General features: G+C 42.7%; 5 protein-coding genes across 15 annotated transcripts; 3 read left to right on the forward strand and 2 right to left on the reverse strand.

Moving 5' to 3' along the window:
* Window positions 1–4,293: 4,293 nt before the first annotated feature.
* On the reverse strand, window positions 4,294–9,675 carry LOC114870002 (uncharacterized). Its single transcript, XM_055514370.1, has 3 exons — window positions 9,192–9,675; window positions 8,983–9,092; window positions 4,294–8,907 (listed from the first exon to the last, which is right to left on the reverse strand). Exons 1-3 carry the CDS (start codon window positions 9,601–9,603, stop codon window positions 8,554–8,556), a joined length of 876 nt encoding a protein of 291 aa, XP_055370345.1. The 5' UTR covers window positions 9,604–9,675; the 3' UTR covers window positions 4,294–8,553.
* Window positions 9,676–31,885: 22,210 nt separating this feature from the next.
* On the reverse strand, window positions 31,886–116,518 carry cblb (Cbl proto-oncogene B, E3 ubiquitin protein ligase). Of its 6 annotated transcripts, XM_055514363.1 has the most exons (20): window positions 116,143–116,516; window positions 115,751–116,000; window positions 114,940–115,110; window positions 114,259–114,509; window positions 98,798–98,944; window positions 77,288–77,444; window positions 76,528–76,649; window positions 38,875–39,012; window positions 38,147–38,234; window positions 37,833–37,964; window positions 36,124–36,324; window positions 35,697–35,891; window positions 35,216–35,578; window positions 34,833–34,894; window positions 34,311–34,424; window positions 34,172–34,236; window positions 34,006–34,098; window positions 33,629–33,808; window positions 33,391–33,504; window positions 31,886–33,035 (listed from the first exon to the last, which is right to left on the reverse strand). In XM_055514363.1, the coding sequence occupies exons 3-20, from the start codon at window positions 115,105–115,107 to the stop codon at window positions 32,782–32,784; spliced, it is 2,844 nt and encodes a 947-aa protein (XP_055370338.1). In that variant the 5' UTR covers window positions 115,108–115,110; window positions 115,751–116,000; window positions 116,143–116,516; the 3' UTR covers window positions 31,886–32,781. The 6 variants fall into 6 exon arrangements, with proteins under 6 accessions (XP_055370338.1, XP_029029058.1, XP_029029055.1 ...); XM_029173225.3 differs by having other exon boundaries at window positions 34,202–34,236; window positions 115,751–116,517; XM_029173222.3 differs by having other exon boundaries at window positions 115,751–116,516.
* A 7,169-nt stretch (window positions 116,519–123,687) lies between these two features.
* LOC114868966 (uncharacterized) lies at window positions 123,688–154,760 on the forward strand. Its single transcript, XM_029172684.3, has 3 exons — window positions 123,688–123,840; window positions 130,141–131,093; window positions 135,657–154,760. The coding sequence occupies exons 2-3, from the start codon at window positions 130,386–130,388 to the stop codon at window positions 154,758–154,760; spliced, it is 19,812 nt and encodes a 6,603-aa protein (XP_029028517.1). The 5' UTR covers window positions 123,688–123,840; window positions 130,141–130,385.
* Window positions 154,761–169,918: 15,158 nt separating this feature from the next.
* LOC114869280 (vasodilator-stimulated phosphoprotein-like) lies at window positions 169,919–216,753 on the forward strand. Of its 5 annotated transcripts, XM_029173365.3 has the most exons (16): window positions 169,919–174,453; window positions 178,278–178,393; window positions 185,167–185,283; window positions 185,585–185,657; window positions 211,652–211,823; window positions 211,998–212,178; window positions 212,464–212,512; window positions 212,597–212,864; window positions 212,988–213,097; window positions 213,198–213,246; window positions 213,405–213,447; window positions 214,455–214,497; window positions 214,573–214,650; window positions 215,560–215,620; window positions 215,726–215,783; window positions 215,876–216,753. In XM_029173365.3, the coding sequence occupies exons 5-16, from the start codon at window positions 211,686–211,688 to the stop codon at window positions 215,920–215,922; spliced, it is 1,125 nt and encodes a 374-aa protein (XP_029029198.1). In that variant the 5' UTR covers window positions 169,919–174,453; window positions 178,278–178,393; window positions 185,167–185,283; window positions 185,585–185,657; window positions 211,652–211,685; the 3' UTR covers window positions 215,923–216,753. The 5 variants fall into 5 exon arrangements, with proteins under 5 accessions (XP_029029198.1, XP_055370343.1, XP_055370344.1 ...); XM_055514368.1 differs by lacking the exon at window positions 185,585–185,657; XM_055514369.1 differs by lacking the exons at window positions 185,167–185,283; window positions 185,585–185,657.
* Window positions 216,754–217,016: 263 nt separating this feature from the next.
* LOC114869279 (RAC-beta serine/threonine-protein kinase-like) lies at window positions 217,017–226,650 on the forward strand. Of its 2 annotated transcripts, none has more exons than XM_029173359.3 (14): window positions 217,017–217,169; window positions 218,133–218,248; window positions 218,349–218,477; window positions 219,176–219,287; window positions 219,408–219,558; window positions 219,880–220,011; window positions 222,502–222,567; window positions 222,675–222,743; window positions 222,829–222,951; window positions 223,642–223,770; window positions 224,370–224,584; window positions 224,673–224,760; window positions 225,122–225,224; window positions 225,315–226,650. In XM_029173359.3, exons 2-14 carry the CDS (start codon window positions 218,203–218,205, stop codon window positions 225,392–225,394), a joined length of 1,443 nt encoding a protein of 480 aa, XP_029029192.1. In that variant the 5' UTR covers window positions 217,017–217,169; window positions 218,133–218,202; the 3' UTR covers window positions 225,395–226,650. The 2 variants fall into 2 exon arrangements, with proteins under 2 accessions (XP_029029192.1, XP_029029193.1); XM_029173360.3 differs by having other exon boundaries at window positions 217,027–217,169; window positions 218,161–218,248.
* The last annotated feature ends 61,708 nt before the right edge of the window (window positions 226,651–288,358 follow it).

Below are 288,358 nucleotides of genomic sequence, written 5' to 3' on the forward strand. Positions count from 1 at the left end.
AGAGCAGACTTTCACCTAATTAAGAACATGTATTATTGGGATTTTTTTTTCTTTTTTTCCCCGATCTAATTAATTTTCCTTTTTCAAATTTTGTGTTTCAACCAAATAGAATATTTCTTTTTTTTTTCAACCAATTGAAATGTTTCAGCTAAATTTAAAAAAAAGTTCCAATCTCTTTTTTTTCCCAAATCAAAGGAATCTCTCTCACCGGGCCGAGCCAAGTTAAGATTTGAGTTTGAATCTGAGTTCGTGGATCTCGTCAGAGGCGATCCAGATGGGTGAGCAGTCCTCCCAGCTCTAAATGTCTGTAGAGGTTTGGAGGCTGAGCGACCCTAGTCCTCAGGACTATCGTCCGTGGTCACACTGTACAGACGACCTGCCGCGGGATCCTGCCGACAACGCAAATTTCTGTGGTGGAAATTTTCCATAAAGAAGCAGATGAGAGAGTTGTCCTTTTGTGTGATTTATTGAAATAATAAAGAAAATAAAAATGCACACGCACCATCTCCTCCCTGTCGCAGTGTGTGTGAAGATATTTACATTCTCACACCTGCATTGCTGATGTCCTACTATCTGTGACAAAGGAGCACCAAGTTTCAACAGACAGAGACACAACTCCCCGACCTTGGGTTTGGGAGCTAGAGTTGAGAGTCTATCAGGCAGAGACAACCATTGAACAATGTAGGTGAAATGTCAAATGCATACAGTAAGACAAAACATAAGATATTAATTGCAGAACATAAGTCATAAATCATATAATAACTGCATAGAAGTAAGGAAGAGACATAGAAATAAGGAAGAGACAATTTTTGCCATAACACCTGTCTGCTGCATCACTGATGTCAGTTTGTTGAGCAGTGCAGTAAATATTAAAGTGATGTCGGAAGCTGTGTCAAGAAGAGCCTCCTGTTTGAAGGTGTTTTCCAGAGTGACTGCTAAGTGAGGTTTTTGTGCAAGTGAGGTTCCCAAGAAATTGTAAGGAGGGCGGGTCACCTAGAAATGAGCGGATCATCATCCTTGGGTGACTTATGTGAGTCCAGCTGAACTACCAAGACTGCACTGGAAGACTCTGGTGTCTCAGCCACACATGTGGGGTTTGGGCTGGGCTTGGGCAAAACATCGGCTGTTCTATTCTTTTTCTCTCTGAGGTCTTGGGCAACTTGTTCAAGTGTCTCCAAGTCGTTTTCGTTGAGGCCTGAGGCATCAAAGTGGGGCTCATGTGGGGTATTTCTGTTCTCCACATAACCATTTCTATTCTCCTTCTTAAAGGATTTGCGCCAAGAAGGACCATGAGATGTGTAATCTCGACGGTAACCGTTCTGTGCGTGTGGTCGTTCACCTATGTCCCCCCTTTGCACTCGGAAGTCACTTCTGTGCTGAGGGTTAGGTTGATCTTTAAAGGCAGCAGAGGAAGGATGTTCCCTTTCATACCTCATAGAATTTGGCCTTTTGTCAGACCAAGATGACTTGGAATGGCTACGCCATGGGTTGGTTTTCTGAAAGCTGTATGGTTCATGACTATCTTGAGGTCTCCAGGGAGTTCTTTCGGTGTCCTTTGAGCCACCATCATAGGCTCCTTCTAATCTCAGAGGCAAATGTTTGGTGTCAATGTTGAACACAGTCCTCGGCTCAGGATTCTTTGGATGAATCTCTTTGTGTTTTGCAAACCCCAACGATGCCAGTTCCTGTAGGTGTTGGCTGGTGGAGTTGCATGGATTTGCTGAAATGCCAAGATGACTGCTAGTAGCAGGATGGAGGTTTTTGATAAAAAGCGTTTTGAAGTTTAAGTCTTCCTCCATTCCTGGTTCATTTCTAGAGCCGAAGTAGGCTTGAAGCAGGCGTCGGTAGTACGCCTGAGGATCTTCACGTCGGGCTTGCTTAATAGCAATAGCTGCATTAAGTCCAGTTTGGGGGACAGCATCACTGTATTCCCGCTCTAGAGCATCACATAGCAGGTCATAATCGTCTCTATTATGCGGGGTTGTCGTTCAATAAAATTGCTAACATCACGACTCGAGGTTAATTTGATAAGATATAACTTATCATGGTTTGTAGACTGTGGATACCTTTGCAGGTAAAAGCTGATGTCCTTTAAGTAGCCAGTGGTATCATGAGAACCACCAGCGTGATGTTGCGTGCTATTTTATCCGAATCTCTCATAGAAGGTCTTTGTGATGCGTTTTGACCTAGAGGGGAAGAAGGAAATGCATTTGCAACCACTGGTGAGGAGCTTCTGTGCGAATAATGTGCACTCAGTGGTTCAGGTGGGAGGTAGGAATGGAGCACGGCAGGTGGCGGCTCCTCCTCTTTGGGAGGGATTGATTCCCTTTTTGTTTGCTGGAAAAAGGCATCATGGGAAGTGTGTGTCTTCCCTATTTCAAAAGAATAATCAAGATCTCTTTTAACCTTGGCTAATTCTTTCTCATGTTTTTCTTGGAGGCGTTTAATTTCGCATGTTCGCAGCAACAACCAATTGACGGTGTAAGTGTTGGTTCACTTGTTGTTCCTTCTCTAGATGACTCTCAAGAATTTTGTTTTTGGATTTTAGCTCATCATTCTCATCCGTAGTTTGGGAGAGCAAAGTTTGTGTCTCGTGCTTCTTCAAGCTGTTGTTGAGAAGTAGTGAGCTCTGTATCTTTATACAGGCGAGGAGGCACCTAATAAAATTTTTAAATTCAAGCGCTTCTTTAACCAAAGTAGATCAAAATAATAGATTTTTATGAAAGTTATTTCCAAAAAAAATTCTATACACAATCAAAGATAACATGTAAAAATCAATCAAATAGAATGTTATAGTAATAACAAAAGAGTAAAAGTCAAAAATTACGAAGGTAATTAAAAGAAAAATCAAAAATTCTACAATGTATGATTCAATCCAAAGTGAGTAAATAGGATTAATTGTTACTAATCATAAGCAAAACAACGTTTATTAACAATTGAGGCTATTTAAATCCAACTATGAGATGCACTGGGGCCTACTCTGCTGGAATGCCTGCTTTCTGACTCAGTTGACCAAATCGGCCACTGGGTGGAGGCAGAGAGTATCACTAGGATTTTAATTCCGTTTAAGGACGACAGGGCGCTCTCGACTGGGAGGCGCTGTAGGGCGGTGACGTCAGCACCGACAACTTTTGGGCACGCCCCTTGAAAGGCGCTCGCTGCAGGTAAAGTTTTAGGTTAGTTGTGCTCTGGCTGCGGGTCAGAGCACTTAGTTCATACACTTAAGTTTAGCACGGTGGCTACACGCTTTGGGCTTCAAGGCCTAGCAACAGTTCAACGTTTGAACTCAATAGTATCGAGTCTTAACAACTTCGGATCATTTATTTCCCACTTGGCATTGCACAGTGGGCAACTTCAACGTTTTCACTATTTAACCGGTTTTCTTCAGTAACAACAAGGAGTCCGTGTGACTCACCAAGATAATCCCCTGTCAAACAGTTTGTTTTAACAGTTTATAGGGAGCTGGGTAGCTAATCCAGCTGCTCTAAAGGGAAGGTCTGGATCAGAGGTGAATTAACTGGAACACGCAGAGAATCGACTTAATCCAGGGCGCAGCCCTTAGTTCTGGAACACGCAGCAACCAAGGAACTCGCCAACAAGGCCTTTAATTTCACACAAGCGTACGGCGACGCTCAGTTATAACAATGTTTGCAAACACACTTCAATCAAAACAATATTCTTCTTCTACGTATTTCTGACTTCGTCAGCAACGCTTTACTATCTGCACGCCCCTTCGGCTGGAGGACTTGCGTGGCGCGGACTTAAACAACAACACTCCACAGCGCACGGCCGGGTACACTCGTTTAATTGTAAACCACCTAAGCTTCAGATCAATTTTTTCTCCAAAGTCAAACAGGAAATGCACCAACAACTGATTCTATTCAACCGAACTATGGTTCGCAACGTTCTCAGATAAGCAAAGGTATGAAAAAGCGCCTCACACGAGGCACCAATAATATGTAGCGGATTCAAATTATTAAGAGTTTGATATTAACGCAGAAATATTAATATACCTCGAAGTTGGGGCACCAGGTTTGTTTTAAAGCTGAAACCATTTTTGTATTAATCTAGTCAACGCCAGATATCAACTCAATGAGTTACCAGTCATGAACAACAATAACCTTGTGATAAAACCAAATCAGTCTCTTATGCCGTGAATTCTTGTCGCGGTTCAGTGACCTCTGCCTAAGTCTGAAGAGCAATGCACACAAAACCAGATTCCTTTTAACGTTTTATTAATCTAACACTACTGGATATATGAATAACATAATATGGAAATACTCAAATGAACAGAATAGAAAATGAGAGAACGATCAGAATGAAATGATGAACAGTGAATGAATCAATGAGTGAAAACACAAAGAATGGTCAAGTGTGTGATGGCTTTGATCAAGCGAAAAGAGTATTTGTCTCTAACTAATTCGAATCTAAGGATAACTAATCAATTTGAAATGTTCAATTTTAGAAGTTTGAGAAACACCAGAATTCTCAGAGGATTAGAGATGTTCGTCTTGCCTTAGTTTGGAGCTGTAGCCGCTGTGCAGCGTCTCCCGCTACTGGTTGGTTGAGCAGACGTGCCCTCTCTGGTCCAGGTGCCACGGCCTCTGGGCCAGGAATCGTCACCCGCGGTGATGATGACGGCTCGGGGTCAGCAAAGTAACAGTCAGCCAGGCTGGACTTTGAAGGTATTCCACAATTCCTCAATTAAGGACTGGTTGTGAGTTTCAGTTTCGCTGAGTTTCTTGATGACTTTCTAACGTAATAAAAATCGTTGTTTATTCGTGTTTCTAAGTTTAACTTAGGTTTACAAAATTTAAGAACAAAGGAAAATTAAAGAAAAGTAATGCGACGCAAAAAGAAAAGGTCAAAGAAGTTTGAAGATAGAGGGAAATTCGATTCGCCTAGGGTGTCACTGGTTTAAATACCCCTGGGGCAGTGGTCACTGCAGGGCGGAGAATTTAGTTCAACCAGTGGTGAAGAGTTCCACCTCTTCAGACCAGGAATCAAACTATTTGATTTGGATCGCTCCCAAATCTGGGATAGCTAAGCTTTCCTCTTTTCATCACGCTCAAAGTTCCATCACACCATAACACAATAAACATGTAATGATCACTTTGACACTCAAATAAGCAGAGAAGTCAGAATGGTTAAACAGCAATATTAAATGCATAGAATATTAAGGTCTTATACGTGGTCCCTTACAACGCTGTAACAAATGTAATGTTATTTATCATGACTGGTCTTGTCTAATGCAACACCCAGTAAACACTAAAACATACACGAATAATAAATGCAAGTAAAATCAAATTATAAATGACCTAATCTGGATATTACTAATTAAACAATTGTAACACTTAAAAATGTTATACAATAATGAGGATACATAATTGTAGCTGGTGGACATAGTCTATGTGTATGAGGCACAGATTAAAATAAGTAAAGAAGGTGAGTATCTGTATTTCAACTTTGTGCCTTCACACAAAGGAAAGCGTGGTGATAAGTTGGAGTCCCTTTGTGACTTTAGGAATTTCCTGGCAAATCTGTAGATCAGGCATTAAACATCACACAGAAACCAATCTAATACCAAATGAAAACATTTTGTCCACAAAATACAATGGTTTCAGTTTAATGGAAGTTGAAAGTTCTGGTGCATCTGAACCAGAACCTGTGTCCAAATGAAGTCTCTCGTTGTCTTGATGAGCACATTCCACATTTTATGGCTGGTGGTCCCAGTTCTAGGAGAGGCAGCTTCTCAGTGATAAATGTGACAGCCTGTCCTTTTGGCATGATAAGCAGAGGTGGAATCCTGTGAGATTTACAGGTAGATCAACAAAGTGGACTCGTGGTTCTTTGATGTGGACATTTGAGATGTTGGCGCTAATTGGTGCCTGTTATGATAGAAACCAGCCTCCTGTGGTGGAGAAAGGTTCAGGGTCCCTTATCTCTGGGGACTGGAGAGGACGTAGAGGCTCTTCAAAGGAGGGAGTTACTGTAAGTTCACATGTAGGTCAGGTTACCTCAGTCCAGACGTGGATTGCTACAACCCGTTCCTCCCGAGTCACATAAAAGATTAGTTCATATTGAACGAATCGTTCACGAACGACACATCACTAATGTCTGCTGTTGATTGGCAGGTCAGCTGTGGTCGGTGTGGTTTATCGTTTGTCCCAGAGGAAAAAGGAAGGTGAGGCTAAGTTTGGTAGGAATCATACTGTCTTTTGAAGAACTAAAAGGATCAGCAGGTGGTACAGCATTCATCTGTGTGGTCCAGCAGAGTCACTTCTTTGGTGCTGCAATGTGGTCTGCTGCAACATGATGTCTTAGTTATTGTAACGTGATTGTCACAGTCCTGGAGCAGTTGAGGCAAAGGATGCAATGTTGTGAGTCTCCTCCCAACCTCAGAGGGCGGCATTGAGCAGCTGTTTCCTTCCGGGAACATCATTAACTGGGGGACTATTTAAGTGGAGGATGAAGACTCCTCCAGTTGTCAGTGTGTCATGGTGGACTCTCTGTTTGCATCTGGCTTCATGTATGACAGTTGTTTTTTTTGTTTAGTTTGGATTGTGAACAGCCCTGTTACTCCTAAATTTGGCTACGTTTGTAGAGCGATGTAGAGCCTGACTCTGTAGTGTGTGAAAGCCTTGTTACTCTTTGTTATATTTTGCCTACTCAGTGCAACAACCTATTGTGTCCTGATTTTGTTTGGAAGTTACTTCTGTTTGGTATCATTCCTCTGTCTAGTTTGTTTGGTCCTGCTTCGCAGTGCTCCTCAGTTTAGTTGATGAACCTTTTTCCTACTCTGTAGTGATCCTTTGTTTTGTGTAGTAATATTAAAAATCGTTTGGTATTCTGCCATCCTCACCTGTTACTGCTTGTGGGTTCCGTTTTTTCTGGTCTTGGGTGTTTGTAACATGCAAATGTCATCACAGAAAACATACGAGAATCATCATCAAATCTTCTCTCCAAGGAAACAGATCTAATATTACAGCATGTCCACGTACAGCCTTGGAGGTGGGATAGACATTCATGTGTCAGCTGATAGGTATCTGAAATAAAGTTACATGATAACTTGTGTTTTTGTCATGAGTTAATTGTCTGCACACCCAGTACACACCAAGACATATTTTAATAAGAAATCAAACTAACTAACTAACTAATAAATAAATAAATAATTAAGAGATCTTTATGTTCTTCTTTCTTTGATGGTTTTGATAAAACACAGTGCACAACGGAGACTGAGCCGATGAACAATCAACATGTATCAAAAATTACATGTTAAGAAGATGAGAGTAAAATTTAGATTTCACTGATCACAAAGTTGTAGACTGTTCTCGTACAGTATTGTTCCAATGTGGGGCCATAAACTTACCATTAAAATTTTAAAACATATATGTATTCATAACATTGTTTGAAAAAAGAAAGAAGAAACATTTAAAAAATAATGTCTAATAAATCTAAAACAAAACAGGAACCATAAATATACCCAAAATACTTTGCATTGGAAAACATAAACATCAAATATTAAAAAGGAAACCATTCAGATACTGTTCTGAGTTCTATTGTGTTATACAGGAGTGGCAAAAAAAGGCCTCTTCCATTGCTCTAGAAGAACATCCATGAGGTCAGGTTATAATTTTGGAGAAAACCTGGCTCACAGTCTCCACTCTAACCATCCTAAAAATGTTATATCAGGTGGAAGTCAGGACTAATGTCAGTCAAGCTCCTCCACATCAAAGTATGGGAATTCATGCCTGATCAAGGGTTTCAAGGGTTCTAAAAGTTTTGACAATATAGTGTAATAACAATTATTTAGAAGACAAATAATGAAAACTGGATTTGCCAAAGGAAAACAATATAAAACAAACAAAGTGGGGTTTTAGCTGGGGGGGACTATGTGTTACACTAACACATAGTCAATGTAAACGTGTGTTGGCAGCTATGTACAACAGCTGCTAACACACTATTGGCCTGTGCATTTACCATCCCAGAAAGAGAAAATATCAACAATATAAACCTAATGAAAAAGAACCAAACCAAATATGTTACTAAATACGTTGTAAACCTCCATTATTAGACTAACACATATGTTTAGTTTTAAAATATTATGGGAACCTTAATAGACAACATTAGATCAGTGAATTTTATTTACCTTCAGGAACTTAAATATAAAGACATTAACACTAAGTAACAGTTAATCAGTTACGCGTCGTTGTAACAACGAGAACAAAGAACATTCATATTCTGTTAGAACCAAACAAGTGTAACTGGTCACTTGAATAAAGCAGTGATTTCAAGTTTCCAGAGCCTGGTTGTGGAGCCAGGATCCACAGAGGATCCACTAGTTAGTGTTTGATGCAATTACCTTGCTTTATTTGTATGTTTTAACTATATAATTGAATATTTTTACATACATTTTTGTAAACAACGACATGATTTATTCTACTTAATCATTTTATGTTAGTCACTCTTATGTTTGTATTAACACTCTGTGTTATGCAGTTATTTTTTCCATGTTAAGCAGATAGATGTTACTGTGCAACTCACCTGACCTTATCATGAGGACAGCACACAGAACACAGGGTCATGGTAGCTGTAGTACGTTCTCATCACACCACTGTGAAGACACTGGTTTGGTCGTAAGATGAAGATGTGGTCCAGCAGTGTGTTCTTTTCTGTGGTAGCATCAGTGACCACTTTGTCATATCCTCTAGACCTGAACAGCTCCAGTATTGGCTTGTTGTCAGAAGACATAAGATTCTCATTAAAATCACCACAGACAATGATGGGATGACAGTCAATGATCTCAAGTGCATCCAGAAGACTCCTTAGGTTGGATAAGAAGGATGTTAGGCTGTAGTCAGGAGGTCTGTAGACAGCTGCAATCAGTGCAGGCAGTGGAGCTTCAACCTTCAAAGCCACAAACTCAAGGTCAGTCACATTATGTAAGTATATTTTCTCATGAACTTGAATGTGGTCTCTTACATAAACAGCCACTCCACCCCCACCTCTGCTTGCCATGTGTGGAAACTGTGTGTATGACAGGTGCCTGTTCCTCTTGAACATTTTGTAGCCATCTAGATGGAGACTCTCTGCTACAAAGGAACCATGTAGATGAGTTTCCGTTAGACACAAAACATCTGCCAGACACAGCTCATGGTGGGCTTTAATGTCAGTGACATGAGATGCTAGACCTTCTGTGTTATGGTGGACAATGGTCAGAGTGTCATGTCTGCTCAGTAAAGGGCTTATTTTAAGAAGAGGCATCATGTCCTTCAAGCTGACTTGTCTCATGGTTTCCAGAGCAGCAGTGATTTCTGGGTTGGCGTAGATTTTCCTCTCATCCATGTCTAGAAGATGTAGTCCACTGAGAGAGGTCAACCTGCTGAGAGCAACATAAGCCATGCCAGCTTCAAACACATGCTTCAGTGACACCACAGCTGAGTTAGTGGTCATACCCTGAACCTTGTGAATGGTACATGCAAACGCCAGCTTGATGGGGAACTCTCTGCGAAAAACTCCTTTCTGCTTCAGGTTCTCCTCAGCTCTGTCTATGTACACAAGGTTGTCTGATGATGAATTCCTTACAGCTGATTGTTCATTCATCTTCAGTACAAGCTTAGAGACATGTGTGTTTGGTCCAGAGGTCACAACTCTGACCAGAGTAGCAAATGCACCATTTACTAACCCCTGAGACACAACCAGGTTCCTGGTGAGCATAACTCGAGCTCCCTCAGCCACTAGCAGTGTGTCTGGTAACTCACTCTTACCTCCTTTTAGTGGTGTGGACTGTAGAGTCATTCTACCTGTCTGAGGCTCTTTCTTGTAGTCCTCTGCATCAATGCTGATAGTGTTGCTGTGGAGCAGAGACAGTGTTTCTGTAACTGCTTTTGATCTGCTTTAGTCTGGCATCTACGTAGGCAAACAGAGGTTTAGACACCATGGACACTTCATCAATAACGAGGATTTAAGCATTTAACAGGTCAGCTCTAACTTCATCCAGTTGGTTACCAAGTCCCTGAAATGGAGGCTTAAGGCTTCTGGGCAATTTGAGCAACGAGTGCAGTGTTGAGCCTGATATGTTGAAGGCTGCAGTTCCAGTAAAGGACGTCAAGAGCACAGTGGGACTTGACATGTCAGTCTCATCACAGTGTCTGGGCAGTCTACTCAGTATCTTAGAGGCCTCTGAGTGGATGCATTTAATGAGATGAGACTTTCCTGTTCCAGCTCCACCATTGATGTAGTAGAACTGCTCAGGAATCAGACCACACACACGTTTGATGCACCAGTCTCTGACTTTATAGAACACACAGGCCTGCTTCTGGTTCAGGTTCTGATACATGTGTCGTAGCACAGTGGGGTCAATAGCAGGAGGTTCTCTCATGGCTCTGATTTCTGTGGCAGCATTAGCCTGACGACTGTAATCTGAAATGTTCTCCTGTTCCCGTTCATCTTGTGGTTCCCTGGATTCCAGTTCATCGTTACATTCCAGTCTTACAAGTTCAGACTCAGGTGCCAGATTACTCCATTCATCAATCACACCTCTGTTCTCCTCATACTCTTCAATGGCTTCCTCAATCTCTTTACTGTGCTTCTCATATTTGTCCTTGTTTCGTTTGACAATAGCTTTGACTGTCTCAGGATGTTCGCAATACAGCAGCCTTACACAGCCACTGTTGTGGAAGGACTCATATGTGCGAAAATGAGGACTTTTCAGCTGCAGGTCAGATCGAAATGGAAGGTACAGCTTTAGTAAAGCTCCATAGTATTTCTCAGGATACTTTTTCTCTGATGGACGGTAAAATCTGATGACAGCAGGCTTATCATTCTTTCTCATCTGAACAAAGCCCATGTCATTCAGCAGAGGTAATACGTCTTTGCTTTTACTCTGTTGACCATATACAATTCTGCATGTAGCTGCAAAGTCAGCCAAGCACATCACCTCATACTGTGGTGTTTCTGGTCTGCACTTGTACATGTGAGTCAGAGACGTCATCCACACATTTTCACTTTCTGGGGTGGTTTCATCAAGCTGTGACATCGGTATGATGACGAAACCACGTGAACACTTTTTCATGTGAATCCCACAAGCTCGAGCCACACATTCCTGAGAACTGATCTCTCTCTTCTTTGAGTAGGCCTGCATGACTGCCCTCATCTCATCACATTCATTAACACCGTCTGTGTTGCAGTTCTGGATGACTGTTTTCAGGTACTCAGACAGTCCACTCTCATTCTTACACATGTATGAACATAGGTAAACTACAACACTGGCAGGGTTTAAGATGTACGACAGGTCTAGGTTTCCATCCCAGGCTTCCAGCAGATGTGGGTTATATGCGTTTACCCAGCAGTCCTTTGGATCACGCTTCAGTACCACTGAACTGGACTTCATCACCAAACGGAGGCATTGATTATATTCTGTGAGTGTTAATTCACTTTGTGTCAGGAGCTGTTGTAAACCCAGGGACGCTGACCTCAGGTTCATTCAGGTCTGTTTAATGGCCTGAGTTTGTTCTTTGCTTCCTCCAGTGAAAGGGAGTCGTCTGTGCTTTCTTTGGGTCTGACTATCATTGTCCTGCTGGCTGGTGGTTTGGGAAATCCAAATCAACAATCTTCTCCAAAGTACTTGAAACACGACCTTGAGTGTTTTTTGCTGTGTACTTGTACTTCTGTGACTTTCTTGTACAAGTCAGGTTGTGTGTGTTGGTCAGGAAGCTGAGCTGTCATGTACGTCTATTTCAAACTCAGGTGCACCTTCTACCCACAAAAGACAGTGTATGTGAGGGGAACCCCGATTCTCGAACTCCAGTCTGATAAAATGATCCACAACCTTACCAAGGACAGCATTGGACAAGATCAAGTCTCTAAACAGTGCTTCGACACGTTTATCAAACATGCGCATTGCTGTCACAGGATTGCTTCTCAGAATGTCAGTTTTTTCTGTCCAGCTCAGTTCATCAAAGTTGACTTCCTCACCCTGCTGACGTTTTATTGCCTCAATCACTTCAGGCCAACGCATTTCTGCTGCTGAGAATGTGCAGAAAAGTGTAGGAGTTCCCAACTGTCTGATGATGGCAAACAGATCCTTAGTGGTTTTCTCCCAGTATGCTGGTGTTCCTCTGAGTGGCTGCATGAACCTGATGGCATCTTTGTTCCTCACCAGCTTCTCAACCTCTCGTTTGTCTTGTAACATTCTAGATGTTATTCTGCGTCCATCTCGAGTCACAGGTTTTCCTTTGCGTAATTGGATCATCATGCTTGAAGTAGCCAAATGTATTTCAGTGACAAACTGTGCAAAGAACAGATAGTTTGTGTCTCTGGCAAAGCGTTCATCAATACAGAAAAGCCTGGATTTAAAGTATTTGCTTGTGGCTTTCCCTGCCATGGCTTTCCCTGTTCAGTAACTGAACAGGGAAAGCCATGGCCTCCAGGTTGGGTGTTTTAAAGAAGCTCACTGGATTGTTTTTTTCTGCTGGAGCAACAGAGTAGATGCCTTCACTGAAACATAAAATCTCCTCAGCAACATCAGGTGGCTGCAGACATGATTCTAAAACCAGACCCCCGTTAGGCATGTCTCCTTCCTGTTCAGTGTCTTCTCTCATCTCCTCAGGTTGATCATCATTATGTGGCAGTAGGTCGATGTGTTGTTGCTCATTTTCATGAAATGCATTAATTTCACACCTGTCTATTTGCATGAGTTCATCTTCCCCATATTCATCATCAGCCATTGTTTCACTCTCATCATCATCCTCCTCATCTGTAAGTGTTGGGTCACATAACTCAGGTTCATCTCTAATAGTTATGTCTTCATACTCAGGATGGATGTGCTTTAGTTTATGCAGAGCCTGCACTAGTTTAGACCAGGTTACAGTCTGGAACATCTGATGACCTCTGTAACACAAGCGTCTCTTCAGTTTCACTCTCAGGACCTGAGACTCACTTCTCACTCTGGGTAAAGCATCCACTGTCTCCTGTAGCTCAGATGGAACACACACCACATTACCATGTATTGCTCTCTGTTTGCCTTTGGGAAGTGGAACAATCTTAGCAAATGGGATGCACTTTGCTATCAGATGTCTCTCCAGTATGTTCAGGTCACACAGTTCAGCAGGAATGTCAGCGAGTTCCAGGTTGTTGGCTACAGCAAGGTGAGGCATGGTCCCCTTTTTGGTGATTATGACACGTGTGACAGATCCACTCTTTCTTTCTCTCGTCTGGCACCTTGCACTGTTGTTCATTAGTGCAGACATTGTCACAGACATGAACATACTTTGCAGTGAAACATGTGGACACTACATCTTCATGTTTAGTGTGAGATGACCTTTTACAGACTTGTACTTGGTTTGGGAATGATGCCTTATGACAGACAGTGCAGACATAAGTAGGACCAGCCTTTATTTGGGATCTGAAAACAGCTGTAGCCTCTTGGATTAAACTGTTGTCAAATTGCCATGTATGATTATTATACCGTCTGTATTTCCTCTTTATTTTCATTGCACATCTCATATTGTGCATTATCCTAAATGCAAGATTGTTTCTATACCTGTTCCTCATCAGCTGTTATGAGTGAGTTCTTTGTGTCGAATCCTGAATGCAACATTATGTGCATAACGCTGAGTCATGTATGATCGCTGCCTTTGTCTAAATTCAGCATTGAGTTCATAACGGTTGGTTAGATAGTGCTTTTGTTTCTCCCTGAAACCAGCATCACATCTGTAACGCCCAGTTATATAACGCTTCTGTTTTTCCACAAAAGCAGCATCATGTCTGTAACGCCCAGTTATATAACGCTTCTGTTTTTCCACGAAAGCAGCATCATGTCTGTAACACTCAGTTATATAATTCTTCTGTTTATCCCTGAAACCAGCGTCACATCTGTAACGTTTAGTTACATTTCTGTTTCTCCCTGAAACCAGCATCATGTCTGTAGTGTTCAGTCATGTATTGTTGTTGTTTCTTTCTGAAATCAACATTGTCTCTGTACTGGAAATTTTTATTAATTATTTTATTTTGTCAAAATTCAGGATTGCTTTGATATTTCCTGCTGATATAGAAAATTTTATTTGCCCTGTAAGTTTTATCTGAAGCATACTTTTCACTCTACTTTCTTTTTTGATTTTCTTTTCTTTGTAGACCTTTTTCTTTCAGTATCTGTCTCATCTTAAACTTTCTCCTTCTGTTTTTATTAAGTTTTGACAGTTTACAAGAAGATTGACAGAGATCAACAGTTGTTGTCTTTGCAGTAGACAAGCTTGATTCAATCTCATGTCGGATTTGTGTATCAGCTAGAACGAGATGAACTTTTTCTAATTCCACTGCAGTTAGGTTAGTTGACAAACCTTGTAAAATGTTATCAGACATACTTATGACAGGGTTCAGTAGTGGAGCAGACAATGTAGTGTCATGGTTGTCACAAAGACCAGTGATTGCAGAGCTTGATTCGGGCTTAGCATTATGCAACAGAGCATGTGCCACAGTTATGTGAGGTGTACATCTGCTTTCTATAGGCTGGACAGCATCATTCAGGTTGTAGAATTCCACAGGCTTCATTTCCTATGTACAGGAGGATTGTGTCCCCAAAATCTGGTGACTTCTGGTGAGTCTGTCAATCATGTCACTGAGATGTGTAAATGTGAGCATCACAGCAGTACCAAGACTATTTGATCCCATGGGTAAAGGCAAACCTTTAGCTGTTCTTGAGTGAGGTTCAAAAAAACCCATACCTGTTTGATCTGGTTCTGAACACTGCAATACATAATCCTGTCATCATCAACAATGCGCAGTGCACTCCAGATAACAAACAGCTCAAACTTGCTTTTAGGTCAAGGAAACTGTCCACAGCTCCAGGTAAAGGATCTCCCAATGTGCCGTAGCGGGAAGGTTGTGTCATGTCAACTTGATATACATGTCTGCGTGCTGCTGCTTTATCAGGGAGCTCATCAGTAGCCAGATGTACACTAGCAGGAAACCTTCTTTGGGCCTCTTTATACATCACATCACCTTTATCCAAAACAAGATTATCATCTGCTCTAGTGAAGTTTTTGTTCTCATAAAAGAACGCAAGAAAGGTCAGTGAGTTACAGGTGCATTGGCTGTTCCTGGATCTACCATACCTCATAGAAGCCTGGCTGCGGGATGCACGTACACAGGTTTCATTAGGCTGAACTCCCAGGTCTACAGTGTGTGCACAAGACGGTCCAGCTACACAAGCAGCACCAGTCTGAAGTCCTGCCTTCAACACATCAGCATATGACGTTTTGGGTAGAAGTGGAACACACTTTGACCTGTGTTGTTTACCTGGTCAGCATTAGAAGGTCCAGCTATACATGCAGCATCACTTTCATGTCCTCTGTTCAACACATCAGCATGAGGAACTCTTGGGACAGATGGTTCAGGACGTAGACCCACCTGCTGTACACTTTTACCTGAACAATTTTCAGTTACCTTGGTGGTTGTCTGAGGACCAGGACATTCTACTTGTTCACCAGTTGCTGCACAGTCAGACTCCTTCAGCTTCTGCCACCGCTGATTTGCGCCTTGGGACCTCTTATTCTTCCTTGGCATTGTGTTCCAAGTTCACAAATGTCAAACCAAATAAGTGACTGTGTTGACGTCAGTAGAGCCGAGATTTCTGGAGATTTCTAATCACAGGCAAAAAACTGCCTGGTGTCACTCAGAAAAGCTTCTAGGCCTGTAATAATACAACTAAAATATTTCTTAAATATGAAACAAACAAGTTGATGAATAAAGTCAAACTGTGTTTATAGTAATTGCTAATAATATATTAATAGTCTATTATCCTCTAATATGCCTTTAATTGCTGTCCTGTGCTCAACTCTTAGCACCTACCAGCATAATAACCTTTATATTAGTATAGTTTTGTTATTGATTACGTTACAGATTTCTGAGCCTTTCAGTAATACCTAATGTAAAACTATAAAGGAGGTCTGGTATGCTAGATTATATACTACTGCTTAGATAGAGTGGATACAGTAGAGAGATACAACAGATAGAATTTCCAAATATTAGATAGAGGTGGTAGGTGGGACAGGATAGACAGAATAAGCCAAATTATAGGGACAAGAGAGGTGATGATCACAGACAGCACCTGCAAGGCACAAAAAACATAATTAAAAATGAATAGAAAAAATCATGTACAATATCAAGTTTTTATCAAAGTTTAGTAGTTGAACAATAAGGTTTAGTGATAATACTAAAGAAAACCATCACTATTCTGCTTTGATCAATAGAAAACGATTGGTTTCATAATCACCCAGTCAGTGGATGTGAATCAGTGTAGGAATATAAACACTGCAGTGACAGTCGAGCTACTTTATTCATCCTTATGAGGTAACTGTTTTTGACAACTGCACTGATGAGGCACTACTCTACCAAGTGAGCCACATCTGTTCCTTGATGCACCTTTATATCCATTAGCTTTCTATGTGTTTGAACTTATCGTCAGGTCAGGCAGCAACACTAACACTGGCAGACTATTAGAGACAAGAGCAAAACGTTAGTTTTTCATAAATTAAACATTTGGCAGAACTAACATTTTTCACAACACAGAGTTTGTATTAAGAGTCTATAAAAATCTAAATATTCTGGAATATATAGTGCATAGTCAACATAAGAATTAAGTAACCATTCCCTTTAATTTAAGACAAACAAGCTCTTGCAGTCCAAATAGTGGATGTTTAATAAATGTTTATATTTATCCCTGAAGAGCTTAATGAAGTTAAAATAATTTCAATAGAATGTCTTAATCATGTTTAGGCAACAGCAGCTTAGTGGTTTAAACTTGTGTTGGGTAGTATAGTCTTTCTTAGTTTCATACAGCAAATACTGTTCATTGTTCCTGTGCAGTCTCAAGCTGACAAAACACATGGCATAAACATACGTAGGAACAAACATTAAGCTGCATTAATGAGTCATTGTAGATCTGCTTAGTCCTGCAGTCATGACATGGAGTTCAACATTTACAATCTGTTGTCTGCTGTAAAGGGATTTACATGATTATTACAGTTGTCTATTAAATATTTAAAAGATGTAGCATCACTAAACTAAAATAAGTAGCGGTAGTCTGAGATACAGTAGACTGAGATACAAACCATAAAGAGCCGCTGCGTGCTCCCGCATCACGCCAAGCTACTACTGCTAATGTGTATTTTTCCTATAGTTAGCATAATTGTCAACTGTTCACCACGGTGAAGTTAGTTTGACGTTGGACATTCAACAGACATTTGACCGAAAGTACCTCCAGATAAGCAGTCCGTGTTTGAACAAGTGATCCGCGTTTCGTGTTCGCTACGCAGACACAGAACAAGACCACTTATATGAGGAAATAGCCATATTGCATATTTTTCTATAATATTTTACTATAAATATTAATGTAATTTTTCAATACTATCCACACCATATGACCTACTGGTTTAAAAACTGCTCCAAACTGTGTATCTACATCTCCTTCACAGGGCACAACCATTTCTATGAGGAAATAGTCATGTTGCATATTTTTCTATAATATTTTTGTGTTAATATTACTGTAATTTTTCAATACCATCCACACCATATGATCTACTGGTTCAAACCCTTCTCTAAAATGTTCATCTACATCTCCTTCATAGGGCACAATTATTTTTATGAGGATCAAATCATCTTGCATATTTGTCTATAATATTTTAGTATAAATATTACTGTAATATTTCAATACCATCAACACCATATGACCTACTGGTTCAAAATCTTCTCTTAAATGTTCATCTACATCACTTCCACAGGGCACAACCATTTTTAAGAGGAAATAGTCATGTTGCATATTTGTCTATAATATTTTTGTGTAAATATTACAGTGATATTTCAATACCATCAACACCATACGACCTACAGGTTCAAAACCTGCTCCAAACTGTGTGTCTACATCTCCTTTACAGGGCCCAACCATTTTTATGAGGAAATAGTCATGTTGCATATTTTTCTATAATATTCTTCTGTAAATATTACTGTAATATTTCAATACCATCCACACCATATGACCTACTGGTTCAAAACCTTCTCTAAAATGTTCATCTACATCTCCTTCATAGGGCACAATTATTTTTATGAGGATCAAATCATCTGGCATATTTGTCTATAATATTTTAGTATAAATATTACTGTAATATTTCAATACCGTCCACACCATATGACCTACTAGTTCAAAACCTGCTCCAAAATGTGTGTCTTTATCTCCTTGTTGGAGCACATCCATATTTGTTGTTTCATTAACACAAAAATATTATTCATATCTCTATTGATCCAATCCTAAGCCTGGATCAATAGAGAGTGTTGCATTAAGAAGGGCATCCGGCGTAAAACTTGCCAATAACAACTACGTAAATCGTCCATAAGAATTTCATACTGGATAAGTTCAGGTCTGGGTTAACAACGACAACCGATGCTGTTAACCTACAGGGTGCTGGTGCATTGACTGGAAAACTACAGCAGAGGTTATCAGGGAAACAGGTAGGAAAGTGCTTGGTATGTCATCTGGATGAAAGAAAGAAGACTTGGCGGTGGAATGAGGAAGTACAGGAATGCATCCATAGGAAGAGGTTGGATAAAAGGAAGTGGGATGTAGAAAGAACTGGAGAAAGTAGACAGGACTACAAATGAAGCTCAGAGCAGAGTTAAGAGGTGGAAAGGCCAAACAGAAAGCTTACTATGAGCTGTATGACAGATTAGACACGAAGGAAGAAGAGAAGGACTTGTACAGGCTAGCCAGACAGAGAGATAGAGTTGGGAAGGACGTGCAACAGATAAGGGTAATTAAAGACAGTGATAGAAAGGTGCTAACAACCCAGGAGAGTGTACAGAGAAGATAAAAGGAGGATTCTGGGGAGCTGATAAATGAGGAGAATGACAGGGAAAGAAGGGAGGAAGATGTGGATGTTGTGGAGCAGAAAAAAACAGAAACAGATAAGGTGAGGAAAGCTCTGAGAAGGAAGAGTGAAAAGGATGTTGGTCCTGACGACGTACCTGTAGAGGTGTGAAAGTGTCCAGAAGAGACAGCGGTGGAGTTTCCAACCAGTTTGTTTGAGAGTGAGATAATGCCTAAAGAATGGAGGAGAAGCATTCTGGTGTCGAGTATGGTTTCATGCCCCGTAAGAGCACCACTGATGCCATGAGGTAAGGAAGGTGCTGGGGTTCACGTACTCGGGGTCAACAGTTCAGTGTGATGGCGAGTGTTGAAAAGAGGTTTGAGCAAGACTCAAAAGAAAGGTTTTCAAGACAGTGGTGAGACCAGCTCTGCTCTGCAGTTGGAAAATGATAGCAGTGAGAAAGAGACAAGAGGCAGAGATAAAGGTAGCGGACATGAAAATGCTGAGCTTAGAAGTGACAAGATTGGACAGAATCAGGAACAAGCTCATCAGAGGGACAGCTCACGTTGCATGTATAAGCAACAGAGTCAGAGAATCCAGACTGAGATGGTGAGACGTAGACACACATTTTGGAGCAGGTCTTGGACCATTAGGTGACATGGTTTGGGTGGTATTGCAATATTACAGTATTACTTATACAAATATATTATAGAGAAATATGCAACATGACTAGTTCCTCATGTAAATGGTTGTGCACATAATTTATCCACGGTCCCTTAGTCAACGTCTTCATGTGGCGAGCGGTCTCCTTCCGTGTCCGCGTGGCGAACATGAAACGCGTATCGCTTGTTCAAACACGGACCGCTTGTCTGGAGGTACTTTCGGTCGAATGTCTGTTGAACGTCCAACGTCAAACTAACTTCACCGCGGTCAACTACCGCTAATTACTTTAGCTTTTAGACCAGTGTTTAAGATAACACAAGTTAAATTTTTCATATTTTTCACTTCTTGGGTTTCAAATTGTCATTTCCTGTCATTTTAGCTCTGAAATGTACGCTCTGTACCACATAAAAACAATAACATCTTCATGAACAAATCCACACCACATACTTACCAGCAGCAGGGACAACGCGATATGAACTGCAGGTTACACGGACCCTGAGGGAAGCTCTGTGACCTTCAGGGACACTTGGAAATCCCCAACATAGATACGAAGTGTAGATCTTCTCTTTTTTGCGGCAGTTTGCAAAGGTTCCCTGTGCATGTAGCGGATTCAAATTATTAAAAGTTTGATATTAATGCAGAAACATTAATATACCTCGAAGTTGGGGCACCAGGTTTGTTTTAAATCTGAAACCACGCTTGTATCAATCTAGTCAACGCCAGATATCAATTCAATGAGTTACCACTCATGAACAACAATAACCACTTTCTTGTGATAAAACTAAATCAGTCTCTTATGCCGTGAATTCTTGTCGCGGTTCAGTGACCTCTGCTTAAATCTGAAGAGCAATGCACACAAAACCAGGTTCCTTTTAACGTTTTATTAATCTAACACTACTGGATATATGAATAACATAATATGGAAATACTCAAAAAAACAGAACAGAAAATGAGAGAACGATCAGAATGAGATGATGAACAGTGAATGAATCAATGAGTGAAAAACCAAAGAGTGGTCAAGACCTGAGTGTGTGATGGCTTTGATCAAGCGAAAAGAGTATTTGTCTCTAACTAGTTCGAATCTAAGGATAACTAATGAATTTGGGATGTTCAATTTAAGCGCTTTGAGAAACACCAGAATTCTCAGAGGATCAGAGATGTTCGTTTTGCCTTAGTTTGGAGCTGTAGCCGCTGTGCAGCGTCTCCCGTTACCGGTGGGTTGAGCAGGCGTGCCCTCTCTGGTCCAGGTGCCACGGCCTCTGGGCCAGGAATCGTCACCCGCGGTGATGATGACGGCTCGGGTTCAGCGAAGTAACAGTCAGCCAGGCTGGACTTCCAAGGTGTTTCCAAGCGTCAGCGCTACTTAAACTAGCCCAAAAAAAGGAAACGGCTGGAATCTAATTTAATTAGTTCGATCAAAAATAGCGAGTCAATTAAGGACTGGTTGTAATAGTTTCAGTTTCGCGGAGTTTCTTGATGACTTTCTAACGTAACAAAAATCGTTGTTCGTTCGTGTTTCGTGTTTAGGTTTACAAAATTTAAGAACAAAGGAAAATTAAAGAAAAGTTATGCGACGCAAAAAGAGAAGGTGAAAGAAGTTTGAAGATAGAGGGAAATCCGATTCCTCTAGGGTGTCACTGGTTTAAATACCCCTGGGGCAGTGGTCACTGCAGGGCGGAGAATTTAGTTCAACCAGTGGTGAAGAGTTCCACCTCTTTTAGATCAGGAATCAAACTATTTTGTTTGGATCGCTCCTAAATCTGGGATAACTAAGCTTTCCTCTTTTCATCACGCTCAAAGTTCCATCACACCATAACACAATAAACATGTAATGATCACTTTGACACTCAAATAAGCAGAGAAGTCGGAATGGTTAAACAGCAACATTAACTGCATAGAATCTTAAGGTCTTATATGTGGTCCCTTACAATGCTGTAACAAATTAAATGTTATTCATGATGCCTGGTCTTGTCTTATGCAACACCCAGTAAACACTAAAACATACATGAATAATAAATGCAAGCAAAATCAAATTATAAATGACCTAATCTGGACATTACTAATTAAACAATTGTAACACTTAAAAATGTGATACAATAATAAAATAATTGTAGCTGGTGGAAATAGTCCATGTGTATGTTGCACAGATTAAAAGAAGTAAAAAAGGTGAGTCTCTCTATTTCAACTTTGTGTCTACACACAAAGGAAAGCATGGTGATGAGTTGAAGTCCCTTTGTAACTTTAGGAATTTCCTGGCAAATCTGTAGATCAGGCATTGAACATCACACAGAAACCAATCTAATATCAAATGAAAACATTTTGTCCACAGAATACAATGACATCAGTTTCATGGAAGTTGAAAGCTCTGGTGCGTCTGAACCAGAACTTGTGTCCAAATGAAGTCTCTTGTTCTCTTTAATGAGCACATTCCACATTTTATGGCTGGTGGTCCCAGTTCTGTGAGAGACAGCTTCTTGGTGATAAATGTGACAGCCTCTCCTCTTGGCATGATAAGCAGAGGTGGAATCCTGAGGGATTTACAGGTAGATCAACAAAGTGGACTCATGGTTCTTTGATATGGACCTTTGGGATGTTGGCGTCAATTGGTGCCTGTGGTGATAGAAGCCAGTCTCCTGTTGTGGAAAAAGATTCTGGGGACTGAAAGGGACTTAGGGGCTCTTCAAAGGAGGGAGTTAAGTTCACATGTAGTTCAGGTTACCTCAGTCCAGACGTGGATTGCTACAGCATTACCACCACACAACATATAGATTTTAGGGAACGTAACATTAATTTATGCATGAATATAACCTAAACATTTATTTGTCTTTATGACAAACACAATATACTTATTTGTGTGTCTCTTGTGGACAATGATCCAATTGTAAATTATTAAATTATAATAAGAATAAGAAGAATAAGAATAAAAAAAACCTTTAATAGTCCCGCAGTGGGGAAATTACGTCTCACAACAGCAGTACAGATGAGCGAGAATACAGGTACAGAACAGTTTGTGTTGGCACAGTACAAAGCAGTACAGTACAGTTAGAGTGAGTATGAGGTCATTGCAGGGTTATTGCACAGTAATGGGTATAAGATTTTTACCGGTAACAATATACATGATTGTTCACAGATTTACACAAATATTGTGCAGAGCAGGTTGCTATATAAACCACTGATGCAGTGGGTGAGTGACTGTAGTGGGACATGGTCAACAGTTCTGATTTATACAGTCTGACAGCAGCAGGTAGGAAGGATCTACGATATCTCCCCTTCACACAGCGAGGGTGGATCAGTCTGCTACTGAAGCTGCTCTCCAGAGCAGACAGTGAGTCCTCCAGTGGGTGAGAGTCCTGGTCCATGATGGATGTCAGTTCAGCCAGGACCCTTCTCTCACCACCTCCTGCACCGTGTCCAGAGTGCAGCCCAGGACAGAGCTGGACTTCTTGATGATCCTGTCCAGTCTTTTCCTGTCCCTCACTGTGATGCTGCTGCCCCAGCAGACCACACCGTACAGGATGGCTGATGCCACCACAGAGTCATAGAAGGTCTTTAGGAGTGGCCCTCTCACTCCAAAAGACCGCAGTCTCCTCAGCAGGTAGAGTCTGCTCTGACCCTTCCTGTACAGTGCATCCGTGTTATGACAAACTGAGGCCTGTTTGTGAGATAGTCCATAATCCACTCCGTCAGATGAAGGTCCACACCAGCCTCCTCCAGTTTGTGTTTCAGAAGCACCGGCTGGATGGTGTTGAAGGCACTGGAGAAGTCAAAGAACATGATCCTCACAGTGCTGCCGGGCTTCTGTAGGTGAGAAAGAGTTTGACGTAGGAGGAAGATGACGGCGTCGTCTACTCCTATGCCGTGTCGGTAGGCGAACTGCAGCGGGTCCAGGTAGGTTCCCACCGCAGAGCGGAGGTGACCCAGGACCAGTCTCTCCAGTGTCTTCATCAGGTGTGATGTCAGGGCCACTGGTCTGAAGCTGCTGGGGTCTTTGGCGTGCAGTGTCTTGGGCACTGGTACCACGCAGGAGGTCTTCCAGAGCTGTGGTACCACCCTCAGCTTGAGGCTCAGGTTGAAGACATGCTCCATAACTCCACACAGTTCGCCTGCACAGGACTTAAGGAGTCTGGAGCTGATGCCGTCTGGTCCAGCTGCTTTCCTGGCCTTGATCTTTCTGAGCTCACTTCTCACCTGGGTGCTGGAGAAGGATAGGGGTTGAGGGAGTGTCTCAGTGTGGTGTGAAGTGAGGGGGTGTTGTTGGGATGAGTCACCAGTCTGCCGGGTTTAAGGTAAAGGGCTTTGTGTAAAGGTGTGAAGGACTGTCGGGGCTGGTAATCCAGTGGTATGAGGTTTAGAGGCAGCTGCTGGGAGGTGTGAGTGGGTGCTTGGTCAAACCTATTAAAGTATGAGTTCAGCTCGTTGACCCAGCTCAGGTCCCCCTCAGCCTGTGGGTGTGGAGCTTTGAAGCCTGAGATGGTTTTCAGGCTCCTCCACACCTCACTGACACTGTTCTGCTGCAGCTGCTCCTCCATCTTCCTCCTGTAGCTGGACTTCCCCTCACAGATTTTCCTCCTCAGCTCCTCCCTGTCCCCTGATTTAAATGCTCTCTTCTTCTCCTTTTAGCAGAGCTTTAATATCAGGGGTGACCCACGGCTTGTTATTGGTGAAACACCGAACCCGCCTGGTGGGAACAGTGTTTTCACAGCAGAAGTTGATGTAGTCCGTTACACAGTCTGTTATTGCGTTAATGTCCTCCCCATGTGGGTTGCAGAGCTCCGTCCACACAGTGGTGTTAAAACAGTCCCTGAGAGCCTCCTCGCTCTCAGCTTCCACCTCTTCACTGTGCGGGGCACCACCGGCTGCCTGTGTACAACAGGTTTATACACAGGCAGGAGATGCAGGATGTTGTGGTCAGCTCTGCCCAGCGGTGGGAGGGAGGATGCAGTGTAGGCCTCTTTGGTGTTGGCGTAGAATAAGTCCAGTGTTTTATTGTCTCTGGTGGGGCAGGTCACATACTGGGTGTATGTAGACAGAGCAGCTGAAGGAGGTGCATGGTTAAAGTCCCCAGAGATCAGGAAGAGGGCCTGTGGGTGCTGTGTTTGCAGCCTGCTGGTGACTGAGAGCAGGGTCTCAGAAGCTGTGTCAGCGTTAGCGGAGGGTGGGACGTACACAGCAATTATTATAACGTGTGTGAACTCCCGTGGCAGGTAGAATGGCCTCATGCCCACCGCCAACAGCTCAATGTCTCTGTTACACAGCTTCATTTTGACAGTGCAATGTCCTGGCATACACCACCTGATGTTCACAAACACAGCCAGACCGCCTCCCTTCCTCTTACCGCTGTTCTCCATTCTGTCCGCACGTAGCAGATGAAAATTGTCCAGTGCGACAGTCGAGTCCGGGATGAGTGACGTCAGCCAGGTCTCCGTGAACAGCAGAACGCTGCTGGTTCTGTACTCCGGCTGGTACCGTGTGAGCGCCGGGAGCTCGTCGATCTTGTTGGCGAGAGATCTCACGTTCCCCATGATGACGGAGGGGACAGAGGACCTGAAGCGTCTCGTTTTCTCCCGTCGTAGTTTTCCGGCGCGGCGCCCACGTCGGGACTTCACCAGCACCTCAGCGGTGATCTCGTGTCTGTCTCTGGGCAGAACTACGGCGCTGCGCAGCGCGATCAGCTGCTCCGCGGTGTAAACAATGCGCGCTCTGACCCCGACGCACATCGTAGCTTTAAAAACAGCGTTTGTACTGCGCCAAACTTAGAAAAACTATATAAAAGCTGTGTACAGGTTGTGTACAATAATGCTACTAACAAAACACTAGACAGGTAAACTTAAATAAGTGAACAAAGTAATAAATAGAAGTAAGAGGACAGGAGCTGTTGTAACCAACAGCCAGCTCGACCGGCGCCGGAGAAAAAAAAATTATAAAAAAAAAATAATAATAAAAATATAATATAATAATTATAATTATTATCGATAATATTAAATTATATTAAATTTTGAAACACCAAATTACTGTTTTAATATTATATAGGGAAGCGAGGGCTTTGGAGCGTTTTACTGCTTGTTTGTGTCAGGGATTGCGAGTCCTGGTCCTCGAGAGCTACTGTCCTGCTGGTTTTCCAACTCTCTCTACTAATTACCTTGATCAGGTGTGTCGGTCAATCAGCAGCTAACTGATCAAGGTATTTAGCAGAGAGAGTTGGAAAGTAGCTACTAGTAGGAGTAGTAGCAGCAGCACTCAGACCAGCATTGGACATCCATCATCTAGGCAATATCAACATCTTCTACCTTGCAGAGCTTAAGGTAAGTAAAACTTTTAAAGCAGTGTATCAAACATTCTTTGATATATAGTTAAATTTATTTAAGTCACTCTTGTGAATAGTTTATGCTCATATTGGTCAAGAATTGTTTGTTTGTGCTAAATTTATAGTTTAAATAGTTTAATGGAAAACATCTATATTTAAGATTGAGGAAAAAAAGAAGCTTATAAATGATGAAATGATAAAAAATGTTTTCAGTTTAAAGCAGGGGTATTCAATTTAAAGACCACTGTGCTGCAGGTTTTGCAACTCTGCCTACCCTAGCCAATACTGATTATATAATTCAGGCGTGTCAGTTGGCTGCTGATTAACACGCCTTATGAAGGTAATCAGCACTGAGAATTGGAAAACCAACAGGACAGTGGTCCTCAGTGCCTGCCCCTGGTTTAAAGCCTAAATGGCTCTCCAAATGAGATTTTAGCTTCATTCTGAGTTCAGTGTAATACATACCTCATAAAAACATTGTAAAAGAAAACTAATGTATACTAATGTACTGCCATGTCCCCCAGTGCTACAATTAAAAAAAATAATTTCAGCCCTACGGTATATGTACTATAACTCATGTAAGCTCATGAATATTTCATCTGTGTCTTGCTATTACCCTATTTTTAACACTGTTTATTTTGTCATTTCAGAATGGACTTGCACAGTCTTATATGGACTAAGCCTAACTTGCCATATTTCAGGCCACCGCCATTAAAAATATGTGGTAGCTGTACTGGACCAACCAAAAGTTGTGTCCTGGGTGTTCAATGAAAATATGGCCAAACCCAGCACAACTAAAAATAACAGAATTGTTGCCATATCAGATGGCAAATCTATACAAAAGATTACTCTTTATGAAGAGTTTGTAAACAAAATGGCCCCAGAGACCAGTTATATCCTCAGGGGGTAGGCCCTGCGGGGGCAGGCACCCCCATTCATCCTACACATTACCAGGGAGACACAGTTCTTCAGGAGTGCTCCAGTCAGCATGACTGACACTCTGATAGAGGAGGGAAAAAGCCTCCTTCACCCCTCGTCACCACTCACCCCCCTATGCCAGTGTGCTACAACTCCAGGACTCATGACAGTGGAAGGGGAGGTCATTGAGGTAAGTCAATTCATAATATCAGTCAATCAACTTCATAATACCAATAAAGACAGTGGATTAATACTGATGTTGTCTAATCTTCAAATTGTGGATAACTACATTCTCTTAATATTATGAATAAATTGTTGCCTAACTCATCAGTCATCCTTTCTTCCTTCTTCTCAGGTGTCAGCTGTGAAGAAAGTGGAGTCGGGGAAGGAGGCTGTTCCCCTTAAAAACATAACATTGCAGAAGGTACAGTACACTGTCCACATCAAATCATTACATTTGTTGTTTAGTTTGTTTATGCCATTTTGAGCAACAGTTACTTTCTATTGATGACAAAGTTAAAAAGCTTAATTCTATTCCCATTGCTTAATAAAACAAAATGTACACACACACACACTACTGGACAAATGCTAGGGCTCACAGTTATGAAATGATTGAAAGTAATCTGTGCTTGCTCAAGTCTCTGCATCAAATAATATATTGTCTTTGACAGGACACCACACAAGTGGCATTGACTCTGTGGAGGGAGGCGGCCGTGGAAAACGTGCAGCTGGGGTCCCATATTAGGGTGTCCCACCTTAAAGGTAGACACAGCTCATATGGACTTCAGCTGCAGTCTACAACCTACACAAAATTTGCGATAAGCCTGTTTAAAGCAAAGAACACACTACTAAGATGTACAAATATTAGCCCATAAATACATAGCTATGTCTTTTTAACAATATGGCTAAAAAAGCATCCTAATACAATAATAATGGGGTTTACAGGATAGTACGGAGCAGCTGGAGTCAGTAAACCCCTAGGTTTTCCCACCATCACTGTTCTAATATGAGCACATGAAACCTACCACCATTTATTCTCAACAGGCGATGACAACAGAGACAGATGCAACTGGAGAAATTGTTGGGGTCATGGAGTCCACCTCTGAAGGGATGGTGGAGCTGCTGTTGGCCAGCAACGAAATATTTAAAATTGAAAAGGCCAAGTGGGAGCCTTTGGATCCTGAGCTCAACAAAGGACCTGTTACAGTTGAGTTTAAGGCCTGTGGAAATTGCATCACTTATACTCGAGAAGTAAACCTATGCCCATTTGAAATATTTGATGATTAATTTAGTATTTATCTGTGCTCTTTTGTTCATTGTTAAATAATTTTTGGCAAACTTTATTTTGTGAATAAATATATCGGATAACCACATTGTTTTCTCCAGTGTTTAATGTCTCACATAGTAACTCACATATTTTCTCCATATACTCACAGCCCCCTCATGAATACAACCCTATCTAGTATTGAAATAACACTACAAGAAGTCATTCTTGTTCACTTGTGTAGAGTCTTTCATAACCTGGTTGGCTCTTGAAGGCCTAATGAAGTGATCAGTAAAATATGATTAGAAATATTTCACGAATTGTGGGTGAAAATGGTCATATCCTATAACACAAGGAAGGCATTACCCTGATGAACATAACAAACTGCGGTAATTGTACGCACCTGGTTCTGTGGGGCATGTTACTCATTCGGTTTACAGACAAACATTCGGACATTGCCTTAAGTTCTTAAACGTTACATTTCAAGTGTTTTTGAATAACGACATCGTTTCTACCCCGTTTAGCAGACTTTATATTTTGGATCAAAGCAGACAGATGTTAAAAAAATCCCATTCTTCATTAAACCAAAACTCTTCTTTTCGTCATCTGCTAGTAGTGGCTGGCAAAACAAGACGATTGTCCTTTAAAAGAGTCTCTGTGGTGATATGCAGCCGGCTGATATTACCTACCAAAGGATGAAATTAATTACTGAATTAGTGTTCGAGTTGATACCAGCCAAGCTAATGCACAGGCTAACGTTAGCACAATAAGCTAGCGCTACTCCTGACAAGCCAAAGCACACAGTCATTAGGTCGTAACTTTATACAAATTTGACTTTACAAGCTCAAACAAAAAAGGTTTTACTTACTCGGTGCTAATTTGACCATTCTGTTCTTGCTGTGTTGTTACGTTTCTTCTTGGTATCCTGAAGCTAGTTTCCAGTTGTCCTAGTTTCCACACTGCGTAGCACAAATTTGATGATGCGTCAACAGCAGTACAATCCAGAACTTGATCCAACAGAAACCGATAGCGGTGGAATTCAGCACAGGGATATTCAGTTGTTTCCATTAGCAAGCAGTTCTTCTACTCTGCGCAGCTGTCAGGTTTCCCAGCTGTCAGATCTTCCTGCTGCTGGCTGCCTCGCTGTGTCAGTGTTCCCAGTAGAGATGTCCAACTCGAGACCTCCCACTCGACTCAGCGTCGATCTCTTGAAGCGGAAGTGTCGTCAAGCAGAATCTTGAGCACGTTCCGAATCACTACCAATGAGAGCGAGAGGCGTTGATACGTCACGTGACTGCCGAGCGCATTATCTGCAGTTTGAACGGACTGGTGGTTTCAATATGTCAAAACTTTATAAACAGGGCAAGCGGACCGGATCTAACTACTCCCACATCCTTTGAGCTACAGAAACCATTCCAATATCAAAATGTTCAGGTTTTTAAGGAGAAGTGTGCTATTATTTTTCACATTTGTATATTTTATATTTTTCAAGTTATTAAGCTTTTTTCAACTTTTTTTCCCCATTGAAATGAATGGAAGAAGGATTTCAAATCCTCTTCAGCTTTGTCTGCTTTCAGCTTTAACCACTTCAACACACATTAAGCTACAGACACCATTTGAACTACAAAACAATCTTCAACTATTCAACTATTAAAGTCTTGTTTAGCTTTTTGATTTCTTTAACAGATTCTGAGTTATAGCAGTTTAAGCATAGGGTGTTTTTTTTAGGAATTCTCAGCTTTTCCATTAGTGTGTGTTGCGTCTAATTGAGTGGGGAATGCCACAGCTAGAGTGTGAAGAGGCGCTTTCTTACACCAGAACTTCTCTTTAACTCGTCACTACAGCCACAGTTTTCACTCTATCAACGTATTTTCTTCACACGTTTGTAGTCATACTTGTCTTCTTACCAATGATGTGCCTGGCTAAGCTATCAAAACTACACTTTAGTCTGTATCTGCCTCAAAGCACAGAGATTTTTTTGAATCCTAACTTTAACTATAAGACTACAAACACAACAACGGTGGTTTTACCCATAAGCCTTAGCGGCTCAGGGCGGGACTTACTGCTGTGAGCCAGTACAATATGTTAAAATTGAAATTGCAATGAGTGATGATGATTTTGTATTAAAATATTCTCATTTGCTTTAGGTTTAGCGTTTTGGCACTGTTGCAAATTTCAAGTGTTTGTTTAATAAAATAAACATGATAAAATGACTAAGGATTTGTTTTCATTTGAGGAAACTTTTCAGCCAAGTCATCCTGAAGCCACTGTGTTAGGTAGCAAAGTGGTTTAATTTCTTGATTCTGGAGTGGGACATTTGGGTTTGATTCCTGTCTGAGGCATGTATATGCAATCATATTATTGTATAAATATTTCTATTTCCCAGATAAAGTGAGTCATATCCTTAATGTATCACTACCTTGGTAATCGATATCATATATGAAGAAGTTTTAGAAAGTTTAATTTTTAGAGTAGGAGCTATACAGCCACTCTAAGCAGTGATAAGAGCAGCTAGTTTGGCCCAGTGGCAAGACAGCAAGACCCTAATGCAGGAATTCCAGGTTCAAAACCCCGCTGCAGCAAGTCTTTAAGCTTTCTTCAGAAAAAAGATTTACAGCACTGTTGTCGCGTGTAAAACACTTCTAAGTGAAATCAAACTGCTTTTGTTTTATTTGTGCACATTCAGCTCTGCAACTTCTTCTGTGCAGATCTGATCAGCTATACATTCAAATCATCGACTAGTTTCAGTAATGTAATGTAATTCCTTCATTTTAGCATATCTTGAATTTCAACAGATCTCTTTGAACTATCCTTAATTTGAAATTCAACTGCGCTAGCTTCTTCTGAAAATATTCAGCTCTGTTTAAACAACACCCAGTTCTGTTCAGACGCAATCATCTGTTTTTTATGTGTTTAAGCTACTTTCAGATATGCTTTAAAATTTTCAACTATTTCCAGCAATTCTTCAGCAATACATTCAGCATGGAGGCATTCACTGTACGTTTTCCTATGGAAATGCTTTATCTAGTTGTTTAAGTGTTTGTGGTGGAGAACCAGTGCAGCACACACACAAACAAAGCAAATAAAACTAAAAACTTTTTATTTACCTATTTGTGTAAATAACATATCAAAGTTATATTAAACTATGAATTAATTGCACATTACGTACACATTGTCAACATATGAAATATTGATCAAAGACAACTGCCTGTTGCAACTAAGGCCACCTTCTACTGGACAAAATCTAAATAAATTAACAAAAACAGTGCAATAGAGGGTTAAAGGTGACATTAACCAGATGAGTGAATAACCAATATTTCACATTCACTAAGAACTGCTGGATTGTTCCATATGAAGGTCACCCTAAAGTTATCAGCACACATCCCAAATTCTAGTCCTCCAGCAATAATAGTTTGGAAGATCCATCCAGAGAAATTTTCAACCATCATTCCATCACAAAAACAACTTTCAACATATATAAATAAAAAGTTGATATTTGGCAGATGTGGCAACTTTCATGTTTTATGTTTCAGCATATTTTTGAAACAATAATAAACAATATTTCACTGAAGATGTTGATCTGCACGGAAGGTAGCACATCTGCCAAATAACAGCTTTGTACCATTTATGACAACGTAATTATACTGTGAAAGCTTGATTATAATAAATGTGCTAAAACAGGTAATGTCTTTATCTTCAATACTTCTAAGGGTAGAGGTTGGGATCTGTTGATAACTATCCCATATATTACAACATGTTTGATTTCAGTTTTATCTAAGTGAGTCACCTGGGAAGTTTTGGAACATTTGGCTTCATGTTTTGTGTCTGCATGTTATCAGAGTGTTGGCTCACACAAAGCAAAAAAATGGACAAAGGTCAGTTGACTTAAAATGTGCTTTAATACTCATAAGAGGTTATTTGAGGTAATGCCATAATTTTCTTTGTTCTCAAAGATGATCAACTTTTGTTTTTGAAGGAAGATGAATCAAACACTGTTCAGTTCTAAGAAGCCTTGATTATGTGAAACCCAGTTGAACAAGTAAAAGCAGCCACAGGATCAGAAGCTCTAAAACAGTCAGATTATACATGGCAGTCTATAAGCTGGAGCATGGAGTTGAAAATGAGGCCTGTCCATGAGTCGGTGGTCAGTAAGTCAGTCAGTCAGTCAGTCAGTCAGTCAGTACTCAAGAAGCCTTGTGGATGAAGGAGGAACACCTTCAAAAACAAATAAAGCTTGTTGAGTTACCACTGAACTAAATCTTTGGTCAAGTAACACAAGACCTCAGATGATGAGACATAAATCAATAAAGCTTCCTCTGGATCCATCAAACCACTCACTCACCAGAGCTTGTTGTTGAGTTACTCAGACTCAGCAAACAGTAAGGTACATACTCTGTAAAAGGCAACAACAAAGGGAAGAGAAGCACAGCAGTCAAGCACAGACCCTGAAGGGAGTCAGAAGTGTGGGGTTTGGCTCCCCCCACTGGGTGTAAGTGCCAATGACAATACCAGGTAGCTGAAACCACCTGGTTCTCTGGAGCAGAGAACCTACCAGTCTGGAGGGTTGCAGTATGTAGAAGCAGCATGTCACAATAATTTAAAGCCCATTGTAAACAACAAGCTACTGCTTCCTGTCACCACATATTACCATATTATTTTCCCTTGGTCTTGCTTCGTACATCTTTTCGTTTTAGACACTGTTGGGAAAAGCCAGGCAGAATGAGGAAGCCCTTTTATTATACCCATTCCAGCACAGCTTTATGGCTTGGGAATTACAGGTTCAGTCTTGGAGCCACTAAAGCAAATTCTCTGAGAATATTTCGAGCCACATCCACTTTGTACTGGGCAATCATCATTGCTCGCTTCACTTCTTCGAAGGAGTATCCCTCACCCATCAGCTGGGCAATCTTTGCATCTGTGCTCTCTGACTCCAGGTTCTGCGGTCTCCCTGCATGAACGTCTGGAGTAATCCTCCTTGGGAGAGGCTTAGGGGGCCTGGAAGGGGCCTGCAAACACTCTAAGGAAACTGTTGATAACAAATAACATCAGTAGAAAAATCAGCCAGTTACACAGAAAGAACACAGAGAAGATGAATTGTTTTAGCAGGTGACAGCAGTTCAAAGCCACTGAAACCACTGAAACAGTTATGCAGTTAGTGTCTGATGTGGGAAGTCAGGTGTGGAGATGCAGTTTATGTTGTTTATGTGTGTTAACTCTGGTCAGAAACCAGCATATATGAAATTAACCAGTAACCACACTTCTGGTTTTTATTCTACAGTTGGTTTTAAAAACTAGATAATCTGACAGAGCCACATATATAGGCCTTTATATGTCCTGGTAAAGCAACTGGATGCTTTAACTGGAGAGCAATGCAGCAATACCTTGAGATGATAGACGATCATGCTTGGATCCACCTCTGGATCCTTTAACATTTTCTGTTTGCCATCTGGTTGGAGGTGGAGGAGCAGCACTGTTCAGAATGTCCAGCGCTTTGTCTGCACCACACATGACACACAGAGTCAGGTAAACAAGCCTGTTGCTATCTAATACTCAGCACTTGAGTAAGTAATGCTGTGAATGATATATTACTGTGTCATTGTATCTGAATGACAAGCTCACCAGAAGTTAATAGCAAATGGTTATGCCCAGATGAGGGCCGGTGTGAAGATATGGAGAAGGTGCAGGATGAAGCGGATAACGAGCAGGGAAGATCAATGAAGCTGTGTCGCTCTGGTGGAGGAGGGGGAGGCAGAGGAGGGGGCTGGGAAGGAGGAAGGCTGTTGAAGGGGTCTTCTAATGCTGAAACACAACACAAACCACAGACAAGCACAAAATGTGATTATGCTGTGTAACTGGTGAATGTGCATCCATGTACAGCAGCAAAACATGTGATATGGCAGGATGCTGTAGTACAGCAAGTACAGTAGGCAACCCTGAAGGGGCAGAGCAAGTGATCACAGACTTGGCAAGTTGGTACCGTGGCTCTGACAGGTTACCTTGTGGGGGCAACAAAATATCATAGTCAGAGGGTGTTGTGATGGTGCTGGAGGGGAATGATGCTAATGCTTCGGCCACCTCTGTGTTTCCACCTGAAAAAGATCAGCAAATGTGAAATGAGCTGCTGCCGTGTTCTTATGCTGTAACACTAAAGTGAGGTCTCACTAGGCTCAGGGGCGTGCAGCTTCTTCTCACCAGTGCTGGACTCAGAAGATTCATCACCCAAGTGCCTACATGACAGAGCACATTGTTTGGTTGACAGCTGTCATCAGTACACTAGGCTCAATACAGAGAGGGTCAGTACCTGCTGGGTGAAAATATGCAGACAGGAGTCTGGCTCAGCGACAGATGCGAAGAAGGGATCTGATAGTCATCATTCATCATCTTCATGGCCCTGTGCTGTCGTTCTGCAGCAAGACTGTTGAAAGGGTCGAAGGGTGTGTGGACATGACAGTGATCTGTTATTAATGATGAGAACTGAGACAAACATGTTAGAGATGCACTCAGCTCTACACAACATACCCACAGCATAATATAATAATGTAAAAATGAATACAATGCAATTTTGCATGTAACATTTTAAAGGCTGACAGCAGACATAACTACTCTGATCTAGGTAACAACAGAAACAGACTTAAATACTCTCCACAATACTGAGTGTCTTCAAGGCAAAGACACACATGATGCCTGTTTAAGTTAATGGTTCCAGATTCCAGAACACACCCAGTGTTCTATCTCCAACCAAATTACCTTCGTAAGGGAAGAACGTTTGTTCAGTAGTAAATACGAGAAAGCTTCTAAAAAAGACTAAGTGAGGTCAACCCACTGGATGATGCTGCTGCTGGTAGGGGTGTTACTGTTAGGCTCCTCGAAGTTCTTGACACAGGGCTACAGAGACACAAAAGATGCATTAAAGCACATACATCAGTTATGTGTTATGACTACTGGTCATGAGACACTGGACAGCGTGAATATCCATATAGGACAAAAGACGAGCAGAAACAAAACCCAGGTCATACTAACAGTCTGTCTGTTGAGTGTCCTCACCTGATGTCACTGTTACACTTCCCAGGGGAGGGTTTTATCATTTCTATTGCATTTTACAGTTCAAATAAAGATGTAACTCATTAGCATTTTGGGTCACCCTATTAACCTGTAACAAACCACACACCCACACAAACACCTACACACATACATTAAAATCTCTACCTTGCAGTTCTCAGAATGTCTTGGCCCCTCCATTTGGTGATATGTCTTCCCAGATCCAGCAGATGGACAACTGAGTCGTCTTCCGTGTGAAGGGCCATTGGGCCCAAACTGGGCCTGCTTTTCAGCTTCTGTCACATTGCTGTCTTTGTGGCAGCGTGTCTCAGGGGGGATCTGTGGGTCAGACATTCCACTGCTGGAAGACGACATTGAGGAAGAAGTGGAAGATGAAGTGGGGAGCCAAAATTGGCGTGACTCTGATGGTATGGGAGGGGGGCGCTCAGGTGGAGGTAGTGGAGGTTCCCTCTGGGGTGGAGGTGGAGCCGGTAGAGGCTTGTCTTTTCTCCTGGACATGCCTGGTGAAGACTAGAATAACAAAGAGACACTTTAAAGCTGTGACAGGCCACTGACACTTGACTTTAGTGATTACATGTCCTAAAACAAAGGTTAACCACTTTTTATTTGGAGAAAGATTGTCACTAACCTTCGGAGAGCTAGTGGGACTAGCAGACGGGGAGCAGATGGCACCCTTCTGAATAAGGTCGAGTCTGGGAGGGACAGGAGGGAGGCTGAGGTGCTGGACGCAGTGTCCCAGATCTCCTCCGTGGCCCTTTCTGTGTTGGCTGACAGGTGAAGAGGTGGGAGACATCATGGGCGAATTCTGGCGCTCGACACAGTGCTGAAGAAAACATCATCTCTTCAGTCAGAATGTGGGTTCTTATTTATCAAGTTATAGTATATACACCTATATATACAGTAGTATAAACAGAGACACAATGCCCCTAATTTACACGGGTCCATACTGAATCAGTATTGGTACAGTGTCTGATGGATCATTTCAATAACTACTAGCATTTCAGTTTGCTAAATGTCACATTGGAAAATCGTATTTCAATAACTTTATTTCTTACCTTTCTGATATTAGCCAGTCCATTCATGACCAGACAGTCCTCTCTGTCTTCTTCATCATCCAGTTCGAGCATTTGGCAGATTTGCTGGTCCAAGAAGAAACATTTGGTGCCCTCATGTCTTGGATCAAAGGGATCAACAATGATGGGTTCTGTACCTTTTATCTCACAACGGCAGAACGGACAGCCCTGACCATCGGATTCCTTAAACAGGGAGGAAAATCATTTAACAGTAACTTCATTTTTCATCTGATAAACAAAAATGTAGATTACTTGGGAATACTTATTTGCTCAACTATTGCTGTATTTGTCCCTTTTTCCTCCCTTAATTCATGTTTGATCATCAGATCATTGATCATGTAGATCATTTGCAGGCCACATGCCAGCCACTCTCAAACAGACTCCACTACGTCAGTTGCTATAATAAAAAGCACACGATGTTTACACAGAACAAAACTGTGTTTGTTACAGCCTTATGGTACTGTATACGGAGATGCACCAAAGACACACTGTCATCAGTAAGATATTAAAAATGTACATAATGTGATTCACAATCTGGTCAAACTATGGCACACAAGTCCCTGTGAGTAATTTCTATGCACTGATTTCCTGTAAGAGGACACTAATAGCTACAGTAGAACTAGGGAATCCTCATGTGCCCCCACATGCTCAAGATCAAAGCCATCAGGTAATTGAATTACACAGATCATCAGCCAGCTGTGTGTGACTGTCTGTTCCACTTGGATAAGCAGGGAACCATTACAGAGTCATGGCGTGATTAAACTGCTGCTGTTACTCACGGGGTCGAAGTAGGAGATTTTCCTCTGTGTGACTCAGGTTTACTAATGTGGAGACAAGACTTCAACACTCACCCGAGTTTGTGGGTGAGAAAGCACTGGTCAAACTAAGCTCTGGGAGTGCTGTGCTCATAGTTGCGTTCAGAGTAAGTATTCTAAATGATACAAGTCGAGACCTGGGCCATGTTCAGGACAGTGCTGACATGGACAGGTCAGACCTATATTTTATGTACCAAAAATCCCCATTTGATATATCTGTAATATAATATAATATAATATAATATAATATAATATAATATAATATAATATAATATAATATAATATAATATAATATAATATAATATAATATAATATAATATAATATAATATAATATAATATAATCCTACAACATCTAGGTAGTGAATAATAATGTAGGCCTAATTGCTCTGATACTAAACATTGCTGTCTTCAGTAATTTCTAATTAATAATGTCAGTAAGTGAGTCAGTGAGACAATTAGCAGGTGAGTCAGTTACCTCAAGGCACAGTTCAGAGTCATTTATGACACTGCTTTCCCTAATTCACAGGTGGGTGAAGCTTCTCTGTGTTTTTGCTTGTTTTTTTTCCTATACATTGTTCACTGCATTGACCTACACCCTTTGTTTGCCTCTGGATGTTTTGTCTTTGGGCTGAATCAAATTAAGCCAGAGTGTGCTGCTAGGGTTGACATATACAATACAGCATTACAAGATTCTAGGACTGACTGTACTCTGTTCTTTTGTGCACTTCCCTCTCAGTTGAAAAGATGCTACTTTTCCACCTTTCTCTGGATTTGATTATGATTTACATACAAATTGTACAAAGAAACGACAGACTCATATTTAAACTCAGATTCAAAGACATGATATGAAAATGTATTTGAGCTCATTAAAATACCTGCCAGGCTGTGAGACAGGAAGTACACATAAGGTGACCGCAAGGTTCAATCTTGACATCTTTGTCGTTCTCAGCACAAATTTTACAAAGCTGGAAGGTGGAGCCCATCTCACAGTACAGGTCATACTGCTCCTGTTTGAAGCAGAGAATCATATTTACAGTTCATTAAGTCTGAGACAACAACTCCTTTATTTATGATGATGACTTTATAAATGATTGTTGTTCTAAAGGTTTAGAAGGATGTGAATCATGTCACACGATAAACATGCATTTTAAAATAGGAGTGACAGAAACGTGTTAATTTTCAGACTCACTTGTGTCACTTTGATGTGATCATGAGGCATTGGCTCACATAAACCAGTGAGGTCAGGATTGTAACTGCGACCATCAGGGAACAAGTAGCTACAACAGAAAAGCAGCAAGAAAGGTTTTTCTTGTAATAGTACTTTTAATCTATTTCGACTCATGGTTGACACATGTGATATGTGTGCATGTGTGGTCCTGTACTTGTACAGCGCTTTTCTACCTGGTTTTACTCAAAGTGCTTTAAACACTGCATTCAATTCACTCATTCACGCACACAAACACATTCACACACACAAACACCGGTGGCAGCTTGGGGTTCAGTGTCTTGCCCAATCACATTTTGGTCCAAGCAAGGTATCGAACCTATCCTATGGTTGGTGGACGACAGCCCAAAATCCTTTTTTTTCTACCTAAGTGAGGCCCTATGGTCAATTATGGGGCCGTTTGGGTGGGCCCCACAACTTTAAAGGCCTTTATGAGGGTCAAGATGTGATTTTAGGGCTGAGGTTAGAATTGAGGTTTGGTTTAGATTAGAGCAAAGATTAGACGTCTGCCTTTAGCTGTGATGGTTAGGGTTAGGGTAAGGGGCTACAATGGTGGGGCCCCACGTTGATGACAAACACGACTGTGTGTGTGTGTGTGTATGAGTGAGTGTGTGTGTGTGTGTGTGTGCGTGCGTGCGTGCGTGCGTGCGTGCGTGCATGCGTGCATGCATGTCGCGCTACATGGTACATACAAACCCTCCCTGTAGCCATCGATGAGGGCCTGAAACAGAGGTTTGTTGTGGGGGATGGTTTGCAGTATGTTGCTGTCACCAGTCACGTAGCCAATAGCCCACTGGCCCAGTCGTGTACAGCTCAGTCTAAAGATGTAACTGTCAGTCACAAAGAGAAAAACAAACACTGTTTAAAGCTGTTCCCAATGGCAGGTTTCATACAAATACAGCAGCACTGATTGGCATAATTCAAGTACATGTTACATAGGTACAGGTGTTTTAATCTGACTATGTAATTCCATTATAGTTGGGGAACACAGTTTAGAGTGCAGTTTACTGCACTGCTACAGGAGACAACAGTTGTATTGGTATTTTAAAGGTTTAAAATGTTTCTGTAAATTTCTCTATTTCTGTCTACCCCCGAATAGTCTAATTATAATAATAGTCTCATTAGAACCACATTGTACTGTAGAACAAGACCTTAAGTAAACATCACAGCCGAAAGTGTGTATTAGTCTGAGTAGAGCCAGGCATCTACGGCACATGCCAGGGCATCTACGGCACATGTTACTGTTCCTACGGCACATGCCAGGCATCTACAACACATGTTACTGTTCCAATGGCACATGCCATAGCATCTACGGCACATGCCAGGCATCTACGGCACATGCCGCTGTTCCTACGGCACATGCCATGGTATCTACGGCACATGTTACTGTTCCAATGGCACATGCCGTGGTGTCTACGGGAAATCTTGCGGCATCTAAAGGAAATAACTTATTTACTGGTGTATTAAACCTGCGTTTTTACAGTTTTACACTGGGTCCAAGCCGTAAACCTTTTGAGGTGATGTCATTGCTTTAACATATGTTTTCATCTTAGTTATCACAATTACATAGTGTAACTGTAAGATACCATAACGCTATTAAGTAGTTACAGTAAGTTCCATTTGTGTTTTTGTACTTGTGTGTGGTCAAAACGAAACTTAAGGAATCATTTTGTGGCGTAGGCGTAAGGTTTATGCTTATACTTATATAAGTATATTATATAAGTGTAAAAGATGTGTGGAGATGGTTGGTTAAGGTGTTTTGGTTCAGGTTTTTCACACTAAAAGTGTTACTTTTCCACACTAAAAATTGTTACTTTTTTATTTAACACATTATGTGTTTCCAGAGACTGGAGACATTATAAACTGTCTCCAAAAAATCATGTCTCAAGCGCAAGCAATTGGCACTGAACTGGAATATTAAACCATTAAATGATGATATATAGGTGGCATTGGTGATATACAGTCATATTTCTATACGGCCTATAACAATACCCTGTACTGTATGTCATATTCCATGTTCCATTAGAGGAAAAATACAAAACAATGTAAATACAAAGCAGTATTTCAATATGTAGTTATGTGTCAAGGTCAATGAAAGTAGTTATAGGGTGAATAGTTGTTAGAAAATAAAATTCTACATTAAATTACTAATCCTTTTAATAAGTGTTGTTTCAAGTCAGTGGTTACAGATGCCTTCATGGATGTGCCAATATGAAGTAGAGTCAGTGATTCTGAACGGGCCTGCTTACATGCACAAGGACAGGTAAATGTTTTTTATGAAAAATTATTAATTCTATTTTAGTTCATTTACACTATCCTCTTCCAGCTTTGTCTTCAGAGCTACAGGCCACAATGTAAGCAGTACTGTAAGCAAGCATCTTTGTCATCAGTCATCATTTTTTTTGTACATTAAGGTAGTCTATACATAAACAATATAATTATCCATAATAATAGCTAAAGTAATAAGTCCAACAAATTATTATTTACAGGTGGAGAACATATTCCTATCTTGATCTTGACGAAAGGTGCTGTTATCCTACTCATCACCTAATCACATTTTAAAGGGGCACCATAGAAAGCATCCTAACACACAGCTTCACATCCTGGTTTGGCAGCTGCAGAGCCCAGCACCATCAACGGGTCTACAGCATTGTCAGTACTGCCAGCAAGATTGTTGGTGCCCCTCTCCCGTTCCTGGAAGAGATTTATCAGCAATGCTGCACACACAGAGCAGCTTCCAACATGGGGGATCCTCAGCACCCCTCTCATGGACTGTTCTCTCTCCTGCCATCAGGAAAGAGGTACAGGAGCATACTGTAGGCTGCAGATCAAGCAGGTATCTACCAACCTGCTGTGACTCACAACTAAAGCAAAACTTCTGTCCAAAAGTGAACGGCTGCTAATGACTGTAGGTTCACAACTCTTTTCATTACTCTTGCGTTTATACATATATGTCATATATAATATTATATATAATATATAATAATGTATGAAAAGAGCACATATTTCAAATTGGCTGAATATACAGTGATATAATTCAAAACAGCACGATAACATTAAAAAGGTTTTATTTTAAAACAGTTTGAAGTGAAACAGAGGTTTTGAATAGATACAATACTCCTGTTAGCTCAGTCGATTGCAACACTGCAACACTTTCCCACAGGACTCAGCATGTGTCATGTACAGATGCTGGTCATACAATTAGAATATCATCAAAAAGTTGATTTATTTTTTAATCCTATTCAAAAAGAGAAACTTGTATATTATGCCCAGATGACAATGTGTTTTCCAAGGTCAAAGGTCAACACAGCCGTACACCATGCTTCCTGCTGCTGCCCAAGTTTATGCAGATGCAGCTTTCATTCGGCAACAGGACTTGGCACCTACACACAGTCAACTCAAAGCTGCCAGTGCCTGGTTTAAGGGCCATGGGATCCCTGTTCTTAATTGGCCAACAAACTCAGCTGACCATAACCCCATAGAAAATCTATGTGGTATTGTGAAGAGGAACATGACATATGCCAGAGCTAACAATGCAGAAGAGCTGAATTCCACTATCAGAGCAGCCTGGGCTCATAACACCTGAGCAGTGCCACAGACTGATTCAACCTATGCCATGCCGCATTACTATGTCAGGGACTCGGGCAGGCGGCGGACCCACATGCACAGCACGGAGACGATATTATAATCAACAAAAGGTTTATTCCTCAAGGCACGGTCAGACGGTCCAGGTCAACACAAAAGGCTCGGCAAAAGTACTGGCAGGGAACAGGCAAAAACTCACGGTAAGTAGATAATCCAGGGTCGGACAGGATACACGATGCGAACAGGAACAAAACACGAACACTCAGGGAACACAGGAAACTAGGGACGCTCAACTCATTCTCAACTCAACAATCTGGCAAGTGACTACGGGAACAGGAGGTGACTAAATACACAGATGAGTAATTAACTGATACAGTGCAGGTGAGGATAACGATCAGGTGGAGCAGGGACAGCTGTGACAAGACAAAAACCGGAAGTAAAGCTAAAGCAGGAACAGAAACCAGGAGACTACCAAAATAAAACAGGAAGTAGTGTTACACAGGACATGGCGTGAAACATGATAAGCAGGACATGGCGTGAAACAGGAAACAACTAGAAACAAAAACACAGATCATGACAGTACCCCCCCCCCTATGGCGCCTTCCACGGCGCCCACGGAAGCCCCCCCCCCCAAACCAGGGCGGGCGGAGGGTGGTCCCAGGCGGAGGGACCGAATCCCTCCCCTTCCAGGCAGACAAGCAGGGTGGGTGGAGGGAGGACCGGAGGAGGGTCAAAACAAGAGTCCACAGAACCAAAACCGAAAGTCCATGACAGGGAGAACAGAGTCCAGGAGTTCCTCACGAGGGTGGTGGCAGGAGAGTCCACATACACTACAAAGGTCCATGACCAGGAAAAACATGAAGTTCAGGGATTCCCTCACGGAGGGTGATGGCGTGGCGAGACCCTGCCCAGCAGCCGCTGAGCCAGGGTGGCACTCTTAGTGCCCTTGGGCTGGACCGATGTCCCCGGGGGCCACCCCGAATGGCAACGTCCTCCAGGCGGACGCTGATCCGATGGGCTGAGGAGTCGAGGCGGACGTCGCCGCAGGAGGCAGCGCCATCCGGGCAGCAGAAGGCGCCGAGGGCGAGGCCACCAGTCCGGCGGCCGAGACAAGGACGAGGCAGGAACCAGCGGCGTCCTCCTTGGACCACCGCGACGAGAGCCAGGAACCAGCGGCGTCCTCCTTGGACCACCGCGACGAGAGACAGGAACCGAAGCAGATGCGGTCAGCGCCGGACCGCCAGGAACCGATGCAGATGCGGCGGGAGCTGCGACGGGAACGACCCCCTCCTGGGGGTCGACAGGAACTACGACGGGAACGACCCCCTCCTGGGGGTCGACAGGAACTACGACGGGAACGACCCCCTCCTGGGGGTCGACAGGAACTACGACGGGAACGACCCCCTCCTGGGGGTCGACAGGAACTACGACGGGCGCGACCCCCTCCTGGAGGTCCGCCGGGACTGCGGCGGGCGCGACCCCCTCCTGGAGGTCCGCCGGGACTGCGGCGGGCGCGACCCCCTCCTGGAGGTCCGCCGGGACTGCGGCGGGCGCGACCCCCTCCTGGAGGTCCGCCGGGACTGCGGCGGGCGCGACCCCCTCCTGGAGGTCCGCCGGGACTGCGGCGGGCGCGACCCCCTCCTGGAGGTCCGCCGGGACTGCGGCGGGCGCGACCCCCTCCTGGAGGTCCGCCGGGACTGCGACGGGCGCGACCCCCTCCTGGAGGTCCGCCGGGACTGCGACGGGCGCGACCCCCTCCTGGAGGTCCGCCGGGACTGCGACGGGCGCGACCCCCTCCTGGAGGTCCGCCGGAACTGCGGCTGGCGCGACCTCCTCCTGGAGGTGCGCAGGAACTGCGGCTGGCGCGACCTCCTCCTGGAGGTGCGCAGGAACTGCAACTGGCGCGACCTCCTCCTGGAGGTGCGCAGGAAACGCAACTGGCGCGACCTCCTCCTGGAGGTGCGCAGGAACTGCGGCTAGCGCGACCTCCTCCTGGAGGTGCGCAGGAACTGCGACTGGCGCGACCTCCTCCTGGAGGTGCGCAGGAACTGCGGCTAGCGCGACCTCCTCCTGGAGGTGCGCAGGAACTGCGGCTCCAAGGGTGACGGGGACTGGAACGACCGCTACAGGGCCGACAGGAACGGGGACTGGAACGACCGCTACAGGGCCGACGGGAACGGGATCAGAGACAGGGGTGACCTCTACTTGGCCTACGGGAACGCCCTCAACCTGGCCTACGGGAACGCCCTCAACCTGGCCTACGGGAACGCCCTCAACCTGGCCTACGGGAACGCCCTCAACTTGGCCTACGGGAACGCCCTCAACTTGGCCTACGGGAACGCCCTCAACTTGGCCTACGGGAACGCCCTCAACTTGGCCGACAGGGACAGGAACTGGAACGACCTCAACTGGGCCGACAGGGACAGGAACGGGAACGACCTCAACTGGGTCGACAGAGACAGGAACTGGAACGACCTCAACTGGGCCGACAGGGACAGGAACTGGAACGACCTCAACTTGGTCGACAGGGACAGGAACTGGAACGACCTCAACATGGCCGACAGGGACTGGAACGACCTCAACATGGCCGACAGGGACTGGAACGACCTCAACATGGCCGACAGGGACTGGAACGACCTCAACATGGCCGACAGGGACTGGAACGGCCGCAACATGGCCGACAGGGACTGGAACAGCCTCAACATGGCCGACAGGGACTGGAACGGCCGCAACATGGCCGACAAGGACTGGAACAGGGACTGGAACGGCGTCAACTCCGGAGCTGGCATGACAGCTTACAGCTGCCGAGCTCGACGGGGAAGACGTCGGGCCTGACTGGGTTGGACTAACAGTCGTCAGACGGACGGTGCCCTCTGACTGGGACAAGGACTGAGCGTGACTGGGCTGAACTGGGATCTGGACTGGGCTCGACTGGACTGGGGCCTGGAGACGACAGGACTGCACCGGGGCATGAGCATGGCGAGGTTGAACTGACTGAGAGGTGGGGCATGAAGCGGCCGCTGGCTGCAGGCCCGGGAGTTGCAGGGCCTCACGCAGGACAGGCTCCCTCAGGACGAGCGCGGCTGCTTCCTTGAACAGTTGTTCTCTCGCACCCTGGTCTGCTGCCGAATCGGCGGTGTTCATGAGGTGGGCGAAGAGAAACGCAACTGGAGGAGAGCAGAGGAGGTGGACCCGTCGGGCGACGCTGTCTGGGATGCCTGATATCTGAGGGACACAGTCAGTCAGAGAATCAAGGGGCTCCTCTGTCGGAGAAGGAGACGGCTCGGTCCCCATGACCGAGACCGCGGGACCCGGAATCCTGGAACCGCGCCGCCGCCGCCGCCGTCCGGAGCAGCTGCGACTGTCCGTCGTTTGAGGCGCTGGGAGCGGTGTGGACCGGACCTCTGTACCGGGACCCGAATGGTGAAACGGGACCGCGGCGTCTGGAGCTTGGGCTGGAGACTGGGGAAAACACGACTGAACTGGGGTCTGGGCAACACACGGCTGAACTGGGGTCTGGGTAACACGCGGCTGAACTGGGGTCTGGGTAACACGCGGCTGAACTGGGGTCTGGGTAACACGCGGCTGAACTGGGGTCTGGGTAACGCGCGGCTGAACTGGGGTCTGGGCAGCGCGCGGCTGAACTGGAGACTGAGCAGCGCGCGGCTGAACTGGAGACTGAGCAGCGCGCGGCTGAACTGGAGGCTGAGCAGCGCGCGGCTGAACTGGAGGCTGAGCAGCGCGCGGCTGAACTGGAGGCTGAGCAGCGCGCGGCTGAACTGGAGGCTGAGCAGCGCGCGGCTGAACTGGAGGCTGAGCAGCGCGCGGCTGAACTGGAGGCTGAGCAGCGCGCGGCTGAACTGGAGGCTGAGCAGCGCGCGGCTGAACTGGAGGCTGAGCAGCGCGCGGCTGAACTGGAGGCTGAGCAGCGCGCGGCTGAACTGGAGGCTGAGCAGCGCGCGGCTGAACTGGAGGCTGAGCAGCGCGCGGCTGAACTGGAGGCTGAGCAGCGCGCGGCTGAACTGGAGGCTGAGCAGCGCGCGGCTGAACTGGAGGCTGAGCAGCGCGCGGCTGAACTGGAGACTGAGCAGCGCGCGGCTGAACTGGAGACTGGGGGCCGCGTGAGAGCAGGAAATCCTCCCAGGGAAACAACCAGGGAGCTGGGCAGGTTGGTGCAGGCACGACGATCCGACGGGGCGGAGAGGAGGAAACCGAAACCATCGGCGGTGCGACCGGCGCCGGCGTGGTGCAGCGCGCGTCGCTTAATTCGTCAAACTTCATACTTCCGCGGGAGAGTATATTCGCCGTAAAAACAAGGAAAAAAAAACAGTCACTGACCTGACCGGAGGCTAAGTGCTGGCTGGGTCCAAGTTTGGCCAGATTGTTCTGTCAGGGACTCGGGCAGGCGGCGGACCCACATGCACAGCACGGAGACGATATTATAATCAACAAAAGGTTTATTCCTCAAGGCACGGTCAGACGGTCCAGGTCAACACAAAAGGCTCGGCAAAAGTACAGGCAGGGAACAGGCAAAAACTCACGGTAAGTAGATAATCCAGGGTCGGACAGGATACACGATGCGAACAGGAACAAAACACGAACACTCAGGGAACACAGGAAACTAGGGACGCTCAACTCATTCTCAACTCAACAATCTGGCAAGTGACTACGGGAACAGGAGGTGACTAAATACACAGATGAGTAATTAACTGATACAGTGCAGGTGAGGATAACGATCAGGTGGAGCAGGGACAGCTGTGACAAGACAAAAACCGGAAGTAAAGCTAAAGCAGGAACAGAAACCAGGAGACTACCAAAATAAAACAGGAAGTAGTGTTACACAGGACATGGCGTGAAACATGATAAGCAGGACATGGCGTGAAACAGGAAACAACTAGAAACAAAAACACAGATCATGACATACTACAATAATGCAGGAAGAAGGAGCCCCAACTAAGTACTGAGTGCTGTACATGCTCATACTTTTCACGTTCATACATTTCTAAAAATTCTTTCTTTTTTTTTCATTGTCAGTTATCATCACAATTAAAAATGAAATAAACCTTGATAAACTGAATGAATATAATATAAAACCTTTACTTTTTAAATGGAATTAGTGAATCATATTTTGATGCAGCATATTGTTGCAGCATATTGTTTATAATGTGACAACCTGGGGGCCCACACCTGCCACAGACAGTCGCGCTACATTAACTAGCTTTGCAGCTAACCGCCATAGATCTGAGCCCTATTGGTGAGAGTACCGGTGTCCCATACATCAAACGACCCCAGGTACTTCGTCACAGTAAAGAGAGAGAAACAGAAAACAAATTGTCTAGTTTCCGCTCAGATGGGCAGTTTTAATTTGGAACCCCTAAAATATCACAGCACTGTGAGGATCACCTAAACTAACAATATTTCCCCTTACATGCTGCAAAACCATATCCCCCACAATGCTCAGCAACCCGGAAGTTCGGGCCGCTGCAATATCGTTATATGCCATATTTCCGGAGATGCTGTGGACATGTGCCTTTTAAACAGCGGCATGCGCCGTAGGAACAGCGGCATGTGCCGTAGACGCCTGGCATGTGCCGTAGGAACTGCGGCATGTTCCGGAGATGCCATGGTATGTGCCGGTGAAGTCGTAGATTCGGTGGCATGTGCCACGGCACAAACATGGAGCTAGAGTGCGCGTTAAAGTGTGAAGGAACGTTTTTTTAAGACAGAACTTTTATCTTTAACTCGTCACTACAGCCACCATTTTTAAGCTATATATTTAGTTTTTTCAGTCATTCAAAGTCATACTTATCTTCTTTCTCGCGATGTGTCTGGTTAAACCCTCAGACCTATACTTTAGTCTGTATATGCCTCAAAGTGCAGGCAGTTCTTAATTTCTCCCATAGACTCAATGCATTTGTCTGTAAGACTTTTTTGGTGAAACACTCTAGAGTAGCATTTTGAAATCGCGCCTGTGGCCGCAATTTTTAGTCTTAACATAAGACATAAAACTTACACCAGTTGTGTAATTAAAGCCTTGTCATTCAAAAAGTTGAGTTATTTTTGTGATAGGTATTATGGTTTTACTGTGAGAAGCCTGTTTAACAGCGGTGCAACTCTGCTTTCACAGAGCAGAATTTACCTGATTTTCCCGCCTTTTGCCTCTATGACAACAGTGCAGCTTCACCTTTGACTGACAGGTCCATCTCCTGATGCTCGGTGTAGCCACTCTTTGAATACTACTGATTAGTTCATTACACTGTATGATTGTTTAGTAATTAATCACACTCTTCCTCTGAATCCTTTCAAAATAAAAGCACCAATCCAAATGTTTATCTTTTATAGTACTATTTTTGCTTTTGAATGGTTAATCATGACTAGATAGTGTGACTGTTTTACAGTTTAGCTATAAAGCACACATCTGCAAATCCTTTTAAAATAAAAGCATCAAACCAAATCTTTAGGTTTAATAGAATAAATTCTGCTTTTGAATGGTTAATTGTGAATCGGTAATGAGTCTATTTTACAATAAAGTAGTTACAAGTTTATTATGACTAGAAAGACTATTTTACAATTTAACAATTACCTACACACTGCCTGTAAGAGCAATAAACTTTTAGTGCTATTAACTAAGCTCTAAACTTTTTTATTTCTGCTTTTGACTGCTTTTTTGTTATTTAGGACTACTTAATGAGTGCTTTTTCCAATTTAGGACACACACTTCCTCAAATTCCTTTCAAAATAAAAGCACCAATCTAACTCTTTAGCCTAAATATTACTATTCTGCATTTGAGTAGGTAATTATGACTAGTTAAAGACACTATTTTACTGTTCAGCAATTACCTGCACACACTTCCTTCAAAGCTTCAACTTATCTTAAGTTCAACTACTTGTTCTGCAGCAAATTTTGAGCTGTATTAATCATTTACACAACGTTGAGCTACTCTTTCATCTCTTAAAATCAAAACTATTTAATTTCTATATTTAACCATTTTGATACATTTGGTTATATTTTAACAAATAAGCAAACTTTACAAACTTCCTTGATTTTCAGCAGTTCTTTAATTTCAGCAAATCTTTTTCAAGTTTCCTTCATTTGAAATCCAAATACTTCAGCTTCTTATACAAATATTCAGCACTATTTAAAGTAAAGTACTGTAAGTAAAAGGCAGAAACGCTAGCGTAAACCTTATGTATGAGCATGCTAAAGTATATCCACCACAGCAAGTTCTGCTGTAACCGGTGGCACCACTGATTTAAACTGCCTCCTCACTCCTGCAGTTTTGAGCCGACCCAGAGTAAACATATGAATAAACGTGTTGCAGCAAAAATGAGTGGATCTGCTGAGTTCTGTTGTCATGTCATAGAGATCTATGGCTGCTGTAAACAAATTGCATGACCCATGATTATTACGGTTATATACGTAAAATCTACGACCACTTTATTAACAAATTAACAAAACAAAACGGTTGGACTGCACTCTATGTCGGTTATTTCTGGAAAAGGAGGATCTACTAAATATTGAGTTCATGTCTTTTTTGTGGTGCCCAAATTTATGCACCTGCCTAATTTTATTTAAACAATTATTGCACACTTTCTGTAACTCCTATAAACTTTCTTTCACTTCTCAAATATCACTGTGTGTGTCTCCTATATGACATGTTTACTCGAAATTTTTTATTGAAACAACTAACGATTTATACAGGAAAATCATGAAAATTAACAAGGTTGCCCAAACTTACGCACCCCACTGTATCTTTGAAAGGGTTCATACTAGTGTTGGATGGTAGGGCTATATAGAAACCTGCGTTCTCCATAATCCAGTGCGGGCTTGTCTGTTCATAGGTCTATACCTTTGATGCTCTGACATAACTGTTAAACTTCTCTGGCCAGTTTCGCCACTTAACTAAAACATGAGGCACTCCTCCTGTATCTTGTATCCGCTTTCACGCACCGTCGCGTTAATTTAGTCGCGTTTTCTGAGTACTTTACCCAAATATGTGGTTTTAGGGCTGGTAAATCCAGAAGCCATTACAGCGAGGAGTAATCTAAACCTGTTTAATTTTACCCACTCCAACATGGAGTTTCTGGCACTTTGTCAGGACCGGCGACAGATTCCCTCTAAGCCGTTTTAGCCACGTTTTGAAAATAATTTATTGTTTATTGGGCACGCTGGAAAGCGAGATGTTTAAACCAAACAAAGTCTGTATGAAAACGTCCCACAGAGCTGTGACTTTTCTTGTCTGTAACGCCCAGGAGTTTAATTACATCCATCATGTGTGATCCATGTATGGTGTGGCCGTTGAAAATAAATTCTCCTCTGACGCTCCATCTGCCTGACCCCCCAGATTTAGACATTTTCTGTAAAATATAACTCATTCTTCATTCATTTGAAAACAAGGGTTCACATTTGTTACAATACCCTGAATTATTTGATCAGAGGGTTTCTCCAAAGCCGGGGTCGTTGCGACTGTTTTATGGTCTTTGGGTAAAGTCAGGGTGATTTCACAGGTTTTTCCACGTCTCTGTTTTTGCAGGTTAAGATAAAAGAAGCATGTATCTTTTAATTTTTCCATCTGGTGAAAGATACTTTGTATTTAGAAGCTCGCTCAGCTTTTCATCTAAATCATTCTTGACTCTATCTCTAATGTTGCTTGTATTGTCATGCAGGCGGTTCATCTGGTCTTGGGACACTAGAAACATTTTCCCAATAGCCAAGTCACTCATTATTTCTTACTAATCAAACCGGGCACAACTTGTCCTAATAGAAGGAGAGCTATTCTTTTTTGGTTTAAAGTCCGTCAGGGTCCTCAGACTTGTTGTACTGATCCGCTGAACGACAATATTCCCCTTCCCCTGGTCTTTACAAGATCCATTAAGCACAGAGAGAGAATAGCATTTCGCTGGCTTAGCCCACTGGACACTAACACTTTTAAAAGAGGCAGATTTCTCTTTAAACGGTCTGACATTGTTAGTATTCTATTTTCTCCCTGATAAATACAAGCAGGTTTGGTAGTGGGGCCACAGTACTGTTCTCAATCTGAGATGCTCTGGGCAGTGTGGCGTCAAATTCAACAATAGGTAGCTGTGAGGCATCTTTGTTGCATTATCATAACCCTCCATAAAATAAGCTCTGTGTCTGGGAATCAGACGTTTTAAACTTATCTCAAGAGTTTTTAAAGAGAACAAGGTGCGTTGAATTCAGGTTCAGAGTTTGACTGTATTTGCCTTTATGAAAAATATTCTGGGTCAGAAACATGACAGAAAAATTGCAATGGTGACAATATTGGGTAAATATTTTAACATTTTAACCTCTGGATTTTCCAGCGTGTCAAACATTACAGTACATCATCCAAAATTATTAGCTGATCATTTAAATCTCTAGGAAACATCTCTTCATTCTCAAACGAACTGGGTAGACCTTCTACAAACTTGACGTTTTTATTCATCTTCTACAAGTTGTCATACATGGGTTGATATGAATTGTAAATCCAGTCAGTAACATATTTACAATTTTCCCAAAAACATTTCACAAAATAGGTTTAACCAGACCTGCTTGGGCCGACCACCAGGAAAAAGGAGCCTTGAGTCCAGCATAAGAATCAATAAGCTCCATTTTTGTCAGATTTCTATAAAGCGGCCAGGTAGCTCAGTTGGGTTTGATCCCCCGCCTCGGCATCAGGTGTGTCCTTGGACAAAACACTTCGTGCTAGCTCCTCGAGTGCCACTCATGGCAGCTCACTGCTCTCCAAAGCGGGATGGGTCAAAATGCAGAGAACAAATTTCCCCACTGTGGGACTAATAAGAGACTTTACTAAAGAAACAGCAAACTTTTACTGAAACTCGCGGAATCAAAGTTGATTTCCTTGCATGCCTCTTAACTCGAGATGATACCTTTCACTTTCAAAGGCTGCCAATACAGCACACGATTCCGCGACCCGCTGGTCTTGTCCTTTTCAAAAACATTTAAATCTCTAACACAAAAGGCTGCGTTTGGGTTGGGCTGCAACCTAGACATCACGGCTCTATCAATGGGTTATGTCTTTACTAAACAGCAAAACATATTTACATCTTAACAACATATGCGTTTGTGGGGGGTATCGATGTCTCGGACCACGGATGAACTCCCAGGCACCTTTAAGACTCACACAGAAACCATCAGCTCGACACATAATAATCATCACACTTTCATCAGAACACAGCTTGCATTTAACACATCAGGTGAGGGTCATAGCCTGCGGGGGGTCAAAAATCTAATTTTGTATAGTCTGATCGGAGCAGGTAAGAAGGATCTGCGATATTTCTCTTTCACACAGCGAGGGTGGATTAGTCTGCTACTGCAGCCTAGCCAGGACCCATCTCTCACCCACCTCCTGCACCGTGTCCAGAGTGCAGCCCAGGAAAGACCTGGACTTTTTGATGACCCTGTCCAATCTCTTCCTGTCCCTCACCGTGATCCAGCTGCTCCAGCAGCATCACAGTATAGTATAGTATATTAAAATATTAATATATATACAAACAACTTCCTTCTTAGCCTACGCGGGTGGTCTAATTCGCTTTCCAAGCTCGGGTCCTCTACCAGAGGCCAGGGAGCTTGAGGGTTCTTCGCAGTATCCCTGCTGTTCATAGGACTGCACTTTTCTGGACTGAGATGTCGGATGTTTTTCCAGGGATCTGTTGTAGCCACTCCTCCAGTTTGGGGGTCACTGCCCCCAGTGCTCCGATCACCACAGGCACCACTGTAGCCTTCACCTTCCAAGCCTTCTCCAGTTCTTTTCTGAGCCCTTGGTATTTCTCTAGTTTCTCATGCTTGTTTCTCTGATGTTGCCATCGCTTGGTATTGCCACATTCACTACTACGGCTTTCCTCTGCTCTTTGTCCACCACCACAATGTCTGGTTGGTTTGCCATTACCATTATGTCTGTCTGTATCTGGAAGTCCCACAGGATCTTGGCTCGCTCGTTTCCAGTCCATACTCCGCGCAGATGTTCCTGTATACTATGCCTGCCACTTGGTTATGGAGTTCCATGTATGCTTTCCCTGCCAGCATCTTACACCCTGCAGTTATGTGCTGGATCGTCTCAGGGGCCTCTTTGCACAGTCTACACCTTGGGTCTTGTCTGGTGTGGTACATCTGGGCCTCTATGGCTCTGGTGCTCAGGGCCTGCTCCTGTGCTGCCCGGATAAGTGCCTCTGGACTGTCCGTCAGCCCAGCCATTTCAAGCCATTGGTAGGATTTGTTGAGATCAGCCACCTTAGTTATGTTCCGGTGGTAAAGCCCGTGTAAGGGCTTGTCCTCCAATAATGGTCCCTCTCCAGCACTCCAGCATCTCATTCTCGTTCTCTACTGCCTGAGACATTTACTCAGCACATCATCTATCGGGGCCTTATCCTTGATGTACTTATGGATCTTGGATGTTTCATCCTGAATAGTGGCTCTTACGCTCACTAGTCCTCGGCCTCCTTCCTTGTGGCTAGCGTACAGTCTCAGGGTGCTGGATTTGGGGTGGAACCCTCCATGCATGGTGAGGAGCTTTCGTGTCTTAACATCTGTGGTCTGTATCTCTTTCTTTGGCCACCTTATTATTCCCGCAGGGTATCTGATCACTTGCAGGGCGTAGCTGTTTATTGCTCAGGATTTGTTCTTGCCATTGAGCTGGCTTCTTAGGACTTGCCTTACTCGTTGGAGGTATTTGGCTGTTGCCACTTTCCTTGTTGCCTGTTCAAGGTTGCCATTCGCCTGTGGTATTCCAAGGTACTTGTAATTGTCCTCAATGTCTGCTATTGTTCCTTCTGGGAGTGAGACCCCTTCTGTGTGGATTACCTTGCCTCTCTTTGTCACCATCCTCCCACAATTCTCGAGCCTGAATGACATCCCAATGTGGGAGCTATAGATTCTGGTGGTGTGGATCAGCGAGTCGATGTTTCGCTCACTCTTGGTGTACAGCTTGATGTCATTCATGTAGAGGAGGTGACTTATGGTTGCCCTGTTCCAGAGTCTGTATCCATAGCCAGTCTTGTTTATTATTTGGCTGAGGGGGTTCAGACCTATGCAGAACAGCAGTAGGGACAGCGCATCTCCTTGGTATACGCCACATTTGATGGATACTTGGGCAAGTGGCTTCCCATTGGCTTCAAGGGTGGTTCTCCACAACCTCATCGAATTTGCAATGAACGCCCTTAGAGTCCTATTGATGTTGTACAGCTCCAAGCATTCAGTAATAATGTGTGTGGCATTGAGTCATAGGCTTTCTTGTAGTCGATCGAGGCTGTCCCACTCAGTCTTGGGCAACTGTTCTGTCAACCAGGAGTTGCCATTCAGGGTGAGTCCCATCCCTTAGCAGCTGGTTCATTTGTGCTGCCAGGCACTCATGGATTGCAGTGAGCTTCCTTAGCTAGTAGGCATGGATCATGTCAGGGCCGAGTGCTGTCAAGTTTTTCATACCTGAGACTCTTTGTTGGATGTCTGCCACTGTGATAGTCACAGTGGCAGACAACAGTGATTCTGTTTCACCAGCCACTGTGCATCACTGTTGTGTGACGCCTCCCTGTCCCATATACCTTTCCAGTACTGTCCCGTTTCCAGCATTGGTGGGTCTGCTCTGCTGTTATTACCCTGCCATTGAGAGTACACTTTTGCAGGTTGTGTTGCGAACAGCCGGTTTATTTATCTGGCTTCGTTATCTCTGGTGTATCTCTTTAGGCGGCTGGCTAAGGCTTGTAGCCTTTGCTTGGCAGTTTCGAGTGCTTCAGGTATGGTCATCTGGCTGTACCTCTCTGGGCCTCTGTCATTTGGCTCACTTCCCTCCGAGCTGCCTTGATTTTTGCCTCCAACCTTCGTTTCCATGGTGGGTATTGTTTCTCATGGTGTCTCTTATGGCCAAGCACCTCCAGGATCACTGATGCTGAAGCGTATATCAGCTCATTGGTTTCAGTGATTGTTGTGGTAGGGATCGCTCTCAATGCTGCATTGATGATGAAATCCCCCCTCTGACCTGCAGTCATGGCTCCCTCTTGCCGTAGCATTTGTGTTGTACCTCGTCATCTCAAGTTGTGATAGCAGTTGCCGTCTGTGAATGTTGGAACACTGAGCTACTAGTTGCTTCGCCGTCAGCCTTGAATTCTCCGTTCCCATTTACCAAAGCCATTCTTTGCATGTAACCCCTCTGACTAGGGTTACTTGAGTAGTAGCAAAAAAATATCAAATAAATCTAACAGATTTATAAAAAATAGGCCCCATATATTGTTTTTAATCCAATTTTATTTATTTCCTATATATAAATACATAAGGCTTCATTCTTTAGATCCGTTTTGTCATTTAGAATAAGAATGCCTTTATTAGTCCCACAGCGGGGAAATTCCCATCAGCAGCCAGGTTACCCGGCGCTAGTCCGACAGTGGAAGCAATTGCAGTACAAACAATAAAAAACACACACACATACAGTGTCACACAGTACAAGTGGAAACCTTGCTGGAATTTTTCCTTGGGTTCATCAGGACAGATAGATAAGGTCGGAGAGCAGACAGTAAGACTGTGGGGTGGGAGGGGATGTATCTGCATCAGTGTAGTGAAGTGTTGTTTACAGAAGTATGACCGAGGCCGACCAAGATGTTTACAGGTCAGTCCAAGAGTTGTCCTTGAAGGGAGTCACAACAGGGGAAGAGGATAGATAGAGGCACAGCTGGTCAGCTAGATTGGACCCGGGAAGGGAGGGGTGAGAGAGGAGGGACAGAGTAATACACAGCCAATTCTAATACACTTAGTATTAGAATTGGCTGTTTATTTTTTTTTTCACAATCCATGACTAATTTGTCTAGATCAATACTCCAATCGGTCAGAACTCAGGGCTTCTTCGTCTCTTGTGGGACCATGGGTGACCCGTGACATCTCCTCAAGCCTGTCAGACAAGGCTGTCACCATATTCACCAAGTGTTCAGTCTGTCTGCAGATGTTATCCCTCAGTCTCTTGTCTTCCTCCGTACAGGCTGAGATCTTATTAGTCAGTCCTGTAATCCAGGCATCCGAACGGGCTGAGATCTTACAGATCAGTCCTTCAATCCGGGCAATCCTCTGGTGTAATTCCGTCAGCCGAGTAACCATGGCCCCCGTCGGCGTTTGTAGCTCCATGGCCGGTGGACACGTCAATGAGCCGGCCGCAGATTTTCCAATCTTTCCAATCTTCCGATATAGCAGGGCACCACCAAAGCCAATTATGAGTAGCCCTGTTATCAAAAATATCCAAATCCAAAATATGATTAGATCCTCTGCATCCTCGATGGACAGAGGCTCCAGACACACGGGGCACCAGGAATCCCACGCGTCCCGCACGTAGCCGGAGGCAAAAGTCCCCAAGGGGCAGAGGGGTTCTCCCGGAGATTCTTTCCTTTGTGAAAAATTTTTGTCCAATGCGCTGAGTGACCAGTTGATTAGCTCCATGTTCAAAAATGTTATTCCAGAATAGCAGATCAGGGTGCTCAGAAAAAGACAAGACAAGGACACTGCAAGCAAAAGCAGAGTGGGAGCAGAGAGAAAACACGTCTGCACTCCTCAAGAGGCGGAAGTAGTAGCCCATTCCACCAAACACCTGGGAGATATTTGCATGTATTTATATGGGATAAATTTCCACGAGGTGGAAAATTATTTCTTTCTCTGTCATAATTTTTTGTCTTTGCAGTGTATAACTATTTACCATTTACATCTACAGTGAATCTGACAGCTTTTATTTGACTCTCAGTTTGTTCAAGCGCAAATGCCCCTTAGTTTAATAATAATTATAACATTGAACTTTAGGAGTTAGTGAACCTGAACCTGGGATCTTTCGCTCCCCATGCCAACACTCTACCAATTGAGCTACTAAGCTACCTACAGGGAAGGAGATGTGGTTGACCCACCTCTCAAATAAAAGTCCCGATTTATATACTACATATCAAACATACAGTGGTAGCAGCTCAAAGTAACTAGCGTTTTCACTGCAGTATCGTTGCGTCGCCACGGTGCAGCGGGTGTGTCGCTGACTAAAAATTTTTAATCCTGCGGCGGGCTGAAAAAAATCAGGACGCTAGTCTCGTTTTAACCACCAGGTGGCACTGCGTTGATTAGAAGCCTCCAATGCACTACAGCGTAACTGACGTCCGACTGTTCATTTCTACCTGTAACACATATATATTACACCAAACCTATTTTACTACTATGTTTTTACTATTAAGTATCTGTTGTGTGCTTAAATGTGGGGAGTATGAAGGGCAACAATTTGCTATCAAATAAATATCATCACATTCAGACAGTATCCATGACCATCCTTCTACAGGGTAAATTCCCAGGTCCTCCAGTAGTCCAGTGGTTAAGCTGAGTGGCTATAGTTTTGGTTTAGTTGGCGTGAGTTTGATTCCTTGTTATTGCTCTAACTACAGTGGCAGCCGTTAAAAGTGTCTATCCCCACCATGCTTTGCTTTCGAATGTGCCGCGTCAGCTCCTTGTATGCACTGCTTGAAAGAGTGTGTTTCGTCCTTTTGGCCTGTAGGTGGCGATTGACTCCCACTTCTGGTCCTAAAACATCGTAGTTGACTATGTCATATAGCCTCTTTTAGAACAGCCACTTTTCAAGTCTCAGCTGGCCTAATGGTTAAGTGTGGCTGTAAAGTTTTTCGTCCCGGGTTCGAGTCTCAGTGGGAGCACTCTTTCAATTTTAATTATTGGAAAAACAGCGTCTCATCATTATCATTTGACCCATGAGATAACACCTTTGTAATATTTACTGCATGGATCCTCAAGACTACAAACCGCTGGTCGCCTGTGGCGGACAATTATAGTATTTAGTATATTTATGTCCGTAAGTAAGTTATGGCAAATTATGGCAGTTTAAAATCCAAAAATAAGAAGCTAAACTGTGCACCCTCCAGCGTGCAGCATTCGATTTGTGGCAGACAAGCTACTGTAACCCTGATTTCTCGCTGTTGGTACGGGCTACAATTTTCTTTACGTGGTATTCTTCCTTAATTCACCACACGGCAAGACAGTACAGCACATGTACACTTTTTTCTTTACACCGCTCTTACCCAAGTCGCGTCACCTTTTTCCTGTCCTCCTTTAACAAGGGCAGGTAGGAACTAATGTAAATTACAAATAAAATCACAGTAGCTGAAATGCCACGTTTCCCAAACATAAAATAAAAAAATAAAAGGAATACTAACTAAGGTTACACTACTACAATTTAAAAAAAGTGAATAAGGATGATCTAGACAAGGGGTCAGTCACCGGTAACACCCACGTTTTCAATGAAAAAAACAATCACTGGGAGCCGCGGAGGGTGGCAATATTACATTATTTGAGAACATTCAACATTTGTTTTTTAATCCAAAGAAGACATAAAAGTCAGGGCTCAGAGGTTTAACATTTTATATTTTATTGACAAAAGATCGTAGCAATTAACAGCATACCTATTCAGTCCTCGTTTTCTTTTATATGGAATACGAGCAATGATCAAACGTAAGCGTCATATTAATTTGCAAGCAAATCTGTTAAGTAAACAATCGGTGCAAAATAAATAAGCAGGGATGTACCTTAGGCTAACACATTCATAACTAAACAACTGTTGTACTGTGCTTTACCTTATGGATTGATACTAATACCAATAAAAGTGTTAAGGTATGTGCACATACACATACAAGCATATACATATCATATACATACACATATGCATTGTTTTACATATCCCATACTACTTAATAATAGTCATGACATACAACACCAAAATTTCCAAATTTACACATTATTGATATTGGTAGTGATAAGTAGCCGTAACACTTACAGTTGGTTTTTTAAAGCCTGTTCATCAGCTCAACCATAAACTCTCTCACAACAAACTAGTCAATCATACGTGAACCCATGCACTCTCGCACCCACACCATTCGCTTGATCTCATTCGTAGGGAGTGTAGGTCTCCGGCCTGCTGTCCATGTGGCCCCAGGCAAGGACCACAGCTCCTCCCAAGCCCCGCCCAACCCCCCCAACCCGGGAGAAGCAGAAGGTAGCGGAAAAGCCACCCCAGAACCCTGCAAACCAGCTAGGACGTGAGTGTGTGGGACTACAGTGCACTGAAAGTGGGGGACACTTCCAAGAGCACGACCGCTGGCTGACGGTGTGACCTCCGGACAGTGCCCCCCCCCCACCCTAAATATCTTTTTTGCAGTTAAAACTGTGTGGTGATCTCTCCACCAGAATATATGTGTATGTGGCTAAGTATGAGGAACTTTGGGAGATCGCCAATTCTCCGAGGGGTCCAGTAGACAGAGCCATAAATGTAAAGGCTCCGTCCACTGGCGCCGCCGGAGGGAGCCCCCAGATTCCTGGACGAGTGTGTATGACTAGTGCAATAATTACTGCAGAGCATCCCACTTGGGAGGGACGGAACCACTTTCGAGTAGCCCCGGTCCCTCCATCAGCAGGACGCCCCTCACAGACCTAAGTGGATGAATGTGGAGAAATGTAGTTGGGAAGCAAAGCACCAGGGTCCGCAGAGCCAGGTTCCTGACTAGCTCTGCTACCCATCCCACCGCCCCCCAAAACCCCCAGGCAGGAAGAGATAGCCAAGACCCGGGGACCTCAGTACTACTGCCCAGGCAGCACACGCAGCGCAGCCAGAGCCACCCTCACCCTTCTTTCACACTTACCCATTCTCTCGCTCAAGTATGCCCATGCTCGCCCCGTGTAGTGCTACACTCAATTCTACACAAATACTCTGCGGTTGTGCATTAAGGGGCAAACTGCGCCCATAGCCCAATGAAGGTCGCAGCTCGAGTAGTCCGCTAACCCCCCCGACAGGCCGGGCAGTTACCAGAGGGAGTCGGACCGCTAGGGCAGGCAGCGCCCCAGGGGGGAGACACCCCTCCAGGCACAGGCAAGCACCCCCGGAGGGACTCCCCCGGACACAGGTCACCTAGGTCTCCACCCCCAGGTCCGCTCCCCAGAGACAGGCACACGCCAACCCTCAAAATGGCTCTAATCTGGCACAGGACTGCCGGTCTCAGCAGCCACCACACCCCCACCGCAGGGGACCCATGCAGCCAGCCCAGAATCCACCAGCCCCGTTGTCCCGGTTCCTTAGGTAGGCAGGCACCCCCAACCACCAGTCACCCCCCCACCACTGTGCCAGACATGACGCAGGACCCGAGCTCCATGCATCCCTGTCTGGAAATGGAATCAATCAGAGTATAGTTTTGGTTATTGATTTGACGAAGCAGACAATGTGTCTAAGGTGGTGTAATCTGTTAAGCTATTCAGGTACTGAATAACATGGTACATCCTTTGCCCTGTATAATGTGTTCTATGAAGAATTTTATATTGTATTAGTTGTTGTATTTTTTGTCATTCTGAATAAATTAGAACATATATTATTCCAGAACGTGTAATTAGTGGTGATGTTGAGATCAGCTTCCCATTTAGAGATCGGAAGGCTCACTGTCTGATCTACATTGGAAATTAAGATATAGATTTTGGATACGGTCCTTTTCCCTGATATATCAATAAATCGCTCTATTACTAGTGGTGGTTGCATGTGGATGGGAGTATCCTTACTTTTTGCAGTATTGACGTATTGAAGTATTGACTTTTTGAAGTATTGACTTTAGTTGTTGGTATTCAAGAAGAAATTGACACTAGTAATTTCATAGTGGGACACGAATTCTTCGAAAGAGGTAAACTTGTCTCTTGTGAAAACATGTTTCAGATGTGTTATCCCTTTGGTATGCCAAGTTGGAAAGTGTATTGCCTTGTTTTGTATGATGTCTGGATTGTTCCAGAGAGGTGTGTTTTGGCCAAGAGTAAGCGAAGACCCATTAATTTTAAGAAAATCCCATCAGGCTGTCAGAGATGCTTTTATGCTAATACACTGGTAACAACTATGATGTTTAATTTTGGTGCTGATAAAGGGCAGATCTGCGACCTTAATATTTCCACAAAATGTTTTTTCCATGTCTATCCAGGAGATGTCTGCTGGAATAGGTTTTATCCATTTGTGGACATCAGTCAGTCTGTTCAGTCTATTGGCAAGAAAATAGTGGTGGAAGTTAGGTAGTTCTAGGCCGCCGGAGCATTTGGATTTTTGAAGAGTTTTTAAACTAATTCGTGGTGGCTTGATTTTCCACAAAAACTGTGAGATGTAGAAGTCTAATGTCTTAAACCACGCCTGGGCTGGCTGAGTTGGAATCATTGAGGATATGTAATTAATTTTTGGCAGGATCATCATTTTTATGGTGGCAATTCTTCCCATAAGTGAAATATGTAAGGACTGCCATCTTTTGAGATTGGCTTCTATTTGTTTTAATAATCGATTATAGTTTAGATTAATAAGGTCTGATAGCCTAGACGACAATTCAATGCCCAAGTATTTAATGTTCCCTGAATGGAGTGTGGTAGAAGAGATGTTAGTCACCTTAAGGTTAAGTGGTAGCACTATAGATTTTGTCCAGTTAATAGAGTACTCTGAAAGTCCTGAGAATTCATCTATGAGGCTGATAGTTGTAGGAAGAGACGTCTGTGGCTCCAGGAGACACAGTAACACATCGTCAGCATATAAACTTATTTTATGATTTACTGATTTGGTCGATATTCCAGTAATTCCTTCATGCTGTCTTATAGCTGCGGCTAGAGGTTCAATAAATATTGCAAATAGTGATGGAAAAAGTGGGCAGCCCTGTCTTGTCCCTCTATGCAGATTAAACCTTAGTGAGATCTGGTTGTTTGTTCTGACTGCGGCGTTTGCTGAGCTGTATAATATTTGGATCCAGTCTATAAATGATTTCCCAATGTCGAATTTGTGCAGAGTGGCTAAAAGAAACTTCCAGTTTACTCTATCGAAAGCTTTTTCTGCATCTAAGGAGACGATGGCTGACTCTAGTTTATGGGTGGTGACATAATCAATTAAGTTGATTAATCTGTTCATATTGTTTGTTGACTGTCTACCTTTAATGAAGCCTGTTTGATCAGAGTGAATTGTATATGGAGTGATTTTTTCTAATCTGTGTGTGTTCTAGTGTGTTCTACACACTATTTTTAGATCTACATTTATTACTGAAATCGGTCTATAACTTGATGGGAGTGTAGGGTATTTTCCTGGTTTTTGGAGCAGGCTCATGAAGGCAGAATTCATATTTGTGGGTGCCAGCATGGACTCCATAAGATTCAGTTGGGAATCCATCTGGTCCTGGAGCTTTTTTATTGGGCATCTCCTGCAGAGCTTCATGTAGTTCTGCCAAAGATAACAATGGGTCTAGAGTTGTAGTTTGTTCTTCCTCCTTCCTTTAGCTTTGGCTGTTCTAGTTTATTCAGAAACTCCTCTATGGCTGAGGTGGATGGATCTATTTGGGACGTATATAACTCATTTATTTCATGGTGATCATGAGTAATATTACCTTTCTGTTCAATTCAATTAGTTATTGAATGGATGATTTGTTTCTCTTTATTATTTCTTAATTGGTTAGCTAAAAATTTACCACATTTGTTAGCATGGTCAAAGTTCTTCCAGCGTAACTGATCTATCTGAAACTGAATTTTGCAATAAATTATATTATTTAATTTCAGCTTTAGATTCCTTAGGTCTTCTAGGACATCATTGGTTGTAAAGGCAACATACAGTCGTAGCACTTCAAAGCGACCACCTTTTTTACCGCCGTGCATGCGCGTCGCATTTCTATCTGTGTCTGCACATTAAGCACAAAAAACGATGTCATGGTATTGTATCATTACAGGTAGAGTAGTTCATTTTTAAATATTTTAGATTTGGTTGGCTGATTATTATGCGTCTTTGCTCGCTAGTGTGGGCTAGTGTTTGTTGCCAATTGCCGAAGCTGCTGATGTTTTTTCACAGTTTCCAGGCCAGCCGAGAGACACAGTCCCTCCTCCAGCCAATCCAATAGAATAGTATAAGTATAATACCATAAAATAGGAATCTATATTTATTCATCAATCTGTGTTATAAATGTATTTTATATGTATATCTGTACTCGTCTTTTGGTTTTGTTGAGGAAAAAATACAAAACAAACTTGGTTTTCGTTTCAACTCGTAGATTTTAATTAACGGAATTCAAGTGTTGTTGTTTTTCCGACAACGCACGGAGTTGGATTTAAAGCTGATTTTTCGTTTTAAGTCTGAATGAAACGTAAGAGCCGGAATGACAGATGATGTGTCCAGATAGAGCTTAACCGGAAATGTATGCTTGTCAAATGCAGGCAACAAGAGAATCGGGGAAGTGGCGTCACCGTCTGAAGCAGACAGTGATGTGACGTCCCAACGATGGTGCTGAGGAGCCACTTATTTATAGGCAGATGACTTGGATCAAGTTATCAATATGCGCTAGTATTTGTTGTCAGTTGCTGATGTCCCTGCTGTCTTTATACAGTATGTCCTCGTGTTTAAGTGTCGGGTCCGTGTACGTTTTAACGGTTTAATTTTCTCCTCCAGAATAAAAGCTGGGAAGACGAGAAAACACGTCGTTTTAGAACGTTTTAAACTCGGAGGACCTGTTAATGTGTCTGGATATGCTCCCAGTAACTTTGTATTGTAACGAGAAACACCCAGCATCTCGTTTAAAAAGGACAATGGCATTTATTCAAAGCAGCGTGTTAAAAACAAGCTGAAAACAGTGTTTTCAAAACCAGACACATTAATGGATTTAAAGCTGTTTGCCGTTTTCTCGTTTCGGGGAAAAACAAATCGACTGTGGCATTGGAGCATTTTGCCAGAATGAGCTTTGCAAAGAAAGGACACTTGGTTTCCAAACCGCGACCTAAACATCCCCCCAAACTCTACGTTTGGGGAATGATTTCTAGGTGGGGACCAGGACCGATGATTATTTTCGAGGGGATTAAGGATAGAGAGTTTTTCGAGGAGTCCATAATCAAACACACAGTGGGGCCATATATTAGAAAGAATATTGAAACACGGCATCGGTTTTTCCAGGACAATGACCCCAAACATGTCGCTGCAAGAGCCTGTCTGGAGGCGGAAAGAATCAGCTGGGTGCGCACACCGGCACAGTCCCCTGATCTGATCCCCTACTAATTAAACAACATCTTGCTTCTAAAACCAATGGTCTTTTTCTTATACTCCTGACATTAAAAACCTTTCACTTCACTGCTTTTAAAACGCAGTTCTTATGGACGTTCACATAAAATCTGTAAGAAGATTTTATTTAATATAAATAAATAAATTGTATTAAATCTTCCTCTATGGTGCGTCAGAACGTCAGGACTCAGCAGATCAACAACACATTAATGCAGCAGCTTGTTTGTTTTACATGTGCTGATTATGCACCATAAATTTTAACGTTTTTCACTGAATGAAAACGAAAATAACTCCTGCTCTGCAGCACAAACCACTTTGACCACTTTTAAGGTGGTCAAGTTAAACAGTTAAAACAGTAAGACATAGTCAATGTGTCCTTTAAACGGAAGCTGCATTATTATCCTTTACCGTAATGACATTTACCACAGTATCTGCAGAAAAACAATGTTTTATTACACAGGCAACACAGTGGATTTGGAACTCGCTCCGCGCGAGTTACGGCGTCTGATGTTGATTCAGTCGCAAAAGCAAACTTCAAACCCCATCCCCTACTACGTATTGGCACAGAGACATTAAAATATTGTCTCCACTCGGTCAATAGGTGTAAAATACTTTAGCTCCAAAACAAAGAAAAAGCTCCATGGGAGATCGGGCGTGTGATCAGCTGCAGCTACGTAGCTGTGGGACGCCAAAACCTTTCACTTGACTTTTTTTAAACGCTCTTCTGATGGTATTTCACACAAGTCTGGCAGACTACCACTGCTAACTTTTGGAGAATATCATATAATAAAAATAAATAAATTGTAATAAACTCTCTCTGTGGTATGCCAGAACGCCAGGACTCAGTAGCTCTCCGACTCATTAATGCAGCAAGTTGTTTGTTCTGCATATATTGATTCTGCATGAGTAATAAGGACTGTTTTACACCTATTTAGCCTAAGACAAAACTCAAAAGATCAAGTTTTAACAAATGTGCAATAAATAATATAAACAGAAGGGGGATTTTTTTTTTTTTGTAAATAAAAATAATGTTTGCCCTGTTCAAACCTGGGGAATAAAAACAATTCTGATTCTGAAAGCGGCTGATCAACTTTGTAGAAACACATTTTATATGGTACAGGTGAAAGGGAGACTAACAACCCAACGCAGCCGAGAAACGCAGATCTTTGTCCTGCGTGTTGATGCGCGTTTCCCCTTCCCCCAGTGTCCCTGCTCTGGGACGTGGATGGCCCCGCCCACTTTCATTCACCAGACGGACATGAAAGAGGGAATACGAAATAAACAGCTGGTTAACTTCATAGGAACACGGCTGTGTCTCTGCAATGACTTTGTGTGGTACAGGTGAAAGGAGTAATAACAAAATAAACGGAATATAAAACAGAAACGCTTTCAAGCGTTTTCTGTTCACCCAAACTAGATGGGTGAAGATCTTCTTTTCTGTAATTTTTAGCATTTGCATGTTGTTGTATATGAATAACGAAATTACCAAAATCTACGTTTGAAAAAACTGTAAAGAGTTCCGTGTTTACATGAAAGCGGGCAGAACAACGTCCGTCTATGACTCACTGCTGAAAGCGGCTGGTGAACCTCTTGGGAACATGGCTGTAGCTCTGCTAATTAATACAAGCAGCCAGCCCTATTAATCGTTTGTTATTTTCTTGTATGCCAAGATATAAAAATGTTCAGTAATTACAACTTCTGCTTCCACCGGGATTCGAACCCGGGGTAAAAAATTGACACATCAAGGCTGTTAAACAATATGCAGACCATTACTTCACGGAGGTATTGATGCGTGTCTCTACATGGGCCTATATAACAAGGGTATAGGTGGGCGTCATAAAGGCCAGTGTGGGGGCTGATCGCCACCTATAGGCCAAATAGACGTAACACAGCTCCAACACGCTAAAAACCCGGTGATACCGCGCTGAAAATGCAAACAGATTGCCGTAAAGGCTGACACCTTTAAGTGCTACGACTGTATTTAATCTGTAGAGATTTAATTTTTTGCTCTAATTGTAATTCAAGTAGCATATTCTTTTTTTCTTGTGCGATGAATATGAAATTATTCTACCACGCATAACTGCATTTCCAGTCTCCCAAAGAACACAGGGTGAGGTTCCTGGTGTATGGTTGATTTCTATAAAGGTTGCCCATTCTCTCCTGACATAACAAATGAAGTCTTGATCATTGAGTAATGATGTATTAAACCTCCAATTCCTGGTTTATGGTGTGACTGCCTTAATCAAAGAAATGGACATTGGTGCAAGATCACTGATTGTGATAGAGTGAATATTGGTGTTAGAGACATGTTGTAAGACTGAGTTATTATATATAAATATAATCTATACGGGAGTGAGAGTGGTGAACTGGCGAGAAGAAGATATATTCCCTGAATGTAGGATGAAGAGAACGCCATGTGTCACAGAGACCGAAATCATCCATGTATTGTTTTAAGGTCTGTACTGATTGCCAGTTCCTGTTGCTCACAGCTTTGCTTAGCCTGTCCAACTCTGGGTTGAATACTAAATTAAAGTCCCCTCCTACTATAAGTTTGAAACAAGAGTGAGCAGACAAAGATGTGCATGTTGTGCCTGTGCAGTAGATGTTTGTGTGTGGCTGCTGGAGGGCTACATAGCTGGCTGACTACGTGGGAGAAAAATAGGAAAGAGAAGGATGTACACAGTGTGGAGTGTAAGTAGGTGATGCAAAAAGAGTTAAGGTTAGGAAAATTAAAGTGGAAGGAAAGTGAGTGATTAAGCATGATGGGCGCTTTGCAAAGTGAATGGATGAGTGACATTAGAATGACAATAAAACATTTACATGAAACATCTGCGAGAGAACGAGTTTGAATATTGAATGTAAAGTTATAACACTGAGTTGCATTGCATCTATTATTTTCTTAAAATCTTTTATATTAAACTATTTTTGTTACATACCACCTGCTAGTACAGCCACAGAGTTACTTCCAGGTTCCGGTAGAGCTCTCCATTAATGTACAGTTTGTCGACTCTGATGACAGCCCTGCAGCCTTCTGCCATGAACTTTTTATGGATGGGGAACAGTCGGCGGCGGTGGTCGAGGATCTCTTTGGGGAACTGATCGTTGACGCTGTAGTCGGTTCCCTTCAGCTGTCTGCCCCGGGTCTTAACCAGTTCCTTTTGTTTAAAGTCAAGAAACGTGGCAACAATGGGTCGAGGGCGTTGGCCATCCGGTCGTCTTACTCCGAGTTAGTGGGAACTTCATCTGTTGTTTAAGAAAGTTTTTAACGGTGGTTTCCGCGTTTTCCTCCGCCTGCTCTGGAATCCCAGAGAAGACCAGGTTGTCCCTCAGGCCTGCAGATCATGATGCCTTCTTTTATTTTTGGCCGCTAGATGAGCCACATCCTCCTTAAGGGACTGCACCGTTCCCTTCAGGATCTCGTTCTCGGTGGCGAGAGAAACCACCTGCTGCTGGCTGAATTCCAGGGATTCGCGGAGGGCCATAAACTCTTTGTGGAGGAGTTCCACTTGCGCCAGAAGCTTCTTATTTTCGGTTTTAAACTGCCATAATTTGCCATAACTTACTTACATACATACTAAATACTAAATAAAATAATAATAAATAATAAATAAACTATACTAAATAATATAATTGTCCACCACAGGCGACCAGCGGTTCATAGTCTTGGCGATCCATGCACTAAATATTATGACGATGTTATCTCGTGGGTCAAATGATAATGATAACTGTTTTCCAAATATTAAAATTGAAACAGTGCCTACACTGAGACTCAAACCCGGGACGAAAAGCTTTGCAGCCACACTTCCTAACCACTAGGCCACCAAAGACTTGAAAAGCAACTGTTCTACAAGAGGCTATATGACACATTCAACTACGATGTTGTAGGACCAAGTGGCAGTCAATCACCATCTTCAGGCCAAAAGGACGTTACACTCTCTCACACAGTTCTGATAAGGTGCTGACGCGTCAGAAACGAAAGCAAACCACGGTGGGGGCTGACACTTTTAACTGCTACCACTGTACTGTATACTGCATAAAATAAAACAAAAATTCTATAAAATGCAAGTAAACAAACAGAGGGCAATTACTATTGCATCATCATCATTAGTAGGGTAAAACTACCCGTCTCACAACGGTCTAATCCCAGTTCACGTTCCCTCACAAAACACCCTCTGTTCATTTAAACATGTACATTGGGAGAAGAGAAAGAAGAAGAAGGAGACGAGGAACACCCTCACACACACATAGGCTAAGTGCAACTAACACATCACAAAATATTTCAATTGGCCAGGGGGCTGACAATCTCTCCCAGTCCCACTAACACTCTGCTTAAATATCTCATTAGAACACTGAGAACCAGGCAATCCACACAAACCGGCCTAAGCAGAATCAAGTTCTGCCCCTCCCCCAAAAAACCTCGGATTCCATTGATGCAGACAATTGATTTTGGACATCAGACGAGTAACAGGCAATGAATAAGGTCTCATCCTACTGTAATGCACCACCTGAGCCCTCTCATCAGCATCAAAAGGATTTTGATGCACATGAATCCATGACCTGTACAATCTTGTACAGGCCCTTCCAATGAGATGCCAGCTTCATGTGGCTCTCAAATGGGTTGCTCAGCCACACCATAGCATCCAGTTCATAAGGATGGTGAGGCAAAGCATCGTCGTGATACAGTTTTGGATGATAATGAGCCACCTCACTGCGCTTCCGTGCACTACTGAGGGCAGTACTGAGGCTTTCCAGCAAAGAAGAAACAAACTCAACATGTAAACGCAAAACCTGAGTATCTAGCGCATAAGGTAACAGTACATTAGAGGGAACCCAAGCTTCCTGGAATGAGTAGTAGTTTTGTATGCAAAAACTGCATGCTTCACATAGTCCCCCCATCAATAAGTAAACAGAATTCAACAGAGTCTTAGCCATTTGATGCCATCTGACTGGGGATGGTGTGCTGTGGTTTTTCTTTTTGTTGTTCAAAAGGCAACGGAGAGCCTGCACCCTCTGTGACTGACCCTGGCAGACCCTGGTCAAAATATAAAGTTACAGGAACTCCAAGCATCAGAACAAAGTCTTCAAACGGACAGCATGCAACTGTCTGTGCTGACTGGTCGTGCAATGGATACAAGTTGACAAATTTTGTAGTAGTCCTGAACTACAAACAGAGACCCACCCATCGGCGCACATTGAGCAGTAACAGGGTTCCGGCGTGTCCACACAGTGCTTACACAACTCTTTGATGTCCCTGAACATAGCAGGACAATAACAAAACTATAAAGCCCGCACCCACACACGCTCTGATTAGAAACATGTTGCAGCTGGTGCACCATATAGCTGCAGGAGAACATCAGGGGCAAGTGTAGCAGGAACAACAACCTGGACCAAAGGTTCACCTGTATGGGAGCTGCTCACTAAGTGGCATAGCCATTCATCAATAATAGAAAGAGTGTTGAATTCAGTTCAAAGTCTACGCAACCATAGAGAAACCCCTTCAACTTCCAACTTGGAGGTCTGTGGGATTGTGACACCCAGTCCACAACAGTCTCAATGTCACGATCTGTATCCTGCATGGCTCTGAGGTCAGCTGGGTGAGGCAGAGTGGCGAAGGGAGACATGCCAACACAAATGTTCTGTGAGTTTCCAAGCATTGCAGCATCAGAAGCATTAGTGGCAACAGCAGAATATGGAGTCTCAATAGCTGCATGGTCCAAAGTCACCACGTTCATGGAGCTGTCTCAGCTGTCTGAGCAGCAATGTTTGTCGTTACCAAACCGCATGTAGTGAGAACACAGTCCTAAAAAGCCCTCAGATGGAGAACTAGGAACAGGCCAGTTGAAAACTTTAACAGTATTTCTGGGGTCAGGTTAAAGACCCTGTCAAAAGAACACGTAATTGTTTTATGACTGTCACAACTAACCACACATGAGGCTTCTAATATGTTGTTAGCTCCTGTTGGTAGCCATCTTGTTCTTTTTCATTCTTTCCTTCTCTTCATACACCTGATCATTTCCTGTTACCCTATGACGTACACTCTTTAGGTTGCTTCGTTTGCCTCTCTCTTTCTCTCTCTCTCTCTTGGAGTGAGGCGGTGTGGAAGTGGGAGCTGGGCGGTTGTCAAACTGACTGAGGTCTTTACAAACTTTTGCTTTGTACTTTGTTAATATTTTTTCACGGTGGTGTTTTCTGTTGTTTTGTTAATCAGTGGGGTGTGCAAATAGATCGAATAGGGGTTTTGTTTGTTGTCTTTTCTTTTACAGACCGGCGTTTTTCGCTGGTCAGGTTTTTCCCAGCGTAGGTATGCTGTTTACCAATTTAACGCGGAAACACAGCCTGAAGATTGCCCCTGCTTCTTGCTTTTCTGTTAATGAATATGCGGTTGCTCTGGCCGCTGTAGTTGGTGCACAAAGTATCAAGTCTGACGTCAGGATGAGCGGCTCGGTGGTGATCTTCGTTGATTGCCGTAAAGGCTGACACCAATTTTTTGCTCTAATTCTAATTCAAGTAGCATATTCTTTTTTTCTTGTGCGATGAATATGAAATTATTCTACCACACATAACTGCATTTTCAGTCTCCCAAAGAACACAGGGTGAGGTTCCTGGTGTATGGTTGATTTCTATAAAGGTGGCCCATTCTCTCCTGACATAACAAATGAAGTCTTGATCATTGAGTAATGATGTATTAAACTTCCAATTCCTGGTTGATGGTGTGACTGCCTTAATCAAAGAAATGGACATTGGTGCAAGATCACAAATTGTGATATAGTGGATATTGGTGTTAGAGACATGTTGTAAGACTGAGTTATTATATATAAATATAATCTATACGGGAGTGAGAGTGGTGAACTGGCGAGAAGAAGGTATATTCCCTGAATGTAGGATGAAGAGAACGCCATGTGTCACAGAGACCGAAATCATCCATGTACTGTTTTAAGGTCTGTACTGATTGCCAGTTCCTGTTGCTCACAGCTTTGCTTAGCCTGTCCAATTCTGGGTTGGACAGGCTTCGTTGACGGCGCTGAAAAAGTTAATTCCGTGATGAAAGTGGTGTCATCATTAGCGACTCATTTGGTGCCGAGAAGCAAGCGTAGGGTGGAGCAGAACCACAGCAAGATGATGGACAAGGTGCAGGGCTGGGTGAACAGGCACAGGGGGCTGATCAAGCAGGCGTCTCAACAGCCCCTGAACAACAAGTTGTGGTAATGGAGGACGTGACTGTTGAGCAGACAACAAGCTGTGCTGCCACTGAGACGCTTGTTGACACTGAGTCAGGGATTAGTGAAATTGAAATCTGTAAAAAGGCACCTACTAGAAAAAGTAAGTGAAAATCGACTATGAGCGGCTCCCAAGAAGTCTGTGAAGAAAGTCAGAGGGAGACTGATGAGAGCAAATATGGCTGAGTCAGACGAGGGCTCTACTCCTGGTAGGGGCATTGACATATCAGACTGCAACTCCTCACATATCAAAAGAGTACAGTGTGTCCCACAAAAAAATGAAAATGATAATCTGGATAGAAACAATGGAGCCACATTGTCCATCGAAGCAGAGTTTAAAATCCACCAGCTCGTGAGTCCTAAAGACTCACGAGCTGGTGGATCTATGAAGGAGTCTTCATGGGCAGGACAGACAGTACACATGGTCTCACGTTAGAGACAACATGAGGTCTTTATGAGACTTGACCGTTTTTATGCTTTTAAGCATCATCTGAACGTTTGTAGGTCCTGCTTCATCAAACCGGTTGGTTTTAGAGATCATGCCATGGTTTTAATTCATGTTTTTATTATCAACATAAAGCACAGAAGTGCATACTGGCATTTTAACAACTCACTGCTGCTGGATCAGTGTTTTAAGGATGGGTTTAAGTTCTTTTGGGAAAATTTTAGAACCAGACAATCGGATTTTGAAAACCTGAGACAGTGGTGGGATTGTGGAAAAGTTGAGATAAAACAGTTTTGTTTACAGTACACTCTCAATGTCACAACCAGGTCAATAAAGGATCTAAAGATTGATATTGTGGAATTACAGAACTTGTAGGAGTCCACAGGAAACACATTGAAGTCCTCAAACCCAAAAATGCAACTCTTGACAACCTATTGGGCACCAGAACACAGGGGGCGCTAGTCCGATCTAGGTTCCAGAGCGTAACTGATATGGATTTTTCAGCCTGGAAAAACGTAATGGTCAAAATAGGTCAATCCACAGCAGGGGTCATTCTGGAGGAGCCTGGTGATATCAGGAGGAGGGTGGTGGAGGTCTATAGGGACCTTTTTCAGAGCGAGTACACTGAGGAAGAGGAGGACATAGGCTTCTTCTGTGGGGATGTTCTTCAGGTGTCTGGGAAGACCAACAATGCCCTGGACGTGGACATTTCTCTGCAGGAGCTGTCTACAGCCTTGCAGGGCATTAAGGGAGAGAGAGCTCCAGGGCTGGATGGCCTCACTGTGGAATTTTAAAAGACATTCTGGTGTGACCCTTTCTTTTTCGACTCATCTGCCAGTTACAGCAATTTGTTTTGAATTGTGTCATTTCTTTCATTTTCTTTTTTGAAGATTGTCTGCCGTTGTGTGTTTTCTTTCTCTTATTTGTTTGTTTTGTGTTTAAGTAACCCGCCTATTGCGGCCTGGGAGTGTACTCTGTTTTCTGTTTTGGTCCTACCAATGGTAACCTGAGTGTTTGAGTTTGTTTTTGGACAACTTGTGTCGTTTTATCTGGAAATTAAACCTTGTTTTGGTAAACAGTAACTTATGTTATTTCCTGTGACCCTAGACCTTAGGAAAAGTAACATACCCTGAACTGCCACCTACTGGTACTATATACGTATAAAACCCACTATATATACACACATACACACATGACCCAGGAAGACAACATGATCCTGGACAAGATGGAACTGGCGAGGATGTAGTTTCAACCCCGCTGCCGGATCCTTGAGAAAGACCCGACAGGTGTTCCTCAAAGGTCTGTGTAGAACAAAATGTCATCAAGGTACACCATGCAGACGTGCCACGGGAGCCCCCTGAGGACCAGCTCCATTAGCTGTTGAAACGTGGCTGGGGCATTGGAAAGGCCAACTGGCATAGATCGTCACTGATAAAGTCCCTGTCCAGTTGTAAAAGCTGTCCTTTCATGGTCCTCCTCAGTAAATTCCACCTGCCAATAGCTGCTAGAAAACTCCAAACAAAGCGCTGCACCAGGCAGCGCCAGACAATGCATCCAAAATGTCATCCACACGGGTCAGGAGGAATCTTTAATAGTCACACTGTTTAAATGCCTGTAATCTACACAGAAATGCCAGGTGCCACACTTCCTTCTCACCAACACCACCAGTGAGGCCCAGGGACTGCAGCTCTCCTCCACCACCCCATCAGCTAGGAACTCAGCGACTTGTCTCTCAATCGCTGCACGTTTTTTTAGGGGAGGCATGGTGTGCATGCAGTTTAATGGGAACCATCTGTTCTCACAAGTCTGACAGAAAGGCTAACAGATCAGCTTTCTCCAACTAATAAATAGGTGATGCGTCCAGTAAAATGTGAGGCGCCACTCTGGAAGAAGACACTAAAGCCACATCATCCGATGTTGACATGAATAAACAAAAAAACAAAAGCTGCCACCAATGTAGCCAAGTATCTTTCGTAGGCTATACACTTATAACTGAACTATACATTTATAAAATAATAAAATGACACAATCGCAATTCCGAACCTCTCCGCTTTGTTCTAGAGCAGACTGAATCTAGAGAGAGCGGGAGCCCGCACTAACTTGTGCGAGGGTTGCATGTCGCAAGACAAAAAGAACAGCATGCCACACACACAAACAGAACACAAGCACATTTACACATGGAAGCACAAACATTAAACAGTCTGCTACTATAATAACAGCTAATAACAGGTTTAATTGTTAATGAAACACAAAATATACAATGTCCTTTAGTGAAACATTCAGTCAACATCCACATGGATATTTTATTTGTTTTAATTATACTTTATTGTATGTATTACTATATTGTAATGTTCAGCTCTAAATTTACTGGCATTTTTTGACAACTGACAAAGACCAAAAGCTTCCTTAGTTTAGGGAAGTTCCATATCATCCTCCAGTTTGGCTTTACTTCACACTTGCAAGGCTCGTTACGTGAACAAAAAACACAAAAGTGAGTAGGTGTGATGAACCCTCCCCCAAGAAGGACACCAGACTGAAAGCGTTGACTCAACTTCCACACAACTTCACCTGAGCCATGAAAATCAGATATATTTGTAAACTGCTTAAAAAGAAAATTCTTCATGGATCCATAACTTTAAAGGTTCCACTCAAATCAAGGCCCTGTTAACATAATGCTGTATGGAGGAATTTAGTTACTGTCCATACAGTAGGTCTCCCTCAGAGGACCAACAGCCTAGTGGTTAATGCACAGAAGCTCCCAGCTAGAGACTCCTGGTGTAAACTTGCCTCTGGTGTCTTTTGTTTACTACACAAATTCAAGTGACACAAAATACAGAGATCTGCATACATATGTGTTATGAGTTATGCCAGCTGATATTCTTTTAGTTCTGTGTCATTTCAGTCACCTTTTACTGCCAAATGTCACTGCAATCGGCTGATTGTGACTGCTCAATAATTTTCAAGTTAACTTTCAGACTTTTCTTAAAGCAGAAACATTACCAAAAGTGCAGGAACCTTCAGTCTGAGTAAAGTTAGGCACTATCCTCTATTTACAATAGGCTTCACTTCACACCTGTAAAGAACTGGCTCATCAGTTGAACAAAGGACTGGAAGATGAAGAAGATGGAAGACCATGTCCCCCATGAATGACATATAATGTAGAAGCTCCTTGAGAAACATTTCTGCTCTAAAAGAATGTAGTGACCCAACTTTCAGACAACTTGGTTTAGAAAATGGTCAAATGAACTGAACGTTTATAAAATCTGTAAATAAAACTTAAAAAGAAAGTGTTAAGTCTATGGCTTTAGAATATAAAAGTTTCTTATTTTAAACCACCAACTAACAAAAACAGTTTATTTAAAAACTGTGGGTGTGCTTTAACCACTAGGCTCTTATAAGTGATGGATGGATGAAATAGTTCACAAATGTATCTGGTTACATCACATCAGGTAACAGCACTGCAGGACTCTGGTGCTTTGGGGAGAAGGGGGTGGTGTGAAACCAGTCTAACTAGTGCTGTGGATTGGTCGTTCTGTCTGAAAAGAGGCTCTCTATTGTTATGTTCATCTAAGCTTGATTAGAACATTGAAATGTTCTTTTTTTTAATTTAAAACAGCTCCTGAAGCAGGAAGACTGACACACACTACATTCAAGTGAATATGAATAATTAATAGAATGAGAATTTAATAATTTTATTAGGTACTTTTGTGAAGTCCAACTCAACCTAATACAGCCAGTAACTGATAAACCTCCAGAAGGTAGTTTGGCAGCTGTGGCAGCGTGAGCTGCCGATGCTTATCTATGATTAAAAAAAAGTTAGTACAACATTCAATTCTGAAATGAAGTCAACTTTTCGGGTTTTCTCAACTTTTTACTTGACAGTTTAGACAAACTATTGTCTGTCTGTCTGTTTGACTGTTTGCCCTAGCAAACAGTGTAGAACTGACATTATCAGATCTATGTCCTGTTCTCAGAACTGTGCCTATACTTGCTGTTTGACCCTAACTCTACAGGTCAGATACTAAAGCTTCACCTTTTGGTTTTACCCTGGAATTGCATCTTTGGTGCTAAAATGGGGGTGGCCTCATTAACATTTTTAACACCTTCCCCAGACAGACCAAGGAGGGGGGCTGCTGACAGTTAGCTGATGAGGGTGTGATAAGTGTGTAATCAGCGTCAGAAAGGTGACTGACAGTCGACTGAAATCAGCGAAAATGAACCGCTCCATCTGTACCTACATGATAACCACGTGATGCTGGATTAATTACGCATTTTACTCAATTTTTAAGAGTATTGTGGATTTTATCATGTTGCTTTTATATCCATTTTTTGCTCACCAAACTTAAACTGCATTTGTCTACAGAGAGTTCTCATAACTCAGTATCGTTCTCAGTATCCAAGCTACAGCCCTCAGACCCCCCTTCAGACTGTTCAACACTAATCAACACTAAAACTACTGTAACTGTGGAATACTCCAAGGTACAGTACCACACCTTGCCATTGTCTTGATGCAAGTCCACCTGTTTGTCATTGCATATTTGTCCACCACACCTGTGGCTTATCAAGAACATGTACAAGCTGAAAACACTGGAGTGTTGACGTGTCACTTTTCTGTAATTTCCACATGGATACTGTCAATTCCACATCAAATTGTCATTCGGCACTGCAGGAGTTGTACAAACGGCAATATTGTAATTATTTTAGAGATTTGTAAAGAAGACTGAGACAATATTATAATTATTTTGTTATTATCAAAATTATATACCTCCAACACCTGATTCTTACCAGGGCGGTTCCCTATTTATTGCTTTGCTATTACGTTATTTCCATATTAGCCTATTATCACAAAAGGTAATATTACAGCGAGGTAATATTAATAAATTATTTTATTTTATTTTACTTTTGGTAAAAAAAGTTTGCCCTTCAGTCATTTTATGAGCCTTTTTGGGTCCTTAAAACATTTTAAGACTGTCTGCCATTTTGGTAGATCATAACATTTAACAAGATACCAAAGTACATGTACCCAGGTTGTTGTCATACCTGCCAGGCTTGTTGATGTACTTCTGTAGTCGGGCTTTGACTTCATCATAGGTAAGGAAGGCCATGTAGCCAGGGTGAGTCACTGCCAGGAAATTCCAGTTTCTTAAGATTGAGCCCCATGGCTGAAAAGGCGATAAAAATCAACATATTGTTATACTTAACGTAACATTTTTATACTGTCTTACTGCTTATGCTAAAATGTAATACTGAGAATCTTAATTCAAAATCCAAATAAGCAAAAGGCAACTTTTACTATAGTAGCTCAACAGGTACTGAGGGAGCCAGTCCGGAAAGCAGGCTCTGTTGACCTCAGAATTTAGTTTTTACCTTGTACCGTCTACAGCTTTGTAATGATGAGCTTTATGCATTGCAAGGAATACTGTAAGGTTGGAGACGTATACTACCAAAATAAGGCTTTGACACACCTTCTCTTTCTTTATTTTCATGACTATCTACATGGCTTCCAATTCACCTTGTAAGGTTAAAATGAGAAGGCGGGTCAAGACTTCTGACTGTTGGTGTGTAATATATATTTATATAACAATAAATCCAGAACTATCCCAAAATGAAATAGTAAAAACAAAACATTTGCCTCAAAACAGTGAGACGTATTTGCAACATTATCAACTGTTTTGGAAAAAAAGCAGCAGACGTTCAAACAATGGTTATACATGGACATGGCAAACCATGAGCCTGAAGCGAAGGCTTGTGTTGGAAGTCATTTGATTCACAGCTCTGAAAATGTTTATTTTTGACCAACCTGGAAGAGGCGTGTGAAGATGTCAAACTCAAACACAGAGATGTAATCATTGCAGGTGAGGTCAATGGTAGATTTAAGGGCCATGGCTTCAAGGCCCGAACTAATTGGATGGAGTTCATGTAGACATTGTCGAAAGATTTTCCATGGTACTATTGTCCTGAAAGAGAATCAGAAAATTGACCAACGTGCAAGTCAATGTGGCTTTAAACCTTTGGTGCATATCAACTGGTTTTAAAGCCCGTTATATTCAATACAAAAATCTGGGTAGCAAAAATGCTTTTATAAACATTATAAGCATTAGGATTCATTCATAAAGTGAACTTTCCTTTCACCTTTTACATCGATTATGCTTTATATCAGACAAATCAATAAAATTGTAGCAATCCACGACTGGACCTAGGTAACTTAACACAATGTGTAAGCTTCACTCCCTGCCACAGAGACAAAGCTGCGATTTACCAGAAGATAAGAATACACAGAATTCTTGTCTATTCCACAGGAGACTGTTTCCTCTTACAACAGAACTGTGAGTTTAACATAAACAACACACATATGGCTAAGTGCACATAAAAAGACCATGGATACTTTTAGGTGACACAACCTAAATCTCACCAGGGTTCTCCTCCTCTGCCTTATCACTAACCAGACCAAGACTAAATAAATAGTTTTGAGTTCAAGAGCTAAAAGAATAGCTCGAAGTTGTGGAAATATCAATACAGCTGAAAGTAGATGCAGAGGAAGTAGGTAAATAAATACATTGAGAAAAGTAGGAGCTTTGAAGGAATAATCTAGCCACAGGGGTTGCAAGCCAGTAACATCTGTGCCAGTCTCAAGCCGTATAAATAAAGAGGGTCGGGTCGGGAACGGCATTCATTGTAAAAATGCCAAACAAACAACCATGCTCATCATCCTTAGGAATTTCATACCGGATCGGTCGAGGCCCAGGTTATGAACAATCGCCACCGATGCTGTTAACCTACAGTACAGGGTGCTGGTGGAAATTGGACTACTGACGGTCAAAGAAGGTTTTAGAGGTGTAAAGAGTCTCGGACAGGGTGATGAGCATAAAACTGGAAATCGAAGGGGTTGGCTTCCAGAGGAAGAGGTTGGCTAAAAGGAAGTGGGATGTGGAAAAGAATGAGTGAGGAAAGTAGACGGGAGTACAAGGAAGCGTGAGGGAGGTAGCAAAGGCCAAAGAAAAAAGCTTATGATGAGCTGTATGACAGGTTAGATACAAAGGAAGGAGAGAAGCACTTGTACAGGCTAGCCAGACTGAGAGATAAAGATGGGAAGGATTTGCAACAGGTAAAGGTCGTTAAAGACAGAAATGGAAAAGTGCTAACAACCCAGGAGAGTGTGCAGAAAAGATAGAAGTAGGATTTTTAGGAGCTGATGAATGAGGAAAATGACAGCAAAAATGAAAGCAGGGACGAAGATGTGGATATTGTGGAGCAGGAAATAGCAGAGATTATAAAGGATGAGGTAAGGAAGGCTCTGAAAAGGATAAAGAATGGAACGGCTGTTGGTCCTAATGATGTACCTGTGGAGGTAAAGAAGTGTCTAGGAGAGACAGCAGTGGAGTTTCCAGCAGTTTGTACAACAGGATTCAAGAGAGTGAGAAGATGGCTGAGGAATTAAGTAGTAGTGTTCTGGTGCTGATCTTTAAGACCAAAGGTGACATGCAAAACTGCGGCAACTACAGAGGAATAAAGTTGATGAGCCACACAATGAAGCTGTGGGAAAAAATAGTCGAAGCCAGGCTTACGAAGAAGGTGGAGATTTGTGAGCTGCAGTATGGCTTCATGTCCTGTAAGAGCACCACTGATGCCATTTTTGCTGCGAGAATGTTAATGGAAAAGTATAGATATAGATAGATATATAACTCAGACAGAGGAGTTCAAGGTGGAGGTGGGACCATACCAAGGATCAGCTTTGAGTCCCTTCTTGTTTGCTATGTTGATGGACAGGCTGACAGATGAGGTCAGACAGGAATCTTTCTAAGTCAAGGTACAGTAGTAGAGTGAGGTTAAAGAGGGTTGAGGTGAAGAAGGTGCAGTACTTGGGGTCAACAGTTCTGTGTGATGAAGAGTGTAGAAAGGAGGTGAAGAGGCAAGTGCAGGCAGTTTGGAGCCAGTGAAGGAAAGTGTCAGCCAGAGGGTCAGCCAGACAAGACACCAAGAAAAGGTGTTTAAGACAGTGGTGAGAGCAGCTCTGCTCTATGGGTTAGAGACGGTAGTAAGAGACAAGAGGCAGAGATGAAGATGTTGAGGTTCCCCTTAGTAAAGTTGAAAAAGAAGTAGTAGTAGTAGGAGCAAGGAGGAGGAATAAGCTGCAGATAATTGCTAAATAGACAAATTGTCTCATTATTTAATTATAATGACCAGTCAAAAGCAGAAATAGTGCTATCGAAGCTAAATCTTTGGATTGGTGCTTTTATTTTGAAAGCATTTTGAGGAAACGTGTAAAAAAAGCTCAGTAAGTAATTAACCAGTCAAAAGCAGAAAATGGACTATTTAAGCTCAAGTTTGGATTGGTGCTTTTCTTTTGAAAGGATTTGGAGGAAGTGTGTGTGGGTAATTACTAAACTATAAATTAGTCTCATTAAGTAGTCATGTTTAACTAGTCAAAACCAGTAATCTTGTTTTACATTGGTGCTTTTATTTAGTACTGTAAAATACTATTATTCAGCAGTCATCAACCAGTATGAAAATGATATAAAAATGATTAATAAAGCTAATAAATGTCAGAACTTCTGCGTTTCTTCCCAAAGTCAAGGAGAAATTTGCATTAGAATCTGTGGGTGAAATTCTGGAACTCCCTGTGCTTTGGGGCAAATACAAACTGAAGTACAGACCTGCTGGGTTAACCAGGCACATCAATAAAAAGAAGACAAGCACAACTACAACTGTCAGCGTCGCGGAGATGATGGACCCACATGCACAGCTCCAGACAGATGTAGGATTGAGTAGAACAGTCTTTATTCTGTTACAGGCAGGGTCAGTTCAGGCAGGGTCATACACGACAAGGCTCGGCGACAGTACAGACTGGGTGCAGGCAGGCTCAGGTCAGAAAACAAGCGGGGTCTTTACCAGGCAAACACGGCGACAGTACAGACGAGGATCAGACAGAGTTCAGGAAACAGTGGTCAGGAAACGGTATCAATGTCGGATACAAGCAAGGTAAGGAAAGGCTAGGTAGTGGTGAGTACACGCAACAATCTGGCAACTGGTTCAGGTGACTATGGGTGCTTAAATGCAGGTGAGTGATTACTGATAGCAAACAGGTGTGTGTAGCGTGGACCGGGAGTGAAGCGGAAATTAACATGATATGACCAGAAACTGAAGTACTTTTACATAAAACTGGAGAACTGGACAACTAAGTGAAAAAAAAAATTATAGAGGGAAAATTGTGGCTGTAGTGACAAGTTAAAGAGAGAATTTCTGTCTTAAAAGACTCAAACTCTAGCTGTGTGCACTCTAGCTTACGCAATACACACTGATCGAAAAGCTGAGACTTTACTAAAAAACACCCAATATTTAAACTGCTATAATTTAAAGACTATCAAAGGTATTAAAAAGCTGAATAAGAGATCAATTTGTAGTTTAAACCATTTCTTAGTAAGTTTGTGTGTAATTGCTAAACTGTAAAATAGTTAGTTATAAATACCCACTCAAAAACAGAATTAGTGCTACTTGAGCTAATGATCATATTTTGGACTTTGATAACAGGGCTAATCATGATTGGCTTCGGTGGTGCCCTGCTTTTTCGGAAGATTGGAAAGATTGGAAAATCTGTGGCCGGCTCATTGGCGTGTCCTCCGGCTGTGGAGCTGCAAACGCCGACGGGGGCCATGGTTACTCGACTGACGGAATTACACCAGAGGATGGCCCGGATTGAAGGACTGATCTGTAACATCTCAGCCCGTTTGGATGCCCGGATTACAGGACTGACTAATAAGATCTCAGCCCGTACGGAGGAAGACAAGAGACTGAGGGATAACATCTGCAGACAGACTGAACACTTGGTGAATGTGGTGACAGCCTTGTCTGATAGGCTTGAGGAGATGTCACGGGTGACCCATGGTCCCACAAGAGGCGAAGAAGCCCTGAGTTTTGACCGATTGGAGTATTGCTCTAGACAAATTAGTCATGGATTGTTAAAATGTATTAATTTTGGCTGTGTATTACTCTGTCCCTTCTCCCTCACCCCTCCCTTCCCGGGTCCAATCTAGCTCACCAGCTGTGCCTCTATCTATCCTCTTCCCCTTATTGTGACTCCCTTCAAGGACAACTGTTGGACTGACCTGTAAACATCTTGGTCGGCCTCGGTCATACTTCTATAAACAACACTTCACTACACTGATTCAGATACACCCCCCCCCCCTTACAGTCTCACTGTCTGCTCTCTGACCTTATCTATCTGTCCTGATGAACCGTAGAAAAAATTCCAGCAAGGTTTCCACTTGTACTGTGTGACACTGTATGTGTGTGCGTTTTTATTTTTACTGTTTGTACTGCAGTTTGCTTCCACTGTCGGACTAGCGCCAGGTAACCTGGCTGTTGATGGGAATTTCCCCGCTGTGGGACTAATAAAGGTATTCTTAATGATCTGTAATATGTATTAATATGTAGTAATATACATAAAGCTTCTTTATCCTGGCTGAGTTTAATGCTGTGTAATGCTATAATGCAGAACAGAACTGAAGAATTCTGAAAGTAGCTGAAACGATGAAAACACAGCTCAAAGTAACTGACTGAAGAATTGAATGCATATGTGAATGTATCTAAAGATCTAGGGCCTCATGTACTGCGACTGCAGTACTTGCGTAGATTTCCTACTAAAGTTTGTGTAAGTTGTGTAAGTTCAAATCCCGACAACTGCATAAGTAGGAAGAATCTGGATGTATCCACCTCTACTAAGTACAAATCTACACATGTTTCCTCCATACATTCTAATCAACGTAGAATTGAGTGCAAGTGATTGATTAGCAGACTCCTCCCATGATATGCTCTACATGAATATGTTAATTCATTTGAATACGGTTTGCATCTGCGCAGTAAACTGAGTCAGACCGTGTGTGCAGGTGTCAATGCTGTAGGTTCTGCACAGTAGCAGACATAAACAATAAAAGGGGTCTGACATGAAGGTGCATGTGAAAAGAAGAGTGGCCGTTTACCACCAAAGTGTTAACAAAACAGGCGCAGGTGAAAAAGAAGCAACCCCCCTGACACTGTGTTCAGCTACTAATAGGAGGTTTTCACGTCAAACTATCGACTAGTGTTACGGGGGAGACAGGATGTACTTTGGGGGTACATAGGTTCTATGCGCAACAGGAATTAATATTAAAGCAGTTAAAATATTTACTGACCAAGAAGCCACCAATCGGGTTCCAGCTTTAAATCTGACCCCAATCATGCTGTTTATTAAAATGACTGGATTATGCGTTGAACCAGGCACCTCGAGACAATGTTGCTGACTGTAGCTACATTTGAGCGTCACAGATTATTCGTAAATTGATGTGTCTTTTAGAGTGAGTTTAGAGTCCAGTCGATGGATCCAGTTACATTAGGTAAACCAGCTCTCGAGGCAAATTGCACTTTAATGTTGCCCTTATCAACCGTATTATATGGAAACTTGATGCCCTGTTGACATACGGATGATTGCGTCCCACAGAGCTGGCATGGCTCGGCTTGGCTCAGCTTAGCGTGCACCGGTATGCCGCTCTTTCTGGATGCCCCCGGTGGCTGGAACCCTATGGTCAGTAGCTGAATGTATTTGGCTGCATGATTCTTGCTGGGTTTAATCCGGCCCGTGAGATGATTTTGTATACAAGTAAAAAGTCTAAAAATGAGCTGAATTTTTTTTTAATATAAGAAACTGTGGTTCCAATTGCATCCACTGGGTGGCGCATTAACAACTGTGTTAAGCAAGCAAACGGTTTATACCAGAACAGAGCAAGTAAGTCAAGCAAGTCTGGCCAATCTGGATTATAACGGCTTCTACTTTTAATGTTATGTGCTTTGCCTCCCTCTTTTCCCCAATATGTCTCAAAGAAAAGTGGACGCAGGGTGTTCCAAGAAAAATGGTCATGGTCCATGATTTATTCACGGAAGTGAATGGGAAAGTTCACAGCATGTTGCAGTGCTGAAAGAATATAACTGTGCCACTGTGAGTATTCATGCCGATAAATACTGTATGACAACTTTCAAGGACAGTGGAGAAGACAGAAGGTGAATTAATTGTTGCCGGGTCTGTGTTTAGTCTCAGCCAAGACATCAGTGACGAAGTAAGGTTTAGCTACCTCATTGCTAATGAAATTGCAGTGCCTTCAAAACCATTTATTGAGGGTGAATTTGTAAAAACATGCATGATGAAGGCAGGAGATTGTGTGTCCTGAAAAGCACCAGGGTTTTGCAAATATAAGCCTGTCAAGAAATACAGTTGCAGACAGGGCTCCGGTGATAGATACGACAGCAGGTGATATTTTCACCATACAGCTCGTGGACAGGGTCGGAGTGGACTGGTCCCAATCTGTTAGCCTGGCTATAGATGGTGTGCCCTCAATGATCGGGCAAAAAACAGGCGTAAAAAAGTTGTCATGCTATATCATGACAGCATACAGATGGAGCGGCAAATTTTCTTTGCCTCGTTTTCTGCCGGATTTTACACTGATCTTGTCATGGCATTAGCATGACTAAGGCACTATTCCACCTAGCCCCCCTACACTATTCATGACCCCCCACTGTGATGTACTTAATGTGTAGCTGCCTTGCCCCCTAAATCTTTCCTAGGAACCTGCAATTGCACATTGATGTACCAGCTGGAGCAGTGATGTGTAATCCAGGCCCACAGGTAGACTGGAAGTGCATGAGGTTTGTGTATATATATATATATACACTCCGACCCTGTCCATAACTTGACTAAAACTTTCCTTTCTCGTCGTCTGCTCCCGATTCATTTCTTGTTCTTTTTTAACCTGTGAACATCGTTCAGGCAGAGGATCAGATATATAATATAATATATACATATATATATATACAGGACTTGCATGCGGGGGGTTCCCGGTTCGAATCCCCGTTAGGGCGAATAGGCATCCAGTGTGGGTCCTTGGGCAAGACCCTTCAAGCTACCGCCTACCTCATATCATGAGAGACAATGAACCACATGAGATACCGGCTCAGAAGTCGCCCGGTCTAACAAGGTCTGCGTCAGGTGTTGGGGAACCAGAGCACCTTGGCGAGAAGTGGGCTACTGGAACAAGAAAGAAATGGCTGAGATGCGAGAACAAGGCTCTGTTGGAATGCTACTACTCAAGTAACCCTAGTCAGAGGGGTTACATGCAAAAAATGTGCGGTGAATGGGAACGGAGAAACCCACATTCAAGGCTGACGGCGAAACAACTAGTAGCTCAGTGTTCCAACATCCACAAACGGCAACTGCTATCACGACTTGAGATTGACGAGATACAACACAAATGCTACGGCAAGGGGGAGCCAGGACGCCAGGTCAGAGGAGAGGTTTCACCATCTCCCCAACCGGAAATTGGGTACGAAGCCCCAATAAGCACAGATACGCTGAGCGAGGCAGCGACTGACATGAAAGATAAGATCATGGCCAGATTGAACAGGCAACACCGAACCCCACTACAACGACTAAGTGAAGTACCATCAGAAAGTCTCATGGAAGATGTGAATGCAGCATTGAGAGCGATCCCTACCACAACAATCACAGAAACCAATGAGCTGATATACGCTTCAGCATCAGTGATCCTAGAGGTGCTTGGCTATAAGAGCAACCATGGGAGCCATGAGAAAAAATACCCACCATGGAAACGAAGGTTGGAGGCAAAAATCAAGGCAGCTCGGAGGGAAGTGAGCCAAATGACAGAGGCCCAGAGAGGTGCAATGAAAAGACCAATGCCCAAGAGGTACAGCCAGATGACCATACCTGAAGCACTCGAAACTGCCAAGCAAAGGCTACAAGCCTTGGCCAGCCGCCTAAAGAGATACACCAGAGATAACGAAGCCAGACGAATAAACCGGCTGTTCGCAACACAACCTGCGAAAGTGTACTCTCAATGGCAGGGTAATAACAGCAGAGCAGACCCACCAAGGCTGGAAACTGAACAGTACTGGAAGGGTATATGGGAAAGGGAGGCATCACACAACAGTGATGCACAGTGGCTGGTGGATCTGAGGGAAGACTACAGCAACCTCCCTGAACAGAATCCAGTGACTATCACAGTGGCAGACATCCAACAAAGAGTCTCAGGTATGAAAAACTGGACAGCACCTGGCCCTGACATGATCCACACCTACTGGCTAAAGAAGCTCACTGCAATCCATGAGCGCCTGGCAGCACAAATGAACCAGCTGCTAAGGGATGGGACTCACCCTGAATGGCTAACCGAAGGGCGAACGATCCTGATAATGAAGGATCCCTCAAAGGGCACAGTCCCATCCAACTACCGGCCAATAACCTGTCTCTCCACAACATGGAAGCTCATGTCGGGCATCATCGCAGCTAAGATAAGTGGGCACATGAGTCAATACATGAGCGAAGCACAGAAGGGCATTGGTAAGGATACCAGAGGAGCCAAACACCAACTCCTGGTAGACAGAACAGTCGCCCAAGACTGCAGAATGCGACACACCAACCTGTGCACAGCCTGGATCGACTACAAGAAAGCTTATGACTCAATGCCAAACACATGGATCACTGAATGCTTGGAGCTGTACAACATCAACAGAACTCTAAGGGCCTTCATTGCAAACTCGATGAGATTGTGGAGAACCACCCTTGAAGCCAATGGGAAGCCACTTGCCCAAGTATCCATCAAATGTGGCATATACCAAGGAGATGCACTGTCCCCACTGCTGTTCTGCATAGGTCTGAACCCCCTCAGCCAAATAATAAACAAGACTGGCTATGGATACCGACTCCGGAACGGGGCCACCTTAAGTCACCTCCTCTACATGGATGACATCAAGCTGTACGCCAAGAGTGAGCGAGACATCGACTCGCTGATCCATACCACCAGGATCTACAGCTCGGACATCGGGATGTCATTCGGGCTCGAGAAATGTGGGAGGATGGTGACAAAGAGAGGCAAGGTAATCCACACAGAAGGGGTCTCACTCCCAGAAGGAACAATAGCAGACATTGAGGACAATTACAAGTACCTTGGAATACCACAAGCGAACGGCAACCTTGAACAGGCAACAAGGAATGTGGCAGCAACCAAATACCTCCAACGAGTAAGGCAAGTCCTAAGAAGCCAGCTCAATGGCAAGAACAAATCCCGGGCAATAAACAGCTACGCCCTGCCAGTGATCAGATACCCTGCAGGAATAATAAGGTGGCCAAAGGAAGAGATACAGACCACAGATGTTAAGACACGAAAGCTCCTCACCATGCATGGAGGGTTCCACCCCAAATCCAGCACCCTGAGACTGTACGCTAGCCGCAAGGAAGGAGGCAGAGGACTAGTGAGCGTGAGAGCCACTATCCAGGATGAAACATCCAAGATCCATAAGTACATCAAGGATAAGGCCCCGACAGATGACGTGCTGAGTGAATGTCTCAGGCAGTGGAGAACAGAGGATGAGATGCTGGAAGAGGGACCATCATGGGAGGACAAGCCCTTACACGGGATGTACCACCGGAACATAACTGAAGTGGCTGATCTCAACAAATCCTACCAATGGCTTGAAAGGGCTGGGCTGAAAGACAGCACAGAGGCCCTCATCCTGGCTGCACAGGAGCAGGCCCTGAGCACCAGAGCCATAGAGGCCCAGATCTACCACACCAGACAAGACCCAAGGTGTAGACTGTGCAAAGAGGCCCCTGAGACGGTCCAGCACATAACTGCAGGGTGTAAGATGCTGGCAGGGAAAGCATACATGGAACGCCATAACCAAGTGGCTGGCATAGTATACAGGAACATCTGCGCTGAGTATGGACTGGAAACCCTAAGGTCAAAGTGGGAAACACCTCCCAAGGTGGTAGAGAACGAGCGAGCCAAGATCCTGTGGGACTTCCAGATCCAGACTGACAGAATGGTAATGGCGAACCAACCAGACATTGTGGTGGTGGATAAAGAGCAAAGGGAAAGCCGTAGTGGTGGATGTGGCAATACCAAGCGATGGCAACATCAGGAAAAAGGAACATGAGAAACTAGAGAAATACCAAGGGCTCAGAGAAAAACTGGAGAAGGCTTGGAAGGTGAAGGCCACAGTGGTGCCTGTTGTGATCGGAGCACTTGGGGCTGTGACCCCCAAACTGGAGGAGTGGCTACAACAGATCCCTGGAAAAACATCCGAAATCTCAGTCCAGAAAAGCGCAGTCCTAGGAACAGCAAGGACACTGCGCAGAACCCTCAAGCTCCCTGGCCTCTGGTAGAGGACCCGAGCTTGGAAAGTGGATGAGACCACCCGCGGAGAGTGAGAATAGAGTGGTATGTGTATATATATATATATATATATATATATATACACATACACGTCCCCCATGAAGGACGTTTTATGTAGAAGCTCTTTGAGAAACATTTTTGCTCTAAAAGAATGTAGTGACCCAACTTTTAGAAAACCCGGTTTAGAAAATTGTCAAATGAACTGGATGTTTATAAAATCTGTAAATAAAAATAAAACTTGTTGAAAAGAAAGCTATAGGTTTATGGCTTCAGGATATAAAGGTTTCTTATAATAAACCACCAACTAACAAAAATGGTTAAAAAAAACTGTGGGTGGGAGGTTGTGTGCATTAACCACTAGGATCTCTAAAGAATCTTCTGTTTAAGTAGTTCACAAACATATCTGGTTACATCACATCAGGTAACAGCACTGCAGGACTCTGATGCTTTGGGGAGAAGGGGATGTTGTAAAACCAATCTAACTAGTGCTGTGGATTGGTCATTCTGTCTGAAAAGAGGCTCTCTATTGTTATGTTCATCTAAACTTAATTAGAAGATTCAAATGCTCTTTTTTTTTTTAAAACAGCTCCTGAAGCGGGCAGACTGACACACACGGCATCCAAGTAAATATGGCCGAATACATATAGAATGAGAATTTAAGAATTTCATTACAAATGTACCTAAAGTCCAATATAACCTAATACACCCAGTGTATTGGCAGCATGAAATGCTTATGCTTATCTATGATTAAAAAAGTAAATACAACATTCAACTTTTCAAGTTTTCTCAACTTTTTAGTTGACTGTTTAGACAGACTATTGTCAGATACTAAAGCTCCACCTTTTGGTTTTACCCTGGAATTGCATCTTTAGTGCTAAAAATGGAGTGCCCTCATTAACATTTTTAACAACTTCCCCAGACAGACCAAGAAGGGGGGCTGCTGACAATTGGCTCATGAGTGTGTAATGAGCTTGTGATCAGCGCCGGAAAAGGCACTGACAGTCGAGTGAAATCAGCGAAAACGAACCGCTTCATCTGTACATTCTTTCACATTGAAGCTGTCATTGTGGCAACTTGCCAGTGGTGATGCAACACATTTCCCCTGTGTGCGCGACCAACATGTGGCAGTTCAAAGACAAAATACTGTGGGACTGTTACAGGAGTTTGAGCAATGATTCCAGGTTTTTGGTGAACTGGAGAAAGACTTTGAAGTTTTTTGATCGCCATTCACAGCAAAACCATCTGATGTACCAGTCAGCATCAAACTTGAAATAATAGACCCAGACAGTGTGTGTGGGTGAGGTAGCTTGGCTGTAAGGCTGTAACGTGCAGGCCTGCAATTCTCACTGTCACTATCCTGGTTGTCGGGCAGAACACCACTTCAAGGCCAGGAAGATATTGGTCATAGTTGCAGCGGTGAGGCAAGGAGATGTACTGTAGATGGGTTTTGGTCTCTCTGTATTTATTCAACACACACAATACAGGAGATGGGCTAGGTGGGGTGTGCTCAGTTTCCCTGTTTCAGCCCTTAGTGTCACCAGCGGACCAATAGCTGTAGAAAAGTACTTACGCAAACCAGGAAGCTACCATAGACTTACACAAATTTCTACTTTACGTAGGTATTGATACATCTGAACGTTGGCGTATATTCGTACATATGTTCGTACTTCTACTAGGTTTTTGTGTGTAAGTCCGCCCTGTACATGAGGCTCCTGGTTTCTAAACAGAGATGAATGTGCACACAGAAAGCAGAAACAATTGATTTTTAAGATAACAAACTAAATTTGCATATATTCTTAGCTGAAAATTTCTTAAAGGAATACTTGACCAATTTTCAATGAGGGTTTACCAAAAACATGCTGAGTAGTATTTCAGAATGAAGGGACACACAGATTCCTCTATAATATCTATGCAGTTAAATTATCATTTATTCCTCTGCATAAAGCTTCCAGGGGAGTTGCAGATGACAGAAAACACGTCATTTAAAACTTTCACTCACTTTCTGTGGATTAACAGACTTCAAGTAGTGCTTCCTGGTTTTCTCTATATCTGCCCCAGCAACAGTCTAGCTGAGAGGGGGCGGAGCCAGCCTGCTGGAGTGTAACTGCTTTGTCTGCCATTGTGTTTCCTTGCATACAGTACAGCACCAATATTTAATGGCCGAATGTCCTGCTGTAGATTATTTAAAAGACAGCAAGTTCTTCAGCACAGTCCAATACTCGTAGTTAGTTGTATGAGCAAGAGTATAGCGTGGACGAATTACGCCGTACCATATGTTCTATTCAGTCTAACCCTAACCCTAGTTCTGTAGGATGGTTTATGCTGCACTATGGTGCAGATCATTCTGCCTCTCAGCCATCAGCTCTCAGGTTACAGCTGGAGCACCAGTCCGAGGGGGACAGAGGATGACGCATCAGAGGAGTGCTGGAGCCCTGGACGGTCTGGAAGCGAGGGACTCTGTGTTCGGTGTGAGGGCCACAAGCAAGCTGGGCCAACTGGGTTGCTAGCAGAGAGACTAGGCATCAGATGAGGTTCCAAGGACAACGCAGAGGGTGCAGGGCCACAGCTTCCGGTACAACCGTGACAGACGAAGGAGGAGCCGATGGAGTCGATGGAGAGACCCATTATTTCAATTGCAGCTACATCAAGAATTCTCACCCACCTAAATTGTGGGGCTGCGCTGTCCAACATGGCTATAGGGTGTGGGGGCGGAGTGCATTGTTGATATACACTGATGTTTGAATTTGCAAGTGCCTGAACTGAATTTCAGATGCTGGACGACGTGGGAGCACAGACCTTCGGGGATTGACTGTGCTCGGTGTGGAGACTGTGAAAAATCTGTTGTGATAAAGTGGACACTTATGTGGAATGAAAACTGTGAGGTTTGTTACTGAATGTACTTGTTTACAGGCAGCATGTGAGGATCACCTGTTGGAGCTGAAAGAAGAGCCTAGGTGTTTTATTTCTTAGAATCTTTAACTTTGCTTCATCACAATAATGATGAAGTTAAGTTCATGTCTATTTAATGTAATGCAGGATGATCAGTTAAGAGTTGCTTCTTTGGCCTCTCGCTTTCAAGGTTAATGGGCATTAAAATGCCCATGAGGAGAAGATTTGTAGTGCAGGAGGTGGGTGAGATAAGGGTCCTGGCCAAACTCACATCTATCCTGAATCAGGACTCTCAACCACTAGAGGACTCTGGAGAGCAGCTTCAAAAGCAGACTTCTCTATCCTCGCTGTGTGACAGAGAGATATCGCAGATCTTTTCTACCTGCTGCGATCGACTATACTGTACATTTAACAATGCTGACTATCTCCCACACCCCAACTGATAACTCACCCACTGCATCAGTGGTTATGCAGACATTCGCTCTGTGCAATATTTGTGCAAAACTGTGCAATATGTAGATTATATTTATGACTGCATACCCACTCTGACATGGAGCTCTGACTTAACCCAATCTGATTGATTTGTTACTGTATTTTTCACTTGCTGCTGTATTTTATTTCTTCTATGTATAATACTTGTGCTGTTGCGAGATGAACTTTTCCCATTGTGGGACTATTAAAGGCTTTCCTATTCTTATAAGTGTGGGCCAGCTCTATCGGTCGTGTGATATTGTCCATTGGAGATGGGCAGAATAATTATTATGCTGCTTTTCAGAAATTAAATTCAAAGACAACACCCACTGAGACTTGAACCGGAGTCAAAAACTTTGACGACACGCATGTTACCCCCACTACACTTCCCAAGACTTGACCAGTAGGGGTCCTATATAAACCTATAAAGATTTTCGGGAGTAGGAGACTGACACTTTAGACTGGTACAACTGTACTTTTTAAATTGTTCTTCAGTGTTTAGCTCTTTCTTCCCCTTCTTGACACATCCTCCTTTCTTAGACCAGTGACAAACTTCCTCGGCCTAAATCATTTTCTCCCATTCACCAAATCAATACCAAACAGCTTTTGTAATATTTTGTAATAATTAGCATACACCATATTATAGAAGTCATCTGTTTAGGAGAACTCAGGTACACAAAAACCTGCATCCTCAAGGACTGCACATGATATGGAGTTTCTCATTTTTGCAACAGTTTTCAAAGCACTGGCAATCTTTTCAAATCTACTGCCTTCTTTAGACTCATTTGGAATGAAAGTCACAGTAAAGGAAATAATTATTTTAGTCGAAGGAGCAACAAGTGGAGACCCTGAAACATCATTTGTATTCTCAATGTAATGATACATTGAGACAAACATATGTAGTTAGAGTTTGGAACTATTACATCTTATTAATTGATTCACAAAACAAAGACTTCTTTGGCAAAGCAAACAAACTCTGTAAATGACTGTAAATGAGTGTCAGTGAGGCACTGTAAAATAAGATAGAAATAAGAAAGATTTATATTAGTTTGAGTTCTCTGACTTTATTAACCCTTAATCTAGGCCTGTATGTATCATAAAGATACAGTGTACAGTACACGTTCTGTTGGTTGTGTTTCACATCCCCTATAAGTATAAGTTTGAGATCTGAGAATGAAAGAAAAGTCAGAATTCAGAAAAAAATATCCTCTTACATCTTCCATGCTTGTTTGTGTTTTTACTCTTTAAAATACCTTTTACTTAGATTTTATTGGAGAACTGAAACTAGAATGGTGCTCTTACAACAGTAAACGCAAAAAAGAAAAAGATAAAAATTCTAAATGGTTCTAAATGTTTCACATCATGGGCAGTTTAGTGCTATAAAAAAGCACTTTGTACTGCTAGAACCACATTATTCATCATTCATTAAGAAAAATATAACCAAGCCCAGGTTTGTTTCCAGCTTTGTAGTCACTGATTAAGAGGTATGACTGTGTGGAGACAAGTCTCTCTTAATTTTAGCAGCAGTGACTTTGTGAACTACTTTACTTGAAAAAATTAGAGAAAAGATTCATCAGAATTTTCCAAACAACAACAGAAACCAGTGATAAGATCAAACAGCTTTAGATTTGCTGGTAACCTCTGTCTTACTTAGACAAGTCAAAGACTTAAATGTGTTAATTATTGAAGCTACCTCCATATGATCTGTGTGGGAGAAATTTGTCTCTTACACCTAATCCCTACTAGATTACTCAAAGAAGTTCAACCTTTAATATATTAAAGGTGCCTGCACATGCAAAATTCACTTTTTGGGTATTCTGGTACGTTTATTTGACTCCCTGGGTCACGTTAAGACACTCCTGGTGTGTTAGAAGTACTTCCCCTACTTATTTCACATTTTTGAGAATTTATCCAATGGTTTCAAATTTGGCGGACTGTATACGTCTGCATACGCTTGACCAATCACAGAACCAGCTTCGCCCCCCCCCCCAGACAAACCTGGACCCCTAAATGTACCTGAAAATTTTCGTTTCGTTTCGTTTCATGGCGGGGCCATCCACGTCCCAGAGCAGGGACACACACAAGGGGAAACACACATCAACACGCAGGACAAAGATCTGCATTTCTCTGCCTGCTACAGCCTCACTGCGTTGTTGTTAGTGTCCCTTTCACCTCTACCATATGAAATGTGTTCCTACGAAGTTGATCGGCTGCTTTCAGAATCAGAATCGTTTTTATTCCCCAGGTTTATTTTTATTTACAAAAGAAATCCCATACGGTTTGCACTGTAACGTCACCAAAAATTACGAAAAACGACAGTACAGTTTTAATAAATGTGCAATAAAAATATAAACAGAAAACGCTTGAAAGTGTTTCCGTTTTATAGTCCGTTTCTTTCGTTATTTTCCCTTTCACCTGTACCACATAAAGTCATTGCAGAGCTACAGCCATGTTCCAAAGAGATTCACCAGCCGCTTTCAGCGTGACACACGCATGGACGTTGTTCTGCCCGCTTTCATGTAGACACAAAACTCATCAAAGTAAAAGAGACCTCTGTGCAGCGTTTGCAATTACAACAGGCTGAAGCGGGAGGCTGTAGCAGAGGAACACAGGTCTTTGTCCTGTATGTTGATGCGCCCAGCCCCCACAGTCAGCGCTTACCTTTGCTACGGGACTGATAGCCCCGCCCACTTTTATTTATCAGACAGATATGAAAGTGGGAATAACGAAATAAACGGGATGTAATGTAAAATGCTTTGAAGAGTTTTGTCTACATCAAAGCGGGCAAATCACATGTGAACGTTTTAATTTTTTTTGTAAATAAAAATAATGTTTGCCCTGTTCAAACCTGGGGAATAAAAACGATTCTGATTGTGAAAGCGGCTGATCAAAGGAACACATTTCATATGGTAGAGGTGAAAGGGAGACTAACAACCCAACACAGCCAAGGCTGTAGCAGCAGAGAAACGCAGATCTTTGTCCTGCGTGTTGATGCGCGTTTCCCCTTCCCACGCCCACTTTCATTCAACAGACGGACATGAAAGAGGGAATAACTAAATAAACAGCTGGTTAACTTTGTAGGAACATGGCTGTAGCTCTGCAATGACTTTATGTGGTGCAGGTGAAAGGAGTAATAACGAAATAAACGGAATATAAAACGGAAACGCTTTCAAGCGTTTTCTGTTTATATTTTTTATTGCACATTTGTTAAAACGTGATGGGTGTCTCTCTTTTGAGTTTTGTCTTCGGCTAAATAAGTGTAAAACAGTCTTATTACTAATGCAGAATCAGTATATGCAGAACAAACAACTTGCTGCATTAATGAGTCAGAGATCTACTGAGTCCTGGCGTTCTGGCATACCACAGAGAGAGTTTATTACAATTTATTTATTTTTATTATATGATATTCGTTAGCAGTGGTAGTCTGCCAGACCTGTGTGAAATACCATAAGAAGAGCGTTTTAAAAAAATCAAGTGAAAGATTTTGGCGTCTCACAGCTACGTAGGTGCAGCTGATCACGCGCCCGATCTCCCATGGAGCTTTTCTTTGTCTCGGAGCTAAAGTATTTTACACCTATTGACCGAGTGGAGACAATATGTTAACGTCTCTGTGCCAATACGTAGTAGGGGATGGGGTTTGAAGTTTGCTTTTGGAACTGAATCAACATCAGACGCTGTAACTCGCGCGGAGCGAGTTCCAAATCCACTGTGTTGCCTGCTAAAACATTGTTTTTCTGCAGATATTGTGGTAAATGTCATTACGGTAAAGTATAATAATGCAGCTTCCAACTGTTTAACTTGACCACCTTAAAAGTGGTCAAAGTGGTTTATGCTGCAGAGCAGGAGTTATTTTCGTTTTCATTCAGTGAAAAACGTTAACATTTATCGTGCATAATAAGCACATGTAAAACAAACAAGCTGCTGCATTAATGCGTTGTTGATCTGCTGAGTCCTGACGTTCTGTCGCGCCATAGAGAAAGATTCAATACAATGTATTTATTTATATTAAATAAAATCCTCTTACAGATTTTATGTGAACGTCCATAGGAACTGCGTTTAAAGCAGTGAAGTGAAAGGTTTTTAATGTCAGGAGTATAAGAAAAAGACCATTGGTTTTGGAAGCCAGATGTTGTTTAATTAGTAGGGGATCAGATCAGGGGACTGTGCCGGTGTGTGCACCCAGCTGATTCCTTCAGCCTCCAGACAGGCTCTTACAGCGACATGTTTGGGGTCATTGTCCTGGAAAAACCGATGCCGTGTTTCAAAATACTTTCTAATATATGGCCCCACTGTGCGTTTGATTATGGACTCCTCGAAAAACTGTCTATCCATAATCCCCTCGAAAATAATCATCGGTTCTGGTCCCCACCTAGAAATCATTCCCCAAACGTGGAGTTTGAGGGGACGCTTAGGTCGCGGTTTGGAAACCAAGTGTCCTTTCTTTGCAAAGCTCATTCTGACAAAATGCTCCAATGCCACAGTCGATTCGTTTTTCCTCGAAACGAGAAAACAGGAAACGACTTTAAATCCATTAATGTGTCTGGTTTTGAAAACACCGTTTTCAGCTCGTTTATTCGTTTTTAACACGCTGCTTTGAATAAATTCCGTTTGTCCTTTTTAAACAAGATGCTGGGGGTTTCTCGTTACAATACAAAGTTACTGGACTTACTTGGAGCGTGTTCAGACACATTAACAGGTCCTCCGGGTTTAAAACGTTCTAAAACGACTTGTTTTCTCGTCTTCCCAGCTTTTATTCTGGAGGAGAAAATTAAACCGTTAAAACGTACACGGACCCGACACTTAAACACGAGGACATACTGTATAAAGACAGCAGCGACATCAGCAACTGACATCAAACACTGCAATGCAGGTGTGAGAATGTAAATATCTTCCCACACACTGCGTCAGGGAGGAGATGGTGCGTGAAATTTGATTGAGCTAGACAGACATTCCAACCTAGTCGGACAGAGAAGCTAAAAGGCAAAAACAACTTGAGGATCGTGGGCTCTTTGCATCACACCTTCGTGGTGTGTGCACTGATCTCCCCAGCTGGTTTTTGCTTTGTTGATGTGCACGATCAACATCCATGCTTTTTATTTGCTTTCCCCATTATTTTTATTTTCTTTATTATTTCAATAAATCGCACAAAAGGACAACTCTCTCTCATCTACTTCTTTATGGAAAATTTCCACCACAGTATATATTTAGAAACAAAACTATGTTTGTAAACCAGAGTTCCCAGGTACATTATGATTAATCTGTAAATAGTAAAATGTTTTTCTGTAAATAGTAAAATGTTTTTTATGAATTTCTGAGATACTGATTTATTCCATGCATGTGTAATTGTCTGATATACTGTATATTAAATGTGTTCTGTAATGAATACACATTCAATCATACTGGCTCCAGTCCTGGATCATCAACCATACATGACAGTAGGTTTGGCAACTGGTTCAGGCGTCTTGAGGTAAGATTTATCGAAATTTATTAATAAAAGTAATAAACACATGCAATATCTTGAAAGCAATAGTTGCTGTCACACCATGCCTCTGTAGGCATTCACTGTTCCTACATTGGCACTTGATTACAGACAAATATGGCAAAATATTAGCTGCAGCTGAAGATCCCTTTATAGAAAAATTATTTTCACACAGCAGCAGAACGAAAAAGAAGAAAACATGTAAAAAATGAGTTTATATTAGTTTATCAAGCTATCCTCCCAAACAAGCTGTAGTAGTGTTATGAATATTCTGTTGTATTAATTCAGGCTGCTAATTTGCAACCATTAGTATTAGCGTTAGCAGCTAATCAAGTTGCGTATTATATAAATCAAATTAAATTAAACGTGAATCTGCCAGTTAGACGTACCTTGCTCCAGTCGAAGTGTAACCACTTCAACAGCCTCCCATTCGACTTCAGAGTCAGATTTTGGATCAAACATATGGTTGAACTCCACTACAAGGACGAAGTAGCCAGTGTCACTGTTGGATTCAGTAACCGTGATATTTGATTCCGGCGGCGGATCACGGCTATGCGCTTCCTCAAAGGGGTGTGGCGATCAATTTAGCTTCTGACATACTCCGAAAATAGAGCGTTGTGGACGAGAGCTTAAAACACACATTTTCAGACGGGCCGTGTGGGCAATCTACAGCGCTTTTTGGCATGAAAAGTTACAGACACCTTACTGAGACATCAAGGTCCAATTCTTTAGCAATGTGGAGCATGAAAAAAGCGTGTGCATGGACCTTTAAATCAAACCAAATTAATAATTTGCCAACAGGCCACGTACCACAGGCTTTAAGGTGGCTGTGGTCAAAGCTTTATTAAAAATTGCCTGGATCCAGGAGAACTTGCAACTATAGGCCAATATCTCTACAATTAGCCAGACAACAAAAAACCAGCCAGACAACTATGAGACCACCTGAGTAGAAGGAACCTGTATGAAGGTTTAGATCTATCATAGCACAGAAACAGCTTCGGTAAGAGTCACTAATGAGCTTCTCTTAGCTCCAGACAATGTCCTCTTAGAGCTTAGTGCTGAATTCGATACAACAAATTGAAACATTCTATTACAGAAACTAGAGCACTGAATGGTTTAAATCCTATTTGCTGAACGATTCCAAGTTTGTTTATGTTTATCAAGGTACTATTATTAGGAAACCCTTTATAAATGTCCGTTTCAACATTCGGGTCTGGGAGATGGCGCCAGTATACACAGCTTGTCGTCTGTCACCGGTATGTCTGTGTATTCTTGTATTACTTTTACCTTTGACGGCTGTCATCACAGACATCAACTCTTTACTGGTGCAAAAGTTGTTGGTTTTATTGATTTCAGCTTTCATTGATTTTTAACTCATTATTTTTACTCTAGTATGTTATTATGTTTTGTTTTTATTTGTTTTGTTTTATTGTTAAGCACTTCGGTCAGTCTCTGCTGTTTTAAAAGTGCTTTATAAATAAAGTTGATGATGATGATGATGATGATAAAATGTTCCTTGCTATGCAGATAACACTCAATTATATCTGTTTTTGGAACAATATGAAACAGATCAACTAAAGGTAAACCTTAAATGTTATACACATTATTGGATTAGATGGTTCCTTTGGATGACATAATGCAGCTTCAGGTTCTACTATAGGTACATCTTGGGGACATCTGTGACCAATCACTAAAACCATTAGCCTATGTTGTTAAAGTGATGCTGTGACATAACTCCACCATGAGGTGGGTTTCCACCAGGTTGAAGGACTGTAACAACCTACTCACAGTTTGTACAATGCCTCTTTACCAATTTAATTTTTATTTTATCTATTTGGCTGAATATCATATCATATATATTGATCAATGAGGAAAAAGAAACAAAATATAAATAAGCACATTAACGAATAATAACGATACTGCAGAAATGTTCTTCACTGTTAAATTAATGTTAATTCTAATAATAATGTTAAAGTTGATATGACTTAAATGGTTGACAGTCCAGTGAGTCTTTAAAATGCTGCAGCTGGAGTCTTGCTGGAACCAGGAAGAGAGATCACATTTCTGTATCATGCCTCTTTTGCGCACCCTCTAAACATTGTACATTATCATGTGTTCAAATCATGGACAAATGCATATACTTAACCGTTGCACCCTCACTTCCTACTATTTCTATTCACGGATTAAAACAGGATGGTTTGAAAAAAAAGGGGGGACTAAATCAGAGCTGCACAAAAAAATTGAACAAGATGAAGCTTACTTGTCCTCGAAAGATTTTCTCCAGAAGTCAGCAGCATCAGCTTTGGTAATCCTAAAGGTATCCCCTTGGAATCGTCCCCCTGGAAAGATGGCTTTGATTTCAGCCAACATGTGGCTGAAGATCAGAGACAGTTTGGTCAGGTTTCTCCTGCACAGAAGGAGCCACAAAGTAGGGACAAAGCATTAGTTTTAGTAGCTTAGGTATATGGAAATATTGAGCTTTATCCTCATTGGTATTGTTAAACTGTAACTTGTCCTTCAGACTGCTAAAAAAGGTTTTTAACGCACAAAGATTTTTAAACTTATTCTGATACTTAAAAAGAAAAGCAATGTAATTGTTGAAATTCTGCACTAAAAAAGAAAAAGTAAAAGAATCAGTCAGTCATCATAATGTGGAACTCCCGTTTAAGAACATAATATAAATGTAAATGTCTGACATTTTGCTCTCTTCTGGAAGCCATTATCAAACGTACTAGAACTAAATACTTACTTTTGGTGTAAAAATCATACACAATGCATTGGACACAGGGACGTGCACGGGGGGGGCGAGGAACTAGAGCCACTGCCCATTTGCCCTAACAGTCTGAAGTGCCCTTAGAGAAGGCGAATGACTTATTTTCGTACTCCACTCCGGGTTTTACTTTTCTTGTTCAAACTCGAACAGCCGCTGCCTCTGTCAGTCACTCCACGTACTCTGCTCCGGTATTTCCCGCTCACTCCCAAATATGAGCAAAACTGTCTGCATGCAGACCTCCTGTCTGCATACACACAGGTGCAGCTGGTCCAGTGGTGCAGTCTGAAACAGCTGGAGCTGGTGAAGATGACAGTGGACTTTAGAAATAACTGCCTTCTACACGGCCATCATCCAGTCTGTCCTCTGCACCTCCATCACTGTATGGTTTGGTTCACCCACCAAGCAGGACAGATACAGACTGCAGCGAGTGGTCCGGTCAGCAGAAAAGATCATCGGGACTGAGCTTCTTTGTATTTATCATCTGTACCAGGCCAGACTCAAATAACAGGCAGCAAGCATCACTGCTGACCCCACACACCCTGCACACAAACTAACCACCATACGCAGAGTCACCTTCTTCCCCCAGGCTGTGTCTGAGCTGAATTCTACAAGTCACACAATACAGTGACTTAATGACTCTAACAGACATAAACATAAATGTGCAATAACCACTGTTGATTGTTACATACCACAGTTTATTTATTTAAAATGTGTAAACACAGTTTAAACTATTATTGTGTAAATAACTATAATGAAAATTGTAAGTAATTTGAAAAAGGAAAGGAAAACCAGCAAGGACTGAGACGTCGCTCGGTATGGCACAGCCCAAAGGAGCGACGTGGGACCGTCCTCAGGTGGACCCACCATCTGCAGGAGGACTCTAGGGGGCCGGTGCATAGTGGATTGGGCAGCAGTCGAAGGCAGGAGTCTACGACGACCCAATTCCTGGACAACCAATCTGGCTATTGGGACATGGAACGTTACGTCAATGTTACCCTGAGCTTGTGCAGGAGGTCGAGCGGTACCGGCTAGAAATAGTCGGGGTCATCGCCACACACAGCCTGGGCTCTGGAACCCAACTTCTTGCAAGGGGCTGGACCCTCTTCTACTATGGAGTTGCCTGGGGCGAGAGGCGGCGGGCTGGTGTGGGATTGCTCATAGCTCCACCAGCTTGTCTGCCATGTGTTGGAGTTTTCCCCGGTGGACAAGAGAGTCGCTTCCCTGCGCCTTCGGGTGGGGGATAGGTAACTCTCTGTCGTTTGTGTTTACGAACGTCCTAGGCCGAAAGTCAATGATAGACTTGCTGTGGACGCGGGGTCTCCTCCCTCAAAATCTGGTCGACTCTCTCCCAGATGTGTGCCTGTCGTGGTGGTAATCCCCGAACCAAGTGGTGGACGCCAGAGGTAAGAGTTAGGGTTAGGGTTAGGGTTGACACCATTTTAGCAATCCGCGTCTGGACTGAGGTAACCTAACCCACATGTGAACTTAACTCCCTCATTGAAGAGCCTCTACGTCATTTCCAGTCCCAAGAGATAAGGAACCCAGAATGTTTCTCCACCACAGGAAACTGGCCTCTATCACAACAGGCACCAATACCTCACATGTCCATATCAAAGAACCATGAGCCCACTTTGTTGATCTACCTGTAAATCTCACAGGATTCCACCTCTGCTTACAGTGGTAGCAGTTCAAAGTGACTAGCGTTTTTACTGCAGTACTGTTGCGTCGCCACGGTGCAGCGGGTGTGTTTAATCCTGCAGTCGGCTGAAAAAGAACAGGTCGCTAGTCGCGTTTTAACCACCAGGTGGCGCAGCATTGATCAGAAGCCTCAAATGCACTATAGTGTAACTGAGGTCCGACTGTTCATTTCTACCTGCAACACCGCCTGTCAGCTGGGAAGACATCAACTCTATTCAGTCGCTCTTCAGTCACTGCTGCCGTCTCCTCCCCAGTTCACACACCTTAAAGCGTCCGAACCAATGAATGCGTTTCCAGATTGACTGGTGATGCTGCACGGGTTGCTCTCAGTTACAGCAGCTGTTTGAAGCAGGGAAAAGCGAGAGTTAGCTGTCCTTGTCGATGCCTTGACAATGTTTTATCGTCTGCAAACGATCTGAACAGTTTTTTTATAGTTTTACAAGACGTAATATGACGCCTACGTTTGATCGTTGCTCGTATTCCATATAAAAGAGAACGAGGACTGAATAGGTATGCGGTTAATTGCTACGATCTTCTGTCAATAAAATATAAAATGTTAAACCTTTGAGCCCTGACTTTTATGTCTTCTTTGGATTAAAAAACAAATGTTGAATGTTCTCAAATAATATAATATTGCCGCCCTCCGCGGCTCCCAGTGTTTGTTTTTTTCATTGAAAACCTGGGTGTTACCGGTGACCGACCCCTTGTCTAGATCATCCTTATTCACTTTTTTAAATTGTAGTAGTGTAACCTTAGTTAGTATTCATTTTATTTTTTTTTTATTTTATATTTGGGAAACGTGGCATTTCAGCTACTGTGATTTTATTTGTAATTAACATTAGTTCCTACCTGCCCTTGTTGACGGGGAGAGGAAATGGGTAACGCATGTTGGGTAAGAGCGGTGTAAAGAAAAAAGTGTACATGTGCCGTACTGTCTTGGTATGTGGTGCATTAAAGAAGAATACCACGTAAAGAAAATTGTAGCCCGTACCAACAGCGAGAAATCAGGGTTACGCTGCACGCGGGGGGGCGCACCGTTGAGCTTCTTATTTTCGGTTTTAAACTGCCATAATTTGCCATAACTTACTTACGTAAATAACTATACTAAATACTATAATTGTCCGCCACAGGCGACCAGCGGTTCATAGTCTTGGGGATCCATGCACTAAATATTACAACGATGTTATCTTGTGGGTCAAATGATAATGAAGAGACTCTGTTTTTTCAATAATTAAAACTGAAAGAGTGCTCTCATTGAGACTTGACCTGGGACGAAGAACTTTACAGACACCCTTCTTGACCACTAGGCCAGCTAAGACTTGAAAAGTGGCTGTTCTACAAGAGCCTATATTACATAGTCAATTTGGATGTTTTAGCACCAAAAGTGGGAGTCAATCGCCACCTACAGGCCAAAAGGACTTAACACACTCTTTCACGCAGTGCAAACAAGGCGCTGACGCGGTAGATTTGGATCAAACCACGGTGGGGGTAGACACTTAACTGCTGCCACTGTATCATGCCAAAAGGACAGCCTGTCATAAAATGTGGAATGTGCTTATTAAGAGAACAAGAGACTTCATTTGGACACAAGTTCTGGTTCAGATGCACCAGAACTTTCAACTGCCATGAAGCTGATGCCATTGTAATCTATGAACAAAATGCTATTATTTAATATTAAATTGGTTTCTGTGTGATGATCAATGCCTAATCTACAGATTTGCCAGGAAATCCCTCAAGAACAACAAAGGGACTTCAACTTATCCCCATGCTCTTCTTTGTGTGAATGTATAAAGTTGAAATAAACATACTCACATGCCAAGCCTGTAACGAGAGACACTATACAGTGGCCTACAGCTCCAAACTAAAGCAAAAAAACATCTCTAATATCTAGTACTTTGAGGATCTCCTCAACCCCTTCGACACGCCTTCTGCTGAGGAAGCAGAGGCCGGTGACTCAGGAGGGGACTTGCCCATCACCCACGCTGAGGTCTCCAAGGTAGTTTATAAGCTCCTCGGTGGCAGGGCAGCAGGGGTGAATGAGATCTGTTCTGAGGACCTCAGGTCTCTGTTGGCTTCATCAGGCCAGGACCTCCAGCATGTGCTGGTGCGGTTTGCAGCTGAGTGTGAAGCGGCCGGGATGAGAATCAGTTCCTTCAAATCTGAGGCCATGGTTCTCGACCCGAAAAAGGTGGCTTGCTCACTTCAGGTTGGAGGAGAGTTCTTGCCCCAAGTGGAAAAATTCAAATATCTTGGGGTATTGTTCACGAGTGAGTGAAGGAAGGAGCGTAAGATTGACAGACAGACGTGCGGCGGCTGCAGTAATGCGGTCGGTGTATCGGTCTATCGTGTTGAAGAGGGAGCTGAGCCAAAAGGCAAAGCTCTCAATTTACCGGTCAATCTACATTCCTACCCTCACCTATGGTCATGAGCTTTGGGTCATGACCGAAAGGGCAAGGTCACGGATACAAGCGGCTGAAATGAGCTTCCTCCGCAGGGTGGCTGGGCGCTCCCTTAGACATAAGGTGAGGAACTCTGTCACCCGGGAGGAGCTCGTAGTAGAGTCGCTGCTCCTCCATACGAGAGAAGCCAGTTGAGGTGGCTCGAGCATCTGGTTCGGATGCCTCCCTGGGGAGGTGTTCCGGGCATGTTCCAGTAGGAGGCCCCGAGTAAGACCCAGGAGACACTGGAGAGACTACTGTATGTCTCTCAGCTGGTCTGGGAATGCCTTGGGGTCCCACCGGAAGAGCTGGAGAAAGTGTTGGGGGAGGAAAGTCTGGAACTCTCTGCTTAGACTGATGCTCCCGCGACCCAGCCATATACCCAGCGCCACATCCGTCCGCAACACGAGTCTGGCAGTGACGTCAGCAGAAAAAAAGACCACCCAGGCAGTGGATCTACGCGCGCGCGCGCGCACACACACACACACACACACACACACACACACACACACACACACACACACACACACACACACACACACACACACACACACACACACACACACACACACACACACACACACACACACACACACACACACACACACACACACACACACACACACACACACACACACACACACAACTTTCTAATTCATGGGAAGGGTGAGTATCTATGTCTGTGCGGTTCCTTGCCTCTTGAACCATGGCCCTTCCTCCTCAACCAAGGAGAAGCATGGAACAGCAGCAAAGGAACCTCAGGGCCACGCAGCCCTGCTTGAACTGGAGTGCATTAACAAGGGGGGGGGGGGTTCTTTTTTTTTTTTTGTTCTGTCCAGCAGTTTAACAAGCAGCATATCTTACGCTGAGTGCCATATTGTGATGGACAACTTTGCTTTAACAAGAAGAGTATATATAAAATATATATACTCTTCATGAGGGGAGATTTCTAGGAGCATGACCGCTGGCTGACAATGTGTCTCCTGGACAGTGTCCCCTGACCCTAGATTAATTAAATAATTTCCAATACATTCTAGGTGCTAAATGGCTAAAAATTAAAAACATCATGTAAGCAACATTGTGGCTCAAATAATGGGGGATGAAGATGTTAGAGTTGCCAAATACTGCACCCCCTCTTTGATTAGCGTGAGGAATGTAGGTCTTGGCACCTCAGAGTTGCCAAATAATGAACCCCCCTCTCTGATTAGAGCGGGGGAAGTACGACACATTCATAACATTCATGCAACCAACAACAACACTACTAATCTGCTATACCCCTTTCAATAGGGCAAAGATTTTAACTACACAAACAAGTGTGTAGGTAAATAGTGAAAGTTTTAAAGCAAAGCCGACTATGTTACTTGAACATTACATTTAGCCTAATAAAGCTGCCACAGGAGTAAGACATAAACTAGCATGGATTTAAAATCAGGTAACATCTCCAACATAGGTCATATTAATTTTACACCACTGTTTGCCCTAACAAATAATTTGTTCTGGGTTTACGTTTAACATGTGCACGCTCCCGCTTGGTGAACGTACCTTCTTCCTTACTGGTGCCTTCAGAGTCCCTGTTGTGAGGCCATAATAAGACTATTTAACACTACACACAGGCACGAATACATTATGTATGGAAATTCACAACATTCTCAGACGTTACAGTCAGTATTTGCAACCTAGTGTTTTTCAAATCTGCAAAACATAAAACTGTATTCAAATGCGTCAGTTTGACAGACACTAAGAGCAACCACTGCAGCATTAGGTAGTCGTTCACTAGCTAACATGGTCATGGTTAATACTGAACACTCCATTCTCCTCCAAACCATACTGGGTGACACAGCAAACATGCTAGCAATGTTTCTGACAGATATGCTAGACAGCACAAAAGTCCTTAGTGCTGCATTTGGATGTGGACAGCCAACAAAACAGTTCCACTTGTGCATAGTCCACATGGAAACTCAATTTATTTCAAAAATGGCATTCATTATCAATGTGAACATTGAAGAGCAAATCACATCCCAAACATTTCAAACATATCACCCAAACGACTCAAAAAGAATCTGCTGGCAAATTATCTCTCTCTGGTTGTTCTACTAAAGTAAGGAGGACTTCACATATTCCGCCATCTCACAACTTCCAACACACTTGCATCTAACTACACACCCCCGCACAGGTGTCCACGAAAACAAATCCATGTAAAAAGGTTAGCCAATGGGCGTGCAGGTCCCATCCACCAGCACGGATTGACAAACAAAGTAATTCTGTTGAAAAGTGGCGTCATGAAATAAATACGACACTGGGGAAAAGGGCATTATGCAATAGAAAACGACTTTGGAAAAATTCTAGATTTAAATAAAAAGGGAGATGTAATAATCTGTATTATGATGAATTTAAATATTATAAAATAGAATTACATAATAATGAGCGGGTTTTACAGTATAATGAAATATAAGTTCACTTTATATTACTGTCTCTCATATATTTGTATATGTATTTATTTCATAATGTATTGACTAATTATGAACACTGTGGAGTTCAATACAGATATGGTTCTGAGTGTTCTAGTGTGGATTTCTAATGTTTTCCCACTACTAAAGCACATGTATAGCACTAATTTAAACATTTATGAAAGTGTTCATTAATGTGTACATTGTACTGGAACTGTGGGTTCTAAAAGGATTTATGAAATCCCTATGCCAAATTTATGCAGATTGGCTAAAAGAAACTTCCAGTTCACTCTGTCAAAAGCTTTTTCTGCATCTGAAGAGATGGTGGGCTGACCCTAATTTATAGGTGGTGACATTATCAATTAAGTTGATTAGTCTGTTCATATTGTTTGTTCACACTCTGCTTTTAATTATGGTCAGAGTAAATTATATATGGAGTATTTTTTTTCTAATCTTATGGCAAGTGCTTTATAGATTATTTTTAGATCTACATTTATTAATGAAATTGGTCTGTAACATGATGGAAGAATATGTAATTTTCCTAGTTTTTGGAGAAGGCTTATAAGAGCTGAATTCATATTTGTAGGCAATGAACCCTGTTGTTTAAATTTAATCATTTTGTCAAAGCTGGGTTCCAGGATTTTCCAGAATTCCTTGTAGAATTCAGCTGGGAATCCATCTGGCCCTGGAGCTTTCTTATTTGGCATTGTGTAGTTCAGCCAAAGATAGCAACAAGTCTAGACTTGTGGTTTGTTCTTCCTTTAACTTTGGGGATTCTAGTTTATTCAGAAACACTTCTATGGCTGAGGTTGATAGATCTACTCTTGGTCTTTAAAGGGGTCATATCATGCAAAATCCACTTTTTAGACATTTTGGAGCGTTCCTATGGGTCACATTTACACACACTGAGCTCAGTAGAAGTCCATATCATGGACCATCACATTTTGAGACTTTATCCAATGGACACAGACCTCGTCCTACTCTGAAACCGCCCCCTGTCGTCACAGAAGCAGGAGGTCCTCCTTTCAAATCCTGAACCACCACCCCCACAATGATACTGAACCAAAACTGGACTTCCGCCATTTTCCCCCCTCTCACTTACCGTGAACAGACGAGCATGGCAGTGCCCAAGTCCTCCCATAGAAATAGTTTGGTTCTTGGGTCTTTTAACCAATACCAAAGTCTATTCACTTTACCTAGGAATCAACAAGTGAGGACTTTGTGGGTCCCTTTTATTTTAAAGTGCCAGAAACATTGCCTTAGCATTTATACGTATGTGCATTTCAAACAAGGGTGCATACAATGCTGGATTTGTTTCACGGCTCCTGTTGAAAAAAAAAAAAAAAAGGATCTATTCATACAGTTCGTCGTCCATTCACTGAAGTAAGTATATGCTTGATACTTAAAATGTTTTAAAATGTTAGTTTGTCTGTTTAAAATGTAGCAACCCATGTGTGAGGCAAGCTAATAGCTAGCTATGCTAACGGCTGTAGCCAGTCGACTGAGCCTTTGTCCCCTTCAAATGTGCTCATATGGGCTCCTGCAGCCACACACCTGTGGAGAAAAGCTAATGGCTATTAGCTACAAGCAGGGAATGGTGGGTCTAGCTTTTAGCCTTTTTCTGCAATCACCTACAGCAGGGGAGAACAGCTGATAAGTTTCGACCTTCGAGCGGTTACAGGCAGGGAACGGTGGGTCTAGCTGATCGCTATCGGCCTTTAAATGGCTACAGGCAGGGAGCAGTGGATCTAGCACGCTGTAGTAATTTTGTGCTTGATACTTGTGATGTCTAAATAGATTAGTTGGGTCTGTTTAGAGTGTAGTAACCCACATGTGAGACAAGCTAATAGCTAGCATTGCTGTGGGTTACAGCTCGGTTACAGCGAGTCAACCGAGCCTTTGTCCCTTTTTAAATGTGCTACTCTGGTCCAGGGTGTACCCTGCCTCTCGCCCATAGCCAGCTGGGTTAGGCTCCAGCACCCCCATGACCCCGCATTAGGGAATAAGCGGCTTGGAAAATGGATGGATGGATATAACATGTAACATCTCCTTTTTTCTTGTGTAATGAATATAAAATAATTCTACCATGTAAACAGTAACTGCCTTCCCAGTCTCCTAGAGAATACAAGGTGAGGTTCCTGGTGTATTGTTTATTTTCATAAAGATTGGTTTGTGAAGAGTGGGCAATGAAGTCTTGATCATTGAGTATTGATGTATTAAATAGCCAATTCCTGCTAGGTAATGTAACTGTCTTTGTCAAGGAAACAGAAACTGGTACGTGATCACTGATTGTGATAGAGTGAATAATGGTGTCAGAGACATCTGGTAGGGCTGAGTTATTTACTAAAATGTAATCAATACGAGAGTGATGAAGTGGAGAGAAGAAGGTGTATTCCCTGGAGGTGGGGTGAATGCCAGGTGTCAGAGACCAAATCATTAATGTACTGTTTTAAGGTGTCTACTGATTGCCAGTTCCTGTTCTGACCATACACGTTTGCTATACAATATTCTATATCTTGTATCAAAAGGTTATTGATTATATATCTTCCTTCTGGATCCACAATGGTATGAATGAATAAAGCTAATCTTTTTATTTATCAGAATGGTGATCCGTTTATGTTTAGCATTGTAACCAGCTATGTAAGCATGTGGGAACTCTGGTGGTGCCAGAGTGTAATCTATAATTTGGGGAATGTAAGTTTCTTGTAGTAAAGCAATGTCTGCTTTACGGTTTTTAAATGGGTAATTACTTTGAAACGTCTCCATCTTATTGATTCCACGTACATTGCAAGTTTTTTTCTACTTTGTCTATTTATTTTTCTAAAGAGAGATAGCTAGGAAAGGCTGCTGCTTGTTTTATTCACCAAGTCAAGTCAGACCTTCAGCCATTCACTATGTGTCTATGACACACAAAGAGGTGATCTGGGTTGTACAAGGTATGAAATCCCTCATTTGGCACAATTAAGTATTAAGTAGAATACCATGACAGACTGAAGATAATCAAAGCAGATAAAAGGACAATCCTTGTCAGAACACATTTCACATTACTTCTATCTTTGTAGGGACACTCATGGACATCATGCCCTTCATATCAACTAGAACCACCACACTAAATGCATCAACCTCATCCTAACCACCACTCACCTTAGCCTTAACCACCTTAGAAGTCTGGACTGGCCAAAACATCCTCAGCTTCTGAAGATATTATCACTTACATGCCTACACTCACAAAATTATTGTTGTTGTTTCACTGTGTAACCTAAAAAAAAAATGTTTCAGGCTCTTCCTTTTCTGGGGCAAACCGCTCACTGGATAGCTCAATCGGTAAAGTCACACGGCTTGCATACGGGGCTCCCAGGTACGAATTCTCCGTTAGGGCGAATAAGCATCCAGTGTGGTTCTTTGGGCAAGACCCTTCAAGCTACTGCCTACCTCACATGATGAGAGACAATGAACCACATGAGATACCGGCTTAGACGTCACCCGGTCTAACAAGGTCTTCTTCAGGTGTTGGGGAACCAGAGCACCTTGACGAGAAGTGGGCTACTGGAACAAGAAAGAAATGGCTGAGATGCGAGAACAAGGCTCTGTTGGAATGCTACTACTCAAGTAACCCTAGTCAGACGGGTTACATGCAAAGGGAACGGAATGGGAACGGAGAAACCCACATTCAAGACTGACGGCGAAGCAACTAGTAGCTCAGTGTTCCAACATCCACAAACGGCAACTGCTATCACAACTTGAGATTGGCGAGGTACAACACAAATGCTACGGCAAGGGGGAGCCAGCACGCCAGGTCAGAGGGGAGGTTTCACCATCTCCCCAACCGGAAATTGGGTACGAAGCCCCAATGAGCACAGATACGCTAAGCGAGGCAGCGACTGACCTGAAAGATAAGATCATGGTGAAGTACCATCAGAAAGTCTCATGGAAGATGTGAATGCAGCATTGAGAGCAATCCCTACCACAACAATCACAGAAACCAATGAGCTGATATACGCTTCAGCATCAGTGATCCTAGAAGTGCTTGGCTATAGGAGCAACTATGGGAGCCATGAGAAACAATACCCACCATGGAAACGAAGGTTGGAGGCAAAAATTAAGGCACCTCGGAGGGAAGTCAGGCAAATGACAGAGGCCAAGAGGCCCAGAGAGGTGCAATGAAAAGACCGATTCCCAAGAGCGCTCGAAACTGCCAAGCAAACACCAAACACCTTGGCCAGCCGCCTAAAGAGATACACCAGAGACAATGAAGCCAGAGGAATAAACCGGCTGTTCGCAACACAACCTGCGAAAGTGTACTCTCAATGGCAGGGTAATAACAGCAGAGCAGACCCACCAAGGCCGGAAACTGAACAGTACTGGAAAGGGATATGGGAGAGGGCGGCATCACACAACAGCGATGCACAGTGGCTGGTATATCTGAGGGAAGATCACAGCAACCTCCCTGAACAGAATCCAGTGACTATCACAGTGGCAGACATCCAACATAGAGTCTCAGGTATGAAAAACTGGACAGCACCTGGCACTGACATGATCCACGCCTACTGGCTAAAGAAACTCACTGCAATCCATGAGCGCCTGGCAGCACAAATGAACCAGCTGCTAAGGGATGGGACTCACCCTGAATGGCTAACCGAAGGGCGAACGATCCTGATAATGAAGGATCCCTCAAAGGGTGCAGTCCCATCCATCTACCGGCCACAACATGGAAGCTCATGTCATGTATCATCACAGCTAAGAGAAGTGGGCACATGGGTCAATACATGAGCAAAGCACAGAAGGGCATTAGTAAGGATACCAGAGGAGCCAAACAGCAACTTCTGGTTGACAGAACAGTTGCCCAAGACTGCAGAGTGCGACACACCAACCTGTGCACAGCCTGGATCGACTACAAGAAAGCCTATGACTCAATGCCACACACATGGATCACTGAATGCTTGGAGCTGTACAACATCAACAGAACTCTAAGGGCCTTTATTGCAAACTCGATGAGGTTGTGGAGAACCACCCTTGAAGCCAATGGGAAGCCACTTGCCCAAGTATCCTTCAAATGTGGCATATACCAAGGAGATGCACTGTCCCCACTGCTGTTCTGCATAAGTCTGAACCCCCTCAGCCAAATAATAAACAAGACTGGCTATAGATACGAACTCCGGAACGGGGCCACCATAAGTCACCTCCTCTACATGGATGACATCAAGCTGTACGCTAAGAATGAGCGAGACATCGACTCGCTGATCCACACCACCAGGATCTACAGCTCGGACATTGGGATGTCATTCGGGCTCGAGAAATGTGGGAGGATGGTGACAAAGAGAGGCAAGGTTATCCACACAGAAGGGGTCTCACTCCCAGAAGAAACAATAGCAGACATTGAGGACAGTTACAAGTACCTTGGAGTACCACAGGCAAACGGCAACCTTGAACAGGCAACAAGGAATGCGGCAACAGCCAAATACCTCCAACGAGTAAGGCAATCCTAAGAAGCCAGCTCAATGGCAAGAACAAATCCCGCTACGCCCTGCCAGTGATCACATACCCTGCGGGAATAATAAGGTGGCCAAAGGATGAGATACAGACCACAGATATTAAGACACGAAAGCTCCTCACCATGCATGGAGGGTTCCACCCCAAATCAAGCACCCTGAGACTGTACACTAGCCGCAAAGAAGGAGGCCGAGGACTAGTGAGCGTGAAAACCACTTTCCAGGATGAAACATCCAAGATCCATAAGTACATCAAGGATAAGGCCCCGGCAGATGATGCTGAGTGAATGTCTCAGGCAGTGGAGAACAGAGGATGAGATGCTGGAAGAGGGACCATCATGGGAGGACAAGCCCTACACACACACACACACACACACACACACACACACACACACACACACACACACACACACACACACACACACACACACACACACACACACACACACACACACACACACACACACACACACACACACACACACACACACACACACACACACACACACACACACACACACACACACACACACACACACACACACACACACACACACACACACACACACACACACACACACACACACACACACACACACAACATATGTTATCTTGATTATGATGGCCGGTTTGGGGAGAGGAAAGTAACTTTGCACTAGCTTCAGCGTGTGGTTTGTAAATACTACAGTGACACAAGAGAATGCAAGAATGAAATAGTGGCGTCCTGGATGTAGCAGCGGTGACAAACGCTGTTTATCATCACGTGAAGCCTCTTCATTCTAAGTGCCGCCGTGTTAAAAGTTACTTTGTTACCTAATCTGTGCTGAGGCGAGCATCAGCTGGCTGCACAGTTATCACGTTCGGTACATAGTGATAAACGACGCCACCACAAAACAGCGCAAGTACAGACACCGAATGTAACATCAGCATTAAAATATGACAACATGCTTATTAGTGGTTGTCACATGTTGCCTCAAGGCCAGAAAGAGCCCAGAAGTCTCTGTGGACTGTTCCACATGTTCTCCCGTGTCTTCCTGGGTTTTCTCCAATAGTCAGGTTGACTGGACCTGCTGCAGATCTTCACATTGGAACAAAACTCTCTGCTTGCTTTGTTTATTCATTTGCATTTTGAAGTTTTTTTATTATTCAAATGCTGGATTTTGTATTTTGCTTTTTAAGATTTAAAGAGTCAAAATCAAAACTTAGTTTAAAAAAAACAACTGATATGGGATTTGTAATTAGCAAAACATCAAATAAAAATATATATTTTTTGATCCTGTTAATCCCATTATTTGAAAAAATTATCAGCAGATTAATCGATTATCAAAATAATCTTTAATTGCAACCCTAACTGTAACACATTCTATTTTCTTCTTTGAAAACTTTCCTAGAAGTTTCCTTCCACACTTTTCATGTTGATTTGTTCCGCTCTTTACATTCTGTACATTGGAATATGAGCTGTGATATGTGGCCTATCTACAGTATCATGTTGGATAAAATAGTGCGAGAGTAACTATAACAGAAATAGAAATGTGTAACAACATTAGACTTCAGTACATGCTCTAACAGTTACAGTACAAAAAATAAATGTAAAATAACAATAAGACCAAAGGCAGAACCTTCTGAAGAACCTAACTGAAGATAAAATGAAGCTCTAATGCAAAAGCAAACAATACACTGCAGCAGAACATGTGATAGTAAACATACAGAGTGATGTGCATCACTTGCAGACTGTGCAGCGCTTCCTACGTGTCACTGTGTGAGGCAACTGGGGAAACAAGCAGACTTAGGCACACAGATCAGAGGAAACATATGACAGGATGTAAAGTGATGGGGGATTTTCCCTCTGCACTGCATATGGCAGCCAGAGAGCGCATTCCACCGACAGAGCCTTCACAATAACCATCTTGTTTAATGCTTTTAAAAACTCTCAATCGCTAAATAAAAAGACGCTCTCAAAGCAGACATTGATTCATAACATGGCACTGATGGAACTAGTGTCTAATACATGTGCTGCTAATTTAGGCCACTGTTAAAAGAATATGCTGACCATAATTTGATAGTAGCAGATTCACTGTTGTTATCCTTTTGACTGTCAGTTGTGTCAGCTTCACTTTTACAGCAGTGCAGTTATGTGACCAAGCTACGTGGATGTCCACACGGAACCAAACCAAATGCTAAACTGTGCTTTATGTGGAACACTTGGCCCTATGTTCTCCATCACCACGTCCCACTCTCTCTACACTGAATCAGTCCATCACTCATGCATGGCAGCCTGCACGTTGAACTGTGTAGAGACAGTTACTCCTGTGATGCTCACATATGGACCAACTTCCTTCTTATGATTGCTGTCAGTATCACCACCGGCTTTTTTTTTTAGTACATAAATAACAACAGGCCCGACACGCTGTACAAAATACTTTTTTGAATTTAATGGTTTTCTGCATTGTCATGTGATACTATTACTACCTATATAAGGTGTCTAAAGTTATAACCTTTATTACATTTAATTACATTTATTAATCATTATCGAACACACTCATTCCATATTTTGAATGCCTGTAAATTGATTGGCAATAAATGGCTGACCCCAGTATGCCAGTATCCTTACTCGGCATTTGCTTTAACTCATAACGGATATTGATTCCAATAACACCTACAGGTTTCTTTTTCGTTTTTAAGGGTTGGCATGTTACACTTGCCTTTAATGTAGATCAGATCACATTTTATGTCAAATAAATGCAGAAAACCGTAAGATTTCTAAGGTTTTATACTTTTGCCTGGTCGTTCCACTGTATATAATAATACCAAATGTTAAAATACATTTTAAATAATCAATTTAAAAGGAAATAAGGGAAATAGTTGTCTTTGGTTACCTGTCCTGTGACTGCTCCTCGTACATCCTCTCTTTCCCCTCCTTGAAGAGCCGGATGGCCCGTTTGGATTTCTTCATGAGGCTGTCAATGTAGATTTTAAAATACTCGTTCTCACTGAGCTGTGCCAGTTTCTGGATCTCTTCATATTTGCCGAGTATAAGTCGCAGGTGCTGGTAGGCATCAGGCAAGACGTCCAAAATGTATGGCGGACTGTTTTTCAGCTGGAGTCTGGGATTTTGGCAAAGTCGGACCTATGGAAACAAATCCACCAGTGACCACACAGCAACAAGCAAGCTAAACAGGAAGATGGTAAAGTGTAATCCAGGCCTGTATCTTTACTAGTTCTAACTGAGAAAATACTGGGTGTACTGCAAATGTCCCAGCTCTCCATTTTAAACACTTTTGAACACATCAGTTTGCACCTATACAACAACATGGTGTAGGCGCTGTGGTGACATTGCCTGTTTCTACTCTGCTTTGTCCGTACATGTCAAACTTCAGCAATTGGCAATTCAGACAAATATTACGACTGTGTCTGATTACTGTTCATTGTTCTCATGTGAGCAAATTAACGTGAGCCACAAGTGCACCCTGTTATGTTAGCACCAGCACCTTAAGTCCATGCAGATAAGCAGATGCTGTGCCCACTACCTTCTAACAGGGTAACTGCTCCACACTCACAACTTTATCCATGAGTTTCCAGGTTTTCTCCACAGTCCGTCGATCAGCAACTGCCTGTTTGGGTTGCCCCACAGCATCCTGGATGGCATCAATGATGCCTAAAATCCTTCCTTTGCTTTGGTTTGGTGCGCGGCCACCAGCATTTCGGCCATTAAGAGCAGTTGCCATTTCCTGTACAGCAAGGGAAAAAACCAGACATTTCAGACTTCAGAACTCTTGAATGTTGAAGAATTATTTGTAACTAGTTGTTCTATGTAAAATGCTGTGTGTGTTGTTGGAGCCTCTTGGCCAGGACTCCCTTGAAAAAGAGGTCTTTGAATCTCAATGGGACTTTCCTGGTTAAATAAAGGTTAAATAAAATAAAAAAAATTGCTTTATCCACACTTGTTAAAATGACTGACAAGCTGAGTGGGTGCTAGTGACTGCTCACAGCCGGGACACTGCAACTACCAAACCCTGTCTTTACATGTGTGAAATGAGAAGCCTGAAGCCCTGCTTTAAAGCAGCCTACTCCCTCCACTTATGATGATGTATTTTTCACAGTAAATATTTGTGAAAGTGTAACATATTGTCATAAATCGAACTGGTTTCTTTAGCATTAATGTTGTGGTTTATTGCTAAGCGTCTCTGAGCTACTTGTACTGTGTTCCCAGGGTTACTTCTTATTACTTGAATACTATTATTAAAGTGCCATAAAACCGACCTTTAACGTATCCCGTTGACAACACGTGCGACTGGCAGCCCGTGGAACTGCACATATGTCTTCATTTTAAGACCATCATGAGTGGAGGAAATGTAAGTCACAACTTACCAAGCCACCGGAGATTGTTTGGAGGGATCCCGGCTGAAATCATTCGACATCAAGCACACAAACAAGAAGGACTCCGGAAGGAGGTGAAGAGGATGTAGGCTCTAAGGCGCGTTCGGCCCTGTTACTTGGCCATAAATATTGTGTTATAAATTCGTCTTGGACAGGGTGTTTCCGCGAAGCCGTCGAGGAGTTCGATCAACGCGAGCCGGCAGCTCTGTACTTTGTTTTCAACAGCTACATCGGCGTAAAGCTAAAAAATAGTACAAAATACACATCCGTTTTCACATTTCAAAATAAATCCTCAACGAGGAACAAAGACGGCCTGATCACTATTTTACTTTACAGTAAAGTAAGGTAAAGTAGGAGTTGTATTAAAACACTTTCATGCATACCATATTAATATTTCCCGTGCAACAACTGTAGTCTCTTTTTACAATTTGAAATTGTTGTTATACTTCCTGTACGATCTGTGCATCCCCTAGCTGACTTGACGCAGCTGTCCCTGCGTAAGGAGGGTAAACTGGCCTGTGAAGCAATGATCTCCAGGAACCGACCGAGGCATCGGCGAAAGCGACCTGGTCCATTCGTTCAGTTTAAGTATTTCACTTACAGCAAGCATGTAAAACTCTGGAAAAACCTGCGACCTCCGTAGGTCGCAGGTGACTGAATATTTATTTAAAGGTAAATAGCAACGGTGGAGAGAAAACGCTTTATAAAGGAAGAAACCTCCAGCAGTACCAGGCTCCAAGGGGAAAAGGGAACAAATCCACGAGACAAACTAAATCACACACACACACACAGTACAAAACACATGATGTAAGAAGAACCAAAAATTCATGGGCAATCATCATTCTCACAAATCTAACTTTATTTATTTAACACCTTAGAGTTTCATAAACTAGTGATTTGACCAGGGTTTCACCTGTGGGTTCGAATTTAGACTTGTAGGTTGGTCTAGTAGTGAGAGAAGCAGTAGGTCAACATGACTGTATTAATAAAAAACAATGTCTAACTAGAAAAAGTAATTTCTCGAGAAATTACGTGGGAGAGCTGATCTGCTGCCGCAACGATGACAAACGCTGATTAAGCTGCTGACGTCAAAAAGTTGACTACGTCCAAAAGTTGACTACGGCAAAACGATGAAAACGAGAAAACGAGAAAACGTTGACAAAGATTAAAACGATGACAAAAGATGGAGATCAAAAAGATGATGATTAAAAAGATGACCATGGTCACACTAAGACAAGATTAAAAATATGACAATGATTCAAAAGTTGACCAAGGTAAAAAGATGTCAAATATTAAAAAGTTGACAATCATGAATTAGCTAACTAGCTTTTTGATTTGAAGAAAGTATTTGTAAATAATTAAATAATAAATAAAAATAAAATAAAAGTAAATAAAAAATAATAGTTTAATAACTATTAAAAATTTACCAGTCAGAAACAAAAATCTTGCCATTTAGGGTAATAAATTACATTGTTGCTTTTATTTTGAAAGGATTTAGAGGTTGTGTGTGAGTGATTACTAAACTATAAAATAGTCATTAGATAGTCATAATTTATCATTCACTAGCAAGAATAGCCCTATTAAAGCAAAAAAAAAAATTTAGATTAAGCCCTTTCAGAATAAAAGCACCCTAATAAGTGTGAGTGGTTATTTGCTGAACTCTAAAATAGTCTCATTAAAAATTGGTAAGTATTCAGAACCAGAAATGTTCTAATCAATCTTGCCATTAAAAGGTAATAAATTGTAATTGGTGCTTTTATTTTGAAAGGATTTAGAGGAAATGTGTGGGGGTAATAGCGTAACTGTCAATTAGTCTTTAAATAATCATAATTACCCATTCAAAGGCAAAAACAGTGCAGTTAAAGCTAATAATTGGCATTGGTGCTTTTATTTTGAAAGGATTTAGAGGAAGCATGTGTGGGTAATTACTAAACTGTTAATCTATCTTTAAAAAGTCATAATTACCCATCTAAAAGCAGAAATACTGCTATTAAAGCTAATTATTTGGCTTGGTGCTTTTATTTTGAAAGGATTTAGAGGAAGTGCGTGCTTAATCACTACACAATCCAATAATGTTTTGCATTAATATCAAACTATTAATAATTTGAATCCGCTACAGCAGCCAACAGTACCATCATGAAATAAAAACCTGCGACGGGTTCCCTGCAGACACTCATAACATTACACTGAAGCTGTGATATTTATTCAATGATACTGAGTGAAATGGTCAGATACTGGAAAGGAAACAAAAGTTGCCACCATTGACCACTGTTTTTGCTTTTTTGAATAATTATCAACAAGGTCAAAACCAGAAACAAGCCCTTGAAGTACAAATATTACAGACATTAATGGCAAATAGCCCTTCACACCACTAGGGGCGGATTTGTTAATCTTCTGTACTTACCTGTTTTGTTTGCCAGATTGTTCACACACCTTGTTGTCGACCTTCCAGCGGCTAGTTAGTCCATGGTTTCTGTTTTGTGCCTGTTGCCTTGACCTTGCCTCTGTCTTGTCCCTGCCTGTACCTTTCGCTGGAGTTTTTGACCAATGCCTGTTTGACCATCCTATTGCCTGCTGTTTTGGTCTCGCCACTGTTAAAGGAACATGGTCTTCACATACTGTCTCAGCACTGTGCATTTCGGTCCTTCATCTCTCTGTTCCTGCTCAGTTCATGACAACTGCTTGTTGCTTAAATCCCAGAGTGGATTACATTAGTAGGCTCCCTGATGCTGACTGATACAGAATAGAGATGGGAAGTTCGATTATTTAACTGACTTGGATCTTTAAGTCTCGATCAGTAAAGTGAACGAATCATTGAGTCATTGGTTCATTTACAGAAGCGCTGTGGGCGTTGTAATAATGGTCGCGGTTCCCAAACACTATATACTGAAGACTACACGGTGTCAGAACGTCAAGGCGGCGGACCCACATGCACGGCACGGACAGGCTGGGGTATGAGTAGCAATAGGAATTTATTCCAACTCAGTGTCGATATCAGGCTGGGTCATACACGGACAGTTCATACAGCGTATAAAGGAGCAGGCAGAATCGGTGTCGGGGACAGGCAAGGTTCGTACACGAGAGACTGTTTTACAATACCAGATTGTCAGGCGTAGAATCGTGGTCAGGCAGGCAGATAAGGTCGGTAACATGCAAGAGCAGAAGACCAGGGCAGACAAGGCAGGAAGGGACTAGGCAGGCTCGGAATCAGAGGTCAAAAACAAGATACACGGTGCACGACGGGTCTAGGTCAAAGAACACTGAAAGTGGGGATAACACGCAACACGAGCAAACAATCTGGCGATTTTCTAGAGTGAGAGGTGGTGCTTAAATATACTGAACTGATTACTGATGATGTGCAGGTGTGGATAATGACCGGTAATGGCAGGGGACAGCTGTGGAGTGATTATGGCAGGAAGTCCTTCAAAATAAAACCAGAGATCAGAACCAATGCACGACAGACAGGAAAGACTTCAAAATAAAACCAGGGAACCAGACACTACCGAATGTAAGGAACTTAAAATAAAACAAGGAACAGGACCAGAGACTGTGACACACGGTTTGCCTTAGCGGACAAATTATAATCACAGAATGCCACAAGCAATTCAAACCATGTGAAAGCCTAGCAAATACAAACCACATTAACTGACTTATGTCCTGCATCTTCCCTGCCATTGTTGTTTAACGGCGCTACACTCGCTTGGTGGCGAACATGATAAAAGAACAAACGAACGAACGAATGATCCATTAAGATCAATATGAACGAATCAGGAACGAACTGGGACGCTTGCTGCTCGCTACAGAGCCTGCGCGGCTCGGCTGTCACGTGACAAGAGAACGAATGAACGATCCATATAAACGAATCCCAAAAGAACTGCAGTACCTGGTGCAGCCCAAGCTGCCTTTTACGTAATGGCTGGTAGTGAACAAGTAAAAGTAAAACTTATTTTGACAATTAGTGAGACATTTAAAGCAAAAAGTAACATTATATTAAAATACTAAAATAAAGAAATATATATTCAAATATTTATCTGGTGCATTGGTATATTTATCTTGTCCAAAATGTGACATTATTATTATTAATTATTATTATTATTATTATTATTATTATTATTATTATTATACATTTATTTATATGATTGTGACAGAGTATACATGACCACAAAATCAAGTTGATATAATGCTTGAAATTATTGATTTACTGTACAAACCCACTTTACATTACTGTATATACACAATGACACACATCTACAAGAATCGAAGACCACTAAAATTATGATTTTATTAATAAATATTGTATGTTGGCTGTCAGTTGACAAAAAAATAAACAGCAGAAATCTACATCGTTCATTTTGAATTGATAAACATTGTTCTGTTTATCAGTCCACACAGACCGCAGCTGAGCCACAGCTGTCAAAAACGAGCGACCCATAAGAATCCGTAGGAATGAATCAGGAACGAACTGAAACGCTTGCTGCTCTACAGAGCCTGCGCAGCCTGACTGTAGAATACTTAAAGAATACTAATTGAAGGTCGCTCAGTTGAGTTAGTCCTGAACAAATTATTTCTGTTTCCTGTCCTGCTGACTGAGCTTAAACAGCTGCTGCCATGTGTCGAAAGAAGGTAGTGCATGGAACTGAACAAGTCGTTCCCTCAGAGGACTCGAGTCATATAAAAGATTAGTTTATATTCACACACATCACTAATACAGAATAGTTTTTAGTTTTTTAAAGTTTTTAGTTTTTTTTAAGTTCCGGCGTGCTCCTTGCCCTCTCAGCTGTAGTTACAATGCAGTGATGTCACGTGGCAAATTCACTGCACTATTGCGGATGCTGCTGGCTGCTCGTACCCACCCCTTCCAAATGCAGTATAGTACCGATTTAAATTTCTCAGTACCAAATTAGTACAGGTATACCATGCAGCCCTATTCTATACTAAGTTTTCTCATTTAGGATGTAACTGACAAAGGGGAATCCAGAAAATCCTCAGCTCAACCCATCCAGACTGGGACTCATCTTGGAGGGGATAGACGAACTAGCCAACCTGCCTCAGACCTTCTATCTTTGGACTGGTCAATGCGCTCCACCTGAACTAAATACTGTAGATGAAAAACACTTTTACCTTTGTTAAACAGCTGCTGTAATGCTCAAGCTGGTTAGAAGTGAGCTTACTCCTAAAATTCAAAGACTGAAAAATCATGTGATGTTACATTGTTTGGTACTATGTACATAGTGTATTGTAGGGTACAGTTACAGTATTTCAGGTTGAAAGTTGTATAACAATGGGGGCTTCTCTTATTATTATTGGACTGCTTCTTGAAAAAACACATGTTACTGTCTTTTATAACATTTTTAGTTTTGGATACAAAACTCTTTTGTTTAAATCAATTGACTAAATATTGCACTTAATGTAAAGATTTAAATTAAGTAGTCTAGCAGATAAATTGATGCTAATAAAGATTTTAAGTTGAATGAACATTGCATGTAGTGCACCCAATATAAAATAAACATTTTGGCATTTATTTGGGGTGCATGGCATGTCACCTTTATTGAAAACACTTTATCAATCTACACTTAAATTTTAGTGATATCTGATTTGATCAAATGCGCTCGGCCAGTGTTTGTACTAACGGGTGGGTAAAAATAAATAAGTAAAACAAACTAAAACAAGTAAAATGTCAGACTTGGGCAGGTGGCGGACCCACATGCACAGCACAGAGGCAAGGTGAGGATTAAACACGGGTTTATTTTGAGATGCAGGGTCAGACGGTCCAGGTCAAACACAAGGCGCGGTAATGAAGTACAAAAGGGAGCAGGCAAGGTTCGGTACACATGAGGTCTCGGTAAAGGTACAGGCAAGGGCTAAGCAAACTCACGGTCAGTTGTTCAGTCAAGGTTCAGGCAGGAAACGACGGTCAAGGTAATCAGGAACAAATACACGAGGGAACTAGACACGAAACACTGGACCGAGGTATGGAACTAACAATCTGGCAAGGGACTATGGGAACAGGTGGTGGCTAAATACGCAGGTGAGTGATTAACTGATTACAGACAGGTGAGCTGAATGAACTAGGGAACAGACTGAGGAACAGGAAGTACTACAAAATAAGACAGGACATGACGTGAAACATGACATAAAACACACTGACAACAGACAATTCATGCTTATTTCAATAATAATCACAAGTAATCAATGAAGTATCTACTGCAGTTCATAGATGTTATTCAAGGGGGGGTTGGTAAAGGTTTGATGTGTTTTTCAACTGAACTTTCACCAAGGTGAGAATACAGTGTCATATGAATGCGCAAGTCAGTGGGAGTGTCATGGATCCAGGTTCAGGGGTAATATTTTTCCAGCACTCAAACCCAGTAAGTCTAACATGTGTACTGAACTGTGTTCTTGCTTCGGCCCTGCCTTGCTTGCGCCCTGACTGTTATACTCTGCCTTGCTGGATTTTTGACCATTGCCTGGAACTATCTGCTGATTGTCTGATCCCTGCCTGTACTGTTGCTCTCCCAACCTGTGTACCGAGCTCTGCCTGTCTGACTACCTTTGTGAGCATTAAAGACTGCTGAACTGAACCTTGTCTTTGAAAGTATGCTTTTGGGTCCTACACACCTCGTTTGTGATAGGGGTAAGGGACATGATGAACTCGCAGAAACATTTCACCACATGCAGCGGGGTAACAAACCACATCAAAGCACACATCAAAGTAGGCAAATTGTTGGGCTGAACTCCGCACAAAATAAATAAAAGTAAGACCGTGCACATGGGAACACAGCGATACAAATCTGCGAGTTCAGTTTGGTAGCAGGGAAAACGGCTCAGATTTATTTGCAACATCTGATTATCCCACAGGAATAATTTAGTTTTAAGTGTACTTTTACGTAATGACGCGCCCCTGTCCCTGAAACTGCAGCTTCAGAGTTGTCTCAAACAAGCCCGCTCACACAGAAGCTCTGCTGTGCCTTTCCCTTTACTTTACAGAAACTTATTTACCTACGCAGCTTGAAAAATCTGTTTAGTACTTTTCCTTAAAACTAAATGTATGAAAAATAAACTTATATTAAATGTGTGCTTTTCTTTTAATTTTTATAATTTAAAATACAAAACAACAAATTAATCGTACGTAATCTTATAAATAAATGAAAACCTTGCTGCATTCATTATGTGGCCGCAGCTGTGGCCATCACAGGCCATTTGAAATATTGTTATTCAAATGTATAAATTTAAATCAAATGTACTAAAGCAAACTTTGCACAACATGTTAGGTTAGTGCTATGGAAATGGGAGTTTAACCTAGGATTTTCTTTAATACATTTATATAAAAAATATATATATATTTAAATTAAGCTAAAACAGATTTGTTAGCTTAGAGTGTTCAGCTCAGTTACTTGCAAATGTCAGCTGAATAAACAAAATGAAAAAAAATAACACAACAGGTCACATGCGTAAGCTGAAATAGAATTTTGAATTTTAAAATACAATCCAGATTAGTTCAGTAAACATGCTGATCTATATCAGTTCGACAAGAAAACAGTGGATTAACATATGTTTTTTGGCTGTTTTGAGATGATATATAATGTTTTGTGTGCAATCACACTGTCACTCGCGGTATTACATTAAATTAAACTACATGTAAATTATTAACAATCTTCAAAATAATAAAAGAAATACCTTATGACTATAAACCACACTACAAAAGTAATATTAATCAATTAACATGAATAAATGTACATGGCAAACATAAGACTGTCATTTTGTACCATTTTTGTGCATGTTTACAAGTACCCCAAGCCAAACATGGACCCCACCCTTATCAGCATTTAGCAGATGTAAAAAGCAAGACATTTCACCACCCAAACATTGGCCACTATCCAATCAGGGAGAACTTGATGAGTAACAAGGTGTGGTCTGTGGAGATATGACATTTTCTGAGGGTATTACCGTCCTGAGCAGATCTCAAGACTGTCTACATAACTAAATAACTAACTAACTATATGTGCTTTGTCTTCTAGGACTTTGGCCTTCCATGGTGTAATTTAGGTTTTTGTACACAACTGAAGATAAAATAAACTGAGGTAAGAAAAGTAGGATAGCATGTAGTTTTAATCTATAGTTGTTTCATACATTCATTTATTTATACATGTGGCTAAGCATTGTTTGTGTATTTCATATCAATCCCATTTAGTTCTGTAGGTATACCAGGTTTAAATTCGTTGTAAGGACACATGGCGGAGTCAAGAAACAAAGGTAAGAATATTTTTTAATTAGGTTTGAAAACAAAATATTTGATACAAAAGACTGTGCATTTAGAAATTAAAACTAGATAAAGCGAAAACAATGTACAGCGAATGCTGCCATGCTGCAGGTATTGCTGAAAAATTGCTGAAAGATTTAAAATATAGCTGAAAGTAGCTGAAGCATTATAACATAGATTAATGTATTTAAAGAGAATGAGAAAATTATTATTATTATTATTATTGTTTAAAATTTAATATTTGCAGAAGAAGCTGAAGCAATTGAATTTCATATTGAGAAAAGTTGAAAATCAGCTGAAATTGAAGAAATGTGTAAAGGTTGGCTTAATATGATGAAATTTAGCTAAATGTATTAAAATGAATATTTTGATATTTAAATGGTCTCTGTAGCTGAAAGTATGCAGGACTAGTTAAGTGCAGAAAGAACAGAAGAACTATAATATACTATAACTATATACGAGTAGACGTAGATGAAGCATTTCCATAAGAAAATGCACAGTGAATGCTTCCATGCTGAATGTATTCCTGAAGAAATGCTGAAAGTAGCTGAAACATTTAAAACAGCTGAAAATAGCTGAAGCATGTAACGCATAGATGAATGTATCTGTGTCAGACTAGGGCAGGCGTCGGACCCACATGCACAGCACAGAGGCAGGTTGAGGGAAAAATAACGGCTTTATTGCTATAAGCAGAGTCAGACGGTCCAGGTCATACACGGAGAGCTCGGTAGTGATGCACAGAAGGGAGCAGGCAATCTCAGGTCCAGTATACAGGCAGGGTTCGATACACAAGAGATCGCGGCGACGGTACAAACAAGGGCTAGGCAAAACTCACGGTCAAGCAGGGTTCAGTCAGGATCAACACACGGGAGGTCACACAGGAAATGCTGGATAGGAGTGCAATGGCAAAGAAACTCGACAATCTGGCAAGGGACTATGGGAACAGGTGGTGGCTAAATACACAGGTGAGTGATTAACTGATTACAGACAGGTGAGCTGAATGAACTGGGGAGTGAACAACTGAACTGATAACAGGAAGTCTACAGAATAAAACAGGAAGTACAGGGAAACGTGACAATCTGAATATAATTAGGAGTTGTTTAAACAGAGTTAAATATTTGCAGAAGAAGCTAAGGTAGTTCCTCAAATTGAGGAAAGTTTAAAAATATTTGCTGAAATTGAAGTAAGTTAAGAAGTTGCTTAGTTTGATGGTATATAGCTTAATGTATCAAAACAGCTAAATATTATAATTACAGTGTTTGCGTAAGAGCAAAGCACTTTACAAAGTAAGGTTTGAGACTTTACACAACTAAACCCAACAAATCCCATATATAGCAAGCCTTTAATTACAATTTGACAGCAACAGTGGAGAGGAAAAACTTCCAGTCTAATGAGAAAGAAACCTCCAGCAGAGCCAGGCTGGATGTGGGCGGCCATCTGCCTCGACTGGTTGGGGTGAGGGGATAGAGAGAAAGAAAAGCACAGCAACAACATCAAGCAACAACAGAGCACAGGCAGGATGGTTGGACCAGGGACTGGACACAAGCAGAATGGTTGGACTAGGATGTACAGTAGGTGAGGATAGAGTAGGGGAGAGAGAGAGAGAGCGGGGGAGAAGAACAACTACTGGAGAAAAATAGACAAGGTTTATTAAACATTGAACAATGATGGGAGGTATTGGATAGAAGAGATAGAAGGAAACACAGGAGCTCAATGTATAAATTAAGTCCCCCAGCAGTCTATGTCTATTGCAGCTTAACTGTACAGCTGTAAATAACAATTATGGCCAGTGACCTGAACCATCTCTAACTATAAGATTTATCAAAAAAGGACGCATTTGGAAATGCTTTGTAGGTGAGTAGGAGAATTTTAAATCCTATCCTTAATTTTACAGGCAGCCAGTGCAGAGAAGCTAAAAGCTAAAGAAATGTGATTTTCATTTTGAAGTGCCGTCAGAACTCATTTTATGCTGCAGCATTTTGAATTAGCTGTAGGCTTTTTAGCTGTAGGCTTTTTAAGGAGCTGTGCAGTAACACATGCATGAATCAGTTTCTCTGCATTGCTCTGAGAGAGGAGGCTTCTGATTTTAGCTATATTTCTAAGGTGAAGGTAGGCGGTTCTGCAGATTTGTTTAATGTATGATGCTCTTTTACATCATACATTAAACATACAGATCCAGACTTTTTTTTAGGCCCAACAATAAGAATTTCGTTTTTATCAGAATTTAGTTGAACAACTTTGAATTTTGATCTGTTTCATTTGGCTCAAAAGACATATATACTGTAGCAGAGTATCACCTGCATAACATTTTATAATATAAAAAAAAAAACCTATAAAATGCTCCCTAATAATCTCACCTAGAGGAGACATGTATTGACTGAACATTATTGGACCAAGCACAGAACCGTATGGTACTTCAAAGCTAATCCTTGTACATATGGAGGATTTGTTGTTAACATTAACAAACTGGAATCTGTTCAACAAATAAGACCTAAACCATTCCAGTGCTGTTCCTTTAATTCCAATGCTATTTTCAATGTATGTAATCTCAGCAGCCTAGCAAGAGATTTTGATAAAATGTGTTCAAGCCAGCTGCGGCAAATGTGTGAGCTGCATCACCACTGGCGAGTTGCCACATTGACAGCTTCAACGTAAAAGAACGTATGCTTTCATAATACTAGATGTCCACATCCACTGGAAGAGTAGGAATCCTGTCTGCAACTCTGTTTCTTGATAGGCTTATATTTGCAAAAGCCTGGCGCTGAGAGTAAACACAGACCCGCCAACAGTTCATTCACCTTCTGTCTTCTCCACTGTCCTTGAAAGGCATGAAGACTCATAGTGGCAATGAAGGTTATATTCTTTCAGCACTCCAACATGCTGTAAACTTTCCCATTCACTTCTGTGAATAAGTAGGATGATGACCATTTTTGTTGGAACACTCTGCATTCACTTTGAGACATACTGGGGCAAAGAGGGTGCCAAGTAGTGATGTGTCATGAGCAAAAGAATTGGTGCTGAGAGCTGATGCTTTGTAGTGAATCAGAATAGAGTGAGAGCCAGCTCCCAGTTTTCCCCTTTCGCTGCTTACCTCAGTGCTCAGCCTGAGCTCTGCTCAAGTCAGAACTTTGTTTTGATTGATCAGCAGCGGCATAAACAGGGCAGATACTCACCGAGAGAAGAAATTGGATCAGTTTATTTAAGCTGAGGCATCTGACCTTTTTGAATTCCAGCCTTTACTGGGGACCTTAATACTGTTTGCTTGAGATTGTTTCTGTTCTGTGGCGTTGTTTGCAGATTTTTTGTTAATTTGTGCAATAAAATGTTTTAATTTTAAAAAGGAAGAACTTTTCTGTAATAATTAATACAAAAAATTAGGCAATTATAAGGTTGTTATAAAACTGTTTGCTTGAGTTTGGTTTTAGTTCTAGTCTGTGAATCTACTTGCAGTAAAATGTTTCATATAATAATATTAAACAAAAGAATGGTTTTGTAACAGAGTAAGTGTACAAAATTAATAATTAACAATTTTAAGGCTTATAACACTGCACACAACACACAAACCATAGGTTTTGCAAAGTTATGGTAAAGGCCTAAAAAAATCCTAAATCCGTTCAGGACTTGAAAGAGTCTTCTTTGGGAGTTGAGCCAAAAGAGGTATTTGAAACAAGCTGAACTTTCTATCACTAGTGTCAAGGCACACAAGAATAAAAGAAATAAGAATGCTTTTATTAGTCCCACTGCAGGGAAATTGCACCTCACAACAGCAACAGGACAGAAAACGAAGAGAAAACATACAAACACACACCCATAAACAGAGCACACATCCATAAACAGCAAATGTAGTTAACAGTTCTGATTGTAGAGTGTGACTGCAGCAGGGAGGAGAGATCTGAGATATCTCTCCTTCACACAGCAAGGGTGGATTAGTCTGTTACTCAAGCTGCTCTGAAGCTGCTCTCCAGAGCAAACAGTGAGTCCTCCTGTGGGTGAGAGTCCTGGTCCAGAATAGATGTGAGTTTGTATAGGAGTGCACAATAGGTCACAGTAGGTCCTGTGCACTCTGCATTGTCGTCATCAGTGATCAGTTATCAGAGAACTCCTGCAGCTATCCGTGTTGTGTCTGAAGTATAGAGGGTGAAGAGGAAAGGGGCCAGTACAGTCCCCTTGGGGGCCCCCACATTGCTGGTCAGAGTGTCAGACACACTCTCTTGACTCTCACAAACTGTGGCCTGTCTGTGAGGTAGTCCATAATCCACTTTGTCAGATGAAGGTCCGCACCAGCCTCCTCCAGTTTGTGTTTCAGAAGCACCAGCTGGATGGTGTTAAAGGCACTGGATAAGTCAAAGAACATGATCTTCACAGAACTGCAGAGCTTCTCCATTTGAGAAAGAGCTCAATGTAGGAGGAAGATGATGGCGTCCTCAACTCCTAGAGTCTGCTTGGTCGAACCAATTGAACTAGCTTCAGGTCATTAACCCATCTCAGGTCCCCCTCAGCTTTGTAGCCAGAGATGGTTTTCAGGCTTCTCCACACCTCACTAATGTTATCCTGCTGTATATGCTTCTCCATCTTTCTGTAGCTGGCCTTCCCCCCATGGACTTTCCTCCTCAGCTCCTTCTGCACCCTCCTCAGCTCCTCCCTGTTCCCTGATCTAAACGCTCACTTCTTCTCCTTTAGCAGAGCTTTAATATCAGGGGTGATCCACGGCTTGTTGTTGGCAAAACACCGTACAGCCTGGAGGGTACGGTGTTTTCACAGCAGAAGTTGATATAGTTTGTTACACAGTCTGTGATGGTATTAATGTCCCTCCCACGTGGTTCGCAGAGCTCCATCCACACGGTGGTGTTAAAACAGTCTCTGAGAGCCTCCTCACTCTCAGCTGTCCACCCCCTCACTGTGCGAGGCACCACCGGTTGGCTGTGTACAACAGGTTTATACACAGGCAGGAGATGCTGGATGTTATGGTCAGCTCACCTGGGCAATCAGCTTGAAGTTTGCCTCTAGGGCTGTTTTCTCTCTCTTCTTGATCAATGGTTTATTTTTGGTTTTATTTAGTCCGTCCTAAATATGTGTGATGTCGCTGTGTGGGTGGACAGGTTGAGTTCGTGCCGGAGGGGGGGTTTGCAACCAGCTGCTGAAACCAAATCAATTAAGCAATAGGCACAAAATAAATAAGTAGGGATGTACCTTAGGCTGACGCATTCATAACTAAACAACTGCTGTGGTTTACCTGTGAAATTTATAATAATACTAATAATAGTGTTAAAGTTTGTGCACACACTCATACAAACATACATATACATATATCATATACATATGAATTATTATACATAATCTCATAATACTTAATATTAGCCGTGTCATACAACATCACAACTACCATAATCACACCTTGTTGATAGTGATAAGTACCAGTAGCTACAGGTAGCTTGCCGCTACACCCAGCCAAATGAGGGGAGGGTTATCATCATACCTGAGACTTTCTCGTGAATGTCTACCATTGTGATGGTTACTGGATGTTGTTCAGGAAGGTTGCTGTTCTCTTAAAACACTCGAGTGATAGTTGCTGAAAATGAGCCTCTATATGCCTATGTAGATATTGCACCAAAAAACAGGCATTTGCAGCTAGAATAGTAAAAAATAAGAACATTTTTACGTGACCTCATGGTTTTTAACTTCTGTGTAGTGTATGTTATATATATGTTGAATGTATTTGTCCAGAACTGTTATAACATTTAAAAAGGGAAAACTAGAGGCAAGGAAAAAAACAAGAAAAGTATCAAAACACAAACTTAGTAGTAGAAAATAAGAAAACATATGACAATCTTACTAGAAGTAATAATGCAAACACAGCAGAAATAGGAAGGACAGGAACTGTAACAGCCTGAACAGATAACATGATAAAATAATAGTGGAACAGAGGTCTTTAAATACAAAGTGAGGTAAAATTAATGATGCTACAAGGACAACTGACAAGAATTTTCCTAATTTTCCTTTATGATAGACACAAGCAGGGATCACTTTAATCAGTTAATATACAAAGTATATTCTTTATTATTATTAAATAATGAATAATTATTATTTGTTAAAATGGTCCATTGTTCCTTTCAATGAACAGAAAGAAGACAACTTCACAGCACGACGACCCAAACTGAACCCAACTTGGCAGAAGAAAACGTCAAGCAACAATATCGTGAGGTGACACTAAGCAAAAAAATGAAACTCTATACCTTAGGATAAGACAGAACATCAAAAAGAGGACATCAACAGGCCGACAGCTGAAAAAACATGAGCAGGATTTATTGATAAAAAACTGACAAATAGAGTATATTACTGACAAACATCAGGAAACAGACGGCTGACATGCAGAGTCAGAAGACGGCTATTGAAAAGCAAAGAGAAGAGTTGGACAACCTGCTCAACATGATCAAGAAAGAAGTGAGAGAGTTGGAAGTAATAAATACTGAGACTGAGATAAAGAAAAAACACCTGGTGAAAATAATAAGAATGAGCAGAAGAAAAGAGATGAAGACAAATACTAAGGCTGCTAAGCAAAGTATGGAAGAGGGAACAGAGCAGAAACCAGAGGTGGAAATACAGGGCAGGATTAATAGGCAAAGGCCAAGTCATGGGGAGTTTCACGGAACCAAAGAAATAACTCAACCTATCTCAGCAGAAGACAATATAGAGATGCAGAGAATGATTTTGGAAATAGAAGAGATCAGAAGGATGCTGCACAAGTTTAAAGAAGATACAACTCTAAGCACTAGAAAGGAGACAACACAAATGAAATGGCTGAATTTTCATTTTAAAAAAGGGAAACAGAAGTTGGAGCAGTTCATGGAGAAGACTACAAAAGAGAGAGATGAGCTAGAAATCATAAAGAAAAGAACACAACAACAAAGGAAGGAGCTTGAACAGAAATTGGAAGATACTTTTAAAAGAATTCTGACTATAAGTGAGTTAACACAAATGAGAAAGTTTGCTACAGAGATAAACAACACCCGAGAAGAACTCCTAAAAACAAAAAATGAAACACAAAACTACAAGGAAGAAGTCAAAAAATACACAGTAAGTGATTCCTTCACTTTGATTTGTCTTTGTTCAGTTATGGACTTACAAGTAAAAACTGTAAGGAAAGTGCTATCTGTGTTTTCTGTCTGTAATCTTTCCCCAAGACACTGAAAAATATGAAAAATAACTAATACATTTCACAGCACATAGAGCAAATACATCAAAACGTCCCAGCACATAAATAATATGCAGGATAATGTGAAAAGTACCTTGTGCATTAATAACCATAATTAACATGTTAGTAAGTAATGCTGCATGTTGTCAGACATGGCATTTGATTATATTATATATATACCACTATTCTCACCCTCCGCGGGTGGTCTCATCTACTTTCCAAGCTCGGGTCCTCTACCAGAGGCCAGGGAGCTTGAGGGTTCTGTGCAGTATCCTTGCTGTTCCTAGGAATCCAGGGATCTGTTGTAGCCACTCCTCCAGTTTGGGGGTCACTGCCTACAGTGCTCCGATCACCACAGTCACCCCTGTGGCCTTCACTTTCCAAGCCTTCTCCAATTCTTCCCTGAGCCCTTGGTATTTCTCTAGTTTCTCATGTTTCCTTCTCCTGATGTTGCCATCGCTTGGTATTGCCACATCCACCACTACGGCTTTCATCTGCTCTTTGTCCACCACCACAATCTCTGGTTGGTTCGCCATTACTATTCTGTCTGTCTGTATCTGGAAGTCCCACAGGATCTTGGCTCGCTCGTTCTCTACCACCTTGGGAGGTGTTTCCCACTTTGACCTTGGGGTTTCCAGTCCATACTCTGCGCAGATGTTCCTGTATACTATGCCAGTCACTTGGTTATGGCGTTCCATGTATGCTTTCCCTGCCAGCATCTTACACCCTGCAGTTATGTGCTGGACCGTCTCAGGGGCCTCTTTGCCCAGTCTACACCTTGGGTCTTGTCTGGTGTGGTAGATCTGGGCCTCTATGGCTCTGGTGCTCAGGGCCAGAGCAACAAGGAATGCAGCAAAATTCTGCCTCTGTGCTGTCCTTCAGCCCGGCCCTTTCAAGCCATTGGTAGGATTTGTTGAGATCAGCCACTTCAGTTATGTTCCGGTGGTACATCCCGTGCAAGGGCTTGTCCTCCCATGATGGTCCCTCATCCAGCATCTCATCCTCTGTTCTCCACTGCCTGAGACATTCACTCATCACGTCATCTGTCGGGGCCTTATCCTTGATGTACTTATGGATCTTGGATGTTTCATCCCGGATAGTGGTTTTCACACTCACTATTTCTCGGCCTCCTTCTTTGCCGCTAGCGTATAGTCTCAGGGTGCTGGATTTGGGGCGGAACCCTCCATGCACGGTGAGGAGTCTTAACATCTGTGGTCTGTATCTCTTCCTTTCCCGCAGGGTATCTGATCACTGGCAGGGCGTAGCTGTTTATTGCCCGGGATTTGTTCTTGCCATTGAGCTGGTTTCTTAGGACTTGCCTTACTCGTTGGAGGTATTTGGCTGTTGCCGCATTCCTTGTTGCCTGTTCAAGGTTGCCGTTCGCCTGTGGTATTCCAAGGTACTTGTAATTGTCCTCAATGTCTGCTATTGTTCCTTCTTGGAGTGAGACCCCTTCTGTGTGGATTACCTTGCCTCTCTTTATCACCATCCTCCCACATTTCTTGAGTCCGAATGACATACCAATGTCCGAGCTGTAGATCCTGGTGGTGTGGATCAGTGAGTCGATGTCTCGCTCACTCTTGGCGTACAGCTTGATGTCATCCATGTAGAGGAGGTGACTTATGGTGGCCCCGTTCCGGAGTCGGTATCCATAGCCAGTCTTGTTTGTTTTTTGGCTGAGAGGGTTCAGACCTATGCAGAACAGCAGTGGGACAGTGCATCTCCTTGGTATATGCCACATTTGATGGATACTTGGGCAAGTGGCTTCCCATTGACTTCAAGGGTGGTTCTTCACAACCTCATCGAGTTTGCAATGAAGGCCCTTAGAGTTCTGTTGATGTTGTACAGTCATAGGCTTTCTTGTAGTCGATCCAGGCTGTGCACAGGTTGGTGTGTCGCACTCTGCAGTCTTGGGCAACTGTTCTGTCTACCAGGAGTTGGTGTTTGGCTCCTCTGGTATCCTTACCAATGCCCTTCTGTGCTTCGCTCATGTATTGACCCATGTGCCCACTTATCTTAGCTGCGATGATGCCTGACATGAGCTTCCATGTTGTGGAGAGGCAGGTTATTGGCCGGTAGTTGGATGGGACTGTACCCTTTGAGGGATCCTTCATTATCAGGATTGTTCGCCCTTTAGTTAGCCATTCAGGGTGGGTCCCATCCCTTAGCAGCTGGTTCATTTGTGCTGCCAGGCGCTCATGGATTGCAGTGAGCTTTCTTAGCCAGTAGGCATGGATCATGTCAGGGCTGTTCAGTTTTTTATTCCTGAGACTCTCTGTTGGATGTCTGCCACTGTGATAGTCACTGGATTCTGTTCAGGGAGGTTGCTGTGGTTTTCCCTCAGATCCACCAGCCACTGTGCATCACTGTTGTGTGACCCCTCCCTTTCCCATATACCTTTTCAGTACTGTTCAGTTTCCAGCCTTGGTGGGAACTGAACTGCTGTTGTTACCCTGCGATTGAGAGTACACTTTCCCAGGTTGTGTTGCGAACAGCCAGTTTATTCGTCTGGCTTTGTTATCTCTGGTGTATATTTAGGCGGCTGGCCAAGGCTTGTAGCCTTTGCTTGGCAGTTTTGAGTGCTTCAGGTATGGTCATCTGGCTGTACCTCTTGGGCATGGGTCTTTTCATTGCACCTCTCTGGGCCTCTGTCATTTGGCTCACTTCCCTCCGAGCTGCCTTGATTTTTGCCTCCAACCTTTGTTTCCATGGTGGGTATTGTTTCTCATGGCTCCCATGATTGCTCTCAATGCTGCATTCACATCTTCCATGAGACTTTCTGATGGTACTTCACTTAGCCATTGTAGTTGGCTTTGGGGGTTGCCTGTTCAATCTCGCCATGATTTTATCTTTCAGGTCAGTCGCTGCCTCGCTCAGCGTATCTGTGCTCATTGGGGCTTCGTACCCAATTTCCGGTTGGGGAGATGGTGAAACCTCCCCTCTGACCTGGCATGCTGGCTCCCCCTTGCCGTAGCATTTGTGTTGTACCTCGTCAATCTCAAGTTGTAATAGCAGTTGCCATTTGTGGATGTTGGAACGCTGAGCTACTAGTTGCTTCGCCATAAGTCTTGAATGTGGGTTTCTCCGTTCCCATTTGCCACACATTCTTTGCATGTAACCCCTCTGACTAGGGTTACTTGAGTAGTAGCATTCCAACAGCATTCCATCCTAGCTATTTCTTTCTTGTTCCAGTAGCCCACTTTTCGCCAAGGTGCTCTGGTTCCCCAGCACCTGACGCAGACCTTGTTAGACCGGGCGACATCTGAGCCGGTATCTCATGTGGTTCATTGTCTCTCATCATTTTGAGGTAGGCGGTAGCTTGAAGGGTCTTGCCCAAGGACCCACACTGGATGCTTATTTGCCCTAACAGGCATTCGAACCGGGGACCCCCTGTATGCAAGTCCTGCGACTTTTACCGATTGAGCTATCCAGTGAGCTATATATATCTATATGTCTGCTTTTGTCTGAAGCTAAGCAAGGATCAGTATTGACTCTTACCAGAGCTGTTTGTGTGTTGTGATATTCTCAAAATCCTGACTGAAAATCTTCGTACTATTATTAGTATTCATACTCAGGTGGTCAGATAATTGCCTAGCTACAATTTTGTCAAGAATCTTGGAAAGAAAGGATAAATTGAAATTGGTCTATAGTTAGCTAGTTCTCCAGGGTCCAGAGTAGGTTTTTTCAATAAAGGTTTGACCACAGCCACCTTAAATGCCTGTGGTATGTAGCCTTTTAATAATGATTGGTGAATATGAATTAATATAAACAAGCCGATTAAAGGTAGACCTTTGTCTGAGTAATCTGGCTGGGATTGGGTCTAAAATGACTTGGAAGAGTTAATTATTGAAGTTATACAGTATTATTAGGCTGTCCTTCTATGCTATACAGTTTACATAATTAGTTGAAATGCCACTGCCTTTCTAGTTGTCCGGTCCTGTGCTTTAGACTGCATATTTCTTAATTATACCATTGAACTAACCTACTCTGAATCAGTGACTTCTTAATCAGAAGAACCACTGTGTCTAAAATTGTACACAGAGAAGCTGCAGCATCATCTACAAGACAGTCCACCTGTTCATAAGGATTAAGGTGACTGTTCTCCTCTGTGTAGCTACAAAGCGATGAGGCAAAAGATGATGGAATCATCTGCTTGAATATGGTAACAGCATCGTCAAAAAACATCTGCTATAGTAAGAATTCTTTCCAGCTGCTGCAAGATCTATTATGGTAAATTCAAAAGTTATTCACAAGAAATTGCTACATAACAGAGGGTTTTGGGGATTAAATTCTCATATTTCCCATATGTCAGGACAAGATTAAGGGTACAAATAAAACAATCAATGGGTTCATTAACAGTAAAGTAGTGTTAATGAACAAAACCAAGGATAATACTGTATGAAAATAATGTAAATTAATAACAGACATGTTTCTTTTCTGTAAAGGACAAGCTGACATCCATGAAAACGCAGGTCAGCAGATGGATATTGACAGAATCTGCAAACAAGCCACTCTGTTTTTACCTGCAGAAACCATCAAAAGAGAAAGACATAAACTCTCTCATAGGTCAAACAGCACCAAATGCAACAAACAAAGATGGAGCAGTACCTCAAATAAAAGAAGGAGATGAAGCAATGGCTTTACAACAATCTTTTACAGTGGAAGACCAATATCAAAGTGAAGAAACAATAGAAGAATGGAACACGCAATCAAACTACAAGCAAGATTTTGGAGTGGACTTTAAGGAAGAGCAGAATTTGTTTTTACAAATGCACAAAGACATTCACGAAGAATCACTGATAGATGATAAAGTAATAATGCATAAAACAGAAAAGGAACAAGTTAAAAATCAACTCCTAAAATTCAAGAACCAAAAGGAGGAAATCAAAAAGGAAATTAAGAACAGTATGAAAAGCATGAAGGGGAAACATCAAGAAATTGATCAGCTCATTAAAGAAATAAAAGACTTTCAGAGACCAGAGATAGAAACTGGGTTACAAACTGCAGGTAGGGAAATAAATAATATCGGCATAGGGAAAGCTAGACTAAGAGGAAAAATAGACAGTGACATTTGGAGAGTAAAAAACAATATTTATAAAGAACAAATTAAATATGAACTCCAAATGCAAGAAAGGGATAATGACAGTAAGGTGAAACAAGAAAAGAAACATGATTCTGAATTGATGACAGTGGATGATTATAAAAAAATAATTCTTGAATCAAAGGAGTTCCATCCTGAGGTGACAGATGGTTATTCCAACAAAAAAGACACAGGAATGGACACAGCTAGTCTACAAACACTCAGGACAGAAGTTTATAAAACACAAAAAATCATGAGATCTGTAATTCTAAAACTTGACACCCAAAAAAGTGAAAATGTTGGAAAAGATTATAATCAACCTCAAGATGGTGAAATTGAGGGATTGTTAGAGGATGTTAAAAAGTTCCAAGATATTTTAAAAATGGTGACAACTGAAGTGGTAAAAAATGAGATCTCTTTGAGAAACGAAAGGAGCAACATAAAATTTGAAGCAAAAAGACTCAAAAGAGACCTGGCTCAGAAGTTGGAGAAAATTCTGTGTGAAAAAGATGAATTAGATATTTTTAAAATGCAAATAAAGAAACGAGCAGAAGCAATTCAACAGAAGATGGAGAAAATGAACAAGGTTAAGAGTGCTGTGGAGGAAATGGCTGTTAAGTCTAAAATTAAGCAGGAAGACATGAAGATTATTTTTAGGAATACCCAAGAAAAGCTGAGACACTTAGAGGGGTGTAATGAAAAGACTGATGATGCAATACAACACCTACAAAACAGTTTTATTTTAATAACTAAAAGAAAAGTTCAATTAGAAGAAACCTTAAGACTCAAAAAACAACAGGTCCAGGTGGAGGTATACAAAGTAAAAAGTTTGAGGAACAATATCAAAAGTGAGACTAAGAAGCCTGGTGACAGAGTACAACCAATAAAAAGAAAAATAGGTCCAGAAATAGACCTGTTGAAATCAGAGTTTGGAATAAAGAGACAAAAATGCGGAAAGACAAAAGAAAAGAAATTACTCAGGAAAGTGACCAGAAGGAAAAGAGGATTAGATTCAACCTTGAGACAACCAGGTAAATTAGAACAACTAAAACCTGAGGATCAGTGTATTAAACATCAAATGAGTGATATCCAATTATTCAAACAGCATACATGGCTGGAAAAGCGTCAGATAATAAAGATGAATACAACTCCTGATGATTCAAAAGTTATATCTTCTGTTTTTGACCTTGAAATCATTAGACAAAAAATTCATTCAAATTTGGAGGTAATAAAAAAGAACACTGGACTACTAGCTGATGTAAATATCCATTTAGAAAAACAAAGAGAATGTCTCCAAAACTTAAAAGATCACAGTAAGGCCATAATAAAATGCATGATAAGGAACAAAGAAACTGTTAGGGTCAAAGCAGAAAAGAATGAGGAAGACAACCGCCAAAAAGAAAAACAAAAACTTGAAAACACACTTGAGGCAATACGAAGAGAAAAAAAAGAGATGGAAGTGCTGAAGGCTGAGCTGGACTTCACAAAAAAAGAAAATCAACAAATGATGAGACGAGGTATTCGAAAAGACCATGAGGTGAAAATGATGTGGGCTGAGATTAAAGAAGAAAAAGATGCTCGCAAGAGAAAACAAAGAAGAAACAAAGAGCTTGATGAAAAGCTAGAGAGGATGACCAAAAAAAAAGAAGAACTGAAAATCATGAAGCTTAAAATGGAAAGAGGAAAAGATGACACAACAGGTGGAACAAGACTGTCAAGGATATCAATCACTGCAAATGTTCCAATGCAACTTTCATGTACGTGGGTACTTTTTTCTAAATGGACAGAAAAGTGTAACCAAATGAAAAGACAGATTTCTGATTTCTACAAGACCAAAAATAATGAAAATGCTTGCATTAAACATGAAACAAAAATAACATTGCAGGCAAAAGAAGACATTAAAAACATCAAGGAACAAATTACCAAACAAAAAGAATGTATTCAAGGTGCTTTAAAAAGTGTGAAAAAAAGGGAACAATGTTTGATACATTCAGAAACAGAAAAACTGCTAAGAAACAAAAACCTTCTAGAGGTTCTAAAAGAAAAACTTCAGCATTTGAGTGAAAGGATGACTGGTGCCATTGCAGACAAACTTAGGAGGCTACAAAAGGACAATGGAAATGTAGTGAAGCTGGTCAGTCATTTAGAACAAGAGCATATCTCTCTAGATTCCCTGAAAACACATATGCTTTTCTACTCTGAAATACTGCAGAAGGCAAAAGAAGGATACATATGCCTGATAACAGACTTTGCCAGGCAACAAGAAGAAACAAGAGATCAACTGATGCACCAGCTTGTATTGGAAAAGCAAGAAAGGGAAACTCTGAAAAACTGGCTGAAGAAAGACAGAGACAATCTGGAAAGAGAGAAAAATGGCATGAATCAAGAAAAAGAAAACTTGTTGCAGAAACAACAAGAGTGTGAAACCCTAAAAGACGAGCTGAAGAAAGACAGAGACAATCTGGAAAGGGAAAAAAATAGCATCCATCTAGAAAAAAGGAACTTGATGCAGAAACAACAAGTGTATAAAACCCTGAAAGATGAGCTGAAAAAAGACAGAGACAGTCTGGAAAGAGAGAAAAATAGCATACATCAAGAAAAAGAGAACTTGTTGCAGAAACAACAAGAGTATGAAACCCTAAAAGACGAGCTGAAGAAAGACAAAGGGAATGTGGAAAGAGATAAAAATGGCATGAATCAGGTAAAAGATTACTTGACGCAGACAATGTTTGACATCCAGCAGCAAATGCAAGTTTTGGAGCAAAAGTTAAGACATAAAAAGGACAGTCTGCAAATCACAGCAAGTCGACTAGAAAAGACAAGAACACATGCTGACATCCTGTGTGTTGAGGTTAACAAAGACAAAGCAAAAAATCTGTCCCTTCAGCTTCACAAAAACAGAGACCTACTTGAGAGAGCAAAGAACACAATTGTCATAAAGCAAAAAGAACAACAACTGATGGAAGAGGACATCAAGAGACAAATCAAAGAACTACAGTCAAGCCGGTATGACTTGCAGAGCCAAAGACAAGAACTGGGACTTTTAAGGCAAGATCTCAACAATGAGATAGAAGAGGTCCGGGCTGCAAAGGAGACCATGAAGGTGAAAAGTGATCAAATAAGTCACATGCAGACTGTCCTTGACACAGAGAGAGAAATGCTTTGGAACCAGAAAGATACAATGGAAGAACAAATATTGAATCTACATAGGAGAGCTGATCAAATTATGGAATGTGAAAAGCATCTACGGGTTCTGAGTAAAAAAATTAAACATGTGAGTGAGAGGATGACTGGTGCCATTGCAGATAAACTTAGCAGGCTCCAAAGCGACAATGGAAATGTAGTGAAGATGGTCAGTCATTTGGAACAAGAGCATATCTCTCTAGATTTCCTGAAAACACATATGCTTTTCTACTCTGAAATACTGCAGAAGGCAAAGGAAGGATACATATGCCTGATAACAGACTTTGCCAGGCAACAAGAAGAAATAAGAGATCAACTGATGCACCAGCTTGTATTTGAAAAGCAAGAAAGGGAAACTCTGAAAAACTGGCTAAAGAAAGACAGAGACAATCTGGAAAGAGAGAAAAATGGCATAAATCAAGAAAAAGAAAAGTTGTTGCAGAAACAACAAGAGTATGAAACCCTAAAAGATGAGCTGAAGAAAGACAGAGACAATCTGGAAAGGGAGAAAAGTAGCATCCATCTAGGAAAAAGGAACTTGATGCAGAAACAACAAGTGTATGAAACCCTGAAAGACGAGCTGAAAAAAGACAGAGACAGTCTGGAAAGAGAGAAAAATGGCATGAATCAAATGAAAGAGGACTTGATGCAGAAACAACAAGAATATGAAATACTGAAAGACGAGCTGAAGAAAGACATAGACAATCTGGAAAGAGATAAAAATAGCATACATCGAGAAAAAGAGAACTTGTTGCAGAAACAACAAGTGTATGAAACCCTGAAAGACGAGCTGAAGAAAGACAAAGGGAATGTGGAAAGAGATAAAAATGGCATGAATCGAGTAAAAGATTACTTGACGCAGAAAATGTCCGACATCCAGCAGCAAATGCAAGTGTTGAAGCAAAGGTTAAGAGATGAAAAGGACAGTCTGCAAATCACAGCAAGTCGACTAGAAAAGACAAGAACACATGCTGACATCCTGTGTGTTGAGGTTAACAAAGACAAAGCAAAAAATCTGTCCCTTCAGCTTCACAAAACCAGAGAGCTACTTGAGAAAGCTAAGAACACAATTGTCATAAAGCAAAAAGAACAACAACTGATGGAAGAGGACATCAAGAGACAAATCAAAGAACTACAGTCAAGCCGGTATGACTTGCAGAGCCAAAGACAAGAACTGGGACTTTTAAGGCAAGATCTCAACACTGAGATAGAAGAGGTCTGGGCTGCAAAGGAGACCATGAAGGTGAAAAGTGATCAAATAAGTCACATGCAGACTGTCCTTGACACAGAGAGAGAAATGCTTTGGAACCAGAAAGATACAATGGAAGAACAAACATTGAATCTACATAGGAGAGCTGATCAAATTATGGAATGTGAAAAGCATCTACGGGTTCTGAGTGAAAAAATTAAGCATTTGAGTGAGAGGATGACTGGTGCCATTGCAGATAAACTTAGCAGGCTCCAAAACGACAATGGAAATGTAGTGAAGATGGTCAGTCGTTTGGAACAAGAGCATATCTCTCTAGATTCCCTGAAAACACATATGCTTTTCTACTCTGAAATACTGCAGAAGGCAAAGGAAGGATACATATGCCTGATAACAGACTTTGCCAGGCAACAAGAAGAAATAAGAGATCAACTGATGCACCAGCTTGTATTGGAAAAGCAAGAAAGGGAAACTCTGAAAAACTGGCTGAAGAAAGACAGAGACAATCTGGAAAGAGAGAAAAATGGCATGAATCAAGAAAAAGAAAACTTGTTGCAGAAACAACAAGAGTGTGAAACCCTAAAAGACGAGTTGAAGAAAGACAGAGACAATCTGGAAAGGGAGAAAAATAGCATCCATCTAGAAACAAGGAACTTGATGCAGAAACAACAAGTGTATGAAACCCTAAAAGACGAGCTGAAAAAAGACAGAGACAGTCTGGAAAGAGAGAAAAATGGCATGAATCAAACGAAAGAGGACTTGATGCAGAAACAACAAGAATATGAAATCCTGAAAGACGAGCTGAAGAAAGACAAAGGGAATGTGGAAAGAGATAAAAATGGCATGAATCAAGTAAAAGATTACTTGAAGCAGAAAATGTCCGACATCCAGCAGCAAATGCAAGTGTTGGAGCAAAAGTTAAGAGATGAAAAGGATAGTCTGCGAATCACAGCAAGTCGACTAGAAAAGACAAGAACACATGCTGACATCCTGTTTGTTGAGGTTAACAAAGATAAAGCAAAACATCTGTCCCTTCAGCGTCACACAACCAGAGACCTACTTGAGAGAGCAAAGAACACAATTGTCATAAAGCAAAAAGAACAACAACTGATTGAAGAGGACATCAAGAGACAAATCAAAGAACTACAGTCAAGCCGGTATGACTTGCAGAGCCAAAGACAAGAACTGGGACTTTTAAGGCAAGATCTCAACAATGAGATAGAAGAGGTCCGGGTCGCAAAGGAGACCATGAAGGTAAAAAGAGACCAAATAGGTCATATGCAGACTGTTCCTGACACAGAGAGAGAAATACTTTGGAACCAGAAAGATACAATGGAAAAACAAAGATTGACTCTACATAGAAAAGCTGATCAAATGACAGAATCTGAAAAGCATCTAGGGGATCTAAGAGAAAAAATTAAGCATGTGAGTGAGAGAATGACTGGTGATATTGCAGATAAACTTAGCAGGCTCCAACAGGACAATGGAAAAGTAGTGAAGCTGGTCAGTCGTTTGGAACAAGAGCATATCTCTCTAGATTCCCTGAAAACACATATGCTTTTCTACTCTGAAATACTGCAGAAGGCAAAGGAAGGATACATATGCCTGATAACAGACTTTGCCAGGCAACAAGAAGAAATAAGAGATCAACTGATGCACCAGCTTGTATTGGAAAAGCAAGAAAGGGAAACTCTGAAAAACTGGCTGAAGAAAGACAGAGACAATCTGGAAAGAGAGAAAAATGGCATGAATCAAGTAAAAGAAAACTTGTTGCAGAAACAACAAGAGTGTGAAACCCTAAAAGACGAGCTGAAGAAAGACAGAGACAATCTGGAAAGGGAGAAAAATAGCATTCATCTAGAAACAAGGAACTTGATGCAGAAACAACAAGAGTATGAAACCCTAAAAGACGAGCTGAAAAAAGACAGAGACAGTCTGGAAAGAGAGAAAAATGGCATGAATCAAACGAAAGAGGACTTGATGCAGAAACAACAAGAATATGAAATCCTGAAAGACGAGCTGAAGAAAGACAAAGGGAATGTGGAAAGAGATAAAAATGGCATGAATCAAGTAAAAGATTACTTGAAGCAGAAAATGTCCGACATCCAGCAGCAAATGCAAGTGTTGGAGCAAAAGTTAAGAGATGAAAAGGATAGTCTGCGAATCACAGCAAGTCGACTAGAAAAGACAAGAACACATGCTGACATCCTGTTTGTTGAGGTTAACAAAGATAAAGCAAAACATCTGTCCCTTCAGCGTCACACAACCAGAGACCTACTTGAGAGAGCAAAGAACACAATTGTCATAAAGCAAAAAGAACAACAACTGATGGAAGAGGACATCAAGAGACAAATCAAAGAACTACAGTCAAGCCGGTATGACTTGCAGAGCCAAAGACAAGAACTGGGACTTTTAAGGCAAGATCTCAACAATGAGATAGAAGAGGTCCGGGTCGCAAAGGAGACCATGAAGGTAAAAAGAGACCAAATAGGTCATATGCAGACTGTTCCTGACACAGAGAGAGAAATACTTTGGAACCAGAAAGATACAATGGAAAAACAAAGATTGACTCTACATAGAAAAGCTGATCAAATGACAGAATCTGAAAAGCATCTAGGGGATCTAAGAGAAAAAATTAAGCATGTGAGTGAGAGAATGACTGGTGATATTGCAGATAAACTTAGCAGGCTCCAACAGGACAATGGAAAAGTAGTGAAGCTGGTCAGTCGTTTGGAACAAGAGCATATCTCTCTAGATTCCCTGAAAACACATATGCTTTTCTACTCTGAAATACTGCAGAAGGCAAAGGAAGGATACATATGCCTGATAACAGACTTTGCCAGGCAACAAGAAGAAATAAGAGATCAACTGATGCACCAGCTTGTATTGGAAAAGCAAGAAAGGGAAACTCTGAAAAACTGGCTGAAGAAAGACAGAGACAATCTGGAAAGAGAGAAAAATGGCATGAATCAAGTAAAAGAAAACTTGTTGCAGAAACAACAAGAGTGTGAAACCCTAAAAGACGAGCTGAAGAAAGACAGAGACAATCTGGAAAGGGAGAAAAATAGCATCCATCTAGAAAAAAGGAACTTGATGCAGAAACAACAAGAGTATGAAACCCTAAAAGACGAGCTGAAAAAAGACAGAGACAGTCTGGAAAGAGAGAAAAATGGCATGAATCAAACGAAAGAGGACTTGATGCAGAAACAACAAGAATATGAAATCCTGAAAGACGAGCTGAAGAAAGACAAAGGGAATGTGGAAAGAGATAAAAATGGCATGAATCAAGTAAAAGATTACTTGAAGCAGAAAATGTCCGACATCCAGCAGCAAATGCAAGTGTTGGAGCAAAAGTTAAGAGATGAAAAGGATAGTCTGCGAATCACAGCAAGTCGACTAGAAAAGACAAGAACACATGCTGACATCCTGTCTGTTGAGGTTAACAAAGATAAAGCAAAACATCTGTCCCTTCAGCGTCACACAACCAGAGACCTACTTGAGAGAGCAAAGAACACAATTGTCATAAAGCAAAAAGAACAACAACTGATGGAAGAGGACATCAAGAGACAAATCAAAGAACTACAGTCAAGCCGGTATGACTTGCAGAGCCAAAGACAAGAACTGGGACTTTTAATGCAAGATCTCAACACTGAGATAGAAGAGGTCCGGGTCGCAAAGGAGACCATGAAGGTAAAAAGAGACCAAATAGGTCATATGCAGACTGTTCCTGACACAGAGAGAGAAATACTTTGGAACCAGAAAGATACAATGGAAAAACAAAGATTGACTCTACATAGAAAAGCTGATCAAATGACAGAATCTGAAAAGCATCTAGGGGATCTGAGAGAAAAAATTAAGCATGTGAGTGAGAGAATGACTGGTGATATTGCAGATAAACTTAGCAGGCTCCAACAGGACAATGGAAAAGTAGTGAAGCTGGTCAGTCGTTTGGAACAAGAGCATATCTCTCTAGATTCCCTGAAAACACATATGCTTTTCTACTCTGAAATACTGCAGAAGGCAAAGGAAGGATACATATGCCTGATAACAGACTTTGCCAGGCAACAAGAAGAAATAAGAGATCAACTGATGCACCAGCTTGTATTGGAAAAGCAAGAAAGGGAAACTCTGAAAAACTGGCTGAAGAAAGACAGAGACAATCTGGAAAGAGAGAAAAATGGCATGAATCAAGAAAAAGAAAACTTGTTGCAGAAACAACAAGAGTGTGAAACCCTAAAAGACGAGCTGAAGAAAGACAGAGACAATCTGGAAAGGGAGAAAAATAGCATCCATCTAGAAAAAAGGAACTTGATGCAGAAACAACAAGAGTATGAAACCCTAAAAGACGAGCTGAAAAAAGACAGAGACAGTCTGGAAAGAGAGAAAAATGGCATGAATCAAACGAAAGAGGACTTGATGCAGAAACAACAAGAATATGAAATCCTGAAAGACGAGCTGAAGAAAGACAAAGGGAATGTGGAAAGAGATAAAAATGGCATGAATCAAGTAAAAGATTACTTGAAGCAGAAAATGTCCGACATCCAGCAGCAAATGCAAGTGTTGGAGCAAAAGTTAAGAGATGAAAAGGATAGTCTGCGAATCACAGCAAGTCGACTAGAAAAGACAAGAACACATGCTGACATCCTGTCTGTTGAGGTTAACAAAGATAAAGCAAAACATCTGTCCCTTCAGCGTCACACAACCAGAGACCTACTTGAGAGAGCAAAGAACACAATTGTCATAAAGCAAAAAGAACAACAACTGATGGAAGAGGACATCAAGAGACAAATCAAAGAACTACAGTCAAGCCGGTATGACTTGCAGAGCCAAAGACAAGAACTGGGACTTTTAATGCAAGATCTCAACACTGAGATAGAAGAGGTCCGGGTCGCAAAGGAGACCATGAAGGTAAAAAGAGACCAAATAGGTCATATGCAGACTGTTCCTGACACAGAGAGAGAAATACTTTGGAACCAGAAAGATACAATGGAAAAACAAAGATTGACTCTACATAGAAAAGCTGATCAAATGACAGAATCTGAAAAGCATCTAGGGGATCTGAGAGAAAAAATTAAGCATGTGAGTGAGAGAATGACTGGTGATATTGCAGATAAACTTAGCAGGCTCCAACAGGACAATGGAAAAGTAGTGAAGCTGGTCAGTCGTTTGGAACAAGAGCATATCTCTCTAGATTCCCTGAAAACACATATGCTTTTCTACTCTGAAATACTGCAGAAGGCAAAGGAAGGATACATATGCCTGATAACAGACTTTGCCAGGCAACAAGAAGAAATAAGAGATCAACTGATGCACCAGCTTGTATTGGAAAAGCAAGAAAGGGAAACTCTGAAAAACTGGCTGAAGAAAGACAGAGACAATCTGGAAAGAGAGAAAAATGGCATGAATCAAGAAAAAGAAAACTTGTTGCAGAAACAACAAGAGTGTGAAACCCTAAAAGACGAGCTGAAGAAAGACAGAGACAATCTGGAAAGGGAGAAAAATAGCATCCATCTAGAAAAAAGGAACTTGATGCAGAAACAACAAGAGTATGAAACCCTAAAAGACGAGCTGAAGAAAGACAAAGGGAATGTGGAAAGAGATAAAAATGGCATGAATCAAGTAAAAGATTACTTGACGCAGAAAATGTCCGACATCCAGCAGCAAATGCAAGTGTTGAAGCAAAGGTTAAGAGATGAAAAGGACAGTCTGCAAATCACAGCAAGTCGACTAGAAAAGACAAGAACACATGCTGACATCCTGTGTGTTGAGGTTAACAAAGACAAAGCAAAAAATCTGTCCCTTCAGCTTCACAAAACCAGAGACCTACTTGAGAAAGCTAAGAACACAATTGTCATAAAGCAAAAAGAACAACAACTGATGGAAGAGGACATCAAGAGACAAATCAAAGAACTACAGTCAAGCCGGTATGACTTGCAGAGACAAAGACAAGAACTGGGACTTTTAAGGCAAGATCTCAACAATGAGATAGAAGAGGTCCGGGCTGCAAAGGAGACCATGAAGGTGAAAAGTGATCAAATAAGTCACATGCAGACTGTCCTTGACACAGAGAGAGAAATGCTTTGGAACCAGAAAGATACAATGGAAGAACAAATATTGAATCTACATAGGAGAGCTGATCAAATTATGGAATGTGAAAAGCATCTACGGGTTCTGAATGAAAAAATTAAGCATTTGAGTGAGAGGATGACTGGTGCCATTGCAGATAAACTTAGCAGGCTCCAAAACGACAATGGAAATGTAGTGAAGATGGTCAGTCATTTGCAACAAGAGCATATCTCTCTAGATTCCCTGAAAACACATATGCTTTTCTACTCTGAAATACTGCAGAAGGCAAAGGAAGGATACATATGCCTGATAACAGACTTTGCCAGGCAACAAGAAGAAATAAGAGATCAACTGATGCACCAGCTTGTATTGGAAAAGCAAGAAAGGGAAACTCTGAAAAACTGGCTGAAGAAAGACAGAGACAATCTGGAAAGAGAGAAAAATGGCATGAATCAAGAAAAAGAAAACTTGTTGCAGAAACAACAAGAGTGTGAAACCCTAAAAGACGAGCTGAAGAAAGACAGAGACAATCTGGAAAGGGAGAAAAATAGCATCCATCTAGAAAGAAGGAACTTGATGCAGAAACAACAAGAGTATGAAACCCTAAAAGACGAGCTGAAAAAAGACAGAGACAGTCTGGAAAGAGAGAGAAATGGCATGAATCAAATGAAAGAGGGCTTGATGCAGAAACAACAAGAATATGAAATCCTGAAAGACGAGCTGAAGAAAGACAAAGGGAATGTGGAAAGAGATAAAAATGGCATGAATCAAGTAAAAGATTACTTGAAGCAGAAAATGTCCGACATCCAGCAGCAAATGCAAGTGTTGGAGCAAAAGTTAAGAGATGAAAAGGATAGTCTGCGAATCACAGCAAGTCGACTAGAAAAGACAAGAACACATGCTGACATCCTGTTTGTTGAGGTTAACAAAGATAAAGCAAAACATCTGTCCCTTCAGCTTCACACAACCAGAGACCTACTTGAGAGAGCAAAGAACACAATTGTCATAAAGCAAAAAGAACAACAACTGATGGAAGAGGACATCAAGAGACAAATCAAAGAACTGCAGTCAAGCCGGTATGACTTGCAGAGCCAAAGACAAGAACTGGGACTTTTAAGGCAAGATCTCAACAATGAGATAGAAGAGGTCCGGGCTGCAAAGGAGACCATGAAGGTGAAAAGTGATCAAATAAGTCACATGCAGACTGTCCTTGACACAGAGAGAGAAATGCTTTGGAACCAGAAAGATACAATGGAAGAACAAATATTGAATCTACATAGGAGAGCTGATCAAATTATGGAATGCGAAAAGCATCTACGGGTTCTGAGTGAAAAAATTAAGCATGTGAGTGAGAGGATGACTGGTGCCATTGCAGATAAACTTAGCAGGCTCCAAAGCGACAATGGAAATGTAGTGAAGATGGTCAGTCATTTGGAACAAGAGCATATCTCTCTAGATTCCCTGAAAACACATATGCTTTTCTACTCTGAAATACTGCAGAAGGCAAAGGAAGGATACATATGCCTGATAACAGACTTTGCCAGGCAACAAGAAGAAATAAGAGATCAACTGATGCACCAGCTTGTATTGGAAAAGCAAGAAAGGGAAACTCTGAAAAACTGGCTGAAGAAAGACAGAGACAATCTGGAAAGAGAGAAAAATGGCATGAATCAAGAAAAAGAAAACCTGTTGCAGAAACGACAAGAGTGTGAAACCCTAAAAGACGAGCTGAAGAAAGACAGAGACAATCTGGAAAGGGAGAAAAATAGCATCCATCTAGAAAAAAGGAACTTGATGCAGAAACAACAAGAGTATGAAACCCTAAAAGACGAGCTGAAAAAAGACAGAGACAGTCTGGAAAGAGAGAGAAATGGCATGAATCAAATGAAAGAGGGCTTGATGCAGAAACAACAAGAATATGAAATCCTGAAAGACGAGCTGAAGAAAGACAAAGGGAATGTGGAAAGAGATAAAAATGGCATGAATCAAGTAAAAGATTACTTGAAGCAGAAAATGTCCGACATCCAGCAGCAAATGCAAGTGTTGGAGCAAAAGTTAAGAGATGAAAAGGATAGTCTGCGAATCACAGCAAGTCGACTAGAAAAGACAAGAACACATGCTGACATCCTGTTTGTTGAGGTTAACAAAGATAAAGCAAAACATCTGTCCCTTCAGCTTCACACAACCAGAGACCTACTTGAGAGAGCAAAGAACACAATTGTCATAAAGCAAAAAGAACAACAACTGATGGAAGAGGACATCAAGAGACAAATCAAAGAACTGCAGTCAAGCCGGTATGACTTGCAGAGCCAAAGACAAGAACTGGGACTTTTAAGGCAAGATCTCAACAATGAGATAGAAGAGGTCCGGGCTGCAAAGGAGACCATGAAGGTGAAAAGTGATCAAATAAGTCACATGCAGACTGTCCTTGACACAGAGAGAGAAATGCTTTGGAACCAGAAAGATACAATGGAAGAACAAATATTGAATCTACATAGGAGAGCTGATCAAATTATGGAATGCGAAAAGCATCTACGGGTTCTGAGTGAAAAAATTAAGCATGTGAGTGAGAGGATGACTGGTGCCATTGCAGATAAACTTAGCAGGCTCCAAAGCGACAATGGAAATGTAGTGAAGATGGTCAGTCATTTGGAACAAGAGCATATCTCTCTAGATTCCCTGAAAACACATATGCTTTTCTACTCTGAAATACTGCAGAAGGCAAAGGAAGGATACATATGCCTGATAACAGACTTTGCCAGGCAACAAGAAGAAATAAGAGATCAACTGATGCACCAGCTTGTATTGGAAAAGCAAGAAAGGGAAACTCTGAAAAACTGGCTGAAGAAAGACAGAGACAATCTGGAAAGAGAGAAAAATGGCATGAATCAAGAAAAAGAAAACTTGTTGCAGAAACAACAAGAGTGTGAAACCCTAAAAGACGAGCTGAAGAAAGACAGAGACAATCTGGAAAGGGAGAAAAATAGCATCCATCTAGAAAAAAGGAACTTGATGCAGAAACAACAAGAGTATGAAACCCTAAAAGACGAGCTGAAAAAAGACAGAGACAGTCTGGAAAGAGAGAGAAATGGCATGAATCAAATGAAAGAGGGCTTGATGCAGAAACAACAAGAATATGAAATCCTGAAAGACGAGCTGAAGAAAGACAAAGGGAATGTGGAAAGAGATAAAAATGGCATGAATCAAGTAAAAGATTACTTGAAGCAGAAAATGTCCGACATCCAGCAGCAAATGCAAGTGTTGGAGCAAAAGTTAAGAGATGAAAAGGATAGTCTGCGAATCACAGCAAGTCGACTAGAAAAGACAAGAACACATGCTGACATCCTGTTTGTTGAGGTTAACAAAGATAAAGCAAAACATCTGTCCCTTCAGCTTCACACAACCAGAGACCTACTTGAGAGAGCAAAGAACACAATTGTCATAAAGCAAAAAGAACAACAACTGATGGAAGAGGACATCAAGAGACAAATCAAAGAACTGCAGTCAAGCCGGTATGACTTGCAGAGCCAAAGACAAGAACTGGGACTTTTAAGGCAAGATCTCAACAATGAGATAGAAGAGGTCCGGGCTGCAAAGGAGACCATGAAGGTGAAAAGTGATCAAATAAGTCACATGCAGACTGTCCTTGACACAGAGAGAGAAATGCTTTGGAACCAGAAAGATACAATGGAAGAACAAATATTAAATCTACATAGGAGAGCTGATCAAATTATGGAATGCGAAAAGCATCTACGGGTTCTGAGTGAAAAAATTAAGCATGTGAGTGAGAGGATGACTGGTGCCATTGCAGATAAACTTAGCAGGCTCCAAAGCGACAATGGAAATGTAGTGAAGATGGTCAGTCATTTGGAACAAGAGCATATCTCTCTAGATTCCCTGAAAACACATATGCTTTTCTACTCTGAAATACTGCAGAAGGCAAAGGAAGGATACATATGCCTGATAACAGACTTTGCCAGGCAACAAGAAGAAATAAGAGATCAACTGATGCACCAGCTTGTATTGGAAAAGCAAGAAAGGGAAACTCTGAAAAACTGGCTGAAGAAAGACAGAGACAATCTGGAAAGAGAGAAAAATGGCATGAATCAAGAAAAAGAAAACTTGTTGCAGAAACAACAAAAGTGTGAAACCCTAAAAGACGAGCTGAAGAAAGACAGAGACAATCTGGAAAGGGAGAAAAATAGCATCCATCTAGAAAAAAGGAACTTGATGCAGAAACAACAAGAGTATGAAACCCTAAAAGACGAGCTGAAGAAAGACAGAGACAATCTGGAAAGGGAGAAAAATAGCATCCATCTAGAAAAAAGGAACTTGATGCAGAAACAACAAGAGTATGAAACCCTAAAAGACGAGCTGAAAAAAGACAGAGACAGTCTGGAAAGACAGAAAAATGGCATGAATCAAATGAAAGAGGACTTGATGCAGAAACAACAAGAATATGAAATCCTGAAAGACGAGCTGAAGAAAGACAAAGGGAATGTGGAAAGAGATAAAAATGGCATGAATCAAGTAAAAGATTACTTGACGCAGAAAATGTCCGACATCCAGCAGCAAATGCAAGTGTTGAAGCAAAGGTTAAAATATGAAAAGGACAGTCTGCAAATCACAGCAAGTCGACTAGAAAAGACAAGAACACATGCTGACATCCTGTGTGTTGAGGTAAACAAACACAAAGCAAAAAATCTGTCCCTTCAGCTTCACAAAACCAGAGACCTACTTGAGAAAGCTAAGAACACAATTGTCATAAAGCAAAAAGAACAACAACTGATGGAAGAGGACATCAAGAGACAAATCAAAGAACTACAGTCAAGCCGGTATGACTTGCAGAGCCAAAGACAAGAACTGGGACTTTTAAGGCAAGATCTCAACAATGAGATAGAAGAGGTCCGGGCTGCAAAGGAGACCATGAAGGTGAAAAGTGATCAAATAAGTCACATGCAGACTGTCCTTGACACAGAGAGAGAAATGCTTTGGAACCAGAAAGATACAATGGAAGAACAAATATTAAATCTACATAGGAGAGCTGATCAAATTATGGAATGCGAAAAGCATCTACGGGTTCTGAGTGAAAAAATTAAGCATGTGAGTGAGAGGATGACTGGTGCCATTGCAGATAAACTTAGCAGGCTCCAAAGCGACAATGGAAATGTAGTGAAGATGGTCAGTCATTTGGAACAAGAGCATATCTCTCTAGATTCCCTGAAAACACATATGCTTTTCTACTCTGAAATACTGCAGAAGGCAAAGGAAGGATACATATGCCTGATAACAGACTTTGCCAGGCAACAAGAAGAAATAAGAGATCAACTGATGCACCAGCTTGTATTGGAAAAGCAAGAAAGGGAAACTCTGAAAAACTGGCTGAAGAAAGACAGAGACAATCTGGAAAGAGAGAAAAATGGCATGAATCAAGAAAAAGAAAACTTGTTGCAGAAACAACAAGAGTGTGAAACCCTAAAAGACGAGCTGAAGAAAGACAGAGACAATCTGGAAAGGGAGAAAAATAGCATCCATCTAGAAAAAAGGAACTTGATGCAGAAACAACAAGAGTATGAAACCCTAAAAGACGAGCTGAAGAAAGACAGAGACAATCTGGAAAGGGAGAAAAATAGCATCCATCTAGAAAAAAGGAACTTGATGCAGAAACAACAAGAGTATGAAACCCTAAAAGACGAGCTGAAAAAAGACAGAGACAGTCTGGAAAGACAGAAAAATGGCATGAATCAAATGAAAGAGGACTTGATGCAGAAACAACAAGAATATGAAATCCTGAAAGACGAGCTGAAGAAAGACAAAGGGAATGTGGAAAGAGATAAAAATGGCATGAATCAAGTAAAAGATTACTTGACGCAGAAAATGTCCGACATCCAGCAGCAAATGCAAGTGTTGAAGCAAAGGTTAAGATATGAAAAGGACAGTCTGCAAATCACAGCAAGTCGACTAGAAAAGACAAGAACACATGCTGACATCCTGTGTGTTGAGGTAAACAAACACAAAGCAAAAAATCTGTCCCTTCAGCTTCACAAAACCAGAGACCTACTTGAGAAAGCTAAGAACACAATTGTCATAAAGCAAAAAGAACAACAACTGATGGAAGAGGACATCAAGAGACAAATCAAAGAACTACAGTCAAGCCGGTATGACTGGCAGAGCCAAAGACAAGAACTGGGACTTTTAAGGCAAGATCTCAACAATGAGATAGAAGAGGTCCGGGCTGCAAAGGAGACCATGAAGGTGAAAAGTGATCAAATAAGTCACATGCAGACTGTCCTTGACACAGAGAGAGAAATGCTTTGGAACCAGAAAGATACAATGGAAGAACAAATATTGAATCTACATAGGAGAGCTGATCAAATTATGGAATGCGAAAAGCATCTACGGGTTCTGAGTGAAAAAATTAAGCATGTGAGTGAGAGGATGACTGGTGCAATTGCAGATGACCTTAGCAGGCTCCAAAACGACAATGGAAATGTAGTGAAGATGGTCAGTCATTTGCAACAAGAGCACATCTCTCTAGATTCCCTGAAAACACATATGCTTTTCTACTCTGAAATACTGCAGAAGGCAAAGGAAGGATACAAATGCCTGATAACAGACTTTGCCAGGCAACAAGAAGAAATAAGAGATCAACTGGTGCACCAGCTTGTATTGAAAAAGCAAGAAAGGGAAACTCTGAAAAACTGGCTGAAGAAAGACAGAGACAATCTGGAAAGAGAGAAAAATGGCATGAATCAAGAAAAAGAAAACTTGTTGCAGAAACAACAAGAGTATGAAACCCTAAAAGACAAGCTGAAGAAAGACAGAGACAATCTGGAAAGGGAGAAAAATAGCATCCATCTAGAAAAAAGGAACTTGATGCAGAAACAACAAGAGTATGAAATCCTGAAAGACGAGCTGAAGAAAGACAAAGGGAATGTGGAAAGAGATAAAAATGGCATGAATCAAGTAAAAGATTACTTGAAGCAGAAAATGTCCGACATCCAGCAGCAAATGCAAGTGTTGGAGCAAAAGTTAAGAGATGAAAAGGATAGTCTGCGAATCACAGCAAGTCGACTAGAAAAGACAAGAACACATGCTGACATCCTGTGTGTTGAGGTTAACAAAGACAAAGCAAAAAATCTGTCCCTTCAGCTTCACAAAACCAGAGACCTACTTGAGAAAGCTAAGAACACAATTGTCATAAAGCAAAAAGAACAACAACTGATGGAAGAGGACATCAAGAGACAAATCAAAGAACTACAGTCAAGCCGGTATGACTTGCAGAGCCAAAGACAAGAACTGGGACTTTTAAGGCAAGATCTCAACAATGAGATAGAAGAGGTCCGGGCTGCAAAGGAGACCATGAAGGTGAAAAGTGATCAAATAAGTCACATGCAGACTGTCCTTGACACAGAGAGAGAAATGCTTTGGAACCAGAAAGATACAATGGAAGAACAAATATTGAATCTACATAGGAGAGCTGATCAAATTATGGAATGCGAAAAGCATCTACAGGTTCTGAGTGAAAAAATTAAGCATGTGAGTGAGAGGATGACTGGTGCCATTGCAGATAAACTTAGCAGGCTCCAAAGCGACAATGGAAATGTAGTGAAGATGGTCAGTCATTTGGAACAAGAGCATATCTCTCTAGATTCCCTGAAAACACATATGCTTTTCTACTCTGAAATACTGCAGAAGGCAAAGGAAGGATACATATGCCTGATAACAGACTTTGCCAGGCAACAAGAAGAAATAAGAGATCAACTGATGCACCAGCTTGTATTGGAAAAGCAAGAAAGGGAAACTCTGAAAAACTGGCTGAAGAAAGACAGAGACAATCTGGAAAGAGAGAAAAATGGCATGAATCAAGAAAAAGAAAACTTGTTGCAGAAACAACAAGAGTGTGAAACCCTAAAAGACGAGCTGAAGAAAGACAGAGACAATCTGGAAAGGGAAAAAAATAGCATCCATCTAGAAAAAAGGAACTTGATGCAGAAAACAACAAGAGTATGAAACCCTAAAAGACGAGCTGAAAAAAGACAGAGAAAGTCTGGAAAGAGAGAGAAATGGCATGAATCAAATGAAAGAGGGCTTGATGCAGAAACAACAAGAATATGAAATCCTGAAAGACGAGCTGAAGAAAGACAAAGGGAATGTGGAAAGAGATAAAAATGGCATGAATCAAGTAAAAGATTACTTGAAGCAGAAAATGTCCGACATCCAGCAGCAAATGCAAGTGTTGGAGCAAAAGTTAAGAGATGAAAAGGATAGTCTGCGAATCACAGCAAGTCGACTAGAAAAGACAAGAACACATGCTGACATCCTGTTTGTTGAGGTTAACAAAGATAAAGCAAAACATCTGTCCCTTCAGCTTCACACAACCAGAGACCTACTTGAGAGAGCAAAGAACACAATTGTCATAAAGCAAAAAGAACAACAACTGATGGAAGAGGACATCAAGAGACAAATCAAAGAACTGCAGTCAAGCCGGTATGACTTGCAGAGCCAAAGGCAAGAACTGGGACTTTTAAGGCAAGATCTCAACAATGAGATAGAAGAGGTCCGGGCTGCAAAGGAGACCATGAAGGTGAAAAGTGATCAAATAAGTCACATGCAGACTGTCCTTGACACAAGAGAGAAATACTTTGGAACCAGAAAGATACAATAGAAGAACAAATATTGAATCTACATAGGAGAGCTGATCAAATTATGGAATGCGAAAAGCATCTACGTGTTCTGAGTGAAAAAATTAAGCATGTGAGTGAGAGGATGACTGGTGCCATTGCAGATAAACTTAGCAGGCTCCAAAACGACAATGGAAATGTAGTGAAGATGGTCAGTCATTTGGAAAAAGAGCATATCTCTCTAGATTCCCTGAAAACACATATGCTTTTCTACTCTGAAATACTGCAGAAGGCAAAGGAAGGATACATATGCCTGATAACAGACTTTGCCAGGCAACAAGAAGAAATAAGAGATCAACTGATGCACCAGCTTGTATTGGAAAAGCAAGAAAGGGAAACTCTGAAAAACTGGCTGAAGAAAGACAGAGACAATCTGGAAAGAGAGAAAAATGGCATGAATCAAGAAAAAGAAAACTTGTTGCAGAAACAACAAGAGTGTGAAACCCTAAAAGACGAGCTGAAGAAAGACAAAGACAATCTGGAAAGGGAGAAAAATAGCATCCATCTAGAAAGAAGGAACTTGATGCAGAAACAACAAGAGTATGAAACCCTAAAAGACGAGCTGAAAAAAGACAGAGACAGTCTGGAAAGAGAGAGAAATGGCATGAATCAAATGAAAGAGGGCTTGATGCAGAAACAACAAGAATATGAAATCCTGAAAGACGAGCTGAAGAAAGACAAAGGGAATGTGGAAAGAGATAAAAATGGCATGAATCAAGTAAAAGATTACTTGAAGCAGAAAATGTCCGACATCCAGCAGCAAATGCAAGTGTTGGAGCAAAAGTTAAGAGATGAAAAGGATAGTCTGCGAATCACAGCAAGTCGACTAGAAAAGACAAGAACACATGCTGACATCCTGTTTGTTGAAGTTAACAAAGATAAAGCAAAACATCTGTCCCTTCAGCTTCACACAACCAGAGACCTACTTGAGAGAGCAAATAACACAATTGTCATAAAGCAAAAAGAACAACAACTGATGGAAGAGGACATCAAGAGACAAATCAAAGAACTACAGTCAAGCCGGTATGACTTGCAGAGCCAAAGACAAGAACTGGGACTTTTAAGGCAAGATCTCAACAATGAGATAGAAGAGGTCCGGGCTGCAAAGGAGACCATGAAGGTGAAAAGTGATCAAATAAGTCACATGCAGACTGTCCTTGACACAGAGAGAGAAATGCTTTGGAACCAGAAAGATACAATGGAAGAACAAATATTGAATCTACATAGGAGAGCTGATCAAATTATGGAATGCGAAAAGCATCTACGGGTTCTGAGTGAAAAAATTAAGTATGTGAGTGAGAGGATGACTGGTGCCATTGCAGATAAACTTAGCAGGCTCCAAAGCGACAATGGAAATGTAGTGAAGATGGTCAGTCATTTGGAACAAGAGCATATCTCTCTAGATTCCCTGAAAACACATATGCTTTTCTACTCTGAAATACTGCAAAAGGCAAAGGAAGGATACATATGCCTGATAACAGACTTTGCCAGGCAACAAGAAGAAATAAGAGATCAACTGATGCACCAGCTTGTATTGGAAAAGCAAGAAAGGGAAACTCTGAAAAACTGGCTGAAGAAAGACAGAGACAATCTGGAAAGAGAGAAAAATGGCATGAATCAAGAAAAAGAAAACTTGTTGCAGAAACAACAAGAGTGTGAAACCCTAAAAGACGAGCTGAAGAAAGACAGAGACAATCTGGAAAGGGAGAAAAATAGCATCCATCTAGAAAAAAGGAACTTGATGCAGAAACAACAAGAGTATGAAACCCTAAAAGACGAGCTGAAGAAAGACAAAGGGAATGTGGAAAGAGATAAAAATGGCATGAATCAAGTAAAAGATTACTTGAAGCAGAAAATGTCCGACATCCAGCAGCAAATGCAAGTGTTGGAGCAAAAGTTAAGAGATGAAAAGGATAGTCTGCGAATCACAGCAAGTCGACTAGAAAAGACAAGAACACATGCTGACATCCTGTTTGTTGAGGTTAACAAAGATAAAGCAAAACATCTGTCCCTTCAGCTTCACACAACCAGAGACCTACTTGAGAGAGCAAAGAACACAATTGTCATAAAGCAAAAAGAACAACAACTGATGGAAGAGGACATCAAGAGACAAATCAAAGAACTGCAGTCAAGCCGGTATGACTTGCAGAGCCAAAGACAAGAACTGGGACTTTTAAGGCAAGATCTCAACAATGAGATAGAAGAGGTCCGGGCTGCAAAGGAGACCATGAAGGTGAAAAGTGATCAAATAAGTCACATGCAGACTGTCCTTGACACAGAGAGAGAAATGCTTTGGAACCAGAAAGATACAATGGAAGAACAAATATTGAATCTACATAGGAGAGCTGATCAAATTATGGAATGCGAAAAGCATCTACAGGTTCTGAGTGAAAAAATTAAGCATGTGAGTGAGAGGATGACTGGTGCCATTGCAGATAAACTTAGCAGGCTCCAAAGCGACAATGGAAATGTAGTGAAGATGGTCAGTCATTTGGAACAAGAGCATATCTCTCTAGATTCCCTGAAAACACATATGCTTTTCTACTCTGAAATACTGCAGAAGGCAAAGGAAGGATACATATGCCTGATAACAGACTTTGCCAGGCAACAAGAAGAAATAAGAGATCAACTGATGCACCAGCTTGTATTGGAAAAGCAAGAAAGGGAAACTCTGAAAAACTGGCTGAAGAAAGACAGAGACAATCTGGAAAGAGAGAAAAATGGCATGAATCAAGAAAAAGAAAACTTGTTGCAGAAACAACAAGAGTGTGAAACCCTAAAAGACGAGCTGAAGAAAGACAAAGACAATCTGGAAAGGGAGAAAAATAGCATCCATCTAGAAAGAAGGAACTTGATGCAGAAACAACAAGAGTATGAAACCCTAAAAGACGAGCTGAAAAAAGACAGAGACAGTCTGGAAAGAGAGAGAAATGGCATGAATCAAATGAAAGAGGGCTTGATGCAGAAACAACAAGAATATGAAATCCTGAAAGACGAGCTGAAGAAAGACAAAGGGAATGTGGAAAGAGATAAAAATGGCATGAATCAAGTAAAAGATTACTTGAAGCAGAAAATGTCCGACATCCAGCAGCAAATGCAAGTGTTGGAGCAAAAGTTAAGAGATGAAAAGGATAGTCTGCGAATCACAGCAAGTCGACTAGAAAAGACAAGAACACATGCTGACATCCTGTTTGTTGAAGGTTAACAAAGATAAAGCAAAACATCTGTCCCTTCAGCTTCACACAACCAGAGACCTACTTGAGAGAGCAAATAACACAATTGTCATAAAGCAAAAAGAACAACAACTGATGGAAGAGGACATCAAGAGACAAATCAAAGAACTACAGTCAAGCCGGTATGACTTGCAGAGCCAAAGACAAGAACTGGGACTTTTAAGGCAAGATCTCAACAATGAGATAGAAGAGGTCCGGGCTGCAAAGGAGACCATGAAGGTGAAAAGTGATCAAATAAGTCACATGCAGACTGTCCTTGACACAGAGAGAGAAATGCTTTGGAACCAGAAAGATACAATGGAAGAACAAATATTGAATCTACATAGGAGAGCTGATCAAATTATGGAATGCGAAAAGCATCTACGGGTTCTGAGTGAAAAAATTAAGTATGTGAGTGAGAGGATGACTGGTGCCATTGCAGATAAACTTAGCAGGCTCCAAAGCGACAATGGAAATGTAGTGAAGATGGTCAGTCATTTGGAACAAGAGCATATCTCTCTAGATTCCCTGAAAACACATATGCTTTTCTACTCTGAAATACTGCAAAAGGCAAAGGAAGGATACATATGCCTGATAACAGACTTTGCCAGGCAACAAGAAGAAATAAGAGATCAACTGATGCACCAGCTTGTATTGGAAAAGCAAGAAAGGGAAACTCTGAAAAACTGGCTGAAGAAAGACAGAGACAATCTGGAAAGAGAGAAAAATGGCATGAATCAAGAAAAAGAAAACTTGTTGCAGAAACAACAAGAGTGTGAAACCCTAAAAGACGAGCTGAAGAAAGACAGAGACAATCTGGAAAGGGAGAAAAATAGCATCCATCTAGAAAAAGGAACTTGATGCAGAAACAACAAGAGTATGAAACCCTAAAAGACGAGCTGAAGAAAGACAAAGGGAATGTGGAAAGAGATAAAAATGGCATGAATCAAGTAAAAGATTACTTGAAGCAGAAAATGTCCGACATCCAGCAGCAAATGCAAGTGTTGGAGCAAAAGTTAAGAGATGAAAAGGATAGTCTGCGAATCACAGCAAGTCGACTAGAAAAGACAAGAACACATGCTGACATCCTGTTTGTTGAGGTTAACAAAGATAAAGCAAAACATCTGTCCCTTCAGCTTCACACAACCAGAGACCTACTTGAGAGAGCAAAGAACACAATTGTCATAAAGCAAAAAGAACAACAACTGATGGAAGAGGACATCAAGAGACAAATCAAAGAACTGCAGTCAAGCCGGTATGACTTGCAGAGCCAAAGACAAGAACTGGGACTTTTAAGGCAAGATCTCAACAATGAGATAGAAGAGGTCCGGGCTGCAAAGGAGACCATGAAGGTGAAAAGTGATCAAATAAGTCACATGCAGACTGTCCTTGACACAGAGAGAGAAATGCTTTGGAACCAGAAAGATACAATGGAAGAACAAATATTGAATCTACATAGGAGAGCTGATCAAATTATGGAATGCGAAAAGCATCTACAGGTTCTGAGTGAAAAAATTAAGCATGTGAGTGAGAGGATGACTGGTGCCATTGCAGATAAACTTAGCAGGCTCCAAAGCGACAATGGAAATGTAGTGAAGATGGTCAGTCATTTGGAACAAGAGCATATCTCTCTAGATTCCCTGAAAACACATATGCTTTTCTACTCTGAAATACTGCAGAAGGCAAAGGAAGGATACATATGCCTGATAACAGACTTTGCCAGGCAACAAGAAGAAATAAGAGATCAACTGATGCACCAGCTTGTATTGGAAAAGCAAGAAAGGGAAACTCTGAAAAACTGGCTGAAGAAAGACAGAGACAATCTGGAAAGAGAGAAAAATGGCATGAATCAAGAAAAAGAAAACTTGTTGCAGAAACAACAAGAGTGTGAAACCCTAAAAGACGAGCTGAAGAAAGACAGAGACAATCTGGAAAGGGAAAAAAATAGCATCCATCTAGAAAAAAGGAACTTGATGCAGAAACAACAAGAGTATGAAACCCTAAAAGACGAGCTGAAAAAAGACAGAGAAAGTCTGGAAAGAGAGAGAAATGGCATGAATCAAATGAAAGAGGGCTTGATGCAGAAACAACAAGAATATGAAATCCTGAAAGACGAGCTGAAGAAAGACAAAGGGAATGTGGAAAGAGATAAAAATGGCATGAATCAAGTAAAAGATTACTTGAAGCAGAAAATGTCCGACATCCAGCAGCAAATGCAAGTGTTGGAGCAAAAGTTAAGAGATGAAAAGGATAGTCTGCGAATCACAGCAAGTCGACTAGAAAAGACAAGAACACATGCTGACATCCTGTTTGTTGAGGTTAACAAAGATAAAGCAAAACATCTGTCCCTTCAGCTTCACACAACCAGAGACCTACTTGAGAGAGCAAAGAACACAATTGTCATAAAGCAAAAAGAACAACAACTGATGGAAGAGGACATCAAGAGACAAATCAAAGAACTGCAGTCAAGCCGGTATGACTTGCAGAGCCAAAGGCAAGAACTGGGACTTTTAAGGCAAGATCTCAACAATGAGATAGAAGAGGTCCGGGCTGCAAAGGAGACCATGAAGGTGAAAAGTGATCAAATAAGTCACATGCAGACTGTCCTTGACACAAAGAGAGAAATACTTTGGAACCAGAAAGATACAATAGAAGAACAAATATTGAATCTACATAGGAGAGCTGATCAAATTATGGAATGCAAAAAGCATCTACGTGTTCTGAGTGAAAAAATTAAGCATGTGAGTGAGAGGATGACTGGTGCCATTGCAGATAAACTTAGCAGGCTCCAAAACGACAATGGAAATGTAGTGAAGATGGTCAGTCATTTGGAAAAAGAGCATATCTCTCTAGATTCCCTGAAAACACATATGCTTTTCTACTCTGAAATACTGCAGAAGGCAAAGGAAGGATACATATGCCTGATAACAGACTTTGCCAGGCAACAAGAAGAAATAAGAGATCAACTGATGCACCAGCTTGTATTGGAAAAGCAAGAAAGGGAAACTCTGAAAAACTGGCTGAAGAAAGACAGAGACAATCTGGAAAGAGAGAAAAATGGCATGAATCAAGAAAAAGAAAACTTGTTGCAGAAACAACAAGAGTGTGAAACCCTAAAAGACGAGCTGAAGAAAGACAAAGACAATCTGGAAAGGGAGAAAAATAGCATCCATCTAGAAAGAAGGAACTTGATGCAGAAACAACAAGAGTATGAAACCCTAAAAGACGAGCTGAAAAAAGACAGAGACAGTCTGGAAAGAGAGAGAAATGGCATGAATCAAATGAAAGAGGGCTTGATGCAGAAACAACAAGAATATGAAATCCTGAAAGACGAGCTGAAGAAAGACAAAGGGAATGTGGAAAGAGATAAAAATGGCATGAATCAAGTAAAAGATTACTTGAAGCAGAAAATGTCCGACATCCAGCAGCAAATGCAAGTGTTGGAGCAAAAGTTAAGAGATGAAAAGGATAGTCTGCGAATCACAGCAAGTCGACTAGAAAAGACAAGAACACATGCTGACATCCTGTTTGTTGAAGTTAACAAAGATAAAGCAAAACATCTGTCCCTTCAGCTTCACACAACCAGAGACCTACTTGAGAGAGCAAATAACACAATTGTCATAAAGCAAAAAGAACAACAACTGATGGAAGAGGACATCAAGAGACAAATCAAAGAACTACAGTCAAGCCGGTATGACTTGCAGAGCCAAAGACAAGAACTGGGACTTTTAAGGCAAGATCTCAACAATGAGATAGAAGAGGTCCGGGCTGCAAAGGAGACCATGAAGGTGAAAAGTGATCAAATAAGTCACATGCAGACTGTCCTTGACACAGAGAGAGAAATGCTTTGGAACCAGAAAGATACAATGGAAGAACAAATATTGAATCTACATAGGAGAGCTGATCAAATTATGGAATGCGAAAAGCATCTACGGGTTCTGAGTGAAAAAATTAAGTATGTGAGTGAGAGGATGACTGGTGCCATTGCAGATAAACTTAGCAGGCTCCAAAGCGACAATGGAAATGTAGTGAAGATGGTCAGTCATTTGGAACAAGAGCATATCTCTCTAGATTCCCTGAAAACACATATGCTTTTCTACTCTGAAATACTGCAAAAGGCAAAGGAAGGATACATATGCCTGATAACAGACTTTGCCAGGCAACAAGAAGAAATAAGAGATCAACTGATGCACCAGCTTGTATTGGAAAAGCAAGAAAGGGAAACTCTGAAAAACTGGCTGAAGAAAGACAGAGACAATCTGGAAAGAGAGAAAAATGGCATGAATCAAGAAAAAGAAAACTTGTTGCAGAAACAACAAGAGTGTGAAACCCTAAAAGACGAGCTGAAGAAAGACAGAGACAATCTGGAAAGGGAGAAAAATAGCATCCATCTAGAAAAAAGGAACTTGATGCAGAAACAACAAGAGTATGAAACCCTAAAAGACGAGCTGAAAAAAGACAGAGACAGTCTGGAAAGAGAGAAAAATGGCATGAATCAAATGAAAGAGGACTTGATGCAGAAACAACAAGAGTATGAAACCCTAAAAGACGAGCTGAAGAAAGACAAAGGGAATGTGGAAAGAGATAAAAATGGCATGAATCAAGTAAAAGATTACTTGACGCAGAAAATGTCCGACATCCAGCAGCAAATGCAAGTGTTGAAGCAAAGGTTAAGAGATGAAAAGGACAGTCTGCAAATCACAGCAAGTCGACTAGAAAAGACAAGAACACATGCTGACATCCTGTGTGTTGAGGTTAACAAAGACAAAGCAAAAAATCTGTCCCTTCAGCTTCACAAAACCAGAGACCTACTTGAGAAAGCTAAGAACACAATTGTCATAAAGCAAAAAGAACAACAACTGATGGAAGAGGACATCAAGAGACAAATCAAAGAACTACAGTCAAGCCGGTATGACTTGCAGAGCCAAAGACAAGAACTGGGACTTTTAAGGCAAGATCTCAACAATGAGATAGAAGAGGTCCGGGCCGCAAAGGAGACCATGAAGGTAAAAAGTCACCAAATAAGTCATATGCAGACTGTCCCTGACACAGAGAGAGAAATGCTTTGGAACCAGAAAGACACAATGGAAGGACAAAAATTAGATCCCAACAAGAGTGAAATTACCAATACACAAAATTCTGTAGAGTTATTTCAGACACAATTTCAAAACCTTAATGGTAGATTTTGTGATGACATGCAACATAAAATGCATAGTTTACAACTAACCAGTAGTAAAGTTTTATCAAATATGCACCATGAAGAAAAACAACTCAATGATATTAAATCTGCTGTTGAAGGATGGGGGGAAAAACTTAAGAAGGAAAACAGGAGGGTGGAGTCTGAACTAATAAAGCTCAAAATCAGAGAGAATTGCATTATCAGTGCTGTGAACACTATGGTTACTCTGAGAGCAAAAGTCAAAGATCTGAATCTAAGTACACATAAAAATGTTTTTAAAATTATAAACACAGTAAATCATAACGTTGGAGACATACTGGATTTAAATACGGTTTTGGAACTGAAGTGTGTTGAATTTGATAAACACAAAAATAAAATTTTGGATCATAATGAGCTGCTCAAAAAAGAGAAGAAACCTGCATTTGACAAAACTGATATGACTGCAACCAAATCACTGCAAGTGCATGAGAAGTCAGATGTCATGATCCAGACTAACATGTTTGAAGCTCAGTGTAGATTTGACCAAGTTGATCATGACAGGGAATTTAAATACCCTAAAACAATTGTAGCCAAAGATCAGTGGACAGAGCAACCTACTGCTATTTCTAAAACAGTAATAGAGCAAAACAACTTTAGTGGTGAAAACATGTCAAAAACAGAGTTCCTGCGAAAGATGTGGAAGGCCACTAATATGGAACAAAAAGACATTAATCTGATGAAACACATAGGTCATAAAATGAAAATTAATCTGGGGAAAAGACTGGAGGTTAGCAGCCAGATTGTTCAGAGAACACAGTTAAAGAAAGAAAATGTAAAGAAGAAAGAAGGACTACATGGAACACCCAAAGGTGACTGGGACAGAGAGCACAAATCAATTCCGGAGACATTCACACAGCTTTGGCAATTTAAAGTTCACATGCTCCACCAGCTTGCGAAACTCCACCTCAAAGAAGAAATGTGGCAACTGACCACAAGCAACAAAGCTCATCCAACAATCCAGGTTAATGCAACGACAAATCAAGACAATACTGTGATAACACAACAGGCTTCTAATCAAAGTGATGAAGTGCAGATGACTACGAAGACGATCACTGGACTTCTCCATCAGCTCCAGCATTACTGCAGTGAATGTTGCTGTGCTTGCTGTAGTGAGCCCAGAGGAGCTATTAGCAGGACTACAGTGTAAAATGTTTTACCATCACATTTGCCTGCATGTATGAAAACCTCCTATTTTGGCCAGTAAGATTTTTTAAATGTGTAAATAGTGAGTGCTTCTTTATCACTTCCAGCTTCCATTTCAGACACTAAATTTGAAGTTCTAGATGGATCAGCTGCGCTGCCACCAATAAGTATTGTGCTTAGACTCATAATTACAGTTTGCTGTGTAAAAAGTTAAGTCATTAATGTTTTTGGGTTTACTGTAACAATAAAAAAGATCTACAATGTTACATATTTGTCTCTCTTTAATGTCTAAATATCCTTATTTAATTGTAATAAATTGCCCTACGATGGACTGGTGACCCGTCCAGGGTGGACAGAATCGGCTGACTGACGGTAAGCGTATCGCGTCACTTCCGGTTACTGAGGTTTGCTGCCGCTGTGTGTGTACAGCGTTACTCTCCGCTCTTTTCTAAATATTATCGTTTTATATCCGATAGCGACTGCTAAAAGTTGCAAAACAAGCTTGTAACACTCAAGCATATTTTCCTTTCATTAAACGTCCTGCTAATTTACACTGTTATCTAAGTGTTTTCTCCGCTAGCGTAGCTCCTAGCTTACTTTCCTGCTATGGCTTCCCCCTTTTCCTCTCCCTCTCGCTCTGTTCGGTGCTCGGTGTGTCTTATGTTTAGCTTATCCTCCGCCTCCTTTAGTGATGGTAATGGTATCTGTAATAGGTGTACGCTAGTTGCAGGGTTGGAGGCGAGGTTGTTAGACTTAGAGTCTCGGCTTCGCACTTTAGAAAACAGGCCAGCTAGCCAGGTCCCTTTAGCCGGTGCGGAGCCTCCTAGCTTAGCTGCTACCAGTCCCCCGGCAGGTCCCAGGCAGCTGGGCAACGACTGGGTCACGGCTCGTAAGAAACGTAGCTTTAGGCAGGCGCCCACGGTGCACCACCAACCGCTTCACGTTTCAAACAGATTTTCCCCACTCAGCGACACACCCGCTGAGAAACCCACTCTGATCATTGGTGACTCCATAGTCCGAAACGTGAAGTTAGAGAATCCAGCGGTCATAGTTAGGTGTTTGCCTGGGGCCAGAGCGGGCGACATTGAGTCTTATCTTAAGCTCCTGTCTAAGGATAAACGTAAGTACGCTAAGATCGTAATACACGCAGGAGCTAATGACGCCCGGTTACGCCAATCGGAAGTCACTAAAACTAACATCGGTGTGTTCGTTCGCCAAAACAATGTCGGACTCCGTAGTTTTCTCTGGACCCCTCCCCAATGTGACCAGCGATGACATGTATAGCCGGCTGTCATCGCTCCACCGCTGGTTGTCTAGGTGGTGTCCTGCAAACGATGTGGGCTTTGTGGCTAATTGGAGCACTTTTTGGGGAAAACCTGGGCTGATTAGAAGAGACGGCGTCCATCCCACGTTGAACGGAGCCTCTCTGCTCTCTAGTAACATGGCCATGTTGCTTAGTCCCCCCACTCCGTGACAACTCAGAGTGGAGCCCAGGACGCAGAGTCGCAGTCTTACACGCCTCTCTGCATGTTCTCTACAGCCGCGACCCACTCTTAGTCTTAGTTATCGCATAGAGACTGTGTCTGCTTCTCGACCACCTAAACTATACAAGTCACAAACAAATCAAAGAGGAGTGACTTACCAGAATTTAATAAACATCAAAACAGTTCCTCTTACGGAACAAAGTAATAGTAAGCTAATAAAGTGTGGTTTATTAAATATCAGATCTCTCTCATCTAAATCCTTTTTAATAAATGACTTGATAAGTGACCATCACATAGATCTGTTCTGTCTCACTGAAACCTGGCTGCAGCAGGATGAATATGTTACTTTAAATGATTCGACTCCAATGAGTCACATCAACTATCATGTTCCAAGAAGTACAGGTAGAGGTGGAGGAGTAGCAGCAGTTTATAAATCAGATTCATTAATTACTCCTAAACCTAAACATAGTTATAACTCATTTGAGAGCCTCACTCTGAGCCTTTCTCACCCAGACTCTAAAACTCAGAAACCAGTTGTGTTTTGTATTGTTTACCGTCCTCCTGCTCCATATTCAGAGTTCTTAACTGAATTCTCTGAATTCTTATCTGACTTAGTTCTTAGCACAGATAAAGTCATTGTAGTGGGAGACTTTAACATTCATGTAGATGTTGACAGCAACTGTCTCAGCACTGCTTTTAACTCCTTAATAGACACTATTGGTTTTACACAGCAGGTAAATGAACCCACTCATCGTTTTAACCACACCCTAGATCTTGTCCTGACATATGGAGTTGAAATTGATAATTTAATAGTTCTTCCCCAAAACCCTCTGTTATCTGACCATTTCTTATTAACTTTTGAATTTAGCACAACTGACCCTATAACAGCTAGAAAGAAATGTTACTATAGCAGATGTTTATCTGACAAATCTGTTGCCAGATTCAAGCAGATGATTTCATCATCTTTTGCCTCAATGTCTTGCAGATACACAGAGAACAGTCACCTTAATCCTTATGAACAGGTTGACTGTCTTGTAGATGATGCTGCAGCTTCTCTACGTACAATGTTAGACACAGTGGCTCCTCTGAAGAAGAAGACAGTGAATCAGAGGAGGTTAGCTCCGTGGTATAACTCAGACATCCACAGTCTAAAGCAAAGGACTAGACAACTAGAAAGACAGTGGCGTTCCAACAAAATAAATGTAAACTGCATTGCATGGAAGGACAGTCTAATGAAATATAAAAAAGCACTTTGTGCTGCTAGAAAAACATATTATTCCTCCCTAATTGAGGAAAACAAAAACAACCCCAGGTTTCTTTTCAGCACTGTAGCCAGGCTGACTAAGAGTCATAGCTGTATTGAGTCTACTATCCCCTTAAATCTCAGCAGCAATGACTTTATGAACTACTTTACTAATAAAATTATCATCATTAGAAAAAACATTCAGCAGCGACTTCTTCCAAATGACAGAAAGCACTGTCTAGATCCATCAACTTTAAATTTATTAAATCCTCTGTCTTACCTAGACAGCTTCTCCCCCATAACTCATATGGAGTTAACCTCAATAATTAACTCTTACAATTCGTCCACTTGTCTTTTAGATCCAATCCCAACCAGATTACTCAAAGAAGTTCTACCTTTAATCAGCTCATCCATATTAAATCAAATCAACCAATCTTTACAACTAGGCTATGTACCACAGGCTTTTAAGGTGGCTGTGGTCAAACCTCTATTGAAAAAACCAACCCTTGACCCTGGACAACTAGCCAACTATAGGCCCATTTCAAATTTACCCTTTATTTCCAAGATTCTGGAAAAAATCGTGGCTAAACAATTATCTGACCACCTTAGTGGGAATAACCTGTATGAAGATTTTCAGTCAGGATTTAGAAAACATCATAGCACAGAAACAGCTCTGGTTAGAGTCACTAATGATCTTCTATTAGCTTCGGACAATGGTCTAGTTTCTGTCCTTGTCCTGTTAGATCTTAGTGCTGCATTTGATACAATTGATCATCACATTCTATTACAGACACTAGAACATAGAATCGGGATTAATGGAACAGCACTGGGATGGTTTAAATCCTATTTGTTGAACAGATTCCAGTTTGTTCATGTTAATGATAAATTCTCCACACGCACAAGGATTAGCTATGGAGTTCCACAGGGTTCTGTGCTGGGTCCAATTCTGTTTAGCTTATACATGTCTCCTCTAGGTGAGATTATTAGAAAGCATTCTATTAATTTTCATTTTTACGCAGATGATACTCAGCTATACATGTCCTTGGAACCAAATGAAACAGATTAACTAGTCAAAATTCAGGGTTGTTTAAAAGACATCAAATCCTGGATGTCCCAAAACTTCCTTCAACTAAACTCAGATAAAACCGAGATTCTTATTGTTGGGCCTAAAAATCTGAGAGAGACACTATTGAGTCAGATAGCCACCCTGGATGGCATAACATTAGCTTCAGATTCTACTGTGAGGAACCTTGGTGTCATGTTTGACCAGGATCTCTCTTTTACATCATACATTAAACAAATCTCCAGAACCGCCTACTTCCACCTTAGAAATATAGTTAAAATCAGAAGCATCCTCTCTCAGAGCGATGCAGAGAAACTGATCCATGCATTTGTTACCTCTAGGCTGGACTACTGTAACTCCTTACTCATAGGATGTCCTAACAGCTCCTTAAAAAGCCTACAGCTCATTCAAAATGCTGCAGCCAGAGTTCTGACAGGACTTAGAAAGAGAGATCACATTTCTCCTACATTAGCTTCTCTGCACTGGCTGCCTGTAAAATGTAGGATAGAATTTAAAATTCTCCTACTCACATACAAAGTACTCAATGATAAAGCTCCTTCTTATCTTAAAGACCTTATAGTTCCTTATGCTCCCAGCAGAACACTTCGTTCTCAGAGCGCTGGGCTACTTGCGGTTCCTAGAGTGTTTAAATGTAGAACAGGGGGCAGAGCTTTTAGCTACCAAGCTCCTCTCCTCTGGAACCAGCTCCCTCTTCAGGTTCGAGAAGCTGACACACTCTCCACCTTTAAGATTAGGCTTAAAACCTTCCTTTTTGATAAAGCTTATAGTTAGAGATGGTTCAGGTCACTGGCAATTATTGTTAGTCACAGGAACCATCTCTTAGTTAAGCTGCAATAGACATAGACTGCTGGGGGACTTAATTTATACACTGAGCTCCTCTGTTTCCTTCTACCTCCTCTGTCCCATAACCTCCCATCATTGTCCCATGTTTAACTAACCTTGTCTCTTTCTCTCCAGTAGTTGTGCCCCTCTTTCTCTCTCTCTCTGTCTCTCTCTCCCCCACTCTCTCTCTCCCTCTCTGTCTTTACCTACAGGTATCATTGGACTCAAAGTTTGGTGTCTGTGATGGGCAGCTGCGGATCCAACCATCCTGCCTGCATCCAGTCCCTGGTCCTACCATCCTGCCTGTGCTCTGTTGTTGCTTGTTGTTGCTTGTTGCTGTTGCTGTGCTTTTCTATCTCTCTATCCTCTCACCCCAACCGGTCGAGGCAGATGGCCGCCCACATCCAGTCTGGTTCTGCTGGAGGTTTCTTCCTCGTTAGAGAGGGAGTTTTTCCTCTCCACTGTTGCTGTCAAATTAAATGCTTGCTGTATGTGGGATTTGTTGGGTTTAGTTGTGTGAGGTTTTAAACCTTACTTTGTAAAGTGCCTTGAAATAACTTTGTTGTGATTTGGCGCTATATAAATAAAATTAAATTGAAAATTGAATTGAATACCCTGCCTCTCGCCCATAGCCAGCTGGGTTAGGCTGCACCCCCGTGACCCCGCATTAGGGAATAAGCGGCTTGGAAAATGGATGGATGGATGGAATTGTATTAAATTGCAGTCTATTTGACTGCAAATGTCATAATGTAGGGGACACTTGTGTGCTAGGATATGAGGTGCAAAAATATGTGTATGTGAAGTTTTCGAATAATAAAGAAGTAAAATCTTCAGTTCTGTCTGAAGAAAATTTTACTAATTTAATTTATTATTTACTAATTTTAATTTATTTTAATATACCTATAGGAAGAGGTCTCGGCAACTTTTAATCTCCAAATAATGCTACTGTAGCACAATTAGTGTACATTACCTCAGCAAAAAGATGGTTTAGATGTAGTGAAGCAGGACAAAGTTATAACAATTTTAATGCAAACAGTCAGATCAGGTTATGAGTTGACTACTGTGAATTAGTGATGTGTCATGAGCAGAAGAATCGGCTCTGAGAGCCGATGCTTTGTAGTGAATCAGTAGAACCAGCTGAAAATACCAACCCGAGATTGACAGGCCTGTCTGCCAGTGAGAATCGCCTGATGTATTTTATGGCCTCTGTGCAATAAAAAGGGTTAGCGAGCTATTAGCTTAGCAGTTGTCATTTTTAGCTCATAACTCACTTAAATGCGATACCTAGCATGGTTTTGCATGAGATTAGATTTACATTTATATTCTTTAGATCTTTACCTTTCATTTGATTTAAGTGTCAGCGATAAAGCCATAAATGTGTTGCATGCTAAAGTTAGCAGCTAACACAGGTATCTTACATACTACCTAAGGTCGTTTTTGTAATACTACTGAGGGTGTATACAGTTAAACTATTATATATGCATGGACCAGTATAAGGGACTAGGTACGACTACTGGAGCAGTTAGGGCTTCTGAATAAGAAATTAGTTAAAAAATAATAACCACAGACCCAGGGATATGATAAAATAGCCAGCTTATTGTTTATAAAGAAGAAAGCACATTTCACATACAATAAAATAAACAGACATTGTTCATACCAACTTACACAACCAAAAAAACAATAATCCTTCCCAGATTTGGTAAAGATAAGGTTTCCTCTAGCTTTCTTTTGTATCCTTAGAGTCTGTCTTTTCCACTGGTTTTTCTAGTTAGGTTTTTCCTAATTAGGTTTTTTCTAGTTACTGTAGTTTCCTTTTAGTTAGGTTGCAACTGTAGTATATTTATTTGTGTATCATATCATATATTATTTGTAGTATATTTATGTATCATATCATATATTATTATATAGGTAGTGAACAATCTGTTCCGGTCAGGTTAAGATGCAGTGACTGTTCCGCAACCCTTGTAGTTTGGCAGGGTCGTTGTCTGGGGAGCATCTGGGATAGACTCCAGGAAACAGACATTTACATTTACTTTTAGCAGTAAAGTTGATCATTGCTTATGGGAGAAATACAACGGCTAGATGGGTTCATGTGTGTCCTCAGTGACTGGGGTTAAAGAGTTTGCTTAAACTGGGTTCACAGAATCTGTTGCCTAACAATGTTTATCCGAGCTGTTCCTATAATAATATAGGAACAGGAAATATATAGGAAATATTCAAAATGTCACGCCGACCTGGGAAAGGAACTAGGAGGTTGATGGTGGGCCAGATGGATCCGGGAGCTGGACAGATAACACGGCCCAGCGCCAGGACTTTCCAAGTAGCCGAGAAAAACATCTACACGTCCTTATTTGGACATGTGGAAAGATTTTAGGTGGTGGTTAAAGCAGGCCTTCACAGGCTGGGGTTTTCAGAGCGCTTCGCAGAGGGTCCGCTGGTAGCACACAGCTGACTTTTTCCGACCTCTCAGTTCTCTCTGCAGAGGAACAAGCAGGTGAATTCGGTCTCTGCCTCTCTTGCTATTACTCTTTTGTAATCATTATCTGATTGTTTTGATTTGTCATGTATAATAAATTTGTATGCTATTGATTTAAAATTCAAAGTTGAGTTCTTGTGAAATCTCTGTCGAAAATCTCTGGTTGAAGAAAAGAAAATACACGACACAACCTAGTATTTCAGTTTATGTTGTTCTACGTTTTGATTGAGTTGACTTAGGGCCTAGTTTAGTTTCAGGGCTACAGTAATGTCAAGGGGTTTGACAAAATGTAAACTATTGGTTGTTCATAACCAAACCATCTGTAAATAATACAATCAACAAAATCAATTATTGTCTGGCAAACCAAAATTATATAAACTGTATCAATCAAAACGGCAAAAGGCTAAACATATGTATATCCCAGTAAATTGTCCGTTGGCTCTTTTAAAGGTCCATGCACATGCAAAATTCACTTTTTGGACATTCTAGTATGTTTATTTGACTCCCTGGATCACGTTAAAACACTCCTGGTGTGTTAGAAGTACACCCCCTACCTTTTTCACATTTTTGAGAGTTTATCCAATTCAACTCTCAAAAATGTGAAAAAGATGGTTCAAGAACCATTGTTTTTTTTGTTTTTTGTTCTGTCCAGCAGTTTAACAAGCAGCATATATTACGCTGAATGCCATATTGTGATGGACAGCTTTGCTTTACCAAGAGGGGTATATATAAAATACATATACTCTTCTTGATTAATGCTTTATTTAATGTTATATTTAGCTAATCCCAAATATGTGATGTTGCTGTGTTGGTGGACAGGTTGAGTTTCTGCTTTAAGGTGTGTGTGCGGGGGGTGCAACCAGCTGCTGAAACCAAGCAAATCTGTTAAGTAAACAATCGGTGCAAAATAAATAAGCAGGGCTGTACCTTAGGCTAACACATTCATAACTAAACAGGAGGGCAGGTGTTGCGACCCAAGCCGCCCACACAGAACCCCCCAGGCAGAGCTGCAGCAGCCACAGAGACAGCACTCGAGGTCAGAGTGGGCCACCGTGGGTAAACGCTGTCCGCCCCATGAGAACCAGGGGCAAACACTCCCCCCGATGGGAGGGTTGGCCTAAAAGAGTAGAGCCCGAGGACCGAGTAAGAGTATAGGAGATGCCCCCGCGCCCAGAGTGGGGCCCACCCCCGGTCCACCACCCCTACACGAGCGGAGCGGGGCCTACCCCATCGGCCCAACCACATCCCCTGGCACCACACCGGGCCCTAAATCTAAACTCTCTCACAACAAACTAGTCAATCATACGTGAACCCATGCACTCGCAGATACATTCTCGCACCCACACCATTCGCTTGATCTCAATCGTGGGGAGGGTAGGTCTCCGGGCTGCCGCTCATGTGGCCCCAGGCAGGGAACGCCGCTCCTCCCGAGCTCCGCCCAACTCCCCCAACCCGGAAGAAGCAGAGGGCAGCGGAAAAGGCACCCCAGAACCCTGCAAAAGAACCATTGTTTCAAATTTGGCGGAATGGGTACGTCGTGTGTGTGGACACCATTTCACCTCCGTTGGCTTTGAAAACGAGAGTATATTTATTACTGGGCTTGAGGTTGAAGAAGCGCTCCTTTTGTACAAGACGTGATCCACTTGCTGCTTCCCCAAACGTAAGTACATGCTTGATACTTATTTGATGTATGTACTTCAGAAGTTTCATTGGCTATTTTCTAGCTTCCCTCCTGTGAAAGGAATGCTGATTGCTAGAAGAGTTGAACAGTGTAGAGACAGAGACTGTCATGATCTGGGTTTTTGTTCTAGTTGTTTCCTGTTGTCACGCCATGTCCTGTTTTATTTTGTTAAACTTCCTGTTCTCTGTCAGCTGTCACTTACCTGTTCCCAGTATCCACACCTGTCAGTAATTACGTAATCACTCTGTGTATTTAGCCACCACCTGTTCCCATAGTCCTTTGCCAGATCGTTGTTTGTGTGTACCCGTCATAGCTCCCAGTTTCCTTGATCCTGTCCGGCCGTGTTTTACGTACCTTGTTTCTGGACTGTTGACTCTGAGCCTGCCTTATCCCTGTCTGTTCTGTCTGCCCTGGTGTTGTACCCGCCTGTTACCGACCTTGCCTGCCTGACCACGATCTGACGCTCGATGATTCTGGTATTGTATCTCTCTTGTGTATGAATCTTGCCTGTCCCTGATGTCGTCTCTGCCTAACCGGAATAAACCACCTTTTAATCACCGTCAACCTGTGTACGCTGTGCATTTGGGTCCTCATCCGAGCGTTCCTGACAGAACGATCTGGCCACACTTGGACCCAGCCAGCACTCAGCCTCCGGTCAGGTCAGTGACTGTTTTTTCCCGCTTCTTTTTAAACGGCGAGTATTATTCGCCCGAGGGAGCATGGAGTTTACCTGCGCCGAGCTACCTAGCGAACTACAAGTTTATTTTAAGATCCTCGCGGAGGATTACCGACGGGCGATTAACCCGGGAAACTAGCGGAGCGCCGTGGAGGTGGCGATATTGACTCTGGAGGACGAGGACAGCGTGTTGTAGCGCCCCAGTGTTCGTCGCCTCTATGAGCGGTTGTGCGCAAGGTTCGATGAGCTAAGCGACGCGCTCCGCACCACACCAGCGCCGGTTGCACCGCCAATGGTTTCGGTTTCATCCTCCCAGCCCCGTCGGACCGTCATGATTGCACCAGCCTGCCCAGCTCCACGTTTACTCCGCTGGGAGGACTTCCTGCACTCGTGTGATCCCCTGTCTCCGCAGTCTCCAGTCCAGCCGCGCGCTGTTCAGTCTCCAGTCCAGCCGCGCGCTGTTCAGTCTCCAGTCCAGCCGCGCTCTGTTCAGTCTCCAGTCCAGCCGCGCTCTGTTCAGTCTCCAGTCCAGCCGCGCTCTGTTCAGTCTCCAGTCCAGCCGCGCTCTGTTCAGTCTCCAGTCCAGCCGCGCTCTGTTCAGTCTCCAGTCCAGCCGCGCTCTGTTCAGCCTTCAGTCCAGCCGCGCTCTGTTCAGCCTTCAGTCCAGCCGCGCCCTGTTCAGCCTTCAGTCCAGCCGAGCCCAGCTCAGGTCCCGTTCCAGTCGAGCCCAGCTCAGGTCCCGTTCCAGTCGAGCCCAGCTCAGGTCCCGTTCCAGTCGAGCCCAGCTCAGGTCCGGTTCCAGTCGAGCCCAGCTCAGGTCCCGTTCCAGTCGAGCCCACCCGAGTCCCGTCCACGTTCCAGCCCAGTCGAGCCCAGTCCAGGTTCCCGTCCAGTCGAGCCCAGTCCAGGTTCCCGTCCAGTCGAGTCGAGTCCAGGTTCCCGTCCAGTCGAGTCGAGTCCCGTCCCAGTCCAGTCGAGTCCCGTTCCCGTCCAGTCGAGCCTAGTCCAGGTTCCCGTCCAGCCGAGTCTAGTCCAGGCCCCCGTCCAGTCGAGTCACGTCCAGACCCCAGTTCAGTCGAGTCCTGTCTCAGTACAGTCGGGTCCTGTCCCGGTCCAGCCCACTCCCGCGCAGGTCTTGTCCCAGCCAGAGGTCATCACCTGTAGAACAAGTGCTATGCACACCCGATCAGGCCCGACGTCTGCTCCGTCTAGCTCGGCAGCGGCAATTAGCCATGCCAGCTCCAGAGGAGACGCCGTTTCAGTCCCCGCCGGCTCCGGTGAGGAGCCTGAGAGCAGCGCCGCCGGCTCCGGTGAGGAGCCTGAGAGCAGCGCCGCCGGCTCCTGTGAGGAGCCTGAGAGCAGCGCCGCCGGCTCCTGTGAGGAGCCTGAGAGCAGCGCCGCCGGCTCTAGTAAGGACGCCGCTCCTGTCCTTGTCGGCCAAGTAGTGGTCGTTCCTGTTCCTGTCGGCCAAGTAGAGGTCGTTCCTGTTCCTGTCGGCCATGTTGAAGCCGTTCCTGTTCCTGTCGGCCATGTAGAGGTCGTTCCAGTCCCTGTCGGCCATGTAGAGGTTGTTCCAGTCCCTGTTGGCCATGTAGAGGTTGTTCCAGTCCCTGTCGGCCATGTAGAGGTCGTTCCAGTCCCTGTCGGCCATGTAGAGGTCGTTCCAGTCCCTGTCCCAGTCCCTGTCGGCCATGTAGAGGTCGTCCCTGTCCCAGTCCCTGTCGGCCATGTTGCGGCCGTTCCAGTCCCTGTTCCTGTCGGCCATGTTGCGGCCGTTCCAGTCCCTGTTCCTGTCGGCCATGTTGCGGCCGTTCCAGTCCCTGTTCCTGTCGGCCATGTTGCGGCCGTTCCAGTCCCTGTTTCTGTCGGCCATGTTGCGGCCGTTCCAGTCCCTGTTCCTGTCGGCCATGTTGCGGCCGTTCCAGTCCCTGTTCCTGTTCCTGTTCCTGTCGGCCATGTTGCGGCCGTTCCTGTCGGCCATGTTGCGGCCGTTCCTGTCAATCTCGGAGTGGCAGTCCCTGCGCACCTCCAGGAGGGGGTCGCGCCAGCTGCAGTCCCTGCGCACCTCCAGGAGGGGGTCGCGCCAGCTGCAGTCCCTGCGCACCTCCAGGAGGGGGTCGCGCCAGCTGCAGTCCCTGCGCACCTCCAGGAGGGGGTCGCCCCAGCTGCAGTCCCTGCGCACCTCCAGGAGGAGGTCGCGCCAGCCGGAGCTGCCGCCGCGGTTCCCGCCGACCTCCAGGAGGAGGCCGCACCTGCATCGGTTCCTGGCGGCCCGGCTCCGGCCGCATCTGCATCGGTTCCTGGCGGCCCGGCTCCGGCCGCATCTGCATCGGTTCCTGGCGGCCCGGCTCCGGCCGCATTTGCACCTGTTTCTCGTCGCGGTGGTCCAAGGAGGACGCCGCTGGTTCCTGTTTCTCGTCGCGGTGGTCCAAGGAGGACGCCGCTGGTTCCTGTTTCTCATCGCGGTGGTCCAAGGAGGACGCCGCTGGTTCCTGTGTCTCGTCGCGGAGGTCCAAGGAGGACGCCGCTGGTTCCTGTGTCTCGTCGCGGAGGTCCAAGGAGGACGTCTCTGGTTCCTGCCTCGTCCTTGTCTCGGCTGCCGGACTGGTGGCCTCGCCCTCGGCGCCTCCTGCTGCCTGGATGGCGCTGCCTCCTGCGGCGCCGTCTGCCTCGACCCCTCAGTCCTCAGGATCGGCGTCCGCCTGGAGGACATCGCCGTTCGGGGTGGTCCTCGGGGATGTCGGCCCAGCCCAAGGGCACTAAGAGTGCCACCCTGGCTCAGCGGCGGCTGAGCAGGATCTCGCCACGCCTTCACCCCCCGTGAGGGAATCCCTGGACTTCGTGTCTTCCCCGTTCGTGGACTTTGGTTTTGTTATGTGGACTCTTGTTTTGGCCCTCCTCCGGTCCTCCCTCCACCCACCCTGCTCGTTTCCCGTAAGGGGTAGGGATTCGGTCCCTCCTCCTGGGACCACCCTCCGCCCGCCCTGGTTTGGGGGGGGGGGGGGGCTTCCGTGGGCACCGTGGAAGGCGCCATGGGGGGGGGGGGGGGGGGGGGGGGGTACTGTCATGATCTGGGTTTTTGTTCTAGTTGTTTCCTGTTGTCACGCCATGTCCTGTTTTATTTTGTTAAACTTCCTGTTCTCTGTCAGCTGTCACTTACCTGTTCCCAGTATCCACACCTGTCAGTAATTACGTAATCACTCTGTGTATTTAGCCACCACCTGTTCCCATAGTCCTTTGCCAGATCGTTGTTTGTGTGTACCCGTCATAGCTCCCAGTTTCCTTGATCCTGTCCGGCCGTGTTTTACGTACCTTGATTCTGGACTGTTGACTCTGAGCCTGCCTTATCCCTGTCTGTTCTGTCTGCCCTGGTGTTGTACCCGCCTGTTACCGACCTTGCCTGCCTGACCACGATCTGACGCTCGATGATTCTGGTATTGTATCTCTCTTGTGTATGAATCTTGCCTGTCCCTGACGTCGTCTCTGCCTAACTGGAATAAACCACCTTTTAATCACCGTCAACCTGTGTACGCTGTGCATTTGGGTCCTCATCCGAGCGTTCCTGACAGAGACAGAGAGACAGTGTAGCAAGGTGCTGCCATGCAATTTGGATGACTCCAACCCTCTCCAGCATTTGTTCGGTTCGAATTGTGTGATATATGGTAATGAGGTCATTCACTCAGCTCACATTTTAGCTGCTAGCGTCATGTTAGCAGCTAACATGTATGTTGTTGCTGTCTTCTCATATGTGTTGCTTATCTTGTCAGCTACTGTAGCTGTAAACGTGACTGTTGTTTTTTTATACAGGCTGATGCATTCTAGCTACCGAAAGGCAAGGAGGTTGTTTCTCAAACTGACGCCACTGCAGGCTGTGGACACACGGCTACCTTGTAGAAGAGTTGTTACCCACCTCAGGCGCAAAGGTATGTACATTTAACAGCAGTATGATAATTTGTTGGCCAATAGGCAGTTTTATTTGACAGAGATATAGCATTTTACAATTCAGTAGTTTTAGTATTCATAATCTGATCTGTATTATTGTCTATATATTTCCTCTGTATGCAGTTGGTCAATTTATTTTGACATTTTAGTCTGTTGACGGGTAATTTGTAGCTCTCGTGTTATGGTGCAGATTATGTGGAAAATGTGATGGAGACCATCTTCAATAAAGTCCTGCTGGACCTAGGTCGTTATATGGAGGACCTTGTGAACCAGCCCTCTGAGCAGAATTTGAGCAGCCTGACAGAAAGGAGGTCATTTATGTCATGCCACGATTTTACAAACCAGTACTATACCAGCACAAAAACCCCCTATGAAAGGCAGACGACCAAAGCCAGAGACGTTGCCCGGTATGGCACAGCCGGGCCCCCACCCTGGAGCCAGGCCTAGGGTTGAGGCTCGTTTGCGAGCGCCTGGGGGCCGGGCCAATTCCCACGGGGCACAGCCCGAAAGAGCGACGTGGGACCGTCCTCAAGTGGACCCACCATCCGCAGGAGGAACCATAGGGGACCGGTGCAAAGTGGATTGGGCAGCAGTCGAAGGCAGGAGCCTAGGCGACCCAATCCCTGGATAACCAATCTGGCTATTGGGAGTAGTATAATACTAGAGTAGTATTCTTCTACTCTGGAGTTGCCTGCGGTGAGAGGCGGCGGGCTGGTGTGGGCTTGCTCATAGCTCCCCAGCTTAGTCGCCATGTGTTGGAGTTTTCCCCAGTGGACGAGAGGGTCGTTTCCCTGCGCCTTCAGGTGGGGAATAGGTCACTCACTGTCATTTGTGCTTACAGGCCAAATTGTAGTGTGGAGTACCCGGCCTTCTTGGGATCTCTGGAGGGAGTGTTGGAAAGCGCTGATGGGTAGATTCTGGCAAACTGTTCGGCGCCTCAGGAGGGGGCAGCAGTTCTTTACCAACCCTGTTTTCAGTGGAAGTGGGGAGCTGTTGACCTCAACTGGGGATGTTATTGGACGGTGGAAGGAGTACTTTAAGGATCTCCTCAACCCCTTCGCCATGCCTTCTGCTGAGGAAGCAGAGGCAGGGGACTCAGAGGCGGACTCGCCCATCACCCAGGCTGAGGTCACCGAGGTAGTTTGTAAGCTCCTCTGTGGCAGAGCAGCAGGGGTGGATGAGATCCGTCCTGAGTACCTCAAGTCTCTGGATGTTGTGGGGCTGTCTTGGGTGACACGCCTCTGCAACATCGCGTGGACGAGGGGGAGAGTTCCTCTGGACTGGACAACCGGGGTGGTTGTCCCTTTTCACAATAAGCATCCAGTGTGGGCAAGACCCTTCAAGCTACCGCCTACCTCATGATGATGAGAGACAAAGAACCACATGAGATACCGGCTCAGATGTCGCCCGGTCTAACAAGGTCTGCGTCAGGTGTTGGGGAACCAGAGCACCTTGGCGAGAAGTGGGCTACTGGAACAAGAAAGAAATAGCTAAGGTGCGAGAACAGAGAACTGTTGGAATGCTACTACTCAAGTTACATGAAAAGAATGTGCGGCCACATTCAAGACTGACGGCGAAGCAACTAGTAGCTCAGTGTTCCAACATCCACAAACGGCAACAGCTATCACAACTTGAGATTGACGAGGTACAACACAAATGCTACGGCAAGGGGGAGCCAGGGGACCAGGTCAGAGGGGAGGTTTCACCATGGAAGCTCATGTCAGGCATCATCGCAGCTAAGATAAGTGGGCACATGGCTCAATACATGAGCGAAGCACAGAAGGGCATTGGTAAGGATACCAGAGGAGCCAAACACCAACTCCCGGTAGACAGAACAGTCTCCCAAGACTGCAGAGTGCGACACACCAACCTGTGCACAGCCTGGATCGACTACAAGAAAGCCTATGACTCAATGCCACACACATGGATCACCGAATGCTTGGAGCTGTACAACATCAATAGAACTCTAAGGGCCTTCATTGCAAACTCGATGAGGTTGTGGAGAACCACCCTTGAAGCCAATGGGAAGCCACTTGCCCAAGTATCCATCAAATGTGGCATATACCAAGGAGATGCACTGTCCCCACTGCTGTTCTGCATAGGTCTGAACCCCCTCAGCCAAATAATAAACAAGACTGGCTATGGATACCGACTCCGGAACGGGGCCACCATAAGTCACCTCCTCTACATGGATGACATCAAGCTGTACGCCAAGAATGAGTGAGACATCGACTCACTGATCCACACCACCAGGATTTACAGCTCGGACATTGGGATGTCATTCGGAATCCACACAGAAGGTTATCCACACAGAAGGGGTCTCATTCCCAGAAGGAACAATAGCAGACATTGAGGACAGTTACAAGTACCTTGGAATACCACAGGCGAATGGTAACCGTGAACAGGCAACAAGGAATGCGGCAACAGCCAAATACCTCCAACGAGTAAGGCAAGTCCTAAGAAGCCAGCTCAATGGCAAGAACAAATCCCAGGCAATAAACAGCTACGCCCTGCCAGTGATCAGATACCCTGCGGGAATAATAAGGTGGCCAAAGGAAGAGATACAGACCACAGATGTTAAGACTCCTCACCGTGCATTGAGGGTTTCACCCCAAATCCAGCACCCTGAGACTATACGCTAGCGGCAAAGAAGGAGGCCGAGAAATAGTGAGTGTGAAAACCACTATCCGGGATGAAACATCCAAGATCCATAAGTACATCAAGGATAAGGCCCCGACAGATGACGTGCTGAGTGAATGTCTCAGGCAGTGGAGAACAGAGGATGAGATGCTGGAAGAGGGACCATCATGGGAGGACAAGCCCTTGCACGGGATGTACCACCGGAACATAACTGAAGTGGCTGATCTCAACAAATCCTACCAATGGCTTGAAAGGGCTGGGCTGAAGGACAGCACAGAGGCACTCATCCTGGCTGCGCAGGAGCAGGCCCTGAGCACCAGAGCCATAGAAGCCCAGATCTACCACACCAGACAAGACCCAAGGTGTAGACTGTGCAAAGAGGCCACTAAGACAATCCAGCACAGGGATCTAGATCAGTGGCAAACAGGTAGGTAGAAAAGGGTTTAATTCAATCTTGTCGTCGTTGTACAGGCAGAGCTCAAAACCAGAGAGGCAGAATGGCAAGGGTACAGGAGGTCAGGCAAAAGGATAAGCAGGCAAAGCTATGGTACACACAAGGAAAATCCAAACTGCGATTTCAGTAATAGGTAAGCAAGACAAGGTAATGCTCAAACGGGTATGAGAACTCACAATCTGGCAAAGGACTAGTTTGAATACTGGTGGTTAAATACAGAGAGACTTGATTACTAATGAACAGCAGCTGGAACTAATGAGCTGAAGTAAAGTGCAGGAACCTCCGGCACCTCCCGGAACGGCTCCTGTGTGAAAAGAAACAAGGAAGGTGGTCTCTGCAGGACCACCAGGAGCTGAAGCTGGTACGACCACCTCCTGGAGGCCGACAGAAACTGAAGCTGGAACGACCTCCGCCTGGAGGCCGACAGGAACTGAAGCTGGAACGACCTCCGCCTGGAGGCCGACAGGGACTAAAGCTGGAACGACCTCCACCTGGAGGCCGAGAGGGACTGAAGCAGGAGTGACCTCTTCCTGGAGGCCGACAGGAGCTGCAGCTGGGACGACCTCCGCCTGAAGGCCGACAGGAGCTGGAACGACCTCTCCGCGACCGACAGGAACTGCGAGTGGGAGGACCTCCTCCTGGAGGCCGACAGGAACCGAAGCTGGGATGACCTCCACCTGAAGGTCGACTGGAACTGAAGCTGGGACGACCTCCTCCTGGAGGCCGACAATAACTGGAGCTGGAACAACCTCTCCAAGGCCGACAGGAACTGGGGCTGGGATGACCTCCTCCTGGAGGCCGACAGGGGAGCGGCTGGGACGACCTCCTCCTGGAGACCGGCAGGAGCTGCGGCTGGAAGGACCTCCTCCTGGAGGCCGTCAGGAACTAGAATGGCGTCCTCTCTGGAGCCAACGGGAACGGGAATGGTGTCCTCACTGGAGCCAACCGGAACTGGGGTGGCGTCCTCACTGGAGCCAACAGGAACTGGGGTGGCCTCCTCTCTGGAGCTGGCAGTGCTGCTTGCGGCCTCCTCTCTGGAGCCGGCAGTGCTGCATGCGGGCTCCTCTCTGGAGCCGGCAGTGCTGCGTGCGGCTGCCGAGTAGGCGGAGTAGAAGATGTTTTTCTTGAGCTTGACCAAAGTTTTGTGCCACCTGGCTGGGGCAAGGCCGGAGCCTGGGCATGACCTGACTGGACTGGAGCCTGGGCGTGACCTGACTGGACTGGAGTTTCACTAGGCGGAGACGGGCATCAAGACTGGGCGCTTCCGCATATTTTTTGGCCAGCCTTTCGAGGTCCCCGCGAATGTCCTCCGGTAGACTCAGGCAGCACAGCTCCATTACTCCGGCAAGTGATTAGGACATGCAGCCGAGCAGACAGGAAAAAGGAAAAAAAACAAAAACAGTCACTGACCTGGACGAAGTCTGGGCACTGGCTGGTCCAAGTCGGGCCAGATCGTTCCTTCAGGCTAAGGCAGGGATCGGACCCACATGCATAGTGGAAAGACACAAGATAGGCAGTAGAAATCAAGGCTTAATTCAACAATCGGTATCACAGACGGTCCAGGTCATACACAATAAGGCTCAGGTTTCAGTACTAGTGATGGGTCGTTCATGAACGATTCGTTCAATATGAACTAGTGTTTTAATTGACTCGGGAGGAACGAGTCCTCTCAGTAAACAACTCGTTCATTACGTGCAGTACCTTCTCTCGCCACATGGCAGCAGCTGCTTAAACTCAGTCAGCAGGACCGGAAACAGAAATGATTCGTTCAGGACTCACTCAACTGAGCGTCCTTCCTCAAGGATTAGTTCTTTTGTCACGTGACAGCCGAACTGCGCAGGCTCTGTAGAGCAGCAAGCGCTCTAGTTCGTTCCTGATTTGTTCCTACGGATTCTTATGGATCGTTTGTTCGTTCTTTTGTCACGTCACAGCTGTGGCTCAGCTACGGTGCTGTGTGGGCTGATAAAAAAGGAAATGAGCGATGTCTGATTTCTGTTGTTTATTTATTTGTCACCTGACAGCCGACATACAATATTTATTCATGGAATCATAATTATATGGTGGTCTTTGATTCTTGGAGAAATGTGTAGTTTAATTGTGCATATAATGTAAAGAGTGATAAGTGTGTTCATAAATATTTTTGAAAATTCTATTAACATGTTAATTGTGTTATACGTCGTCCTAAAATAATAATAATAATAATAATAATAATAATAATAATAATAATAATAATAATAATAATAATAATAATAATAATAATAATAATAATAATAATAATAATAAATAATAATAATAATGTCACATTTGGGATCAAATAAATGCACCAGGTAAATATTTTAGTGAACTTATTGTTACTTTTTGCTTTAAAAGTCTCACTAATTGTCAAAATAAGTTTTACTTAACTTTTTACTTTACGTTTAGTTCATCGTTCTCATTCATAGTTCATCGTTCACATCTCAGGCTCTGTGGCGAGCACCAAGTACTACAGTTCTTTAAGGGACTCGTTCTTATGGGTTGTTCGTTCGTTCACTTGTCACGTGACCACCGAGCTGCGCAGGCTCTGTAGCGCGCAGCAAGTGCTCCAGTTCGTTCCTACAGCTACCAAGCGACTGTCGCGCTGTTAAACAACAATGGCAGGGGAGATGCAGGACATAAGTCACGTCTATGTGGTGCGTATTTGCTAGGTTTTCATATGGTTTGAATTGCTAGTGGTCAGTATATAGTGTTTGAGAATCGCGGCCATTATTACAACGCCCACAGCGCCACCTGCTGTAAATGAATGACTGACTCGAAATTATTCATTCACTTTACTGAACGAGACTTAAAGGTCTGAGTCAGTTGAAAGAACGGAACTTCCCATCACTATTCAGTACACAAGGAGCAGGCGTAATCAGGTCCAGAGGCAGGCAAGGTTCAGCAACAGAGTAAACACGGCAACGGTACATACAGGATTAAGCAGGAGTCGGTGGTCAGAAGCACGGAACAGGATCAAGACAAGGTAAGATAAACTGAGAGTATTGCTGGAAGGTGATGACTGGCATTCAATGATCTGGCAACTGGCTGTGGTGACTAGTTGTGGTTAAATACCTGTGGGGTGATGACTAATCTGAGACAGGTGTGTGTAATGAGACCGAGACGTGAAGCGGGAACTATCAAGATGAAAACAGAAACCGGAAGTACTACAAAATATACCAGGAAACTGGAACCAAAACATGACAACTAAGTGAAAACAGAGAGTCCTTCAGAATAAAACAAGAAACCAAAACCAAAGATCTTGACAGTAGCAAATAACTTAACAGAAAACACGTGGCCTCTTAATTGTTGCTCATTAAGAGGACATGACACGATTACGGTGGCAAACGGAACACACATAAAGATATTACAAAGTGCAAGTACCGTATTTAAGCACAAAATGTACGGTAATATTCATCAATGGTAATATAAGACAATATAATTTCTTCCCCATTTCCATCCACAATAACATCTCTTACAATATAAATAATAAAATATGTTTCCATGACTTACCAAGTCCTTTTCAAAGACGTACAAAATAAAGTTCCCTTATTAAAGCAGGGTTAATACAAAAATACTCTTTCAAAGATGAGAAAAATATATCAATTAACAATTTTCAAACTTGCTTATCTTATCGTGGCTCTTCAGCTCTACACATGCCGTCGGAAAGTACCACACCAGAAAAGAAGGAAGTACAAGAATGATGTGATTGGCTGTTACTAGCCACCTGGCTCACGCAGCAGCGGGCCTTTCCAGAATAAAAAGGTGAGATTACAGATCATATACAGTAGTAGTTAAAAACATAAATCAACATAAACAATATAATTGCATACTTCTAACATGTTTTTCAACCCAAATAAAATACAGTATCATGAAGTAACATTATAGTTTAAAATAAAGTGCATATTTATCCATTTATTTATGTATTTATTGACTTTTAATTTGTCATGATAAAAGCCTACTTTAACCTCTATTTTAGCCTCGGTTACACCCTCCCTGTTTTAATCTATGCAAGTCCCTTTGCATAGTACACAATTAAACTACTTTGAGTTTGTGTATTGAATAGAACCAGTGACTGCTTCACTTAAGCTCTGGAATAAGGACTGAAATATGCTTACCAGAGGATTACCAAGCTGAGGGTAGGTTAACTGTTTGGGCACCTTCCTTGCTAGGGTAGATCATCTGACAGTCGGCTCTATGTCAGGATAATTTCTCCCATTATCATTATCAACAGTATCATCTCTGAGTATTTCAGTGTCATCTAGGTTTTCTGCAATGGTTTCAGTTGAACCAGCAATAATTTCCTCATTTGTCATCACTTCATGTTCTCCTTCCTTTGCAGGTAAGTTTCCCATTTCAGGTTCTTTGTCAACTCAAGTTAAATCTGGATGGAAAGACTACTCTGTTTTCCTCAATAGACCTTGAGATCTTCCTAGGAGGATCTGGGGGATAATAGAACTGGTAGCTTTCATCTTCCTCAAAACTGCATTCAAAATCTGGTTCACTTGTTGGGTGTTGGCGTGTACTTGGCCTATGAGGCCTGGTTTGTATAGTGGGAGGAAAATACACAGATAGCTTGTCTCTCTGACTTAACACCACATATACAGTGGACTCCCATTTATTGGTCAAATTGTTTTTTGCCTCTGAGCTCGACATTCCTTAACAGCACACGGTCACCAACTTCAAGGACAGATTCAATGACATGCTTGACATAGCGAACTTTATTACGTTCAGCAACTTTGGCAGCACTCTTGGTAGCCCATTGATAACTCTCTTGGACATGAGATTTTAGCGTTTTGACATACTGAATGTTATTTTTGCTGACATTGGTTCAAAGGGACACTGAAGGCAAGCTAGACTGGGTTACCTACAGAACATTAGCTCCTATGGCGTGAACCCGGTGCTTTCATGTTTAGTGCAATTATATGCGTGCACAAGTGGCTAGACAAAATCACACCAGTGTCTCTTATCTTCTTAAGTGCACCAAGCATGTTAAACAAGGTTCGATTAAATCTCTCCACAGGGTTTCCCCGGGGGTGATATGGAGATGTTCTGACTTTTTGTATGCCAGCAACTCACAAAGCTGTTTGACTCTTTTCGATTTAAAATGAGCACCTTGATCACTATGAATCTTTCCCGGTAATCCATAATGGACAATGAAATTCTCCCACAGGGCTTTGGCTACAGTGATAGCTTGTTGGTTTGGCGTGGGTATTGCCACTGCATATTTTGTGAAAAAGTCTGTCATGACAAGGACATACTGTGTTGCTACAGTCTAGTTTAATTGTCAGAAAATCAATGCAAAGCAACTCAAGTGGTCTGGTGACTTGGATATATGCAGGAGGTGCTGATGTTTTTCTGCAGATACATCGGTGACAACTTTTGATTTTTCTTTTAACATCTGAGGCCATTTTTGGCCAGAAGAATCTGGCTCGTATGAGGTTGAGAGTTCAGTCCATCCCCAGATGACCCGTGTCATCGTGAAGGTATTTTAAAACCATTTGTCTTAGGCTTTCAGGAAGAACAAGTTGATACAGAGTTTCTTTACCTGCTTGTTTTTTCCTATACAGGATCACATTCTGTAACTCAAGCTTGCCTATTTCACGCTGAAAAATGGGGAGTTCTGCAATTCCTTTACATACTGTAGGGGGAGGTGTTTCCCCTGATTCAAGTTGATGGATCACTTCATTGACTGCAGGGTCATTGTCACCATTCAGTATTTTAGAGAAATCTTTAATAAACCGCCTATAATACCCAGTGAACCCTAGGAAGGAACGCAGCACTTTAGGGTTTCTGGGACTTAGCCATGTTTTAAGTGCTGTAACACTTTCGAGATCTGTTTCCATGCCGTGTTGGGAGACTATGTGTCTCAAGTACCTTACAGATGAATAAAGAAACAACTTTTTTTTTCTTTTTTTTTTTTTTTGTTCTGTCCAGCAGTTTAGCAAGCAGCATATATTACGCTGAATGCCATATTGTGATGGACAGCTTTGCTTTAACAAGAAGAGTATATATAGAATATATATACTCTTCCTGATTTATGGTTTATTTAATGGTTTATTTAGCTAATCCAAAATGTGTGTGATGTTGCTGTGTTGGTGGACAGGTTAGGTTTCTGCTTTAGGGTGTGTATGCGGGAGGATGGGGGGGTGGGGGGGGGGGGGGGGGGGGGGGGGGGCAAGGGGTGCAACCAGCTGCTGAAACCAAGCAAATCTGTTAAGTAAACAATCGGAGCAAAAAAAAAAAAAAAGAAGCAGGGATGTACCTTAGGCTAACACATTCATATCTAAACAATTTTTGTACTGTGGTTTACCTTGGAGATTAATACTAATACCAATAATAGTGCTAAGGTATGTGCACATACTAATACAAACATATACATACAATATACCTATATATGTGCATTATTATACATATCCCATACTACTTAATAAAAGTCATGACATACAACACCACAAATTCCATATTCACACATTATTCATATTGGTAGTGATAAGTGTCAATAATACTTACAGTTGGATTTGGAAAGTGTCCCACTACAAGGTTAGTAAGGCTGTAGCTTAACATTATTCACCCAAAGGGTGAGGCAGACGTTGGTGCATGAACAATGCCACTTGTGGAAGCCAGGGTGATGTGAGGGGCTCGGCCACTACGCCCATCCAGCAGACAGAGGAAGGAATCCCAGCAGCCAGGGAGCCTACACACCTTCAGTTCCAGGAGGGCAGGTGTTGCGACCCAAGCCGCCCACACAGAGCCCCCCAGGCAGAGCTGCAGCAGCCACAGAGACAGCACCCGAGGCCAGAGCGGGCCACTGGAGGTCAACGCTGTCCGCCCCATGAGAACCAGGGGCAAACACTCCCCCCGGCGGGAGGGTTGGCCTGAAAGAGTAGAGCCCGAGGACCCACGGTCCGTAGGGAGCCCGCCAAAAGATGCCCCCGTGCGCAGAGTGGGGCCCGCCCCCAGTCCACCACCCCCACACGAGCGGAGCGGGGCCAACCCCATCGGCCCAACCTCATCCCCTGGTGCCACCGCGGCCTGCAGCACAAGGCCAGCAATTGGTGGGGTCAGCAGAAAAGAGACCACCCAGGCAGACGATCATCGTACCCCGGGCGAAAAACCGGACCCCCCACACTTCAACCGCACCACACGCATACCAACTCACACAAACACAGACGCATACACCCACCACATGTGCAACACACATCTTCACATCAACACATACAAACACCATAGACTCTCTCACAACAAACTAGTCAATCATACGTGAACCAATGCACTCTCAGATACATTCTCGCACCCACACCATTCGCTTGGTCACATACGTGGGGAGGGTAGGTCTCCGGTCTGCCGTCCATGTGGCCCCAGGCAGGGACCGCAGCTCCTCCCGAGCCCCGACCAACCCCCCCAACCCGGGGGAGGCAGAGGGCAGCAGAAAAAGGTACCCCAGAACCCTGCAACTCAGCTTGGACATGAGTGTGTGGAACTAAAGTGCACTGAAGGTGGGTGACACCTCCAGGAGCACAACCGCTGGCTGACGGTGTGTCCCCCGGACAGTGCCCGCCCTCGCCCTAAATGTCTTTTTGCAGTTAAAACAGGGTGGTGATCTCTCCACCAGGGCCAGTGGGCGAGGCCACAACTGGCCTCAGCCCCAGGCCCCAGTGAAGGAGCCCACCCCCGGCCTTAAATGTATGTGTATGTGACTAAGTATGAGGAACTTTGGGAGATACCCAATTCTCCGAGGGGTCCAGCAGACAGAGCCATCAATGGGAAGGCTCCGTCTACTGGCCCCCCCGGAAGGAGCCCCCAGATTCCTGGACAAGTGTGTATGACTAATGCAATTAAAACTGCAGAACATCCCACTTGGAAGGGACGGAACCAATTCCCAGTAGCCCCGGTCCCTCCATCAGCAGGACGCCCCTTGCAGACCTAAGTGAATGAATGCGGAAAATTGTAGTTGGGAAGCAGAGCACCAGGGTCCGCAGAGCCAGGTTCCCGACTGGCTCTGCTACCTATCCCACTACCCCCCACAACCCCCAGCCAGGAAGGGACAGCCGAGACCCAGGGACCGCAGTACTACTGCCCAGGCGCCACACGCAGCACAGCCAGAGCCATCCTCACCCTTCTTTCACACTTACCCATTCTCTCGCTCAAGTATGCCCATGCTCGCCCCGTGTAGTGTGACACTCAAACCCACACACATACTCTGCGGTTGTGCATTGAGGGCCAGCCTCCGCCCAGGGCCCAATGAAGGTTCTAGCCTGAGTAGTCCGCCAACCCCCCCTGCGACAGGCCCAAGCAGTTACCAGAGGGCGTCGGACCGCTAGGGCAGGCAGCGCCCCACCCGAGCAGGGTCAGCGCCCCAGGGAAAAGACACCCCTCTGAGCACAGGCAGGCACCCCCAGAGGGAGTCCCCCGGACACAGGTCACCCAGGTCTCCACCCCCAGATCCGCCCCCGCACACCGGCAGGGAGGCCCGCCTCCGGCTCCCCGGAGACAGGCACACGCCAACCCTCAAAACGGTCCCACTCCGGCACAGGGCCGCCGGTCTCAGCAGCCACCACACCCCCACCGCAGGGGACCTATGCGGCCAGCCCAGAGTCCACCAACCCGTTGTCCTGGTTCCTTAGGCAGGCAGGCACCCCCAACCACTAGTCACCCCACCACCACTGTGCCAGACATGACACAGTACGCGAGCCCCACGCATCCTTACCTGGAAATGGAATCAATCAGAGTATAGTTTTGGTCATTGATTTGATGAAGCAGACAATGTGTCTAAGGTGGTATAATCTAACAAGCTGTTCAGGTATTGAGTAATGCTTAATTTCTTTTTAGTTTTCCAGTTCATGAGGATCATTTTCTTTGCGACACAGAGGGCAGAAAGAAGTGTGTGTGATGAGTTTGTCTCTAGATCAAGCCCACTTAGATCTCCTAGAAGTCAAAGTGCAGGGGCTGCTGGGATTGGACAGCTTAACTGGGTTGACAGGTGTTCACATACTCTTTGCCAAAATTGCTGCACAGGTGAGCATGACCAGAATGCATGTAGGAATCTATCTGCTGTGTTATCTGTACAGTGAGGGCAAATATTTGAGTTTGGAACCCATTTGGACCCATTTGGAACATCCTTTGTCCTGTATAGTGAGTTCTATGAAGAATTTTGTATTGTATTAGTTGTAAATTTGTATTTTTGTCATTCTGAATAAATTAGAACATATGTTATTCCAGAACGTGTAATTAGTGGTGATATTGAGATCAGCTTCCCATTTACAGATCGGAAGGCTCACTGTCTGGTCTACATTGGAAATTAAAATATAGATTTTGGACACTGTCCTTTTCCCTGATATATCAATAAATCGCTCTATTACTGGTGGTGCTTGCATGTGGATGGCAGTATTCTTACTTTTTGCATTAAGTATTGACTTTAGTTTTTGGTATTCTAGGAAATTGGCACTAGTGATTTCATAGTGAGACACTAGTTCTTCAAAAGAGGTAAACTTGTCTCTTGTGAAAACATGTTTTAGATGTGTTATCCCTTTGATATGCCAAGTTGGAAAGTGTGTTGCCTTTTTGTTTTGTACGATGTCTGGATTGTTCCACAGAGGTGTGTTTTGGCAAAGAGTAGGCGAAGACCCATTAATTTTAAGAAACTCCCACCAGGCTTGCAGAGATGCTTTTATGCTAATGCTCTGGTAACAACTACGATGTTTGATTTTGGTGCTGATAAAGGGCAGATCTGCAACTTTAATATTTCCACAAAATGTTTGTTCAATGTCTATCCAGGAGGACTCTGCTGGCATGGGTTTTATCCATTTGTGGACATGGTTCAGTCTATTGGCAAGAAAATAGTGGTGGAAGTTAGGTAGTTCTAGGCCGCCGCAGCGTCTGGATTTTTGAAGAGTTTTTAAACTAATTCGTGGTGGCTTGGTTTTCCACAAAAACTGTGAGATGTAGGAGTCTAATGTCTTAAACCACGCCTGGGCTGGCTGAGTTGGAATCATTGAGAATATGTAATTAATTTTTGGCAGGATCATCATTTTTATGGTGGCAATTCTTCCCATAAGTGAAATGGGTAGGGACTGCCATCTTTTGAGGTTGGCTTCTATTTGTTTTAATAATGGATTGTAGTTTAGATCAATAAGCTCTGATAGCCTAGACGACAATTCAATGCCCAAGTATTTAATGTTCCCTAAATGGAGTGTGGTAGAGGAGATGTTAGTCACCTTAAGGTTAAGTGGTAGCACTATAGATTTGGTCCAGTTAATAGAGTACTCTGAAAGTCCTGAGAATTCATCTATGAGGCTGATAGTTGTAGGAAGAGACGTCTGTGGCTCCAGGAGACACAGTAACACATCGTCAGCATATAAACTTATTTTATGATTTACTGATTTGTTCGATATTCCAGTAATTCCTTCATGCTGTCTTATTGCTGCGGCTAGAGGTTCAATAAATATTGCAAATAGTGATGGGGAAAGTGGGCAGCCCTGTCTTGTCCCTCTATGCAGATTAAACCTTGGTGAGATCTGGTTGTTTGTTCTGACTGCAGCGTTTGCTGAGTTGTATAATATTTGGATCCAGTCTATGAATGTTTCCCCAACGCCGAATTTGTGCAGAGTGGCTAAAAGAAACTTCCAGTTTACTCTATCGAAAGCTTTTTCTGCATCTAAGGAGACGATGGCTGACTCTAGTTTATGGATGGTGACATAATCAATTAAATTAATTAGTCTGTTCATATTGTTTGTTGACTGTCTACCTTTAATGAAGCCTGTTTGATCAGAGTGAATTATATATGGAGTGATTTTTTCTAATCTTCTAGCAAGTGCTTTACACACTATTTTTAGATCTACATTTATTAGTGAAATTGGTCTATAACTCGATGGGAGTGTAGGGTCTTTCCCTGGTTTTTGGAGCAGGCTTATGAAGGCAGAATTCATATTTGTGGGTAATGAATGTTTTTGTTTAATTTCCATTTTGTAAAAGCTGGGTGCCAGCATGGACCAGAACTCTTTATAAAATTCAGTTGGGAATCCATCTGGTCCTGGAGCTTTTTTATTGGGCATCTCCTGCAGAGCTTCATGTAGTTCTGCCAAAGATAACAATGAGTCTAGAGTTGTAGATTGTTCTTCATTTAGCTTTGGCAGTTCTAGTTTATTCAGAAACGCCTCTATGGCTGAGGTGGGTGGATCTATTTGGGACGTATATAACTCTTGGTAAAAGTTTTTAAAGGTATCATTTATTTCATGGGGATCACGAGTAATGTTGCCTTCCTTATTAGTTATTGAATGGATGATTTGTTTCTCTATTATTTTTTAATTGGTTAGCTAGAAATTTACCACATTTGTTAGCATGGTCAAAGTTCTCCCAGCGTAATTGGTCTATCTGAAACTGAGTTTTGCAATCAATTATATTATTTAATTTCAGCTTTAGATTCTTTAGGTCTTCTAGGACATCATTGGTTGGAGAGGCAGCATGTTTAATCTCTAGAGATTTTATTTTTTTGCTCTAATTCTAATTCAAGTAACATGTCCTTTTTTTTTCTTGTGTGATGAATATAAAATAATTCTACCGCACATAACTGCCTTCCCAGTCTCCCAAAGAACACAGGGTGAGATTTCCGGTGTATCGTTGATTTCTATAAAGGTTTTCCATTCTCTCCTGACATAACTGATGAAGTCTTGATCATTGAGTAATGATGTATTAAACCTCCAATTCCTGGTTGATGGTGTGGCTGTCTTAATCAACAAAATGGACATTGGTGCATGATCACTGATTGTGATAGAGTGAATATTGGTGTCAGAGACATCTTGTAAGACTGAGTTATTTACTAAAATATAATCTATACGGGAGTGAGAGTGGTGAACTGGTGAGAAAAAGGTATATTCCCTGGATGTAGGATGAAGAGAACGCCATGTGTCACAGAGACCGAAGTCATCCATGTACTGTTTTAAGGTCTGTACTGATTGCCAGTTCCTGTTGCTCACAGCTTTGCTTAGCCTGTCCAACTCTGGGTTAAATACTAAATTAAAGTCCCCTCCTACTATAAGTTTGGAACCAGAGTGAGCAGACAGTGATGTGAAGAAGCTGTGAAAGAAAGAGGGGTCGTCAACATTAGGGCCATACACATTAGCTATGCAATATTCAATGTTTCCTATCAAGATATTAATGATTATATATCTCCCTTCTGGATCTACAATGGTATCGTTATGCGTAAAGTTAATCTTTTTATTTATCAGGATGGCGACCCCTCTTTGTTTAGAATTGTAACCGGCTTAGTAAGCATGTGGGAACTCTGCTGATGCCAGAGTGTAATTTATAATTTTGGGAATATGAGTTTCCTGTAGTAAAACAATGTCTGCTTGTAGGGTTTTCAAATGGTTAAATATTTTAAATCGTTTCTCCTTCTTATTGATTCCACGTACATTCCAAGTGACAATCTTCAGTGGTGTCATATCTTACCTGACTGCTGTGGATCACTAGTCTTATGTGTATGTAGTGTGACAGACTTTAGGTGTGTGGCTAACCTTAAGTACCTGTGTATTCTGAGTTGTGTGTTATCTATGTATGTGCACGTGTTTCCCCTGTGCAGTAGATGTTTGTGTGTGGTTGCTGGAGGGCTACATAGCTGGCTGACTATGTGGAAGAAGAATAGAGAAAAGAAGGATGTAAACAGTGTGGAGTGAAAGTAGGTGAAGGAAAAAGAGTAAAGGGAAGGGAAATTAAAGTGAAAGGAAAGTGAGTGATTACGTATGGTGAGCGCTCTGCAAAGTGAGTGAGTGAGTGACATTAGATTGACAATGAACATTTACATGAAACATCTGCGAGAGAACGAGTTTGAATACTGGATGTAAAGTTATAACACATAGTTGCATTGCATCTATTATTTTTTTAACAAACCTTATACATTAAACCATTGTTTTTACATACCACCTGCTAGTAGAGCCACAGAGTTGCTTCCCGGTCCCGGTAGAGCTCTCCGTTGACGTACAGTTTGTCGACGCTGATAACAGCCCTGCAGCCTTCTGCCATGAACCTCTTACAGATGGGGAACAGTCGGCGGCGGCGGCGGTCGAGGATCTCCTTGGGAAACTGGTCGTTGACGCTGTAGTCGGTTCCCTTCAGCTGTCCGCCCCGGCTCTTAACCAGTTCCTTCTGCTTAAAGTCATGAAACTTGGCAACGATGGGTCGGGGGCGCTGGCCATCCGGTGGTCTTCCTCCAAGTCTATGCGAATGGTGGAACGCCATCTTGTCCGCTGGAATCTTCATCTGTTGTTTAAGGAAGTTTTTAATTGTGGTTTCCTCCGCCTGTTCTGGAATCCCCGAGAACACCAGGCTGTCCCTCATGCTGCGGGCCTGCAGATCGATAATGCCTTCTTTTATTTTTTTATTTTCGGCCGCTAGCTGAGCCACATCCTCCGTCAGGGACTGCACCGTTCCTTTCAGGGCCTCGTTCTCGGTGGCGAGAGAAATCACCTGCTGCTGGCTGAATTCCAGGGAGTCGCGGAGGGCCATAAACTCTTTGTGGAGGAGTTCCACTAGCGCCAGACGTGCGTTGAAACTTGATATTTTTTTCTCGATTGTCCGTGATGTTTTTATCCGCCGAGCTAGCTCCAGGTGACTCAGGTGAGTCAGACGGACGGGAACGCTTGTTGGGAGCCGTCTCCTTTTTCCCCGTTACCAGACGCTCGAAGCACTCGTCGATATACTCGAAACTTTCTTCGGTGTTATCCAGAATGGTAGGGTGGTTGATTATTTTCCGTAAAATAAGGTAGTTATTTATTTATTTAAATTGGCGGATAGTTTGTCGCGCTGTTGTTTACTACCGGTGTCGCGCCGCCTTGTTGAATTTCTCGTGCTGTTCTCGCAGAGTCTCGCGTTCTCTCACAGCATCGCGTCTCTCACAGCATCACAACACTTTTCAAGGGAACATTTCAACACGTATTCCCTAAGACGGCTAAGTACATGGAGAAGGCGGTTTCATGTTGTTCAAGGGTTTTGGAGAACTGTTGGGGGACCTCATCTGTATAATCTGTTATTAACAGAATTATTATTAAGATCCCACATGCTCAAACAAAGGAGGCACTGCGTCCTGCATGTAATGTCTTCATCCTGATAGTAGAGAGTGACAACAAAGAGATTTCAAATCCGAGCGCCAAAACCAGGCGCCTGGCTGGGGAACCATACCTGGCTCCCCCGCTAAGACGTCAGGACTCCCCGCGGCGACGGAACAGGAACTTGGACGTCAGCCATCCTGGTTAAACATGATTATAAAAGCCACCGTGACCGAAGACTCGTCCCTTGTTCTCTTCGACCCTCTCCCTTTTTCTTCTAATCTTCAAGACCACTGAAACTGCCAGCTTAACTGCCTCACTCGCCGCCGCATCAGCTGATCACGACGCGGTCACCGCAACGCACACCTGGACCGGACCAGACTGCAACAGCGCAAGCACGCACACAACGCCAAATCTTCTCACCAGGATTAAGCAGTAAGGCAGAGGCATTCCCTTCAAGTCTGAGCAGAGAAGCCAACCAACTTAGATACAATTGAGACTGTATTGGCTATTCTGAATTGGTTATTGGTCCCTGGCAACAGGGTGGTGCCCCGTAAATTAAGTAATTATTAATTCTATTAATAATTATTAAATCAATAATAGTGAAGTGTTTCACTTACCAAACTATAGACTTTGTCATATAGTTATATATATTTAAGCTAATAACTAATTTGTTAATCACAAATTATAAACATAATTGGTATCTCCACTCAAGAGCTATAAATCCAATCATTATAATTTGTGCTCCTCGCATATCCCCAACATAATTGGTGCAAACCTGTGAGGTTAATCAAACTCAGCCCTTTAAGACTAGGTGGTGTTGCTAATTCACTTGGCACTACCACCACCCTCACATTGCCCCAACAGAACACTATAAGGTTGTCTAAAAAGAATAGGACTTCTTTAAGATTAATGTCCCCCATGCACCACTCCACTAGCCTTTGAAACATGCTGGGAGCATTCGTTATGCCCTTGGGTATTTGTTTGAACTCCCAGAACCCCATAGGACATACAAAGGCTGTTTTGTGTTTGTCTTTGTCGTCAACTTCAGTCTGGTACTAACCGCTTTTAAGGATGTGGACCGAGAACCAGAGAGCTGAGAAAGCATACAAGTCGGGAGGGCATACAAGTCTTTTTAATAGTATTTAAAGGACACTGATCATACTTTTATTCTAAAAAATATTGGACTTTAATGTCTCTGTAAGGTCTCTGTAAATTTTCATCCCATAAAACCCTTTAGATCGTCCACACTGCCCCTGTCAATTTGTGGTTCTCACTCCCCTTGAGCAAATGCTGTGTTTTCTGGGCGTGTCGCAAGCCAAGCTGCTCGCCACACCTCTGTGCGGAAGCGCCAAAATTTTTTTTTTTTTTAATTGGCTTTATGGATACGAGCCACCGCACGGTTACGATGAGTACTAGGTGGCAGCAGTGCGACACTGAGAATGCATTCCAACGCAATCCTCAACAGAAGAAGAAGACCCACTACATGACTGCACGACAATAGCCAGCCAGCTGGTTCGGTAGCGTAGTAGAACCATACATCTACGATCCCGAATCTGACCCTGAAGCTGAAGAGGAGGCTGTTGAAGTAACCACATTTCGGCTGATGCAAAATGTGTCTCATTGGTAATGTCGCATTTACTTCCATTTAATTGATTTATGTAATTTGCAAAGCGACTAGCAGTTGCGATTTCAGGTTTGACAGCCTCCTTGCATGTGGGTAACTGGGATGTGCCCCACTACAGTATAGAAAAGACAATGTTAAATTTACTGTAAATTGTATTGGTCCAACAAATATAATGGCTATGGTACACAAGCTATAGGTAACTGACCAGATAAGCAGCAGTTATTGTAGAGATGTAACTAATTAGCAACTAAGCTTGCAACACAACAAAGTAATAATTCCAACTAATCATGTTAGAATTTGATAGAACAATGACATAACCCCAAATCACAAGTTTAGGCTGTGACACAGGACGGGGTAATAACAAACATAACCGTGTTCATCTGCAGTTTCTTATTGTAGCGAGCGACCAGCTGTAGCTCTAAAGTGCAAAGGCCTAACAGCATGCTAACGGCTAACGCAACACACAAATAGGAGCAGCAGCACATGTCAACAGGACAAAAGCTTAATCCACCGCTCCCTGCTTGTAGCCGCTCGAAGGCTAGGAGCTATCAGCTGTTCCCCCCAGGTGTATGCGATTTCAGAAAAAGGACAAAAGCTAGACCCACCGCTCCCTGCCTGTATCCGCTCGATGCCGATAGCCATTAGCTTTTCTCCACACAGGTGTGTGGCTGCAGGAGCCCACACGACTGGCTGTAGCCGTTAGCGTAGCTAGCTACTAACTTGCCTCAAACATAGGTTACTACATTTTAAACAGACAAACTAACATTTTAAAACATTATAAATATTAAGCATATACTTACTTCAGTGAGTGACTGATGGACTGTAGAAATAGATCCTTTTTTTCCAACAGGAGCCGTGAAACAAATCCAGCATTGTACGCACCCTCCTTTGAAATGCACATACACATCAATGCTGAGGCAATGTTTCTGGCACCGGTCCATTTAAAATAAAGGTGACCCACAGAGTCCTCACTCGTTGATCCCTGGGTAAAGTGAATAGACTTTGGTGTTGGTTAGAACACCCAAGAACTGAACACCTTCTGTGAGAGGACATGTGTGCTGCCATGTTCGTCTGTTCGCGGTGAGTGAGAGGGGGGGGGGTGGCGGAAGTCCACTTTTGGTTCGGGATCATTGTGGGGGTGGTGGTTCAGGAATTGCAGGGAGAACTTCCTACCAATGTGACAACAACTGGGGAACGGTCTCAGAGTAGGACGAGGTCTGTCTCCATTGGATGAGAAAATTTACATTATCAAAATGTGAAAAAAATGCATTTGCATTTCTACCGTGCTCAGTATGTGTAAATGTGACCCATAGAGTCATAGGAACGCTCCAATATGTCTAAAAAGTGGATTTTGCATGATATGACCCCTTTGCCATTTTTTTTTCTACTACCACTATTGGGGATGAAAAAGGGGACTCGGACTTACGGATTAACAGCGTCAAGATCTTGGGATCTTATCGGGCAGGCTGCATGCTTAAGAGGGGTCTCATCACTCAGATTTATCTGGTGCTTTACTTTGTTAGTGCACCCAAAATCTGTGTCATTCTGTGCAAAAACATCTGGCATTGCACTGAGCTTCTGTATGATCCGCTCTTTCCATTCAGCAGGAAGAGGGAAGTCTGCAAATTTTAGCTCCAAAAGCAGAGGTGCACTGGTTGGAACACTTTGGCACTTGCTGGGTTTTGGGATCTGCTTTGCTGGCAATGCTTCCTTGACTGCGTGCAGTAATGACACTTTTCAGTAGACTTGTTGCGGTTCCTTGCTCTGCTCGGTTTCTCAGATTTGAGACGTGTCTCTTTAGAAGCACTCATTTGTCCCACAATGAGGGCTTGCTTTAGATTAACGGCTGGTTTTGATTGTTTTTTTGTCCCATATTGACTCTTTCAACTGTTGTTGCTTCTCAGCAACCAAGGATGGATTCGGTTCATTGGAGCATGAAGACACAATGTGACCATCTTCACCACATTGGAAACAGTACCAGCTTTGGTCTACTTTTTGTAGTTGGGGTTACTGACTCAGATACTTTTCTTTTAGATTTGATGTTTGAACAGTCTTTCAGTTTATCCACTTTCTTTGGATGAGAACTTGGTGGTTCAGTTCTAGCCCTGGCTCTGGAGCCCTGGACTTGTGTCCTTAGTTCTTTGATCAGAGTGTTGGAAGAAGTTCTAGATGGATCTGCCTTTTGGACATTTACAGTCATAGCCCTAAAAGTGCCTTTACCGCAATCAGCTTTAATTTTCAGTGCAGTATCACCTTGTTTTTACCGCGTTGGAGTGTGTATTACGTCTTTTTGGCCTATAGGTGGCGATCAGCCCCCACACTGGCCCCTATTACGCCGTACTAAGACCATGTTATATGGGCCCACGTAGAGTAACATTACAATGTCTTGGTGGTGTAATGGTTAGTTATTGTCTTGACCCGTTTTTTATTTTTATTTTTTTGTCCCGGGTTCGAATCTCGGTGGAAGCAGAAGTTGTAATTACTGAACAATTAGCGTTGTTATCTCACCTACTGTGTGCTTCTTCTCTTATTGTGTGCAATCAACAAAGAATGGGCAGCAGGGCGACACGGTCTCTGTACGTTCTAAGAGTTTGATTTCCCCACCAGAGTAAAAGCTGGGAAAACGAGAAAACGACTTGTTTTCTCGTTTTCCTTTTCCTCAAAATGAGAAAATGGAAAACAGCTTCAAATCCAATTCCAGGTCTACTTTTGAAAACACTGTTTTCAGCTCGTTTATTGTTTTTTAACACGCTGCTTTGATTAAATTCTGTTTGTCAGTTGTATAATGAGAAATGAGAAAACAGTCTGTGTATGTTCCAACAGTTTGATTTCCCCCTCAGAATAAAAGCTGGGGAAACGAAAAAAATGACTTGTTTTCCGTTTTTTTTCCCTCAAAACGAGAAAATGGGAAACGGCTTAAAATCCAATTTTGGGTCTAGTTTTGAAAACAATGTTTTCAGCTCGTTTATTTGTTTTTAACATGGTGCTGTGATTAAATTCCGTTTTTCGCTTAAGTGAAACGGGGAAATAGATGTTCTTTGTATTTTATTTTCTGGACAACTTAACCAGAAAACGGCTTGATTTCACCTGATGTTGTCTGGAAAGGAAAATATAAATCCATTACTTAAGCCCTTGAGCACCGGATTCCTGTCGTCTTTGTACTGTGTTTCAAAATAAGAGTCTCACGGAAAACGAGAAAACGACTCGTCTCGTTTTTCCAGCTTTTACTCTGGTGGGGAAATCAAACTTAGAACGTGCACAGACGCGACACACCCGACAGTACTTAAACACGAGGACATACTGTATAATGACAGCAGCAACTTCAGCAATTGACAACAAACACTAGTGTGCATTAAATACTTGATCCAAGTCATCTGCCTATGAATAAGTGGCTCCTCAGCACCAAATCGTTGGAACGTCACATCACTGTCTGCTTCAGACGGTGACGCCACTTTCCAGATTTTCTTGTTGCCTGCATTTGCTCATGCATACATTTCTGGTTATGCTCTATCTGGACACATCATCTGGCATTCGGGCTCTTACGTTTCATTCAGAGTCAGAGCAAACTATAGGTTATTGCGGTCTGAATAAATTTTAGGACTGGTTTCTCCACCAACTTAAAAGCTGCTATAACTTATGTTATCATACTTATATTGTCGTATTGGATTGAATGGAGGAGGGACTGTGTCTCTCGGCTGGCCTTGGAACTGCGTAAAGACATCAGCAGCTTCGGCAATTGAAAACAAACACTAGCGTGCACTAGCGAGCAAAGACACATAATAATCTATAATATTCAAAAATGAACTACTCTACATTTAATGATACAATAACATGACATTGTTTTTTGTGCTTAATGCACCCGTTGCGCAGTGGGGACGCAACCGTACTGCAGTAAAAAAAAGGTGGTCGCTTTGAAGTGCTACAACTGTATCTTCAATAGTTGACATTGCAGTTCCGATATTTGTGCTTTTGTTTCAGTGAGGTCATACTGTTCTGTATGTTCTGGAATTTCTGTGGTGGCAGACATAACTTTTGAAGCTACTTTAGATCTGGCTGCAGCAATGTGTTTTTTCATTCTGCTCTTTTTGGCTAAAAACTTGTCTTTTTCTGCCCTCAATTGTAACAGTAGCTCAGAAAATGAGTGTTTGTCATCTTTTCTCTTTCGAGCTGCAGGTCTGCTAACAAAGCTCTATCCCAACATCCCTGACAAAAATGTAGCAAGAGGTGTCGGCTAAAACACCTCCTCTGTTCTGAGCTTTAGACAGAGCTGTGTAGCCGATGGAGAAATTGTGACGGCTTTTCCCTTGCATCCTGCAGTGTGTTTAGGAACTTGGTGTTGTGTAAAAATTCATAAAGTTTATAAAGTAATTACTGTTGAGATTTCAGGAGACAATGTTACAAAATAATACGGCACCTGCTGTACTACAACAGCAGCCACTGTGGCACGTGTGGATAATAGCACTCACTGGGTCACGTGTGTAAGGAGGAGACCCTGTTATGCAACTGGAGTGTACCACCAAGACCATTAAAACTACAGTGTTTTACTGACCTAGATAAGGCAGGTGTGGAGGAGTGCAGCTTCTGCTTCAAGCACCTGACCTAGAGTAACCTGACCTTGGGAAACTGAAGGTTTGGAGGGGAGCTTATGCTTGGGTAAAAAAAATATAATAAAATAATGGTCAAAAACACCCTAAAAGGTCAAGATGATGATCTAACATCCGGGGAGCTGAATCCCGCCCCGTGAGCAATAGGTATATAAGGTGATGTTGTGACCAAAAATTCTCAATCTGTCTTGTCTTCTGTCATTTTTCTATGGAATAAACGCTTTGTCGACCCTGGATCTTACTGCTCTGGACATTTTTTGAGACCCTGCGGTTGGGACTTAGAATAATTTTGGGATCTGGCTACTGTGACTTGCTTTGGACTTAGTTTATTTTCCACACTTTGAGAGTTATATCTTTTCACCTCTTTGGGAAGTTACTAATTTTCTGGAACTTCACTACTGTGCATTTAGTTCATTTTTCTTCTTTTTGGGATTTACCATTTAATCTCTGGAATTTATATATTTAGAATTTTATCATCTCATTAAAGGATAATTTACACACCTATTGGATTTATAAAAGCTCAGTCAGATTAGAATACAAAAATTAAAGGCTTTAGTGTTGGACACGACATTAGCAAAGAGCTCATCGCCGTCCTCCATGTTGCCAAATACAGTAGTAAGCAGTTCAAGGTAAGCAGAAGGCAAAGCTTTAGGGCCCAAGGGCTTGACTATGTTTGTCACAGGTTGCACAATTGTCTGCGTGGTTTTGCCAACCTTGCCTGTACCGGAAAAACCGCCAGCTGTGTACCGACTTTTCCCTGTCTGACTAAGAGCACATTAAAGGGGTCATAACTGCTCTGGCTCTGCGGACCCTGGTGCTCTGCTTCCCAACTACATTTCTCTGCATTCATCCACTTAGGTCTGCAAGGGGCGTCCTGCTGATGGAGGGACCGGGGCTACTGGGAAGTGGTTCCGTCCCTTCCAAGTGGGATGCTCTGCAGTTTTAATTGCATTAGTCATACACACTTGTCCAGGAATCTGGGGGCTCCTTCCGGGGGGGCCAGTAGACGGAGCCTTCCCATTGATGGCTCTGCCTGCTGGACCCCTCGGAGAATTGGCTATCTCCCAAAGTTCCTCATACTTAGCCACATACATTTAAGGCCGGGGGTGGGCTCCTTCACTGGGGCCTGGGGCTGAGGCCAGTTGTGGCCTCGCCCACTGGCCCTGGTGGAGAGATCACCACCCAGTTTTAACTGCAAAAAGACATTTAGGGCGAGGGGGGGCACTGTCCGGGGGACACACCGTCAGCCAGCGGTCGTGCTCCTGGAGGTGTCACCCACCTTCAGTGCACTTTAGTTCAACACACTCACGTCCAAGCTGGGTTGTAGGGTTCTGGGGTACCTTTTCTGCTGCCCTCTGCCTCCCCCCGGGTTGGGGTCCCTGCCTGGGGCCACATGGACAGCAGGCTGGAGACCGACCCTCCCCACGTATGTGACCAAGCGAATGGTGTGGGTGCGAGAATGTATCTGAGAGTGCATTGGTTCACGTATGATTGACTAGTTTGTTGTGAGAGAGTCAATGGTGTGTGTGTGTGTGTTGATGTGATGATGTGTGTTGCACATGTGGGTGGGTGTATGCTTCTGTGTTTGTGTGAGTTGGTATGCATGTGGTGCGGTTGAAGTGTGGGAATCCGGTTTTCCGCCCGGGGTACGATGATCGTCTGCCTGGGTGGTCTCTTTTCTGCTGACCCCCACCAATTGCTGGCCTTGTGCTGCAGGCCGCTGTGGCGCCAGGGGATGAGGTCGGGTCGATGGGGTCGGCCCCGCTCCGCTCGTGTGGGGGTGGTGGACTGGGGGCGGGCCCCACTCTGGGCGCGGGGGCATCTTCTGGCGGGCTCCCTACGGACCGTGGGTCCTCGGGCTCTACTCTTTCAGGCTGACCCTCCCGCCGGGGGGAGTGTTTGCCCCTGGTTCTCATGGGGCGGACAGCGTTGACCCCCGGTGGCCCACTCTGGCCTCGGGTGCTGTCTCTGTGGCTGCTGCAGCTCTGCCTGGGGGGCTCTGTGTGAGCGGCTTGGGTCGCAACACCTGCCCTCCTGGAACTGAAGGTGTGTGGGATCCCTGGCTGCTAGGATTCCTTCCTCTGCTTGCTGGATGTGCGTAGTGGCTGAGCCCCTCACATCACCCTGGCTTCCACAAGTGGCATTGTTCATGCACCAACGTCTGCCTCACCCTTTGGGTGAATAATATTAAGCTACAGCCTTACTAACCTTGTAGTGGGACACTTTCCAAATCCAACTGTAAGTATTATTGATACATCACTACCAATATCAATAATGTGTGAATATGGAATTTGTGGTGTTGTATGTCATGACTTTTATTAAGTAGTATGGGATATGTATAATAATGCACATATGTATCTATATTATATGTATATGTTTGTATCAGTATGTGCACATACCTTAGCACTATTATTGGTATTAGTATTAATCTCCAAGGTAAACCACAGTACAAAAGTTGTTTAGTTATGAATGTGTTAGCCTAAGGTACATCCCTGCTTCTTTTTTTTTTTTTTTTTTGCTCCGATTGTTTACTTAACAGATTTGCTTGGTTTCAACAGCTGGTTTCACCCCTTGCCCCCCCCCACCCTCCCGCATACACACCCTAAAGCAGAAACCTAACCTGTCCACCAACACAGCAACATCACACACATTTTGGATTAGCTAAATAAACCATTAAATAAACCATAAATCAGGAAGAGTATATATATTCTATATATACTCTTCTTGTTAAAGCAAAGCTGTCCATCACAATATGGCATTCAGCGTAATATATGCTGCTTGCTAAACTGCTGGACAGAACAAATGAAAAAATAAATAAATAAAGGGGTTATAACATGCAAAATTCACTTTTTTGACATTTTGGAGCGTTCCTATGACTCTATGGGTCACATATACACACACTGAGCACGGTAGAAATGCATTTCCTCCTTTTTTCACATTTTGAAAACATAATTTTTCTCATCCAATGAAAACAGACCACGACCTACTCTGAGACAGTGTCCCAGGTTTCGTCACACTGGTAGGAAGTTCTCCTTGCAAATCCTGAACCACCACCCCCACAATGATCCCGAACCAAAACTGGACTTCCGCCATTTCCCCCCTCTCACTCACCGCGAACAGACAAACATGGCAGCACGCATGTCCTCTCACAGAAGGTGTTCAGTTCTTGGGTGTTCTAACCAACACCAAAGTCTATTCACTTTACCCAGGGACCAACAAGTGAAGACTTTGTGGGTCACTTTTATTTTTAACGGACCGGTGCCAGAAAAACTGCCTCAGCATTTATATGTATGTGGATTTCATTTTACCTCGGACTGCTTCGAGAATGAGGAGGCATACAATGCAGGGTTTGCTTTGCGGCTCCTGTTGAAAAAGGGATCTATTCCAAGAAATCCGTAATCCCCTTGCTGAAGTAAGTACATGTTTGATACTTAAGATGTTTAAAATGTAGTAACCCACGTGTGAGGCAAGCTAATAGCTAGCTAGCTATGGTAATGGCTACAGCCAGTCGACCGAGCCTTTGTCCCCTTCAAATGTGCTTATGTGGGCTCCTGCAGCCACACACCTGTGTGGAGAAAAGCTAATGACTATCGGCGTTCAAGCATCGGCTACAAGCAGGGAACAGTGTGTCGAGCTTTTGTCCTTTGCTTGCAATCATGCACACCTGGGGAGACGGTAAAGGCTATACCCAGTCCGTCCAGGCGGTCTGGGTCTCTCCAGCTGGAATCGTAGGCACGTAGCTTTGCTCCTGTATTTTCTACCTCACCATTATCAGCTACACAGACGACTAATTGTGCCACTGCCGTGTTGCAGTTACTGCTAATTACTACAGCAAAACAAAGAGGTAAGCGGCAATGTCGCACACGATTCCACATGTGCTACCGTGGTCCGCTGCAACCACACACACCTGGGGGTGAGCTAGTAGCTAGTGCCCTGCTAGCGGCTGAGCGCGGTAGAGCGAGCTTTTATGCTTCCAATCACGCACACCCAGGGGAAGGTAAAGGCTATACCCAGTCCGTCGTGCCCGCAAAGCTTTGCTCCTGTATTTTCTATAGCTGTTAGTGCGCCATTACCTCGCTATTATCAGCTAAACAGACAACTAATCATGCTACTGTCGTGTTGCAGTTACTGCTAATTACTACAGCCACACAGAGAGGTAAGCAGCAATGTCGTACACGTGACAACTAAGTCCTTTCAAAATAAAAGCGGAAACTAACATGAACAGAAACCGGAAGTGCACAAAAAATAAAACAGGAAACAAGGCCAAAACCTGACAGTGTTAGCCTAAAGTACACCCCCCCTCCCTCACACACACACCCCAACACAAAAACTCAACCTGTCTACCAGCACAACAACATCACACATATTTAGGATGACCTAAAATAAACATTAAATAAACCATTAATCAAGAAGAGTATATATATATTTTTTATATACTCCTCTTGTAAAAGCAAGTCCATCAGAATACGGCATACAGCCTAATACATGCTGCTTGTTGAACTGCTGGACAGAACAATTAATTAAAATAAATAAATAAAACAGATGTAAGACAAAACATAAGATATTAATTGCAGAACATAAGTCATAAATCATATAATAACTGCATAGAATAAAGAAGAAACTATTTTTCCATTACACCCGCATCGTTTGATGGACACCATGTAGACACCTGTTTGTAGACACTTTGTTTCATTAAACCAATCAATAGCATAGTCTTTACCATTTACTGTAGAAACCACAACCATTTTAATTTGATTATGCCTAATCAGCTCCTAATGCACAAAATGGGGTTTAAGAGTGTAATGGTTTAAAAATAAGTGTATTATTGCATTGTAGTAACTTGAAAAAAGGGCTTAACTAAACACACAGACACACACACACACACACACACACACACACACACACACACACACACACACACACACACACACACACACACAACCACAATTCAATTCTAACCCAAAAAATGACAGGCCTTCAAAGTAGGGAAAAAAACTGATAGAAAAAAAGTTTTTTTGGTTCTCACTTCGATGCAAGTACAAGAACACACACATTTGACTAAGTAAAAAATTATACAAATCCAAAAAACTAATAGCATATTTTACAAAAATGTCTTCCTACTTTCTTTGAACTAATATTTATTCAGTGTCTGTGCTGCAAAAAGGAGGAAGTCTTCAGTTCTTCTTTCAGTGCAACCACAGTTAGCATTGTTGCGATACTCATTACTGTAGCTCATTACAGAGGTACTAACACTGTACATTTTAGCTTATGAATACTGGTCCAGACAGACTGGTCCCCTCCCCTCACACACACACACATACTTCAAAGTATAAACTAAGAGCATGAAGCATTCACAAACCTACAGTAGCACAATCTTTAAATATTAGCTAAGTATTACTTTATACAGTTGGCTGTTAGATAAAAATATTAGAAGTGTGAAAGTGCATCAGTGTCACTTTCTTGCTGGGGTATGGGTTTCAGTATGACATATTTAAAGTAAACTGAAAATAAATGCCTAAAGGAAAAAGTACCCCCTTCCCTGCAAAGACAAATGATGAAGGAAGGGGGAAAGAGAAAGCAGGGCTATGCGACAGCAGACAGAGAATGAGAATTTGACAAAATGTGTGAAGGAGACAAGAACAGGAAGGCAACAAAACCGTAGCTCGGAAATGAGAACACATGCAGAAGTACAAGTGGTTGGAGTTGAACAGTGCTCTGAAAGTGAACGACAGAGGCGCATAAGTAGGACTCAGAACAAGTTTGATTCAGCAGACACACTCGTAGATGAGAACCAGCCCCAAAACAAGGGAAGTTTAAGACTGTGCCACTCTTGGAACATGAGGTAAGTTTTAATAACGGTGAAAACCAGCTGATTGACTGGAAACATGCAGGATGGTGGTTAACACTGCTCTGCACCTTGACTCTTCATTTATGTGTCGTCTCCTGGGTTTTACATGTCCCATGTGTAGAATGGCACAGTCAGAGTAGGATTATCAGTGTCATTATTATATAGGAGAAACATTAGTTTGTGCTCACGATTTTACAGATAAACACCATATTAGGCAGCATTGTACACAGGAGCACAGGAAGTGGTCAAAATATGAAAATCTCTTGGGCAGGAAGTAGATATTTCACACAGGCTACAAACCGAGACACAATAATGAAGAACCCAGAGCAGGTTGCAGATTAAGTAGTTCCTACTTTATACTACACCTGCAGCCTTGTCTATTTATTTACATTAAAAGTACATTTACTGTAGCAAGTTCTGAACTGAAATCACTAGTCACAAATCAAGTTGTACTTAAGTCGAGTCTTTCTATTTCTTGTCACTTGATTCCTATTTCGTAATGAATCCAGATAGACATGCAGCATTTCACTCCACTGCTTCAATACAGGTACAGCTGAAATCAGTACAAATAATAAATAAAATAATAATATTAATAATAATAAAATATACATGGTGAATATAAAATAATCCATCATCGTATCTTGACCAGACAGTAACTGAAATGAGAAGCACTGACTGATCTATGGATTCTCCTCATCTTAAAATAAACATCCAGCCACACTACGACTTCTGAAGCAGATGGTGGAAATGCGAATGGAAATGTAAATGAGAACCAAATGATAGATTAAAAAAGCAGAAGTTCCCAACATGTTTATAGTCATGTTTTTTAATATGAACTAATCTTTTATATGACTCGGGAGGAACGATTCCTCTCAGTGAACGATTTGTTCATTGGCACGCAGTACCTTCTCTCGCCACATGGCAGCAGCTGCCTAAGCTCAGTCAGCAGGACAGAAAACAGAATTTATTCGTTCACGATTCACTCAACTGAGAGATTTATTTCTTTTGTCACGTGACAGCCAGGCTGCTCCGGCTCTGTGGCGAGCAGCAAGGTCTCCAGTTTGTTCGGAATTTGTTCATGGATCCTTACAGCTCGTTCTTTCGTTCTTCTTTCACATGACAGCTGTAGATCAGTTATGGGGCTGTGTGGACTGATAAACTATGGGGTGCCGAATGTAAAAGGAGCACCTATATCTAGTTTTCTCACATTTAACTAAATGACACAACATGTTTTCTCACATTTAGGTAAATGTGCAAAAGTCTAAATGTAAATGTTAAATATAAATGTTAAATGTAAATGTTAAATGTAAATGTTAAATGTTAAATCTAAATGTTAAATCTAAATGTAAATGTTAACTGTAAATGTTAAATGATCGAACTGAATATTTAAGTAGACTCCACCCCCTATTATCCTAGATCAGTGACGCGGACTCAAACACGTCAAACAGTACGCATAGCTCCGCCCACATCTGACTCTGGATCGGTGCAATACTGGAGAGAAGCCTGAAGTCGAAGCCATCATGGCCGCCAGCTCCGACTCCCTCCCATTGGGGGAGATTGAACGGGCTGTAACGGCAGGTGTGCGGGCTGAGGCTCCGCTTCAAACTGCTGTTCTGTCGTAAACACCATTAATGAGGAGTTAAGTAGGTTTAAATAGAATATTTCTGTGGCGCCGGTGGAGAATTAGTTGGCTAACTATACTAGCTAGCTGAAGTTATGTCCAGGCTATAAACAAAAGTTCCCAGATCAGATGTGGGCGCGCACTGTTTGAGGTGATTGAGTTCGCGTTTCTGATCTTAGACCAGCGCTGTTTAAGGGTAGGGGTGGAGTCTACTTGCACATTCATGAATATTCAGTTTACACTCGGCGAACATTTAACATTTACATTTAACATTTACATTAAACATTTAACATTTACATTAAACATTTAACATTTACATTAAACATTTAACATTTACATTTAGACTTTTGCAACATTTAACTAAATGTGGGAAAACATGTTGTGTCATTTAGTTAAATGTGAGAAAACTAGTTATAGGTGCTCCTTTTACATTCGGCACCCCATAATAAACAAACAAATTAACAATGTCTGATATCTGAAGTTCATTTATACGTCACCTGACGCCCGACATACATTATTTAATCATGGAATCATAATTAATTAGTGGTCTTTGATTCTTGTAGATGTGTGGTGTTATTATGTATATAATGTAAAGTGTGTTTGTAAATCAATACATTATATCAACATGTTCATTTTGTAGTATACTCGGCCACAATCCAAACATACAATAATAGTGTTGCCCTGCGATGGACTGGTGACCCAGCCAGCTGGGTTAGGCTCCAGCACCCCCGCGTCCCCGCATATGGGAATAAGCAGCTTGGAAAATGGATGGATGGATGGATAATAATAAATAAATATAATAATAATAATAATAATAATAATAATAATAATAATAATAATAATAATAATAATAATAATAATAATGTCACGTCGGGCACAATAAATGCACCAGGTAAACAATTTAGGGAATTTGTTACTTTTTGATTTAAAAGTCAAAATAAATTTTACTTTCACTTGTTCTCTACCAGCTGTCATATTTCATGTCTTCTTCTCTCTGGAACTGCATTAGTGGCTGACACAGGAACCATTAACTAGCTTGACTTCCAGGTTGCTGCTGCTAACTAAATGCTGCATGCTGTTGCTCTAACTGTTGTTATACTGTAACTGAGCTTTGTGATTCCACAACAGTTCCAGTTCCACAACACGCGTCGCTAAATGAATTCATAAACCATTCTACTTGCATGTAGGCTCTGCTGATACCATTTTTTTCTGCTGTCACCGGAATTTTATATCACAAAATAAACACTTCAGGGAACTCTCAAGATCTATTTAGATAATATGGACAATTTAAAGCTTCCCATTGTACTTGCATGATATTATTTGGTTTGGCATATATGGGAGGTTATGGATAATTTTTCAAAGCTCGGAACCTAGAGCGTTAACAAAAATAGCTCAGACAAGTCTTTATTAAGATGTAGGAGATGTTACAAACGCCCCTCATACCAGTTACCAACTGGCAGGGTTTGACGAGACGAAGAACGCAACAGGGAATGTAGTGAAGGAGGAATGGTTGCTATGCTTGCAACAAGCGAGGAAGTACTACTCTCACTACACAGCTGCAACACCGTTGTGCTAATGTCCACGTTTACTACTTAAACCTTAAATGCTTCCCTGGTCGTGCCCACAGACCAGGTCACAGGATAAAAGCTCAGGACTCAAACGTCAGAACTAAAAACACTGCTAGGCAGGAACTATAAACTAAACTACTTAGCACTGCTCTCTACAGACTTTGACTAAACAAGGAGGAGGAGCTCACAACTTGAAATACACCACAAAAAGGAGCCGGCCATGGGCAATGGTTTAAATACATCTGAACACAGGTGTGTTGAATCAAAATGAACACCAGAAAATTACATCATTCAGAAACAACAAAAGCAAGCGGGACGTTAAGAAATCAAAGCAAGAGCGCCCTATAGTAGGGCTAGGGCTGATTGTCACAGGAGGTCAGCACTGTTGCCGGACAGCAAAAGGTCCTGGGTTTGACTTTAGGGTTGCCCAGAGGGGCTTCTCCTACAGTCTACAAGTGAGTACATTGAGTGGTCATCTGTGTCTCTAGTGTATGTGGTGTGATGGACTGGGATTGACAGATGAAAATTGTTAATTTATTAGAAAGAACACAAAGTACAAAACACAGAACACAGGCAGAACACAGGGTCAGGCAGGCAATGGTCAAAATAGTGAATCCGTATTACAGGCTGAGATAGACAAGAGGCAGTACTCTTGTGTTAATATTTTGGATTACTGTTGTTCACACAAATCACATTCTTGCATATACAAATCACATTCTTACATATTCATACTTCAAACAAGCACATTGAGCATAATGTCTTTTTGCTTCCCAGTATTCTGTTATAACACTTTTATAAAACTCTTCTTCTCGTCCTATAAAAGTGAGTCCAGTATCTGCCACGTAAGGGCTACAGTGATGCTCTATGATGATGCCAGCAAGCGCTGGAAACCAGCAGGTTCTGACAGTCCTTCCTTCAGCCGTGTTCAAATCTACCATAACGCTGTAGCAAACACTTTCCGTGTGGTGGGCCGCAAACTGCAAGCTGACCAGCAGGTACTACACAAAGACATGCGCAGCCACACATTCACCTTCATGCATTGAGCACTCTTTAGTCATATATGAGAAATGAAATCCATACTGACGTATTATTCTTCAGCTGTGGTGGTGGTGAAAATGTTGAAACTATCAAATCCTCCATTCGCTCATTATCCAGTGCTTCCTTTTCAGGTAGTTATTAACTGTCCTATTGTCAAAGGGATGAAGTATAATCAAGCCACAGCAAACTTTCATCAGTGGCGGGATCCCAAACAAGTTTGGGGACTGAACTTTGGCAGTAAAGAGGATGCTAGTCTTTTTGCCAGGTCTATGATGAATGCTTTAGAGTCCCTGAATGCACCGGTGGCACCAGGTAAGCACAGCAGAATCATGCAGGTGTTTAGTCTTTCTATTGTAACTGCCAGCTGCATGGATCAGAGCTAAACACACAAACTATTCATGTCAATATAAAGGATTACTACCAGCTTTTGAAGGTACATATACAATGTATAACACATTAGTAAGATGTGACATAGTCCTTTTATCTTAAGTGGTTTCAGGTAAGTAATTGCATTAGGTTCACATGGGCAAAAATGCACAATTTTATAGGTACCTTTCTTAAATCACCCACATGAACTACGTTTATATTTTTATTGAGGTGTGACTCAAAGTGGACCCTCTGAGCAGGAGTTGGAACACCACAGACGGTAGGCAAATACTTAGCTGGAAAATACCCAAGACCTGAAGTTGTTCCCAAGATCTGAATTGCATGTTTTTCCTGGTCTATTCAGACTTGAGCAACAAAGGCAGGAGCAGCAGGAGAAAGAGTGTCTGGAGAGGGAGAGGCAGACCTCTGCTACAGCCACGATCCATCCTGCCCCTCCAGCACCCCCACCACCTCCTGGCCCACCACCTTCCTCTGCACCACCTGCACCTCCACCACCTCCTTCTGGTGGCATCCCACCTGCCCCACCACCACCCCCTATTGGTGGAGGTGGAGGTGGTGGGGGTAATCTGGCTATGTCCCTTGCAGGAGCCAAACTGCACAAAACAACCAAGGTGAGGTGCATTTTCACCCCAAACAAAATGTATGTTTGCTACTATTGCTTCTCTATCAAGTGTGATTTGGGACCAAGTGAACATTTGAATTAGCTGTACAGTTGAACAAATATTGTCTGACAGTCTTATGTCAAGGATGAGGGAGGTGCAGCAGCCCCAGCTCCCAAACCAGCACCCACATCTGGTGGAGGAGGTGACCTAATGGGAGAAATGAGTGCCATCCTTGCCAGGAGGTAAGTAGGTGCTTCACATCCTACTAAGTGATAGTAGGCTATTGTCTATTTTAAGCTTAACTGACCTGCTCACATGTGTTTTGGTTGGTTCAATAATTAGGAGAAAAGCTTCTAATGCCCCCGCAGCAAAAAAGGAAGCACATGGCAATGTAAGTTTTTTAATCCAATTTTGTTGTATACATGTTGTACAACGACAATTAAGGCTATTTTAAAAAGACTATTCTGTTTTCACGATTGTCAGATTTTTGTCTATTTTCTGTATACGGTTTAATACTTTGACTACATACTCTGTATGTAATAACAACAGGATGATTCTGAGTCCTCAGCTTCAAAATCTTCAGCATCTGTAGGTGAGTAATCTCATTTTTGCCTCATACACACAACTGAAATATATGTGGTGCCATGAGGGAAATTACTTCAGGATTATCCTCTCACACACTAGTGAAAAGTTAACGTTTAAGTAGTGTGTATGAGAGTTTTCTGTGAAAACGGAAAGCATTCCATCAAAAAAGGAAGGTAATGAAAAAACAGTGAATTCCAAAATAAAAGCCAGTTACATTGAGTTCCTTCCTTTGTCACGTGACATCTGTGGCTAAGCTACGGGGCTGTGTGAACTGATAAACAAGGAAATGAACGATGTCTGATTTCTGACGTTTATTTAATTGTCACCTGACAGCCGACATACATTATTTATTTATGGAATCATAATTACTGTAATTAGTGGTTTTTGATTATTGTAGATGTGTGTGGTTTTATTGTATGTATATAATGTGAAGTGTGTTTGTAAAACAAAAACAACAATAATAATAATAATAATAATAATAATGTCACGTTTTGGATAAAATTAATGCACCAGGTAAATATTTTAGGGAGGTTATTGTTACTTGTACTACAGTTCTTTTGGGATTTGTTCATATGGATCCTGCGTTCGTTCACTTGTCACGTGACAGCGAAGCCGCGTAGGCTCTGTAGCGAGCAGCAAGCTCCCCAGTTCGTCCTTGATTCGTTCATACAGATCTTTATGGTTCATTCATTCGTTTTTTTACCATGTGACCGCTACCAAGCGAGTGTCGCGCTGTTAAACAACAATGGCAGGGAAGATGCAGGACATAAGTCACGTTAATGTGGTTTGTATTTGCTAGGTTTTCACGTGGTTTGAATTGCTTGTGGCATTGGCAAAGACAGTTGGGATAGGCTCCAGCATCACCCGCATTGGAATAAGCGGTAGAAAATGGATGGATGGAATATTAGCGTTAGAATCTTATATTAAAGGTTAACACTAAAATTAACCCAGTAAAACACATTACCTACTTCATGGTGTGGTTTTAATCATCGCTATATATATCATATTTACCAGAAATCTGTGAAAATGCCAAGGAAAAATGTTCCACAATGCCAAGGTAAGCATAGATTCATCCCTGTCTATAAACTATTCTCTTCAACAGCTAATGAGAATTATTTGCATTTTTAACTAGGTCTAAACCATTAACCAGCATTCAAAAGGAAGCCAGCTCATGCACTTCCTCAAATTCCACCACCTCCCCAGTGTCCAGGTACTAGTTCTGCCTGCTGTGTAGCTTCTGTCCTGTTCCTGCTAGTTTTTGTGCCCTCCTTTGCATTTGCTCTGCATTTTACTGCTGAAGTTCTGTTTCCAAATTTAAGCATTTGATTTTTTGAAACTGAAAGTACAGAATGGTAACATGCTTTATGCATAGGTGGTAGGTGTAAGTACTGTAGATGAGCAATAATCATTATATAGACCTGGTCTTTGGGAAGGAAAGGGTAAGTGGGAACCCAGCTAACATATAACAGTGAAACTTCAAGCAGACATGTGGAACACACTGCAGAAAAAGCTAAGTAGACGCGGTACATGCCACCCTAGCTCACTCATCCCTCATAAGGGTTGCGGGCTTGCCCTGGGTTTGCCCTGAATGGTCGTCAGTCTATCACAGCAACTGTACAAACACAGACAACTACTCACAGCTACAGATTATTTACATTCCTCAATCAATTGAATTGTATGTTTTTGGACTTTGGGAGGAAACCAGAGGAATCCCGGCCTAGACGTTGTGTGCTAATGACTACACCGCCGTCTAAAATGGTTCAAACACAGACATCTATACAATACTGGCCAAAATAATATGAAAACAGCAAGAACAACATTGATAACAATAATAATAGTAACAATAAGCAGAGTGCAGGGTGAACATACAAGATAGTTAATGATGCGTGTATGTAACTTCAGAAAACAAGAGTAGTCCCTAAACAGTCGGAAGGTACCATAGCATACAATATGACACATGGCTTTCAAAGCATCAGATAACTTATGGTAGTTTAGTCCCACAGATATCGATAGGAATTGATTTGGACTTAACCCATAAAGTACTATCTGCTGGCTCCTTTGATAATTATCTCCATCATATCAAGTCTTGGCTAAAAGTAAAATGTTTATCTAATGTAAGGATGAAGCTCATGAAGAAGACTGATGAAGAAAGTGAGACTGATATGGAATGGATCAAACAGGTGGGTTCCTCTATCTGAACCTCAGTATTTGCTTCAACATCCAATGCCACTTTGTAATAAAATGGGATTTTTAAGGGCACAGCCTTATGATTTATGTGTTTAAAGGAAATACTTGAAGAAGTGAAAAAAGAACTTCACAAAGTAAAGAATGAGATCATTGAGGGTGAGGGTTAACTTTCATTCTGAAGCTAGATAGTGCATGTAGACATTTACAGTACGGTTTTAAGGTGTGTCACTTTGTTTTTCTTCTTCCAGCACTGACCCAGCAGCTTCAAAGTCCACAGCTCAGGGGCGATGACTGAAGATATCAAGAATATGTTAATCAACTGATTTTCAGGCAATTTTCCTGTTTTTAATAGTAGTTTTCTCAGCATCAATATCTGATACCTAAAAAAATTAGTTTTCTTGATATCAAGTATTAAAACCTGTCATTGTCTTTAACAGATTACCTTCACTTTAACGCATCAGTAGCAGGATATTTTTATTCTGTCTTGTCGTCCATAAAATCCACAACATGTTTGCATGTATCTGAGAGAGGTCCATACTTTTTGTTAACATATTTCCATAAAAGGCAGATCCCTACAGTTAATGTCATTGTCAACCAGACTAGATATTCAGATAATATACTAGGAAGGCCAACATTCTCTACTGTAGAATCCTTATTCCACTGAAATAGCCAGCCTGCTAACATTTTTTAATAAATTTTGAGGGTGTTCATTAGGCAAGCGTGGTAAATATGGAAGGCTTCTCCAACTTTCAAAACTAAGTTATGGTAAACAAAGTGTTCATGTACCTCAAAATGATGTTTAAGTATGAAAGTAATTAATTATTTATAAAGTGACATTTCAGAGTTTTACTTCATTGTAGATTATTATAAATGCATCAGTGTTTAAACATTGCTTTATTGTTGGGTAATCAGCTGGATAGTCAAATTATTAGTGGTGCTTTTTAGTTATATTTGTAATCTATAGCATAATCGCTGTTAATATTCTTTACATTCAACAGTAATGGTGAGGTACAAGTGTCTTCAAAGTTCTATTCACCCTTAATTTTTCAGAACAGTTCTGTACAAGCTCCTTTGTTCAACACATTTTTATATGTTGTTTATACAAGAATAAAAATGTTTACCTAGACTGGCGTAATGTTTGAAGTGTGCTTTAGTCCACTATAGCAAATCTGCTCTAATTTGACTTTTACAGGGTATGCTGTGATTCTCTGATTTTAAGCTGAGGGAGAAGAGAATTGTTCTTTAATTTGAGCCCTTATTCATTTTAAATATGTTGTCCTAATAGAAAGCACTACAGTACGATACCGAGGAAATGGTGTTTCACAATTACATTACATTTAAATGGAACACTTCACAGGAGGCGCAGGAGTGTTTATATGAAGATACTAGTTACACAGGTCTTACTGCAGACGGCGCTGTGACTTCACGGTGCATTCATAACAAACCCAGAAGAACAGTCTCTACGGTGTGTTTTTTCGTGGATGGCCTCTTTTGGATTAAGCCTGTCAAAACTCCACCGAAACGAGAGAAACGTGCTATAAAGTCAGTAAAAATGTGTATTAACGCATGTTCGCATATTGTTAGGTGAAACCCAATGTTAGACTAATACGGGAGCAGTCGAGGAAAGTCGAAATAACAGATTAACGAATTTGAAGTCACTATTAACAAGGCTACATCACAAACAGTTAACTTGCTAGAAGGCATTTGATTGACAGTGTAGTTTGACGTTAATAGGCCATTTAACGCACATGTAGTGCCGGGCGTTTGATATTGTTGAAAATAAAGATGACTTGTATATTGGCGTTCTATCCAAACGTTATCGTAAATACGGAGTCGCTGCCAAACGTACTTAGTTGGTTAACTATAGCTAAGAGACATATATTACGCAAAGCCTTTAAAAGGCATTCATGTTAAAATTTTCCATATGACTGATAACAGCTAATTGCGCTCTGTCTATTTAAATGTATTATACGTAACGCTCAATAAGCATAGCCAGAAACTAGCTTTCGTCAGCTATAAACTATCATAATGACGAAGACTTATGATTGAGTCGGTCTTAATGCAGAATATCGAACTCTAACGTCAGCCAATGCCCTTGACATAACATCCACCGAATGTAAAAGTTAGTTTAACGATAGACATTAACGCTAGCTAGTTAGCTAGCTAAGATAGTTGGGTCACTTCCGTCCTCTTGCTCTGCTTAACGGTCAGATTCACAACAGTGTATGGAGGAAGGCAATCTCACGATTTGCTATTCAGTGGACTGATCACAACGCGAAGTTAACCTATGCCCTCATCCATTTGCTTCTACGAAGCCTTTAGTGCATTTAGTATGACTTGGCTCTTAAAAGAGAGCAGTGTACAGATTATGAAGGTCTACAAGGGTAAAACTGTGTAGCAGAGGTTCTGTTCCAAAGTAGGATTTCTTATAGGAGTAGTGTTGTAGGTATGGTTTATCAGACCAGCTGTTCCTGCTGACATCCAGTTTATGTTTATGGTCTTCAGGTAACTGACTGAGTATTGATCTAAACAGACAGTCGCTGTTCCTGGGTCCCTCAGAAATACAGTTTTCACCATGAATGAAATTACCATAGTCAGAGAGGGTTGGCTACACAAAAGAGGTAAGGCATATGAGGCACAGTCAAGCTTGGCATTACAATTTGACTCAAACATCTTGATGATGTGATGCTTTTTTTTCCTGTTTCTGTTTTCTTGTCATAGGTGAATATATCAAAACATGGAGGCCTAGGTATTTCATCCTGAAGAGTGATGGTTCTTTTATCGGCTACAAAGAGAAACCTGATCTAAGTGACCAGGCTTCACCACCACTTAACAATTTCTCTGTGGCAGGTGGGGCTAGAGCTGACAATTATTTTGTTAATCGATTGAATGGTGGATAGTTTTTTTGATTAATCTGATAAAATAAAATAAATGTTTTGCTCTAAAAACCCAAATGAGGGGTAGTTTAAAATGCAAAATCCACATATTGATTTTAATTATCTTCCATTTTGACTCTTTAAAACTTAAATAAAATTTGACAAGCTCCGGTCAACCTGTCTACATGTGTTTGGGCTCTGGAAGGTAACTAGAGAGAACCCATGTACTGGAGAACGCTGTGAGGCAACAGTGACAACCACTAAAAACTGTCACATTTATAAGCTGCTGTTATTTGCTGCTTTTACATTTAGTGTCTGGACTTTGCCTCGTTGTAAGTTGAGCTATTTGTTATTTAATATAAAATGCTGCCACATGCAACCTTCCTCCTGCACTGGTTGATCTGTTCTCTCTGCCATTTCGAAAGCGACAGCTTACGTTGCCATCATGCTCCACCATAATATGAGCAGACCAAATAATTGATAACCGCAATTTTTGACAACAAATTCATTTCCGATAATATTAATTTATTGTTGGAGCCTTTCTTGTCCTGATAACCATTGCTTGCTGTTATTCAAATGCATCGGTACAATATGAGTTCAGTTTTAAACAGTTGTGACAAAGTTTTTTCATCTTCCCAGCTTTTTGTAAAACAACTCATGTCTGTTTCACAGAATGCCAATTAATGAAGACAGAAAGACCCCGGCCCAACACTTTTGTCATCCGTTGCCTACAGTGGACCACTGTCATTGAACGCACCTTCCATGTGGATAGCAATGAGGAGAGGTAAACCTATATAGAGTAGTAAGAAGTGTAGTCACTCCTTACTACAGCAGAAACATTTTATCTGATGTACTCGGGATTTGATTGAAAACAAAAAACTGTCATTGCATGACTTTACGTCAGAGAGAAATGGATGCAGGCAATCCAGTCCGTGGCAAATAACCTAAAGATGCGTGAACAGGAAGATGATGAACCAATGGATGTGTTTGGTTCACCTACCGACAGCAGCCTGGAGGAAATGGAGGTGGCTATGTCCAAGAGCCGTACCAAAGTGGTGAGAGTACATAAACTATAGCAAGCCCTGATATAACTCTATCTTAATGATCGTATGAACAGACCTTTTTAGCTTATTCATTGAAAGGCATTCATTTGCAAATGAAAATAATAAAGAAGTAAGATTTAGTTTTAATCATATTACAGCAACAATTAGCTAGCAATGTAAATGTGGAGGTTTATCATACATGTGAATCAAATTTGAAGGGAAGGGAAGATGAAATCTGAATTGGATTAATAATAATGTGGGGTTGCTTCACTTGTATATTGTATACTAATAATTATTACAGCAATATTAATTATAATTCTTGTCATCTTACAGACAATGAGTGACTTTGAGTACCTGAAGCTGCTCGGCAAGGGGACATTTGGTAAAGTAATTTTGGTCAAAGAGAAGTCCACTGGAGTACATTATGCCATGAAAATATTACGCAAAGAGGTCATAATAGCAAAGGTGAGTAAAAGTATGTGTGGACGACAGAAAGAACAACAGTTAACTTTGTCTACAAGTCTCACTCTGATAGTTCCTGATGTTACCTTTAGGGACAGTACTACATATTATAATTGGAATGTACTTCATAAGTAAAATCCCTCTATTCATAATTCCTTTCCTCAGGGCTTCATTTAAACCACGGATGGTCAACTCTTGTCCTTCAGGGCCACACACCTGATCAAGTCAATCAGTAGTTGCTAAGCAATTAGCCAGCAGGGCAGTGGCCCTCTAGGACCTGTGGTTTAAGTAATATATTTTAAACAGTACGCTGTTAATGTCACACAGCGAGCTGCAATGGGCAAAAATAGTGACAGACTGAGAGTATAGCGTTACTTTGAATCTGAGTTAGTGTGCCACAGTTACACGTGTAGATTCAATGCTGTCAAATGTTGGACGAGACAATGATGAATGAAAAAAATGAAAACATAAATGAGCAATGGAAATAAAGATGTTTGTTTAGCAACACATGTAATGATAAAAATAATAGAGAATAATCTTGACTGACAGAGTTGGATAAGTGCATTAGCATTGTTATGAAATGCGATGGTCTGGCCCTTTCAAACACATCTTTAGGCTGATTACCAAGCTGAGGGACCCACAATGTTTGTTTATCACTAGCGTATAGGTCAGGTCTGGACCAGGATTTAAATTGAAGCTTTGAATTTACGTGTTTGCAAGATTGGACACTTGCAGACATCTGGTCCATTAACTCATGTTCCTACCACATTTACTACACGTCTGTTATCATAATATATATATATATATCTATTACTATGTGTGGTTTTATAGTTAGAATTAAAATGCAATCACAAATTAAGTTTCCCGTCTGAATATTGGGTTTGGTTGTGTCACTTTTGAGAATGAATCCAGAAACTTTCAGAATGAAGACTTCTCCATAATGAGTAATAAATCACTGCTGTCTAGACAAATTCCAAAAGGGGCTAAACTGATTGGTAAATTTTGGCTTTCTGAATAAAATTTGTGCATGTTCTGACCGGCAGAAACTGTCCAAATGTTGTTGAACTAAATGTGCAAATGTTCATAGATATATTGTGTTGGAGCTGAAAAACCAAGCTAATACAATATGACACACCCGTAGTGGCATTTATCAATGGATATACAACCCATGTCACGTGCCAAGAGTATTATGGGAGGATGTATTGTAAATAAATCGTACACACAATAAGCTTTAAAGCTGAGACAAGGTGGCCTGATGGCTCACTGGATGTTTTCTTTTACAGTACTTTCGACTCTGTGTTGTTGTCTGTTCTAAACCTATATAGAGCAGTTGAGATTATATCTGTGAGTTTAACAAGCTGTAATTATTAGCTGCCAGAAGAATTATTGTAGGCCTAAATATTGGGTAATAATAGTTCATACATCCTAAGAATAGTGTGAATCAACATTGCTGCACAGCAAATACATGCTCACACAGCAACTGAGGGACGATTTTTATCTTCATCCTGGAAGCTGTATGTCATAGTGTGTCAGACAGGTGTCTGCAGGTTAAGCATAAAAGAATACATATTCTAAAAAGGCAAGCAGTCTTTGTTGTTTCTTTACTAGAATAATGAAGTCATGGCTAGCTGCAGCCCTACATCGTAGCTTAAAAACAGACATTATCAAAATGTTGTAACAATATTTAATGTGTGGTTTTATGTAATCACCAAGTAGTTGTTAGTTTAAGCCATAGAACTAGATACAATATGTGATACACAACAGTCAAATGACAAAAGAGACAATCATTGTGACTATTTTCTGTGTAGTGTCTTCAGACATCTATATAAGTCATGGAAGACATGTCGAAAAGGCACAGCGCTAGGCATAGTTTAAAAATATGACTTAGCTTACATACTGTATGCAGTTTACTCCACTATAACTGTCAACACTGGTATTTCAGCAGCTGCCACATCACTACTCTGGACTCCAGCTGTCTGCTGTCTGTCTGCCAAACTCATTCAGTCAGCACTGATGCAGGTAGAGAGAGGGAGAGGCACACAGCATCCACCATAAAATAGCCACATGCAGCACAGCATAGTCCAGTTCTACCCAAGTGCCTAGTCACTACACTTACAGTACATTGCATACAGTGCAACAAGTGTGACTGTCTTTTGGGACACAGCATATAAGTAAATAGACAATGTGCTGTGGTTAATAGGTACTTGACTAAATATGTGAAACCTAGTGTAGCAGATTGATAATTTTGAACATGCATGATATAACAGTATGGTTAACATCTCACACCATGCTCCCTATTGTGTAGCAGCTAATATACAGTGGGGAGGTGGATGCGCCATAAAAAGCACAACAGAATACTGCAGTGCTGTATATAAGAGTCCTATATACACACATCATCAAAACAGAATCTTGAGCCCTCATCCTGACCTTAAATCTTAACATTCTGTGTATGTATATATTTAGTGCTTCTGACTATATTGTGTTTGTTGACAGGATGAGGTGGCCCACACAGTGACAGAGAGCAGAGTGTTACAAAACACACGACATCCCTTCCTTACGGTGAGAGCACTGGCAAAGCTGTATGGCTGTAATAACTAAACTACATTCATGCTGCAAGTAATTGTGGCTCCTACACCTTTTTTATTGTGATACACTTTGTCCTGCAGACACTCAAACATGCCTTCCAAACCCACGACCGGCTCTGTTTTGTTATGGAGTATGCCAACGGAGGCGAGGTGAGACCTTGTTCCTGTGAATCACTCAGAGAATCTAATGGCACACACAACCTAATAATTAATCTGCTGCCATGTTGTCTTTCAGCTCTTTTTTCATTTATCACGAGAACGAGTCTTCACAGAAGACCGTGCGCGCTTCTATGGTGCAGAAATTGTGTCAGCACTCGAGTACCTACATTCACGAGATGTTGTTTATCGTGACCTGAAGGTGAAAGCAGTTTGTCTGTTGAGCAATAAGAAATGAAAACATTGAACAAATGAAAGTTCAATGCAAACTTGTTTGCATTAAACTATTCTAGCATAAAAGAAAGAAACAATGTTAAAATAGCTCAAATTAAAACTAGCTCTGTATAAAGAGTCTGGGTATCACCCTCCACAGCATGCTCTCCTTTCATTCCCACATTAATAACATAACATGAACTTCCTATTACATACTGTATCACATTCATAACCTCCTGCCTCGATACTGCACACATCTCCTACCCTCTACCATCAGATCTTATTTGTGTAGCTGACATTCTGTCCTTGAGCAACAGAGCATTTAGTCGCTCCACCCCTGAAGGCTACCATACACTGGTAGGCCTAACAAATAAATATACATCTGATATCAATTGACTCTACTGTGCATGTACACCTGTTAATTATAAATATTTAATTAATTAGTATTTTAGGAACTGTATGATTTTTCGGCCTATTGTATGTCACTATGATTGTCTTTTGTATTTCGCCTTTATCAGTGGAGTAAACATTTTCATAAGAAGCATCATTAATAAATCATAAATAAAGCACATTATTATCAAACCTCAATTTAAATTTATACCCACTAAGGTAGAATTTTCTTCACACCAAGGAATTATCAGTTAAGCGTGTTCTGATGTGTCTCATTTTAAATCTGCAGTTGGAAAATCTAATGCTGGACAAAGATGGGCACATCAAAATTACTGATTTTGGTCTTTGTAAGGAGGGTATTACACCTGATGCTACGATGAAAACCTTCTGTGGAACCCCAGAGTATCTGGCACCTGAGGTAAGACACTGAAACTGATAAACAGCATACCTGAGGATTTGCTGCGGATTACATTTGACCACCCTTTCCTGGCCTTTTAATGTGCTGAGATCCCTGTTATAAAGATTATCCCACAATAAGGACATTTCTTTTGTTTCCAGCAGCAAGGAGACCTTGACTAAGACAACAGACAAAACAGAATAGAATAAACAGCAGTATTGGATGGCTGCAGATAAATAGAGGCAAATTATTAAGTGCTACTGAAAATTGTGCAAACTGAGTCACACTGAAAATCAAAACAGAAATCACAAAATAGCTCTAATATTAAGTCATTTAGGTTTTGTCCAGAACATATCAAGGTTACCCATAAGTGTGTACCACCAATTTTACTAAAAAGGCTCAAAACAATTGATGATTAATTCACAGAAATAATCGTTTTTTTTTTCAGTTTCTTTCAAAACTAGGGCAGGGAAGCAGAAATAGGAGCAGTTCAAAGTTTCTGTTTCCATTCGACTCAGGCGTTTTTCCAGCACTCGCCACACACTCATCAGCTAGCTACCGGCAAGCCCCTGGTTCTGCTGTGGATATTATGAAATATGATTTTGTTTGTTCTTCCTTAGGTCCTAGAAGATAATGACTACGGCCGGGCTGTTGACTGGTGGGGTTTAGGTGTAGTCATGTATGAAATGATGTGCGGCCGTCTACCTTTCTACAACCAGGACCATGAGCGTTTGTTTGAGCTGATTCTCATGGAAGAGATTCGTTTTCCCAGGAATTTGTCACCAGAGTCCAAAGCCCTGCTTGCTGGCTTGCTTAAGAAGGATCCAAAGCAAAGGTAGAATGTCTGGACCTTTGACTGCTCATGCTGAGGCTCTTTCAGAAACACCTTCCTTATTTTTACATGACTTTTTCTGGACTAACAGGTTAGGTGGCGGTCCCAATGATGCCAAAGACGTAATGGGTCACAAATTTTTCATTACCATCAACTGGGAGGATGTGGTACAGAAAAAGGTAAAACTGGTAATACTACAGGAACATTTAGTGTAAGTGCCTATGCTCTAAGGGTTGAAAGGCAAGAAAAATCAGCAAAAGCACATTTTTAAGAATGAAAAGAAGAACGTGTTTGTCTCCACTATGTTGTTTTACATAGACATTGTCACTAGTAAATCTTACTGTTAGAGGTACAGTCGCTACTTTTACATTGGAGCGAAGTGGCATTACCTTAGTGTCACAATAAAATTCAGTAAAAGTTGTATCACTTCTTCTCAGTCAGCTTCTTTTCTTGCAGTGTAGCTGCTCTCCCACCTAATAACGTTTTCTAGTTAGTTTTGCCATTCATTCTATTCATTATTTCCTCTACTTACCTTGTTAGCTAACCCCACTCTTCAAACCGCAAGTGACATCAGAAACAGACACTCGCTACTTTGATGAAGAGTTCACAGCACAGATGATTACCCTTACTCCTCCAGACAAGTGTAAGTATATTGTGACTTTGGCAAATGTTGAGATCTTGGCTGTCTGACAGGTGATTTATTATGATAACTGTGCTTGTCATCTTCTTGCAGATAATAGTCTGGAGTGTGAGGACCCCAGCCAGCAAGCACATTTTCCCCAGTTCTCCTACTCTGCTAGCATCAGAGAATGATGCATCTTTGACAGGCACACATACACAAAGCATGAACACCTTGGTCACATCCCTTCCATCTGTAAAAGGACCAGTACCTCTTCTTTTAATAAGGTTTTGGTCTCGGCAGGATCTCAGGTGTGACTGTAATGTTCAGTAGGACCCCCTGCCCTCCACACTACAGACAAGTCCTGGCCCAGTCATTGGCTGGAATATATTGAACTGGAATTTAGTACCTCACATAGGCATGAACATGAAAAGGAAATCAAGAATGTGTGTTGCACCTTCAGGTGGCCTATAACCTGCTGCTGCTTTTTTCAGGCTGCAACCCCCAGTGATTTTTGTAATGCTCCACGCTCTATGAGAAACAGATGGTTTCCTCATGGTATTTCAAGTGCTCTTCTCTGGAAGTAGCTGTTACTACTGTACACTATACTAAGTGTGTGTGTGTGTGTGTCTTTCTCTCACTCTTTCTCTGTGGGTGTCTTTGTGGGTCCGTTTATGTGTCTAGTTTTCTTTTCTTAAAAAGAGGTTTTAAGTTCAAAGTTAACAGCGGTTTAGCCTGACTGGACGGGAGCTGAGTTTGTATGTGTGACATGTCATAGAACAGGACACTTGTCAGAAGTATGAGGAGCTGTGGAAATGTAACAATCGGTAAAGCTTTGACAAGATGAAGGGTATGCAAAGAAAACAAATAAGAATCTGCCATGTGTGGCACAATAATGAACTATAAAGCACAAGCATGAATTGTATTTGAATGTTTGAGTAAACGTTTGGACTGTCTTGTCAAGGCTTACATTAGCATCAGGTGGTTGGAATACAAACCTAGTGTAATATTTCCAATTGATCCATTAATGTTATGCTTTTAAGCGTTCTTGACCTACAGAGCTTTGCCATGGCTGACACCTCATGCATTTTCATCCCATCTTCATGGAAAACATTGTGTAGGAGATCTAACCGCTGCTCTCCACAGAAAAGAAAAGCTACAGGTGTTGTTCTGCAAACACAGTGTGTCATGAACATTGTCCATTGTGGCATTTTGAGGTTAAATTTAACTTGGATGCCTCATCTTTAGTCATTACCAATGTGAAATGGTACCGAGGATGATACGACGCATCGGTGCTTCACTTCGTGCAAAGATCCAGCTCAACTCCACATAGCCTGTTTTAGATTGTTGTTCTTCTCCTGCTTTGTTTTACTTTTAGCTTAAAAACATTTTCAGTTGAATGTAATTTTAAAAGGCAGTTATTCAATACACCTTTAACTGTTTTACTACATTTGTGTTTTTGTTCTTTCTGTTGCTACACTCTGTTTTAGTATCCGTTTTCTGTTGCATAAGCACTGTGTCTCTGTTTCACATCTGTGTTACAGTATATGAATACATCTTTTGGCATCTCTGAACAGGTATCTCAAACTGGAAGAATTTGACTCCATTCCACAGAATTACTGATGTTACCCTGCCTCTTTTCTATTGGACTTAATGGGAGCAGTGGTCCTGACTACTTTACCAGGAGCTGTTACCAGTGTATTCAGACACATTAACAGCTCCTCCAGTTCTAAAACTGTCAGACCTTGTTCATAAACACAGTTCTGCACATTAAACTATCCATTTGTTTATATGCACAGCCGTATTTGTCTAATTAAGCTGGAAGACACAGATGTTAAGGTGGGTGAACAGGTTGAAACATTGACCGGGTCAGGGTCAATAGAAGTACGGCCTCATTGTGTGCAACCTGCACCGGAAAAGACTCCTGCAGCATGCTACATACATGGGGCCTCCATGATGCCTATATGAAAGTAAGTAAAGAAAAAGGTAAATGCTGTACTAATCTATGTACACAATATAACTGATCTCACTAAAGTCAATCTGCTTGGCTATTAACAGTAGACAATCCCTCCATGAATAGATATTCTATAACACAACTGCATTTTGTATATTTTGGGGAAAAGCATTTGATTGTTACAGATTGGTTTTATTCTTTTTAGTTGTCAAAGCGGTGACACTTTTGTTCAGGAAGTGAAAGATTGAACTGAGGTTTTGTCTGCAGCCCTTCAGTTGTTTAATTATTAAACAATCAGTGTAATGAAGTAATATGCATAGAGCTTCTAAACTGAGCAACAGGAGTTTAACCGGTCAGTCAAAGCTGCAGCTTCGCTGTTGTCATGTAGACGAAAGGCAGGAAAATCAGGCTCATTCTGGGTTTTGAAAGCAGAGTTGCACCCCTGCTAAACAGGCTTGTTACAGCAAAACCATAATAACCATCAAAAAAATAATTAATTTTTATAAATACCTAGGCTTTAGTCAACAACTAGTATAAGTCAAAAATTTGTGGCAGTTGCGATTTCAAAATGTATTACTTATTGTGTTTCTCTTAAAAAGTGTAGAAATATTAACATTCTGTTACAATGTTACATAAATATAATAATGCCTTATCATACTTTGTGATGTATGAAAAAAATACTCCATGTTGATTACAAACCAATGAATGAAAGGTGATGTCATGGGATAGGACTAGATAAATCTACTCTTTGTTTAAGCATGTAGTACTATGTATTACTAGGTAATTTGAAAGCTGATTGATTGACTGATTGTGATTAGCATTTTCTTTTCTTGTATACATGTAAAAAAGTGTTATGATTATGTGTGTCTGTTTTACATGTTTGAAAGAAAGATGAAATCAATAGCTTTGTTGATTTCCAATTTCAGCTTTTGGGTGCGACAGAGGTAAGATACTCAGAATGTCAACAGTTAATCTAGACTAACATGGTAAAACGAGCATAAGTGAGAGGCCAAATTGGTGTTTTGTTTTGTAAACATTTTAACATTTTTAATTGTCGCTACAATAATAGTTCGAACACCTTCACATCGGCTTCAGGTAAGGGTGCTTCCATCAATATACACGCGTTTGCTGGAGAAGTCAGAAATCGCAACATCCCTTGCATATTGTTCAGACAGAAAGTGTCACAAACTTGGGAGCAAATTAAGTAGTACTGCTCACAGCGAGCGGGAGACGAAAGGCTGCAAGGCCGACAAAAAAAAACTAGGAGAGGACACAACAGCACGACCATAGACAGACTGGAATCAAATAATAAACTCAGTTCAGTTTAGTGCATATTGTCTGCGTTTAAATTAAAGTAAACATACTAACTTAACATCACTATAAAGTGGGACTATGACTACTAATGAGCAAAAAACGAAACTTAATCACAGCACCGGGTTAAAAACGAATAAACAAGATGAACTTGGTGCTTTCAAAACTATACACTTAATTGAATTTAAAGCTGTTTCCCGTTTTCTCGTTTTGAGGAAAAAAAACGAGAAAACGACTGGTTTGGCAAACCGAACTAGAATACTGCTCACAGCGCTCGGGAGACAAAAGGCTGCTAGGCCGACAAACAAAACTAGAAGGGAGGACACAACAGCACAGCCACAGACAGACTGAAGTTAAATAATAAACTCAGTTTAAGTTAAACACTGACAACATACTGTAGACTAAAGTAAACATAAAAGGATAACTAACTTAACATCACTATAAAGCCACATGACATCAGGACAAGACAAAGCAAAGCCTCTCCACCAGGCCGGAGGGTTGAATCGCAACAGAAAGTGGTAAAATGTCAGATCATTATCATTTTTAATTAAGTTCAGTGTATTGTCTGTGTGTCCCCCACTAGTAAATAGTTATCAAAAAAAAACAAAAACAACGAACAGGTTACAAAAGAGTTATATTGGGTTCTCTAGTAGACTATAAGAATTTTTATTTGATTTTACATATAGTATATATATTGATCAAAAGGAAAAACTCAGTTAATATGAGGGTTCCACTATTTTGTGGTTATACCTTGTGCTGCGTTTTACTATTAATCATTTTGAATAAGTTTGTGTCAGAGCTTCTCTGAGCTTTCGTTCCCCTTTCCTTTTCTGCCACATACTGTTGGAAGTAAGGTACTGCAACCATAAGTCTCTTCCCTGTAATGACAAAATGGGTTCTTTAGAACAAAATTCAACACATATGTGATCAGTGGGATATCACACATGCAACATGAAACATGCTATGCCTTTTTCAGGTTGAGTATTTGCTTTTATCTGTCTTCCTAGATTCAGTATAATTTATGTATAATTTTATGTAAATAATTTATAAAAGCAGGCAAGAGGTGGGGTTCACCCTGGCCAAGTTGCCAGTCTATCGCAGGGCTACATATAGACTAAAGTACAACCAAACATTTAAAAACACAATAAGTAAATAAATAACCTGCTGAGGAGACTGAGGTCCTTTGGTGTGTGCAGAGACCCGCTACAGACGTTTTATGACACTGTGGTGGCCTCAGCAGTCCTATATGGAGTTGTGTGCTGGGCAGGAGGGACTTCAGGCAGAGACAGGAAGAGACTGAACAAGCTGGTTAAGACAGCTAGTTCTGTCTTGGGCTGCCCACTGGAGGCCATCAAGTGGCTTCAAAGAGTATATGCATTCAGTTTTGTTGCCTTGGGTCTGGTGAGGAGTCAGATAGGAGCGAGCCAGAGTCCAGGATGTAAAAGACAGAAACAGATCATAAACCATTAGTCAGTCAAACAGAACGTCAGATGTCTAAACTTGATGTGCGACAAGACAGAAGAAATTTGTTGTTTGTATTAGGATGTTCAGTGTTGAACCTAACCAGTCACAGAGCACATGACTGTGTCAGATAAGAAAGCACAAAGGCACAATTTTTCCTTTTGCAATATGTAGGGCATGCAAATACAACGTTGATGCCACATTCTTGCTCTCTTTTATTACTGTTGTATGTGCAAGTACTACTGTTGTTTGAATAATTTTGAAGATTCTATTAATTTCCCATTTGACTCTGTGACATATGCTCTGGCGCCATGGATGATGCGGCTATGACATTGGACGGCAATAGCGCAATTGGTAGGAAGGTCATCCTCTAACCACAGTGTCCTTGGCTGTTCGAGCCCTTGCCATAATAAATGCAATATTGAATGAAATAATGCATCAATAACAAACCAAAACAACCAGGGTATCCACTCAGTGGCTAGTACCAATATTGTTTCATAATCACCATCATGTCAATTTCAGGAGAGAATAAGAGTTTTGCTGACATTTCAAGGCTCAAGGCAACAGAAGAATAACCATGACTAGTCTGTAGTATTTGGGTCTGTGTGGGAATGTGAGAGCTTGTTATTAACCTAAGATCAAGTTAAACTTCAGGAGTGTGTTCCAGAAAGTGGGTTATGTGACATACCCAGGTAGGTTTGAGGGTATGTTAGCTGACAATTCCTCAGCTTTCGGTTCCAAAAATGGAGGTAACTTTCAGGGTATGTTTGTAACCATAGCAACTTACTCTCATTATGAGAGAGTATTAAGGGCACATATTGATGTTTTCTCATATCCGGATGATTATTTGAAGGAGCGTTATCATTTTTCCAATCATTAAGGTATTTAACTAACCTTTTAAAACCTTTCATTTCAAACTTAAATTGCAAGTCTGCACATACCACAGAGAGCATTCTGTGCGTAGCTCTTTTGATTGCTTGATTTTTTGCATCTGGACATTTTTTGTATAATTTGGGCGATGCAGAGCATGTGGGAAAGGCAAAGGTGTGTAGAGCCTTTCGTACCATATATCTGGCACTAAAAATGGTCTGCACACTTTTATACGGTTCCCTGGCTACAAACCTCTGCGTGCCATTGAAGAAGAACTCCACAGAGTGGCAGGTTTGTCCTTTCTATGATAATCTATGACACATATTTTACTATACCTCTGATGTACTGCACACACACATTTTCCATATTACTTTCCATTTCAGGGTTTCTAAATGTGATTGGATGTATTGATGGCACCCACATTTCTATTAAAGCTCCTTGAGTCACTGAGGGAAACTATTTTAATAGGAAGTAATTTCACAGTATCAATGTGCAGGTAACTATTATCTCCTATTTAGAATCTTTCGGTTTTAAAAAACATTGAACTCATTACTGTTTCCACTAACTAGGTAATATGTGATGCAACCCATCTTATCACAAATGTGGAAGCAAAATGGCCAGGGTCAGTTCATGATTCCAGAATCTTCAGGGAATCATCACTATGCCACACAGGGTATGTTGTAATTTACACAAGTTCATGTTTCACTGTATTGTTTTACACATTTCAATTATTACAGGACACTACAATGGCTTCTTGTTGGGGACAGTGGCTACCCTTGTCTGCCCTTTTTGATGACACCCTACCCTGAACCTGAGCCTGGACCACAGACACAGTTCAACTGGGCCCATAGGAGAACACGGGCCAAGGTGGACATGACCATAGGCATCCTGAAGGCAAGGTTCTAGTGTCCAGTCTATGTGGCCTCAAGGTCAGTCCAGGGAGGGCATGTGACATTATAGTAACTGTAAGAAAATGCAACCCATAAGATCAATGTGACATAAAGTCAGAGTACTACCACATTGTAAAAGCCTACCTAAAAAAATAAGCCTGCATACTACTGTTAAGATAATTCAAAGCGGGCAAATCACATGTGAACGTTTTAATTTTAAATTTTACATAAAATAATGTTTGCCTTGTTCAAACCTGGGGAATAAAAACGATTCTGATTTTGAAAGCAGCTGATCAACTTCGTAGGAACACATTTCATATGGTAGAGGTGAAAGGGACACTAACAACCCAACGCAGCCGAGGCTGTAGCAGCAGAGAAACGCAGATCTTTGTCCTGCGTGTTGATGTGTGTTTCCCCTTCCCCCAGTGTCCCTGCTCTGGGACGTGGATGGCCACGCCCACTTTCATTCAACAGACGGACATGAAAGAGGGAATACGAAATAAACAGCTGGTTAATATTGTAGGAACACGGCTGTAGCTCTGCAAAGACTTGTGGTACAAGTGAAAGGAGTAATAACGAAAAAAAAACGGAATATGAAACGGAAACGCTTTCAGGCGTTTTCTGTTTATATTTTTTATTGCACATTTGTTAAAACTTGATGGGTGTACTGTCATCTTTTCTGTAATTTTTAGCATTTGCATTTACATGTTGTATATGAACAACGAAATTAACAAAATCTACATTTGAAAAAACTTTGAAGAGTTTTGTGTCTACATGAAAGCGGGCAGAACAACGTCCGTCTATGACTCACTGCCAAAAGCGGCTGGTGAACCTCCTGGGTACATGGCTGTAGCTCTGCAATGACTTTATGTGGTACAGGTACAGTAAAAGGGGAAATAACGAAATAAACGGAATATAAAACCGAAATGCTTTCAAGTGTTTTTGGTTTATATTGTTTTTTTAATTGCACATTTATTAAAACTAGATGGGTGTACTGTCGTCTTTTCTGTAATTTTTGGTAACATTACAGTGCAATAATGTGTGAACTTTATTTAGTTTTTTGTAAATAAGCAAAGCAGCAAAACTGCCTTATTGTATTGTTGATGTTTTTTATTGCTTCCTTTGGTGAGACCGCAACAATGACACTCGTCCTTTCGCGTTGTAAATCCAAGCACATAGCGGTGGAACATTGTAACAATGGATGTCACTCATAGACTCATAGGAACATGAGTAGGAACCCTGCTCTGCCTTGCAGGGAACACCCAGCCGTTGTTAGGGGTATATGTAAAGGTGTACGTCCTTTAGGTGTTCTAGTTGAAATGAAAGGTTTTAAAAGGTTAGTTAAATAACTTAATGATTCTTTGGAAAAATGATAACGCTCCTTTAAATAATTATCCGGATATGAGAAAATATCAATATGTGCCCTTAATACTCTCTCATGATTAGAGTAAGTTGCTATGGTTACAAACATACCCTGAAAGTTACCTCCGTTTTTGGAACCAAAAGCTGAGGAATTGTCAGCTAATGTACCTTTAAACTTACCTGGGTATGTCATATAACCTGCTTTCTGGAACACACTCCTGGTGTTTAACTTGATCTTAGCTTAATAACAAGCTCTCACATTCCCACACAGACCCAAATACTACGGACTAGTCATGGTTATTCTTCTGTTGCCTTGAGCCTTGAAATGTCAGCAAAACTCTTATTCTCTCCTGAAATTGACATGATGGTGATTATTAAACAATATTTGTACTAGCCACTGAGTGGATACCCTGGTTGTTTTGGTTTGTTATTGATGCATTATTTCATTCATTATTGCATTTATTATATTCTTAGTTTCATACAGTGCATGCCAGATTGCTGTTTACCTTGTTCTGGGGTATTAGTGAAGCATAGTGCTTGCACAGACTGTGCGCTGTGGTAAGTAAAGGACTGAAGAAGGTCTGAAGAAGAACCAGTTGCTAGGATTGGTTTGATGAGTTTATGACCGTACGCAAAATAGGTATAAAATTTGAAATGTGTAGAAAGCATGTGGTGGTGTATTGGACAGCGACGTGTCATGAACAGTAAATTTTCTTTTCAACCGTAAAGACTGTCTTTGGATCTGCTTATCAGGTGAAGCTACACAAAGGTCAATAAGTGCCCTTTAAGGTTATGGATGTTGTCACGTGACAGCTGAGCCGCGCAGACTCTGTAGTGAGCAGCAAGTGCTCCAGTTTGTTCCTGATTCATTCATACGGATCTTTACAGATCATTCGTTCTTTTGTTCTTGGTTTCATGGTTTAAATTGCTTGTGGCATTTTGTGATTATAATTTGTCCGCTGAAACAAACCATGTTGTCTTCAGTATATAGTGTTTGAGAACCGGGACCATTATTACAATGGCCACAGCGCCACCTGCTGTAAATTAACGAACGACTCGAAATGATTCGTTTAATTCACTGATCGAGAGATCCAAGTCAGTTGAAAGAACTGAAATTCCAATCTCTACTGTGCATATATAAACATAAATGGATAGCGTAATGTACAGAAGTATGTTTATGAACAAGGTCTGCAAGTTTTAGAATTGGAGGTGCTGTTAATGTATCTGAACACATCGGCAACATAGCGCCTTCCGGTGATATCGACTGGAATTAAGCCTTCTTCTGGTTATGTTGTCCATAAGATAAAATAATAATAATAATTGAACTTTATTGTTCCCACATTGGGGAAATTAGCCTGCATTTTTACCCATCCCCTGAGCGGAGCAGTGGGCAGCCAGTGTGCGGCGCCCAGGGAGCTAGTGCGAATGTCATACTCAAGGACACACTTGGTACTGTGGTAGGATTTGACCCTCTGCTTCCCAAACCAGCCCTCTACCAACTGAGCCACCAAGTCAAAATACAAACGGAAAATAAAATAAAAACAGAATTTATTAAAAGCACTGTTTAAAAAAAAAAAGCACCGTCACAGGGTGAAAGGAGTCAACAGAAAACATTTTTGTTTCATAAATGTACAAATAATGCACTAATACAGCTACAGTACAGTCAGCAACATTGTAGTGAGGTGCCTGGTTTAACGATGATCCATTTTTTTTTAAACAAACAGCATGGTTGGGATCAGATTTAAAGCTGGTACTGGATCAGTGGCTTCTTGGTGAGTAAATAATTAAACAACCTTAATATTAAATCTTGTTGTGCAAAGAACCTGTCCGCCCTGTAATATCATCTTGTCTTCAGTGTGAACACTAGACGGTGGTTTAACGTAAAAACTTCCTACATGTACTAGTTGCTGAACACAGTATTAGGGGGTCAGATCATCGTCTCCTTCACCTCCACCTCCACCTGATTTGGTGACGCTTTAGTGGTAAACTTCACTTCACTTCCACCTTTATGTCAGACCACTTTTATTTTTTTTATTTCCGCCAACTTGCAGCATTAACACCTGCACACGCAGTCCAACTTATTGTACTGCGCAGACGCAGACCGTATTTAAATTAATTAACAAATTTATATTGAGGCGTGTCACGGGAATACTCTGCTAATCAATCCCCTGTGCTCAATTCCACGTTGACCAAACGGGGCAGCTGCCCAGGACATCACCTGCTGGGGGACACGCTCCAAGACTTCAGAAAGGAACATGCACGTATACGTGCCCAGGGAGAGAAATCACAATCTCGTCTAGAGCACCAAAATGGTTATGAAAACATGCGCAAAGTCATGATTGCGCGCTGGGGGAACATAGTCACGCCTGAAGGGCTGGGGGTGGAGGGTGCCAAATCATGATCTCACCTTGGTATAGTGGTAAGTTGGTATAGTCTCCAGCGGCCCATGAGTCTTGAGAGCATAAATCAGTTTAGATAACGTAGGTAAGCCAGTCACCAGTTTATTATGACTGTGGTACAGACTACTGTAATGATGACTACAACAAACTAATGCTATGGCTTGAAGTTTACAAAAACAGACCATTGTTGGCTACTTGGACGTTGTTAGCAGCTCAAAAGAATGTGCTGCCAGACTCGAGGAGAACTGGTGAGGAAATGGTGTCATGATTGTTGATGATGTTGCAAAGTTGAAAGAGAAAATTCGGTCAAAGTACTGGAAAAAGCACTGAACTGTGAAGAAACACACAAACCTTACAGATAAGGTAAAGCATGGTAGACATGAAAGCCAAAGTACTGCTAAGAACACCACTAGGTTTTTCCTTTTTTCACTTCTATTCTAAATGCCATGTAACAAGCTTCATCATTTCTCTTAATCTTCCTGTATGGAGGAGCTTGCACTCTTTGGCAAGCACTCTTTGGCAAGAGGCTCCAGTCCATAGGGACTAGGACGTTGCGCCACAAAAACAGCTTCTTCCCAACTGCAGTCAGTCTATTGAACAGTGCCCCGACTCCCCCAGTTAACCCCCCCAACCAAAGGACTATCGCTGACACAGGTCCCACTATCCCAGACCACTTCACTCCGCTGAATATAGTCTGTTAATAACTTCATTTAAATCTATCCTGAATTGCACTACTCAAGTACCATGTTATGTTGTATGTTGCACTGTCACCAAGTCATGTTGTATGTTGTACTGTTACCATGTCATGTTGTATGTTGTAATGTTTGTACTTTTTTATGCTGAGATGCACCACCTGCCAACACCAAGTCAAATTCCTCGTTCTGTAAAGTGTGCTCTACAGCACCTGGCAAAAAAAGCTTTTCTGATTTCTGATTTCCATTGTTCCATGTCCCAATAGTCAGATCGGTTATCCAGGGATTAAGTTGCCTAGGCTCCCGCCTTCGACTACTGCCCCACGTCACTCCTTCGGGCTGTGTCCAGCCAGGCCCCGTAAGAATAGGCCTGGGCATGCGAGTCTTAACCCCGGGCCTGGCTCCAGCGTGGTGCACCGGCTGTGTCTCGGTCCTTGCTGGTTTTCCTTTCATAGTGGGGTTTGTGAACCGCTCTTAGTCTGGCCCTTCACCCAGGACTTGTTTGCCTTGGGAGACCCTAGCAGGGGCATTTAGCCCCTGACAACATAGCTCCTGGGATCATTCGGGCACACAAACTCCTCCACCACTTCTTCACCAAGAAGGAGGCCATGTATTGGAGTTTTCTCTGGTGGACGAGAGGGTCGCTTCCCTGCTTCTTTGGGTGAGGTATAGGTCACTCACTGTCGTTTGTGCTTACGGGCCAAACAGTAGGGTGGAGTACCCGGCCTTCTTGGGGTTTCTGGAGGGAGTGTTGGAAAGCCCTTCAACTGGGGACCCCATCGTTCTTCTGGGAGATTTCAATGCCCACGTAGGCAACAACAGCGATACCTGGAGAGGCGTGATTGGGAGGAACGGCTTCCCCAATCTGAACTTGAATGGCGTTATGTTATTTGTGCTAGGCACAGTTTGGCCATAAGAAACACCATGTTTGAACATAAGGGTGTCCATCGGTGCACATGGCACCAGGACACCCTAGGCCTGGAGGTTGATGATAGACTTTGTAGTCATTTCACCTGACCTTCGGCTTTATGTTTTGGACACTCTGTGAAGAGAAGGGCTAAGCTGTCAACTGATCACCACCTGGTGGTGAGTAGGATCTGCTGGCAGGGAAGGAGGCTGAAATGACTTGACCCAAACGTATCGTGAAGGTCTGTTGGGAACATCTGGCTGAACCCTCTGTCAGACAGACCTTTAACTCACACCTTCGGGAGAGCTTCGACCAGATTCCGAGAGAGGTTGGAGACATTGAGGCTGAGTGGACCCTGTTCTTCGCCTCCATTGTCAACACTGCTGTTCGGAGCTGTGGACGCAGGGTCTCAGGTGCCTGTCGTGGTGGTAATCATAAATCCGGTGGTGGACGCCGGAGGTAAGGGACGCCATCAAGCTGAAGAAGGAGTCCAATCAGGTCTGGTTGACCTGTGGGACTCCTGAGGCAGCTGAAGGGTAACGACAAGCCAAGCGTGCTGCAGCCCATGCTGTTGCGGAGGCAAAAACTTGGGCCTGGGAGATGTTCGGAGGGGCCGTGAAGGAGGATTATCGCTCGGCCTCAAAGAGATTTTGGCAAACCTCAGGAGATGCCTCAGGAAGGTGAAGCAGTCCTTCATCAACTCTGTTTTCAGTGGAGGTGGGGAGCTGCTGTCTCGACTGGGGATGTTATTGGACGGTGGAAGGAGTACTTTGAGGATCTCCTCAACCCCTTCGACATGCCTTCTGCTGAGGAAGCAGAGGCATGGAACTTAGAGGTGAACTTTCCCATCACCCAGGCTGAGGTCACCAAGGTAGTTTGTAAGTGGCAGGGCAGCGGGGGTGGATGAGATCCGTCCTGAGTATCTCAAGTCTCTGGATGTTGTGGGGCTGTCTTAGGTGATACGCCTCTGCAACATCGGGTGGACGAGGGGGACAGTTCCTCTGGACTGGACAACCGGGGTGGTTCTCCATCTTCACAATAAGGGAGACAGGAGAGTATGTTCCAACTATAGGGGGATCACACTTCTCAGCCTCCCTGGGAAAGTTTATGCCAAGGTACTGCAGAGGAGAATTCAGCCGATAGTAGAACCTTGGATACAGGAGGAACAATATGGTTTCTGGCCTGGTCGTGGAACGCTGGCCCAGCTTTATACCCTCAGGAGGGTGCTTGAGGGTTTGTGGGAGTTTGCCCAGCCAGTTTACATGTGTTTTTCAGGACCTGGAGAAGGAATTCAACCCCGTCCTGTGTGACATCCTGTGGGGGGTGCTCCGGGAGTATAGAGTCCAAGGCTCTTTGCTAAGTTCTATTCGGTCTCTGTACAACTGGAGCAGGAGCTTGGTTCACACTTGGCACTACTGAAGTGGTAAAAATCAACAGTTGGATGCCGAGGTATGATTTGTCTTAGTATGAGTTATCATCTGAAGGTGACGACAGTGATGATGAGGTTGACTGCCCTCAGTGGCAAGGGCTCGAACCACCAAGGACACTGTGGTTAGAGGATGACCTTCCTACCAACTGTGCTATTGCCGCCCAATGTCATAGCCGCATCATCCATGGAGTCAGAGCATGTGTCGCAGAATCAAACGGGAAATTAATAGAATCTTTAAAATTATTGAAACAACTGTAGTACTTGCACATACAACAGTAATAAAATGTGCAAGAATGAGGCATCAACATTTTCTTTGCATGCCCTACATGTTGCAAAGGGAAAAAATTGTGCCTTTGTATTTTCTTATCCAACCCAGTCATCAAGTGCACTGTGACTGGTTAGGTTCAACACTGAACATCCTAATACAAACAACTAATCTCCTCTGTCTTGTCGCACATCAAGTTTAGACATCTGACGTTCTGTTTGACTGACTAATGGTTTATGATCTGTTTCTGTCTTTTATATCCTGGACTCTGGCTCGCTCCTATCTGACTCCTCACCAGACCCAAGGCCACAAAACTGAGTGCATCTACTGTTTGAAGCTTAGTATTCCTTCCTCTCTGATAACAAGACGCCAGTGATGCAGGTGTGAGAATGTAAACATTCTTGCACACGGCGACAGAGATGAGGCAGTACAAACAATTTGATTGGACCAAAGAGACACTCTACACGGCCAGGTAAAGGGACAAAAAGGCAAAAACGACTTGGAGATTTTGTGACCTTTATATCATCATTATACATCTGTGGTGTATGTTCTGATCTCCCCAGCTGACTTTTTGATGGCAAACAATGTCATATGTGGAGACCCTAGACACTGCACAACAATGGATTGTGACAATTGTGTCACTGCAGTGATGAATTGTATAGTCTGATGGCTGTGGGGAGGAATGAGCTGCAGGACCCCTCTTTCCTGCACTGTGGGTGTAACAGTCTGTTGCTGAAGGAGTTGGTCAGAGCCTCTACAGTGTGGTGCATGGGGTGGGAGGGGTTCTCCATGATGGATGTTAATTTAGCCAACATCCTTCTGTCTGCCACCCCCTCGATGGCCTCCAGTGTGCAGCCTAAGACAGAGCCAGCTTTCTTAACCAGCTTGTTCAGTGTCTTTCTGTCTCTGCCTGAAGTGCCTCCTGCCCAGCACACAACTCCACACCTGCGCACACCAAAGGACCTCAGTCTCCTCAGCAGGTTATTTATTTACTTAGTGTTTTTAAATGTTTGGTTGTACTTTAGTCTATATGTAGCCCTGTGATGGACTGGCAACTTGGCTAGGGTGAACCCCACCTTATGCCTGCTTCACACCTTTTATAAATTATTTACATAAATTAAATAATTTACATTAATTATATTGAAATTTGAATCTAATACACTAAAATTAATTTAAAATGATAATGATCTGACATTTTACCCCTTTCTGTTGCGATTCAGCCCTCCGGCCTGGTGGAGAGGCTTTGCTTTGTCTTGTCCTGATGTCATGTGGCTTCCTGTTTTAGTCCTGTGTGCAATTAGTGTTATGTGTTTCACCTGTTTAAGTACAGTATTTAAGTTCCTAGTTTGAATTCAGTCCTTGCTGGTTCGTCATAGTTGTCACACAGTTGTCACAGTTTGCGGATGCCTGGTCCTGTCGTTCTTAAGGTTTGTTCTGTCCTGTGTTTTGTCAATCGTCAGGTGTTGTACACCTGTCTGTCACTTTGGGGATTTAGGTTATCGTGTGCTTAGTGTTCTTGTAGGTTACCTGCTTAGCAATGATTTTTAGTTCTGGCCTTTACTTTGTTCTCAACCGTAGTCCCACTTTATAGTGATGTTAAGTTAGTTATCCTTTTATGTTTACTTTAGTCTACAGTATGTTGTCAGCGTTTAAATTAAACTGAGTTTATTATTTAACTTCAGTCTGTCTGGGAAACAGGAAACGGCTTTAAATTCAATATAAGTGTATAGTTTTGAAAGCACCAATTTAATCTTGTTTATTTGTTTTTAGGCCGGTGCTGTGATTAAGTTTCGTTTTTTGCTCATATCAAGAGAAATGAGTAAATGGAAGTTCCGAAAATGCCTTGATTTCAGTCGATCTTGCCTGGAAAGGAAAATATAAATCCATTACTTATTTTGCGCTTCAGCACCGGCTTCCTGTTGTCATTGAACTGTGTTTCAAAGTAAGAGTCTTACTTTCTTAGGCCGCGCGTCCATACTTTACTAATTATCACCATTAGAGATTGCATTCAGCAGCGACTTCCTCCATACGACAGAAAGCAATGTCTAAGTCTATCAACTTTTGTCTTACGAGAGAGCTTTTCCCCCATAACTCATTAGGAGGTAACTTTAATAATCCAGTCTTCCACGTCGTCCACTTGTCTTTTAGATCCAATGCTGTCTGCGGAAATCCACCACCATCTCCTTCGTTTTCCCTGCATTGATCAGGAGGTGGTTCCGCTGGCACCAGTCCACAAAGTTCTGAGTGAGTCCTCTGTACTCTGCATCGTCATCATCGGTGATCAGTCCGACGATCGCAGAGTCATCAGAGAACTTCTGCAGAACACAGCTGTCCGTGTTGTGTCTGAAGTCTGACGTATAGAGGGTGAAAAGGAAGGGGGCCAGTACAGTCCCCTGTGGGGCCCCAACACTGCAGGTCAGAGTGTCAGACACACAGTCCCTGGCTCTCACAAACTGAGGCCTGTTTGTGAGATAGTCCATAATCCACTCCGTCAGATGAAGGTCCACACCAGCCTCCTCCAGTTTGTGTTTCAGAAGCAACGGCTGGATGGTGTTGAAGGCACTGGAGAAGTCAAAGAACATGATCCTCACATTGCTGCCGGGCTTCTGTAGGTGAGAAAGAGTTTGACGTAGGAGGAAGATGACGGCGTCGTCTACTCCTATGCCGTGTCGGTAGGCGAACTGCAGCGGGTCCAGGTAGGTTCCCACTGCAGAGCGGAGGTGACCCAGGACCAGTCTCTCCAGTGTCTTCATCAGGTGTGATGTCAGAGCCACTGGTCTGAAGCTGCTGGGGTCTTTGGCGTGCGGTGTCTTGGGCACTGGTACCACGCAGGAGGTCTTCCAGAGCTGTGGTACCACCCTCAGCTTGAGGCTCAGGTTGAAGACATGCTCCATAACTCCACATAGTTCGCCTGCACAGGACTTAAGGAGTCTGGAGCTGATGCCGTCTGGTCCAGCTGCTTTCCTGGCCTTGATCTTCCTGAGCTCACTTCTCACCTGGGTGCTGGAGAAGGATAGGGGTTGAGGGAGTGTCTCAGTGTGGTGTGAAGTGAGGGGTTGAGGAAGTGACTCAGTGTGGTGGTGTGAAGTGAGGGGGTGTGGTTGGGATGAGTCGCCAGTCATCAGGGCTGAGGGTAGAGGGCTTTGTGTAAAGGTGTGAAGGGCTGTGGGGGCTGGTAATCCAGTGGTATGAGGTGACAAGAGGTTTGGAGGCAGCTGCTGGGAGGTGTGAGTGGGTGCTTGGTCAAACCTATTAAAGTGTGAGTTCAGCTCGTTGACCCAGCTCAGGTCCCCCTCAGCCTGTGGGTGTGGAGCTTTGAAGCCTGAGATGGTTTTCAGGCTCCTCCACACCTCACTGACATTGTTCTGCTGCAGCTGCTCCTCCATCTTCCTCCTGTAGCTGGACTTCCCCTCACGGATTTTCCTCCTCAGCTCCTTCTGCACCCTCCTCAGCTCCTCCCTGTCCCCTGATTTAAATGCTCTCTTCTTCTCCTTAAGCAGAGCTTTAATATCAGGGGTGACCCACGGCTTGCTGTTGGTGAAACACCGAACCCGCCTGGTGGGAATGGTGTTTTCACAGCAGAAGTTGATGTAGTCCGTTACACAGTCTGTTATTGCGTTAATGTCCTCCCCATGTGGGTCGCAGAGCTCCGTCCACACAGTGGTGTTAAAACAGTCCCTGAGAGCCTCCTTGCTCTCAGCTGTCCACCTCTTCACTGTGCGGGGCACCACCGGCTGCCTGTGTACAACAGGTTTATACACAGGCAGGAGATGCAGGATGTTGTGGTCAGCTCTGCCCAGTGGTGGGAGGCAGGATGCAGCGTAGGCCTCTTTGGTGTTGGCATAGAATAAGTCCAGTGTTTTATTGTCTCTGGTGGGGCAGGTCACATACTGGGTGTATGTAGGCAGAGCAGCTGAAGGAGGTGCATGGTTAAAGTCCCCAGAGATCAGGAAGAGGGCCTGTGGGTGCTGTGTTTGCAGCCTGCTGGTGACTGAGAGCAGGGTCTCAGAAGCTGTGTCAGCATTAGCGGAGGGTGGGACGTACACAGCAATTATTATAACGTGTGTGAACTCCCGTGGCAGGTAGAATGGCCTCATGCCCACCGCTAACAGCTCAATGTCTCTGTTACACAGCTTCATTTTGACAGTGCAATGTCGTGGCATACACCACCTGATGTTCACAAACACAGCCAGACCCCCTCCCTTCCTCTTACCGCTGTTCTCCGTTCTTTCCGCACGTAGCAGATGAAAATTGTCCAGTGCGACAGTCGAGTCCGGGATGAGTGACGTCAGCCAGGTCTCCGTGAACAGCAGGACGCTGCTGGTTCTGTACTCCGGCTGGTACCGTGTGAGCGCCGCGAGCTCGTCGATCTTGTTGGGGAGAGATCTCACGTTCCCCATGATAACGGAGGGGACAGCGGGCCTGAAGCGTCTCGTTTTCTCCCGTCGTAGTTTTCCGGCGCGGCGCCCACGTCGGGACTTCACCAGCACCTCAGCAGTGATCTCGTGTCTGTCTCTGGGCAGAACTACGGCGCTGCGCAGCGCGATCAGCTGCTCCGCGGTGTAAACAATGCGCGCTCTGACCCCGACGCACATCGTAGCTTTTAAAAACAGCGTTTGTACTGCGCCAAACTTAGAAAAAACTATATAAAAGCTGTGTACAGGTTGTGTACACTAATGTTACTAACAACACACTAGAAAGGTAAACTTAAATAAGTGAAGAAAGTAATAAATAGAAGTAAGAGGACAGGAGCTGTTGTGACCAGCAGCTCGACCGGCGCCGGAGAAAAAAAAAAATAAAAAAATAAAAAAATATTAAATCAAATCAACCAATCTTTACATATAGACTATGTACCACAGGCTTTTAAGGTGGCTGTGGTCAAACCTTTATTGAAAGAAACCTACTCTGGACCCTGGAGAACTAGCCAACTATAGGCCCATTTCAAATTCACCCTTTGTTTCTAAGATTCTTGAAAAAATCCTGGCTAAAAATTTATCTGACCATCTGAGTGTCACGTTTCATGCCACTTCCTGTTTTTACTCTGATTTACTCTGTTTTTACTCATCTAACCCAACACTAGATTGGCGCAGTGGGGAGGTGAACCGATGGGACACAGACTGTCATAAAACATGTTTCCAGCTTTCAACTACTCAGCAGGAGCCCGTGGTCGGAGCAGCCGCAGGGTAGGAGGAGGAGGAGGCGGATCTGACAGGAGTCCCTGACTGCTACCATGACCTCAGCCCAGTATTCTGTAAGTCCAGAGCGACCTCTCTGCCTCCCCACAGAAAGCACGACTGCGCCATCAATCTGCGCCCGGGGGCCACACCACCCAAGGGGAGACTCTACCAGCTCTTGCCCAAAGAGAACCGTGCCATGAAGGAGTACTTGCCCTCGCATCAGTAATAATCCGTCCCTCATCTTTCCCTGCCGGAGCGGGGTTTTTCTTCGTTGGGAAGAAGGACGGCTCATTGTGACCCTGCATTGATTACCGCGGCCTCAATGACATCACTATCAGAGACTCATATCCCTTACCATTGTTGTCCTCTGCTTTTGAGCTGTTGTCAGGGGCAACTCATTTCACCAAGCTGGATCTCCGCAACGCGTACCACTTGGTGCGCATCCGGGAGGGAGACGAGTGGAAGACAGCGTTCAACACCCCGAACGGACACTACGAGTATTTGGTCATGCCATTTGGTCTCACCAACGCGCCTGCCATCTTCCAGGCGTTTGTGAACGAGGTGTTGGGCCCGAGGATCAATGATTTTGGTTTTGTATATCTCGATGACATTCTTGTTTTTTCCCGCTCCAAGGAGGAACATATTACACACGTCCGCCTCGTCCTGAAAAAACTACTGGAGCACCATCTGTTCGTGAAGGCTGAAAAGTGCGAATTCCACGCCAACAGGGTCTCGTTCTTGGGGTTTATCATCTCACGGGACAAGATCGAGATGGATCCGGCCAAGACCCAAGCAGTCCAGGAGTGGCCGGCACCACAGAGTCGCAGGGAGGTGCAACGCTTCCTGGGATTCGCAAACTTTTACCGCAAATTTATCAGGCAATTCAGTAGTATTGCGGCCCCATTACATGCACTAACCTCATGCAAGACTGCGTTTCAGTGGACGGCAGAGGCAGAGGAGGCGTTTCAACACTTAAACACTTAAAACTTCACTACTGCACCGGTGCTGCGGATGCCTGACCCACAAAGGCAGTTCATCGTGGAGGTAGACGCTTCCAACTCAGGAGTAGGGGCTGTGCTATCTCAGAGGGACCCAGCAGAAGGTAGGCATCACCCATGCGCCTTCATGTCCCGAAAGTTGTCAGCAGTGGAACGTAATTACTTCCAGCTCCACGCGGTGCCCCGCCCAACCGACTGTTTGTGCCACCAGACCTCCGAGGGGAGGTGATCCACTGGGCCCACGCGTCAGCGGTGAGTTTTTCAATTCAATTCAATTTTATTTATATAGCGCCAAATCACAACAAAGTTATTTCAAGGCACTTTACAAAGTAAGGTTTAAAACCTCACACAACTAAACCCAACAAATCCCACATACAGCAAGCATTTAATTGACAGCAACAGTGGAGAGGAAAAACTCCCTCTCTAACGAGGAAGAAACCTCCAGCAGAACCAGACTGGATGTGGGCGGCCATCTGCCTCGACCCGTTGGGGTGAGAGGATAGAGAGAGAGAAAAGCACAGCAACAGCAACAAGCAACAACAAGCAACAACAGAGCACAGGCAGGATGGTAGGACCAGGGACTGGATGCAGGCAGGATGGTTGGATCCGCAGCTGCCCATCACAGACACCAAACTTTGAGTCCAATGATACCTGTAGGTAAAGACAGAGAGGGAGAGAGAGAGTGGGGGAGAGAGAGACAGAGAGAGAGAGAAAGAGGGGCACAACTACTGGAGAGAAAGAGACAAGGTTAGTTAAACATGGGACAATGATGGGAGGTTATTGGACAGAAGAGGTAGAAGAAAACAGAGGAGCTCAGTGTATAAATTAAGTCCGCCAGCAGTCTATGTCTATTGCAGCTTAACTAAGAGATGGTTCCTGTGACTAACAATAATTGCCAGTGACCTGAACCATCTCTAACTATAAGCTTTATCAAAAAGGAAGGTTTTAAGCCTAATCTTAAAGGTGGAGAGTGTGTCAGCTTCTCGAACCTGAAGAGGGAGCTGGTTCCAGAGGAGAGGAGCTTGGTAGCTAAAAGCTCTGCCCCCTTTTCTACATTTAAACACTCTAGGAACCACAAGTAGCCCAGTGCTCTGAGATCGAAGTGTTCTGCTGGGAGCATAAGGAACTATAAGGTCTTTAAGATAAGAAGGAGCTTTATCATTGAGTACTTTGTAGGTGAGTAGGAGAATTTTAAATTCTATCCTACATTTTACAGGCAGCCAGTGCAGAGAAGCTAATGTAGGAGAAATGTGATCTTTCTTTCTAAGTCCTGTCAGAACTCTGGCTGCAGCATTTTGAATAAGCTGTAGGCTTTTTAAGGAGCTGTTAGGACATCCTATGAGTAAGGAGTTACAGTAGTCCAGCCTAGAGGTAACAAATGCATGGATCAGTTTCTCTGCATCGCTCTGAGAGAGGATGCTTCTGATTTTAACTATATTTCTAAGGTGGAAGTAGGCGGTTCTGGAGATTTGTTTAATGTATGATGTAAAAGAGAGATCCTGGTCAAAGATGACACCAAGGTTCCTCACAGTAGAATCTGAAGCTAATGTTATGCCATCCAGGGTGGCTATCTGACTCAATAGTATCTCTCTCAAATTTTTAGGTCCAACAATAAGAATCTCTGTTTTATCTGAGTTTAGTTGAAGGAAGTTTTGGGACATCCAGGATTTGATGTCTTTTAAACAACCCTGAATTTTGACTAGTTGTTCTGTTTCATTTGGTTCCAAGGACATATATAGCTGAGTATCATGAAGTGGACACCCGGGGGCTCCACGCACCACATTCAGGGTAGGAGAACGGTTCTGGTGGCCAACCATGAAGAAGGACGTACAAGAGTACGTCGCTGCCTGCCCCACATGTGCCATGGGCAAAGCCTCCCACCAGCGTCCAGCGGGCCTGCTCCAACCCCTGCCGGTGCCACACCGCCCATGGTCACACGTGGCACTGGATTTCGTGACCGGTCTACCACCCTCCCAGGGAAATACAGTAGTCATGACGGTGGTAGACCGATTTTCCAAATTAGCCCACTTCGTCCCGTTACCCAAGCTGCCATCAGCCAAATCAACGGCTCAAGATGGAACACGTTTTTCGGATTCATGGATTCCCGATCGACATTGTGTCCGACCGGGGACCCCAGTTTGTCTTGCGCTTCTGGCGGGAGTTCTGCAACCTCATTGGGGCGGAGGTTAGTCTGTCATCGGGGTACCACCCCAAATCCAGTGGTCAAGTTGAGCGGGCCAAGGGACTGTAGACGCCGAGGACGGGGCTTCCAGTACCTCGTGGACTGGGAGGGATACGGGCCGGACGAACGCTCCTAGGTACCGGCCCGGGACATTCTGGATAAGTCCCTCATCAGAAAGTTCCACGCAGCACATCCTGAGGCCCCGTCACCGGACGGGACGTGTCAACGCAACCGACTTCCCACAGAGGAGGACGAGTCTCCCTCCACCCACCCTGCTTCGGCACCCGAACGGGGTGATTCGGGCCCTCCTCCTGAGACCTCCCACCGCCCACCCTGGGTGGGGTGGGGGGGGGCTCCGTGGGCGCCGTGGAAGACGCCCTGGGGGGGGGCTTGGGGCTGTCACGTTTCATGCCACTTCCTGTTTTTACTCTGAAAGGACTTCCTGTTTCCGTCTCAGCCGTTTCACATCCCGGTTCACCATGCACACCTGACAATAATCCAGCAATCAGACTCTGTATTTAAACACCACCTCAGCCCACAGTCAGACGCCAGATTGTCAAGTCATCGTACTTCTGTCCAGCGTTCTAGTGATTGTCTCTTGTTTTTGATCCTGCTTGCTCCTGACCACCGAATCCTGTCTGACCCTTGTATGTACCTTTGCTTGGATATCGACCTTTGCATGACCGTCTGACCAGTGAATTGTCTAGTCCTTACCTGTACCGTCGCTGTGCTTCCCCATGTGACGAACCATTGCCTGCCTCCTGGACCTGATCTTGCCTATCCCTTGCCTGTACCTAAATACTGAGCCATTCTGTGTATTACCTGGACTGATTGACAAACGTTGTGCAATAAAACCTAATTCACTCCTCAACACTCCTGCGTACTGTGCATGTGGGTCCGACGCCTGCCCAAGCCTGACACTGAGCGGGAATAACCTGTATGAAGATTTTTATTCAGGATTTAGAAAACATCATAGCACAGAAACGCTCTGGTTAGAGTCACTAATGATCTTCTTTTAGCTTCAGACAATGGTTTGGTATGTGTCCTTGTCCTGTTAGATCTTAGTGCTGCATTTGATACATTTGATCATTCCACTACAGAGATTAGAACATAGAATCAGAATTAAAGGAACAGCACTGAGATGGTTCAAATCCTAATTGTTGAACAGATTCCAGTTTGTTTACGTAAATGACAAATCCTCCAAATGCACAAGGATTAGCTATAGAGTACCGCAGGTTTCTGTGCTTTGTCCAATATTGTTCAGTCTATACATGTCTCCTCTAGGTGAGATTATTATGAAGCTTTTTATGCAGATGATATTCAGCTATATCTGTCCTTGGAGACAAATGAAACAGTGAACTAGTCAAAATTCAAAGTTGTTCAAAATCCCGGATTTCCCAAAACTTTCTTCAACCGAATTCAGATAAAACTGAAATTCTTATTGTTGGGCCTAAAAATCGGAGAGAGACACTATTGAGTCAGATAGCCACCCAGGCTGAGATAACATTAGCTTCAGATTCTACTGTGAGGAACCTTGGTGTCATCTTTGACCAGGGTCTCTCTTTTACATCATACATTAAATAAATCTCCAGAACCGCCTACTTTCATCTCCAAAATATAGCTAAAATCAGAAGCATCCTCTCTCAGAGCGATGGAGAGAAACTGATCCTTGCATTTGTTACCTCCAGGCTGGACTACTGTAACTGCTTACTCATAGGATGGCCTAACAGCTGCTTAAAAAGCCTACAGCTTATTCAAAATGTTGCAGCCAGAGTTCTGTCAGTACTTAGACAGAGAACTTGGTAAATTGGAGTGTGAAGGTAACAGTTTGTTCTAGCTTTGGAGTAGTGGTGTATTTTTTTGGTTTACAATAAAGTTGGCTTTAACTATTATGTATTTCACTAAACTCTGTTTCTGAAGGTAAAACACTTTTATTTAGGAAATCATAGTATTGAAATTACATGTTTTTCTCTTTCTAATATGGTAAGCTATAAAGTTGAAGCGGCCATAAATAAAAAGCATATAAATTATATATAAATAAAATAAAACAATTCTTAATGAGTGTTGCACTCACAAAAAACACATTTTTACTCAAATGGTAAAGGAGTTATTCTACAGGTGGTCTACATCCATCATACTATGAGTGTTTTAGTGTTTTATCCATCAGGAAACTGCCTTCATCTACAACCCAAGCATGAAGAGATGGCAACTCCGATTCTTCACCCCAGGAATCCTCAGCACCAGCTCACTAGCCTCTGTAGACTAGATACCTGTAACAACTTTAGATACAGAGAAATATTACTGTCAAATTTATCATGAATGACAAAAAACATAATTTAAAGCAGTAAAAATACGTTAGGTCAATATATAATTTGAACCAATGCTTTTTGTTCCCAGGAAGGTCATGCAGTGATTGCTCTAAATATGAATGCACATTTTTTAAATAAAATTGTCAGAGCAGCAGCACAAGTAAGACAAAACCAGTTTATTGTGTAAATGTAAAATGTATTTATATTATTTCAGCTATGGTCTCAAACTTACTTATTTGTATAACGTGAGCTAAAGTAGTGTTTCCTATTAACGAGAGTTTTCCAGGTAAGTCGTGTTGTGAATATTGAAGCTGCACACGCCATTTAGCATAAGCGTTAGCAACCGCTAGTCACTTTGCAAATTACATAAATCAATTAAATTGAAGTAAATGCGACATTACCAATGAGACACATCTTCCATCAGCCGAAATGTGGCGACTTCAACAGCCTCCTCTTCAGCTTCAGGGTCAGATTCGGGATCGTAGACGTATGGTTCTACAACGCTACGAATCAGCTGGCTAATGTTGTGCAGTCCTGTAGCGGGTCTTCTTCTTCTGTGGAGGATTGCGGTGGATTGCGTTCTCAATGTCGCACTACTGCCACCTATAGTATCCTAACCGTGCGGTGGCTCGTATCCATGGAGCCAATTTTTAAAAAAAAAAACAACAACAAAAAAGGTATGCACTTCCGCACAGAGGTGTGGTGAGCAGCTTCGCTTGCGACACGCCCAGAAAACACAGCGTTTGCTGATGGGGAGTGAGAACCACATACTGACAGGGGCAGTGTGGACGATCTAAAGGGTTTTATGGGATGAAAATTTACAGAGACCTTACTGAGACATTAAAGTCTAATATTTTTTAGAATGAAAAGTATGATATGACTCCTTTAAATATACTAAATCCTCTGTCTTACCTAGACAGCTTCTTCCCCTTAACTTTAAATATACTAAATCCTCTGTCTTACCTAGACAGCTTCTTCCCCATAACTCATATGGTGTTAACCTCAATAATCGACTCTTCCAAGTCGTCCACTTGTCTTTTAGATCCAATCCCAACCAGATTACTCAAAGAGGTTCTACCTTTAATCAGCTCGTTCAAATTAAATCAAATCAACCAATCTTTACATTTAGGCTATGTACCACAGGCTTTTAAGGTGGCTGTGGTCAAACCTCTATTGAAAAACTGAACTAGCCAACTATAGGCCCATTTCAAATTTACCCTTGATTTCCAAGATTCTTGAAAAAATCGTGGCTAAACAACTATCTTACTGTCCTTACTGTCCTTGTCCTGTACAGACACTAGAACATAGAATTGGGATCAAAGGAACAGCATTGATGGTTTAAATCCTATTTGTTGAACAGATTCTAGTTTGTTCATGTTAATGAGAAATTCTCCACATGCACAAGGATTAGCTATGGAGTACCACAGGATTCTGTGCTGGGTCCAATTCTGTTTAGCCTATACATGTCTCCTCTAGGTAAGATTATTAGAAAGCATTCTATTAATTTTCATTTTTACGCAGATGATACTCAGCTATATATCTCTTTGGAACCAAATGAAACTGATCAACTAGTCAAACATCAAATCCTGCATGTCCCCAAACTCCCTTCAACTAAATTCAGATAAAACTGAAATTCTTATTGTTGGGCCTAAAAATCTGAGAGACAGTATTGAGTCAGATAGCCACCCTGATGGCATAACATTAGCTTCAGATTCTACTGTGAGGAACCTTGGTGTCATCTTTGACCAGGATCTCTCTTTTACATCATACATTAAACAAATCTCCAGAACCGCCTACTTTCATCTTAGAAATATAGCTAAAATCAGAAGCATCCTCTCTCAGAGCGATGCAGAAAAACTGATCCATGCATTTGTTACCTCTAGGCTGGACTACTGTAACTGCTTACTCATAGGATGTCCTAACAGCTCCTTAAAAAGCCTACAGCTTATTCAAAATGCTGCAGCCAGAGTTCTGAGAGGACTTAGAAAGAGACATTTCTCCTACTTTAGCTTCTCTGCACTGGCTGCCTGTAAAATGTAGGATAGAATTAAAAATTGTCCTACTCACATACAAAGTACTTAATGATAAAGCTCCTTCTTATCTTAAAGACCTCATAGTTCCTTATGCTCCCAGCAGAACGCTTCGTTCTCAGAGCACTGGGCTACTTGTGGTTCCTAGAGTCTTTTGTAGTATATTTATGTATCATATCATATATTATTATATAGGTAGTGAACAATCTGTTCTGGTTAGGTTAAGATGCAGTGACTGTTCCGCAACCCTTGTAGTTTGGCAGGGTCGTTGTCTGGGGAGCATCTGGAGTAGACTCCAGGAAACAGACATTTACTTTTAGCAGTAAAGTTGATCATTGCTTATGGGAGAAATACAGAGGCTAGATGGGTTCATGTGTGTCCTCAGCTACTGGGGTTAAAGGGTTTGCTTAAACTGGGTTCACACAATCTGTTGCCTTACAATGTTTATCCGAGCTGTTCTTAAGGAAATATTCAAAATGTCACGCCGACCTGGTAAAGGAACTAGGAGGTTGATGGTGGGCCAGATGCACACAGCTGACCTTTTCCGACCTCTCAGTTCTCTCTGCAGAGGAACAAGCAGGTGAATTCGGTCTCTGCCTCTCTTGCTATTACTCTCTTGTAATCATTATCTGATTGTTTTAATTTGTCATATAATAAGCCTGTATGCTATTGATTTAAACTTCAAAGTTGAGTTCTTGTGAAGTCTCTGCCGCGGTTGAAGAAAAGAAAATACACAACACTTTAAATGTAGAACGGGAGGCAGAACAGAAGGGTTTTTTGCCCTGGAAAGACAGGCTAGACCAGCTACTTTCACCCAACCACCTCATGCGTGTGACCATTTTGTCGTGTCCCACCGACGGAGGTCAGATAAGTGCAAGTATTGTGATGTCCAATTAGATAAGACAAAAGCAGCTGAGATTCGCAGCTTAAATGTCACTAATTGCAGCAGGTCATGATGAAGGATGTAGTTCACGACTCAGACAGCTTTTTTCACTCCTTAAAGAATGGCTGGTTTTTCATGATAGGTCTTCTGCCCTCGGCCAAGCGTTCATGCTTGGCTTATGTAGCGAGCTAAACACTGATGACATTCAGTAACCACTCGGGGTGAAAGTTCCGTTTTGTGCGTTTACTGTCGATTATCACTGATCTTGTAAAACTGTAACAAAGCATAATACACACAAATAAGCATTGTTTCATATGTTACACGTGACTGTTAGCTAATAGCCGACATAAGGCTCTGACGTGTAGTGTGTTATTAGCCCGCTCTCTTACTATTACAGACACACAAACACGTTGCACAAAACCACTCCTATAGCCGCTTACAGATTTTGTGGCTCGTTGCGTCGTTGCCAAGTAATGACCGAAGACACACCCGACCTTCTACTCCTACGACGACCATATCGCTTCTTTAACCTGGTTGCGTGATGCTTCCTTCAAAACACCACTAGGGGGCGTAGCTTTACCACACAGAAACAATAACAGAACAATGCTGGCGGCGGAAAAATAGGTGTATACATTGCAGTATTTCTGGTTCTGTTCAGTGTGTGTTTTGGAGGAGAATGATATGTCTAGGTCGGAAGGAGACTCCACACTGGAAAGTCCAGTGTAGAGAACAGATTTTTTTTCTTTTCTTGTTCAAATTTGTTCTTCTTACATATCATAAACTTTTCTGCAAATGCTTTGTTACTAAAATTCTGTCCTCCACAACACCAGCAAGTTTACCATTCTGACAAATAGTGATTTTATGTGAAGAAATCCCAGTGAATTCATATACAAGATGTATTGTGTTAGAAGGCTACCATATAAAATCTTCATTGTTAATTGTTGGTCAATGAATGACCAAAAAGTGGGAAATGTGATGGAAATTTTATATTATCCATTAATGTTGATCATTTTTATTATTAATGCCTTAATAATCATCTTATTGTTTCTGATTCATGTTCATAAGTTCATAAGTGTTGGTCATTCACATCCTTAAACATTCTATGCATTGTTCCAGTATATTGCTCCAAGCTTTTGAGCAAGAGGGGTCCTCAGTTATCTTTTGAGCAGGAAGCCTAGTTCTGATTTCATCAATAGAATGAGAGAGGGAACAGGTACATGTCCTGATAAAGGATAAAGGATTTCTCAACTTTGCTCTTGCAGACTTGGCAAAATGTCCTGAAGTTTGAGCTCATGTGTGGAGGTGTTTGTGTTATCTGTAGGCTTTAAAATTCGGGACAGGAGGAGAAATTTGGTGTGCACCTTGTGTTAGTGTCACAAACCCACAGCTGAGGACCCAAATGCACAGCACACTCTCGGGCTTGGTGAATTAAGCAGGGTTTTATTGTACAGCGTCGTCAAGCAGTCCGGGTCATACACAGGATGTCTCAGCATGAGGTACAATGAGGAACAGGCGAGATCGGGTCCAGGAGACAGGCAGTGGTTCGGTACACGGATAGACTCGGCGACGGTACAGGTAAGGGCTAGGCAAACTCACTGGTCAGACGGTCAGGCAAACGCCACAATCCAGACAAAGGTACAGAGGAGGGTCAGGCAGGAATCGGCAGTCAAGAACAGGCAAGATCAACAACACGAGATAACAAGACTAGAACGCTGGATAGTGGTGCAAGGACTCAACAATCTGGCGTCTGACTGTTGGCTGAGGTGGTGCTTAAATCCTGGGTGTGATTAATGATTATTGACAGGTGTGCGTGGTAACCTGGGATAACAGAAAACAGCTGAGGTGAAACAGGAAGTCCTTTCAACATAAAACCGGAATTGACATAAATCGTGACAGTTAGCATCTTGTCCTCTCCACCGGGTGTCTTTCTTTTTTTAATTTTTCCCTATATGCACATGCAGAAATAAATTAACAAAGACAGCTTTTTGAATTCTTCTTCTCATTGAGTCGCCAGAAGCTCTCATACTTTTTCTAACAGCAGCAACTTTTTCTAACAACAGCACGTCTTCGTGCCGGCACTTTGACATTTCACCACCGTTGGCTAAACCATTATTGTTTATTATTTGGACCCATTTATTATTTGTGTGGTATTCTTGTGTTCATTGTATCTAGGGATTATTCTATGGGGTGCCAAATGTAAAAGGAGCACCTATAACTAGTTTTCTCACATTTAACTAAATGACACATGTTTTCTCACATTTAGTTAAATCTGCAAAAGTCTAAATGTAAATGTTAAATGTTAAATGTAAATGTTAAATGTAAATCTTAAATGTTCGCCAAGTGTAAACTGAATATTCATCAATGGGCAAGTAGACTCCATCCCTACCCTCAAACAGCGCTGGTCTAAGATCAGAGACGCGAACCCAATCACCTCAAACAGTGCGTGCAAACCCCACCCACATCTGATCTGGAAACTTTTGTTTTTAGCCTGGACGTAACTTCGGCTAGCTAGTATAGTTAGCCAACTAATTCTCCACCGGCGCCACAGAAATATTCTATTCAAACCTACTTAACTCCTCATTAATGGTGTTTACAACAGAACAGCAGTTTGAAGCGGAGCCTCAGCCCGCACACCTGCCGTTACAGCCCGTTCAATCTCCCCCAACGGGAAGAAGTCAGAGCTGGCGGCCATGATGGCTTCGACTTCAGGCTTCTCACCAGTATTTTCGTGCACCGATCCAGAGTCAGATGTGGGCGGAGCTATGCGTACTGTTTGACGTGTTTGAGTCCGCGTCACTGATCTAGGATAATAGGGGGTGGAGTCTACTTAAATATTCAGTTCGATCATTTAACATTTACATTTAACATTTAACATTTACATTTAACATTTAACATTTACATTTAGATTTAACATTTAGATTTAACATTTAACATTTAGATTTAACATTTACATTTAGATTGACATTTAACATTTACATTTAACATTTATATTTAACATTTATATTTAACATTTAACATTTAACATTTACATTTATATTTAACATTTACATTTGGACTTTTGCACATTTAACTAAATGTGAGAAAACATGTTGTGTCATTTAGTTAAATGTGAGAAAACTAGTTATAGGTGCTCCTTTTACATTTAGCACCCCATATTATTGTGGGGGTTATGTGTTGTCGTGTATGCCTGTTTAAGGTGAATATTGGGGTTATATGTATAGGTCGCTGGCATTTTCCAGAATCTTCTGGAGAATGGTTCCCCTTAGTATAAGGGTCTGGAGCCAGGCCTTTAAATAGAGTGGCCAAACTCCTCCAGAGTAGGTTGGATAGAGACATTTTTGAGTGGTTTGGTTTTTGATTTTCACCTTTTAAAAGGTTTGGCCCTATTATTCCTTTTCTTTGTTCACCTGTAAATACTGTACCTGGTTTTTGCACTGCACCTTTTGCGCTAAATAAACTCAACATCTGTGAGCAAGCCATCAACCCTTGTTTTTTTAAAACATTTTATCCACGTCTCCAGTAAGCATTCAGAGCTCACACCACCACATACTCTGTATGTCTGACACTCTGACCTGCAGTGTGGGGGGCCCCACAGGGGACCGTACTTGCCCCCTTCCTCTTCACCCTCTATACGTCAGACTTCAGACACAACATGTACAGCTTTGTTCTGCAGAAGTTCTCTGATGACTCTGCGATCATTGGACTGATCACCGATGATGACGATGCAGAGTACAGAGGACTTACTCAGAATTTTGTGGACTGGTGCCAATAGAACCACCTCTTGATCAATGCTGGGAAAACGAAGGAGATAGGGCTGGATTTCCGCAGACGGCAGCCTGCTGTCATCTCACCGTTGCACATCCGAGGGATGGATATTGAGAGAGTGGACTCTTACAAGTACCTGGGTGTGCATCTGAACAATAAACTAGAATGGACTCATAACACGGATGCACTGTACAGGAAGGGTCAGAGCAGACTCTACCTGCTGAGGAGACTGCGGTCTTTTGGAGTGAAGGGGCCACTCCTGAAGACCTTCTACAGAGGCAGACGGTAAAAGTGTCTAATCCCACCGCGTTTGGGACCCAAATCTGCAGCGTCAGCGCCCTGTTTGCACTGCGGGAAAAGTGTGTTACGGCCTTTTGGCTGGTAGGTGGCAATTGACTCCCACTTTTGGTCCTAAAACATCGTAGTTGCTTATGTCATATAGCCTCTTGTAGAACAATCAATGATCAGGTCTTAGGTGGCCTATTGGTTAAGATGCATGGGTGCAAAACCTTTTGTCTGGGGTTCAAGGCTGAATGGAAGCAGTTTTTTTTATTTTAATTATTGGAAAAACAGCGTCTCATCATCATCATGTGATCACGAGATGACAACGTTGTATTACTTAGTGCATGGATCGCCAAGACCATGAACCGCTGGTCGCGTTACAGTATTTAGTATAGTTATGAACGTAAGTAAGCTTTGGCAAACTATGGCAGTTTAAAACCGAAAATAGGAAGCTGAACAGTGCGCCCTCCCGCGTGCAGCGTTCGATTTCAATTTAATTCAATTCAATTTTATTCATATAGCGCCAAATCACAACAAAGTTATCTCAAGGCACTTTACAAAGTAAGGTTTAAGACCTCACACAACTAAATTAAACAAATCCCGCCTACAGCAAGCATTTAATTTGACAGCAACAGTGGAGAGAAAAACTCCCTCTCTAACGAGGAAGAAACCTCCAGCAGAACCAGGCTGGATGTGGGCGGCCATCTGCCTCGACCGGTTGGGGTGAGGGGATAGAGAGAGAGAGAAAAGCACGGCAACAACAACAAGCAACAAAAGACCACAGGCAGGACGGTTGGACCAGGGACTGGATACAGGCAGGATGGTTTGATCCACAGCGGCCCTTCACAGACACCAAACTTAGAGTCCAATGATACCTGTAGGTGAGGACAGAGTGGAGGAGAGAGAGCGAGAAAGAGAGAGAGAGCGGGAAAGAAGCACAACTTCTGGAGAGAAAGAGACTAGGTTAGTTGAACATAGAACAATGATGGGAGGTTATTGGACAGAAGAGGTAGAAGGAAACAGAGGAGCTCAGTGTATAAATTAAGTCCCCCAGCAATCTATGTCTATTGCAGCTTAACTAAGAGATGGTTCCCGTGACTAACAATAATTGCAAGTGACCTGAACCATCTTTAACTATAAGCTTTATCAAAAGGAAGGTTTTAAGCCTAATCTTAAAGGTGGAGAGTGTGTCAGCTCCTCGAACCTAAAGAGGGAGCTGGTTCCACAGGAGAGGAGCTTGGTAGCTAAAAGCTCTGCCTCCCGTTCTACATTTAAAGACTCTAGGAACCACAAGTAGCCCAGCGCTCTGAGAAGGAAGCCTTCTGCTGGGAGTATAAGGAACTATGAGGTCTTTAAGATAAGAAGGAGCTTTATCATAGAGTACTTTGTATGTGAGTAGGAGAATTTTAAATTCTTTCCTACATTTTACAGGCAGCCAGTGCAGAGAAGCTAATAAAGTAGAAATGTGATCTCTCTTTCTAAGTCCTGTCAGAACTCTTGCTGCAGGATTTTGAATAAGCTGCTTAGCTGTTAGGACATCCTATGAGTAAGCAGTTACGGTAGTGAAGCCTAGAGGTAACAAATGCATGAATCAGTTTCTCTGCTCAGAGAGAGGATGCTTTTGATTTTAGCTATATTTCTAAGATGAAAGTAGGCGGTTCTGGAGATTTGTTTAATGTATGATGTAAAAGACAGATCCTGGTCAAAGATGACACCAAGGTTCCTCACAGTAGAATCTGAAGCTAATGTTATGCCATCCAGGGTGGCTATCTGACTCAATAGTGTTTTAGACCCAACAATAAGAATTTCAGTTTTATCTGAATTTAGTTGAAAGAAGTTTTGGGACATGCAGGATTTGATGTCTTTTAAACAACCCTGAGTTTTGAGACATATATAGCTGAGTATCATCTGCGTAAAAATGAAAATTAATAGAATGCTTTCTAATAATCTCACCTAGAGGAGACATGTATAGCAGCACAGCAAGCAGAGAACCCTGTGGTACTCCATAGCTAATCCTTGTGCATGTGGAGAAATTCTCATTAACATGAACAAACTGGAATCTGTTCAACAAATAGGATTTAAACCATCCTAATGCTGTTCCTTTAATCCCGATTCTATGTTCTAGTGTCTGTAATATAATGTTATGATCAATTGTATCAAATGCAGCACTAAGATCTAACAGGACAAGGACAGAAACTAGACCATTGTCCGAAGCTAATAGAAGATCATTAGTGACTCTAACCAGAGCTGTTTCTGTGCTATGATGTTTTCTAAATCCTGACTGAAAATCTTCGTACAGGTTATTCCCACTCAGGTGGTAAGATAGTTGTTTAGCCACGATTTTTTCAAGAATCTTGGAAATTAAGGGTAAATTTGAAATGGGCCTATAGTTGGCTAGTTCAGTTTTTCAATAGAGGTTTGATCACAGCCACCTTAAAAGCCTGTGGTGCATAGCCTCAATGTAAAGATTGGTTGATTTGATTTAATATGGACTGTCACGAACACACTGTTAAGGACCCAAATGCACAGCGCACTTTTGGACTGGGTGAATTTGAGCATGGTTTATTGCATCAACGTTGTCAAGCAGTCCGGGTCATACACAGGATGTCTTAGCAAAAAGTACAGATGAGGAACAGGCGAGATCGGGTCCAGGAGACAGGCAGCGGTTCGGTACACGGAAAGACTCGGCAACGGTACAGGTAAGGGCTAGACAACTCACAGGTCAGACGGTCAGGTACACAATAAAATCCAGGCAAAGGTACAGAGGACGGTCAGGCAGGAATCGGCGGTCATAAACAGGCAAGATCAACAATAACGGATAACAATGCTACAACGCTGGATAGTGGTGCAAGGACTCAACAATCTGGTGTCTGACTGCTGGCTGAGGTGGTGCTTAACTACTGGATGTGATTACTGATTACTGACAGGTGTGTGTGGTAAAACCGGGATAACAGAAAACAGCTGAGGTGAAACAGGAAGTCCTTTCAACGTAAAACAGGAACTGACGTAAATCGTGACAGTACCCCTCCCCCTAGGGCGTATACCACGGCGCCCACGGAGCCCCCCCCCCCCCCCCCCCCAAACCAGGGTGGGCGGAGGGTGGTCTCAGGAGGAGGGACCGAATCCCTCCCCGACAAGGCAAATAAGCAGGGTGGGCAGAGGGAGGACCGGAGGAGGGTCAAAACAGAAACAACAACAACAACAACACGAGCATGAAATAGGGCAGGAAGTGGAGTCCAAGATGAGTCCGTAATACGTAAAAAAAAAAGGTGGTTACGCGCCCGCCAGGCCGAGACGGCACTCCCCATGCCCAAGAGCCAGGCTGGTGGAGGGAGTCCGGGAGGGCGAAGCCAAGTCCAGCCTCCTCCCGACGGAGGTGATCCGAGGACCCCAGAGTCGCGGCGGACGATGACAGCAGAGCCGCGCCATCGTCGTGGCAGGAGGGGACGCTCCCCAGGTGAGCGGCCCCGACGACGGCGGAGCCGAGGCGGACGTCGCTGCAGGAGGCAGCGCCACCCAACTGGCAGGAGGTGACGAGGGCGAGGTTACCAGTACGGCAGACGAACCAGAGCCAAGGACAGACGTGGAGGCGAGGCCGGAACCAGAGACGAAGAAAGACGTGGAGACGAGGCCAGAACCAGAGACGAAGCAGGGACCAGAGACGAGGGCCGACGTGGAGACGAGGCCGGAACCAGAGACGAGGCAGGGACCAGAGACGAGGACAGACGTGGAGATGGGGCCGGAACCAGAGACGAAGCAGGGACCAGAGACGAGGGCAGACGTGGAGACGTGGCTGGAGCCAGACCACCAGGAACTGATGCAGGTGTGGCCGGGACCGGGCCACCAGGAGCTGAGACGAGCATGGCCGGGACCAAGCCACCAGGAGCTGAGACGAGCGTGGCCGGGACCAAGCCACCAGGAGCTGAGACGAGCGTGGCCGGGACCAAGCCACCAGGAGCTGAGACGAGCATGGCCGGGACCAAGCCACCAGGAACCGATGCAGATGCGGCCGGAGCCGAGCCGCCAGGAACCGAGATGAGCGTGACCGGGGCCGGACCACCAGGGGCCGATGCGTTGCAGGAACCTCTGGCACCTCCCCGAACGGCTCCTGTGCACAAAGGGACAATGGCAAAAGTCTCTGCAGGGCCACCACGACCCCCTCCTGGAGGCCGACAGGAACTGCAGCGGGAGCTACGACAGGAACGACCTCCTCCTGGAGGCCGGCAGGAACTGCAGCGGAAACGAGAGCGGGCGCAACCTCCTCCTGGAGGCTGGCGGGAACTGCGGCAAGAACGGCGACAGGAGCGACCTCCTCTTGGAGGTCGGCAGGAACTGCGGGAACGACCTCTACAGGGTTGACGGGGATTGGAGCGGCGTCCTCACTGGAGCCGGCAGTGCTGCTCCCGGACTCCTCAATGGAGCCGGCAGTGCTGCTCTCTGACACCTCACTGGAGCCGGCAGTGCTGCTCCCGGACTCCTCACTGGAGCCAGCAGAGACTGAGACGGCGTCCTCTCTGGAGCCGGCATGGCTGCTTGCAGCTGCCGAGCTCGACGGAGTAGACGTCGGGCCTGATTGGGTGTGAATAGCACTTGTTTGACGGGTGGTGCCCTCTGGCTGGGACAAGGCCTGAGCGTGACTTGACTGGACTGGAACCTGAACGTGTCTTGACTGGAATGGAACCACAACGTGTCTCGACTGGACTAGGACCTGGACGTGACTCGGCTGGATGAGACCTGGACGTGACTCGGCTGGACTGAGACCTGGACGTGACTCGGCTGGACTGGAACCTGGGCATGACTCGACTGGACTGGAACCTGAACATGACTCGACTGGACTTGAACATGACTGGACTGGACTGGACTGGACTGGAACGTGACTGGTCTGAGCTGGACTCTGGATGCAACAAGGCTGAGCTGGAGCCTGGACGCGACAAGGCTGAGCTGGAGCCTGAACCTGACTCAACGGGGTGGAACTTGAACCTGGCTCGACTGGGCTGGAATTTTAACATGGCTCGACTGGGCTGAAACCTGACATGGCACAACTGGGCTGGAACCTGAACATGGCTCGACTGGGCTGGAACCTGAACATGGCTCGAGTGGGCTGGAACCTGAACGTGACTTGACTGGGCCCTGGACTCGACAAGGCTGAGCGGGACCCTGAACGGAGCACGACTGAACTGGCGCTGGAGCCTGATCGAAGCACGACTGAACTGGGGCTGGAGCCTGAGCAGAGCACGACTGAACTGGGACTGGAGCCTGAGCAGAGCACGACTGAACTGGGGCTGGAGCCTGAGCGTGACAGGGCTGCACTGGAGCCTGAGCGTGACAGGGCTGCACTGGAACCTGAGCGTGACAGGGCTGCACTGGAACCTGAGCGTGACAAGACTGACCTGGCTGAGACGCAGGATCTGGTGTGGCTGCTGGCTGCAGGCCTGGGAGTTGCAGGGCCTCACGCAGGGCAGGTTCCCTCAGGATGAGGGCAGCTGCCTCCTCGAATAGTTGTTCCTTCGTGCCCTGGTCTGCTGTCGAATCAGCAGTGTCCATCAGGTGGGCAAAGAAGAACGCAACCGGGGGAGAACAGTGGAGGTGGATCCGCTGTGCGACGCTATCTGGGATGCCTGCAATCGACATGACACAGTCAGTAGGGGAACCGAGGGAATCCTCTGCCGGGGAGGAGAGCTGCTCGGCCACCGCGACCAAGGTCTCTGGACCCTGGACCTCGGAACCATGCCCTCGCCGACGCCGTCTGGAGAGCCTGCGGCTGACCGTCGTCTGAGGCGCTGAGAGCGGCGGCGGCGCTGGGTCTGTAGCTGGGCCCGGGTGGTGAACAGAGGCGGTGGCATTTGGAGCTTGGGTTGGAGGCGCCGGAGCGGTGACAGGAACGTGAACCGCCAGAGCGGCGACAGGAACGGGAACATGAACCGCCGGAGCGGCGACAGGAACGTGAACATGATCCGCTGGTTTGGCGGCAGGAACGGAGACGTGAACCGCTGGAGCGGCGACAGGAACAGCTACGGAGACACGGGCAGACGGTGCGCGCAGCGCGCGTGCCAAATCCCTCCGCATCAGCTGGAGTGCCTGCACTCCGGGGTACTCACGCCACCAAAACTCGTCCTCCAGAATTTCAATGGCCACATTTACAACGCCGAGCTGGACCTTGGGACTGCCCGCTTCCACATATTTCTTAGCTAGTCTCTGGAAATCGCCGCGGATATCCTCCGGTAAGCTCAGAGAAAAGAACTCCATCGCTCCGGTGCGTGGTTATACCCGGAGGCGAGCAAACAGCGAAAAAAAAGGAAGAAAGAAAAACAGCAACAGACCTGGGTGCAGGTTGGGCGCTGGCTGGGTCCAAGTCTGGCCAGATTGTTCTGTCACGAACACACGGTTGAGGACCCAAATGCACAGCGCACTATCGGACTGGGTGAATTTGAGCATGGTTTATTGCATCAACGTCGTCAAGCCGTGGACATGGGCGAGCTGATAAAAGGTAGAACTTCTTCTGAATAATCTGGTTGGGATTGGGTCTAAAAGACAAGTGGACAACTTGGAAGAGTCGATTACTGAGGTTAATAATAATAAAGGTTCCATATGAGTTATGGGGAAGAAGCTGTCTAAGTAAGACAGAGGATTTAGTATATTTAAAGTTGGTGGCTCTAGACAGTGCTTTCTGTCATTTGGAAGAAGTCGCTGCTGAATGTTTTTTCTAATGGTGATAATTTTATTAGTAAAGTAGTTCATAAAGTCATTGCTGCTGAGATTTAAGGGGATAGTAGACTCAACACAGCTATGACTCCTAGTCAGCCTGGCTACAGTGCTGAAAAGAAACATGGGGTTGTTTTTATTTTCCTCATTTAGGGAGGAATAATATGTTTAACACCACTGTCTTTCTGGTTGTCTGATCCTGTGCTTTAGGCTGCGGATCTCTGAGTTATACCACGAAGCTAACCTCCTCTGTTTTACTGTCTTCTTCTTCAGAAGAACCACTGTGTCTAACATTGTACGTAGAGAAGCTGCAGCATTATCTACAAGATAGTCAACCTGTTCATAAGGATTAAGGTGACTGTTCTCCTTTGTGTATCTACAAGACATTGAGGCTAAAGATGATTGAATCATCTGCTTGATTCTGGCAACAGCGTTGTCAGATAAACATCTGCTATAGTTACCTTTCTTTCCAGCTATTGTAAGGTCAATTATGCTAAAATCAAAAGTTAATAAGAAACGGTCAGATAACAGAGGGTTTTGGGGAAGAACTATTAAATTATCAATTTCAACCCCATATGTCAGGACAAGATCGAGGGTATCGTTATAACAATGAGTGGGTTCATTTACCTGCTGTGTAAAACCAATAGTGTCTATTAAGGAGTTAAGCAGTGCCAGCAGTGTCAGCAGTGCTGAGACAGTTACTGTCAACATCTACATCTGAATGTTAAAGTCTTTAACTACAATGACTTTATCTGTGCTAAGAGTCAAAAAGTCAGATAAGAATTCAGAGAATTCAGTTAAGAACTCCGAATATGGAGCAGGAGGTAAACAATACAAAACACAACTGGCTTCTGCGTTTTAGAGTCTGGGTGAGAAAGGCTCAGAGTGAGGCTCTCAAATGAGTTATAACTATGTTTAGGTTTAGGAGTAATTAATAAATCTAAGTTATAAATTGCTGCTACTCCTCCACCTCTACCTGTACTTCTTGGAACATGATAGTTGATGTGACTCTTTGGAGTCGACTCATTTAAAGTAACATATTCATCCTGCTGCAGCCAGGTTTCAGTGAGACAGAACAAATCTATGTGATGGTCACTTATCAAGTCATTTATTAACAAGGATTTAGATGAGAGAGATCTGATATTTAATAAACCATACTTAATTAACTTAATGTTACTTTGTTCTGTAAGAGGAACTGTTTTGATGTTTATTAAATTCTGGTAAGTCACTCCTCTTTTATTTGTGTGTGACTTGTATAGTTTAGGTGGTCAGGGAGCGGACACAGTCTCTATACGATAACTAAGACTAAGAGTGGGTGGCGGCTGTAGAGAACATGCAGAGAGGCGTGTAAGACTGCGACTCTGCATCCTGGGCTCCACTCTGAGTTGTCACGGAGTGGGGAGGCTAAGCAACATGTCCATGTTACTAGAGAGCAGAGAGGCTCCGTTCAACTGGGGATGGACGCCGTCTCTTCTAATCAGCCCAGGTTTTCCCCAAAAAGTGCTCCAATTAGCCACAAAGCCCACATCGTTAGCAGGACACCACCTAGACAACCAGCGGTGGAGCGATGACAGCCGGCTATACATGTCATCGCTGGTCACATTGGGGAGGGGTCCAGAGAAAACTACGGAGTCCGACATTGTTTTGGCAAATGAACGCACTGACTCAATGTTAGTTTTAGTGACTTCCGATTGGCGCAACCAGGCTTTATTAGCTCCTGCGTGTACTACGTTCTTAGACAGGAGTTTAAGATAAGACTTAATGTTGCCTGCTCTGGCCCCAGGCAAACACTTAACTATGACCGCTGGATTCTCTAACTTCAAGTTTCGGACTATGGAGTCACCAATGATCAGAGTGGGTTTCTCAGCGGGTGTGTCGCTGAGTTGGGAAAATCTGTTTGAAACGTGAAGCGGTTGGTGGTGAACCGTGGGCGTCTGCCTAAAGCTACGTTTCTTACGAGCGGTCACCCAGTCGCTACCCAGCTGCCTGGGACCTGCCGGTCTGGTAGCAGCTAAGCTAGGAGGCTCTGCACCGGCTAAAGGGACCTGGCTAGCTGGCCTGTTTTCTAAAGTGCGAAGCCGAGATTCTAAGTCTAACAACCTCGCCTCCAACCCTGCAACTAGCGTACACCTATTACAGATACCATTACCATCACTAAAGGAGGCAGAGGATAAGCTAAATATAAGACACACCGAGCACCGAACAGAGCGAGAGGGAGAGGAAAAGGGGGAAGCCATAGCAGGAAAGTAAGCTAGGTGCTACGCTACCACACAGCAAGACAGAACGGCACATGTACACTTTTTTCTTTACGCCGCTCTTACCCAACAGCATACCTATTCTGTCCTCATTCTCTTTTATATGGAATACGAGCAACAATCAAACGTGGGCGTCATATTACGCCTTGTAAAACCATAAAAACTGTTCAGATTGTTTACAGACAATAAAACATTGTTAAGGCATGGACAAGGACAGCTAACTCGCTTTTCCCTGCTTCTAACAGCTGCTGTCACTGAGAGCAACCCGTGTGGCATCACCAGTCAATCTGGAAACGCATTCATTGGTTCGAACGCTTTAAGGTGTGTGAACTGGGGAGGAGACGGCAGCAGCGACTGAGGAGCGACTGAATAGAGTTGATGTCTTCCCAGCTGACAGGCGCATTTATTTGGTAATGCACGTACCTTGGCTGACAGTTCAGTTGAAAAACACACTGAATCTTTATCAAACCGTCCCTGAATAACATCTATGAACTGCAGTTTCTTCCTTGATTATTCATGATTATTATGGAAGAAAAGCAAATCATCGCCAGTCCAAATTGTGCAATTAATATTGTGTTTACAATAAAGGTAACAAATAATAATAATAGTATTTTCATTTTAAAATGCACTGCATATTTTAAACGAATGTCGAAGTGCTACAAATAAATTAGACCAGAAAGCTACGATAAATACATACGTTTACTCTTGCAGAGTAAACATATAGAACAAACTACTTGCTGCATTAATGAGTCTTAGCCCTGCAGCTAATCACGCTGCCCGATGCTACCCAGTCTCCCACGGAGCTTTGTCCCAGAGCTGAGGTATTCCTCAGCTGCTGATCGAGTAGTAGCAACACATTAGCATGTCTATGACCAGACATGCTGAAGTGAAGTTTGACTTTGCGACTGTGAGCAAACATGAGACAAACAAAAGCTTGGTCGAACTCAGATCCAAGTCATCTGACTACGAAACACATCACATATCATTCGATCTTGTGTTTCATTGAGCGGCAGTCTGGAGCGCTCTGCTAAGACTGCTGCCCCCGACCCATCCACGGATGAGCTTCGATTAAAAATTAAAAGCAGAGGTTTTTTGTTTTTCTCTAAACAAAAAAACAGTTTTAAATCCAATTCCGTGTGTTTTTGTCAAAAATATTTTTGCTCGGTTTATTGGTTTGTAAGGCGGTGCTTTTATTCAAATCTGTTTGCCACCCATAGCAAGAGAAAGAAGAGGCCGGTGAAGGTGGATGCATGGACGGATGGGAAAGCAAAGTTTTGAAACGTACACGGGCCGAATAAGTCACCTCAGCCAATCATTCAGTTACAAAGACACGCACAGTCAAAACAAATTCTCACTACATCTAGGGCCCGTTTCAAGAAGGAGGTTTAACAAACTCTGAGTTAAAACGAAACTCTGAGTTGATTTACTCTGAGTTTGCAAACCTGGAGTTTTCGGTTCCAGAACAGCTGAAAAGAGTTGGTTTAAGCAACTCTGAGTTGTCTGACTCAGACTTAAGCGCGTGCGCCGCGACGATACAAAGCCCTGATCAATGGAGTGAAGATATTACGAGTCACCATGGCAACAGGACAACAAATGGATATGTTACGTGAAGCATATAGCGACTCCTAGCCTATAAACCGTAGAAAAGGCAACACTGCTGCAGCGGCGAAAGAGAAAGAATTAGCTTGGAAGAAAATAGCTCCTCGAGTCAATGCGTAAGTTTACATTTTAATCATACAGCGTAACTAATTACTAAATAATTTTAGTATTGTTGTTATATTTCACTCGTAAAGTAAGGACTTTTTCACTCATCTAGTTACTTCAGTAATTGCATGAAATACCGACGTTTGCATGAATTAAAAGTGCAGTGTTATGTCTATGCATTTTTAAAATTCCTGTTGTGGTTGATGTGGGATTTGTAAAGTAATGATAATTCAATAATCCAATACGTTTTATGGAGAGCAATTATTACATTAATCTAATTAGGTTTTTAAAAGTTACCCAAAACACGTAATAACATAAGAAATTAATTTCAGTTTTCATGTACAGTAGGCGCAATCCTGCAGACATAGAAGAACGTGGCTAAAAATGAAATGTAAAAACATAATTCAAACAGGTATAAGGCACCATCATGTCATGGGTGTAGACTACCTGACTTTACAATATTTGATATATTAAATAACTAAATAGCATGCAGAGTATAGCAGTGCAGCAGCATTTTCAACATGGCTGTAATGTTTTCACACAGTTAAACATTTGACTTCTACTCAGCCAACAGAAAGAAGGCAGAGGCTAGAACAACTGGTGGAGGACCTGCACCTCGCAGGAGGAGGTCAGTCACATTTGCTGCACAGATGCACACAGTCAGTGATGTTCATTAAATGCCAGAGTTCAATTCTGTAAGAGTAATGAGGAACATGTCATGTCAAGATGTCATGTAACTCTAAATCTTCTGTATTTTAAGTTACTGGTTATTGAGTTGTATAAACTAAATCTCAAGGAAATGTTATACTTTTCATATACGTATCACAAGATTGAAAAGCCAGATCTAGAAATTGAAATTCCCAAACACAAGCTGGAGATGAGTGTATAGTTAAAGGTGAATTGTATGAATTATTGGAAGAATCATAAAATCTAACATTTGCCTTTGTATTTGTAGGAAATGAAAAAAAAAACAAATAAATTATGATTTACATCTGTTCAGTTTCTTTTATTGGTGGTGGTGGTGATGGTTGATTAAGACATTAAAGCAAATCTGTCCATCCACTCTGCAGATTACTGTAATGGAAGGAGCCTCCTCAGGGTCCTGTATTTGTAGGGCAGGCTGTTGCTCCTCTCTAATAATTGCAATAATGTGGAGAACAACACATGTCACATTAATGTCACATGCCTCTCAGGTGTTTCCCTGAGGTGACGTAGACACTGAAGACATGCTTTCAACAGGCCTATGGTCATTTCCACCCGGGCTCTTGTTCTGCAGGGCCACATTAAAGCGCTGCTGGGGTTCTGCTTCAGGTTCTGGGTCAGGCGTCAGTAGTGTGCGCCTTCATGGGTAACCCCTATCTCCAGCAGAAAGCTGTCAATCTCTCCTAGAAGAAAGTTCACATTACTTTAGTGCTGCATAGAAGTGTTCCTGTGAGTGTGAGTGCATGCATTGAAATAAGTCTATAGGACATACATGTACCTGTACAGTGCAGGCTGTTATTTAGGGTTGAATCACGATATATTCATGAATTCACGTTTATGATATGTGCAGCATCACATATGATCTTGGTGATGTAAACAATGTAATGTCAGTTACAGTGACCATTAGAAAGAGTAGTCAGTGTACCTGCACATTTATCAGTTTATTTCAGATCACAGCAAGATATTATTAACTGATCATCATTTTTCAGATTAGCCTCAATGAAACAAATTAATTACCACATACCTGCAATCCTGTGAAACTCCTCTTTAATGGCTTTAAGGAGTTTGTGTCAAGGAAAGCGCTTGAGGTCGAACTTTTCTACATACAGTGGCTTTACTAATGTGCTCAGCATCTCCAATGTTATAAAGAAAACTACCGTTTGCAAAAAAAAAAAAAAAAACGTAACGCAACACAAAGAATCTGTTCGGATGTAAAAGCACGGCCACGATGGGTGATGTGTTTGACGTATGGGTGAATAAGATTATTAATGTATGTATGGAGTCTCGATAAAAACGGTACCGCTAAAATAAATATGCACGGCGATATGACAGAAAATTAACTCGTGGCATTAAAATCCTCTCGCGGCGTAAATTCAACGTCGTGTGAATTAATACAGCGTCCTCATCTACAGGATCCTCTAGAAACGGACATTTTGGTCTCTGCGCGAAGGAAACAGGTGAAATCTATGAATGAATTGAAAGATTAAACGAGGTATTTAAACACTGTTCACTTTAAAAAGGGGCGGAGACCGAAGGAAACTCTGGGTTTCCCGAATAAAACCTGCTCGCGACCAGGTTAGGTTCACAGAGTAAGTTGCCATAGTAACTGACTCTGAGTTTCGGTTACCTCGCTTCTTGAAACGGGCTTAAACTTACCCCGCTTTACGGGTTTAAGTAACCCCGCTTTCTGAAACCGAAAAGTTTTCCTCATTCCGGGGTTAACAAACTCAGAGTTTCCACAAAACCACCTTCTTGAAACGGGCCCCTAGTGCGCTGCTCCCCAGTTTCTCTCGTAGCCTGCATTTGCACATCCATACATTTGTGTATTGGTCACTCTCTGTCTGGACACGTGACTCCAAAACACGAGTTTGATGTCTCCACCAAAATTATAAGCAGAGGTAACGAGAGAAGGACTTTTTGTGTTTTTTCTTTGTCTCTAAACAATAAAAACATTAACTCCAATTCCGTGTCTTTTTGTAAAAAACAAATATTTTTGCCTGGTTTATTGGTTTGTAAGACGGTGCTTTGATTAAAATCCGTTTGCCTCTCATCGGAAGAGAAACGAAAACGCCGGTGAAAGTGGCTGGATGGACGGCTGATTAAGATTGATCTCAGCCACTTGGTTACAATGACATGCAAAGTCAAAACAAGTCAAACTGCAGTTCTGCAGACACAGAGTAAACACATAGGAACAAACATGTTGCTGTAATGCGTCGCTGTAGATCTGCTGATTTCTGGCGTCCTGTCAAAATTACGATCGACAACTGCTGTAAAACAAATTCCTTTGATTATTACGGTTATTTACAAAAAATCTACGACTATTGGAAAACATTCATTAACAAGTTGTGAAAGTTTAAAACCTAAATAAGGGGCTGTACTCTACGTCTTTACTTGGCCATGCGCATTCAAATTATATTAATTAAACCGCGATGCATAATCATGGAATTATGTGAAGCCAAAATGTTGTATCAGATGTTAGAGCAGTGGGTGTGTACATATTCTTAAGAGACGCCTTCTATTTAAAGACACAAAAAAAAAAGAACGTGTTGCTGCTGTGGCGCTGCCTGTTTTAAACCACACAGAACAATTATAACTTTGCAGTGAACAGAAAATAGCTAAGCCATTAACAAGTTGTTGCCCCTCATACTCCCCACATTTGAGCACACAACAGATACTTAATAGTAAAAACTTAAAATAGGTCTGGTGTAATAAATGTGTGTTACAGGTAGAAATGAACAGTCGGAGTTACGCTGTAGTGCTTTGGAGGCTTCTAATCAACACTGCGCCACCTGGTGGTTAAAACGAGACTAGAGTCCTGATTTTTTTCAGCCGGCCGCAGGATTAAAAATCTTTAGTCAGCGACGCACTCGCTGCACCGTGGCGACGCATCGGTACTGCAGTAAAAGCGCTAGTCACAGAATGGATGACTCTGTGGTGGCATCAGCCATCCTGTAAGGTGGGGTCTGCTGGAGCAGCACTATCACAGCGAGGGACAGAAAGAGACTGGACAGAATCATCAAAAAGTCCAGCTCTGTTCTGGGCTGCACTCTGGACACGGTGCAGGAGGTGGGTGGGAAAGGACCCTGGCGTAACTGACATCCATCTTGGACCTGGACTCTCAACCACTGGAGGACTCAATGTCTGCTCTAGAGAACAGCTTCAGTAGAAGACTGATCTACCCTCGCTGTGTGAAAGAGAGACGTCGTAGATCCTTCCTACCTGCTGCGATCAGACTGTACAATCAACAATGTTAACAATGTTTGCTACCTTAAAAGCAAAACTGATAAACCACTCACTGCATCAGTGGTAATACGGACATTCGCTTGGTGCAGTATTTGTACAAACTGTGCAATATGTAGATTATAGCGATGCCATTTTTGCATACCCACTCTGACCACTGTATTATACTGTGCCAACTCAAGTCAGTTTCACTGATCTGTTCTGTATTCCCTGCTATATGTTTCTTCTCCTGTATCACACTCTGTTGTTGTGAGACAAAATTTCCCCATTGTGGGACTATTACAGGTTTTCTTATTCTTATGCAGTAGGTCAACTTATTTTGATATTTTAGTCTGTTGACGGCTAATTTGTAATTTGTAATTGTCATGTTATGGTGCAGATTATGTGGGAAATGTGATGGAGACCATCTTCAATAAAGTCATGCTGGACCCAGGTCGTTATATGGAGGACCTTGTCATCATCCCTGTACCACCTGCCCTCTGAGCAGAATTTGAGTAGCCTGACAGAAAGGATGTCATTAATGCCATGCCAAGATTTATCAAACCAGGACTATAAAATCTAAGATGAAAACGTGTTTGCTCCAAACACCATTACAACTAATCTAACTACCTCTACATATTATTAACATTTAGGAAGGTTGTGACCTACATAGAAAATACTGGACATTCCATTAATCTACTGTTTTATTTACTATACCTTATAGATTGGTGTCAAGGAAAACCGCTGCATCCTCCATTTGTACAGCTGCCAGGGACGCCTCTGGGCATAGGTGAACTAGGTGGTTGTCTAGGGTGCCACCTGTTGGGGGGAGGCGCCAAAGAAGAAGGCGTGGACCTCTCTCACCCAGAGCACCGAAAAAGTTGTGCCCCTCCCCTTTTATTCAGGTATTGCAACTAAAATAGTAATTTAGTTTTTTCACAGGTGGTCTAAAACCAACATAGGTGCCTTGTCCCTCAGGAAACACTGCCCTGATCCACAAGACCAGGGAAGATGGGATGGCAACTTGGACTCTTCGCCCTAGAAGTCCCCAGCATCAGCTGACAAAACGTCTCTAGACTAGATAACTGCACCGACTTGAGATACAGACAGACATAGTACTGTCAAATTTGAATGAAGAACAAAATAACTACATTTCTCTTAGTTATATACAGATGGAGGGGTTCATTTTCGCTGATTTCAGTCGACTGTCAGTCACCTTTCTGACGCTGATCACACACTTATCACACCCTCATCAGCCGACTGTCAGCAGCCCCCCTCCTTGGTCTGTCTGGGGAAGGCGTTAAAAATGTTAATGAGGCCACCCCCATTTTAGCACCAAAGACGCAATTCCAGGGTAAAACCAAAAGGTGGAGCTTTAGTATCTGACCCGTAGAGTTAGGGTCAAACAGCAAGTATAGGCACAGTTCTGAGAACAGGACATAGATCTGATAATGTCAGTTCTACACTGTTTGCTAGGGCATACAGACAAACAGACAGACAATAGTCTGTCTAAACAGTCAACTAAAAAGTTGAGAAAACTTGAAAAGTTGACATCATTTCAGAATTGAATGTTGTACTAACTTTTTTTTAATTATAGATAAGCATCGGCAGCTCATGCTGCCACAGCTGCCAAACTACCTTCTGGAGGTTTATCAGTTACTGGCTGTATTAGGTTAGGAGTTGGACTTCACAAATGAAATTATTAAATTCTCATTCTATATATTATTCTTATTCTCTTGAATGTAGTGTGTGTCAGTCTGCCTGCTTCAGGAGCTGTTTTAAATTAAAAAAAGAACATTTCAATGTTCTAATCAAGCTTAGATGAACATAACAATAGAGAGCCTCTTTTCTGACAGAACGACCAATCCACACCACCAGTTAGACTGGGTTCACACCACCCCCTTCTCCCCAAAGCACCAGAGTCCTGCAGTGCTGTTACCTGATGTAACCAGATACATTTGTGAACTACTTCATCCATCCATCCATCACTTATAAGAGCCTAGTGGTTAAAGCACACAACTTCTCACCCACAGTTTTTAACTAAACTGTTTTTGTTAGTTGGTGGTTTAAAAAAGGGAAACTTTTATATCCTAAAGCCATAGACTTAACACTTTCTTTTTAACAAGTTTTATTTACAGATTTTATAAACGTCCAGTTCATTTGACCATTTCCTAAACCAAGTTGTCTGAAAGTTGGGTCACTACATTATTTTAGAGCAGAAATGTTTCTCAAGGAGCTTTTACATTATATGTTCTTCATGGGGGACATGGTCTTCACACCTTCTCACAGTCCTTTGTTCAACTGATGAGCCAGTTCTTTACAGGTGTGAAGTGAAGCCTATTGTAAATAGAGGATAGTGCCTTTACTCAGACTGAAGGTTCCTGCACTTTTGATAATGTTTCTGCTTTAAGACAAGTCTGTAAGTTAACTTGAAAATTATTGAGCAGTCACAATCAGCCGATTGCGGTGACATTTGGCAGTAAAAGGTGACTAAAATGAACTGAAAGAATATCAGCTGGCATAACTCATAACACATATGTATGCAGATCTCTGTATTTTGCGTCACTTGAATTTGTGTAGTAAACAAAAGACACCAGAGGCAAGTTTACACCAGGAGTCTCTAGCTGGGAGCTTCTGTGCCTTAACCACTAGGCTGTTGATCCTCTGAGGGAGACCTACTGTAACAGTAACTAAATTCCTCCATACAGCATTATGTTAACAGAGCCTTGATTTGAGTGGAACCTTTAACCTTTACAAAAATATCTGGTTTTCATGGCTCAGGTAAAGTTGTGTGGAAGTTGAGTCATGTCAACTCTTTCAGTCTGGTGTCCTTCTTGGGGGAGGGTTCATCACACCTACTCACTTTTGTGTCTTTTGTTCACGTAACGAGCCAGTTCTTTGCAAGTGTGAAGTGAAGCCAAACTGGAGGATGATATGGAACTTCCCTCAGACTGAGGAAGCTTTTAGTCTTCGTCAGTTGTCAAAAAATGCCAGTAAATTTAGAGCTAAACATTACAATACAGTAATACATACAATACAGTATAATTAAAACAAATAAAATAACCATGTGGATGTTGACTGAATGTTTGACTAAAGGGCATTGTATTCATAACAGCTGTAATTTTCTACTTGCTTAGACATAAATAACTTTAAGTTCAGTTATAAACTACTTTACATTTAAGACGCTCATTTCTGTTCTCTCTCTCCAATCTGCCTGTGGGCCTGGATTACACATCACTGCTCCACCTGGTGCATGGATGTGCAATTGCAGGTCATTTCTTAAAAAAGGTTTAGGGGGCGTTAACAAGGCAGCCACGCATTAAGTACATCACAGTGGGGGGTCATGACTGGTGTAGGGGGGCTTGGTGGAATGGTACCTAAGTCATGCTAATGTCATGACAAGATCAGTGTGAAATCCTGCAGCAACGAGGCAACGAAAATTTGCCGCTCCATCTGTATTAGCACTTGATACATCATACACCTTACTAAAAGCAATTAAAAAATATGTTAGGTCAATATGTATTTAGAACCAAAGCTAGGTTTCTAAACCTAGCTTTTAGATGCTGTGATTAATCTGTAAATAGTAAAATGTTCTGAAATTGTAAATAAAATTACTGATTTATAAAGATACTGATTTATTTCATGTGTAGGTGTCCATAGTTTGTCTGATATACTGTATATTAAATGTGTTCTGTAATGAATGCAACTATAACTACAACTACACATGACAGTAGGTTCGGCAACTGGTTTAGGTCTCTGTCACATTAATAAAAGTATTAAACACATGCAGTATTTTGACAGCAACAGTTACTACTGACACAGCAGCAGCATGAGAAAGAGAAAAGAAAAACGTGTAAAAATGAGATTCTATTAGTTTATCGAGCTATGCTTCCAAACAAGCTATAGTTGTTTTTTGGGTTAGGGTTATGGAATATTCAATTCAATTCAATTCAATTCAATTCACTTCAATTCAATTCAATTCAATTCAATTCAATTCAATTCAATTCAATTCAATTCAATTCAATTCAATTCAATTTTATTTATATAGCGCCAAATCACAACAAAGTTATTTCTAGGCACTTTACAAAGTAAGGTTTAAAACCTCACAACTAAACCCAACAAATCCCACATACAACAAGCATTTAATTTGACAGCAACAGTGGAGAGGAAAAACTCCCTCTCTAACGAGGAAGAAACCTCCAGCAGAACCAGACTGGATATGGGCGGCCATCTGCCTCGACTGGTTGGGGTGAGAGGATAGAGAAAGAGAGAAGCACAGCAACAGCAACAAGCAACAACAAGCCACAACAGAGCACAGGCAGGATGGTAGGACCAGGGACTGGATACAGGCAGGATAGTCGGATCCGCAGCTGCCCATCACAGACACCAAACTTTGAGTCCTATAATACCTGTAGGTGAGGACAGAGAGTGAGAGAGAGTGGGGGGGGGGGGAGAGAGAGAGAGAGAGAGAGAGAGAGAGAGAGAGAGAGAGGAGAGAAGCACAGAAGAGAAGCACTACTGGAGAGAAAGAGACAAGGTTAGTTAAACATGGGACAATGATGGGAGGTTATTGGACAGAGGAAGTAGAAGGAAACAGAGGAGCTCAGTGTATAAATTAAGTCCCCCAGCAGTCTATGTCTATTGCAGAGGGAGCTGGTTCCAGAGGAGAGGAGCTTGGTAGCTAAAAGCTCTGCCCCCTGTTCTACATTTAAACACTCTAGGAACCACAAGTAGCCCAGCGCTCTGAGAACGAAGTGTTCTGCTGGGAGCATAAGGAACTATGAGGTCTTTAAGATAAGAAGGAGCTTTATCATTGAGTACTTTGTAGGTGAGTAGGAGAATTTTAAATTCTATCCTACATTTTACAGGCAGCCAGTGCAGAGAAGCTAATGTAGGAGAAATGTGATCTCTCTTTCTAAGTCCTGTCAGAACTCTGGCTGCAGCATTTTGAATGAGCTGTAGGCTTTTTAAGGAGCTGTTAGGACATCCTATGAGTAAGGAGTTACAGTAGTCCAGCCTAGAGGTAACAAATGCATGGATCAGTTTCTGTTTTATTATTCAGGCTGCGTATGCTATTGGCAACCATTACTGTTAGCGTTAGCAATTTGCATATTAAATGAATCAATAAATTAGATGAAATGTGAAATTGCTATTGAGACATACCTTGCGCCGGTCGAGGTGTAACCACTTCAATAGCCTCCCATTCAACTTCAGAGTCAGATTTTGGAACAAACATATGGTTGAACTCCACTACCGGATGAGGTAGCCATTTTTGCTACTACAATGGATTCAGTGATTGTGACTTTTCACGGCTATGTGCTTCCTGAAAGAGGTGTGTCAATCAACTTTGCTTGCGACACACCCCTAAAACAGAGCGTTGTGGACGAGAGCTTAAAACACGTTTTCAGACGGGCCGCGATCTACAGAGCTTTTTGGCATGAAAAGTTACAGACACCTTGTTGAAACATCAAGGTCCAATTCTTTATCATTATTTTGTGTGAAAAAAAGCATGTGCATGGACCTTTAAACCAATATTACTGTGTCACAGATTATGTGTTTCCTGTTGACTCATGTTTCATCCTGAGACATTGCTTTTGCAACGATGTGTCCAATCAATGGGTGCGATCACATCAGGTAAACTGGTTCTCACTGTAAACTGCGCTTTAATGTTGCCCAGATCAACAGCATTGTATGGAAGCTTGACCCTTTGCTGACATATGGATAACTGCGTCCCACACAGCTGGTATGGCTCAGCTCAGGCTCCACCACTGATCCCGATCGGTCTGCAGCATCCTCTGGATGTCCCTGTGGCTGGGACCCTGGTGTGGTCAACAGCTGTGGATGTGCACTGGCCGAAGAGGTTCTCGCTACATCATGATCCAAGAACGGGCACCTCTACAAGAAACTTATACTGTATATCCTCTGTTACATCCTCTAACAGATCATCTAATAGGGCTATAGAATATACTGTATGTTTGCACTGTTTTGCACATTTTTGTATATCAGCTCATACAAGTACCCTTCGTACCTGAGGCCGCAGGTCTTCAAAAACACAGAATGATCATTCATCAAGATGAGTGGAAGTCTTCCAAGGTGAAAGCCTTTGTCTGTTGGCTCAGTGGTCTGACAAATTAACCACATTTTATGCCTAACAAATGCACAGAAGATGACACAAAGGAAATAACTGAGAAAAAGCAAAGAACACACAAAGTACAAGAAAATACAAAGTTGTTTTTGTCCTAACTGACATTAAACCTCAAAGCTTCCACTGATATTGTATTGTAGCTCGATTAGCTTACAGTATATGGGTATATATACACACACAGTAGTTAAAACAATGGTTTCCACTGCTAACACCTTTCCAAAAGTGAAGACATGGCTAAAGGTTAGATGCATGCTAACATTAGTTAGCTAATACATCATTCAGACAGTGGAAAAAGGTTGCACTCACCAGGTTTCATGTTAGTTGGACTGTGGTTTAAGCTGTTCCCTGGCAGAGGTACAAGTCCTCTTGAGGAGATCTCTCTGTGGTTTTGCCAGACATTCAGTGTTTGTAGTGCGCGTTAGAGGATTGTTTGCGTGTGTGCCCCTAATGACAGGACTATTAAAACGGAAACAGCTACAGTTAGAATGAAATAAATGATACCACGTTAATAATGTTAATGCATGTTTTTCACAGTTTCGAAGCAGCAAATCACAAAGCTTTAAATCCTGTTTCCATGGAAATACAAACACATGATCACCACCAAAACTTAGATGTTTTAAGTAAATTTAACGTTAAAGTTGCTCAGGTTTGGTATTGCTACTCAGTTTTAAGTATATTTTACTGTGAATTAGAACAATGACCTTGAATTTAACAGTAGTGGCACAAAACCCATAGAATTTATGTACATTGTACTCATTTTTAAAATTAGACATGATGTCCGGCCTTAAAGTGCAAGGACTTCCAGGCACAAATCTATTTTTTACCCCGAGGCCATATTTATCTTAAACACTTAACTGCTACACTATTTTCTGTGAAATTGTACTAGTCCTCATGTACATTAGGATGCCATCGGCCTGCAGACTCATCATTCAACATTTGGCTCAGATGTGCACTGTGTACAGTATGTGGCGGATTGATTGCCATGTGACTACAACTAGTGTGTTAGGGAAATTGTTAGTTCCCTTTGTAAACCTTAAATAAAGCAGACACAATCAGTTGAGACCTTCTTCAGGATTTTACTTGCAAGGAGTGAGCAATTTACAGCAAAGGCAACTTCCTCTCACTGAAGAGAAGACAAGGATTCAGCTCATAATATGTATTGCATTCTGGGAGGTGCATAGTCACACAGGAGGTGGGAAATATTTTCTGCACAAAGCAAGCATTGGGCTCATCAGATAAGGATGCTACACACCAGTACTCCCTATTTCTTGCAAAGCAGAAAGGAGGAAACTTCAAAGCTATAGCACAGCTAACGAGGCTTTAGCATATTAGCAAAAATAAATTCCAACAATGTTTCAATGATTAAATGCAGTATTTTTTCCAACATTTCCCTCCTGTTTAACATTAAAACATTCATTAAACAATGCATACATCAGAACAGCACAACTTCTTTCAATTTTCAGTGCAGTCATCATAAAATATGGAATAAATGTTACAACACCGTAGGCAGGGTCAGAAGCACAATATTTACAGCTTAGCGTCCATTTCCGTCGACATCGTGGAGGTTCTCTTCACAGTTATCAAGCTTTAAAGGTGTATAGTGTATTTGTCAAGAGTGCATGACTGCGCACACCCTGAGAAGGCCTTGATTCACCCGCCTGATGACGAGAACGGGTTCAAAGATCTTCAGGATATCAGTCCTTGTGCCAGACCCCCAACCTTGGAAATAGGGATAGTGCCAATTTCTGGCCTGTAGTCCAGAGCTTTTTGTCCATGGGAACGTCTTATCCCCAGATTTGATCACTTTCCTTCAGGTCGATCTCTCACTTCTGTAGCCATCCCTTGGAAGTCGTCTGCTGTGGTGTTATCACGTAGGAGCAATCTGAAACATAAACAGGAGCACAGCGTCCTACCCAATTGGGTGGAAGATGTACATACTGTAGATTGTGTGTCCGCAGACATAATTGATAGACTGTGGAAGGGTCCCCATGAAATCAGAACCATCATGATAAGAGACACACTGAACCGGTAGAGTTATGAGTGCTCTGTCTTGTGGTATTGTTATATATATATATATATATATAAATATATATATATATATATATATATATATATATATATATATATATATATATATACACTCTATTCTCACCCTCCGCGGGTGGTCTCATCCACTTTCCAAGGTCCTCTACCAGAGGCCAAGGAGCTTGAGGGTTCTGCGCACTATCCTTGCTGTTCCTAGGACTGCACTTTTCTGGACTGAGATGTCGGATGTTTTTCCAGGGATCTGTTGTAGCCACTCCACTCCAGTTTGAGGGCCACTGCCCCCAGTGCTCCGATCACCACAGGCACCACTGTGGCCTTCACCTTCCAAGCCTTCTCCAGTTCTTCTCTGAGCCCTTGGTATTTCTCTAGTTTCTCATGTTCCTTTTTCCTGATGTTGCCATCGCTTGGTATTGCCACATCCACCACTACGGCTTTCCTCTGCTCTTTATCCACCACCACAATGTCTGGTTGGTTCGCCATTACCATTCTGTCAGCCTGGATCTGGAAGTCCCACAGGATCTTGGCTCGCTCGTTCTCTACCACCTTGGGAGGTGTTTCCTACTTTGACCTTGGGGTTTCCAGTCCATACTCCGCGCAGATGTTCCTGTATACTATGCCAGCTATGGCGTTCCATGTATGCTTTGCCTGCCAGCATCTTACACCCTGCAGTTATGTGCTGGACCGTCTCTGGGGCCTCTTTGCACAGTCTACACCTTGGGTCTTGTCTGGTGTGGTAGATCTGGGCCTCTATGGCTCTGGTGCTCAGGGCCTGCTCCTGTGCAGCCAGGATGAGGGCCTCTGTGCTGTCCTTCAGCCCAGCCCTTTCAAGCCATTGGTAGGATTTGTTGAGATCAGCCACTTCAGTTATGTTCCGGTGGTACATCCCGTGCAAGGGCTTGTCCTCCCATGATGGTCCCTCTTCCAGCATCTCATCCTCTGTTCTCCACTGCCTGAGACATTCACTCAGCACGTCATCTGTCGGGGCCTTATCCTTGATGTACTTATGGATCTTGGATGTTTCATCCTGGATAGTGGCTCTCACGCTCACTAGTCCTCGGCCTCCTTCCTTGCGGCTAGCGTACAGTCTCAGGGTGCTGGATTTGGGGTGGAACCCTCCATGCATGGTGAGGAGCTTTCGTGTCTTAACATCTGTGGTCTGTATCTCTTCCTTTGGCCACCTTATTATTCCCGCAGGGTATCTGATCACTGGCAGAGCGTAGTTGTTTATTGCCCGGGATTTGTTCTTGCCATTGAGCTGGCTTCTTAGGACTTGCCTTACTCGTTGGAGGTATTTGGCTGTTGCCGCATTCCTTGTTGCCTGTTCAAGGTTGCTGTTCGCCTGTGGTATTCCAAGGTACTTGTAATTGTCCTCAATGTCTGCTATTGTTCCTTCTGGGAGTGAGACCCCTTCTGTGTGGATTACCTTGCCTCTCTTTGTCACCATCCTCCCACATTTCTCGAGTCCGAATGACATCCCGATGTCCGAGCTGTAGATCCTGGTGGTGTGGATCAGCGAGTCGATGTCTCGCTCACTCTTGGCGTACAGCTTGATGTCATCCATGTAGAGGAGGTGACTTATGGTGGCCCCGTTCCGGAGTCGGTATCCATAGCCAGTCTTGTTTATTATTTGGCTGAGGGGGTTCAGACCTATGCAGAACAGCAGTGGGGACAGTGCATCTCCTTGGTATATGCCACATTTGATGGATACTTGGGCAAGTGGCTTCCCATTGGCTTCAAGGGTGGTTCTCCACAACCTCATCGAGTTTGCAATGAAGGCCCTTAGAATTCTGTTGATGTTGTACAGCTCCAAGCATTCAGTGATCCATGTGTGTGGCATTGAGTCATAGGCTTTCTTGTAGTCGATCCAGGCTGTGCACAGGTTGGTGTGTCGCATTCTGCAGTCTTGGGCGACTGTTCTGTCTACCAGGAGTTGGTGTTTGGCTCCTCTGGTATCCTTACCAATGCCCTTCTGTGCTTCGCTCATGTATTGACTCATGTGCCCACTTATCTTATCTGCGATGATGCCTGACATGAGCTTCCATGTTGTGGAGAGACAGGTTATTGGCCGGTAGTTGGATGGGACTGTACCCTTTGAGGGATCCTTCATTATCAGGATCGTTCGCCCTTCGGTCAGCCATTCAGGGTGAGTCCCATCCCTTAGCAGCTGGTTCATTTGTGCTGCCAGGCGCTCATGGGTTGCAGTGAGCTTCTTTAGCCAGTAGGCGTGGATCATGTCAGGGCCAGGTGCTGTCCAGTTTTTCATACCTGAGACTGACCTGCGAGATATATATATATGATACTGGTCAGGGGGTCTCTCCTCATCCTCGATGAGGTCAGGACGCGGCCTACAGTAGCATCAATCAACTTTCAAGGGCAGTTAGTACATCTCCCGTGGCTGGACAGTGTCCCCTCATAGTATCTCCTTATGAGAATGTCCCCTAAGTGAGAAGGTACCGCTTCATTGCCGTTGAGACGACCAGTGCTCTAAATGCTGCTGACCCCCTTTGTAGGCAGACTTTTCCCCTCCCTCAATTGGGTTTTTTCTCACAGATAATACTACTCGGCTGCCTGTAACTGTTGTCTTTTGCAGTGTGTGTTGTGTATCCACCTAGAGATGCCTTCGACTTTGCAGGCTGTAGGTGTTGCCAGTGTCACTCTGTGTGGGCCTTCCCACCAGGATGAGGTCCAGTTCTTGCGTTTTATGACTCTGATGAACACCCAGTCACCAACCTGCAGTGGTCCCTCCTGTGGGCAAGGCACATCTTGAAAAGCATTTTCAGAAAAACATTTCTTGTGATGTTTTAACACTTTAGAAATATGGAAGGCATTGGAAGGGTTGTATACTACTACTTCTACTGGTTTGCACAAATGTTGCACAGAGATTATTGATGATGAGATTATTACCTAAACCACAAATGCAGTAGGTGAGTTAATGTAGCAATAGGAAGTTAACAGTTCTGGTAATATAGTCTGATAGCAGCAGGTAGCAAAAGTCTGTCTGGTCCATTTTCACTATAAATTCGATCTGGTATCCCAAATCGTATTACAGTTGTAGCACTTCAAAGTGACCACCTTTTTTACCGCAGTACGTGCGCGTCGCCAGCGCGCCACGGGTGCGTCCCTGACTAAGGATTTTTAATCTTGCAGCAAGCTGAAAAAAAATCAGGGTGCTAGTCTCGTGTTAACCACCAGGTGGCGCAAAGATGTGAGATCCGACTGTTCATTTCTATCTGTGTCTGCACATTAAGGACAAAAAACGATGTCATGGTATTGTATCATTAAATGTAGAGTAGTTCAGTTTATATTATATTTAAAAAATTTTATAAATGTATTATTATAAATAGTATAGATTATTATGCATCTTTGCTCGCTAGTGCGCTAGTGTTTGTTGTCAATTGCCGAAGCTGCTGATGTTTTTACAGTTTCCAGGCCAGCCGAGAGACACAGTCCCTCCTCCAGCCAATCCAATAGAATAATATAAGTATAATAACATAAAATAGGAATCTATATTTATTTTTATCAATCTGTGTTATAAATGTATTTTATATGCATATTTGTACTCGTCTTCTGGTTTGTTGATCATGAGGAAAAAATACAAAACAAACTGGATTTGTTTCGTTTCATCCTATCTTTATATGAGCGACAAACGGAATTCAAGTGTTGTTGTTTTTTCGACACAAGGCACGGAGTTGGATTTAAAGCTGATTTTTCGTTTTGAGAAAAAAGCAGAGAACGAAAAACTAAGTCGTTTTCTCGTTATAGCAGCGTTTAAGTTTAACCAAACTCTTAAAATTTACTCCGACCGCAATGACCTATAGTTTGCTCTGACTCTGAATGAAAAGCCCGAATGACAGATGATGTGTCCAGGTAGAGCTTAATCAGAAATGTATGCATGTGATAATGCAGGCAACAAGAGAATCGGGGAAGTGGCGTCACCGTCTGAAGCAGACGTGATGTGACGTTCCAACGATGGTGCTGAGGAGCCACTTATTCATAGGCAGATGACTTGGATCAAGTTGTCAATGCGCGCTAGTGTTTGTTGGCAAATGCTGATCTCGCTGCTGCCTTTATACAGTATGTCCTCCTCCAAGTACTGTGTCGGGTCTGTGTACGTTCTACGTTTGATTTCCCCCACTAGAATAAATCAAGCCGTTTTCTAGGTAAATTGTCCAGAAAATAAAATACAAAGAACATCCGCTTCCTTATTGTCTTGATATAAGCGAAAAACGGAATTTAATCACAGCACCGTGTTAAAACCAAATAAACGAGCTGAAAACAGTGTTTTCAAAACTAGATCTGGAATTAGATTTAAAGCCGTTTCCCGTTTTCTCGTTTTGTGGAAAAAAAGATTTTATTCTGGGGGACAAATCAAACAGTTGGAACATACACAGACCGTTTTCCGTTACGGCATTCATGCAAAGCAGCGTGTTAAAAACTAAAAAACAAGCTGAAAAGATTTAAAGCCGCTTTCCATTTTATCATTTGGTTTCAACGATTTGGTGCAATTAAACAGTTAAAACACTAAGACATAGGCAATGTGCCCTTTAAACTGAAGCTGCATTATTATACTTTACCGTAATGACATTTACCACAATATCTGCAGAAAAACATTGTTTTATTACACAGGCAACACAGTGGATTTGGAACTCGCTCCGTGCGAGTTACGGCGTCTGATGTTGATTCAGTTGCAAAGCAAACTTCAAACCCCACCCCCTACGTATTGGCACAGAGACATTAACATATTGTCTCCACTCAGTCAATAGGTGTAAAATACTTTAGCTCCGAGACAAAGAAAAGCTCCATGGGAGATCGTGCACATGATCAGCTGCACCTACGTAGCTGTGAGACGCCAAAACCTTTCACTTGACTTTTTTAAAACGCTCTTCTTATGGTATTTCACACAGGTCTGGCAGACTACCACTGCTAAGTTGTAGAGAATATCATATAATAAAAAATAAATAAAAAATAAAAATAAAAAATAAATAAATTGTTTCTCTGCCTGCTACAGCCTCGGCTGCGTTGTGTGGTTAGTGTCCCTTTCACCTGTACCATATAAAATGTGTTCCTACGAAGCTGATCAGCTGCTTTCAGAATCAGAATCATTTTTATTCCCCAGGTTTGAACAGGGCAAACATTATTTTTATTTGTTAAAAAAAATCCCATACGGTTTGCACTGTAACGTCACCAAAAATTACGAAAAACGACAGTACAGTTTTAATAAATGTGCAATAAAAATATAAACAGAAAACGCTTGAAAGCATTTCCGTTTTATATTCCGTTTCTTTCGTTATTTTCCCTTTCACCTGTACCACATAAAGTCATTGCAGAGCTACAGCCATGTTCCCAAGAGGTTCACCAGCCGCTTTCAGCGTGACACACGCATGGACGTTGTTCTGCCCGCTTTCATGTAGACACAAAACTCATCAAAGTTACATTACAACAGGCTGAAGGAGGAGGCTGTAGCAGAGGAACACAGGTCTTTGTCCTGTATGTTGATGCGCCCAGCCCCCACAGTCAGCGCTTACCTTTGCTACGGGACTGATAGCCCCGCCCACTTTTATTTATCAGACAGATATGAAAGTGGGAATAACGAAATAAACGGGATGTAATGTAAAATGCTTTGAAGAGTTTTGTCTACATCAAAGCGGGCAAATCACATGTGAACGTTTTAATTTTTTTTGTAAATAAAAATAACGTTTTTATGATCAACTTCGCAGGAACACATTTCATATGGTACAGGTGAAAGGGACACTAACAACCCAACGCAGCGAGGCTGTAGCAGCAGAGAAACGCAGATCTTTGTCCTGCGTGTTGATGTGTGTTTCCCCTTCCTCCAGTGTCCCTGCTCTGGGACGTGGATGGCCACGCCCACTTTCATTCACCAGACATGAAAGAGGGAATAACGAAATAAACAGCTGGTTAACTTCGTAGGAACACGGCTGTAGCTCTGCAATGACTTTATGTGGTACAGGTGAAAGGAGTAATAACGAAATAAACGGAATATAAAACGGAAACGCTTTCAAGCGTTTTCTGTTCACACAAACTAGATGGGTGTACTGTCATCTTTTCAGTAATTTTTAGCATTTGCATGTTGTTGTAAATGAATAACGAAATTAACAAAATCTATGTTTGAAAAAACTGTGCAGAGATCCGTGTCTACATGAAAGCGGGCAAAACAACGTCCGTCTATGACTCACTGCCGAAACCGGCTGGTGAACCTCTTGGTAACATGGCTGTAGCTCTGCTAAATAATACAGGCAACCAGCCCTATTAATCATTTGTTATTTTCTTGTATGCCAAAATATAAAAATGTTCAGTAATTACAACTTCTGCCTCCACCGGGATTCGAACCCGGGGTAAAAAATTGACACATCAAGGCTGTTAAACAATAAACAAACCATTACACCACGGAGGCGTTAATCCAGGGCTCTAGATGGGCCTATATAACATACGTATAGGACAGCGTCATAAAGGCCAGTGTGGGGGCTGATCGCCACCTATAGGCCAAATAGACATAACACAGCTCCAACGCGCTAAAAACCCGGTGATACCGCGCTGAAAATGCAAACAGATTGCCGTAAAGGCTGACACATTGAAGTGCTACGACTGTATATCTTTTACTAGAATTTTTTGCTACAGCTAGTGAAACATGCCCGTTTGGAAAAAAGGTTAATAATTGTCAAACACTACTTTTTACATTGACTCCTAGTTAATTCACAAAAATCCAATATGTAAATAATGAAATGGATATTCTGCTATAGGGAATGTTCTTCTTGTTCGTCAAATATTTCCTTGAGGGTTATATGTAGAGCAAGTGATGCATCGGGAACAACATTTTTTAGAATAATTTGTAAATCCATAAGCAGTATAGTATTTGTTTATTATCCATACCATCCCCCCCATTGAGACATGGCAAGGCCCATGGCTCAATATTGCTGCTCCTTTATAAAGGGATGTTGGTAGCATAGGCTTCCCCTCTTCAAACATAGTAATACCTTTTCTGCAGTTTGTCCTTTGAGTCCATTTATTTTTTTCACTTTTGAGAGTGCAGTGCATTAAATGGCTATTTTTGCAGGTAGTTGTACTGCTGTTAAAAAAGTTTTCATTAAATCACCTGCATTGTAGTCTTCCCATTGATGTCATCATGCCTGTATTTTCCCATTGACTGGTAAATATATAAATAGTTCATTGTGCGTATCTGCTATCAGTATAGATGGTAACTATTTGACCATAGTTTGCATGTTACTGTCAGTGCAATTATTTCTGCTGCTTGTTCACTGTAGTGTGGGGGTAACGGTTCTGCTTTCAAGGTCTCACTATCAGTCAGAACCGCACAGCCACTCCAGTTTTTCCAGTTTCAGGTTTTGTGCTTAATCCATCCACAAAGACAAATACAGAACCAGGTATTGGGTTGTCCTGTAAATCTGGTCTAGGTTCTCTGACTTTTGAACACTCTATTTGGATCAATTTTTGTCCACTTGCTGATATAATCTGTTCTAAATATTTAAGTTCTTTCTTCAACAGCTGCAGTTTGTTTTTACTGACCTTGTGACTGTTCTGTGCCAGAAATGAAAGAAGCGCTACAGTATCTTTACTGCATTCCTCTTTAGTCTGTGACGCCACCAGAATATCATCTACGTACAGTAATATCTAACGACCGTGTGGGGGTGTAAATTTAGACATTCAAGATTTGCTGACATACACTGTGAGAAAAATGTCAGGCTTTCACAATAACCTTGTTGTAGCCTGGTGTACGTGCATTGCTGACCTTTCTAAATAAACGCAAACCAAAATTGTGAATCTGGGGGAACTGGGATGCTACAAAAGGCATTACTAATATCTATAACTGAGAAGATCTGCTTATCTGGGTGTAAATTATTCAACAGAATGTAGGGATCAGGTACCATGACTGCTCTTGGTTGTACAGCCTTATTTTACAAGTTGAAGGTCTTTTACCATCCTCCGGCCAGTGGAAAGAGGAGCTTTTTTCACCGGTAATATGAGAGTATCGCAAGGAGAGTTGTCACATGGTACTAAAATTCTAGTTCTTAACAGGAAGTCTATGACGGGTGCTATTCCTTGTTCTGCATCAGGTCTGAGTGTATTGCTTTAATATTATCTTTGACAGGGCCTATAAGTAGTTTTTCGGTCCTTATTTTTGCCCTATATTTGACGAACATTGTCAAATCATTTCTGAATCTAAGCGTTTCAAGCGTTCTTCGTTGCAGTTAGCTGTGAGCATTTCTAAGTCTGAGCATGGCAAGCATTCTTCATTGCTGTTAGCTGTGACTTCATCAGTGCATTCACCTCCCTCCTCAGTATTATCTACACTGGTACCGGAACCCCATCGGCCTCTCTCTTATTCTGTGGACAGTCAGCTGGTCTGTGGCCTCAGCCGTGCAGTATGGGCAGTGTCTCTCTGCTAAACTTAAAGCACGCTGTAGCTGATTGTTGATTTCCTCTAAGGTGGACTGTGGGCACAGTCTGGGCTGTCCAGTTCAGAGCAATTCTCTTTTAGCCCGTCATTGAGCTGTATTCACACTTTTGTTGTGGTTGCCAATCATAAACTCATAAACTTAACAACCTCATCTGCAGGTTTTCCTTTTTGCCAACTACGATTAGGCTAATTTGTGGGTAATCATGCATATGCAGCCGTCTTTCACATAAGTACAGTTTTACTTGAGGTTCTTCCTCATCAACGTCACTCTCACTTTTCTCCCCCTAAATGGTCGTCCACCACATCCTCTAAACCTTTTTCTGTCACGTCCTCTCTGTCCACTGTTAACTTGCCAGTAGCATTCTTCACTGTCTACAACAAACATTGTTGCTTTTGCTTCATTTCATTGATTTGTAATCAATATCTGTACATAGAGTGTTAGTTTCATACATCACATAAAGTATTATAATAATAAGGAATTATCAAATGATGTTAATATTCGTACAGCACTCCAACGGTGTTCCATCTAATTAATCGATGAGCTTGTTCCTTCCTATTTCTTAATTGACGCATGCCTTTATATTTTTGTTTAAGCACATCAATTCTATTACTATTGTTCTATTATAGGTTATTTTTTATATTAATATAAAACAATTATTAAATTATATCTATTACTATTATTATTATATCTATATATCATTCCATTCATATTCTTATGTCTTCACTTAATTTAATCCATAGTTTTATACCACTTTAGTGTTTATTGTTATTTCAAATTCTTG

This window comes from Betta splendens, chromosome 14 (assembly GCF_900634795.4).
Source record: "Betta splendens chromosome 14, fBetSpl5.4, whole genome shotgun sequence".
In the NCBI taxonomy this organism is placed as follows: domain Eukaryota; kingdom Metazoa; phylum Chordata; class Actinopteri; order Anabantiformes; family Osphronemidae; genus Betta; species Betta splendens.

Bases quoted from the DNA above. Each gene is read 5' to 3' on its own strand.
- cblb (XM_055514363.1), bottom strand. From the start codon at position 115,107: ATGGCAACTGCTCTTAATGGCCGAAATGCTGGTGGCCGCGCACCAAAC. The intron at 34,425-34,832 runs GTGGGTTGACCT...CCCTTTCAACAG, and splicing joins ACCAGCAGCAGCATCATCCA to TCTTGCTGCAGAACGACAGC. The intron at 34,237-34,310 runs GTACTGACCCTC...TCTGTCATGTAG, and splicing joins TGCATATTTTCACCCAGCAG to GCACTTGGGTGATGAATCTT.
- LOC114870002 (XM_055514370.1), bottom strand. From the start codon at position 9,603: ATGAATGAACAATCAGCTGTAAGGAATTCATCATCAGACAACCTTGTG. The intron at 9,093-9,191 runs GTCTAGCATCTC...GTTCCTTTGTAG, and splicing joins TGTCCACCATAACACAGAAG to CAGAGAGTCTCCATCTAGAT. The intron at 8,908-8,982 runs GTAAGAGACCAC...GTGGCTTTGAAG, and splicing joins GGGGTGGAGTGGCTGTTTAT to GTTGAAGCTCCACTGCCTGC.
- LOC114868966 (XM_029172684.3), top strand. From the start codon at position 130,386: ATGCAGAGTCAGAAGACGGCTATTGAAAAGCAAAGAGAAGAGTTGGAC. The intron at 131,094-135,656 runs GTAAGTGATTCC...TTTTCTGTAAAG, and splicing joins AAGAAGTCAAAAAATACACA to GACAAGCTGACATCCATGAA.
- LOC114869279 (XM_029173359.3), top strand. From the start codon at position 218,203: ATGAATGAAATTACCATAGTCAGAGAGGGTTGGCTACACAAAAGAG. The intron at 219,288-219,407 runs GTAAACCTATAT...ACTTTACGTCAG, and splicing joins GTGGATAGCAATGAGGAGAG to AGAGAAATGGATGCAGGCAA. The intron at 222,744-222,828 runs GTGAGACCTTGT...GTTGTCTTTCAG, and splicing joins AGTATGCCAACGGAGGCGAG to CTCTTTTTTCATTTATCACG.
- LOC114869280 (XM_029173361.3), top strand. From the start codon at position 207,377: ATGCGACAGCAGACAGAGAATGAGAATTTGACAAAATGTGTGAAGGAG. The intron at 212,513-212,596 runs GTAGGCAAATAC...TGGTCTATTCAG, and splicing joins GAGTTGGAACACCACAGACG to ACTTGAGCAACAAAGGCAGG. The intron at 215,621-215,725 runs GTGGGTTCCTCT...ATGTGTTTAAAG, and splicing joins ATATGGAATGGATCAAACAG to GAAATACTTGAAGAAGTGAA.